We start from the raw sequence: 288,358 nt of genomic DNA, 5'->3' as shown, positions 1-288,358 counted from the left end.
GGCCAGGTGATTTATCCACTGGAAGAGAAAAAAGAGCTTCTCTTACTATAGAATTAGAAGGAATGGCTTGGATCATATTATTATGGTGCAATTGGAGGATCTAAGGAATACAAGAAACAATATCATCCTAGTCCACTTTAGAGAGCAAAGGATCCCAAGACAATAGGGAGGAGAAAAAAGAAATAGCTTCATTTGATATATCTTCTTCCTTTGTCAGCACACACTGGTCTTTCTTCAAGCCAAAAATCCTGTTATTTGCTCTATGTTTAAGAGTAGTTGAAGCAAAGTATGTTATTGCTGCTATTAATTGCAAAAACATTGTATGGATCAAATAGTTGCTTAAGGGAATGAAGGAAAAAATCATAGAACCAATGACACTTTATTGTGATAATGCAAGTGCTATCAATATATCAAAGAATCTTGTGATGCATACAAAGACAAAGCACATTGCAATCAAGTATCATTATGTAAGGGAATTAGTTCAAGATAAAGAGGTGAAGATGGAATATATCAACACAAAGGATAAAATTGCTAATATCTTCACAAAAGCATTATCTAAGGATGCTTATGAGTATCTAAGAGGTAAACTAGGGGTGATACCCCCATCAAACGCTATGTAAAAGATAGAGGGAGTACCCTGCATCAAACAAGCTAAAATTCATTTCATACAAATTGATGCAGTGGATCTTACTATAGGAATTGCCTAAAGTAATTACAGAACTAGAATTACAAATTAGTCACAAGCAAGGTGATAGAAGGAGAAAATTAAAGAACCTACAAAAGCCTATATTTGCATATATTAAAGATGCCATGCGTTGATTATATGTCTTTGGTATTGTTGTCAAAGAGGGAGAAAGTACATTAAATTGATCAAGTGCAAGAGGAACAATGAAGAGAGTACATCATCAGACGATCGAAAGACCAAAAAAAAGAAAGAGGGAGAAAGAAAAAAGAAATCAGAACAGGAAGGATCAGAAAAAAAGACGAAAATATTCTACTAACCAATTTAGTATGAGGGAGAAAAGATATAGAAGGAACTCAAATGGAGTTATATTTTGTAACCTAATCAAAAGATGGAAGTTGTTGATAGAGGGAGAAATTTCAAATACAAGTTTTTTTATATCTGATTAAAAAGATCATTTGATTAGAAAGATTGTTGAAGAAGACTGTGTATTTCAATCATTATTTTGTCACTCATGTCAAACCTGCTACATGTTGGTAAGATAATTACTTATATGTTTCGATTACTATTACTTAGTTGATTGATGAGGAGGATTTGATCAACAAGATGTAACAAAAGTACCTAGAGGAAAGGTTGAGTTATGATTATGTATTGAAGTACAAGAATCAGTTAAGACAATGATACCATAATGTATTGATGATCTACTTGAGGTTACAAAATGACAGGCTACACTTAGAAAGTTTAGAAGAATAAAGTTAAACAAAGTTCATTTTCCAAGCTTGACCAAGTGGACAATAGGTGCCAAGAAAAGTTAGTCCAAGACAAGAAAAAAATTAGTTGGAGCCAAGTGAAAGAAAATTCTAGTGGATGTCGCGCAAGTTAGTAGATGTCAAGTAATTTTTAGTTGATGTTGAGCACCAATAAAATTCAATTGATGCCAAGTAATGCAGTATGTGTCAAGCATCAAAAGATTGATAATGCCAAGCTACTACATTATGACAAAGATCAAAGATTTTCCAAATAAAAGTTGACAAGTTTGTTTTCTTGGAACTTGTGAATCAAGAGGAAGATAAGATTGATGAGCTAGTAGCAAAAAAATTTGTGTAAACCATTTTGGAGGTGAATTCAAATGGATTGTAAGAGAAGTTTCTAGAAAAGACAAGATATGGGGTAGATATATTGTATCCTACCTAATCCATTGAAAACCCTAATTTTGATAATGAGCGAGAAAAGGGTCTAATTTCCTATATGTAGGAATGTATGTTCATGAAGCAAAGAGTTAGAGAGAGTTTGCGACAAGAATCTGATAAGGAGAAGGAGAAAGGGGTTTTGCTTCATCAAGTGACCCGAGTGAAGAAGTTTGTAATGGTGTACTGAGCTAGAAGGCTTAAAGAGGATGAATTCTTGAAGGGTGAACAAGTTGTCAGAGCTGCAAAGATTGGAAGCCAAGCAATGTTGAGAACTAAATAGAGATCTATAATCTGCAAGTAAGGTTGTAAGTTGTATCAGATCAAAGCTCTACTCTTACCTTCTAACAATCGTATCAACCTAGGGTAAATCCTTTGGAGTAAGGTTGACTTAACAGTCATTGGAAAATCCTTTAATAGGGTGTAATTCCAAGTGAATGGCCTAAAGTCCTCTAACAAGGCTCACTTTTAGTAGGGTGACTGAAATCTCTTAACTGGATCACATTTAATAGTGTGTATTGTAACCTTTAACAGGGTTGGCCTTTAATAGGGCATCACTTCAGAAGAGTGAAAAATGAGTAGCATGTTACTGGTATAGTTTTTTCCAAATTGGGTTTCCACGTTAAATCATTGTGTCAAATGTGTTGATGGATGTGTTGTGTTTCATGCTTTACATTTCTACAAGTTGATTTGACAATAATATATCAGTTTTAGTTAACACACAATGAATGCATTTATGGTTAAGAATTTTTTATGGGTTTACTTCATTGTGAAAATTTTTATTTGTACACTTGGACCTTGAATAACTGATTCACACCCCCCCCCCCCAGTTATTCTAAAAGAATTCCAACATTATCAATAAGTGATAACCTAATAAACACATGAGTTACTAAAACTCAATACAAGAAAAGATAAATGTGACTACTTGACCTCTCGAGGGAGTTGATCAAAGGTAAGTCAGTGCCTAACCTCTTATTGGAATTGATCCAAGACATAACATGTGATTTTATGAGGGAGTTGATCAAAGAACGTTCCAACCCTAGCCTTCTGAGGGAGTTGATCAAAGACTCAATTTTTCTTTGGCTATTGTGAGCCAAGTAATGACACTCTATTTGAATCCATGCATAGTAGTCTACAAAAAGCTTTGAGAAGTGACTTGAAATATTGGATTAAGATCCACCTGGGTAGTTGTGTCATTCTTGAATCATGCATTGATTAGCTTGTATATAGCCTCTTTTTGTTTTCTTCCTTATTATTGTGATCGGGTTGCTATCTCCATGAGCATGGTGGGGTGAGCCTAGAAATTCCACATGGTTGGGAGGTGTTTCTAATCATACTATAGTTAAGGACTCGAGTAGAGGGAAGACCTCTCCAACTACGAGAATTGGAACTTTCATGCTCATTGTCGTAATTGAATGGGTGTTTATGGTACCTATATTTAATGGTAATATTGAGAGATTTTGTGATGTAGGTATTGTTTTTTTTATGTAGCATTTCATAATTATTATTTACATTCATGTTATTGATGTGATCAAGTGACTATTTCCTCAGTATGCATGTATATAGTGTGAGTGTTAATTATGGGCCTCTAAATCCACACACACTTCAGCATGATCATTATTTATCAGAAACATCCTAAAATGAATATGGGATTGTCCATTCGATATGTCTACACAAGGAGATATGTTTCCTTCTAACTAGACAGGGTTTTACTATTCACTCTCTGAATTGAGAGCTCAGTACTAGACCAAACTGGTACGAAGGATTTATGAATGAAAATGCAATCTAATCTATGTTTTTTATTTTTTTGAATGCAAAGATATAGATTAATCTAAATGAATTTCAAATTAATCTAAGAGCAATGAAAAGTAAGTTAAACTAAATGAATGCATTTTAGTCTAAATGATGAGCATATAAGCAAGGGAAATTTGAATGCAAAGCACTTGAGTCATCAATCCAATAGCAATTCAATACTCTTCATGTGTATTTCTCAAATGAGAGGTCGAGGATCTCTTTTTTATAGAATCTTGGACTCAATCAACTATCAAGTTTAAACCGAGTGTATGGTCCAGATTAGATGTGAGATTGAGTCTTCCATTTTTTATGGAGTTGAATGAGAGGAAATAGGAGATAACCTTGATCCATTCAAATATGTGCTCATGATTATTTTTTAATTAATTAAATAATTAGTTTCAACAATTATGATAAGCATATTTGATTTAATCAATAAATTTAATTCCTTTTTCATATGAGATGAATTAGGAAAGAATATTGATCCATTCAAACATGACATCATAATAGAATATTATTCTATTCTAATTTTAATTAATAATTAGTTTCAACACTTATCCTATATATATATATATATATATCAACGTATTTTAATTCCTTTTTTATGTGTATTAGCTAAAGAGGGTGGATTTAATTTAATTAAAATAGTTACGACTTATAATTAAATTAATTCAATTAAGAGAATTATTTAGCTAATTTCAATCAATATTTAGGAATTAAATAAAGTATCTGATCAATACATATTAGTTATTTTCTATATTTGACACTTAGGTCAAGTAGAGATTATTTGAATCATAAATGCCTAGTACAATAGGACTTAATTTGATCAACAAATAGATATTGAAAGATTGATGCATTGAAATTGGTTTAGCATACCAATGTGGCAATTTAGGGGTATTACATTTTCCCTTCTTTGAATAAATGTGTGAACAAGCGATTGATTCAAATAAATTGGAAGTCTAAAACATAGACCATGAGCTAAGATTGATTCTGAGATTGATGACATGGAGGCCAATTGATGATATTTTTAGGGTTATCTCCAAAATGAAGCTTAACCCTCCAGAGTCCAAACAAAACACCTAGATACCAAGTCTTATAGAACAAAGATTGTCAAAATTCATAGAGTTGTTTCCATAATGAGACTTAATTCTCAAGAGTCAAGGTTAGAATGCCTCAATACCCATCCATTAGAAGATGACAAGATTAATGATGATTCATAGGATTATCCCCAGAACGAAGCTTGATCCTCAGAAGTCAAGGTTAGATTGCCCCAATACCTGTCCATTAAAGAGTAATTGAAAGAAAAGCTTATAATTATCTCCAAAAAAGAGCTTAATCCTATAGAGTCTAGATAGAACACATGAATATTGGTTAGTAAAAAGATAATGAGACCTAATCATGAGTCATAAAATTATCCCCAGAATGAGGCTTAATACTCAAGAGTCTAAGTAGAACACCTAGATAATTGTCCATTGAACTATGACAAGGACTATTATAAGATTGATTAGTTGGATAGCATATGATGCTAGATATGGGGATCAAAGATGCCTCGAGTGATGAGATGCCATTGGTGAATAGGACATTATGCCATATTTGAAAGCTTCAATGATGTAATCATCATCCTACCCCCTTGGGAGAAAAGTTGAAAGATGACACCCCAAAATTGAAGGTAAATTAGAGTAATTTGGTTGATCAAATTTGACTAGAGTTGACTTTTTCTATAAATTTTGAAAAAAGTTGGAGCAATAGTGAATTCATGATATTCCAAGATTCACAAAGTATCAGTAAGATGGATTGCAAAAGCATTCAATCACGTCAATCTCAAATTTTTAAAGAGTGATTTTAAGTTGTTTAAGTGTGTCAAATTTCAATTTTGAGTTGTTTAAGTGTGTCAAATTTTGGTTTTGAGTTGTTTAAGTGTATCAGATTTTGATTTTGAGTTGTTTAAGTGTGTCAGATTTTGATTTTGAGTTGTTTAAGTGTGTCAGATTTCATAATTGTTAAATTAGCCAAGGAAGTGATTTTCACATCCATAGGAGCGATTTGAAAAATTAGGTCAAAACCTATAGAAGGGCCAAAAGTGTCATTTTCAAAATATTTGTGCATTTTGTCTTTTTGGTGGAGAAGGAGCTCTGAGGCTAAAAATGGTGGTTCCCAATGCACTCTCACCTATTTGAGCAACCTAAGCAACATAACTACCTAGCAGACTATGAACCTCTAATGAGTAGTTGAGAAACCTCTAGTACCTTTCAAATTTCACATTTTTTGGTTGGATATTTTCTCATTTTGACAAAACTCAATTTGTTTTTTTGAGGTCCTTGTGTGAGCCTCTAGGAGATCTCGTGCGAGGAAGTGCTACTAGGGCACTTTCTCACACTAGATGTGGGGTTTCCTTACATGGGAGACACCCCTCTCTCACATGAAAACCCCTAAATTTGGTTATTTTTGCGTGTATAACTTGTTGTCTCGCATGATATTATTTTCTCGCGTGAGCTATGGAGTTTCCTCATATGAGGTTGTAAAGTCTCGCGCAAAATTGTGAAGTCTCGTGCAAGATTTCAAGTAGTTTTGGGTCATTTGTATTTGAAAATAACATTTATGTTCATCTCGTTTCATGTCATTGTATATTATTGTAGCATATTTTCAAGATGTTTTGATTGTAGTAGTGTAGCATGTTTATACAGAGGTCAGATACTGATTGGTCTACCACTCCATCATGTAGTACCTCATGATTTTTATTAACATACTTATATTTATCTTTTCCAGAGGTAGAAACTTGCTTGATGTTCTTTTGAAGGGTTAATTCACCTTTCTTTACCATGAATTCCTCTATTTAGATGGCTTGCGTAATCATGTCTTCAAAGGTGTGTGGAACTTTAAGTTTAATTTTTAACCCAAAATTAGGTAAAATATTATCCATGAAGATATCAAGTTTTTCAATTTCAGGGATTTTATGTGAGTATTTAGTATACAATTGTTGTCATCATTGGAGAAATGTTAGGAAAGGTTCTCCAACTCTTTGTTTAAGGTTACACAAATCTTGTATGTTGGTTGGATGTTGTATATTGTGTGAGTACTATTGAATAAACATATTAGCAACTCCATCAAATGTTTTAATACCAGTAGGTAATCTTGAAAACTATTCCATGGCTTGACCACCTAGACTCCATGGGAACAAACACATAAGATATGTTTTATTGTGCATGAATTCCATAAACAAAGTGTCGAACTCCCTCGAGTGATCTTAGGGATCAGATGTTCCTAAGTATTTTCGTATTTGGGTAACTCAACTCCTCTAGGAAAAGGAGGCATGTACAAGTCCTTTTCAAAAGGAAATGGACAAATAATATATAATGTGATTTGTTTAATTGGTTTATCTATATCTCACAACATTTGGGCCAATTTCTCTTGCATGGCCTAAAGTTGTTTTTGTAATTTGGAGGTTTCAGTTTCCTCTTCTTGTGTGATAGTTGTTTCAACATTGAAATGTTGAGGAAGTTTTTCTCCTTCTTGACTGAGTTTGAGTAAATACTTCTCTTTCTCATCATGGAGTAAGATTTTCATCATTTTTTGGAAGTTTTTATCTTTTCAACATTTCTCTGTCTTCTAGGGGTATCTCTTCAGTGTCCCCATAATAATTTGTATAGGTGTAAGGTTCTCTCATTCTTTTTTTTCTTTGTAATTCCTCTCTATTTGTTCTCCTACTATTTTCATTCATTTCTTGATCTTGATCAAGCATTCTACAAGTGTATAAGGTTTCAACATGTTTAGGTTGTATGGGTGTTTTGAACAAAAGTTTAATTGTTTTGTTTAAAGACATAGGTATCCTATCAATGTTTGATGTTCGTGGTATAACAGATTCCTAACTTGTTGTAAGTTTTATGGAAAAGAATCTTTGAGCACTAGGTGGATCAATAGGTGAAGAGATCATGAGGACCCTTCACTAAACTCAGACTATATGTATAACTTGGAATGACCTCTACTCTGATTTCTACCTTTATCTCTACCTCATATGAGTCTATGGGGAGGAAACATGTTTCCACTCCTAGTTTCAATAGTCACAACAATGACTTATGAAAAAATTTTAACAAGGATCACACTAGAACATTGTGTCAAAGAAGTAAGATTCATAAAGTGTGTTGTATACCTAAGTAAGAATAGTTAGAGAAATGGCTAGAATTTCCAAGATTTTTTTACTATCATGACACAAGATAGGAAAAATGCAAGAGAGCAAATAGGACAACCAAGTAAAGAGACTAGTTCATGTGTGGATCAAGTGATCAACTAAGAAAGATGTCTAAGTTTAAGACTATTGTAGAAAAAGGAATGACTTAATGTTTTCAAACATAGAATAGATTTGGATTGAGTTTTAATGAGGGAGCTTAGAATAGCTCATAGTTTTTTGGACAATTCTATGCAAAATCGCATGAGGAAATGACTTTGAGGCAAGCAACTATTGTAAACCAGGTGAGGAAATACCTCTAACAGCCCAATTTTGACAATTTAATAACCAAAGCTTGTGTGATTATTTAGAGAGAACCACGTGAGGAAGTATAGGGACTTATGCAAGGAAGTAAATCATCAAATTTCTTGGCATTTTCTCATGCGATGTTTTATGTTGTACCGTGCAAGAAAGTAACTAACTGGAAGTTTCAACAATATTTTGACAAGTTTTAAACTAGTTGATAGTTTTTTTGGTAGATTCTTTCATGAGGATTCTCACCCTCCTATGAGATGAAGTATAGAGGACTGCATGAGTATATGGAGATGGACAGACTTATTAGTAGTTACTCGCACAAAATTTTGCAAGTGTGTAGACAAGTAAAGGATAGATTTGACAAGTTTTGACTAACTTTGAAGAGATTTTGAATTCTTATAGTTTCTAGATAGAGTACTAACAATGTTTTGTAGTTTTCAATCAGATGTCAACATTGCTTTCAGGTTTGACATCATTTTGGATTACAAGTAGACAATTGATTTTTAGGCAAGGGATGCAAATAGTATTCAATGTTGAAATTAATGAAAGATCAACCTCACAACTCCTAAGAATCACCTACATGCAAACACCTACTATAGAGAAAGAGAGAAGCAAAAAGCTATGGAAGTTGGAATTCCTAGATCCACAGATGAGACATCTTGATGAGAAAAAAGAGAGATTGCTATTATCAAAAGTGAATTAAAAAATTATAAAGAGTTCAATCCTTATAAAAAGAGATCAAAACCCTAACAAGGTAAAACCTAGGTTGCATGATAATAATTAATAAAAGAATTAATTATTATATGTCTAACTAGAGATAATAAGTGACTTAATAATTAAGTCAAAATAAGTTAATTAATAAGGAAATATCTTATTACTTTAACACACCCCCTTAAAATAAACTTAGGGAGTAGCTAAAAAATCTAGAAACTATTGTTGAAAGAAAATTGGGTCCTGGCAACAAGGCCTGATGAGGTACCCAAGAAAAACCAAATCTCTAAAAAGAGGAGAAATAGAGAAAATCACATGGGAAAAATCCTACTCCAAAAAGAGATGGAAATAATGTTGAAAGACCTAGTGAAGGACTGAAGAAGTCTTCAAACTAGGGAATGTCCTAAAAGATAAGAACAAAAAATGATCATGAAGAACACCACTAAAGTATAAAGCTGCAAACACTGTCAAACTGCTAATCCAAAGAACCTCTACTGCATAGAACATGACTAGGTAGAGAAGACTAAGTCTAAAGAGCTGATCAATCCAAGATGGAAGGTATCTTCATGGCCTCCAAAATAGGAACGAAAGAATGTCTATATGGTAAATGATCCATCTCACCGAAATGCATAGGTATCCAACCACTATAGTCGCCTAATACATAGGATCAAATATTGAATACATAGCTCACTCCATTGAACCAAGAAAGAAATAGAACCAACATAACCCCCCTATAATGTTGAGAGGTAAGACATGAACATTGAAACTGAATGCAATATCTCATGCAGAACGAACTAAGAACATCGAGAGTGCAAAAGAAGTATAAACACCTATACTACCACGTTTCACAACACATCATGAGGCTAATGTCATGGAAGGAACACTCACTTGACAAAGGAAGATGTTGAATATGGCTAACATAAAACCCCCCAAGGCACTTTATAATGTAGTGCGAATACAACAAAATGCAAAGATCTGCAAGATCCCAAAATGTAATAGAATGACACTTTATCTCACTGTGTTTGCAAAAAATGCATAAAAATTATGTCTAAATAGACCAAAAGAGACATGAGGCTAATACAAAAAATAGTACAACCCATGAAAAATCATCTGAAGAAATGAAATCAATCTTTTGACCTGAAACAACCAAGATATCCACCAGAATGCAAAAACACAAAAGACTAAGTAGAATGTGCCTGGAGCATTATCTAGATAAAAAAAGATCACTAGAAAGAGATATCAAATACCTTTCCAACAATATAAAGAATCTCCAAATCAGAGATTTAATGCTCAAGATATGTCTTTTGGAGTGCAAAATAGAACTTATGGCTTTGACTGCATAAATAGGAAACCAAACGACATCAAAGAGCATGTTGAAGTTGATAAAAGATCAACCCCATAGCTCCCAAGAATAAATTGCATGCAAACACTTGTTGTAGAGAAAGAGAGAAGCAAAAAGCTATAGAGGCTAGAATTCCTAGATCTATAGATGAGACATTCTTGATGAGAAAAAATAGAGATTTCTATTATCAAAAGTGAATTAATAAATTACAAAGAGATCAATCCTTATAAAAGGAGATCAAAACCCTAACAAGGTAAAACCTAGGTTGCATGATAATAATTAATAAAAGAATTAATTCTTATATACTTAAAATTTAACTTAAGTAAACTAAAGATAATAAGTGACTTAATAATTAAATCAAAATGATTTAATTAATAAGGCAATATCTTATTACTCTAACAAAAAATTTGACTGAGGACAAATCAACTTAGAGGGATGGGTGAGTCTTGACCTTTTTTTGTTTGGACAATTTGTAGACTTCAAAAAGAAACTCTTTTATCCCTATAACCGAAAATGGTAGAAGTAGCAAAACCTTTGTCTCACAACTTATGTGCATACGATCACCTCACACAACCGTGTCACCCCACTAGAGGGTACCCATGTTTTCAGTGTATTCCAAGGACTCAATAACACATATACTCAATGAGAACCCTTGTGGTAGGGGTCAAGGGCATATACCACCTTCCAACATCTAGGTACATGCTTATGGTAAGGATCTACATGAGAGATTCTTCCCCCTCCTTGCACAAAGAGTATACCCTCTTTCAGAGGTGAATTGAGTCTCAACTAACTACAAATTTTTTAATAGGCTTCCATTCATATTAATCCCCAGTGGCCTCACGAATGAGGTTGAGGCCAAAAACCCATATCAACACCTGAAAGTGCACACAATTGACTAACAAGACTGGGGGTGGTGTCACCCAGTGCAATAGACAGAGCCTCTTCTTGATATGTGATATCATAATCAAGAAGAAGAAATTAACATGGCTTTGGAGTCTTTCTCTCTACAAAGCTTCTTTATTATACTGAGTTGAAATCACTAGCGTTAGGTGTGTACTCACTTGGGTCATTCTTGGAAGTTGGATCACTCTAGCAGTCACTTTAAACATTGACTCAAATTGTACCTTGGATTCAAGGGTCCAAGTTTCTAATTTTCACAAAGGGAAAAGAGCATAATCCTCTACCTTGTCACCTTACCCAAACACACATAACATATTCATAACTATTAGTGAACAGATTGTCCTCCAAAGAAAAATATACAAATTAACCCCAAAGCCTAGATGGGAAGACTAAATATGCACTAATAGTTGGGTCATTTTACTATTGAAAAGTGTAAATGCCCTATGAATTTATCTATGTATAGCTCCCTGTGCATGATTTACAATGAATTAATAGAAATACAAATATGGATGCTTTTAACAAAAAAACACAAAATGTTTACAAACATCTATCCATAAACACAGAACAAATACGAAAAAGCTAAGTGACTGAAATAAAATGAACAACAAATGACACAAAGTTCATTTACCTAAAATTTACATAATAGAAATAATGCAGAGAAAAGACAAACTATTCATCCCAAATACACAAAAAGCATAGCACCAAGTCCAAAGGATAATCGTGTTCACGATTAAATGTAGCAGACATAGATTTAGAGGAAAACAATATCACTCCATGTTGAATAATGATCATAAAACATACATTTAAATTCAACGTTTTAAAATATGCTATTATCCCCTCTTTGAACACAACAAAATGACAAAGATTATATTGTATTTGTACAATAATCACTATCTAGAAATAAAAATTCCCTTCCCCTGTGTTACAAAAAAATAGAAAAGAATAGAAAAAATCCCTTCTCAGAAGCCCAAAGTCTGCAAAAAAAAAAGACAGTCTCTCCTCCCTTGGCAAAAACTAAAATAAACTAGAACCCCTTTCTCCTCATGTTTTTACAATATATATATTTTTGTTGGGTGGCTATTTAGTTTCATTATTGAATCTTAGAAGGATTATACTCTTTATCTACATATTTATTTTTATCTCTTAATAACTTCCACCTTTATATTTTAATATTTTTATAAACTCTTGATTTAAAAGTTTATAAGAATATATTTTTGCATATTAAATTCTATTTGGACAAATGATTTAGTCCAAAATGAAATATTGGTGGATTTAAAAACAAAAAACAAAAAATATAGGTCTTGGTACAAGAGGCATAACTAATTATCCCATCGTTGGATCTTGTTGAACTTTGGATGTGTTGTTAGAATCCTAGTTTTTCACATTCTCACCGAAGCGATTTTGAAATTAATATCAGAGTCAAAAGTTACTCACTACTATTTGAAGGTCTTTCAAACTATTACAAATCAGAATTGTTAAGATAATGTTACCATCATCAATCTTATATTTCTCATCTTTGCTTCCATCCATTTGATAGGTTTATGATTTATTCCATCCATATTCTCATTCTTTCTTAGAAAGGCCAAGTGAGCATCATCATTTTCCACTTGCTAATCAAGATATTCACTTTCATTTTAATTCCCTTTATCTAGATTCCAAATTCTGAAATTGCAATCATATCCATTAATAATCAAACTTGGGCTTCTTCACCTTGAAAGAGCTAATTGTACCAAAGTGGATCCCATAATTGTCACGAAAAAAGGACTTCAGACATATCTTTGAATCCCCCTAGGAACAATTTAAATCTCATGGACTTTCATTATGAATGGAAACTAAGAGTCATGGAGCTTCAGAACCTGCACTTTAGAAGTGGAATCACTACCTTTGCAGTATGAAACTTGCTAAACTTGAAATCAGGTTGACTCAAAATAAGCTATCTGAACCTACTTCAATAAATGGAACCACTTCAAACTGCTTTGAACCATTTGAACCACTTTGAACTACTTTGAACTATACTTTGAACCTTAGTTCAAAGAGGTTCAAGATTCCACTATAAAAAATTTAATCATTAATATTCCTGGCAGCAAAAGTAGGTTCGGGTACAGGGGTATTATATATGTGAATTGTGGGCCTCAAATCCTCACATACTCTTCAATAGGGTCATTACATGCAAGTCCATCCCAGAATAAACATTGAATTGTTCATCTAAAATAGTTTGACAAATCGACCTGTTGCCTTCTAACTAAAAGGATTTTGCCTTTGCTCTCAGAACAAGAAGCAGGCAACCAAACCTCTAGAACGAAGGATTTTGAGTTTAAATGAGAAATGCAAGATTAATCTAGATGAGAATGCATTGCTAATCTAAGAAATGAAGAAATATATTATGTTAAATGGATGCATATTAAACTAGAATGAGATAGATATGCAAGAATTAAGCTAAGAATGCAAGAGCAAATTGAATAGATATTTCAGCATAAGTTCAATGCAAATTCTAATTTTCTACCTTTGTAATGAAGAATGGAGAGCTTCTTAAATAGAATCCAAGAGGTGATCAAGGTCAAGATTAATCGAAATGGATGATCAAGATTGAAGAGAAGACTCACTCATAAAGGAAACGTCCTCATGAAAATAGAGTTAACCGGTTGCCTTTGAGTGATTAAAGGAGTTAACTAACTGCCTTTTGAGTGATAAAATGAGTTAGTTGATTCCTTTTTGAGTGATAAAAGGAGTTAACTGATTCCTTTTTGATTGATAAAAGGAGTTAATCCATTTTTGGGAATATTAATTTAATAAAATAGAATATGACCTCATAAATGAATAACTCTAATTAATTGAATAATTAAATTCAATAATAAAAAAGAGGAGATATCTTATTAAATTAAATGTATTTAATTCTTTTGTACATTAGCTTAAAGAGGTAACTTTAATTTAATTAAAGTAGAACACTTATAATTAAATTAAATTAAATCAATAGGTTTATGTAGCTAATTTGAGTTGATACTTAGGAATTAAATAAATAGTGTGATTAATGCATATCAGGGTTTTCTACATTTGACACCTAGGTCAAGTAGCGATTATCAAAATTAGAATTGCCTAGTAAAATAAGACTTAGGAATAGTTGAATAAACCAAAGTTGGTTGATATGGAAATGTGCCAATTTTGGGGTATTACATTTGCCCCTCTTTGAATGAATGTGCAAGCAACATGTTCAATTCAAAGAAATCAAGAGTATGAAGCATAAATCAAGAAATGAGATTGGTTTCGAAATTGATAATACGGGGACCAATTGATAAGCTTTTTAAGATTATCTCTAGAACGAAATTTAACCTTAGGGGATCCAGATAGAATACCTAGATATTGAGATCAATAAGATTTTAAGGGTTATCTCCAGAATGAAGCTTAACCATAAGGGATCTAGATAGAACACCTAGATACCAAAGTTGATAGCACAAAGATTGTCAAATTTCATAGAATTGTTCCTAGAACAAGACTCAACTCTCAGGAGTCAGGGTTTAGACTATCCTGATACCTGTCCATTAAAAGATGACAAGATTAATCATGATTCATAAAATTATCCCTAGAATGAAGCTTAATTTTCAGTAAAAGTTAGGATTATCTCTAGGATGAAGCTTAATCCTTAGCAAGAATTTGGAATTATCTCCAAAATGGAACTTAATTCCCTAGAGTCTAGATAGAACACCTAAATACTAGTCCATAAAAGATAGTAAGATCCAATCATGAATCATAGAATCATCCTTAGAATGAGATTTGATCCTTAGGAGTCAATTTTTAGAGTGTCCTGATACTTGTCCATCGAACTCTGACCAGAAATATTATAAGATGTGATAAGTTGATCAAAAGATAAGATAGATGACATAGATGCTGGATAGAAGGGAGCAAGATGCCCTGAGTGATAAGATACCTCAAGTAATGAAGACATGAGATTCAAATTGAGTTGAATTTTCAGATTCAATAGATTCAATGATGTAATCATATTGCCCCCTCGAGAGAAAAATTGAACGATGACACACCCGAAATGTGATGTAGCATAGTATGATAAAAGATATTGAAGAAATCCAAGATTAGAAAGAATATAGAAGAGATTAGAATGATCAGATGAAATTTTGAAGCCAATTTGAAGTGATTTTGAGGTCTAAAAGACCAAGTTTGACCACAGTTGATCATATTTGACCAAAGTTGACTTTTTCCAAAATTTTATTGAAAAAGTGAAGAAACTATGATTTGATCTTTCCAAGATTCACAAAATATTAGAAAGAAGTATTGCACAAGTGTTCGATCGCGTCTGTCCCAAAATTTTAAAATGTGATTTTGAGTTATTTAAGTGTGTCAATTTCAAATTTGATCTCGAAAATGGATTCATAATAGTTAAATTAGCTAGGGGGTGATTTTTGTGCAAATTAGAGCACATTTTAGAATTAGGTCAAAACCTATATAAGGGCAGAAAGGGTCATTTTCAAATCATTTGCACTTTTTTGTCTTTAGTTAAGAAGGGAGCTTTAAGGCAAAAATGGTGGTCCTCGTGTCTTCTCATTGATTTGAGTGCTCTCGATGACACAGCCAGCTAGTGGAGTATACACCTCCGATGAGTGGTCAATAACCTTGCTTCATTTTTAAGTTTACATGCTTTTCGAGTCTTTGTTAGCACATTTTTAGAAGGGTTTTTTAATGTTGTCGTGTCAGTTCTCGTGTGAGGATGTCTCTCCTCGCACGAAGCTAGCCTCTTTTCGCACGAAGAATCACCAAGCTTGTATTTCTTCACCTAGTGTGGTGGGGATTCTCACATGGGAGATACCCTTTTATTGTGCAAGGAACCCTAGATTTTGGGCATTCTTCGCTTAGTGCTTGGTCACTCCTTGTGTGACTAGTTGTATACTCACACAAAGATGTACAATCTTGCCCGAGGACATGAAATTTTGAACAAGATTTTGGTGTAAATTGCATGTTTAAAAAGTTTAAATTTTGAGTATTCATTGCAATTTTGTACTTTGTTTCATCATGTTTATTTAGTAGAGACTAATTGTTTGCCTGTTGTGTTTATGTGTACACATTACATTTCTAGATATTAACTTTCAGTCGCACTATCCACCTTATGGGACACTATTATGATAGCTCACTGATGCCGACATGGCTCACATAGATAGACTGGGTCTATCATATCTATGTTGGATTCTACCAATATTGGTGAATCACAGCTTGCTTACAGCATTAGTGGAGTGTTTCCATTCAAAGACGAACACTTTCCACTTGGCCTAGGGGAGATGATAGTGACACCAGAGGAGATCTATAGGATTCTCCACATACCATTTCATGGACCAAGACTGATTTATGACATAGTTCTATGAGTGGGTACAGTGGCACTGAGGACCATTTTCCAGCAGCACTTGATTATGGGAAGAGTGATCACGTGGGATGAGCTTGTGCATACCTACAATAGAATAGATCATCATAGATTTGGGGAGTCATAGGTAGGGTGGAGTAATGCTTCCACCAGAAACTCATGTTGGAGATCATTTTTTGGCATCTTTAACAAGGAAGCAAGAGTAGCCATGGCATCAGCCACTTTGTTGTCTACCCAAGAAATTTGTTGAAAAGTGGTATGAGAAAAGTATTTCTTCATGTCATCTACCATGTGTTTATACAGGATCAACTTCTCATCCTTTGTCTAATATATGTCATTGGCCTGATTGATTATGAGTTGTGAATCACCAAAGATGTTCAATTGATCTACTCTCCATTTGATTGCCATCTTCATGCCATTAATGAGAGCTTCATATTCTGCAATGTTGTTCATACAAGGAAACAAAATCTTGTATGCTTTAGGTAGTGAATACTTGTAGTGCCTGCCCTAGTCTGCATTTTTTCTATCATTGCCAAACTCTTTTAGGTCAGTTTTATATTTGATGATTAGTACTATTGTTTTGATATTATCAAATATTGTTTCACATTCAATTTATTATATGATGAGATTACTTCATACTCTATATTTCATGTACGTATGATGATTATTTAGTAATTTTAGTTATTGATGATGACTAGTTAGATGGTTTATTACCATATGTGTTTTCTTATGGATACTTACCCCTTACTACATGTGTATGGTGTGGTGTTTGTGTTCTTTATGCATGGCATTTATGATGTGGTTAAGGAAGGGAGTCATAGTCACCTTCTAGTCAGGATCTACACAATGCACCACTTCCTACCATTGCCTATTTAGCTTAGAATATTGTGTTTGTACATGCATGGATTTTATGTAGGTTTCAAGTATCGGGTATTGACTTCCCTAAATTGCCAAGATGAGCGTACCCTATCACATTATCTCAATGGTAAGAGAGGGGAGATAATTTCTTAAGTCTAAATCCTAAACCTTTAAGCCATTTGTCCTAATTGAAAATTAGGATAAGTATCTGATTCAAGTACCCTCTAAATGTGTCGAATGACATTAATTTGTGATTATAACCATTTAGTTTGATTTTGTATGTTTTTTTCTATGATGGGTTTTCATATTTTACTTTATGAGTCTTTGGTGGATTTTCTATTAATTAAGTCTAAGTAAAAGATTAAATTAATGATTTAATTTAATGGGAAATTATTACGACATTTTAATTATATTTAATTAATTGAGAAATTAATTAGGACTATAATAAAGGATGGAGCAAGAGTGGGTGAACCAAAGATTTGAACGATGGGGGCAACAGTTAACAGTTCCAGGAAGGGGGTTTGTCGGACAAGATGAAGAGAGACGCACAGGCTTCAAGCGTCAGGAGGGCTGGTTTTATGGGAATCAACTCATTCGTAAATGGCCTATGAATCATTTCAAGAGGAATGGGGGGCAACTAGCAATATCCTCTTACCAAGAATGAGGGTATTTTACTCCCCTACAGAGAAGGCAGAATGGAAGGAATGAATGACAATAGGGATATGGGAGGAATAGGAGTGATCCTATCTATAGATGGTTTGATAAGTTTGATTACTCTAAGATTTCCCATAAGTTTTACAGATCGAAGCAAATAGAGGAAGCAGCAAAAGGGGAGAAACCAGCAAAAAAAGAGCTAGCCCACATCTCAAAAGTAATTTTCACTTATAAGGTAATGTCTATTATCTATATTAATAGTGATAGCTTGAATGAATCTATTAGAGATCTGAGAGAGAAAGCCTTTTTCTTTAAATGGCTGGAACCATGGCCATCGGTTAGAACTATTAGGATGGGATGCAAATCTTTATGGGGGGTGGAATGTAGATTAAAACCCTATCAAATGGTTTCTATTAGGGAATAACACTTAGTAAAGAAAATAAAGATGCCATAATGAGCAATAGCCCTTATCTACTAGAGGAAAAGGGTATCATTACCAAGGAATGGAGGCCAAATTTCAACCTGAGCAAAGAAAAATTGCAGTCTTTACCTATTTGGGTCAATCTTCAAAATCTACCAACGGAATATTAGGGAGAGAAGGTGTTAGAACAGATTGGAAACACAATAGGAGATTATGTAAATTCAAAGATGGTTCTAAATAAAACATATTCATCTTCCCATCTGAGGCTCTTAATTCTTTTAAAGGAAAGAAATCCATGCCCAGATTTCATCAATCTAAGCACAGAATATGGAGTTTGGAAATAGCAAATTGAAATATGGGAAGGAGAGGAAAATAGCACTGAATCAGAGATTGTCCTGAATGTCAAGAACAGGAAAAGGAAAGGTTTGGAGGTAGACAAACTCCTAGATGATTTGGAGAAGGTGGAAGGTCAAATGTTGCAGGATCTACAAGCAAACCACCAATCCTCCACAAATAATTTAAAGGATAATCAGGAACTTCCTAAACAAAGGGTAATAGAGGAAAGGGGTATGGAGAGTAGAGTAGATGTAGTAGATACTCTGGAGGAAAAAGAAAACTCCACTCAAATGATAAGGGAAACTCAATGGGAAGAAGTGTTAGTTCCAAGGGTTAATAATGGGGTAGGTCAGATTTTCAAAATGAGGAGACAGAAATGCATGATCAAAAAAATCCATCAGGAGAAAAGGCAGTTTTTAATGATACTCTGAGTGGTAAGATGATCTTAGAAGATGAGGGGTTAGTGTTTAAAGACATTGAAGTCTCCCCAAGTAGAAACTTAAGCAAATCCTTTGAGGAAACACTGGACAACTACAGTGGTAAAGATGAGGAGGTATCACCCACAGAAGAGGGCCTTTTAAATGACCTTGTCTTATCAGAGGAGCCAGGCATCATGGAAGAGAGATCATTAGAAAAAACCAACACCAAAAAGAAGAAGCCTAATGTTGGTAGGCAGAGAAAAAGAGGACCAAAACCTATCAGGTTTAAGCTGGATATGGCAGGCAAAGAAGCAAGCCAAACCAAAATATTGAGATCGGGAAAAGGCTTAGCCTTTTCTCGGGAGCCATGAAAACACTATCGTGGAATGTTAGGGGCTGCAATGCCCCTAACAAGATACGATTGATTAAGAGGTGCCTTGATCAATCAAAGCCGGATCTCATTTTTCTTTAGGAAACTAAAATCAAAGAAGAAGATTTTTCCAATTTTAAAAACAAATTCAAAAGATGGGAATGTATGTTGACAGGAGCAGAGGGAGCTTTTGGAGGTCTAACAGTTCTTTGGAAATCAAAAACTATATCTATTTCGGAGTCAATTTCAAATGCAAACTGGAAATGGGAAAAGGTTTATGTCAAACATCTTCACTGCTTCTTTAGGGTGATAAATGTTTATCGTCCAAATAATAATGCTCAAAAGAGAACATTATGGCAGTCTATAGTCGAGAAAGTGCAGGTGATGGGCAATGAGGTGACTATTTTAGGAGGGGACTTCAATGCCATTTTAAAACCAGAAGACAATAAAGGAGGAAAAGGATGGATTTCTAAAAGTCAAAAGGATTTCAGTGCTTTTGTCAATGACAATGGATTAATAAATATAAATTTCAAAAAAGGTGATTTCACGTGGACCAATCAAAGAGAAGGATTCGTGCATATAGCTAAAAAGTTGGATAGGTTTTTAATGGCAGGGAATTGGGCAAAGGAAAATTGGTCTTGTGATGCAGAAATCCTCCCTTACCAAGGTTCAGATCATTTTCCTATATTTCTTTGTATCCGAGTTGAAAAAATGTCGGATAGATGCCCCTTTAAATTTAAAGCAATGTGGTTGAAAACTGAAGGTTTCTCAGAGATGATTGAGAATTGGTGGAAAAATGCCCCACCTAGAAAAGGTAATAAAGCTTTTATTTTCTTTAAAAAGTTGCAATATCTAAAGGAACAAATTAAAATTTGGAATCATGAACATTTTGGTAACATATTTGATATAAAAAAAAGGATGTTGAAGAGAAGTTAAAAAATCTAAGCCTCAAAGTTATAGAAAATGGAATGTTTGAAGAAGATTTCAAGTTGGAGAAAATATTGAGGAAGGAATTGGAAGATTGTCTAAATAAAGAAGAGATATTTTGGAGGCAAAAATTCAGAGAAGTGTGGCTAAAAGATGGTGACAGAAATACCACTTTCTTTCATAACTTGGTGAAATTTAGAAGAGCAGAGAATAGAATCTATGAAATCCAAGATATGAATGTAAATCTAAAGAAAGACAGTGAGGAAATAAATATGGAAGCCATTAACTTTTTTTCACATAAAGGGCAGCAAGAAGAAGGGGACAGTTCAAAGATTGAGAAGGTTATGAATATCATTCTAGCAATGATAACTGAAGCCCAAAACAAAGTTCTCATAGGGCCAATTAATGAAAATGAAGTAGTTCAAGCCTTAAAAGGGTTAGGAGGGGACAAAGCCCTAGGACTTGATGGTTTCCTAGCTATTCTTTTTCAAAAATTAAGTAATATTTTCCTTAAAGATTTATGGGAAGTAGTAGAGGAATCAAGGCAAGGTGATTTCATCTTGAAAGATTTCAATAATACCCTTATAGCCCTTGTGCCAAAGAAGGAAACTCAAAAAACTTTCGAGGACTTTAGACCCATTTCTTTATGCAACATAGTTTATAAGATCATTTCAAAGGTGATGGAAAATAGACTTAAGCAGGTGCTTAACTCAATTATTTCTACAGAGCAAAGTGGTTTTTTGCCAGGGAGATTGATTATTGAAGGGGTAGTTGTGGCTCATGAAGCAGTGCACACCATTCGAGCTTCAAAATCACAAAATATGATGGTTAAACTAGATATACGAAGAGCATATGATGAGGTAAATAGGAGCTTCATGTTGGAAGTACTAAGCAGATTTGGGTTTAGCAAGGAATGGATCCAATGGGTAAGAAGTTGTATTCAAACACCTCATTTTTCAGTTCCAATAAATGGGAGTCCACAAGGCTTTTTTGAACAAGATAAGGGTATTAGAAAAGGGGACCCACTATCATTTGTCCTCTTTATCATCATGACAGAAGTGTTGGGTAGGCTGATTCAAAAACAAAGAGAACAAGGTCAATGGAAGGGGATAAAAATCACAGATATAGTGGAACCTCTCACACACTTACAATTTGTGGATGACACCTTCTTAGTAGGTGTAGCAAGTCTAGAGGAAGAAAAGGTGATGAAAGACACTTTAGAATTATATGGTAAAATTATATGGTAGAATTATATGGTCAAAAAAAATTTGCTTCAATAGTCCTCAAAATGTTAAATGTAGAAACTATCGTATCCTGGATATAAAAATGGGGCTAATGCCAAATAAGTATTTAGGAATCCCATTTTTTGTAGGAAGAAACAAGTCAGATTTATGGGACAAGCTTATTGAAAAGTGTCAAAAGAAAATGGAAGGTTGGAGAGGTAAATGGTTAGCGAGTGGAATACTAATGCTCCAAATAGTCCTTTCAGCAATGTCGATCTTTGCTATGATGTGCCTGCATATCCCAAAAAAAGTGGTCCAGATAATGGAATGAAAAATGAGGAAGTTTTTCTAGAATGGAGCCAATGAAGACAATAAGATTCCACTATTAGCATGGGAAAAAATATGTCATCCCAAGGATGAAGGGGGAGCAAGTTTGAGAGATTGGAATTTAATGAATAAAGCACTTGGATCAAAACTAATATGGGCAATATATGAGCATCCACAACTCTACTAGGTTAAAGTTTTGAAAGGTAAATACTTGGATTCTATGGAAGACCAGAGAATTTTCACTATAAGGAACCCTCCAAGAGGATCAGCTATTTGGAACTTTATGTTATCTTGTAGAGAAGTGATAACAAAGCATCTATCATGGTAGATAGGGGATGGGAAATCTGCAAAATTCTGGGAAGAGTCATGGAATGGGATGGTAGTTCTAGGAAAAATAAATAAGGTTAATGAACTAAAGACTTACTTTAAAGAAATATGGGGTAATTCGGTTAAAGATTATCTGTATGAAAAGGATAGCTTGAATGGTAAAGAATGGTGCTAGCAGGATGTGTCAAGGGAGGACTTGATAGAAGAACAAAAGATGCAGATGAAACTTATCTTCAAGGAAAGGAATGTGTTGCTAACCATCAGAAAAGAAAAAATTGTTTGGTGTGGATCTTTATCAGGTAAGTATTCAGTCAAACTTGGGTATAATCTTTTAGCAGAAATCGGAAAGGAAGGCTTCATCTCTAAGGACCTCTACTAGAATAAGGATGCACTACCTAAACCAGGGGCCTTTGCATGGCTCGATTATAGAGGAAGGATTCTAATAGTAGAAAGACTAAGGAAAATAGGGATTATAGGCCCATCTAGTTGCCCTTTATGTGAGAGACAAGAAGAATCCATAGATCACCTATTAATCCAATGCCAATATGCTAGTAAGTGTTGGGATGTGGTTCAATTTAAATTACAATGGCAAGGTCCAAGAGCACAGTCACTAAGGGAGGTCTTTGATGGTTTGCCAAGGGGACATGGGAAGTCAACCCTTTCAAGTATTTGGTTAGTAGCTCCTTCTCTGATAATATGGGAGTTATGGAAGGAAAGAAATAGGAGGATCTTTAGGGGCAAAAAGGAGAGCTTAAGAAGATGCTTAAATAGAATAATCAATGTAATAGAAGAAACAGTTAGTGTGTCTGCGACAAGGAGACAAGGAATGAAGATCCCATTTACAAAAGATGATAGACTTATGCAAAGTTTGTGGCCGAGGATTAGAATTAAATCACCTTAGGAGCATTGGTTACAAGCAATAAAGCAGTAAGGCAGGAGAAGACTGAAAGGGGAAAAACCACAAGAAGGTCAGGTCAAAGTTAATCTCAATGGAGTTGCAAAAGGCAACTCAGGGGTTTCAGGGATTGGGTTAGTTTTCAGAGACAGCAATGGGCACTTTTTAATGGTGGGAGCAAAACAACTTCCTAATGGCACAAATAACATTGCAGAATGCCATGCAGCTCTGATAGCAGTTCAAATAGCCATTAAAGAAGGGATTAAAAGAATCCATTTAGAAGGAGACTCTCTACTTACGGTGTAGGCAATTTCCAAACTTAGTGTTAATGCATGGCATCTGCAACCTATAATCAATCTCATAGAGAAAGAATTACAAAAATTTGAAGACTTTAAAATTACCTGTATTAAAAGAGCAGGAAACAAAGAAGTAGACATCTTATCCAAAAAGGCTCTAGAGTTGAATGATGAAAAATTAAGGTTAGAGAAAGCATATTTGAAAGGAGATCTTTTTAAATTATTGAGCATATAAAGTGTATGGATGGTTGTAATTACAAATAAATGAGATAGCTGGATTGGCATGATGTTTCAAAGATTCTCAATCTGGACAAGCGTGCAAAATCTTTTAAATGGAGAGAACACATGCTTTACATTAAAGAGAATTATAAGAAAGTAATCATCACAAATAAAGATTTAACGCTACGCACATATTGGAGTTTAATAAGAAAGGAGGATGACAGTTTGGTGTGTTAACAGCAGTTGAACATTTTGGTGAAAATAGCAACGAAAACCCTCATTCATGTTCAAAACAAAGCATCAACATAAAGCTTTATTCGAACGTGTTGTAGACCAGCATTTGAAAAAGATGGTCAAATGTCCATCTCAAGCAATGGTGGAGGCACTACAAGATATAGTGGGCCCTCTTTTTCAGGATGCAGAGCATAGGTGGAAAATCTAGGTCGACATTGTGGTAATGACTATGGCATGGGGTCTGGAGGTAGGCAAGCATAAACAGGTCGTGGACTAGGTTATGAAACAAATCTTTGAAGACACCCTCATTCCAAAAATGGAATCCATGTTGGAGTGGGCTCATCCGGGTTGGGCCTTAGACTATAGCGAGGGTTATGAAGATATAGAGGAGGGACGGGAGAAAGGCATTGTTCCATTTGTAAACTGGCCTCAGGGGTGTTTGGATAAAGAGGCTTATGTAAATGAGCATCGAGCAGCATGGACTACCCTCAAGAATGCTATCCTGGATTTCAATGTGCAAAGACAAAGGGGGACATTGAATTAGGTTATTCCAAGAAAGAGGCATTCAGCTAGAGGAGGGCACAAAGCTTAATAGGAATGGAGGTTGAAAGGTTTTTTTGGTTTTTTGCTAGTAGGGTGAACATTCTCCCTTATGAAGATATTAGTGTCAAACACAGCAGCTGTGTAGGGGAAGGTTTTTGAAGTTTTTCTCCAGCATGTAGGTAAAGCTCAGCGGATCAATGGAATACAACTGTTGCAAGTTCGTGGATCATCAAAGCGACAGAAATGACAAACCTTGTGAAAGATGATATATTGTAGAAATTTTGTCCATTTTGTTATAGTTTTTGTAAGATTTTGCAAATCAAGTCAGGGGAATATTTTTGAAAGGTCAATTTTGTATAGCTGATAGCCCTTGGAAAATGTATTTTTTGTAAGCATGGGTCAAGTATAGATAGCAAATGTAAAGAGATATCAAGACATGACGATTATATTGTAAAGATGTAAAGAAATTATGTATTTTTTGACTATTAATAAAATATATATCTAATTACTGATCAAAAAAAAAATTGAGAAATTAATTAAATAAAAAGAATTAAAGTTGGTGATAAAATTTGTAAGAATATTTTAGAACATGATAATATTTATTTAATTTAATAATAATATATATTTAGAGTTTATTTTTAAATAAATGTTAAATATTATTATTAATTGAGTTAATAAATATTCTATCAATTAAGTTTCAAAAATAAATTTAAAAGTGAAAAGATATTAATTTATTAAAAGTTGTAAGTTTGCATGATGTATGCACGAGATGAAAATATAATAGATTAATTAAAAAGATAAACCGATGAACTTAATAAAGATATTTTAATTTACATAAAGTGTGCATGGGATAAAAATTAATAAATTAATTAAAAGAGGAGTCAAGTGGAAAATTAAATAAAGTTATTTAATAATTCATTTTAACATGTATGAGAAGAGATAAAGGAAGATTAATAAAAGTTAATATTGAGTTAAGGGTGGTGAGTAAGGAGTTCTCCCAGGTGAACACACAATTAGTGCCCCAATTTAAGGAGAGAACTCTTTATCTCAATTTGGGAGTTCATTTTGAGGGAACGAATTTGGGACGCGAATTTTGGGAGCAAATTTGCAAGCAAATTTTGGGAGGGAATTTTGGGAAAGTTTCAAAGAGAAATTTTGGATAGAAGCAAATTTCCTCACAATCTTCGGGCGGTTGCGTATTAGCATCAAGTTTAGGTAGGGTCTTGTGTTTTTTATCACTAATTAATTACGCAATTTTCCTTTCATGTCTTCTTCGTGCTTGAGATTGTTGAGATCGAATTCTCTAGATTTCATGGTATGATTCTTTCGTTCTCTTGTCTGAATCTTATGATATTCGTATTGTATCTCATCTGTATGCTAAGATTGAAAGAAAATAAATCAAATTGAAAACCTAATCCGTAAATAGAAGAAAATTGTAATTAAATCAGGATTTGGGTTTGAATTGGAAAATGGAATTGTAGGTTGGAAATTTGAATGGTCAATGTTACTTTCTCTATCAAATTCATGTTGAAATCAATTTTTAAAAAATAAAAGTAAAATAATAAAATAACAATAATATGTTTAGATTTAATTTATTAACTTTTAAGAAGATTTAAATTTAAATATATTAAACAATATGATGATGTTGAAACTTAATTATATTAAATTTGAATTCAGGGAGCTTTAAGATTTAAAACAAAGTATAGTATTGAACAAACTATAATTAAAATGGAATTTTATTTTAATTAAAAAAAATCAGGGGCGAGGACCAGCACATCCCCACCCCCCCACCTACTTGTTGAGCAACTTGACTGTTGCTAACATAGGGTATTGCGACAGCGACAGTCCTTGATTGTCACGGCCACAGGCCCCTACGACAACACAGTGGCCACAACCCTTTTTAAAAGGTCAACGAGCCTTTTCAAATAGACACTTTTATGATTATTTATTTATGTAAAATTAAATTAAATTAAAAAAAATTTATTAAAATTTTATTATATTACATTTTAAATTATTATTTGTAATTAAGTTTTATTAATAAGATTTATTAATATTTATTAATTTAATAAATAATTAAGTAATATTAATATGGTTTTTTTAATTATTAATTAATTTAGTTTAGTTTAAATTAATTAAATTTAATTAATAACGAATGTTATTAACCAAGGTTTGGAAATTTATTTAATTATCGATAACATTGATTTTTAATAAAATCATAGAGGTTTTTACTTGAAAATCAATGAGTATAATTTTAATAATTTAAATAGATAATTATCCATTAAATCATTTTTGAATGATTGATTTGAAATCAAATTAGGGTAATTGTATAATTCTATTTATATATAAGAATCGGTTAAGGGATATATTGTAAATCGTAGGTACTCAAAATATACACTAAAAATGAGATCCGAAACCCTTACATTTGAATCAATATTATATTTTCAAGATTAAACCAAATTGTGAGACTATTCTATATTTCTATGTGTTATTTGTGTTTTGGGGTTTCGGGGTTTGTCCTAGTTTTGACTAGTTTAGGTTGTTACCAGAGGCTTAGGAGTTATAAATTTGTGATGTCATGCTGATGTTTTGGTCTCAATCTTTTTAAAACCCAACCATGGTAATGTGATGGCATGCTCTATGATGTGTGTGGATTATTGATTGTTATTGCTTTCCAGTCTTCTTGTATGAAGTTGAGGTTTATGTTTATGAGATACCTAACTTAACTGATTTTGAGTCATCGACTAGTTATATTTTATTTGCTTTCCAGTTGCTTAGAGAGGACTGAGATGTTTTGGATAACTTGTTCTTGATGATGTCATGTTGTGACATGTTTGACTTGACCATAATAGGAGTCTTTGATTAGTATTATTTTGGGATACTTTCCAGTTGCTCGATGAGAACCGATGGATATTGTGATTTATCATTTGATGCTTTTCAATTGCTCATGGAGAACTGATGTGAATATTATGGATTATCTTTTGATGTTTTTCACTCGCTTATATAGGATTGAGGTGATTTTACTATGATTCTTTGATTTGTGATTTCATGAGCTTAGGGTAGGTTATCTATATGTAGTGTCGGGAAGTGGCTTGCAATGGGGGATGGGTGCCCTAAGTGGCTCTAGGGATAACTCATTGTAAGTTGTTTTAATAAGTGAAAACATTACACTAAATACTAACTTAAGTGAACCTAATAAGAGTTTATTGTGTGTTCTCACCCATGCTTCGAGTGCCAGTACAAACTAGGATGGGAGTAGAGAGAACGCTTGATTATGACCTTGCATTCCGTAGTATGCCTCATCAATACGAGAGGATACTAGTGTCCACATAGGGATCACTAGGGACCCTGGAGTCTTAAGCTAACTACCAGGATAAATCTTACATGATTCATGCGATGACACTTTCTCGCTTACATACTAGGTTTCCTACATATCTTGTGTGCCTCTGGGTCTAGATGTCGATTAGTGATTGGAACCTTTGAGTTAGTATACTTTTAGGATTTCTTGGACTTAGAGAGTATTTGTTTTATGTGATTTGATATCCTATTTGGGACTTGAGACTATCTCCTCAATGCGGTGGGAGTGGGCCATTTAGGTTCCACGTAGTTTGGTGGTAGTGCTTTTTACTCTTACCATTGAGATCCGTTTATAGTCACCATGGTTGGAGCTTCTTGGGATGTTTGTTTATCAAGTTAAGATGATGTTATTTATTGATGCATTTCCTTATATTGACGATTAGTATGTTATATTTTTTTATGCATATGTTGTAGCATGTTTTAGTAGTAACGTCCCTATTACAATAGTACCGATCATCTAATTGATTTTTTGGGATGTTATGCATGGGAGATGGTTGGGGCCTGCGATGGTCTAATGATGCTAGTGACGATTGGGAGGAATCATGCACTTAGCTAGTTATATTTCATGTTGGATGTATATATCTTTTATGATGGATGGATGTATCATGTATGTTATTAGTTTCACTTATTGTAAGGCATTTGTATCATGCATCTGAAGAGGATGTTGTATCTTTATTTCTGTATATGTATATTCTTTTAAGCCTTTCATACCTTGTGACATGTACCGTGGATGATTGAGCATTCCAAATTAATTTGCGAAGAGGCATTTGGAACAAATATATATTATGGACATTGGACTTTTCATTATTCTTTCATTTGGATGTGGTAGTTGTTCGAGTTAGTATTAGTTAAATTTAAATATAATTCAATGTCTTGGGATCCTTAAGGAGTGTAACCTATTATGTATTCTTTTAGTTGATTGTATGTTATTTTTTCCTCTACTATGTGGTTGTTTTGAATGATCTATCTTTCTTGATTTTTTTTTAAAAATGTTTGGCAAACTTAGTAAAACTTTAGGTTAATTCTTTTGGATCCCTTGGCAAGGCGTTACAATACTTCTGAGGTGTTATGCTCAATAACCCAGCACTTGATCCCTATTTTGTGAAGGAACAATCAAAGAACATCACCTAGGTTTGGTGTATAAGAATTATAAATGATTCATCAGGAAAGTCAATGTGTAGTCGAAGAAGACTCTGCATTGGTGCCTATGCTAACTGATCAGCAATTGCTTGTCCTTTGATAGCCTTCCATTCAACATAATGAATATCAAACTTGCTTAAGATCATGACCAACTTAGCTTGCCTCCCTATTAGAGCTACTTTTTTGAGTAAATACTTCAGTGGATCAATTTTAGCAACCAGTTGGTAGTATGAGTGAGCATATAGTGTCTCAACTTTTGAGAAGCAAAGACAACTGCCAAGCAAGCCTTCTCGATGATACTATAATTCATTTCATAAGAAATCAATGTGTGACTTAGATAGTAGATAGCTCTTTCTTTGTTACCATTGTCTTCTTGTGCTAGCAAGATACCCAAAGATGATTTTGTTGCTAAAATGTACCAAATAAGAGGCTTCCTATGAATAGGAGGCATCAAGATCAGTGGATGAGCAAGGTATTTATTTATATGTGTTAAACTTTGTTCGCAATCTTGGCTCCAGTTATATTTCACACCTTTATGCAGAGTTTTGGTAAAAGGTATCCGCTAGCTGTGAGATGAATCTAAAAATGGATTGAAATCTTCCTTGTAAGCCCCTCATCTAACTGATATTATGAGGTGGAGGTATATCCATGATCGCTTGAACTTTCTCTGGATCAACCTCAATTCCTTTTGCAAACACAACATAACCAAGAAATTTCCCAGATGTTACCCCAAATCCACATTTCTTGGGGTTAAGTCTCAAATTGAATTTCTCCATGTGATCCAGGATAGGTCCCAAATCTTGAAGGTGAGTATTGCATTTTGTGCTCTTAACTAGGGTATCATCAACATAGTCCTCCATTGTTTTATGCATCATGTCATGAAAAATTGTAGTAACTACCCTCTGATATGTAGCACCAGCATTTTTCAAGCCAAATGGCATCACATTCCAATAGAAAGTTCCTCATGCACAAGTTAAAGCAGTATTTTCCTAATCTTCTGGTGTAATTTTGATCTGATTATAACAAGAAAATCAATCCATGAGTGAGTACATTTCATATATAGTTGTCATGTTCACTATCATATCAATGTTTGGTAGTCAAAAATCATCCTTCGGACATGCTAAGTTTAGATCTCAAAAATTTGTATAAACCCTGATAGATTTATCATGCTTGGAGAATGGAATAAGGTTTGATATTCATTTAGTGTAATCAATAGCACAGATGAAACTAGCTTTCAAAAGCTTCTCCAGTTTAGCTTTGAAAAGCAATGCAACATGAGGATGCATTTTTCTAAGTTTCTATTTAACTGGTTTAACTCCTAGTGTGATAGACAAGTGATGCATAATGAGATCAGGATCTAATCTTGGCATGTCTGAGTATGTCCATGAAAGTTTTATCTTTTTCTCTTGGAAGAAAGCAATGAATTCCTCTTTTTCTTTCGGAGATAGCGACTATGCAAGACGTATCATGTGAGGTTGTTCCTTTGTTCCCAAGTTGATTGGCTACATTGGTTTTATCAACACTGATGATCTTTCCTAGAAATGGGTAGGAAGTGCATCAAATATCTCATCCACAAGTGCCTCAGAGAGGTTTTCACCCTGGGATATGTCTTTTGTTTTTACTTTTTAAGGTTTTGACACTGCCACAATGTAGTTTTCACCATCAGACCTTTTATTTCTTTTCTTTTTGATTGTATGACTGAGATATTTAATGTTAGCTTCAGTCATGTTGACACTTTGTTTGCCGGTGGAAGATGTTACAGGTTTGATAGTGTTTAAGTAATAGGCAAGAGCATAGTCATTTTAGAATGTAGGGATTTCACTAGATGTATTAGAATTCCATTCTATGAGCTTGGGATAGGTGAGTGAAAGAGATGTGACGGGTTTGATTACGTTCACAGTATAATCATCAAATGCTTAGACAAGTAATTTGAGACCTAGAGCGGCTTCGTTCGTAAGTGTGTTCGAATATCTCTAAGTTCTAACGTCATTAATCAAAGACTCGATGACACTAGTTGGATGAGAATCATCCGACCAAACCCTAGACACATCACCTACTTCAAGGAGGTTTTCATAGACATGAACTTGATCCATATCTTTGTATGTAGTTGATTCTAAGAGAGAGTTGAATTCATATTCCCGAGAATCTATGCTACATGGTGACAAACTGTAAAATTCCCCAACAGTGATAGCAACAAACTCTCCTTCATCATTTGGATTTTTACAAAGATACTCAATGTATAAAGCATGAATAGAATCTCCTTGTTCTTGTTGGGTATGATGTGAATCAGTAGTATCGTTAGAAGAAACACTATCGCCATCCATGGTACTGACACGTGGTAAAAAGTCATCAGGTTCAGCAAAGAATTTAGCAAGGTCCTCAGGAATGGGATAAGGATAAGCATCCTCATCGTCAACATTGTCTTCAAGGTCATCAAACACAACTTGTGACTCATTTTTAGATGAATTTTTAGGTTCAAGTACAAATTTATTATCCCTAGATGGAAGGGAATCATCTTGAAGCCAAGAATAGATGTGTCTCAATTCCTTTTAGCTATCGCTTTGACAAAAATCAATCAGACCATTGTTATTGCATCCAATAGGACTAGTTCCCTTGTAGCCAAAGTATTTAATGAGTCTAAGACTAGGACCATACTTCTCAAGAGTAATTCCATGAGACTGTTTGGTGAGGTCAACTAGAGTTTCCTCTTTGTAGATCCATGCAACAATGGCTCTATTTTCAGCTTCCTCCTTGAGAGGAACAATAACTTTGACGAAAGTATCATCATAGTTAGTTTGAGGTGTCAACACAAAAGGTCTCTTTGCTTCAAATGGTCTCCCATAGTAACGGGGAGACTGAGGAAGAGATGTTAGAGATAAAACTAGTTCTATCTGATATTCACCCATTCCAGCATCTTTCAGCTTGAGTGACTGCTCAATTTGCTTCAACTTGTTATCATGATAGTTTGTAGATTCCCTATTAGTAGGTACAAATTTTTCAGTAGATTCCAACATGTTACAGGTATAGCTAGTACTTGCAGGTATGGTGACTTTAGAGCCATGAAATGGGAATTTTATGCATTGATTGTCAGTGGATGGCACAGCATGCATCTCATGTACCCATGGTCTTCCTAGCAAAATATTGTAAGCCAAGGGAATGTTGAGGACCTAACAAGTGACATCTCTTTCTACAGGACCAACATAGAGAGGCAACACCACAAGACCTAAACACTTTTGTTTAACTTCGTCATATGCTTTGATAGTGATCTTGCGATGGGGATCAATGGACTCTTCAAAATAGTCCAATTGTCTAAGCAAAGTAGCAAGGACAATGTTTAAACCAGCTCCATTATCAATGAGCACATAACGGACACACTTCTAGTGTATCATGACCTCAATGTGTAGAGGTTGATTATGTGGATGACTGAGTGAATTATCGTCCTCTTCAAAAAAGGACATATAGTAAGGTGAAGTCAGATGACATACCATAGATTGGAACCTCTCAAGATCAAAATCTTGAGGAACGTTTTCCTTAGTGAGGGCTTTTTTGAGAATCTACCTATGAGCAGGTGAGATTTTGAGTAGTACAAAGATCATGATTTGAGCATTTTTTCATTGTAACTGATCGAGGATATTGTAGCTAGCAGGCACAGAAGTTGTTGAAAGTTTTTTCCCCTTGCCAAATGGACCAGTGTATTGTTCTATCTCTAGAGCAGAAGGCGTAGGGTCTTTGAGTACTAACTTGGTGTGAAAATGTGTAACAGCGTTGGCAAAAGTTTGTGATGACTCTTTGTTAGATGTGTTAGAAGTAGGACCCCTTGAGAAAAATGGTGTCTTAGGTTTAGTTTTGTCTTGTTTACCCTTGATGGTGATAATGTCACAATACTCAACACCGACTGGTTCAACCATATGGACTATCTCATCATCATTGTTAGAGTATGTATAATTGACCTTGTTGTTAGGTTTTGATTTCAAGTTTTCTCCTTTTTTCTATTGAGGGAATGGCTCCTTGAAAGCCTTGTGATCCAAGTTCTTGTTATGTCCATCCACAACAATGTCACCATTGTCGATTAGGTCTTGAATTTTGTGATGCAAGTTGATATAGTTACTGGTTTTGTGACGTTTGTTTTGGTGGTATTTGCAAAATGAAGTTTCGTTCTACCATGCTGGTTGTGGTTGTGGATCATAAGGATGAGAATTGTCCAATGCAGAAATGAGTTTGTTTTGTAACAAGGTCTTGTAAACCACATCCAAAGGTTCACCAAGAGGTGTAAAATCTCATTTAGGTTGTGTAGCCCATGAGTTCCTTGGTTTTTTCTCAGATGTCTTATTTTTAGGGGGAGGTTTCTCAACATTCTTGGATGCTCTGAGATTATCTATAAGATTGAATGTTGCCTTAGCAGGTTTAGGAGTAATGTTGTCAAAAACTCTGTCATTTACAACCTCTGAGTTTTTGTTCACATATTTGGACTTGTCTTTATTGGAGGTTGACCCTTGTTTAGTGTCCTTTTGAAGGTTATTTCACCCTTTTTGACCATGAATTCCTCTATCTAGATAGCTTGTGTAATCATGTCTTTGAAGGTACGTGGACCTTGAAGTTGAACTCTATAACCCAAATCAGGTAGGAGGTTAACCATAAAGATGTCAAGTTTCTTTGTTTCTAGGATTTTGCATGAGTATTTGGTGTAAAGTTGTCTCCATCTCTGAAGTAATGTGAGGAAAGGTTCCCCAACTCTCTATTTAAGGTTGCACAAGTCTTGAATATTAACCAGGTGTTGTATGTTGTGAGAGTAATTTTGGACAAACAAGTTAGCAATCTCATCAAATGTTTTGATACCAATAGGCAAGTGTGAGAACCACTCCATAGCCTGACCACCTAGACTTCTTGGGAATAGACACATGAGATATGTTTGATTATGCATAAATTTCATAGACAAGGCACTAAATTCCTACAAATGATCTTGGGGATCGGTGGTTCCAAAGTATTTATCATACTTAGGTAACTCGACTCCTCTTGGAAAAGGAGGCATGTCTATACTCTTGTCAAAAGGAAATCGACAAAGAGTGTCTAAGGTGTATGTTTTTATAGGTTTGTCTTTATCATGCATCATTAGGGCTAACTGTTCTTGCATGATTTTCAATTGCTTTTGCAATTTGGAAGTCTCAGTTTCCTCTTCATGTGTAATGATGGTTTCAACGTTAAAGTGATGAGGCAGCTTGGCTCCCTCTTGGGCACGTTTGAGAAAGTATTTCTTTTTCTCTTTATTAAGCAAGATTTCCATGACCTTTCGAAAGTTTTTGTTCTTACAAAATTTCTCGATATGACGGGGAGTATTTCTACTTCTTCATTCTCATCAGTAAAGAGAGGTTCCTTATGTCATTCATTCCTATTTTGATCTTAGTCTCTACTTTGTTCTCCATGTTTGGTTTCTTGATCAGCCACTGTAGGAATGTAACAAGTTTCAATGTGTTTTGGTTGAAAAGGTTGTCTGAATAAGATTTTAGTTATATTGTTTGGAGACGTATGACCTTTTCTAGTTTCGGGATCCTCTCGATACAAGGGGTTCCTGGTTTGTTGTAAGTTTATAGAGAACATTCTACAAACACGAGATGATCTGACAAGTGAGGGGGATCGTGAAGATTCCTCACTAGATGAACTAGAGATAGACTATGTATGAACTAAAGAGAGACCTCTACTGTGATTAGTACCCCTGGCTCTACCTCGTCTAGGTCTTTGGGGATAAAACATGTATTCACTTCTTGTTGCCACACTCATAGACAAGGACAAAAAGTGAAAGCTTAAACAAGGACCACACTAGAATGTAGTATCAAAAAGCAAGATAAGTGTACTGTGTACTAAGGTATGAGTTGTCTAAGTAATGGCTAGAACAACCAAAGATTATGACTATCATAACACAAAGTATGACAAGCACAAAAGACCAAGGATAAAATAAATACTAGACAAGACTAGTTTGAGTGTAGGTTGCAAGTCATTAGCTAAGCAAGAAGTTGTTGTTTGACATTGTTTGTAGATAGAGAAGAGGTAAAGCATTGCAGATAATAGACTAGATTTAGAGCGTAGGTAGCTCTGAGGAAAAATTCCATGCAAAGATTCCCTGGGAACCATGCAAAAAGACACAAAAAGCTAAGTGAAGGTTCAAAACAACAGATTTTACAAAATTTCTCATGCAAAGACTTGTGAAGAGCCACGTGAGGATGTTCTATACTGACAAAAGTATAGGGTTTTGACAATAGGGAAAATCCACAAGATCTCGCATAGAGATTCTTGTAGGGCCAAGCGAAAACCTAGATAGGGCCACACAAAGAAATGTAGAACAAATGTATTTCACACAAAATTTTGGAAAACTGGGTGTGAAAACAGAACTAGATTCACAAAAGAGACTGAATTTCGAAGAGATTTTGCAAGTTTCAAGCAATTCTGGACAAATTTTTGGTTGTTTTGACAAATTTTAGACAAGTAGTAAGATTGTTTTCAAGTTTTGGACAGCATTTTGGTTTCAAAAAGATATTTTTTTTTCAGATAGCATGGGAAGCAAGTAGTAGTCACAAACAATCCAACCGAGGGCAAAGCAACTCGGAGGGACGGGGATGTCTTGACCTTTTTGTTTGTTTGATAGGTTTGGACAAGTTTAAGACTCAATAACAAACACACTTTTATCCCTATAACAAAAAAAAATGGTAGAGAAGGAAAAACCTTTGTCCCACAACTTATGTGCATGCATTCACCTCACATAGTCGTGTCACCCCACTAGAGGGCACTCGTGTTTTTGGTGTATTCCAAGGGCTCAATAAGATATACACTAAATGAACACCCTTGTGGCAAGGGTCAAGCGCATATACCACCTTCCAATGCCCAGCTGCATGCCTATGGTGAGTTCTATAGGAGAGATTCTTCCCCCTCCTTGCACAAAGATTATGCTTCCTTTTAGAGGTGAACCAGGTAGCAACTAACTAAGAATTTTTTACTTGGCTTCCATTCATATTAATCCTTGATGGCTTCACAAGAAAAGTTGAGGCCAACAGTCCACACCAACATTTGTAAGTGCACACATTTGACTAGCAAGACTAGGGTCGGTGCTGACCAGTACAATTTACAGAGCCTCCTCTTGATATGTGATATTAGAATGAAGAAGAGGAAATTAATATGGCTTTGGAGTCTTTTGCTCAACAAATCTTCTTTATTAGAGTGAGGTGGAATCTCCGGAAAAAGAAGTGTGCTCACTTGGGTTGTTCCCCAAGGTTGGATTGCTCTGACATGCCCTCTAAAGAATGACTCAGACTGGTGGTTTGGATCTGAGGGTCCAAGTTTTTGATTTCCCTCAAGGGGAAAAAGCATACTCCTCTACCTCATTTCCTTGCCTAAACATGCAGGACATGTTAATCACTGATCTAGCTTAATTGATCCCACATTGGCCTATTCCAAGAATTTGATCCCCTAAAACGAAGTCATCATCTCTTCATTAAAGGCTTCATTTGGGAGAACCACTAACTTGCTTGCCTCCCTCGGATGTTGTCTTTCAAAGGCTTCTAGGTTTTTGATTTTCCCTTGGTCATGACCTTTAAGTGGCAAAGACCACACTCCCCTATTCCTCTATCTTACACCCTATGAAGTTCACAAGCCCTATTTATACTATGTGTGAAAAGCAATAAAAGAAGACACAACGTTTAGGTGGGTTTGAAATAAGTCTTCATCATGTGTATCTTTGACAAGCGTCCTGCATTCACACAATCAATACAAGTTTGAAATGTTTGGATAAAAGGTGTTTTGGTTAAGCGTCTTGCAAACCATGGTTATGTTGTAGAAAAATAGAAATCTGAAAGATATGCTTCAGAGAAAAACGGTTAGTCAAACATCATTAAAAATTGTAACCTTGAAAACTAAGATTTCTCACACAAAAATCTAGAAACCTGTATAGATGAAAGCAACAGAATAATAATAAAATGCAGAAAATAGAGAAAATGATGCCAAAAAAAAGATTTTTTTCATGCCCCACGGTGGGTGCCAAAAATGTATACATGAATTGTGGGCCTCAGATCCTCACATACACTTCAACAAGGTCATTACATGCGAAACCATCCCAGAATGAACATTGAATTATTCATTAAAATAGTTTGACAAATCGACCTCTTGCCTTCTGACTAGAAGGATTTTGCCTTTGCTCTCAGAACAAGAAGCGGGCAACCAAACATCTAGAACGAAGGATTTTGAACTTAAATGAGAAATGCAAGATTAATCTAGATGAGAATGCATTGTTAGTCTAAGAAATGAAGAAATAGATTATGCTAAATGGATGCATATTAAACTAGAATGAAATAGATATGCAAGAACAAAGCTAAGAATGCAAGAGCAAATTGAATAGATATTTTAGTATAAGTTCGACGCAAATTCCAATTTTCTACCTTTGTAATGAGGAATGGAGCTTCTTAAATCCAAGAGGTGATCAATGATCAAGATTAATCGAAATGGACGATCAAGATTGAAGAGGAGACTCGGTCATAAAGGAAACTTCCTCATCAAATAGGAGTTAACTGGTTGCCTTTGAGTGATAAAAGGAGTTAATTGATTGCCTTTTGAGTGATAAAAGGAGTTAATTGATTCCTTTCTGAGTGATAAAAGAAATTAACTAATTCTTTTATGAGTGATAAAATGAGTAAATTCCTTTTCGAGAATATTTAATTTAATAAAATAGAATATGACCTCATAAATGAATAACTTTAATTAATTGAATAATTAAATTCAATAATAAAAAAGAGGAGATATCTTATTAAATTAAATGTATTTAATTCCTTTGTACATTAGCTTAAAGAGGTGATTTTAATTTAATTAAAGTAGAGCACTTATAATTAAATTAAATTAAATCAATAGGTTTATGTAGGTAATTTGAGTTGATACTTAGGAATTAAATAAATAGTGTGATTAATGCAAATTAGGGTTCTTTGCATTTGACACCTAGGTCAAGTAGTGATTATCAGAATTAGAATTGCCTAGTAAAATAGGACTTAGGAATAGTTGAATAAACCAAAGTTGGTTGATATGGCAATGTGCCAATTTTGGGGTATTACAGGTATAACTTTTTATCCCACAATTGGATATTTCTGATTTTCGGATATGTTGGCACAATCTTAATCTTCTTCCTTTCCACCGAAATGATTTGAAAAATTATGCCCAAGTAAAAAGTTACAGGTGACTCTTTGAAGGTATATAAAATTATCATTTTAAACTGTCAAACCATCGAACCCATTGAACCATCATGGACCAAACAAACTCGAATGAACCCACACTGTAAATTTTAATATTGGGTCCATATGGGTACCAACAGTAACCAAGTTACTTTATCAATCCCAACCTATCTTTTTCCAAGATTTTGATTTTCCTAAAAGAAAAAAGGCATCATCTCTTCATAAAAAGCTTTTCTTGGAAGAACCACTACCTTTCTTTCCTCATTCATGTACCATCTTCCAAATGTGTCTAGGTTTATGATTTACTCTTGTGAGTCACTTCTAAGTAGCAAAGAGCATACTCCCCTATTCCTTTGTTTAGAGCCCTACAAAGTTCACAAGCCCTATTAAACTATGTGTATTAGAAATCATCAAAATGAACACATTGTTTGAGTAGGTTTGAATTTTTTCTTTGACAAAATATCCTACAATCAAACCATTAGTATTGTTTGTATGTTTATTCCAAGGTGTCTTTGGCAATTGTCCTACAAACTACTATTAAGTTGCTTCAAAAATCATAAATCATAAAACAGATGCTTCAGAAACAAGAGTTAGATCAAAGAAATTATGAAAAACAAACTTAAGCATGCAATTTTTCCATTTTTGATGTCAAGTCTAGCGTGAGACTCTGCAAGGTTCTGCACAAGGATTCACTTTGTGCCATGTGAGAGACTACTTTCTTCGCTCGAGCGTATGATTTCTCGCAGAAGAAAGTACAGAGTGGCACAAAGTTTTAGATTATTTGCACGAGAAAAGATCTTTTCGCATGAGGATTTTCTATATTGTACAGAAAAAAATTATAATGTCGAAAAAAAAATGAGGCCAGAAAATTAATTTTTCTGCCCCATGCTGGGCACCAGAAATGTGAATGTTAATTATGGGCGTCTAAATCTACACACACTTCAACATAATCATTATTTATCAAAAACATCTTGAAATGAGCATGGGATTGTACATTCGATATGTTTGTACAAGGCGATTTGTTACTTTCTAACTAGACGGGTTTTTACAATTCACTCTCAAAATTGAGAGCTCAATAACCAGACCAAACTAGTATGAAGGATTTATGAATGCAAATGCAATCTAATTTATGTTTTTGATATTTTTGAACACAAAGATATAGATTAATATAAAGGAATTTCAATTTAATGTAAGAGCAATGAAAAGTAAGTTAAATTAAATGAATGCATTTCAGTCTAAATGATGAGCATATAAGCAAAGGAAATTTGAATGCAAAGCACTTGAGTGATCAATCCAATAGCGATTCGATATGCTTCATGTCTATTCATCAAATGAGAGGTTGAGGGTCTCTTTTTTATAGAATCTTGAACCCGATCAATGGTCAAGATTAAACCGAGTGTATGGTCTAGATTAGATGTGAGATTGAGTCCTCCATTTTTTATGGAATTGAATGAGAGGAAATGGGAGATAACCTTGATCCATTCAAATATGTGTTCATAATTATTATTTTTAATTAATTACATAATTAGTTTCAATAATTATGATGAGCATATTTGATTTAATGAATATATTTAATTCGTTTTTCATATGAGATGAATTAGGAAAGAATATTGATCCATTCAAACATGGCATCATAATAGAATATTCTAGTTAAATAAATAATTAGTTTCAACAATTATGATATATATATATATAGAATTAAATCAATGTATTTTAATTCCTTGTTTATGCGTATGAGCTAAAGAGGGTGAATTTAATTTAATTAAAGTTCTTAGGACTTATAATTCAATTAATTCAATTAAGAGATTAATTTAGCTCATTTCAATCAATATTTAGGAATTAAATAAAGTATGTGATTAATATAGATTAGTGATTTTTTGTATTTGACAACTAGGTCAAGAAGAGATGATCTAAATCAGAAATGTCTAGTATAATAGGACTTAATTTGATCAACAAATAGATATTGAAAGATTGATGCACCAAAATTGGTTTAGCATACCAATGTGCCAATTTAGGGGTATTACATTTGACACTCCTCAATGTGGAGTTAGATGCATTTTAATCATGTCTTGTTGTTACCTTAGTTTTGGTTTTTTTCATGTGTTTTTTAGTATTAGACTATCCAATCATCGTCTACGCTAAACCAGAGTTATCTTCAACTCACTGGTCTAAGACTTTTGGTCTCAAAATTACACCAGACAACCTTTTTTGGCAAATCATCATTTGCACAGACCAATATTTGTGTTCAAGGTTTGTTGTCTCTGATCTCGCTAGACTACCTCTTTTGGGACTTCTCTTGTTTCCTAATTGACGTTTGAACATATCAATAATTGCACAAACCGATCGATGTCTATTCCTAACTAATCGATGTCTCCACCCAATATAGATTTGTTTGCAATGAAGTTCAACTTGGTCTATTCGTGTCAATCTAAGGGCATAAGCTTGTGAAAGATGTCCGATAATATACCATCAAAGGGTGTGAGTAATGAGTTGAGCGATTATGGATGCAGCTAGAACACACGAAAATAAACTAGCAACAAACCAAAATAAAACTAGCAATAGGAACTATCACTTCCTAGTGACAGGAGCTAAACTAAAACCAAAAACAGACCAAGGCAATTCTTGCAACAAGAAGTATCACTTTTTGATAATAACAGTTTTAGTAGATCTAATAATTTCGAAAATAAAACTCAAAAATTCAAATAAGATTAATCTACAAACCACAAATGTACATAAGGTTTGAATGATTAATTTGATAAAGAAATAATTTGCCCAATGCACATTTAGTTTAACTTTCTACTTCATTTCTCTGATTAAATTATGACAAGAACTACACACAGAGATGATTCTAAAATAAAACAAATTATTTCTTTATCATACCAAACTTAATCTATTTTTCAAGCCAATCTTAAATCAAAATTATTTCATCAAATCATAATTCATGAAATTTACATCACAAATAGAAACTAAAACAAAACAACACACAAAAACATTAAACATTACTGAGCTTCTCAAGAGTGGGCCCTTGCTCCTAGTCTGCACAGTGACTAGAATAAAAAGCTTCCTTACGCTAGTTTGATCAGAAGAACTAAGTCTTTATTCCACATAAGAAAATAATACCATCTTCTTACATAAAAATCTACAACATACAATAATCTGCACCACTAACCTACTCCTCATCTACATTACGTTGCTTGTATAAGCAGTTGTAACAAATACATTTTTTTTAAATAGTTTATTGTTTCTTCCTACAACCAGAAAACTAAATAATATAATGGTCTACATAAGACCTTTACTTCTACCCATGGATTTAAAACAAGATTGTTATAACAAAATCTAAATATAGATAATTCATTTTTCCTCCAAAACACAAATGGTATGAAATCAATCTTGATTGTATATTGAGTTGGAGAAGTTATGTGTTCAGCTAGAAATATGGCCAAAATAGCAGTAAAATATAGGATGGATAATAGCCACCCAATTTCATTATGAAATATTGGTTGTGATAGCAAATTATGAAATGTTACATGTAGAAAACTATCTATAACTTTCTTCTCTTAGATTTTCTAAAGATTTTGTCGCTTGAGGATTTAGTTGGGCCCGTTCTACACTATACCCACGTCTCAATTTTTTGATATTTTGCCTCATTTGCCCACAAAATGCAATGCAAAACTGATCACCCTAGTTATTTTTGTTGAGGATGATGTAAGAAATAAGAAATTGGTTTAGTATTTTGATTTTCTCCACAGTTGCAATAAATCATCCCATATGCTGAAGTGAAATATAAACATCTAATGCAAGAGTCAATATGGCAATAACGAGTAACAATAAGGTTTCTGCATAGAAAGTGATAGGAAGCTTTCATGTTGCAAGATATATTCTCAAAGGCATAATAATGCTAATTAGTAAAAACAACCAATAATTTATTTTCATTTTTTAATCCCAAAACCATATTAAATACTACTTATATATATAGTATATCACATGCAACATAAAATAGTAAAATGGGATGAAATAGAATGGAAATGGAATAGGGAAGTGAGTATGAAAGTACATGAAATGGAATAAAGTATGACATAAAATAGGTCGTAAATGCCTCTCATTAGAGACTTGATTTGCGAGCTTTCAAATTGGGTTCCCAAGGGCCCCTAAGTGTTGTGTGGGCATTTTTTTGCTCGTAGGACTATTTGATTAGATGTTTGGGTTGTGATATGATTTTAACATGTAAATGAACTTGCACAATTAACCATGTTGGGAATTTATACTTTAGGCTATAAAAGAACCATTGTTGGGACTGAATGAGATAGTTGTGGCTTGGGAATCTTTGGAAGTGTAGTAAGTCATCTACTTGTGTTTAAGAGCATGTGACTATTTACATCTTATTCCTTGTTCAATGTTACGCTTGTTGCATGTGGATTTTTTAAGGTATCATGATGTAAAACTCAACAAAAAAAATACAATGCATGATTATCCTTGTTTCCAAGGCTTCCTAGAAAATCATTACAAAGCACTTATCTCTACTAACAATACAATAGAAATATATCACTTGAACCTCAAGGGAATGATTCTTGCTAGAGCTTCAACCAGGGCTCTATCATCTATGAAAGCTTCATCGTATGTTGGGATGTTGTTGGATTTGGTTGGGGTTTTGTCTTCTATAAATGGGTTTTCTCAGTTGTTGTGGTCAGCTAGGGTTTTGTCATCCCGGAGCTTCGACATCTGTTGGGACGTTGTTAGCTTCAATTGGGGTTTTGCCAAATGGAGGGGATTTATTGTATGTTGGTGCTTTGTCACTCATTGGGTAATCACAGCTTTCAAGTCAAGTGTCTAGGGTTTTGTTGTCTACAAGAGTTGTCATTTTTTGGATCCTAGTTGTTAACAACTTTTGGATCCTTATCATTTGTTGGGTCATTGTCCTCTATTGGTAAAGTCTCAATAAGGTCTTCTACCCCTCTTTGTGGTGGGACTAATAAGGGTGGTGGCACACGCTTGACAGTGAAGGGACCTTTCCCTATTTCAAAACCTATTTGGATCTCTTCGAATGAGGAAGTGGTGAAAGACATTGAATTTGCCCACCGAATTTTCTGACTACGGTGTGATCTTACCAAGTGAAAGAATGATTGCACAAAATCAACTTCCTATCATGAATATTATCAAACTCGGCAATTAATAATCCCTTGGCCATAGGGAAGATGTGATAACAAGATTGTTATAACAAAATCCAAAAATAGATAATTCATTTTTCCTCTAAAGCATAAATGGTATGAAATCAATCTTGATTGTAGCTGGAGAAGTTATACGTTCAACTAGAAATATGGCCAAAACAATAGCAAAATATAGGATGGATAATAGCCACCCAAATTCATTATGAAATCTTGGCATAATAGAAAATTACGAAATGTTACGTGTAGAAACCTATCTATAAATTTCTTCTCCTTGATTTTATGAAGATTTTGCTGCGAGAGGATTTAATTGGGCCCGTTTTGCACAAAACCTGTTTCAAATTTTTGATATTTTGCCTCGTTGTTGACTAAACTTGTTTTTTTGTTGATGATGATGTAAGAAATAGGAAATGGTTTATTATTTTGATTTTCTCCACAGTTGCAATAAATCATCCCATATGTTGAAGTGAAATGTAAGCATCTGATGCAAGAGTTTGTATGGCAATAACGAGTGACAATAAAGTTTTTGCATAAAAAGTGACAAGAAGCTTTCATGTTGCAATATATATTCTCAAAGACATAATAATGCCAATTAGTAAAAACAACCAATAATTTATTTTCATGTTGTAATCCCAAAAACATATTAAATATTACTTATATATATTAGATCACATGCAACATAAAATAGTAAAATGGGATGAAATAGAATGGAAAGAGTATGAAAGCACATGAAATGGAATAAGTGTGACATAAAAGAGGTCGTAAATGGCTCTCATTAGAGACTTGATTTGCGAGCTTTCGGGTTGGATTCCCAAGGGCCCCTAAGTGTTGTGTGAGCCTTTTTTTGCTTGTAGGACTATTTGATTAGATGTTTGGGTTTTTATGTGATTTTAAAATGTAAATGAACTTGTATGATTAACCATGTTAGGAATTTATACTTTGGGCTTAAAAAAAACCATTGTTGGGATTGAATAAGTTGTGGCTTGGAAATCTTTGGAAGTGTAGTTAGTTGTTTGCTTGTGTTTAAGAACATGTGAATGTTTACACCTTGTTCCTTGTGCTATGTTATGCTTGTTGCATGTGGATTTTTTAAGGTATCATTATGTAAAACTTAACAAAAAAATATAATGCGTGATTATCCTTGTTTCCAAGGCTTCCGGGAAAATCATTACAAAGCACTTATCTCTACGAACAATACAATAGAAATATAACTTGCACCTCAAGTAAATGATGCATGCTAGAGCTTCGGCTAGGGCTCTATCGTTTGTGAAAGCTTCATCATCTATTGGAATGTTGCTGGATTTGGTTGGGGTTTTGTCTTCTGCAAACAATTTTTCTCAATTGTTGTGGCTAGCTAGGGTTTTTTTGTCCTAGAGCTTCAACATTTGTTGGGATGTTGCCAACTTCAATTGGAGTTTTCCCAAATGGAGGGGGTTTGTCGTATTTTGGTGCTTTTTCATTTGTTGGGTAATCACGGCTTGCAGGTCAAGTGTTGCCATATACATATTTTCAACTAGGGTTTTATTGCTTACAAGAGTTTTGTCATTTGTTGGATCCTGGTTGTTAACAACTTTTGGATCCTTATCATTTGTTGGTCAATCTTCAGCTAAGGTTTTTCTCACTGGAGCTTTGTCGTCAATTACATTATTGTCATCTATTGGAACATCCATGTTTGTTGGGTCATGGTAAGGTCTCAGTAGGGTCTTCTACCCCTCTTTGTGGTGGGACTAAGAAGGGTGGTGGCACAAGCTTGAAAGTGAAGGGACCTTTCCCTATTTCAAAACCTATTTGGATCTCTTTGGATGAGGAAGTGGTGAAAGGCATTGAGTTTTCCTACTAAATAGTCTGACTATGGTGTGATCTGTCATTCCAAGGATTTGCAATCAAGTCTTCCTTATTTGCATAGGTGGATCTCCTCTCATTGGGAACTTATTTAATCTACGCTATTCACATCTTCCCTATGGCCAAGGGATTTTTAATTATCGAGTTTGATAATGTTCATGATAGGAAGTTGATTTTGTGCAATCATTCTTTCATTTGGTAAGAACATTTTACACTCATGGTGAAATTGAGGTACCTCAATTTTTCCTCCTCTGAAATGTTTAACAAGTTTTTGATATGAGTGAGGCTTCCCTACCTTTCTCTTCATCTTTGGGTTGAATCCATATTGGAAGACGTGGGAAAGGCTCTTGGAGATTTCTTGATGGTAGATGATGTGTCTTCTAACATTATGCAGTCTACTTATGTGTGAAACTTAGTATAGATGGACATCTGTAAGGGGTTGCCAGAAAAGATTAAGTTCAAGCATTCTAAGGGTTTTTAGATTTAAATTTTGGACTATGAAAGGCTCCCCCGTCCAATGTAAGAAGGATTTTAAAACGGATAATTTGGTGGCCCAATGTGGATTAGAGGGGGCTAAGACATATAAGTTTGCTTCTTGGTGAAAGGGCGCTTATGAATATTACATAGTTGTTAAGAAGAGCTTTTTCCAAATATCATGTAGGAGTCTCTTGCTAGAGTAATCTCCTCTATTACTAGTGTAAATTATGTTGGATGCATATTTATTGGCTCTACCTTTTTTGTGTCTTTCAAAGATGGTTTTGCAAGTGTCTCCTCTACTAGAATTGATCGTGTTGTATCTATTGGCATCGCTCTTGGTAGTTTTGTTGTTTATGCTCTAGCTAGCTTTGTGTTGGTCAATGTGTCTTCAGATTCTTCTTTGCAGACTAGAAATATTGAACCTATTGAGGATTTCTATTATAGATGGTGAAGTTGGGTCCAGGTGCTTCACCTTTGCTAAAGGAGACAGGCCTTGGTTGTGCTAAGAAAACTACTATTGCTAGCATTGTCAAGCAAGATGATGTTGTGACTACAACGGCTAGCTTTGTCCAACAAAATGATGATGTCACTCCTCCAACACGGAGCCCCATTGCTAGTTTTGTTATGGTTGGTTCTAGTCCTGCTCCTATCTTGGGGTCTCAAGCTTTGGTTTCTCAATATTGGCAAGATAAGGCTTCTTTGGTGGAGGGGTGGATCTCAGTGATTGGAAAACACCATAAGAAGTCCCCTCCTCATTTTGACATGACACTGCACACCCAAAAGAATGGAGGCAAAGGAAAATCCTAGTTTTTCCCTTTTTTCATGGAGGTATTGGGTGGTTAGTTTTTAAACTCATTAGGCAGTTTGAGATTTATGTTTATTGTTCTATCATGCCGGTTTCTTTTGGTCTTGAATAGTGTTTTCTTTTGTGGTTTGTATTGGGTTGCTGCTACTCAATGTGTATTGGTAGTGTTCTATCTTGGGGCTTTCGTTGAATATCTTAATGCTCTAAAGTTGTAGAGGGTTTTGGATCCCTTCAAAACCTACTTTTAAATTAATCAAAAACATTACAATAGAAATTGATAGGTTATCATGATGTAACAATAAAAAAAAAATCTAGTACATGTTTTAACCTTGTTTCCAAAGGTCCGTGGGAGGGAGCATAAAAAACACCTATCTCCACTAACATTACAACAGAAATTGGTACGTTGTTTTTTCCGTCTTTGTTGCATTGTCTAAGTAGCCCTCTACATTTCAACCTGCCCATTATTTCTCCCTTTTTATGGTCTCCTATTCATTTATTTTTTCCTTTAGCACTTTCAATTCAAAAAGTACACAATCATGGAGAGAGCTTCAATAATTTAACCTGTTTATGGTGAAGTTACCACACATATTATATTGTTTGTATAAGACAATTACCACATATTATTGTGGAATTTGTAAAAGATAGATAAATTTGTGGATATAGATGAGTTGCACTCGTTTTGTAAAAGATATAGACAAATTCAAATATAACATGACATCTGTCCTTTAAAATCTCAATTATTTAAGAATTACTTTCCTATGTTGTTGGATTTGCAAGGACCATTTCTTTCATCTTTCTAAGCTAAAGCTTTTGTCCTTTATGCCCTTGATGATGTTGATGTCGGCTTCGTTGTGTGGGCTTTTGTTCCTTCTAGAAAGGGTTAATTGCTAGGTCGCTGTTGGTTTTTGCTTGATGTATTGGGATGGTTTTGGCCAGATCCGGGTGCTTATAAACCCTCTCAACATGTCTATATTGATATGATATGATATGATAGATTTTAATGACGTCCACGAGACTAAAGTAGTCTATGGGACCCATGTAATCGCCCTCCCGAGTCAGGAGCCAAACTAGTCAGTTGCAAAGTTTTGGTTAACTTGTCTCTTCTTCTCTGAATTTTGATAATCAAATCCCCTGTTCTCTTCACTTGATCTTCCTCAAATAAATAGTTGAAGTCCTTGTTCTGCATAATTTTTGTATAATCAGATCTGATGTCGTTGTAAGCCAAGCATTCCATGACAAAGTGTTGCTTTGTCTCCACTGTTCCCATATTGCAGAATAAACATGTTCTGTCTGCCCACTCTTCCTTTGGAACTTGCCATCTACCAATTTCACATCGCAACTGATGTGAACTAGTTCTAATTTGTGCCATCAACATTTTTGATTTCCAGTTAATAGGTGCCCTTATATAGGCCTTTTCATCATGACTAGAAGTGGGATTAAATTCTTTAATGTAATAAGATTTTTTCCTCCCTATGTGTCTTGTCCACAGAATATTGCGAAATTTTTCATTGACAAACTTTTTTATTTCTTTAATGTTATCCGGGCAAGCTTGGATGTTGATGTCCCATTTTTGCATCCATTTGTCATTTTGTTTCATCCATGTGCTTTTCCGCCTCACAAGTTTTTCCTCTATTACCAACTTGGGACAACGATGTGTTTCTAGACCTTGGGTTTTCTTTAAATAGCTTAGCATTCGGATCAATGCGACGGCTTCTAATGGAAAGGAACCCACCTCCGCCAAAAGGATTTCATACGGAACTGTGGTCTTGACTTTAAGATTGCATGTGATAAAGTGTTTTTGAATTCTTTCTACTTGCCGCCATTTCTGTTTGGACATACTACCGTCCCACACTTCACATCCGTATAGAATAACCGGAGTGACTAGCAAACCAAACAGAGTTTTCATGGTCGTCCAATCCCATAATTTTGTGTTCCTGCACTTGTTTTGTAAAGAGTATAACGCCTTCCAGCCCCCTTGGATCCTTTTCGATCTACAAGTATCCCAGTTGAGTTTGTTATGAAAATCGATGCCCAAGTATTTGTACTCTTCCACAAGTATTCATAGTAAACTCAGAATTTGGAGGGGATACCGGTATAGCTTAGTGGCCCTGAACTCGTAGTGATTTCTGATGAAGCAATACGTTCTCCAATGGAATAAAAAACGTCCCACTCATATTGATATATCACCAAGCGATTTATCCATTGGAAGTGCTACCTTGGAAAAGTAACAGAGGAACTCAGCCAAAAAGCCTTTGGGCGGATTTATAAGTAAGAGGGTTTCCAGTTGTCCTGGACCCGAGCCCTTTTTTGGTCCAGGGAAAGTTCCCATTCAATGAGAGATCAAGGTCAATTACATGAGCAACAGGAATTAATCTTCATTTCCTTCAATTATGAGGCTGACTGAGGGGCACCCATTACCCTCCTCCCTTTCTTTCTGTGATGAAAAGATGATTTGACATCCTCCGTGAAACTATGAGACCTCATGTCCACGGGTGAATTGCAACCATTGCAGGAGGCCAAGGCTATCGCTTGTTCTGTTGGCTGTTTCCTTGCTGCACTCACTAACTGATAGGAATTCCTAGATATGTTGAACTCGATAGGAGAGATTTTAGTTTGAGAGTTCTGATGAGGTTTTGCAGCAGGTGGGCCATTTGTCCCAGAATACCACCAAAAATATTGTATCTCATGTTAAACCTAGGATCGAAGTTCAAATTTACAAACATGTATATGCAGCATGCTCTATTGTTTTTACTTTGCCAAATCTTTACTGCTGGAACCGCTAATATGAATACAGATTAAAGACTCAAAAGCTGCTCAACAGAGACTTTGTTGAGAATCTTCTTTTTAATAAGTTCGATATTCATTTCCGGGACAGAAACAAAATTGCCAAAACAATTATACATGATGACAATGGGGAGCGGATGAGAGACAGAATCTCATTCCCATTTTTCATTCTTAAAAAGATTCCAGTCAATAGACAATTTAAATCCCATGCAAACTAATCACACTCACAAGTCAATGGGCCAGGGTAAGAGAAGATTCACAGCAAGCATGTATATTAGCACAGCACCAATAAAGAAATCTGCAGATACCTTTTATGTACATATTAATATCTTATGGGTATCTATCAGATTCTTTATTTTTTCAGCAGAAGCATAAGTTGTATGCAAACATTCTTGCACAACATATTTCAGTGCTGTTATTTATGCATCTTGCACATCACCTTAAATTATTAAAAAAACAGGCAAACAATAAATTTCATTGGCTGATTACTTAAAATTTCATTCCACCCATAACAAGAACAATTAATTAATGATACAATCTTGAGGACTGAAATGGTCTCCATCTTCAGATGAGTCATCACTGTCTGTCATGAATTCCACAGCATATCCATCATGATCAGCATCATCATCATCTTCACATTCATTATCTGATCTTGAATAAATTCTCTCAAAATCTGTCTCAGAGCGTTGCCTTCGTAATCTTAATATGTGCTTGATCAAATCATTTGAGGAAGTGCCCTTTGTGTACTGCTCTCTTTTGCGTTTATTGGCTTTCATCACCTGCTCAATGAGAAGATAGGTATAAGACATACATATTCCCCATTAAAATGTATAGAGTTACAAACCATTTGAAATTATTAACTTCAAGAAAAGAGATTTACACGTTCTTATAAAATAAAGACATTTACTAAAACAAGCACATTACTACCTTTTCAGCATCAACAGGAAGTGTTAGCAGACGATCTGCTGTAGGTGCCCATATTTTGATGGTTTTCTCGATTCCACTTGTGGCAAGAACAGTCATATGGGGGTGGGGCTCCAAACAATTAACCACATCTTTGTCACCTCGCATTACATGCACCAACTGGCCACCTTTCTTCTTCCAAATATATATACGACCACAGTCAGATCCACTCATCACATACTCAGTATTAGGACCCAAGAAACTTACACCTTTCACAGTACGGGAATTTCGATGTCCCTCATAAACCTGTGGTGCTTCTGTTTCCTTTGACATTTCAGATGAAGAAGAATTTGGGCAGGCCCCCAAGCCCATATCCTTTTGAAACAAGTAAATGAGCTCGTCATTATATGACACAAGTAATTCACTTTGATTAGAGTAAGCCAAACCAGTTATGTGGACATGGTCACTGCCAATCAGATGATGGGGTGAGAATGAATTGACAGGATTATCTTTATTACTTGATGCATCCCACTGATGCTTCCGAATATCATAAAGACGAGCATATTCATCAGAACCACCAGTGGCAAAATAGTTTGGATTACGTGGATCTATTATAATTGCATTAAGCTGAACAGTAGGGGCATGGTTTGACCCATGGGCGTGGAAAGCACGGCAAGTAAATAGCTTTGTTGCGGAGCAAGTTCTTAAATCAAACTGCAAAAGTAAGGAACAGTGATCCAATAAAAAATAGATTACGTAAATTGCATAGCAAGAATGCATTATCTTCTTTCACATATCAAAACAGATTGAATGCTATATACCACAAGAAATGGAAGAAATGGAGGCTATATACCACCAGAAATGGAAGAATTATATAACCCAGACTTACGTGTTGGACAACTCCATCTTCACCACAGCTAAAGAATATGTGAGAACTTCCAGGCTCTATGGCAAGTCTATGAGCACGCCCACGATGCTTTCCAATCTTTCTTGTTTCAACACAGCCATCCTCTTTGACCTGGCTAAACCTTACCTACACATTGAATAAAAGACTGGAATATTAAAAGTTTCTGCAAATTCTTGTCTAATTAAACTCAAAAAGTTCTTTATCAATTTTGTAGGGGGTATTCAGACCAATTGATGTTGCTAATTTTCCAGATAGCATCCCATTTGGCTCCCTTAGGCAGCTCAATAGCCAATCTATTATACCAAGAACCTAATATTAATATTGTACAGTTAAGAACGATGTATTCAGTAACCTTACATGTAAAAATGAGCAAAAGGCAAGAATGGGTTGCACTTAACCTGCCTTGTATTACTAATAATAAATGTGTTATATAAATGTTGCTGTAGTTGTATTAAACAAAAGAGATGAAAGCTCCTTATATAGATTTACAAAGATGATGTTTCTAAAAGAAACAATCATAAGCTAAAGACAAAAATAGAAACTACTAAATAAACTAAAGACTAATTAAGCTGACCATTAAAGACATTAGATTATTCTAATACCCTCCCTTAATGGTCATCGTCTAACTGTTGTCTACTGGTCACAAATTCTACAAAACATTTTGCTGCTGCTGAGACCCTCCCTAGATCAACAAAATGTTGATGGCCAAGAAGCCAAAATTTGCCCATAAAAGAATACAGAAGAGTGCCCACTTCTTCAGAATGCTTTGCAACAAGAGACGAGAGCTTGCCTCTCTACCACAGCGATGAATCTGCCACTAGCCCTCCCAGAATTAGAAAAACATCTGACTAGATATCATCACAAAATATCCAACTTGATGTTGGATAACGAAGTTGCTCTTCCCTAGAGACAGAGACAAATACTAAGAACAGCTAGCATGATGTTGAGGAAATATCGGCAAACCCTCCAAATTTGCAAATGAACATGATGCCCCAAAACAGACTGCAAAAAGGCACGATATGTAAGAAGAAAAAACAGAAAAACCAAACACGATTTTTTAGGTGAAAAATCAATCAAAACCCAACATGATTTTTGAAGTGTTGCAATAACTATTATTGAACACCAAAGTCTGAGAACAATAATATCAAACCATATTATACTGCATAAACTTGGTGGGACCCAATACATTATTTGGAGGAAATTACCAAGTCTGAGCACTTTTCCCAGCTTGTATTACCGTGAATGTGGTTACCAGGTCATAAGCCAGGTCATAAGGCGTCTAGAGAAAAAATGCAGTCAAGCAGAGTTGGATTCTTCACGGCCAATCTCATACTATTTGCCCTGTCAATTTGGAGGTTGCAGTGTCATACCTACAGACTGATATACTTATCTACATCATTGGGTGCTCATACATACTCAGGACAGAGATAGTCTTCTTGAACAGTTACCATCTTGGTGCCTATACACGATCCCAACCCCCAGAAACAAAGATATTATCCTCAGCTCTATGATAACCATCATAACACTGATTAATACAAGTCTAATATTAATTACCCAGCACTGAAGAATGTACTGAATTGATTCAATTAAGCTTGTGATATCTATTTGTTGGTGGTTGTTTGTGCATTAAAGGGACCATTGAAGTTATTGAAGTTGGCTACATTATCAGGAAGTTGTGGCTGCTACTGCCTTCTCTTGAAAAAACAGAGGACTACCTTATAGAAGTACAATCTGTAACAGCAGTTCATCCTCGTAGTACCACTACTGCTATTCATGAAGATTCTCAGAGTTCAGATCATTCCTTATTACAATTGCTACCGAATTTTGGATGAAAGTGTTGGGACTCAAAAATACAAAAGGATTTTGAGTACCATATTTGAGAACTTTGCAAAAGCAACCCTTCTAAATGCTTTTCATGCCTATTTGCCCGGCTGTCATTTTGAGGCCTATGATGTACTTTTGAAACCAAATCCATATGCACTTTTCTATTTCTAACAAGTTTGGATGCAGGACAGTTTAAAGTATGCAACTTTGAAGATTAAAATCTTTTGCCTGGAAGAATGTCATGAGATGAAATCTGGCAGAGTGAGAGTACATGGACCAAAGAATAAATATGCCAAGTGTCAGCTCCCAGTAAGGTGTTTATGTCAGTTTTTAAGGCCAGTTTTAGAGGCTCTCAGCACAAAATGGATAGTTATCAAAGAAGTTGAAAATTGAGTTTTCAACGATCAACCAGTGATCAATTGCAATTTTAATCAGTGCTGGAAGTTTTTTCAGAGCAGTCTGGGAGGTCAGTTGTTTGAGTTTGAAATTCTTTTTAGCCAGATCCACATGGGATCTGACTTGTTTCATCAAGAATTATGCTCTTATTAAATGGTAATGTTCTGTTCTAAATCATGATTTATATAATAATTTTTGAGAGCATGAATAATGAGTAGGAATTTTCAAAACTTTCACAATTTATTGGATGACTTGTGAAGTGTGGATTGGAGAGCGTGGTGGCCTTTTTATGTCAATACCTCAGTGTGCTCATGGGTCAAGTCTCATACACTTTGGGATTTAAGTCCAGTTTGTTATCTTATGATATTCCAATTGGGGATTTGAGAAAAGTATACCTTTGATCATAATACTCTTTTAGTCGAGAGATTTGATGAATGTATGTAGGTGAATGAATTTTTTACTTTGAGGGAGATGTATTGTTGACTCCTTGTATACGTGTGGAGAGGCACGATAATTTGTGAGTAGGAATGAACCCTATTGCCAGTCTGAACAGGATCCCTCAGCTTGGTGTGTGCACATATCATAAAAGCATCACTACAGAGTATCCTGGACGTCATTCTGTGTGATGCGAATTTGTTGGAGGTATACATGTTTATTTCAACATAATAAGAGCCTCATTTATTGATTCCTCCTACCAATCTGCTCACAGCAGAAATTACAAGAAAACAGGTGAATTTTCAACCTTCATTGTCCAAGTAATTTGCCAGGAGTCGATTTTTAGCCTTTTGCAAAGTCTGATTTATTGGTGTTGGGAAAAGTTAGTTAACACGAAAATAAAAGGAGGAACCTATTTCATATTGGGCACTACTATTTTCCTTTACATAGTAGGGAGGTATTGCGTTGACTTATTACAAGTAATGAACATGCATAGTCCAAAGATGAACATGAATGAATTGCAAGTCACCAGTTTTGAATTGCAAGTCACCAGTTTCTCCTGCCATCCACTATGCAGGCTTCGGCAGCTCTGCCCAATTTGCCGGAATAAAGAAAATTTGTTGAATTCTCTTCCTTACCCGCTCACGATAACACAAGAAGATGAATAGAATGTTACATTTTAACCTTTTACAAAATCTGACATGCTGGTTGCGGGAGCTGTGGAGTCCGTCTTCTTTGATGCGCGGGTTTGTGAAGGATGTGAGCTATCATTTATTTCAGTCAAAATACAGTTTCTAAATTGCAGAGAGCCCGATAGAAGAAAGGGGCATTGATGTTTAGAAGGTGCAATCAAAGAATTTCCTTGGCAAATTTTCCAAACAGAGGAATCAGCGATGGCCTTGACTTGATTGTGTTTTTGCATGGAGTTTTTTTTCGTTCTATATTCTATTTTGTGTGCTTTGCCGCTCCAAGACCCCTGAGCACCCAAATCATAGCACTGTTTTTCTTAGGTATCAACGTTGCACATATGAAGGTCCGCTCCAGTTGCACAAGAGCCTTTGATTTTTCTTTTAAAATGAGGGGCTAATTCGTGTCAAGAGGTCTGTGGTTTGCAGAAACAGGAAATCAAATGTGCTTGGATGCACAAGTGTTTGAAGAAGGAAGCATTTGGGTGTAATCCCACATTCACAAGGTGGGAAGTAAATTTTGTGTTTTTATATACCATTGCACAAGTGATAAATGTCTAAAGCACTATTGCTTTGAGACAACGTGCTCACGCGCTTAGTGGGACCCATCCAAAATTGAGTTTCTCAAAAGAATGTTTTGAACACCGGCGCGCATGATAGGATGATGATGTGGACCCAAGTGGATGAATAACCAATTGACACGTGGCACAAATTTCTAGGCAAGCCAGCTAGATAGAGGTACACATGGCAATGTATTCCATTATCGCAAGGCAGATTGTTAGAGGCCCAAAAACGCAACGAAGCACCACGTGGCCTGGAGATGGTGACGAAGAAGAGGCGCCACATGGACAAATGGCATGTTTTCGCGAGATGAAGTCTCAAAGCTCCAAAAGCACGAAATGGCGACACATTTTGTGGTGGGCCCAACAAATGTTTCAGATGAGGTTGATGAGGTGGCATCCAATAGCGGCTTAGGTGGTGAAGCCGACGAATCCATGAGTGACACATGGTAGATGAAGATGGAGGGCGATGATGTCAGCAAAGGTCAGGTGTCAGCATCTCATGCTCTCGAGAGACTAATACCAGGTCTTCTGAAAACACAAGATTGCGCCACATGGCGCGGGGTCCCAAAACATGAAGGCGGTGAGGTGTCACTAATGAGGATCCGAGGGAAAATGAGGAGGCACCACGTGGCAACGACGTGGTGGGTTCCCATAGGGTATGATGATGTGGCGATAACTCGGTCCGACAGGCAAATCACCGAGTGACAAGTGTCACATGCAGGGTCAGACTAGGTTTGACTACATAGCAAAATGGAGGGAAGATAGTTGAAAGTTTCAATTAAACAATTAGAAATAAGTCGTGATTAAACACTCAAGCAAAGAGATTTTTGAATATTAACTAGAAATTTAAAATAAAGTTGGCCCCACATCTTTTAAATAAAAGTTGGTTCTAAAATAAAGTTTTGCACTTTATAATAAAATGAGATTTTTTTATAAGAGGTCTGCAATCTTCTTCAATAGATGTCTTTCAGAGAGAGGTTTTGGCTTCAAATCTTGAGCAAACATATGAGTATCCTATACCGTTGGAAAGCTCTCAAGACGAACGTTCCATTTTTTCCAGTAAAACTAGTGCAGGACTTGGTGATAAAAAGTTATTCTCAAGTTCATTCAGCAAAGGGATTTTCCAACTGTTCTTCTCCATGGTTGTTTGTGACTCATAAATGGTAGTTTGAGGCATCATTTGGCAAAACCGTCATCCGGGAATGGACCAAATTTGGAGAGGAAGACTCTAGCATCATTATTTTGCCTTTGCATTCATTTGAAGGGACTTTGAACAGTGGTTTTAGAGAAGATCTGATATTCCTCCAAAAGAGTTTTCTGATCATTTTGAAGATATTTTCTCAAGTTGCTCCAACTAAATGATGAAATCTGATCCATTTTCAGTTGGGGAGAGAAGAGAGAGGCTTTGCTTCAGCAATGGATAAAGATTCAAGTGGACAAGTGGCAGCTAAAGATCAAATTTGACCCATCTCCATTCTTCTTCTTTCTCATTTTGTAGGGTTGGTTCCAGCTTGTTGAGCAAAACTCCATTAATATGATTCAACCATTCTTCAACTTTTTTTTGTTTTGAACAAAAGAAGTATTTTCCTTGCGCAAATAATGAAAGAATAGATATAGTCCTAGTTTATTGTGTGTTTCTTTGAGTTATTATATGCATCCTGATGTATTTAGCTTCAAAGAAATAAATACAAAGCAGCTATTAGAGTATTTTCATTTTGGATCTTATCTCCTATCTTTGAGTTGTGCAATTTTCTGTGATATGTGGACAGAGAACCGAGATCTCAATTACAACTTGTTTTGAGTAGCATGCCATTGTATATTTAGTTGTTAATTCAAAGACTTAAATTGTATGTCTAGTTGTTAATTCAAAGAGTTTAATAAATGCTTAACATATCTTGACATAATTGTAGATCTCATGGAAGGATTTTGGTGAGTAGAGGATTCATTGTGAAAGATGATGTCTCATTTACAAAGTAAATGCTAGATCATTAGGATCATGGCGTATGTTTCGGCTTATGTAACATCAAATGGATAGGGCACTGATCACAGCTATAGGATCTGCATTTTTCTTGTTGTTTGATGCATAGTTCTTGCTGAAATCTTCAATTATCAAAATGATATTTCCCTTTCATGTTTGTAGAATTGAAAGAAGACTCCCGCTTAGTTTGCGAATTCATAGGTTGTGTAACTAGTTATTGCATGCCTATTGTATTGCATAAGAGTACAAGAATCAAGGTATTATCTGCTTTGTTTAGATTCATATTTATGTTTTAGTGTTGGTGACATTAATAAATCTAAGGTCTACCCACATAGGTTTTGCAGAGCCTGAAGTGTAGGAGTGTTGTCTTGTTAGTTGGCCCAAGTTCTATTCAAATGCATTCATCATAGGAATTAACTACCCTTAGATGTATTTTGTTTCAGCTTCTTGGTTATTTAAACAATGTTAAATCAGGAGCCAACAGAAAGAATTATCAATCTTTGCTGCAGCTCTACGTCAGAGAGCTATTATAAAGGTCAGGCTTGTATCATTATCAGATTGTCAATATGAAAGTAATTACCAGTATGGGTTTGGAATACAATTTTTCTTTGTAGCTTCTAATACACTCAGCTCTACTTATAATTGATTGTTGAAGTTGTTTTGAGCCTAATGAATTCGTAAAGGAATGAAAAAATATACATATTATTTTATAACAGGCACTATTGATTAATCTTTGACTTCATATTGAATCGACAAGCAACTCTATTACATAAATACTGGAATTAAAACACACAGTAAATATATAAGCATGCTTATGGTTTTTCTTTCAGTAGCTATATTTGCTTAGTTAGTTCCAGTGTGCAGCACTAGCTCTTAAATCATAGAGCAGATTATGACAGTTATCTTATGGCATGCCATTTGGGGAACAAAATTCAGAGAGTTAGATCAGGGGTAGCTTATTACAGCAAGACTGAAAGTTTGACAGAATTACCTTAAGAGATAGTGCAAAAGTGAGTGCACAACAGGGTAGTCAGCAATCTTCACCTAGTACCAATTTGGTACAAACGAAATAAAGACAATCGAAAACCTGGAAAGAATAGTTTTCTCAAAAGCATTTAATGACAGTTTTAAACGGAAAACAGTTAAGAGAATTGCAGAAAGAGAGAGAATTGGGGAATGGGCTCTATACAATTGGATTGCAATTGATACTCATTAAATCTTTGAATGGTCTTCTTTCTAAGTCGGAAGAATTGGATTCATATTTATCTAGATGTAATGTCCCCATTTGTTGCCAGCATCAGAATTTCAGGGATTAGCCTAATATTGGATCCTCATAGGCTAATGAGGATGGATAGAGGGTCTTCTGAGGATTGATTTGTCTCCAACATTCAGGGATTTATGGATTTGGCCTTCGTTCGATATCATTTGGACTCCATTTGCCATACTTACTATGTATAGTAAGTCAGGAGTAATAGAGATGGACCCCTTCTACTTTTAGAAGGTGTATTTAGTCACATGGGGAATTATGAGGAGAGACTCCTATAGACGGCATGGCAATCAGACAAGTATTTCAAGAGATATTAAAGTTCAAGTGACTTAAGTGATTTATTTAAATATTTTAACGTTATTATAAAATTATAAAGTAACTTATAATAATAAAGTCACTTTAATATTATAAAGTGCAAATATAAAGTTACTTTATGACAAAAGTAACTTGAGTGACTAAAAGACGAAATTGGCTTTTTATCCCACATTGCCTAGTTGTTTGTGTCTTCCCTCATACTGAGGTTATAAAAGCATGGAGCTACATTGGGATTGAGGGTAAGAAAATATGATATTGATCAAATACAATTGGTTGCTTAAATGTGACTAGTTATCTTAAGGACGAAACCCCTTAAGAGAATTTGAGAAACTGGACGTAGCCCCAGTGTCTCCTTGGAGTTTGTATCGGAGGCAAGAAGGAAATACAGATTAGTAGCTGATTCCAGCAGACCCGCGTTGAATAAGAATTAGTATGCATGGACAGGTATTTATGAATTCTTTGACATACTAGCAGGTGATCACATTGACCCAGGATTCAGTATTTTGTGAAGGTGTGCTTGTATGTGGCAGCAGTAGTATTTAGCTCCGCATTTACAGAGATAACTGATCACTCTTGGAGAGGACTGTGAGCGTTGAGACTGTTAATTGTGGACCGCTTGTTTATGCAATTCTGAACGCTAATTGCTAAGCTACATGTCTGAGCGTCATTCTCTGCAATTCACATTCCTGTGTTGGCTGCTAATTGACATTCATTATTAGTGCTGGTGAGCACTGAAATTCTCTGTAAATTCTCTGTGTTGTTTGTGAGTAGTAATTGCAACTGGGCTGCTCATACACCTGCGATATGGCCCCTTATTTCATCTAAAATTGGTGTCTTTGTTCAAGTGGTTGTTTGCTAGAAGTGAAGGCCCAAAATTCTGCAAATCGTGTGCAATCATATCCCTGTTGACGGCAAACTGCTAGAACCTGTGATCTGTTCTCGAAATTGCCAGCTAACTGGGCATAGCAGCTTGTTGAACGTATGAGTCTGCTGCAAGCAATCCAATACCAGGTTTTCTATTTAGTGTTGTATTATGCTTAGACATTTTATTGTGTGGTCTGCTGCAAATCGTTCATATGTTGGTGGTTAACAGATGCATGTGTTATAGTTGCTTCAATAATGCTGCAACAGTAACTTGAGAAAGAATTTAAATATATACTATGAGGGAATGTTGTTGGTGCCAAAAATAGTTGATTAGACTGGAAGAATTGTTTATATATTGTTAACGATTTGGCAGTGATAAGTTTAATGATAACCGAATCTTTATCAATATTTGAATATACACTATCAAGTTGAATGGGTTGCATAGTAGAAGATTTCTAAAAATCCACATTATTTTGCATTGACATTTAAAGAGCCAATTGGGTTTACCACAGAGAGTCCTTGCAAAATGTTTGACAAAATATCTAACAATTGAATTGTAAAGGAATTCGCATGTTTGATAAAGTTATAACTAGCTAGGGGTTATTACAGTGGTATCAGAGCTATGTATTCTGCCAGTCTGCATGGTTTTTGGAAATTGTTCATCAGAAATTCTAATCAGAGATTTCATCGAAAACATTTTACAAAAGGTTTAATATAAATGGTTTAAATTTTCTAATAAATGTTTTTACGTTGTATTCTTTTGGAGGTGGAAGTATTTCTTTGTGAGAAATAAAGTAAAGTGCTTTGCTCAGAACCTAGTTTCCTACCATCTTGTGGGGTAGGAATGTTATTTTATTTTCAGTTTTGCTATTGCATTTGGAGTAACCAGCATTCTAGTTTTTTTTTCCTATGGACAGACGTAGGAAGACTGGTAGTTCTAGAAGTCAGTGGAGTAATGACGAATTTGGCATGAAAATGAATGCTTTGTAGGACAGTATGGAAAAACTTAAGCTTCATCAGCAGAGGTCGACGGAGAGCTTGTTGGATCCAGAGATAGTTGAGAGGACAGCAAAGTATATAGTTTCTGCCTTTAGAAGGCCAACATCGAGGTTGCAGGGAAGCAAGCTTCAGTTTTCCCTGACAGGTGTCCATGATGCAAATGTACCTGCATTTAGTACAATACCTGCTAGTCCTATCTGCAATGTTGATGATGGACCCATTTCACAAAGATCGGTAGATGTGTCAGTACCCTTGGTGGATAGCAACACTAAGCTTCAGCACATTGAGGGCCCCAAAGTTGTTGCAGTTAGTGCAGAGACAGTTGATGCAGTTGTTACTACTGATATTCAGGATCTCTTGAGGAGGGAATTATTATTGGAGATTTGTATGTGAGTTGCCATAGTGTTGATCCAGTGCAGAAGATAGTTGTTTCCTCAAGTGGGACCGATGCATGTATGGAGTCACCCAACTGTGATGTCGGTGATTTGGGTGTTACAGCGGAGTCACTAGATGTGGGTTCATGCTCTAGCATTATTAACTCGCAGCCTAACATAGAGTCATGTGTGCAGAGTCACGTGACGACAATTGAGGCTCTATTAGGTGATGAGGATGCAGACAGTATGGACATCTCTAATGATTTGTTGGATGATGTTATGAGTTGCACCGGGTATGATACCCCTTGTCAAATATTGGGTGATGACTTTGAGGAGGTTTTGGATGAGTCCCATGATCAATGTTTACAGGATCTTACTATTGAGGTGGAAGTTGAAACATATGGGGAGATTGATATTGCGAGGGCTTCTATTTCTTCGAAGGAGTTGTTTGAGGTACATAGTAGTTGTACCTCGGATGCAGAGTTGTGCGAGGAAAATAGCACATGTATGAGTGATCTTGTGGTGGACAATTCTGATTCAGTTTCCTCTCACAGTGTAGTTAGTGAGACACACAGCTTGCATAGGAGTTAGGGGTTACAAAGGCATCATGTGACTTATCAACTGAAGGTGAGTGATAGTGATATTTCTTCATCTCTTGATCATTATGATGTTATTCGTCATATGCTAGCTACATTTGGTTGGGATGCTCCTGTGTCAGATGAGCACGATGATAGTAGTCTTTCCCTAGCAGAGGTTCATGCGCTTCGAGAGGCTATTAGGATCTTGAAGCATAGTTACTCTTAGTTAGTTGATGACAGAGATTACCTTCTGGGGTGGGGTAGCACCTACTATTAGATGTTAGGGAAAGAGGAGGTGGTTGAGCTCGCTCGGGAGCTTGAGGTGACGATGGACTCTCTTCAGTATACTCAATTGGTTCTTCAGGAGTCATAGTCACAGTTGAATGAGGTTACTGTGGAGTTAGAACAGGTACAGTCAACACCAGCCCCAGACCCTATTCAATTACATATTGTGGTTGGTGGTGAGTTTTCTTCTATGGTTGAGGATGAGCAACGTGATGATGTGGCGAACACATTCGTCCAAGATATGAGTGTAGTATGTACAGAGGAGGTGAGAGCATCCGCAGAGACGGGCTCTCATTGTGATTTGCTTCCTTCTACTGGAAGTGAATCTATTTCTTCTTTTCATAGAGCTGGTAGCATTGGACAGATGGCATTGTAACATTTTCAGAGAGATCAGCTGTGGATTGCGGGGGAACGAATCGATGCTTCCACATATAATTTCTACTGTACTGAGTCATTATGGAGTATTTACTTGAGCTCAGATTTGTGGGAGGTTTCATACAATATATCTAAGGGTGCTCTCATTCGGGGCTCTTGTGCTATTCGACGATTGGTGAGGAAGATTGTAGAGACCTTGGCTACAATGCTTCCCAATAGGGTTTTGTGATTGGGCTTGCTGAGAGTGTTGCCCGGGATCCTGCCCAACCAATAGTTCAGAGTCAGAGATTGGAACCATCTTCTAATTTCCAATTTGAAGATGATGAGCCCTTGACAGAGATTGAGAATTTTTACCGGCATTACAATTTGAGGAGTGCTCATCACTTTTCTTTTGACCCACAGGCAAAGGACTTGGTTTTCAGCGTTATGGATGGTGATATAAGGTTTGGTATTCATTACACCCGCAGAGGGTATACTTCTCCGCCAATGGAGGGAGATTCTAAGATACAAGGTATTGTGAAATAGTTGGATGTGCTAGTGAATGAGATGAATCAAAATCACAAATAGATGACCCAACTGATTTCAAAGCCAAGATTTTAGCAAAGAATGATTTCACTTTTTATAAGAGCAAAATGTGATGATACAGTTGCGGCTTCAGATTTGGGGGAAAATTTTATGGGACACAGCATGAGTTGGGCACAATTGAATTGGAATGTGATGAGGATTTATGTCAGGTTAAGTCAGATGATGCAATTGTTGGCATGAGTTCCCCACATCATGTATTTGATGGCAATGCAGCAATAGTGGGAGTAGAAGCATGCGAGAATATTGTCATATGAGCAGCCATTTCTGTGTCGGTTGAGCCATTCAATGAGGAGTTTAGTAGTATGCAAGCAGTTGTATATGCGTGCTCTGATGATAGTACACTTGTTATTGTTAATAAGGTGAGCAATGTAGTGATAGAGTCATGTTACACTATCGATCAACAAAGTGTTGATGTTCACTTCATGGTCAGTCCTACGTTTGACATGGATGCAACATTGTCTTATGACAATCCATTGTTTGTGGTTGAGGTTGATCACCTGAGTGGAGTTGGGCTCATTTTTCACCATCTGTAAAGATTCAATTTTGTGTTGTGGCAATTGGTAATGTTCCTGTGTCCACAAATTTTTGACGTGGCTACACCTATAGTTAATATAGTTGGCATGAGTGCATATGATTCTCCTGTAGCTACATCTCTTCAAGGGATTGTTGATAAGGATTCCAGTCCAGTTTATATTATATGGGTGGGGACCAGGCTGAAGATATTTCTTGTGGGGTATTCTTCTGGTGATCTTCTAACTCCTACATCATTAGCACAAGTTTTGAGTGCTATACTGCAGGTTATGTTGTTGGCCTTGATGATATTAGTGGTATGTAGTTGGTTCAATGTTAACAGGGGTGTCACATACTACTTCATTTGGGATCCAAGTGGAGGTTGGAGTTCACTATGATTGCTAGATTGCTTGAGGGCAAGCAATCATGGGAAGGGAGGACTGTAATGTCCCCATTTGTTGCCAGCATCAAAATTTCAAGGATTAGCCTAATATTGGATCCTCATAGGCTAATGAGGATGGTTAGAGAGTCTTCTGAGGATTGATTCATCTCCAACATTCAGGGATTTATGGATTTGGACTTCGTTCGATATTATCTGGACTCCATTTGCCATACTTACTATATATAGTAAGTCAGGAGTAATAGAGATGGACCCTTTCTAATTTTAGAAAGTATAGTTGGTCATATGGGGAATTATGAGGAGAGATTCCTATTTCAGACAGCATGGCAATCAAACAAGTATCTCAAGAGATATTAAAGTTCAAGTGACTTAAGTGATTTATTTAAATATATTAATGTTATTATAAAGTTATAAAGTAACTTATAATAATAAAGTCACTTTAATAATATAAAGTTACTTTATGACAAAATTAACTTAAGTGACCAAAAGACGAAATTGGCTTTTTATCCCACATTGCCTAGTTGTTTGTGGCTTCCCTCATATCGAGGTTATAAAAGCATGGAGCTACATTGGCATTGAAGGCAGGAAAATATGATATTGATCAAATACAAATGGTTGCTTAAATGTGACTAGTTATCTTAAGGACCAAACCTCTTAAGAGAATTTGAGAAACTAGGCGTAGCCCCAATCTCTCCTTGGAGTTTGTATCAAAAGCAAGAAGGAAATACAGATTAGTAACTGATTCCAGCAGACCCACGTTGAATAAGAATCAGTATGCATGGACAGGTATGTATGGATTCTTTGACATACTAGCAGGTGATCACGTTGACCCAGGATTTTCAGTATTTTGTGAAGGTGTGCTTGTATGTGGCAGCAGTAGTATTTAGCTCCACATTTACAGAGATAACTGTTCACTCTTGGAGAGGATTGTGGGTGTTGAGATAGTTAATTGTGGACGGCTTGTTTATGCAATTCTGAACATTGATTGCTAAGCTACATGTTTGGGCGTCATTCTCTGCAATTCAAGTGCCTGTGTTGGCTGCTAATTGACATTCATTATTAGTGCTGGTGAGCATTGAAATTCTCTGTGTTGGTTGTGAGTAGTAATTTCAACTGGGCCACTCAATACACCTGCGATTTGGCCCCTTGTTTCATCTGAAATTGGTGTCTCTGTCAAGTGGTTGTTTGCTAGAAGTGAAGGCCCAGAATTCTGCAGATCGTGGGCAATCATATCCCTGTTGACGGCACTCTGCTAGGGCCTGCGATCTGATCTGGAAAATGCCAGCTAACTAGGCATAGCAGCTTGTTGAACATATGAGTCTGCTGCAAGCAATCCCATACCAGGTTTTCTATAGTGTTGTATTTTGCTTAGACATTTTATTGTGTGGTCTGCTGCAAATCGTTCATATGCTGGTGGTTAACAGATGCATGTGTTATAGTTGCTTCAATAATGCTGCAACAGTAACTTGAGAAAGAATTTAAATATATACTATAAGAGAATGTTGGTGGTGCCAAAAATAGTTGATTAGACTAGAAGAATTGTTTATATACTGTTATTGATTTGGCAGCGAAAAGTTTAATGATAACCAAATCTTTATCAATATTTGAATATACACTATCAAGTTGAAGGGATTGTGTAGTAGAAGATTTCTAAAAATCCACATTATTTTGCATTGCCATTTAAAGAGCCAATTGGGTTTACCACAGAGAGTCCTTGCAAAATGTTTAACGAAATATCTAACAATTGAATTGTAAAGGAATTTGCATGTTTGATAAAGTTATAACTGGCTAGGGGTTATTACACTAGAGTAGATCAATCAGATTGGAGGTTCTTGAATTGGGCTTTGTGGGGAAAACTCAGGGTTTAAAAACAGCCTAAATGTAATTAAAAATACATCTTTTTGGCAAAATTCAATGAGAAGATGCATGTAATGAGTTAATTAATGAGAACACAAAATAGACAAGCAGGGTTTAGATATACATAAAAGCATGGTGGGTGCAAAATCGCATTCTCATGTGGAATGCTGATGGTGGGAAGCAAAATAGTAGATAGTTTATGTCAAACTAGAAGTAAATACATCATTACAATCACATCTTCCTTTTCCCAGCTCTACTAGCATAAAAGTGAGAGGGTCTAGTCCTAGAAGAGGAACCTTACACTGGGCATGACTATGAAGTATGTGGCTGCGCCACCTCGCTCAGTATCCCTACTGAATCTTCTCGTTTAAGTGTCATAAGTCTTCTGGCTTCTACCCATTTTTTCCTGTTCCTTCCGCTTTTTCTTCGCAGACATCAATGGCTTCTTTGCCATCTCTTATACTGTAATTATCTCTATTTTATGTAATATATAGGCTTCTTGCCTTTTGTTTCTAACCAATAAAAATGTTTTTTTTTAAATTTAAAAAGAGTTTTCCTTAAAAACTCGCCGAGTTTTCTGCAAAAACAAGGCGAGTTTTGTCAGAGCCGAGTTGCAAGTTTTCTCACGTAAAAACTCGCCGAGCAGAAAAACTCGGTAAGCTTTCAAAGCTAGCCGACTACTCAACGAGTCTTCCAACTATGGTTTGTCAAACAAGTTGCAAGAGCATCAAACCTTATGAAGATTTTTGGGTAGGAAAGCAAATAGTGGGTCTTTCTTCTTTCCCTCTTTCTTTCACATATTCTCAGCTCCAGCAGCATTTTGGCAGTTCAAGTTCTAAAACAGGTAGCAATATTGCATCCAAGTCTAGTTTTCATCCTACTCTAACTTCCTCTGTATTAGGTTCTACTTCAATGTCAAGCAAGATAATTTACGGTTAATGATATAAAGGTAATACTGATTTTATACATTCAACACTATAGCTCATATTTTTTAGTTTGAGCTTTACATAGGAATGTTCAAATCATGAACTCTATTATGAATCGATTACTCAGTATTCACTGTGTTATTCTTCATTCTAGTTGTACAATCAAATGATTAATATATTTCTTTATTTGCAACTATAGCATTTCAATTAATGACTAGATCATATTTTTTTAAATATATTATATTGACTGCCAATTTCTGTATGTCATTAATGTCATCCCCCTGCCTAATCCACTCTAGAACATGCATCACACCTGTGCTTATTGTTACTTATCTCTTGGGTATCTGGTCTTTTATGTGAATTTCATAAGAATTCTAGAACTTACATGACCCTCGTAAAAAATTTAACAGGGTGTCATTAATAGAGAGCCCCTAAGAAATATGCAGACATACAAAACCCGAAACCACCAAGAGAAACATCTTCACTATTAAAAAATGCTTAGCAGTAGCCTTTACAATTATTTAGTAAAGGTTACATCACAAGGCCAAAATATGTGCAAATCACCAAAGGTTGTGTGAATATCTTAGCTGTAGAAAAGAATGTGGAATGACAAGGAATACCAGAAGAAACAATTTTCCATACTAGTCTTGCCATATTGCACCGTATTTATAAAAGTTAAGCTCGCACACAACACTGTTTGAGAAGCTCCTGTAAATCATGGCCTAATCCACTCTAGAACATGCATCCCACCTGTGCTAATGGTTACTTGTCTCTTGGATATCTGGCTTTTGATGTGAATTTTATAAGAATTCTAGGACTTACGTGACCCCCATGAAAGTTTTAACAGGATGTCATTAATGGAGAGCCCCTAAGATATATGCAGTCATACAAAACCCAAAAGCACCAAGAGAAACATCTTCGCTATTAAAAAATGCTTAGCAGGGTTTTTGCTGAAGCAGTAGCCTTTACAATTATTTAGTAAAGGTTACATCACAAGGCCAAAATATGTACAAATCAGCAAAGGTTGTGTGAATATCTTAGCTGTAGAAAAGAATGTGGAATGACAAGGACTACCAGAAGAAACAATTTTCCATACTAGTCTTGCCATATTGCACCGTATTTATAAAGTTGAGCTCGCACACAACACTGTTTGAGCAGCTCCTCCAAAACATGCAGATCATTTTAGTGTATGAACCGCTGAACTCAAACAACTGCATTGATACTTTTGTGTCTGGCTCATCTAATGCAAATAGAATCATATTGAATTCAACATAGATGTAGTGCAGACCAAATGGTAATCATTGCCAGACAAACATTAAAGCCAACAAGTAGATAATTGAAAAGAAAAACTGATGCTTGAACATATATGCAAATGTAAATGTGCTGGCACTAGCAAGTATTTTGCAAAAAAATGGAATTAAGTTGTCAGCTCAAAAGCTCAGGAAATGCATCAGAGATACAATATCTCATCTTTGCAATCACTGTGGCATTGGCATGTATTAAAACTTAAAAGTACTGCAATTTCAACTCGATCATGTAGTAATGTTGTAAGGTAAGTGACAGTTTTCAATTATTGATTACAACTTAGTCTACCAGAATAGATCAGAAGTCCAAGGATTAAATAAGAAATAAATAAATGTCATTATTACCATTTATCTACTCATAAACTATAATGCATATTGTAGCTACTTGGAGTTACCCATGCATAAGCTTTCGAAACAACAAATTAAAACTAATTACAGCAAAGAGATTCATGATAACTTCTTGATGTTACCAATGCATTAGCTTTGGGGTAAAAAATTAGAAGTTAAAACTTATTAGCAGTACCTCAATAGTCAATTTGATTTTTATTTTAAATTTTACAAAAAGATGCTTGGCAGATAACAACTAGTATTAACAATTCTTAAATAGCAGGAAAGAGGTTGTACATTGATTCCTAATGTAAAGAGTGTACCTGGCCATCAGCAGCACAGCTTACGAGACTATGATCATCTGTAAAAGGCATAATTCTGGCCTGGAAAACATTATTGTTATGACCAGAATTAAAAGAAAGCTTAGTTTTCCCAGCAGCCCAGTCCCAAATTATTATTTCCCTGTCATCAGAACCTGAGACAAGCAGTTCTCCAGAAGGATTGAAACAAATTGTGTTTACACATCCCTTATGCTTCCTCAGCTTGACAGAAAGCTCAAGGCGGTGAATAAGATCCTGTGGAAGCCATAAAGCCATAAATATACGAGGAAAACATTTGAAATATGTTGACCTTCATATGTATATGATGTTCATAGAGGAATGCTATGTTCAAAAAAATTGATTGATCTATTTTGATGTTGAATTTTATGCATCAGAATGATGGAAATCTAAACAATAAAAACGTACAGACCCACGAAATCCTTAATGAAAATCTACTTGTGAGTTTAGTGCATTTGATTGCACCAATCTAATGTTTCTTGATGACAGGATATTGTTATGTATTTATTATATTCTGAAACTCTGTAATGGCCAAAATTTTAGTCAAAATAATACAAAAAAAAATTATTGAATCTACTTTGGATGTCCAGCAGAAACAACTATAATCCAAGCCTACACAAACAACTCAATTTTGTTGAATTTTTTTTTTTCTTAATGTTACCCACAGTTTCAAGTGGAGAACAGTAAAGGACATGTAAATTTGGTTGTCTAGTGTGACCTCATAAATGGATATCATCTGTTGCATCGGAACGATGACCTCATTAAATAGACAATAAATAGATCCATAAAATCCTTAATCATTAACTACTTATGAGATTAGAGCAGTCTAATGTCTTGATGGCAGGCTATTGGCAATCTGAAAGTTTGCATTGGCTAGAATTTTAGTCAAACTAATTCAAAGAATTTTTATTTATCTACTTTTGTAGAGCAGAAGAAACAGCTATAGCTCCAGCCATCATAAACAATTCGATTTTGGTGTAATTTTATGTTAGTTTTATGGTTTAATGATTTCAATCATATTTTTCAAGTAGAAAACAATAGTTAATAAGATCTAAATTTAAAATATCCCTGATCTCCTAATGCGGATGATACTTCTGAGTTTTCTGTCCACAATTTGTTGAAACCATAATTCACTTTTGATAGGTTGAATGCAGAATCCATATAGGCCCTCTCCAAGAAAATAAAAGAACAGATACATATATAAGCAGCTGGATAGACCTGTAGAGACCAAAACAGTCAAACCTTGCAAAAACAAAACAACCAAATTGCAAGAAAGGGAAATGATACAGCTACTCAATACCCACAAACTGTGCTCACTATAAGACTGACTTGGTTGTAGAAACCTGACGCATCATCATCCTTGAGGGGTACATGAAAACCTGGCTCTATAGAAACCATTCACTATGGTAGGAAGGTGGTATACACTACAAATTTGCAAATACCCCTCGCGGAAAACCAAAACACATAGCCAAAGTCTTGGGCCTTGGCTGTACAAAACCAAACCTGCCTTCTTTTTCAACACGGATCACGATAAACCTCGAAATTATTCAAGAGGTGGACCATCATCAAAGAGCCTGCAGGGTATTTGGTGCAGGAGCACCTAGGGCAAGGTCAAAGCTTGAGTATAGTTTTCGGTTTGTGGATGGTCTAGCCAACCATGGGGTTAACAAGGACTACAAATAAACTTCCATGGTGTGTTGAAGGAGTGTTAGTTGATAGGTTTTGATTTAGGAGTCTAATTTGGTCAATTAGGTCCTGATAGTTGAAACTTGCAAAAATTGCTCTAGGAGGCAAAATGAGGGGAAATGTCAGAGAAGGGGGCAAGGAGTGTGTCAAGATGGACCTTACATGTTCTAAGATCATCCTAGGAGGTTTGGTAACATTCTTTGCAAGTTTGGAGAGTCTAGGAGCAAAATTGCAAAAGTTGTCAAAAAGTTGCATTGACAACTTTGCAATTTTGCAAAAATTGCTTGACAACTTTTCAGGCAGTTATGGAAAACCAATAAGTTGAGGCAGTTATGGTTCAAACTGCAGACTAGGAGGAAAGATGAAGTCTATTCAAGACTTTTCCAACTCAGTTCCTAGTGTTGGACAGTTGGATGTACGGACAACATTCAGCAACAGGACAATTTTGAGCATTTGAGTGTAGTTTTGAAGTTTTTGGTTGGATTCTGGATTGAATAGTAGACTGTTTTTTAATGAAGTAGAATCTTGAGTTCATGTTTTAAATCTGTGTGCAATTGTTTTGGTTTCAAGTAGGCATTCAATAAGATTTAGAAAAACTTTTTTTTTTTGTTAGTTCTGCTGTCTAGTTTTGAGAAGCAATAATGGAATGGGCTATAGCTTGAACATCCTTGGTCTAAACACCATGGCTCTTGGAGACCAAGCAATAGCCTCTGTAAATATTGTAAGTATGGTTTGTGGAGGTTGTGCAAGGCCATTTTCTGTTTTTACAAGCAAGCCCTAGGCAAGCTAGCAAGCTTGGCAAGGTGCAAGGAGATGCTTGTAAGGAGTTCTTGTGAAGAACAAATGATTGGCATAGGTCAATCTTGAATTGGTAAGGCAGGAGCAATGTGTAAGGGAAGCTAAACTCGAAGGAGGAGGCTGGGTATGGAGTTTGACGCTTGCAAGAGGGAAAACACTAACATTGGTTCCAAAACCCTTAAAAGTAGGGTTTTCTGAATCCATACAGTACAAACATTGTTGGAACCATAGACCTGCAAAATCTTCAAGAGATGGTAATAGGGAACAAAAGTCTAGTATACACCAAGGTGCCTTGTTAAGGGTTTTTGTGAGTTATAACTCTTTCCTTGATTCTAGGAGGGCTAATAGGGGCTCTTAGGGCTACAAGGCCTAACTAGCTAATTTTGTGATTTGGGTGAAAGAGCCTTAAAAGAATGGTGCAGAATGATGAGAAATGCATTAAGAACCTCATTAGGAGTGTTCCACCCTGTTTTTGAGGTACTTGGTATTCTTGGGAAGTTTTGGCATTCTAAGCCAAAGAAGGCATTTGGAGTGAATTGGGAGAATGGCATTGGAATTCTGAATTGGTGGTGAGTTTCTTGTAGGAAGGGGATTGTAGAGGGATCCTCTGAGTTAGAAGAGAAGACCCTATAGTGGGCTAGGAATAGCCTAGGTAGAGCTAAAAGCTCTTAGTTGAAGAAGCTCCCCATCAGAATTCATCATTAATATTATTTCCCAATAGAACAAGTTCATCACAAGGAAGGATTTTATTGAGAATCCAGTTCTTTGCTATCAATTCCAAAACACGAGGTTCCAGTTTATGCATAAATCCTCAAGTATAGATGCCCTTGTTCAAGCAGCCCCTAAAGTGGCAAGTCCTTCACATGGCACTTGATTCACAAAATTCGATGTCAAATGTTTGTTTTGCCAAGGATTTTCTTAAGTGGGATAAGAAACTAAGCTCATCCATGAAAAGTCTTTGGCAAAAAAACTCTTTTCCATGGCACCTAGAGCAAACTAGACAAGCTTAAATATATGAACCTTAACAAAGAAAAGCCCACGGGAAAAGATTTAAACAAAAATTATGCCTAGGGAGGGAGCAGCACATACAAGCTTGGACACAAATGAAGTATACAACAGGTACCAAAGCACAAAAAATATGCAGTGATAGTTACTTTTACATATTGGCTTCTCGAATAAAGTCAAATCTTGTCCAAAGCTATAATTACTTTTGCTCACACAAAGGTATGGAAGATTGCATTGAATTGCATTCATCCTATTCATCACTAAGCTTGGTGGAAATAGGAAATCGATCAAACCGTACATTTGCAATACCATCAGCAACCATGTTACATTCCAGAAAGCAATGACTAAACACAAAGTTATCAAAATGACTCCCTGAAAGTCAAGCTTCATATAGGATACTGTTCAATCTCTAGTCATTATATAGGTTCTTACCCTTCCACTAAAATTTTTAAATTTAGAAATAAAAGCTGATTTGTACCCTTCTAGAATATAATTACTCAATTTGATACCTTAAATAAATAGGCATCTTTACCAAATTGATTGGTTAAAGCATTAAAGCACCACACCTGCCCCAATCTATCTTGGATTTCCTCTAGCTGCTCTACAAAATTCATTTTGTAAGTATCACACTTTGTTTACTCCTTGAGACTTTAACAATTACCCCTATTAAGCAGTTAAAGCCAAATTTAAGTATTTATATTTTTCCAATTATTCCTTGGATTTTAATATATTGCAAACGGCTACTTCATCTGAAAATGAATTAATTAAATTAGTCAAGAAGGCCAGCTTATCTAATTATATCTTCATCAATACGATCCCCTTATATTCAGCACACTATGAAGACCCAATCTTGAGAAAAGGGACACCTTCGTTGAGATGCAAAGATGATGATGAATAGAGAGAAATAACCACAAAACATGATCACACATTGGAATGGGACATGACAAAGAGCCCAGATCTGATAGGTTGCACCGAGGTGTTGATGCAAGTTTTGTGTCCACTCCAACATGTAAAATAATAAACCAAGTATTCCATCCTCTCTTGACAAGGAAACTCCAAATGTCGATTGTACGATCAAGGAAAGAAACCCTGAGGTTTACAATGTACACCTCTGACTTTCTGTTGAATATACTCAGTTTAATGATGTAATATGTTGGTAATCAAGCAAGGATTTAAGCTATTCTTCCTAGACTTCATCAACTCTCCTCTTCAAAGTGGCTCAACCTTGGAACACTAACTTGACTTCAAATAAAAATAAAAAGCAATTGAGGGTTAGGGAATCTGCTCTTTTCCTAAGGACAATGATATCAATGAATGATGTTTAGATGAGTGAATTCCTATTTACCAAGCTTTGCTTCAAACAACACGAAAATGATGCAATCACCAAAAATAACGAAGGATTTTCACATTGCCAATATTCATCCAATTACCCAATCTTGACGCAATCCAAATGAAAACTTGCAATCAAGCTTAGTATCTAATCAAGTTTTAATTAACCTTACGCTCAAACTTGCTATCAACAAGTAACAAAAGGTACAAATGTGTAATTCATCATTCATCTTCACATTTCTCCATTTCAATTAATGAAATTTAACTAAAATAAGAGAGTAGAAACAATGCAAATGTAGAAATTCCTATATTCTTGATGTCCTACTCATCAGGTTAATATCTACTTTAAGTAATACCTGCATCATTATAATTATAAATTTATGTAAAATGATAAAATTTATTTTAATATTTAACTTAATAATACTATGCATAACTCTAGAAGAGAACTTATCTTTGTTTTTTTCTATAATGTGGCTATGACATTGATTGCAAATCTCTTAGACAATATAATAGTGGCTTGTATTCCTTTTTGGACCTTCATAATTGTGATTTTCACCAATGATCAGCTTACATTATCATCTACAGGATGACAAGATTATGCTCAGTTACCACTTGTAATGATGCCTAATAGGGCCTCAATTTTCTCATAAAATCCCCAATTAGGGTTTGAATTACATTTTTTTCAATCTAAGAGAATTCCAATTCTTTATCATCATCATATTAGAAGCAATAATTGACTTATAATACGTATTTAAGCTTCGATTCCTTAATCCCCTTCTAATCACTAACCCTAAGGTGGATAGTAGAATTATTGTTGCTTGAGTATGGAAACAATCAACTTGAGGCTCCATCATGGTTCTCACCCACATTGAGACTCTTTTTCCCCAAATTGATCGAATTACTCCTTCCCCTATGCGAACTCCCTATCTGCTTTGTTGTATCGGAGAGTAATTAAGGAATTAGCTAAGTAGGTATTAGTATTTTAATACTAATACTATTCTAGTTTCCATTATTACCAATAGGTATATACAAGATATCTATTTATTAGATCATTCAAACAATTGGCTACATTAGATCATAATTGTAGAATATAGTGATACACATTAGAGCATTTAGATATTAAATTCAGAAATATACTTCTGGCATATGCCTCTCACATATTATCTCATATAATTCTAAGTTTTCTATTATCAACTATTAAATTACTCCCCCTATATATGTATATAAGTAATAATAAAAATCTATTTATCAAATTAATTATTTCAATTTATGTTATTCTCCCAAATGCATTTGTAGAATTCATATGTGTGTGTGTGTGTGTGTGTGGTCATCAATATTTATAGTAGCCTTGATATATACTTTAATTAACTTTAAATATCACTACTTTATTAACTTAAGCCACTTACCTCATATGCGGATCCCCTATTATTTTGGCCCTCCTATAAATCCAACCTTTCCAACAATTTTGAGTATGTGAGTTAGTTATGATATTTGCTTACATGTCCATTATATCACTTGTAATTATATGATTTGTCTTTCATCCTCCTTTATTTCTCATTGCCTTCTTATTTCCAACTTTCTCCAAGGTTTCCTTAGCATTGTGCCCTTAGTATTATATAGTCCGTCAATCATTTTGGAGGCTGACACCTTATCTTACATAGGCCCCCCACAAAAAGGGTGGTGCCCATTCATCGGTCATTTGTTCAATACATTTCAATATAAAGATTAATATAGTAAAAGTTTTATATTAGGAATTGTCCTTAATAGAATATCATTATAATATATACAAATGGGTAATAGTAAATTATTATTGTCTAATAATTAAATAATGATGCTATTTATTATATTAAATGGATTATTCATATATTTGTTGTCTATTGTGATCACTCGATGTTCTCTTTTTTCAAGAATGAATGGTTTCATAGCAACATTGTAATCGAGGTGTGACGCTTTGTAATCAATGTCCCTCATTTTATTTTTAATTAGGCATATACAATTATTCTTAATAGTATTAAATATTATCTCATATATATAAATATGAGATAATAATACTTGATTATATAATTATATTAATTTATTAATACTGTACCACATTATTTTATATATAATATTCACTTAATATTTAATGTTTTTGATCATTTATGATTGTTGGGTCTCATTCTGAGAGGGTAATGACTCATGATGGTCAACCCTTCTTGAAATCACTTGTCCTCAAGCAATTCTTATGAGTTGATTCTACCGTACAAGTTTGATTTCAATAGATTTTTTGTTGGGGCCTACTCTTATTCTAGTATACCTTCACCTTATTTAGAAATATGAAATAAGCAAAACAGAACATAGAAGAAATACATGCATGAAGACACGGAGCAGATACGATGTGTCATGCCCAAAAGTTAAGGCAAAAACACACCAACAATTTTTATTTTTAAAGATAATTACAACTAAGTTTATTACACACTAACACCAAATTTGTTGCAGAAAGGTAATGACAAGGTAAGGTTGAGTTTAAGTCTCGAGGTTGCACAATTAGTTTACTAGCCTTCTAGGCTTTCAGTTTTAGAATTAAATCATTGATCACAGTAAAGGTAATTAGGTGTGGTTAAAGTACACATGAAAGAGTTTGTTCTCGTTTCTAGGTTTAGACATACAAATGAATTCTGATTACATTTCATTATGATGTAGAGTCGGTATAGAAACATACTTCACTACTTCAAACCCATAAGTTGTGCTACAAGAACTCTTAGCATTGGTTGAATAAGTTCGATTGATTAAACTATAGGGTCGTGAAATAAAGGTACATCATTAACCCAAAGAGGTAATTAGGGTGTTTTTTTAGTTCTTATGACAAGTTTGATCTAGTTAGGTTATTATTCGAAGAGGTTAGATTCACATGTTTCATTTTCCTAACATAAGGAAGGAATTTACCACTATAATAACACAGTCGGGTTTAACCCTAATTAACTTGCTAATAAACCTTACTTAACTATATTAAATTGCATACAAAAGGATTTGAAACAATAACATGGATTACATTATGTCTTGTTCAACACCATTTACCTAATGCAACTTACTAGAACAATCTCCTAGAGAACTAAATCTGCACTTATTATGTTAATTAACAATATTATATTACCTAACTCAAAGGCTATCCAATCCTCTTAGCATTACATTAACATTACTAAATGCCAAACCCATAATTAAATAATAACAAATTGAACATTTAAAACTACTAAACTAATACTCTAAGAACTTCCAACATACCCTTGCAACCCTTTCCTATTAACAGATACTAACATTAACACTTGCAATTTCTAACTAATAAACCCACTTTCAAATAAATATAGTTACCTAAAAATAATTGTCCGAATAACAATAATAAATATAAATCAAGAAAAAAAAAAGTTATATTAAAAGTCCTATCAAAAAAATGAAACCCATGATCATTTTTTAATAAGAAAGGATTAAAAAAGATGTTAATAGACAAGTGGGGGAGTGGGTCCCACACCCCACTCATCCCCTTTCCCTTCCAAAAGTCACGCTGGGTTTGTGAGATTGAATGAAACACAAAATAAAATTCATTTAAACTACTCTACATATCCTATTTACCCCCCTAACTACACTTTACATTAATACTTCCAAACCCTTTATTCACCCACTCCTTACCAAGTGTACATCATGTCAGGAGCACTGCCCAAACAGCAAGGACACGACAGTCCTTAGGAGGGCACTCCAAGCTTGGGGAAGTGCTCACATGAGCCTTGGGAAGAGTAGGGTCAAGTGGCCAAGTGTGTAGGGCAGATAGGTAGGGTTTTAAGGTAGGTTTAGGAGATAGTTAAGGATAGTAAATAGTGTTTAGTAAATTTGATCATGATTATTATTATGTTCTGTATTTAGAGTTTTTTAATATAAAGCTATTTAGTGGGTAGTTAGTATTTCATTATTAGTTAGTAGTGTGTAGAGTTTAAGCGTGGTGTTAAGGTAGTAATTTGTAATTTGTGTTTTTAATATGATTAGTGTTAGGATATTGTTTTAAATATGCAAAACAGAACATAGAAGAAATACATGCATGAAGACACAGAGCAGCTATGATGTATAAAGATGAATGCATGAAGACACAAAGCATACACAATGTAGACACATAATACACACATTTTTTAATAAAGCCTATAATTTGTATTGAATAGGCAGATACTTACTAGGAAAGAAGCTGCTAATTTGTGGTTCATTGGTGCAGATGAATTACTAGAAAAATGTCCTACTATCTCTAGGGCGAACTATCTGATTATTAGTACTTGAACAAGCAGAATATCTATTTAGAACAAGTTTGCATCATCAAGCTGAATCTTGATACAGTTATCCAGTAGATGCTTTAGGAATTTATGATGATTACCTCTAAAGATTATCATAATAATTCATAAATCGCATATTACAACATTTTACAGCTTCCTTTTCCATAGTCTAGTGAAAAGTTGGGGAGAGGTTCCAATTGTTGCACTCCATTTAGCACCTTGGTTGACATCGAAGGTTGTGTTTGGTCTCCAACTCAAGTTCCATCCTACCTCTAGAAGGCAATGACTCCTCTAGCTTGTCACCCAATAAAAATCTAGTAGCTCCTTTTTCAGCAGTCACATCCTTCATTGCCTGCCTCGGAAAATCAATAATCTCATCTGCAATATACAATGGGGTCTTCTCATTTTGCCTTGTCCAATCGCTATAATGTTCAATGTCATAGAAATCAATGACCTCCTTTGATTTTTCGTCTACCTTTCTAATGCAAAGTTGAAGGTTGTACTGTACTTTATATTATAACTGTATGGATACAATTGAAATTTACTTGGGAAACATGGAATGAATTCAACAATTGCATTATGAAGGCCTTCCTTTGAAATGTTATCAATGTCATGATTGAAAGCATCTTCCGAGAAAATGCCCAAAAATGGTTTTTGAGGCTTGCTATTGCTAACCAATATGTTTCTAAGATGCAGATAAACAGAAATAGAGAAGGAAAAGCTCAAGTTATTGCTAATCAATCTGATTCAAATAGCTTATTCCTATGCGAACTCAAAACAATAGAAGAATGAACTTGAATCAAAAAATTATTCTATTTAAGGGGATTTCAAGTAACAGATTTCACGTTTCATAAACTTTTGAGGATATAAATGCAACGGATTGAAATATCACTGAATAACCAGGATTTTCATGAGCCTGATTTAGGTATCAAATTAATTCCTTATGATTCAATTTCCCATCTTGATTTGCAAGCCCCAACTTTCAATGGTAAGAATTTTGTTTTGATAGTCTTGAAATGAATGTCAAATGTCAAGAGACCTTAAATGCATATGTAGTTCAGGACCCCTTATCACTTAGACCATATGCATAAGGACAGAAAAAGAGTTGATGGATTGTCAAACACTACTCAAGATACAATAACAGATGAGGAGATGGGAAAAAGAAACTACCATCTTGCTAGGACTCAGCTAAAAAGAATGAAGAAAGGGTGTCCTAATAAGGGATCCAATGTAGGGAGGAAAAAGGATCAATACAAGGATTAAGGAGTCATTGGTAGAAATAGGTGCCATTAAAACAATTACACGCATTTCCCTAGCCCTTCGAAATGATTGTATTACCTTGGAATGCTAGGGAGTTTAGGTAGCATCTCTCAACTAAAAGTTGCTTGTGATCCTATTGATGAATGTCATGATATTGTTTTCGTACAAGAAACAAGTTATTTCTGGAAGACATGGCTTGTATTTTGTCCAAAACTTAGCAAGGTGGTAATTGTGTTTGTATGGGAGCACTTGATAATGCTAATGGATAGCCTATTTTTGGAACCCTCTAACATCATCCTAATTAGTGTTTGGAGGGCAGAAATTCCATTTTGATGGTAGTCTCCTACTTTGATTCAAGTGATATTTTATTTCTCACAAATGTTTATGCACCTTGGGAGCTTCCGAGTGAGATCTTACTATAGGCCCATAATAGATTTATTCATCCTAGTATAACTTTTTGTAAGATTTGCATGGGATTTTAATGCAATAGAAAATCTAGATGAAAAACCAAGGGGCATTGATTGTGTTGGGTCTCCCTCTTCTCTCTTGACGAATAACATGCCATACCTCAATCTGGTGGATGTGATGCCTAGAAATGGTACTTTCACCAAGCTTAATAGAAGCTTTGGAGCTAACTCCATTTTTAAGAGATTGGACAGGTTCCTAGTTTTTTATCACTAGATTGGTGTTGGATGGACTTCATTTTCAGAAATTTTGGGCTGAAAGGGTTCTGATCACTAACCAATCAAATTCTCTTCTCCAACCTTTCCTATATAAAAACATCCCACATTCCAAGTTTCAACTCATGTTGGCTTCAAGGTTTCAGATTTGTTTAATATTGTAGAGATTTGGTGGGTGCAAGGTAAGCCTTCTTTGGAGACAACTAAAAGATGGAACAAAATTTCTTTTGGCAATATTTTCAAACAAAATTGGCTCTTCAAGGGAACTTGAGAAAATTACATCGCAAATTAGGTATGAGTGCATGACTGAAGAGCTTTGAAAGGAGCAAGATTCTTATTCCAAAGAACTAGCTAAATGGGAACTTTGCAAAGAGATATTTTGGAAACAGAAGTCCATGATTGATTGGATTGAATTAAAAACAACTATTAATATATATAGTTTAAATGATATATATGAAAATAAACAATAATAATATAAAAATATTAAGATGAAAATATTATAATATATGATAATTACATATTAATTATATATAGTAAAATGATAATACTATAAATAACAAAAATAGTATTATTAATAACAAGAAATATAATTTATATTACTAATATAATATATTATTAATATAATATAATTAATATTTATTATGAGAGGACATGATTCTAAGAAAGCATATATATAGAATATTAAATATTGAAAAGTGAATCATCGGGAAATAGGGAAATGGATGAAAGGAAAGAGAGATAACAATTAATTTGCAAACAAATTTGAAATAATGGATTAATGTCCTGATTGGGGACATTACAATTAATATCAGAGCAGGATCTTGCCATCCTGCAAGAAAAAGATTAGACAAGAATAATCAAAAAAGAAGAAAACGAAAAACGGCTAATATGGATGGGTGTTTCAAAAAATGTATAGTTTTGCAAAGAGACGGATAGGACAAAATCAAGCAGAAAAAGTAAGGAATATGGTCATCTAAAATGGATATGTTCGGGTGAACTATATTGCCAGCAGAAGGACACATCTGACGTTCATATATGCCAAATATATCAGTCAAGTCCAGTGCCACAAACATATATTTCAGCAAGAAGGATATTGGACAGAAAATGTGAAGGAAATAACATAATACTACACTGCTTGATCTTCTATTTACTGGAAGGTAGAAAATGAGAGGGAATAGGCAATAAGCAACAGATAAAGCGGCCTAAGAAAGAAAGATAATAAATCAAACTAAATTTCATCAAATAAGGGGAAGAAACAAGAAATAAGATCAGAGCACACCATAGAAGAAGTGCTTCAGCTAGAGTGACAGGTAAGTATGACTCTCAGTCAATATATAATGATTTTATGAATCATACACTCTGAAGGAAATGTCTGATTGCTGTAAGTGAGGAACAATATTCTCAAACATTTGACAGAGGTCTGAGGCATTGAGCACATCAGCGCTGGATAGCTAGTCACTGTAAGATACAACCTAGTAGTAAATTCAATTTAGGAAATAAGAAAGTAACAAACTCTATAATAAGATAAACGATAATAAGGAAAATATTATAAAAATCATATACATTCCTCAACGTTCCAGTCCAACATGTCAGTGCAAATTTTTATTTCCATCATGGGGATTCTAGTTGCTTGACCAAACTTATGATTTGATTCAAGTCAAAAATAATTTAAACTCTATCAATTCAACTAACCAATATATAATAGGCATAAAAGATTACATCTTGTGGACACATATTAAGAATATGCAGTGAACAATATAAGGATCAGAAACCCTGAGATAGAGTTTTGAAAATCATATCAAAGTATCATTCTCAATACTGCCTATGATATGAAATTTAAACATTCAAAAACCAATTTATTAGTTGCTGGTGTAAATCACTCGACAATAGAGATCACACGTAGGCACTGACGTAATATAAGATTATCACATTGAATAATAATTGATCTGGAACATGATCACCAACAAACGTAATCAATCTAGACATTAACCATAAAACAACATCCATTGTATTAATTGCAATAAGTGTAGCAAATAAAGGGAAAGAAAGATTGGAAAGACACACAGAAATATGCCCAACATCCAACGTACTCCATGTGATGACGTCAACTCAGCGTGGGATAAGGGCACTTTAATGTGGAAAGTTGATATGAAGATTACCTCATACTCCTAGATCACCACCCCAACACAAAAACGTAATGAGGTAAGTTATATTTTTTTTTTCATTATTATGGAATATTATTAATATGAAATATTATTATTAGTACATTTCTTATCATTGTGATGAATATTAATACCTATTATCAATGCTTATAATTGCATAGTTATAATGGAATGAGATTGATTTTCCAAGTTGACAAGGTAATAATCAAAGAATTATCAAATAAGATAATTACAATTAAATAATGATTGAATAGAATTAAGTTTCCGAAATTCTAATATTGAATTCTAAGTGAGATTAGTTTCCAATCATTATCACAATTAATTGTTAGTTGAAGTAAAACTAATTGTAAAGTATAATTAATATGGAGAATGAAGGTAACTCCCATATTATTATTATTAAAGGTAGAGCCAATTTTTAATACTATCATTATTACAAATAACTATTGGAAATAAGTTCAATCTCCACTTATGTGATTTACATTAGGAAGAGTATGATGTTACCAAGGAGGGACTTGTTTAAATCCAAGCAATTGTATCTGTCCCAAGATAGGGTAGGGGTCAATTTAAGATACGGGCTTGGATCTGTAAACTTTGACAGAATCCATTGCAAAATTGGTATCTAGGAAACTTGGATAACCTCTACTCTATCCTTCATTGAGTTAAAATAATAAAATGATCGGATATACATTTATCCTATTCCCATATGGATAATAAGAGAAGGCAATGATGTTACCCAAGAGGGGCTTGTCTAAGTCCAAGGAATTGGATCTTTGTCCCAAGTTAGGAGCAACCCACAATCCTTTGAGACATGGGCTTGGACCTATAAACTTTGAGGGAATCCATTGCACATTTGGCATATAGGCAACTTGGATAACATCTATACCTTCCAATCCTAAATTCAGATAATAACATCATTATTAAGAATAAACTCGGTATCCAAGATTACTATTATTGATTAAATGGGGAACATCTTCAATATTGTTTTCTAATCTTTCATAAGGAGTGTACTATGTTATCAAGCAGAAGCTTGTATAAATCCAATCTAAGGGTTTTCCCAACAGAGGGTAGGGACCAGTGATCCATAAATCTTCGTGAAATGGACTTGAACTTGTAAATTTTGAGGGAGTCCTTACATGGTATCCAGGCAACTTGATTAACATTGTGCTCCTCGGTCCACAAATCAAATGATAATAACTTTTGGTATGACAGAAGACAATTACTTCCTAATTATTAAACTTCACCTTTTGAGGTTTAGATGAGAATTAACAGATGAACAACTAATTCTATTAAAAAATTGACTTGGAGTAATTTATCATGACACATTTTCTTTAAAACTTATATATACACTATAATGACCCAAACCAACACTATAATGTTCGAACCATATTTTTTCCTATTTTCCCCTAAATGCTAACCCCAGAATATAAACCTTCTAATCAAATAACCAGCAAAGGTAAACAACAGTTGAAGATAATATTTTGAAATACATACATATGAAGAAGAAGCACGAACAACAAATAAGGGCCAGAACTCGCTCCAATCACTTTGTCTTCTTCAAAATGGCATTAAAAGTGAGAGCATATGAAAATGCAGTACAAATCAAAGTACCAAACTAGTAACTTTTCCACAATTCGGAAGGACGTTGCATTAGATACCAGCGATACCATAAACAGCAACTTCTAGATAACTCCCTAAACGTTATTGTATTATACAACAGCAATACAATAACCAACAAACTATAAATCCAATCTTAAACACAGTTCAACAATCAGATTGGAAACTTAAGAGAAGAACCTATAAGCACAACTGAGAAACCTAAATTGATATCTCCACTGGCAATGGGTTTGCGTCTACTGCTTGCCTGCACGAGGGGCTACGTCCTCACACGGGCTGAAAGCTGAAGCTTTCTGAATGACTCTCAAAAGAGAGAACTGAAAATCTGAATAGTAAATCAAGCATACCCAATAGTATGAGTCTCATCTCCTTTTATCTTCACAACGGGGACTCTTCAACTTCTCCCTGGTCAATCATCTTATTCCTCCTCATCCTCTTGTGACCACATGAGGTATTAATTTGACATTTAATAATAAATCTCTGAGTAACATAGTCAAATTTAATATTGAAAATTCGTTCCTTCTTAATAATTCTAATGTCCCCAAAGAGGGGACATTACATACACGTGTACTAATGATCACTATAAACTAATGATCACTGTAAATAATCTGCAAATTCTATGCTTTGATCAGACTTATCAACAATCCTTAAGAGGTTAAAACTGAACTTCTCAAACTCTGATGTAACTGGGAATAATCAATCTTGATCTAATCTAAATTAGTTGTGTCTCTACTATTTATTCACTGGATATTGATGCTTGAAGGGGCAGACTGAAAATGTAATGTGTGTCCTTCAAGCTACACCAAAAACCTACCTAAATATCAACTCTAAAGGGCATGTCCCTCAAAGGGACATGTCCCTTCCTAAATCGACATATATCTCCTTTCTAGAAGTCAGCGATCTGCAAGGTAAACATATTAATTATTAACTAACACATTGTGTTAGACTAGTAACGAATATTTAAACAACTCCTTTGGAAATCACCGGTTCACTAGGAAGATATAAATGCCAATCGCATCATATTCAAAGTGAGAAGATTAAGTGTTGGTAGTACATTCCGACTTGTAGGATTATCGAGTTATATACTTAACACTCCCTCTTAACTTGATAATTATACATAGAGATATCATATCTAGCAACATTAATAAAGATGAATAAGAAAGAATTAATACTCTACATCTGTCTAAATCTTCTTAGTATGTGAAATCATTAGAACACAACACAATTTCATATCACTAAATCTGTGATATGACAAATCACTGCTACTAGTAATAAGTTACAGGATAAATATGAAGAGTAATTTAATCTCTTCATTTATCTCAGTTGTGATTCATAGAAACTAGTATTTCTAAATCACAACAAGATCCTGAGTTTAAGATCTACCAGAATACAAGATAAACCCGGAGAATACTAAGATTCTTCCTTATCCAATTTGTGATCCATGAACATAGCAATGTCAACATCACAATACGATCTAAAACTCATCTAGATCTTACAATAGAACTCTATTGTTTAGTACATTATCTAAGAGATTGTCATCTCTCATAATACCTTTTATACAAGTGATCATTATTTCAGAGATCATCACCTCTTTAAATAATGAACACAAATGGTGGAGCCCATAACAGTCAATAGCCTGACCAAATAAAATTATTTTATTAATAAACAAAAGATTACAAATGGATTACAACTCAACCATACCGAGTCTCCTCCTGAAATGTTCTATCTTTACTCTAGATAGTAGTTTGGTGAGTATGTTTGTTGTCTAATTTGCAGTGCAAATATATTCCAATTTTACAGCATTCTTGTCTACCATATCACTTACATAATGGTAAGGAATCTCAATATACTTAGACCTGTCATGGAAAACTGGATTCACTGAGAGTTTGATGGAACTCTGATTATCATAATGAATAACTGTAATATACATGGCCTGCCCAAATAATCCCACAAGTAACTTCCTCGGCCAGACTGCTTCTCGAGAGGCCACCGCTGCTGCAATGTATTCAGCTTCTGTGGACCTCTGAGCTACTGAAGATTGCTTTCTGCATATCCAAGATATCATCATTGATCCTACACTAAAACAACATCCCGAAGTACTTTTCCTGTCTTTAACACTTCCACCCCAATCTAAATCGGTGAATCCATCTAAGTCTAAAGCAACTTTCTCGTATTTGAGTCCAAGATTAAGAGTGTCTTATAAGTATCTCATAATGTGTTTAACCGCTGTTACCCTGCTTTTAACACTAGCATTCTAAACTTTCAAGTCAACTCCCTAAAGTAAATTTTGTTCAATTTTTAACCATTGATGATAGTTTATGAAATATAACCCGTGAAGAAGATAGAGTTATGAAGATATGCTGAGGTGGAACCATCAAATTCAAAACTTTAAATTCTGCTTCATTTTAAGATTGGATTTGCAAAAGGCCGAATTGTTAATACATTCCAAGGTGCAGCATACCCGTGCGAAGTTGAACTCGAATTTGAACCAAAGGTTTCAACTTCAACTTCAAGCTCGTGTTCGAGTCTACAGAGTCAAAATTCAAGCTTCAAGGTTCAAGATCAAGATTCAAAACTCAATTCAGATTTCCAGAATCAGATCAATGGACACTATTTCTTTGAATTTCAAGATACAACTTCAGTGGACCCTCAAACAAATCACAGCTCCAAACATGTCATGATCATCTTGGCAAGGCGTAGTGGCAGAGTCCTCATTGAGGCTTGAGCATGTTTAGATTCAATAAAGAGTGATATGTAAATTGTTTGATAAAAGAGTCTCACTTCAAACACATGCAGAAGGTGATGGTGGATAATGAGATGTACAACAAGAAAGTTTCAACATGTGATTTATGTGCAGGTCTCGGTGCATATACTATTATAGTTTTAATACAGTCTGTAACCACAGAGTTCTATCAGCAAAAAAAAAGCAACAATCATGTTGCAAGAAGCATAACTTTTTATCCCACCGTTGGATTTTGCTCAGTTTTTTATATGTCGTAGAAAATCAAGTTTTCTAAATCTTCACTGGAGCAATCTTCAAAATTTGGCCAAGGTCAAAAGTTATGCTAGATTGTATGCAGGTCCGTCAACGCACCAGCAAATACAAATGTGCTGCAGTCAGAAAAACAGTCATGTTGCGGGGCCCACAACTTTTAATCCGACCATTGGATTGAGCTAAATTTCGGATATGTTTGAGGAAACCTAATTATCTAAATTCTCTCCAAGCCATTTTGTAAAATTCATTACGGATCAAAAGTTATGACCGTTTAAGTGCAGTAGTGTATAAATTACCAATGACTATCACTAAGATAAAAATAGTGATTATTTTTGAAAAAGCTAAGAGGCATGATAAAGAGTAGATTTGACTGATGACTCAGCATAGTAGTGGCAGGTGTTCATAAGCAGAAGCTTGGAAGAATGTAAGCAATATCATAATGCTTATCTTTAATACATTACTCTTCCTCAATAATAGATAAAGGAATATGTAATTATTTAAAGATCATATGAAAACAAAGGAATACAAGCAATTTCAAGAAACAGTTATTCAAACTGAAATGAAACCGACAGAAAGAGAAGATAAATAGGCCACAAAACAAAGAGTGAAGGGTTCTTCTTTTTCCAGGCGGGAGTTCTATAGCTGCTGCTACAGGGAGAAGATATTTATGTTTTGTAACAGAGGAAGCAGTTTTTCTTTATGCAGATCGACTGTGATAAGGGGATTGAACAATACTATTATTGTTTTATCATGTTTCTAAAATAAAGAGGGACATTAGTGTGTTTGATTTTACAGTCATATACATTTGTGTTTCTGCTCTGGAAGGATTTTGAGTCCTTTTATTTATGTTTTAGATGCAGTTCTTTATTACTATGTCGGATGTGATATATGTAGTCTTGCAGTTATGTATTCACGTTTTTGCATAAAGATGTTTACAGCTTTCTCAATTTTCTCTGTAATATGAAAACATAGTAGAAAGTCCTGTGGCTATTTACTGGTTTTTCATTCATTTCCAGTTTAGCAATCTGTTAATCACATTTATTCCATATTGATGGATGAATGTCTGAAAAACCCTTCGTGTCTTCAAGTTAAAGACATAACCAGATATCACATTCATTGAATATCTTTTATAAAGGAGTTATACCTCTCAATTCAGAGGAAGATTATCAATAAAATGATAATCTATCCAATTGTTAATGCATTTTGTTCTTCTTTTGAAACATATTGAGTCATTGTTTGCATTTCTATTCAAAGGACAAAACTGTTTACTAACAGTTTTTGGCGACTCTGCTGGGGAAGAAAGTGAAGTTTCAGTGCTTTCTTTCCTTGGATATCTGAAAGTTACCTCCCCGAGGACAAAGGTTGGCGACTCTAATCTTTTTGGTAAAAGAAGTCCAGTATAAACATGGCCTTGGCTACGACTCAATCATGGCAGCCACAGTTTGGTCCTTTTGGTCTCCCTCGTTTCACACTCATGCCCGTTGGATCAAAGAAATATTTTCTTGAGTATGCTAGAAGAAGCAATCAAGATCCGGACAGCCACATTCGAGCATTCAAAATAGCCTGTGGGATTCTTCATGTTTTGGAAGAAGATGTGTTTGTTCGTCTATTTGTTAAATCCCTTGTTGATGATGCCGCTGTTTGGTTTCAGCATTTGGAAGATGGGGGCATCACTGGCTGGAGTGTGCTAGAAAATAAATTCCTTGCAAGATTCAAACCAGCAGTTAATGTGGGCAACCTATTATGCCAACTCTTCAAGATTCAGAAAGGAAAAAATGAAGAGATAAGAAGCTTTGCGGATCGATTCACACGAACCTTGACAAAGATTCCACAAGTTGATCATCCCAACCAAGATAACCTGTTGTCAATCTTTATTGCCGCATTACATCCAAAAGTCCGATTTCATCTCAAAAGAAGTAAGGTATGTGACTTTGAAATTGCCAAGCAAGAGGCTATTAAAATTGAAGATGATTTATTTTTATCTGGTTGGTTTCAACAAGACAATATTGCAAAAGTCTCAGGTCCAAATTTTAAATTAAAAGATGAGCATATAAGTGATAAACCCTCACAAAAAAGAGTTTGCCTCTACAAACAGCAGTATCATCCAGAGGTAAAACCCAAAATGAAAAGGCTTGTCCTCAAAACAGCAAGACCAACATCCTCTATTTCTGAATGTCAAATTACATCAGTCTTTGGTGCAAAGGATTTGGTAATGCCTCCTTTATTTGAAAGCAATCCTCACCATACAATGGGATCATATCACCTGCATGTCGAATATGATGATGAGGATTCTCAAGAAGTCACACCCGAAGAAAACAATTCCTCTAATATGACAATGAGTTGTTGTTCACATATTGAGGACAATAAAGATCGTTCCAAATCAGATGATCTAAGTAAGCCCCTTTTAAAGGAAGACCCGGCTGAAGATGAATTGAATGCAAGCTTATTAATGGCCACCTCTCACCCCATCTTTGAATCTTCTCCTGTTGAATTTCCTCACGCAATTTTAGCCATCAGCATTAATCAGGAAACCATGTCAAATCAGTATGAAAAAGGAAAGATTCATGCGAAAAGAATGAAATGCATCTTTCAAGGTGATGGAGAGGTAGAATATGAAGCCTTTTTGTTTCATTTCCCTTCTTCTCAAAAAGAACGGTCACAACTTGACACACAAGAGGACTTCTACACTCCTATGATATGTTCAAATGCTGATTTGCAGCCTAAGGTTAGACCCCAGCCGAGCAGTCTTCATGAATTAGAGGCAGTCACACTCACTCGTGACAACAAAGGTTCCAAAATGGAAGAACCTCTCACATGCTCGAGCAAAGAAGACACTCTCCAAACAATGGATGGATCAGCAAGTGAGACAAAAGCAAAGTTTGAAGAGTTGGACGATGGGTGGACTCGGAGTGAGCTTAACCCACTATACCTACCAACGAGGTTTCATGAAGATGTCATTATCAGAGAAAATCCTCTTTTCCAAATACAAGAGTCATCTTCGAGTAGGAAGGATTATTTATCTCCCCTTGGAATAGAGAATGCTGAAACAAATATACTGCAAGAAGAGCCACAAAGACCATTTAAGGTTTCAGCAAACACATTATCTCACAGTGAAGAAGTGCTATCCTGCTTTCTCTCAGCAAGCAAGGAAGGAATTGCTCTCATGAAAACTCCAAGTATAAGCCTTTCAAATTCTTCTAATTTAGATAAAGAGTTTTCAAACTTATTAGAAGCAAAGGATGATGGATTTGTTCTGATTGAGATTGGCCCTATGCTTGAAAAGGCTCACTTTTGTCTTGAGGGTGTTTTGAATTCTGAAAAGCCTCTTTTGTGTGCTGATCCAAAGGGTATATGTACTGAAAAGGACATAATCCTTTCCTTGAAAATATTAGAGCAAATTTTGTTTCAATGGATTGTTGGAAAAAGGGTTGAAAATTCTTTGTAGAGTGACCGGAAAAACTCAGAATTTTATGATGAGTTGTGGCTCTTTGGACAAGATGGTTGGCAGACAAGGTTCCTACATGTAATCAGTCTGAGATACAGAGGAGACGAGTTTTCCAAATGGAAGTGTTGGGTTGTACCATCCCAGCACAACTTGTTGTTTAGGAAGGGTTCTTTCTTCTCACAGCCAGTAAATGGCTTTGTGTAAGTTTTTTTCTCGGCTCTGGTCTAGTGGTGAGTTCTTCTCACCTATGTACATTTGTAAATCTTTCTGCTCTCTGAGTTTTTGGTGGTGTTTAGTGTAGCTGTTCGGTTGTTGTGTTGTTGGTTGCTTTGGTTGTTTTGGTGTTGTCCCCTATTCTATCTCTTTGCAAGCAGCCCCCTTTCTTTGTTCCCATGACTCTATTGCCCAATGGCTAGGCACTGGTCTCTACCACAGATTGCTAGATTCTTTGCATCCCTTACGGCTCGCATCCCCAGTCAAAGCCAATTGTTACCCTGCTTTTAACACCAGCATTCTAAACTTTCAAGTCAACTCCCTAAAGTAAATTTTGTTCAATTTTTAATCACCAGTGATAGTTTATGAAATATAACCTGTGAAGAAGATAGAGTTATGAAGATATGCTGAGGTAGAACCATCAAATTCAAAACTTCAAATTCTACTTCATTTTAAGATCGGGTTTGCAGAAGGCCGAATTGTTAATACATTCCAAGGTGCAGCATACCAGTGCGAAGTTGAACTTGAACTTGAACCAAAGGTTTCAACTTCAACTTCAACTTCAAGTTCGAGTTAAAGCTTTAGTCTACAAAATCAAAGTTGAAGGCAATGGATAGGTTCAAATATGCAGCTCACAGATCAAATGCTCAGATTCATCAGTTCAAATTTGTGGTTTAGAGTTCCAAGCTTCAAGCTGAGCGGTCCACTTTGCCATGTTTTGAAATGCAGATTTAGAGGATAGGAATCCAATGGATGTTATGAAATGGTTCCATTAAGAAAATTTGAGGTCGATTTCATGATGATCATGACATGGTTAGTACAGAACCAACATTGGAACTACAGTGTTATCTTTCTTGTTCACATATGGGAAAGTTGAACTTGAACCTTCGGGTCAGTTCAACTTCAAGTTCGAAGTTCAAAATCGGGTCAATTCAACTTCCAGTTCAACATTCGAAAGGTCATTTTGTTATGCATAAAATACAAAGAAGGTGTGATGTTATAAGTTGCTCAGAAGTCCAAGATCCAAGGTCAGAAGAGGGTGGTGGATAATGAGATGTACAACTAGGAAACTCCAACATGTGATTCATGTGCAGATATTGGTGTATATATTGTTATAAGTTTTAATACAACCTGTAACTACAGATTTCTGTCAGCATAAAAAATAACAGTCACAATGCGGGGGGTCATAACTTTTAGCTCCACCGTTGGATCTTACTAAATTTTGGATATGTTGTCCAAAATTAAGTTTTCTAAATCTGCACCGAAGCGATCTTCAAAATTTGGCCAAAGTCAAAAGTTATAATGGACTGTATGTTGGTCTGTCAACATACCAGCAAATACAAATGTGCTGCAGTCAGAAAAAACAGTCATGTTGCAGAGCCCACAGCTTTTAATCCGACCATTGGATTAAGCTAAATTTCATATTTGTTTGAGGAAACCTAATTATCTAAATTCTCTCCAAGCCATTTTGTAAAATTCATTACGGATCAAAAGTTGTGACCATTCAAGTGCAACAGTGTATAAATTACCAATGACTGTCACTAAGATAAAAATAGTGATTATTTTTAGAGAAGCTAAGAGGCATGATAAAGAGTAGATTTGAATGATGACTCAGCATAGTAGTGGCAAGTGTCCATAAGCAGAAATTTGGAGGAATGTAAGCAATATCATAATGTTTTATTAAACATTATGGTTACCCTTAATACATTATTCTTCCTCAAAAATAGATAAAGGAATACGTAATTATTTAAAGATCATATGAAAACAAAGCAATACAAGCAATTTCAAGAAACAGTTATTCAAACTGAAATGGAACCGACAGAAAGAGAAGATAAATAAGCCACAAAATAAGGAGTGAAGGGTTCTTTTCAAAAGGCAGGAGTTCTACAGCTGCTGCTACAAGAAGAAGATAGTTTTGTTTTGCTACAAGGGAAGTAGTTTCTTTTCTTTATGCAGATTGACTAAGATAAGGGGATTGAACAATACTATTATTGTTTTATCATGTTTCTGGAATAAATAGAGATATAAGTGTGTTTGATTTTGTAGTCATATACATTGTTTCTGCTCTGGAAAGATTCTAAGTCTTTTTATTTCTGTTTTAGATGCAGTCCTTTATTACCATGTTGGATGTGATATATGTAATCTTGTGGTTATGTATTCACGTTTTTTGCATAAAGATGTTTACAGCTTTCTCTCCCTCTCAATTTTCTCTGTAACATGAAAACGTGGTAGACAGTCTTGTGGTTGTTTACTGGTTTCTCATTCATTACCAGTTTAACAATCTGATAATCGCATTTATTCCATATTGATGGATGAATGTCTGAAAAATCCTTCGTGTCTTCAAGTCAAAGACATAACCAAATATCACATTCATTGAATATCTTTTATGAGGGAGCTGTACCTCTCAATTCAGAGGAAGATTATCAATAAAATGATAATCTATCCAATTGTTAGTGCATTTTGTTCTTCTTTTGAAACATATTGAGTCATTGTTTGAATTTCTATTCGAAGGACAAAACTGTTCACTAACAACCGCGATTAGGTGAATCTCCTACGGTTAACACATGAACTAACTTAAGACATTAACTGCGTAGCAAATATCCGGTCTTGTATTTACTAAGTACATAAGGGACCCAATTATCTGTCTATAGAGAGTAGAATATATGGAAGGTGATTCTGCTGCTGCTTCCTTAAGTTTATGTAGATTAGTCTCCATTGAAGAAGACATAGGTTTGCAATTCCACATTCCAAATCTCTTTAAAATGTCTGATGTATACTTCCCTTGACTTAGTATGCTACTATCAGAATTCTGTCGTACGTCCAATCCTAGGAAGTAATGGAGTCCCAAATCTTTCATCTCAAATTCTCTAGTTAGATCTTTCTTGTACTGGTCTATGAGATGATCATCACGTGTTATTAGTAAATCATCAACATATAGTATCAAAATTACCATATCATTTTTATCTCTTTTGTTATCCTGCATTTTATCATCACAAAATGTTGGTAACTGCATTTCTCTAAGCTTGAATTTGATATTTAATTATTTAATGTTTTGATCGATTGATCTATTTCAATTCAAATATCAAATTGTTTACTGAAGGCCTTTGTCAAGTCTTTTTCGTTTTGCTTTTTGTCAAGCCTTTGCCTGATTTTTGAAGCCTTCATAGTCCGCTCTTTGTTTTTGAGTTTGCATTTGCTTGCTTTTAGTCATTTGCTTTTGCTCATGTCATGCCTTTCGATTTCCCCTTTGATTCGGTCTAACCTAGACGTTAATTGAAGTTGCCTATCAAGAGTTATGCCTATTTTAGTGCCTCAAAAGTGGATAGATGCAACAACACGAATTAAAAATATGATGTTATATTTTCAATTTGACATTCACTTTTTGTTATGTTTTCAAGTTACTTTTACTTTAAATTTATAACTTAAAGTGACTATAGTGCACTTTATGTTATAATTTTAAGTTGAGTTACTTTTTTAATTTTTCACTTAAAGTAACTATATAACTATATAGTTTCATTTTAAATTTTTGGTTCTAAAAATCAAATACTTATTTAAATGTCACTTTAAAATGATGTTTATGTATTACATTTAATAATATGATAAATGAATATTGTTTTTTACCCATTTGGTGACATTTTTATAATTTTAAGTGAATTACATGACTAAAAGGCTTCAAAAGTGGACTTTTATATGCAATTGCATGTAAAAACTATGCAAAGTGGACTCTTTACATGCCATTACATATAAAATTCACTTTGGAGGAAACTTTTCATGTCATTACATCAAAAGTTCACAATAAGTGGACTTTTTTGATGCTATGACATGAAAAGTCAAGTTTTTATGCCTAAGCATCTAAAAGGTGAGATACACTTTAAAATGTGCAAGTGACCTCAAAAGGTCCAATTTTACCCATAAGCACATTTTAAAACATGCTATGCACTCCAAAAAGTGCGATTTCACTTGACGGCATGTTTTAAAACATGTATGTGACCTCAAAAGGTCTGATTTTGGAGGAAGACATTTTAAAATGTGGTGTCCATTGAAAAGTCCGATTTTGAGAGAAAATATGCACTTGCTCCCCAAGAATCCAATTTTGGCCATAACTCAAGATTTTCTTCATGGATTTGAACGAAATCTTTTTCATTCAAGGCATTTTTGCTAGGTGATGAGTTTGCTTGCATCAAAGATGGATTTAACAAGCTGAAAATCGTTTTTGAAAGCCCAATCGTAGGGTACATTTTTGAAGAAAACTCCAAAAATCTTCATTTTTTATCAACATTTTTGCATGAAGATGAATCAATTTGCTCTTATTAGATGATTACATTGCATATTGGTTCATATTTTGGTGTTTAAATACCAAAACAATTTACTTGAGATTCTTGGTGAAACACGTTTTTTCCAAAAATGTCCCACGAGTTTTCATCTTCAAAAACGTTGGAATATGGAGAGTTTTTAGGGCACGTTTTGGCATCTTGCAACAATTTCTCTTTGTTTGCTGCCCTCTCTCATTTGAATTTGCAAGGTTGGAAAAGGTCTCACCATTTTTTAAGAATTTTTCAAACATTGGAGCATCTTTTTCTTTCTTAGTTGGCACTTAATCTTCATGTAAGTGGACTTCTTCCTTCTTGCAATTTAATTCATGCTTATCTTGCTGATTTTATGCATGAAATTATTAGAGGGTTGCCATTTGTTAAGATCTTTGCCATGGAAAGTGCATTTCCCCTTTAAATATGAAGTTTTCATTCATTTTCATGTTTTTGGTTCTTTCCCAAGTCCAAATTTTGAATTTGAGCTTTGAAGTGCATTGCATCTTGGCATGTTTGAGTTATTTTTGAAGGTACGTTGTTTCTTTTGTGTTTTGTATTTTGCATTTGTCTGCCAGTTTTTCTCCACTTGGAGAAATTACAAGTTTTTTCCCAAAAACTTGTTTTTGTTTCATTTCATGCGAAAGCATCGTCATCTTTCACATTCCATTTCCATGTCACGACACTTCATCTTTCACTCAACGAAATGCGATTACATATTTTTCATTCCATTTGCCATCCATACATGCATGTAATCTCATTTCCCGCTTCCATTTTCACCCATCTCACTTTTTGTTTCCATTCGCAGGACACAATTACACGAAATGTTTTACGTGTAATTGCATCCAAAAGGTTCGATTTTAATCAAAAGTCACATTTTGGAAAGTCAAAAAAGATGTCATTTTCACTTCTCGTGTACACTAACTTCTCCTTTTCCCCAAAGTGACTATAAAACTCATTATCTCACCTCCATTTTTCATTTCCATCGCTTCATATGCATTTGTGCTTACATGAGTAAATACATGTTTCCGCCTCATTCCATGCTTTACATCTTGACATTCGTTCACACATACATGTAAAGTGTATCCTTCACTCGCATTTGCATCTCATTTCACCTTCCACCTCCCATTACATGTTGCATTAACATGTACTCATTTTTCATACAATAAAGCCTTGAAAATACTAAGTCACTTTTGAAATCAACAACTTTCACTTTGCACACATTCTCATGCGTCTCACCTTTCACACATTTTCATTTCATCTTCCATTTCCACGATTTCATATCATTTCATTCCGCATACCATTCATTTCATTTCTCTTTAAGGTTACTTTGTTGGGTTTGTGAAGTCTTCAATCCATTTTCGAATCTTCACTGCTGATCCAGAATTCACTTGTATGGAGGTTCCTTCTAATGATGTATTTATGTTTTGGAATTTTTGTGTTGCAGCGCAAGCACAAGATATGTCCTCGCCATCCAAGTCCAAAGGCAAAATTAAATATCAATACGATAAAAAATTGGCTCATGCAACTCCTTCAGTCACATCTGTTTTGGATAACGTGTTGGACACGAAGATTGGTCATGTAGACGTGGCTGATTTTCTACAAAGAATTGAAGCCCCAGCTACTCAGGAAATGAAGCACATTAGGAAAAGCAACATTCATTTGGCATCCACATTTCCTATGGCGGCTATAGAACCTGACTTTGTTTATAGATGTGCACTATCAAAGATGCTGACGGCAAGGTTATCATTAGCCTTGATCCTGAGTTTATAGAACAAATCTTCAAAGTTCTACATAAATCAGAATGCGTTGATTTGACTAAAGAATCATCATTGGCTTGTTGGAATGAGCAAAAGAGTAATTATCAGAAGTATGTCAACCTTTACTAGTTAGACAATAAAAGATGTAATTTTTCAAGATGGTCAAACACTGTTCATCGGTCAAATTTCAAACAAGAGTACAAGAATCTCATCATCCTTCTCAACAGGATTTGTGGCCTTAAAGATTCTTCTAATTTTGAGTCGTGGATGAATAAGTTTATGTTTCAAATTATGGAGAATAAAGAACACATCTTTTGGGAGAACTTATCAGTACTACGCTCTGCCAGCAGATATGCAATGTGGGAACATCAATGTCTTTCTATATAAATTTTTATCTAGTTTACATTGTTGCTGCCATGGGGTGTTTTTCTGGTCTTTCTACCAAAGGATATCATCTTCAAGTTCTTATTTGGGATTACTATGACCAAATCACTTTGGCAAATACTACATTCCACTACAGAAGAGTCCAAGATGCCTTCTTTGGACATTTCAGGTGCTTGTTTGATAAGCAGTTGTCCATCAAGAGAGTATCTAATGCAGCATGGGAGAAGGTGAACCAGTACAGCTGTATCTTTCTTCAATTTCTCACTTTCACATACTTAAAGAGTTTGATATTTCATGGGAGAGTCGTCTACCTTCCCTAGGTATGTTACAAATCTAATCATTCTGATGGAGTTAGCTAGACAGCTCATGGATATGCAGAGTGATCAGCATGCTTCACATAGGCCCGGATTTGGCATTACCTCAGCTAAGCCTTTGGCTATTGGCAATTATTCAATTGTTTCTATGCCTAAAGCAAAGAATATGGAAGCAGAATTGCAGTTGATTACATTGAAAAAGTTCAAGGCTAGGTTTGATTTTGACTATCACAAAATGAATTCTCAAATAAAAAGAGCCTATACTCATGTTCATCACATTGAGAACATTTGGATTGATATGAGAACAAAACTTGACATCATGAAGATGGATTACTACAGATTAACCTTGCAGTAAATAATTGATCTTAATATGTTGAAAATCCCTTCAAATGTCCAAGTTGAAGATGATGGCGACATCCTTGCTCCGGAATTTCATCAAGTTGGCTTTGATAAGAAGTGCCCTTTTCCTATTCAATGCCAACAAAAGAATGGTACATCTATCATGGACAGGCTTCAATCCGTCCTAGTAAACAATAACAAATGGTTGAAAAGTAAACACCTTAAAAGAGTAAATCCTACGATGGGCCTAGATTGTGGAAGTTTTGGTCCTCCTGGCAGGAAATCACAACTGGAGATTACAACGAAAGATGGTGTCTCATCTTCAAATGCCAAGAGTTCCCTCAAATTCAAATTGAAGGGTGGAAAAGGCACTAAATCATCCCAAGTTCTTGAGCCAATTCAAGAATCAGCAGCAGAATCAGAAGAAGAATTGGAAATAGAATTTGATAAGGAAAATTCAAATGAATAAGGAGAAATAATGACCATATCTCCTCCAAAGCCTACACAAGCCTATACGTCTTCTATACATGAACAACCCTTTTTGCAGGAGGTTGATGATGATGTAGATTCATTTTCTACTATTTTCACTAATTCCATTTTAGTCTCGGAGGTTAACACCATGGCTCTTCCTATTTCATCTGTTGTTCCTCGTGTTCCTGCACATGAACAATATGATCACTTAGCAAATGTGTTTGAAGATTTTTCGACTCTTACCAGTGGTCAAGTTTCCCAACTTGATACATCATTGACAGGATTTGAACTTTTCATGACAGAGTCTTCTCAACATATTCCTATGCTTTCAGCAGTACAAACTGAATCTTGCTCAGTCACTGCAGATATACAATCTAGATCAATGACAATGGTCTCCACTATGTCTGCTTCTGTAAATGGAAGTTTCAGCCTACTTGCATGGTTGAGTAAAATAATAACAAAAAGAAGGAAAGTGGTTGTTCCTCCTGACAATATTCCTGTTAAGAAGACTAAATCCAAATCTTTGAAAGATAAGATTGTTTCCAGAATTTTGGTTGATTCTAATAAAACCAAATTTGTTGAGATTGTTGAGCTTTTGGTAGATAAACCTGTTGAGGAACTTACTCGTTCTGACTACAAGTTTACTAAAGTTGAAGTTGAAAAGCAATCCGTTTGGGTTATTTGCAAGATGCTCAAGATGCATTGATAAATGTATCGAAAAGCACACGTGAACTTTGGAAAAAGAAGAATCAGTTGAAACCGGAGATCTCTCGTTTAAATGAGATTATCTAGAAACAATCTTCTCAAAGTGTTGTTATATCTCAAACATTTAAAGAGAAAAGGTTGATTGAAGTTGCCAAGTCTTGGATACAGGAAATTATTTCTGAAAGAGTTCGAGCCATCACAGAGACATTTGTAGTTCTTAGGCGCGTCAAAAATATGAACGAAATAGAACAAAGCTTAATTTCTTCTTTGACTCAAGAAGCAAATAACCTGAAAGAAATCCTTGATGATTGAGATGAAATGATAAAATTTGATTTGGATGCTGTGGTCTCATGTGACATTATTCCGTCATGTGAAATGTTCTTCAAATTTCAAGGACTCATTGGTTATAAGGAGACATTAAGAAAGCTGATCACAAAATTGCAAGTGGCTTTTGAAGATTGTCCAGCAATTGAAACAAGTCCTACTTGTGATTTGGAACAGATGGGATGTCGTGTTACTGATGATTTTGGTAATCTTTTGGCAGCAGAGAGAGCAAATTCAGAATATACAATTAGGATCAATGCTGATGTAGATTCTGAGGATTTTGGTTTGCACAAGATGAACAAGTTTGTTTTGTACAAATCCTTGACAAAACACTTGTTAGATACTACAACAGCAAATTCCAAAGTTGTGCAATCAACATATGAGAATGTAGTGAGAGTTGAAGCCATATCGAAGACTATGGAGATTGTTGATCTTTCCATAGTGTGTGATATTATTGTCAAATTCAAAGCACTGAGAAACAATCTCTAAGATTGTTGTTCTTGTTCCATGTTCATAGTTGTTTAGAATGCATTACATGAAAAAGTGTAATTACATGTAATACGAGTTACATGTACTTGAAAAAGTGTAATGCGAGTTGCATGTGCAGTTGCATGTAACCCTTTATTTTATGTAGTTAGACTAGGTCAAAGTTGGTTGAGTTGCTCCCACTTTTCCTCCACCTTTTTCTCAACTTCTTTGCCTATATAAAGGAGTGCCCCCTCATTGTAAAATCATTATTATCTTTATGCAAGAGAGCTCCAAAGAAATTGTGCTAGTAAAACTTTGTTTCTGTAAGCACTATTTTGAGAGAAAGTGAATAAAAAGGAGCATTTGAGACTTAACTTTGACTAAGTGAGATTGTTATTTGTGTGAATTGTAAGCTTTGTCTATAATTCATCCAAGTTATCTTTGATTCATCTGTTATTTTGTGTTATTGATAATTGTATCTCCAAAATTGAATAGAAAAGAGTTCAGAAGCAATTGAAGCCAGAGTTTTGACCAGGAGCAATTGTGAAAGTATTTACCTAGAAGCTTTGTCTGCAGCTTATATTTTCTTCTTAATTTGCAAAATAGCTAAGTATTCTTACTTTTAGGAGTCTTTGTCCCCTAATTGTAAAGCTTTTCATATAGAAGTAGGACCGAACTTGGAGCTAAACTTGTACATTTTTAACTAGCCTTTGAGTTAGTAACAGTTTATTGGTATCACAGTTTCCAACTCTTGATAGAAGTGTAGTTAGAGATTCACCCTGCCCATTACTCGATCCATGAGTAAGTGGATTCTTTCTTGAAAGATAAGAAGAAAGGATATTGGTAACACACCCAATTTATAAAAATCTCTTGACTTCTTGCTTACCTTGAGTTGATCCAAGGAACGATGAGAAGGGGCAGCCTTTCCTTTAAGGTTGGAGAGACTTTGTCTCACACGTTGTGGCTGGTCATCCTATTTTGCGCCTAGATTTTTACCCAAAACTATCGGTTGCAAAATATCTACCCTACATCTTTTATAATATAAATTGGGATCGGCTTTATTCTTGGAGAATCCTAAGCCGATGAGATACTTATCAATTCTTTCATACCAAGCCTTGGGAGCCTGTTTAAGCCCATAGAGAGCTTTCTTGAGCGTGTAAACAAAAGCGTTAGGATCATGAGCTTCAAATCCTTCAAGTTGCTCCAAATATACTTCTTCTGAAAACTTTCCATTTAGGAATGTTGTTTTTACGTCCATCTGATGTACCTTCCATCCCTTTGATGCGGCAATTGCTAAGATTCCTCTTATGGAGGTATATCTGGCAACAGGAGCAAAGGTTTCTTCATAATCAATTCCTTCTTTCTGAGAAAATCCTCTGACTACAAATCTGACTTTATACTTCTCAATACTACCATTGACAGTATACTTTATTTTAAATATCCACTTGGAAGAAACAACAGATTTTCCTTTAGGTCTTGGAACAATTTCCCAAACATCATTTTTCATAATAGATTGGTATTCTTCTGTCATGGCCTCTTTCCAAGCTGTATGTTTAATAGCATTAGAAGGATTGGTAGGTTTTGTTTTGGATAAATCACTCATGTTTGCTATATAACTAGAGAATCTTTTAGGTCTTTTGCTTTCTCTAACTGTTTCAGAAGGTGCAGCAAAATCTTAAGATGCTTCAACTGTTTTAATGGCCCAAACTGGTCTTTTCTTTGAATTTTCTTCAAGATTCATATTTTGAATTTCATCTTCTATTTCTTCTAAGTTCTCCCTCTGGGATCCAAATTCACTATTTCTTTCAGAACTCGGTAAAGAAGAAGGTTCATCAGAACTTATGGCTCTTTTGAATGCAAAATCTTATTCAAAGATTACATCCCTACTAAGTTCAATATTTTTCTGTCCCGGTATGAAAATCCTATATGCCTTAGATGTTTCACTATACCCTACAAAAATACCTTTCCTCCTAGAGGGTTCTAACTTGGTTCTCTTTTCTTTTAGAACATGGATATATATAGGGCACCCAAAAATTCTAAGATGACTTATATTGAGTTTTACTTTAGTAAATACTTCTTCAAGGGTTTTATCTTTAAGATAGGAGTGAGGGCTTTTGTTTTGAATATATACAGCGGTACAAGAGGCTTCTGCCCAAAGATAATATTCTAGATTTTGGTCAAAAATCATAGCTCTAGTAGCTTATACAATTGTCTTATTCTTTCTTTCTGCTACCTCGTTTTGTTCTGGATTATAAGGAACAGTGTACTCCCTCTTAATCCCTGATTCTTTACAAAATCTTTTAAACAAATCTGAGGTATATTCTCCTCCGTTATTGGTTCTAAAGGTTTTAATTTTATGCCTTGAAAAGTTTTCAGTTAATGTTTTGAATTCTTTAAACCTTTGTAAGATTTCTTTTGATTCCTTGCATTTTAAAAAATAAATCCATGTTTTCCTAGAGAAGTCATCTATGAACAAGATATAATACCAGAAATCTCCAAAAGAAGGAACAGACATAGGTCCACATAAATCTGAATTAATTAATTCTAGTACATTATTTATTTTCCTAGTACTATCATTAAAAGGACTTCTAGTGTTCTTACTCAGAGCAAACCCTTTGCAAATATTTGGGTGGTCTTTATTTAGTTTAGGTAATCCAGTAACCATCTTCTCCATAGTTGATAAAGTTTTGAAATTTAGACGCCCTTATCTTCTGTGCCATATTTCATTTATATATGTAGCTTCGTGAACTAAGGCTTAAATAGATCGACTAAATTCTGTATTCAATTCATACAAATATCTTTTTCTTTGACCCATTAACTTTGCTTTCTTGATGGAGGAGTTCTTAGCCCAAGTTAATACTTTGACATCCATGAATGCAACATTGTGCCCATCATCTTCAAGTGTTGTAATTGAAATTAGGTTTCTTTTAATTCCTGGTACATAGAGTACACCTTTAAGAAGAGTATTTCCTGATTTTAGTTTCAAAGTGCAATTTCCAATTCCTTCAATGGAGTGTGCTAAGTTATCACCAATGGTAACTTCGCCATTAACCTTCTCTGATAAAGAATCTAGAGTTTATTTGTATCCCGTTACATGTTTAGAAGATCCACTATCAATTACCCATGCTTTATTTGAAATTTCATTTGATAGAGAGAAATACAAAACACGCTTCTCGAGATCATAAGTATCTTCTTCTCTAATAACATTTGTACAATTTGCTTCTTGTTTGGAATTTGCAGGACAATTAGATCTATAGTGTCCAAATTTTTCACATTTGAAACACTTTATTTTAGATAGATCTTTCTTGGGTTTTCCATTCTTTTGATTTCCCTTTTTCTTCTTGAAATGCTTCTTCTTGCCCTTATAGGAGTTTGTATTAAGAACGTGAAGTTCTTCATCTTCTGCTTATGGTTTCCCTCCTTTCTTTAGTTTTCTGGATTCCTGTTGAAGACAATCGTTCTTGAGTCTGTTAAAATCTGGAAGATTATCTCTAGCACTTATTCCTTGTGCAAATGTCTCCCCTGAATCTGGTAATCCATCTATAGCCATAAGTGTTAATTCTGTGTCACTAATGGTGGTTCCTATGCTTGATAGTTCATCTCTAATGCTGGCAACTCTTAGGAAGTAAGAATTTATCGATTCTCCTTTCTTTATCTGAATGTGATTCAATTGCCTTTTTAGTGCGAGCACCCTAGTTGCATTGTTTACTTCATATGCATTTCGTAATGCATTCATCATATCAAAGGCAGGTTGATGTTTTGTAAGATAGGTACAATATCATTTTTTGCTCCATCCAAGATGATTTGAATAGCTTTTCTATTTCCTCTGCTCCAAATAGATTTGTGAGGTTCAACTGGAGGTTGTTTGGATGCTCCATCACAAATTATTTTACATCATTCTCTTCAAGAATCATCATGATTCTGAATTTCCAAGCATCAAAGTGCTCTTTCCCATCAAACCTGTCCTCGGGTCTGATTGTGTATGCCATTGAAGATAGAAGATAGTTGCTAGATATATATACATATAGTCTGATTATTGAATGTTGCAGAACCTAGGTTTGACTACTAGAGCTTTGATAACATGTAAATATTCTGCAAATTCTATGTTCTAATCAGACTTATCAACAATCCTTAAGAGGTTAATACTGAACTTCTCAAACTCTGATGTAACTGGGAATAATCAATCTTGATCTAATCTGAATTAGTTGTGTCTCTACTACTTATTCATTGGATATTGATGCTTGAAGGGGCAGACTGAAAATGTAATGTGTCCTTCAAACTACACCAAAAACCTACCTAAATTATATCTTAATTAATAAATTATTAAAACTGCAGTTCTGAAGTTGATATCATATTTATAGTTAGTCATTCTGCTATAACTATGAGTTAAATTTTATGACTCGTAGGAAATAAAGGAATATCTAAAGGAGACATTACACACCCTCCAGTACATCACATAAGGATTAAAAGGAGATGCTTTTGAACTACTTTTATTTCTATTCAACCACCTATAACGCCTGCCTATGACAGCATTAAACAATTAAACAGAAAACGTCTTTGTGGGAAAAAAAAAACTTGCATATCACACAAAAGACATGCAACACAACTCTAGAGAAACCCTCTTATGGGCTGAAAACTCCAAGAAGAGTAACCTATTTTCGTCATGTCTTCAATCCATAGCCATAATTTGGTTGTCGTAACATGATCATGATCTGCAGCTCTACTCATAACTATTTAGATTGTATAACTTCCATAGATGAGAAAATATGCAGTCTCCACCAAAAGGATTATACCATCAAACTCTCTGAACATGGATCGTATGTCCACAACTGCATTAATACAATAACTTGTTGCATTAGCTCCATTAGCTCAACATGCAACACTATTGAAACAAGATGTTGGAAAGGTTGCTTCACCACAGTTGCAGCAATATACTTCTCATTACTGTAGCTCTCTTTCTTTTAACAACTAGAAATCTTAACTCTAGACCAACCAACCCCACAACCGAAGTAGCATGACCCAACTCCAATCTCTATCGGTTCAAACAAACCCTCCATAGCATAATCAGTATGCATGGCATTGTCCCTCACACAGCTGGCCTAATCACCAACTTTGCCAAGTTGGAACCCCAATCGATGGCTTCCTAGACCATTTAAACCAAAAGACTTATCTCTTTTTCCCACCATTCATCTATTATCTCTTCCACTTTTGCCAGCCTAGGCACTATGCTACCTTAGACAACTGAACAAATGTGTTGTCCTAGCCTAAAACCATATTTCTAGCTATGTCACAATCCCAACCAGGATGGCACACATGATGTTGCTCAACAAGGGGTCAGACATTGGCTAGAGAAGAAGAAACAACACTGTCAAAAATAGCTGCTTGCAAAGAATGAAACACACATCAAGCAAGGAAAAGATGAGCACAAACAAAATATTAAACACAAGAAATGGTTGCGACTAGCAACTGCTTTAAGGGCAGTTACCAAGAAGCTCAAATGAGTCGTGAAACCACTATCCTAGTTGCCACCAAGAAAATAACTAACCATCACATGTAGGATTGGGAAATTAATAACTGTCCAAGAAACTATCATCGCAAACTAACACAGCCAATGAATAATGTCAACTGATATTAAGTCAATGAAGATTCATGCACCTGTCGGAAAACATACACTACCAACAAAAGTAAAGAAACAAATATACCCTTCAACTTCTTGTGCCATTTCCTAACAATTATAAAACTCCACTTGATATTTTGACCCTGCTAGGCAATGACAAATTTCTCAAACTAAATGACCTTGGCATTCTACCATAACTAAAAAAGTGCAACAAAGTTGCAGGATTCATTAAGCATGAAGTCACACCCGCAGCATTGTTGCGAGCAATACCAGCAGGTTGTCAGTATTCTTGTTGGTAGTAACAATAAAGATAACTCTAGAATGAAGCATGTGACTCCCAATTCTATTGTAAGTGGCTGGGCAACACTCTGGATATTCATGGCATATGCTGCAAGTAAATTTGCAGCTCTGCAAAGCCTTTGCAAGTTGTCATAGGTGACCTGCAGCCTTTCTGCAAGCGTCAATCAGCTTGTTGTAGGCACCTTTCCACTTTGCTATGGATGTCCAAGAAATCTCTTAATTGTTTTGGCAGTCACCTCAGATCTGGTATCGAGAGTTTGATACTTATATCTTGACATTGTGATTTGATAAAGTATTGTTTGACTATTTTGTCTAATATTTGATTATCATGTCTACATTAAGCAGGCTCGTGATTACTTCATTGTTATGATCTAGTTGATGGCATGATGATAAGGATCTGATAGGTGAAGTCTCAGCTTTTGCTTCAATTTAACATCTATAATGTACAGGTTGCTACTTTCATTCTGGAGATAAAAATAATTAACAAAATTGGTTAACTAGTGATCAAAATGTAGGAATGGGTGCTAAGTGTTCTATTCATTGTCATTAGAGATGGGTTTGTGTAAACCACTACTCATGAAACATGGGCCAATGAGTTTGACGCGAAAAACTACACAATTAAATCCTAATAGTAATATCACAATTTGACTTGCTATGGAAAATATCTCCTACTTATCAATTGATGAGCTTAAGGGGCTTTCTAACGAATGGTTCATAAGGCACAACACTTGGTGAAGGTTTTGTAAATGGGGTTGCAAGCAGAGTGGGTTTAACCATGGAGGAAACTCCATAGTTAAGTGCGTGCAAGCTGGACTACCACTACGATAAATGACCTCTAGGGAAATCCTAGTGCTTCACCTCTGTGAGCTTCACCTAGATCCAATGAGTGCTAAGTGTTCTATTCATTGTCATGAAAGATGGGTTTGTGTAAACCACTACTCATGAATTATGGATCAAGAAGTTTGACGAAAAAAACTACACAATTAAATCCTGATAGCAATATCACAAATTGACGTGTTGTGGAAAATATCTACTACTTATCAAAGGAGATGAAAGCTCCTTATATAGATTTACAAAGACAATGTTACAATCATGAACTAAAGACGGAAATGGAAACTACCTAATAAACTAAAGACTAACTAAGATGATCATTAAAGAAAGATTATAATATTCTAATAGTACTAAAAAAGAGTGCAAGCACCAATGGAAACTAAGGAGATTTTGCAAGTGATTGGGAAGATATTTGGGAAGAAGAGAAGAAGATTGATGAACTTGTATCATTGATTAGAAAAAGTGAACCTAAAGGTAAGAGTATTTTCAAAAACAAAGCTCCCTTTGTTTGTTTGCATTGCAAGCAGAGTGGTCACTTATCTTACAAATGTCTTAAGAGAGAACCTAAGGTGAAACCTATACTTTATAAATCAAAGATTCCTAAGGAATGTTTGTATGTGAGTGATGATGAAATTGAAGTTAAAGACATTAATTTTCTAGATAGTGATGATGAAGATGAAATTAAACTTATTGCTATTAAGGAAGAGAGTCATATTAAAAAAGAAAAGACACTTATTTCACATGTTGAGAATAAGAAATTAGAATGGATTATAGATAGTGGATGCTCGCATAACATGACAGATGACAGAGATAAATTTGTTGAGTTCAGAATTTATAATGGAGGTGTAATTAGAGTTGGTAACAATGCACCTTGTCCTGTTAAGGGAAAAGGATCTATTACTCTTGATGGTAAAACTAACACTAGAAATGTATATTTTGTTGATGGTTTGAAACATAACTTATTGAGTGTTCGACAACTTTTAGACAAGGGATATCATCTACAGTTCATTGATAAGAAATGTATAATCAAGGATAAGCATGTAAAACTGATTGGCATAGGTACAAGAGCAAGAGGTAATGTATTTCAAGTGAATTCTACTAAGATCAGTTGTTTCGAGGAAAAAGTTGATGACAATTGGCTATGGGATAGAAGATTTTATCACATGAACTTTGATAATATAGTGAAGGTGAGTAGTTCTAATGATGTAAGAGATCTACCAAAGATTGTGAAACATGCTAACATGATGCATAAGGAGAGTGTGATGGCTACACAGAAGAAAAGCAATTTTCCTAGCAAGACATTTGCTACTTCACAAAAGTTAGAAATTGTTCATACAAATCTTTGTGGTCTTACAAAGACGAAAACTTTCAATGGTGAGAGGTATTTCAATCTTTTCATTGATGATTTCACTAGAATGGTGTGGGTTGCATTTTTTTGAGAAAAATTTGAAGCTTTTGATAAGTTCAAGATATTTAAGGCAAAATTTGAGAATGAATCTGGTGTAAGGATAAAATGCTTGAGGCTTGACAGAGGTGGCGAGTTTATTTCTAATCATTTCAATGCATTTTGTGAGGATAATGGTAATCGTAGGCAAGTTTCAGCACCTAAGACATCACGCCAAAATGGTATAGTAGAAAGAAGGAACAGAACAATAAGTGAAGTAGCTTAAGCAATGCTGCTTGAGGCTAAAATATCACATGTACATTGGAAAGAAGCAGTTAATACTGCAGTGTATGTTATGAACAAAGCTCAAATTAGACAAGGAACAAGTAAAACGTCATATAAACTATGGTTTGGTCATAAACCTACTATTAAATACTTCAAAAATTTGGAACCAAATGTTATATCAAAAGATATAGGGAAGTTTGACCCTAGAAGTGATGAAGACATGTTTCTTGGTTATTCTACTAAAAGTAAGGCATATAGATGTTATAATTAGAAACTATAAAACGTTGTTTAAAGTGTGAATGTTAGGATTGATGAGAGATTTCAAGTACAAAATAGAAAATTTGAGTACGACCCTAATGATGATTCAAATCAGGCTGGTACAAGTCAAAAACCATTGATAAATCAGAATACAGAGCAAGAACAATTCTTTGAAATGGATGATGGAATACAGGTACAAGTTGAAAAATCTAGAGAAAAGCAAAGAATACCTAAATATGTTGCAAAGAAACACCCTGTTAATCAGATGATTGGTATTGCTAGCAAAGGAGTAACGACAAGAGGAAAGGTAAGAGAACAATTTTGTTTGATTTCACAGATTGAACCTAAGCTTACTAATGAAGCATGTAAGGATGAATTTTGGACAAATCATAAATGCAGTGAAAGGAGAGCTTAAGCAAATAGAAAAGAACAATATATGGTAATTGATCCCTAGACCTAAGGATAGGAGCATTATTGGTACAAAATGGGTTTTCAGGAACAAAAATGAATGAGCAAGGTGAAGTTGTAAGGAATTAAGCAAGGTTAGCATGTAAAGGCTATTCATAACATGAAGGTATAGATTTTGAAGAAATCTTTGCCCCTATAGCAAGACTAGAGGTTGTAAGAATATGTTCGGCTTATGCATCTAACAAGAATTTATAAGTGTATCAGATGGATGTGAAGTCAACTTTCTTAAATGTTGAACTTGAAAGAGAGGTCTACATTGAACAAACCCATTGATTTCCATTAACTAGAGAAAAAGACATGGTATGCAAGCTAAAGAAGGCATCATATGGATTGAAGCAAGCTCCTAGAGCCTAGTATGTAAGATTGGATATAAAAATTTATTGAGCTTGGGTTTTAAGCAAGGTAATGCAAACAATAACATTTATTTAAGAATTAATTCTGATGGTTTGTTAATCATTGAAGTATTTGCTGATGACATCATTTTTGTGGTAATGATGAGGCAGATAACAAGTTTTCCAAAGAAATGAAAGATGAATTTGAAATGTGTATGATTGATGAAATAAAATACTTTCTAAGATCACACATAACACAAACTAACTGTATACACTAATCTAATGTGCTAGAAATACTAATTCAATGAAAGCATTTACACATTACACTAACATAACATATAAGAGAGACAAAGAGAAGACAAACTCAAATGAGAATGTGAGCCATGGATAGGCTCTCTCAATGAGATTGTTCTCTTGTTTTTGAGATGTGTTTATGTATAGATTGGAGATGTATGCTCGGCTTCAATGGAGATGGGTAATGGCAAATTGGTAGCCTTGTGAGCTCTCAATTTGGCATTATAAGGGTATGGATATGGCTTTTGGCTCTCAAAAGGGCATGATAACTTTAGCTCAAAGATTGTTTTTGAAATGGCTTGGGAGGGGATTCAATATATAGGCTAAGGGCTTGAGGGATGGAGGGCTAAAATGCAAGGAGAGATGAAGGCTTAACGAGAGCTAGGATGCACTCAAAGGAGAGCACATGGATTGTGCTTGTTTAGCACTAATGGGAAGGTGACACTTGTCACAAGAAGGATGAGTGTGAGAGGGTAGGGTAAGGGGTTGGTTAAAGGCATGATGAGTGGGGTTGAGTATGTAAGAGAGATGTAAGAGGGATGAGTGTGGAAGAGGGAAGAGTGTGGAAGATGGATGTAAGAGTCATGAGTGGGCTTGTAAGAGTCTTTTATGGTTTGTAAGAGCACTCATAACTTGGTGGTTGGGATTTTTGAGGGGAGACTTTGGTTTGGTTTAAGAAAGTCTTAAACTTGCTTAGGGAATGTGACAACATTAGGGGGTGGATTAGGCTTGGGTTTAGAATTATATTAATGATGTTAGAGATGTGCAAGTGGATGGCATTAATAAGGGTGGGTGAGTTAGTGGCTAAGCTTGGTTAGTATGGGTGGATGGGGTGGATTAGGCTAAATGGAGGATTAGGGATAAGTTAGGGGTTTTTGAATTTGAGGATTTTATTTATCAAATAGATTTATTTAATAAATGGGGATTTTTGGAATTAGATAGAAGAATAGGATTTAATTGATAAATAATAGGTTATTTGATTTATCAATTAGGACTATAGATGATTAATTAAATTAATCAGCTAAGGATGGCAAAGGATTAATTAAATAAGAATTTAATTAATGACGCCTTTAGAGATAAGTAAATAGGATTACTAAAGCGGTGTAATCAAATTTAGATGTCTACACTAACGATGGTATTTTTATATCTCGGACAGTGTCTTAAAGAGTAATTGGTGAGATTTGGAATGGAAAATTGCAAACCTGTTGGAACACTTATTGTAACTAGATGTAAATGGTTTAACAAAGATGATTCACCTAGTAGTATGTAAACAAGGTACAAATCAATGATTGGTGGCTTACAATATTTAACTCATACAAGAAAAGTTTTTGCTAATGCAGTTGCAATTGTAGCAAGATTTCAATCAGATCCTAAAAAGACACACTTTGCAGCAGGGAAAGAGAATTTTCAAATATTTAAAGGGAACTATGGATTTTGGTTTATATTATGACAGATCTAATGATTTCACATTGTATGCATGTACTGATGTTGATTGGGCAGGAAATGTTAATAACAAAAATAGCACAACTGGAGGTGTAATGTCCCCATTTTTAGCAGGTTCCTACAGTTGGCTTGATCAGTTCACCGCTGCAACCCTCATGAGTTGACAATGGAATCTAAAGGTCTCAGTTGTGGGGTTATAGGCTTTCCAATAGCCTATGGTGTGTTTTGGGTCCATTTGAGGGGCTTACTATTGGTTCCAATGAGCTCAGTTGAGCTAGAGTTGAGGAATGCTCTCAATTTTTATTTCAGGCTTCTGGTTTGGGCTCCAAGAATCTTGGAGGGAGCATCTATTTATAGTAAGTCACCCCGTCAGTTTCATTCGTCTTTCTTCATCAGGATCTCTCTGGTGTTGTCAGATTTCAATTTTGATGCTTCTTCAGTTGTTTTCGCAAGACGGCTAAATTATTATTATTATTCATCTAAATATGGTGAGGTTGTTATTTTTGTTGGTGTTTAATGTTAGTCACCTCAGGATCATAGCTCGTTGGAACCGGGATGAAAAGTTTTAAATTGTGAGTACAAGAAACAATGACCTTGTGTGTTATAATATTATGTTATGGTGGAAAAGGTCATTTTTTGAGCCTAAAACAATTAATAAATTATATTATAATGGCACTTTATTATATTTTAATGTTGTGTGGAGGAAGCTTCTTAAGTGAAGTTCATTTGGGAATTTTGTGCCATTTGGAGATTATAAATATGAGGTCACTTTGATGGGAAAAGCCTCTAATTGAATATTATTTTTCTCTTGTTGACTTTGTGACATTTTTGAAGTTCTGAAATTATGTGCCCTTGCTAAAGTATTAGGGTTTGTTCTTGAGAAGTTCATAGTAATTCACAGCTAAGGTATTGTGAATTCCTTTTATGAGAATTGTTCTTTATCTCCATTGTTGTATACATTGTGGTTGGGAGATACTGTGGTGTTAGGAATTTGGATTTTGGCATCTTCTTATACTATTATTACTGTTGTTGAGAAGCAATTGTGTGCTAGTTAATTTGTAGTTGGTTGAGCACTCATTTATATTTGTTGCTAGGCGTTATTTTCTATCTGCACTTTGGGAGCAACATTTTCCATATCTGTAGTTGTATTTGTTCTAAGTTGCCGATTCGGGTTCGGGTTTGGGGTTCGGTTCGTGGGTTCGGGCAATTTTTTTTTTCCCCATTTGGGTTCGTGGGTGGGTTCGTGAGTATATATATATATATATGCAAGAAAAATAAAAACTCACATAGTTGTAAAAGTAAAACTAAGTCATTCCATAGTATGAATATATCAATGTTACTTGATTATTGATCAATGCCAAATGTCAAAGATAAACATTAAATACTCACTCATTAATTTATGCTAATGTTGTAAATAAAATCATACATTGAATTACTAAAATGCAAAATGGAATTTCAAAACATAAACTACTTCATCAAATTGATAGATAATAAATTATGACTTAATAAAGTTTGAAACTGTGAAACATAGTGATAAATCATAAATGACTCAATGAGTCAATGACAAATGTTTAAACATAGTTTATCAAAGATGCAAATGCCCTTCAAGGGTCAAATGGGTCATCAAAATATGAGGGATCAATGGCTTCATCCTCATCTATATCATTGACATCTTCCACATCATTGGAATCCAAACCAGTTCCACTAGCCCCAGATGCAGCCACATCCTCCTCCTCGTCCTCCTCAACATCTAGCAAGGCAATTCTAGATATATCTTGGATAGTCATATCCAAGTCAGAAGTCTCAGGTAGTACATCCCACAACTTCTCTGGTCCCTTCTTATATCCTGGATCCTTGCGTGATAGGAGGCGCCAGTTGTTGTGAATAAATACCAAGTCCTCTGCTTTCTTCGAACCCAAAAGGTTACGCTTCACTGAGTGGATAAAGGAGTATGTACTCCAATTCCACTCAGCAGCAGAAGAGCTCGCAACCTAGAGAGACAACCAACAAATTTTTAAAAATTAGCTAAGTAATTTTACAATACAATAGGAATTTAAGAGTGCTAATTTGACAAGCTAAGTGGCCATAAGAAAAGGAAAAAAAACTTAAATACATACTTGTGACAAGATCTTAATGGCAAGAGGTTGGAGGTACATGTAACTTTCCCCATGTAAGTACCACCATCCAATGGCATCCAATCTACTTTGGTCATTGCATCAAGCTCTGCATTTTTGCTTGAGACAAAATCAACAAACTCTCTCATAACATTTGATGCCACATCAGGATCACTAAAGAGCCTGTTAAGTGCCCTCTTATACCCAGCAGCAACTTCAGGATCTCTATATGGTGCCACTCTACCAGGAATAGCAAGTATCTCACTGCTATAATATCTAGGAGAAAGTGCATATGCTAGGAGGTGTAAAGGTGTAGTCATCTTGTTCCAACGATGTAGAACAATTTTCTCCACCTTAGTGTACAAGGTATCAGGATCCTGCTCTCTCCTCTAAATGACCTAGGATGTCAAATGATGTACATGTAAGTTATCTTGATGTAGTGTTAATAACTTAATTAAAATCAAAAATCAAAATCTCTCAATAAACAAGGATAAAGTATTGTATAAAAATTTAAACTTACTGATTTCATTCTTTCTAGCATGGAGTCTATGGCATCATATATGTTCCCCAAACAAGGCTCATCCGTGTCGGCATACCAAAGCATAGAGATGACATGATGGGCTTGGTGAGTTCTAATGCATATTCCACACTATTCCAAAAATCATCACTCAAGATCAAATCCTTTATAGTTTTGGCCTTTTTTGTATTAGCTTGCTTCCATCCACCCCATTTGTTGCTAATAACCATTTGACCCAATGCCTCTTTCACCCTCACAAGTCGTCTAAGGATGATTGTGTGTGAAGCAAACCTTGTTTCAGCAACCTATTACCATGTTAATTCAAATTGTAAGTTAATATGATAAGTTGATAACAAAAAAATTTAAGAATATGTATTAAATTTTGTAAAGTATGACACAAAAATTAAAATGATATATGAAGCTAAATAAAGTTTAAAATTTACCTTCAATAATTCCAAGTAGGAGAAATTTCTGAAAATTGCTTGTGACATATGGCGGTTTATCACAAACATTTGGATCTGCTCACCCTCCTCATACATATTTTTCATCCATTCAATTTGGCCGCCCATTGTTTTTATCACCAAGTTCAAGGTGTGGACAGTGCATGGTGTCCAAAAGATATGCTCATATCGTGCTTCTACCAAAGCACTTGCAGCCTTACAAACTTTTGCATTGTCCGTTATTACTTGGACAACATTGTCAGCTCCCATGGACTCTATGGATTCAATGAGAAGTTGGGCAATAAAATTTGCATCTTTTACTTGCCCTTCACAATTAACCGCCTTCAAAAACATTGCCCCCTTGGGGCAAACAGCAATCACATTTATTAATGGACGATTTTTTGCAATCTTTCCATCCATCAGAGACAATGCTCACCCCCGTTTGGATCCAAGAATCTCTTATTGGTTTGAGGAGGTTTTCTACATTCTTTCTCTCCTTATGCAATATGGTGGTTCTCAACTTTTCATATCCAGGGGATTGGTAACCATGAGGTGCATCATTTATTGCTTTCACCATCTCTCCCCAATAAGGGGATCTCACTAGATTGAATGAAACACCATTTGTAATGAGGCAACGCCAAATCTTTATGTCAGCAATTTCTCTCTTGTCATTTTCAAATGCCGTATCTAATGGACCTCTCTTGCGGGATGCGGGTGTTTCTATTTCATCTTCATCCATAGATGGGGTAGGTAGGAAGGGATGTGGTTTACTAATTGTTTGAGAGGGTGGTGTTGGTGGTTTTTGCTTTGACTTATCTTTTTTTGCCTTTGACACTAACCTATCAGCCTCTTCTTGTTCTTTTAACATGCCTACCATTTGAGGAGCCCGCAACCCTTTTTTACCTCCCTCTGGGGGCCCCTCACACATGAAAATCCCTTGACCTGGTGGACCTATCAAATGATGTTTAACCCGGAAATAGGAGCTTCTATATTGGTTTTGGCAAAAATTGCATTTCCATATATACCCTCCCCCACCAGCACATTGCTCAATTCTTGTTGTATACTTCCACAAAAGAGAGCCTTTATCAATTTTAAATCTTTGGGATCCAACCCCACCCACTGAACCCTGACTACTCATTCTTGGATTCTTGCAATCTATAAAAACAAATTTAAAAAAATATTTCAAAACTTATACAAAACTTGATAAAAATTTAGAACAATAAATATAAAAAAAACTAAAAACAAACTATGAAAGAAGCAAAAGGAAGGATCAAATGCATACCTGGAACACTCAGCACTGATTATTTGAAGGATTTGAGACTCCACAAACAATCTCTACAACCTTCTCTTCAAACTTGCAAAATGGCCACACCAAAATGAGAGAGCAAAATGACAAAGCAAATGAGAGATTAGATGAATGAAATGCATCTAATAGGCCTTACTTTAAGGTTTGGCAAAAAAAAAAAAAGAACATATTTTTAATGCTTTTTTGGGCCACTTTTTGGCCCCACCTGCCGCGGGTCCACCCGAGCTCGAATCCGGATCCGGACCCGAGCTCCAGGGTCCGAATCCGACAACTTAGTATTTGTTTGTTTAAGTATTATTTTGTTGCAGCTAGTTTTCATTTCAAAGGGTTTTAAGGCATGTTTTACCTGTAAGTTCATGGATCGCAACTTCTAATTTTTTTAGGTATTGTTGATTTAGATAGTAGAGGATATTTTATCAACTGTGTGGTTGGTATTTTGTGAAAATACTCAATATCTAAATTGATATTAAAATATAAAATTTTCAGTTGTATATTTCCTATGTAATACCCAAATATTTGAGTTGAAATTATTATTGCAATATTTTCTATTTTGCTGCTATAGTGTTGTATCAAAACTTGCAAAACCTTAAAAACAAGAAAAGAAATCAATTCTTCAAATCAAATTGTTTAAGAGTCAATAAGGCTCATTAACAAAGGAGCATTGTTTGATAGAGGAAGGTTAGTATCTTGGTTAAGTAAAAAGAAAATTTGCATTTCCCGGTCCACATTAGAGGCAGAGTATGTTGCAACAGCTAATAATTGTAATCAGATAATGTGGATGAAGCAAATGATGGAGGATATTGGTATTACTTTCTCTGAACTTACTATTATACATTGTGATAGTACAAGCAAAGTTAGTATGTTTAAGAATCTTGTTTTGCATTCAAAGACTAAACACATTGCAATTAAGTATCATTTTCTGAGAGAAAAAATTGCAGATAAGGAAATCAATGTAACGTCCCTTCTTTGGGGACATTAGAAATATTAAGAAGGGACGAATTTACAATATTAAATTTGACTATGTAAGCTGGAAATTTATTATTAAAGGTCAAATTAATATTCCATGTGGTCACAAGAGGACGAGAAGAGATAAGATGAAAAACTCAGGAAGGAAGTCAAAGGGTCACCATTGCAAGAATAAAAGGAGAAGAGACCCCTTCCTTTTGGGCATGCTTGATTTATTATTCTGATCTTTAGTTCTCTCTTGTGCGAGTCTCAAAAAGCTTCAGCTTTCAGCTAGTTGGAGGGCATAGCCCCTCGTGCTAGTAGACAGTGGATGCAAACCCATTGTTCCAGGATATATCATTTTAGGTGTTTCAATCGCACTTACAAGTTCTTATTCTAGCATTCCAATCTAACTGTTAAATCTGTATTTAGGATTGGGTTTTTGTACTGGTTATTGTATTGTTGTTATAAATTGTAATAACATATTTTAAGGAGTTATAAGAGTTTGTTGGTTTAATCTTTCTGGTTTGTAACACTTGGTTATATGTTCGAATCTTGAGTGTTATTTTGGAAATAATGGAATATTGATGTCTCGTATTACATTTGTTTATAATTGAGTCTAATATTATATTTAAGAAGAGGCTCGATAAGTGTCGCTTGGTATTTCTACTGTTTACGATTGCACTGGAAATTATTTGCAAAGTTTATTGCTGATTATATCAGGAAAAGATAAAAAATCAATAAATATCCGGTTTAGGATATTATAGTGGTATCAGAACTAGTTTTCTTGCCAGCCTGTGAAGTTATAACTGAGACAAATTTACGAAAGCCAAATTTGCATATCTAAGTTTGATTTAAGAGGAAAAATTGTTTGTTCTAAACGAACAAACGAACAAAACTAAGGAGCATTTGCAGTCCTGATGCTTTATATCTGCATCAGTCGTGAGCATTAAGGAAGCAATTCAAATCCTACTCTATGGGTCTAGAAATATTTTTGGTGATCCTGTTAAGACAGAAGATTTATTTGTTTATATAAGTTCTGATTACTTTTCCCAAATTTTGGAAAATATATGGCAAATACCATAGAATGGATTAACCTTCATCTCGTGACAAATGGAAGGACTAACTAGAATTTACAGTAGGGAGGGCCTGTTTTCCTCTTCAAGTCCTATCGAGAGGAGGCCTGCAAGTTATTGAAGGTCAATGCCCTTGAATATCAAAGGGCAGGCCAAATAACAATATTGAAATTACGATATTTCCTAAACTAGAGAATTTATATATTTGGTGCGCAGAAGCTTGCACTTCAGAACCTTCTAAGTCCTCTCCAGCAAATATAGGAGATTCCTTGGGTTCATTACTTATTGTGGATTTAATATCCTCTACAAAGAGCTTATCAGTTTCTTTAAGTTGAGTAGCATGAGTAGTTTGGTAGTCATCAAAAGAAACCAGAGATGGCATGCCATGTTCATTCAATGTATCTATTCCACTGATTTGCGCATCATGATCAATTATTGATGATAAAATCTCTATTGTGTCAGAAATTTGAATAGTCTTAGGAACTCCTAGAACAATTTGTTCTTCAGCATCATCTTGTGCCCTTTCAGATTGAATCTCAAACCAAGAGCCTTCATTCGTCCAACCTATAGTGGTCGCTACCTCTATGTTAGGATAGAAAGAAAAGAGTTCTTCTGGATGCCCTCATAATCTTCACACTATATTCCTCCATCTACCAAATCGAAAGGAAAGAGCAGCTCTGGATATCGTGGAAAAACAATACATTACTATCATCGGGTTTTAGAACTGTCTGTTCGTTAGACTATATGGAAGGAAATTATTGCGTCTTGAATCTCTTCATTATGTTTCTTCTAACGGGTCATATATCTTGGTGAAAAATTGATACGGTGGTAACTCAAGAATCGCAGGCCTGACAGGAGTATCATTGTTCTGCAACAAAAGAGGTTGAAACGCCGAGGTAGTTGGAAAGACGTTACATGTTGTTCACCCTCCCATCCTTGGCATCGTTCACACTAATTCTAGACTGGAGCATTACGACAACTTAGAACTGGAGCGAACTATAATTAATTCTGGAAGCCACCACTTTTAGTGCAGTGCGACATCATTACGCACAGGTGTTAGTCGTGAAGTAGTATGAGTCACAACGGTTACTAAACATTCTCAATGGAATCCACATTTTTAACTCGATAATAAGACATTTCAATTGTCATCGGAAAAAGTTGAAAGTTTGAACATGTTAAGAAAACATGTGACGTGGACTTCATATGTTGTTTTGAGACTATCCATTCCTTGAAGCGGGGATTGTTGCGGTTCTTCCCAAGCCATACCTCCTAACAAGAGACTCCAAATATTAGTATTGGCATTATCATTTAATCTTCAGCAGCTCCCATAGTTTCACCAAGCATTAGCACAAAGTTTTCCAAGAATTTGGGTGTTCAAAGAAAAGCTTGGTCAAGATCATAGTGGTTATTACCTTTAGCACAATCCATATATACGTTGGCAACCATCTGCAGTGGGATTTACCTTCTTAAAAGTCACAGACTTTTATATTCCCATCTCTTGTTGGAAGCCTTTATGAATACAATACTGGACTAGTTGCTCATTTAAGCTATGCATGGAATTTGAATAGGCATATGAGCTGCTACTGTGGGATTCATATTCGATACAGTTGTTCTATTGCAATAGTGTCGAGGATCATTAATGCTATAGGGTCAATACTCAAACAATATTGGCGTAAGTTATAGGGTCTCTAGCATATCGAGCAAGTAGTACAAAGATTAGTGGCACCTACGTGAGGAGCAAAATTTCTGTTCTTGGGATCTTCAATTTATTCAGTGATTCTTCAGCGATATATTCGATTTTAAGCATGAGCAAAATTACAGGAAAATTTGTCTATAATTTCGTAAGCTTGGATAATGTAAGGACTTAAAATTAGAGCTTCTGAGACATTCAGGGATACACAATATCAATAAAACAGAGCAGGTTTCTTAATTAGGTTTCTAGCTGTTTGAGGAAATTTAAGACTATAAAAACCAAACATTGGTCTCATATAATAACGTGGACGAAAACATTCATCACGACAGGCTTTGACAGTTTGCTTTTAGGTTTTGAAAAAAGATATAGTCAAATAGTACCATTAAGTGTTTTAGCGCTGCTAGAATGTCATTGGGTAGATACAATCAAGTTCAAGAAGCAAATCAAACTGCCTAGATTATAAAATCAGGAAAGGTACTATGAAGTTGCAAGCACAGTTAGCTCAGAATTCAAACTTCGTTATAAGAGTAGAAATACTCGACATTGTGGAGAGTAAAAAGAACTTCCTACCCGAATCCAGAATGATTTATCATTCAATGACTACTTGGGTTTTTATCTAGACCAACAAAATATGACTAATATGACAAAAAGAAAGTGTCTAGAGTTGGTCCAGAATCTCTTTGCAAACAAACAGCACATAGGGGTGTACAAAGAAATTCCAATAGACCAGAGTTATCATTTGGATGATCTTGAAATAGAGCAGCAGACAACTACCAGAGATGGGCAGCCTTCCCACAATCAAATAGACGATGTTACACGAGGTACAAGTTTCTTCATTGGTAACTTGGAGGTGAGCTTTGTCAAGCAAAATAATGAAGTAGATTGCACACAAGGTAACAATAGTTTGGGACCTTGGCCCCATGAACCATATATCCATGATACTCAGAACGTGAATTTAAAGGAACAACCTAGGATGACACTGCAAGACAATGAACAATTTCAGCAAGGAGATAATGAAACACATGCCTTACAGAATCAACTGAAGGTTAGTAAAGACATGGTTGTGGCATCCTTGGTGCAGTATGATAGTACCCACAAGTTGGTTGAGGAGCTCTACAGGAAGATCCCAAGGGAAGGGGAAGGTGACTGGCATGTGGCCGATTTACGAAAGGTCAAAACAGCCCTCGAGTCTATGAAATCAGATTACTTATATCTGTTGTCCGACAAGGATTACATTATTAAGGTTGCTGAGATTTATGCAGCACAGTCATATAGGGAAAAGGATGAGATTGAAGATCTTAACAGGGTGCTTAAGTATGTTTGGGAGGCACTAAGTGAAACTCAATTTTCTCTACAGAAGGCAGAAAATCAAATCAAGCTCATGGAACGCTCTCAGGAACATGAGAATAGAATGAGGCAGGAGTTCTTCCAGGAAGTCATTGACGAACTTGAGAGCATTCAGCAGATGTATGACTTGGATAGCTGCCCCAAACGGTTAAATAGCAAAACTTCAGAACAATTTCAGCTTGTTGACAACCCTTTGTTTGAAGTAGTTGCCGATTGGACATCCCACAATCCTCTTTTTGTGTTAAATGAGGGATCATCTCTTGTTTGCCATGAAGAGAAAGAGCTTGATTTCAGATTTTGGGATCCTAGCTTAAATTCTAGCATTGAATCCGAACCTCAGCATGGGAATGATGAATCAACTTCTATTGCTTATTAATTGATCTGCCCCAACATATTCTCCGATTTCACCCCATTCAGAAGTTGGGTGAATTTTCTTCAATAGCCTTTGAACAGTGCTTGGTGGAGTATTTATGTGAGGTTCATTGTTAGATTCTCAGCATCTTTCATATTCATAGCACCTATACGCTTGGGAATTCTCCAAGTTTATGCCGACAGTATGAATTATAATGTCCATGGGATGACGGTTTTAGCCTTTGAGCAGCTCATTTCTTACATCATCCATTTAGGTCAGATCTTCACATTCTTCTGGATTATACATTGACCCTGGATATATTTCTATATCATCATAGCAGCGAGGTAGCATAACAGAGTTTGGGATCCAAGTGTTGGTAGATTGTATCTATGGTTGGACGAGGATTTTATTGTGGTCCTATTCAGTTTATAGTTGATTATGGTGATGATCAAAGTTGATCTGTTTACAGACAAAGCATTTCTTCGAAGAGTAATATGGGATCCAAGAATTTGGTTGACAGGTGTTTTGTAGAATGGAACCGTGCTTCATAGTTTGGTCAGGTTTGTTGTCAGTTTGGGCTACTAGATTAACTACCGATTTATTTGGGATCCTAGTACATATTGCTTGAGGGCAACCAATCTCAAGGAGGGGAGATTTGTAATGTCCCTTCTTTGAGGACATTAGAAAGATTAAGAAGGGAAAAATTTATAATATTAAATTTGACTATGCAAGCTGAAAATTTATTATTAAAGGTCAAATTAATATTCCATGTGGTCACAAGAGGACGAGGAGAGATAAGACGAAAAACCCAGGAAGGAAGTCGAAAGGTCACCATTGCAAGAATAAAAGGAGAAGAGACCCCTTCCTTTTGGACACGCTTGATTTATTATTCTGATTTTTAGTTCTCTTTTGTGAGTCTCAAAAAGCTTCAGCTTTTAGCTAGTTGGAGGACGTAGCCCCTCATGCTAGCAGACAGTGGAAGCAAACCCATTATTCCAGAAAACATCATTTCAAGTGTTTCAATCGCGCTTATAGGTTCTTATTCTAGCATTCCAATCTGACTGTTAAATCTATATTTAGGATTGGGTTTTGGTACTAGTTATTGTATTGCTATTGTAAATTGCAATAACGTATTTTAAGGAGTTATAAGAGTTTGTTGGTTTAATCTTTATGGTTTGTAACACTTGGTTATATGGTCGAATCTTGAGTGTTATTTTGGAAATAACAAAATATTATCTATGGAGAAGCTTCTGGTTTAATTGAATGTCTCGTATTACATTTGTTTATGATTGAGTCAGATATTATATTCAAGAAGAGGCTGGATAAGTGTTGGTTGGTATTTCTACTGTTTACGATTGTGCTGGAAATTATTTGCAAAGTTTTATTGCTGATTATATCAGGAAAAGAAAAAAAAATCAATAAATATCCAGTTCAAGATATTACAATCAAATTGGAGTATGTAAGTACAAAACTGTTGATAGCAGATATATTCACTAAACCTATTACAAGGTAATTGGTAAATACTTGCTTATTAATAACAGAGACCGAAAGGTCAATTTATACAAAAGGAAGAGACGATGTTTCCTTAGGAAACGATCGTAAAGAATAGAAACATTCTATTCCAGAGAAAGCAAAAAACGAAAACAAACTAAAGCTAAAGATATTTACAAGATAACCATTAACTAATAATAGACGTCTTATCTATTATTGTAATACCCTCCCTTAATAGTTAATCTATCTAACACACCAAGTTGTCCTCTGAATTTGACAAACTTATCAGGACCAAGAGGCTTGGTGAGAATGTCTGCAGTCTGATCTGAGGTAGGAACATACTACAGATCTATAGTCCCGTCTTCAACCAGCTGTCGTATGTAATGACAATGAACATCCACATGCTTGGTTCGTTCATGGAAGACTGGATTCCGTGCTAACTTGATAACGCCTTCGTTATCAACAAACAGAGTAGTCGGTCCTGCTGGTGACATCTACATATCCCCAAGCATCCGACGAAGCCAGACAGCTTCACATCCTGCCTTAACAGTCCCTCTATATTCAGCCTCTGTAGAAGAGAGAGAAACTGCCTGCTGCTTCTTGCTGGTCCATGTGACTGCACCGGATCCCAAACTAAACACATATCCAGATGTTGACTTTTTATCATCAACAGAGCCTGCCCAATCTGAATCTGTGAACCCACTGAGTTTAGGATTAGAACTCCGAGAATACAGAAGTCCATAATCAGAAGTGCCCTTCACATAACGAAGCACACGCTTTGCTGCCATCCAATGATCAGCCTTAGGAGCTGTCATAAAGCGTGAAATATAGCTGACTGCGAAGCTGATATCAGGCCTAGTAGCAGATAGGTAGATGAGGCTGCCTACTAGTTGCCTATACGTAGTATCATCAACGGAAGGAGAATCAGACTTGGCTTATAACTTGAGACCTTTCTCCATAGGTGTAGATGCAGGTTTGCAATCCTGCATTCGGAATTTGTCTAACAAGGCTCTGGCATATTTGGACTGAGAGATGAATATACCAGAAGACTATTGCCAAACTTCAACACCTAAGCAATAATGCATGAGCCCAAGGTCAGTCATATCAAAAGACTGGCATAAGTGTTGTTTGATTCCCTGAATCAAAGATGCCGAACTGCCAGTGATGATCAGATCATCCACATAGATAACCAGAAAGATGATGTCACTGTCAGTAATCTTGATGTACAGATTTAAGTCTGAAGAACTCCTCTTGAAGCCTTGATCACTGAGGTACGTATCAATCTTGATGTACCATGCCCGAGGGGCCTGCTTCAAACCATAGAGAGCTTTTACCAATCTAAGAACCTGATGGTCTTTACCAGCAACCTTGAAACCAGTAGGCTGCGTCATGTAGACCTCTTCATGGAGATCACCATTCAGGAAAGCACTCTTTACGTCCATCTGATGGACCTTCCAGCCAAATTGTGCTGCCATGGCTAGGACTAATCTGATGGTGCTCATCTTTGCAGTAGGAGCAAAGGTCTCCTCATAATCAATGCCCTGACGTTGAGAAAAGCCCTTTGCCACTAAACGAGCTTTGTACTTATCCAAAGTACCATCTGATTTGTATTTGATTTTGTAGACCCATTTGCAGCTAATGGGTTTCTTCCCTGGGGGAAGATCAGAAAGGACCCAAGTGTTGTTCTTCAGCAGGCTCTGGTGTTCAGATTGCATGGCCTGTTCCCAATCTGGAATTCCTTTAGCCTCGAAATATGTTTGAGGTTCAAACACACTGTGAATGTTGGCCATAAGAGCAAAGTTAACAGAATCTATAGTTTTGCTCTTTTTCCGAGTAGTTCTCCCATCAATGAGCTCATCATCATGAAGATCAGCAAGTGTCTTAGCCCACCACTTAGGCTGGAGAGGAGAATGACCAACAGTAGTACTAGGAGATGCTTGATCAGCAGGATCCTGATCAGAAGAATCTGGATCAAACTCAGGTGAAGCATCTTCAAAACGAGGTGATCCTGCCGGAGAAGCCGGAGGTGGCTGTACAGGTATCACTGGCAGGACTGGAGCTGTAGGAGCTACTGGAGCCCTCCCATCAGGTGGACCTAATGGAAGCCGAACTCCCAAATCATGAACCTGCATAGGCTGGACTGCTAGATTAGGAACAGGAGAAACAGGCATGAATGGTCCTCGCTGCTCATCAAAGACTACATCGCGGCTGTATATGAGACGAGATGTCTCAACATCAATAAGGCGATAGGCTTTGTGAAGACTGCTATATCCAGCAAGCATCAGTTTCTAACTCTTGGCATCCAACTTGGTGCGTGAAGCATCAGGGATCCAAACAAAAGCAAGAGAGCCAAAAACCTTCAGGTGACTGATTCTGGGCTTGCGACCTGACCAAGCCTCTTCCGGAGTTTTACCTTTGACCACCACTGTGGGTGACCGGTTCAACAGATAAACTGCAATGTTAACTGCTTCTGCCCAAAAACACTTCGGAACATGTCTGTGTTCGAGCATGGAACGAGCCATCTCGATGATTGTCCTGTTCCGACGTTCAACTACACTGTTCTGTTGTGGCGTGTGGGGTGTGGTGAACTGGCGTTGGATGCCATGTGTATCCAAGAAGCTGGAGAAAACATTAGAACAAAATTCCCCCCCATTGTCTGATCTAAGAGTAATAACAGATTTCCCAGACTCTTTTTCAACTAAGGGTTTAAACTTCTGAAATACAATAAATGCATCGGATTTGTTTTTAAGGAAATACACCCACATTTTTCTACTGAAATCATCTACAAACAACAGAAAATACCTGTACCCAAGAACAGAAGGAGTGGCCATAGGGCCGCAGATATCAGCATGAACAAGCTGAAGTACTTGAGAAGCTCGCCAAGAATCGCCACTGGGGAAAGGTGTGCGATGTTGCTTCCCAGCCTGACATGCGTCACAAACTCCAAGGTGTTGGGTTTAAATCTCTGGAAAACCAAGAACAAGCTCATCCCGAGCAAGTTGTGAGAGATAATGCACATTTAAGTGCCCATATCGCTGATGTCAAAGTGTGCTGATGGAAGATCGCCGAGCAGCCATAGCTAAGTCCTAAGAATCACCAAAATCAGTAAGTCTGAAAAGACCATGATCCTCAAGACCAACTACAACAGTAGACTTAGTCGCCCGATCAGTGATGGTGCACTGATGTGAACTGAAGGTGACTTCCCAGTGTGGAGAATGTCGCAGCAACTGACTGACCGAGAGTAGATTTAGTTCCATACCTGGAACGTAGTACACATCAAGGAATATGAGCTTCCTCCCAACAGACTAAATTTGAATGTTGCCTTTACCAACAACCGTGTACTCTTCTCCACCACCAAAGATAACAGAATCTGAATAAGGTTGTTAGTTAGTAAACCAGTCTCTGCGGTGAGTGAAATGTCGAGAGGCACCTGAATCAATGTACCAGGTAGATGACTGTACATGATCTGCAGGTCTTTTAGCCATGAAGGCGTAAAAGGCAGATTCCACCTGCTCAGTGTGCTCTGCACTGTTCGCTTTGGGTTGCGAACCTGATTGCTTAGACTGGGCAGCTAAGCGTTTCCGACATGCAACCTTCATGTGACCATACTTGTGGCAATAGTTGCATTGAATGTTCTTCTTTTTGGTACCATCGGATGCTGGAGCAGAAGACTTCTACTGAGATGGTTGTTGAAACTTGCCCTTATCCTTCTGAAAGGATTTCGCAGCAAAGGCTTGCTCAGTGGAGGTGGAACTGGAGCTGCTACCGAACTGTTGTTTCCACCAATCTTGCTGAAGTAGCAGGGTGCAGAGATCAGTGAACTTTAAATCAACACCAGTAGATGTGATGTTGAGAGTCTCGATAAAATGCTCGTAGGAATTTGGTAAACTCCGAAGAGTGATTACCACAATATCCTCTTCCTCCATCTTGCGACCGATGGCAAGTAACTGATCACGGATTTCCTGAATCCGATTCAGGTGTGCCTAGAGCGAGGTGTGCTCATCCATGACAATAGAAAACAGAGTGTTTTTCAGAAAGAAGGCTCTGCTCTTGTCAGAAGTCTCATAAAGACCTTTTAGATGTGTCCAGATTTCGGCCGCTGTCTTGCCGGATGGAATCTGAGAAAGCTGGTCATCAGCTACGGAGAGTTTGAGAAGCATTATTGCCTCTCGATTGTTCAGATCCCATGTATCTTGATCATGACCCGGAGAAGTCGGAGGCTGCTTAACACCCAAAACAAGTTGATCGGTGTTTCGATATTCGAAGGTTGCGATGATGCGCTGCTTCCAGGTTCCATAATTGCAACCATTGAATTTGGAATTATGCTCGAGCAAAATATTTGTCAGAGATGCCATGGCACGTTTTTCAATGAAAATTTGTGAAAATTTGTGAAGGCACGTTCTTTGAGGCAGAAATACGGAAGACCCAGAAGAATCAGAGAATGACCCAAAAGAGAGCTCGAAAAACCCAGAAGGAATCTGCTGTCGTTTTCTGAATCCACTGGCTCGAAAATCAAGGCACAAAAATCGAGGCACCCAGAAAAAACGGACGACAACCCAGTTGAGCTCTCGAAAAACCCACCAAGAATTTGCAAAAAAAAAAATTTCGACCCCAAAAATTAGGGTTTCGAAAAAAAACGGCCCTAGCTGAAAAAAGCTTGAAAAAACTTCAGATTTCTTGATGAAAAATGGTCAAATCTACTTCCCAGAGCACGATGACAGACTGAGACGGCTAAGAGCATGAAGATTTGATATAGAAACATGCAGATTTTCACCCCAAAAACGCGAGTCTCCAAAAAATGGCCACAATTTCCATGCGATTTGTAGACCCGTAATTCGGGAATTTCTCCAAGCAGAAAAACCCTAGGTGGGTTTTGGAGAAATTAGCTGAAATAATTTTGGAAAAATTTAAACAAATAATTTCAAGAAGAAATTATAAATTTTTCCGAAAAAATTTAAGTATTTAGCTCTGATACCATATTACAAGGTAATTGGTAAATACTTGCTTATTAATAACAGAGACCGAAAGGTCAATTTATACAAAAGGAAGAGACGATGTTTCCTTAGGAAACGATCGTAAAGAATAGAAACATTCTATTCTAGAGAAAGCAAAAAACGAAAGCAAACTAAAGCTAAAGATATTTACAAGATAACCATTAACTAATAATAGACGTCTTATCTATTATTGTAATAAAACCATTGGCCAAGGACACCTTTGAATATCTCAGAGGTATGCTTGGAGTAATGTCCCCACATAGTGCAGAGTAATTGATGCAGCATTGCATCAATCCAATATAATCAAAGCATTATTTATTCATATGGATGTGATGCTTGGTCATACTCCTTAGGGAGAGTGGTCGCAATGAGCAAAGCTATTCATAGAGCTCTTATGATTTGATTTTTGGCTTATCAATGTTTGTTGGCACTTGACATATTTTTGGTTGCAGATTGGCTTATTTCAATGAAGGTACTTTGATAAGGATGTTCAACAAAGGGGAAGCATTTTAGATTGACAATAGATATTTGGCAAATTGGCACCTTTACCATTGATGTTAAAGGGGGAGAGATTCAATGAAAAACCAAAACATTGATGTCAAAGGGGGAGAGAAACCCGAGGAAAGCATATCGAGAGATTGTTAGAAAGGTTGTATATGTTGAGGATATTCAGAGATTAAGTTTGGAAATGCTTTTTCATCATATGTTTTCATCAATGCCAAAGGGGGAGATTGTTAGAAATAGTGGTTTGGTTGGCACTTGGATGTACTATTTATGTGTTGTATTAATGACAAATTTTGTCACTAACGACAAAATATGTTTATGTGATCATGATAATCAAAGATTTTGTATACCACAAGGTAATTCTTGGAACAACGAAGTTGGCATATAATAGGATAAGCTATGCGAGCTTAGATTTGTGTAGACAGATGAGTATAGATATCATATCTATGTTCCTTAGATTTTATGTTGAGTTCTGGATAAGTTACAGTTCATTTGGTGAAGACTGATAGCAGACTAGTGATGGAAATATTGTCATTGATGTCAAAGGATTACAAGCCAAGACAAGACACTTAGTGTTATCAATTTGAAGTAGAATATCATTATATTGTTAAGATATTTGAAGACGTATGTTTAAACCAGCCAAACATCATACAATATTCAAGGTGGTAATAATAATTAAAGAGGGAATAAGATTTTATGAATGACCAAACAATCCATGTATAGAATGATGCAAGTGAAAAGACACATCACTAAGGTATCATATGAATAAGACAAAGCAAAGACAGTAAAAGGTCACGCCAGATATTGAACGAGGAGTCCACGTATTTCAGTATAAGGCAGAATATACACAAAGCCAGAAGAAAACATGGTTTATGTTATAAGCAAAGTCTAAATAGAAGAAAGAGCGACATCCATATTGAGGACTCTTCAACTCACAGAAAAAAATGACCTGTCAAAAGCCCACTAAGGAAGATATGAATGGTGATGGCCTCGGGAGTAGTTTGTCTCCAAAATAATCAACTTTATGTAAAACATATATTACAAAAATAATGTCATCATATATTACAAAAGAGTCATTAAATTGAGATTATAATGAAGTTTAGAAAATAATTTAATTAGAAGGTGTGATTAAAAGGTTATAATGAATTGTGATAAGGTGTGAAACCTCTTTTGCCAACAGAAATGACTTTCATTTGGAGCAAATAGATATAAGTAGAGAATATATCATTTGAGAAAAGTCAACAAAAAAGAAATAATAAAGAAAGAGAAGCCGAGAGAGCAATGAATGAGAACAAGGAAGAGTAAAAAGGTGTGAAGGAATATATAAATTCAGATTTCCAATCTGTTTTATATATCTATATATAAAAGTCTAAAGGTGAATAGTATGTGAACAGATAAAAGTTGAGGAAAGATATATGTTGGCAATGAAGAGTATGCAGATGCAAATTAGAAGGGAGAAATATGAACAAGCAAATAAAGAAGTGTTTTATAGAGTCCATCGCCAGTTCAAGATAGCAACATTGATAGGGTGGAGATTCAGTTTGTGCATGATGGGTTTGGTGCTCACAAAGACAGTAGTGGGGGTTGGTGCTTGTAGTAGGTCGGAGCCTACGAAGTGTGGGAGTTGGGGCTTCCAGTGAGTCGGTGATCATAAACATAGGGTTGGCGCCTCTAGTGGGTTGTAGCCTACAAAACATTGTAAAAGAACAGTTTATATAAAAAAACATTTTTTTTGCTATGGTTTTCTCCTGCATTGGGTTTCCACGTAAAATATTGTGTCATTGTGTTCATGTGTGTAATTGTTTATTTCAGTATTTGATATTGTTGTTTGGATAAAAGTTTTAAATTGGAAAAGTTATTATTATACCGATTCACCCCCACATCTCAATATAATTGAGAGCTCTTCAATTGGTATCAAATTTGGTTACTTCTTTAAAGCCTAACCGCTTGAAGGTAGATCTAAAGAGCACAAAATGAGTGAAATCTTTCAAAACAAAACACCAATGTTTGATGGGGGGAACTATGCTTACTGGAGTATAAAAATGGAAACTTATCTAGCCGTTATTGGATTTGATGTTTGGCAATCAGTGCTAGATGGTTACACACTACCACAAAACCCACCAATGGATACAGCCAGAAAGAGAAAATGTGAAAATAATGCTAAAGCAGAACATGCAATTGTATGCAATCTTGCCAAATCAGAAATCGCAAAAGTTATGCACTATAAATCTGCCAAGGACATTTGGGACAAGTTGAAAAAATGTGTTTATGAAGGAGCTGATTATGTAAAGAAAGTGAAACTACAAACCCATCAAATTGTATTTGAAAGCCTCAAAATGAAGGAGGATGAAAATGTTGCAGCTTTTATTAATCGTGTAGATGATGTTGTCAACTCAATGAAAGCCCTTGGTGAAGATGTAAAGGAACAGCTAGTAGTAGAGGTCTTAAGATCATTACCTATGAAATTTAATTCTAAAGTATCTGCAATCGAGGAAAGGACAGATTTAGACACTTTGACAAAAGATGAATTACATGGGATCCTTACTGCATATGAAATGCGAATTTGAGGAAATGAATCAAAGAAGAAATAGCATTCAAGGCGTCTAAAAAGGATAAAAGTTTTTTTTTTTTTTTAAATCAACTTAAAGCTCAAATAGTGATTAGATGAATCAGATGCTTACTTCAAAAAAAACTTTAAAAGAGTAATGGAAAGAACAAAGGAAAATTCAAATGCTTCAATTGCAGAAGACTGGGACATTATGCATCAAAATGCCCTCTAAACAATAGTGACTCCAATGATGATGAAGAATGCACAAAGAAAAAAAAGGAAAGAAGCATGCTAAGCACAATCATAAGAAGTTTCATAAGCACAAAAAGAGTTTTTACTCAAAGAAAGAAAGCAGCTCTTGAGAAGAGAGTGATGGTGAATACCAAAGTGATGATACTGAAGATGAGATACTTTTTTTGGCCATGACCAGCGAGCAAGAAGGAGATTCTAATGAGGCATGCAATGAGGATAAAGGGTTGATGAGGCAAGTAGTGAAGATGAAGAAGTTGATGAGTCATCTAGTGAGGAAGAAGATGGGGATGTCATGGAAGAGTTACACTATGTATACAAACGAAATAAGAAATTGAAAGAGAAAGTCACTAATTACAGGATGCAAATTAAAGAAATAAAAATGCAATTAGAAGACGCCAAACAAGTTGAGAATGATATGAAAAACAATCTAAATGCAAAAGAAGGGAAGTGTATAAAATTGAGTCAAGAAATTGAAAGGCTGAAAAAGGACATAGAGGAAAGCGATATCAAATTGAAAAACAGTCTCAATTTGAAAAGAGTTCTAAAATTCTAACAGATATAATTGATAGTCAAAGACCATCTACAAGGAAAACAGGATTTGGTTATGATGGAGAGTCAAACAGTTAGGATCATACATTCAAAGGCTTTGTCAAGGAAGGGAGTAATATGGCAGATTCATTCACAATATTTAAAGTAGTTGAACTTAAAAAGGATTATACAAAAAAAGGATATAAACCTAGCTTTTATGGATACTGTTACTCATGCAACTACTTTGGTCACAAAGCGAGAGAATGCAAAACACAGATGAGAAATTCTCATGGATGGAGAAGCATAAATTATAATCCATGTTTTACTTTATGTTATAAGCACAATAACTATGGGCATATAGCGAAACATTGCAAACTTCATGTTGAAGAATCACCTAGAGATGACAAGAGATGGGATAATCACAAAGGAAAAACTATAAAAGTTTGGGGAAGAAAGATTAACAAAGAAGAAGATGAAACCAATGCAACTTGTAATTCATACACCTCCCAGTTGGGAGGAGAAGCACAAGTTCAGGGGGAGATATAAATGAATCATTTTTAAGGGGAGTACGAGAGGACTTTCATAGAGGGAGCTATTGATGACTAGTTTTGATGGCTATCCCTTTGCAATTGATTTCAAAGGGGAAGAGAGACAAAAAGGGGATAGCCAGAAGAAATGAGGAAGTGTTGTTGTCAATGACAAAGGGGGAGATTGATAGAAATATTGTCATTGGTGTCAAAACATTACACGCAAAGACAAGACAAGACACTTAGCATTATCAATTTGAAGTAGAATATCATCACTGATATCAAGAATGCTATATTGTTAAGATGTTTGAAGACTTTATGAATATACAAGGTGGTAATAATAATTAATGAGGGAATAAGATTTTATGAATGACCAAACAAACCATATATAGACTGATGCAAGTGAAAATCCAAGCATATTACTAAGGTATCATATGAATAAGACAAAGCAAAGATGGTAAAAGGTCACATCAGATATTGAATGAGTCATCCACGTTTTTCAGTATATGGCAGAATATACACAAAGCCAGAATAGAACACATTTTATGTTATAAGCAAATTCTGAACAGAACAAAGAGCGACGTCCATATTAAGGATGCTCAACTCACAAATAAAATTGACCTATCAAAAACCCACTAAGATATGAATGGTGATGGCATCGGGAGCAAATTGTCTCCAAAAATATTAACTATATTTAAAAGAAATATTACAAAAATAATGTCATCGTATATTACACAAGGGTGCCATTAAATTGAGATCATAATAAAGTTAAGAAAATAATTTAATGAAAAGGTACAATTAAAAGGTTATTATGATAAGGTGTGAAACGTCTCTTTTGCCAAGAGACATGACTTTCATTTGGAGCAAATAGATATAAGTAGAAAATATATCATTTGAGAAAAGTGAACAAAAAGGAAACAATAAAGAATGAGAAGCTGAGTGAGGGGTGAATGAGAACAAGGAAGAGTAAAAAGGTGTAAAGGAATATATAAAATCAGATTTCCAATCTGTTTTATATATCTATATATAAAAGTGTGAATGTGAATAGTATATGAACAGATAAAAGTTGAGGAAAGATATATGTTGGTAATGAAGAGTATGCAGAATCCACATGCAAATTAGAAGGGAGAAATATAAAGGAACAAATAAAGGAGTGCTTTAAATAGTCCATCATCAGTTGAAGATAGCAACATTAATAGGGTGGAGATTCAGTTTATGCGCAGTGGGTTGTTGCTTCCAGTAGGTCGGAGCCTGCAAAGTGTGGGAGTTAAGAGTTTCTAGTGAGTCAGTGCTCATAAACATGGTGTTGGAGCCTCTAGTAGGCTGTAACCTACAAAACATTGTAAAAGAACAGTTTATATAAAAAAAAGTATTTATTTGTCATGGTTTTCTCTCGCATTGGGTTTCCACGTAATTGTATCATTGTGTTCATGTGCATAATTGTTTATTTCAGTATTTGAAGTTATTGTTTGGATAAAACTCAAAAGTTTTAAATTGGAAAAGTTATTATTATACTAATTCACCCCCCCTCTCAGTATAATCGTGTGCTCTTTAACCAGTGTGCAGCAAATAATGTCAGTCAGGTGGTGGCTTATTTGATATATCTTATCAACGAGGTTGGATTTAACGTCAACGAGCTTAGATCGTGGTAGAAGATTAGTCCGTCCACCTATGTTCTTGATAGCAAAGCTTAGAGATTATTTTGGAATGGCCATTGTTGTGAAATGTGCCGTATGTTTTACTGGCAGTCAACTAGGTTGAAAAAACATGTTGAACATCATTGTAAAATGTATTAATTGTATTCTAACATGGGGGAACCTTAATGTAATCATTGTGAAGATGCTTATGAAAGTTTGTATGCCTTAGTGTGGTCCTATGAAATTAAGTAAACATTGGGAAAGATTTAACAGGCCGAACTAAGGAGTTATTTGTAAGGATATAAAAGAAAGACATTTTCCTTCGTTGTAATTCATCATATATGTAATGTATGTAGTCAGTTGATGTGAGCTTGAAGGTTGGATGATTAGAGTAGAGCAGAGATTGACTTGGCTGATTGTGTTGGGCTTCAAAGGAATTGTTTTGGTAAGTTGCAGATCAATCAATTCAATTGATTTGGATATGTTATCATGAAGTTTGATCTTCATAATTGCTAGAGCATTTATGTAATGGACCTGCTTGTTTCTATATCAACCTTTAACAAGTTTAGAACCTTCTAACAAGGGTTCAAGGTCTCCTAACAGGGATTTGTCCTCTAACAAGCACTATTGTACTAAATGCACAGTAATTGGCTCCTAACAGGATCACATATATATTAGTACACTATTTTTCCCTCTGATCAAGGGTTTCCCAAGTCAACAAATCATTGTGTTATGCTCTATGGATTTCTCTTGTTGTGCATCATTGTTTTAATTGTTGGTATTTGGATTTATAAGTTTGGATTTAAGTTTAATCAGTCACAATTGATTAACTCCCCCCCTTCTCAGTTGTGCATGGACTTTACATCTTAACACATAGACACCTCAAAGATGTTGTATATTCGTTGACAAACAAATAAACAGGAAAAAAGTACCTATAATGCAGATCAAAGGCCAACAATTATTAATCTGTAATGCCAGTCCTTGTTTTTTGCAATGTTTTCAAGTGATAGAATATTAGGGCTAGATGTGTGGTGTAATCTTGAAAGCCTTATAAATATTGTGACCCACACTTCAGATAGTTAAAGTCGAGCGAACTTCTCTCAATAGTTATTACTATTATCCACAAGTAAATCATTGGTTTATGGGGAGTTGAAATTGCTTGCATCAAAAGTCCACCTTAACTTGTATGATATTCTTGGGAACAGATTTTGGAAATACATAATTGTTGTCAAGAATGCTCCAAGAATTTGACGGATGACGTTTTGCATGTTAAAGATCTCTTAAATAGCACAAACTTGATTCTTATTGTATTGTAATATATTTATTATGAATACAATGTATATATTGATATTTTGCTAGGTTTTTTTCCCTTCGATGTTTCCTAAGATAAATTCTATGTAATTTGTTTTTTTTTCCTTTTTGCCAAATGGTTTCAGAATCTCTACTTTTAGACCAAAGGTTAAAAAAAGTGTGTTCATCATTTCCCTCAAGTTGATCATTCATTTGATCTTTAACTAGTAGGAAAAGGAGAGTGCCTATAGACCAAGTGTGTGTGTGTGTGTATGTTGCTGCAACCAACCATTACCTCAAATGAAAATTTTGTCTAACTGGAGTCTTCACCACTACCACAATCACAATATACATGGGATTCAACACCAACATGAAGTGAGTTAAGGACTTCTATCACATCAAATACTTGGTTGTGGCTCATTTATGGAGTTGTTGTTTTCCTCATTTATGATCTCAAAATGTCCTTTAGAATTGCAGATTTTGATTCTCTTCACTGATTTCTCGGCCATCAAAGAGCATGCCCTTATTGTTAGCAATAGAGGTTTGGTTGGTGTTGAAGATTGAAGTTGAGATAGAGATTTTTATCTCTGATTTTATGATATAGAAATATAATCGTTGTAACTGTTATGGTCATCTTCAGATGAAGAAGACATTTGCGATAATAATTGAGATAATATTAAATATAGAGACACATGTCATACATCATGCGTAGAGGCATGCCTTTGGAAATATGGCGAGGCTTGAGACCTTTAGTTGTGATGTGAAGAGTCTCCCAAACTCCATATATTTGTATGATTACTTTGTGTATTATTTCAAGCAAAAAGAATTGTATTTGAACCTTTTCTTGAATAAAAGTGATATTTCTGGTTGTGTGGCTGGGTTTTTCCCTTCAAGTGGAAGGGTTTTCCTAGGATAATCTTGTGTGTCTCTCATATCCTCTTTTCTCTTCCTTCTTGTTGTTTATCATAATTTATGAGCTCAATTTAACATGGTATTAGAGCCTGGTTTGATTTCAGCAATAAAGCTTGTATGTGTTGATTAATATAGTCATGATTCAAATCTTCTTTCAATTTTCCTTCTCGTAGTTGTGTTCATTATCATGGTTTTATTGTTGCACTCCAGTTTATTATTTTTTATGTATTGTATTTTGATTGGTATCACCAAGTAAGGTCAATGTAGTTGCCTTCAATTTTTTCATGTAATCTCATAGGTATAATTAGGCTTAAGCATCATTTTTGGAAATCATTTTCTCTGGATAGTCTTTTGGTTTGGAGAGACGGAGAGTTTCATATTTGTTTTATCATATAGTTTTCTTCATCGCAACCTCTGTCTGATTTTCAACTCTAGCTTCCCAAGATTGTGAAGAGTTCACCGAAGGCATTTAAAAACATGTGTGTTATCAGGTAGCTCTTTAGGATTTATTGCCAATGGGTTTTGGATGTCAGCCTTTGTACATCTAATAGTGTGCAGGGAATTTTCCCTTCAGTGGGGGCATTATGGGTAGAAAGCAATGGCAACATCATCCAAGGCCTTTGATGTCTGTACAATTTGTGACGTCTGGATTCTTCATCTTCATCATTTTATTGGAAGTCTCCTTAATATCTAATGGTGTTGGTTTTATTGGAATCGTGTCAATTAATTCTTGGCATACATTTTCTAATTAAAGTTCGTTTTTTCTATAAAGGTGAAATAACCCTTACGATAAAGGTTACTAAATCCCAATATTGTACTGTGGCGATTCGTCAAATAATTTGCAAACAGGGTTGTTAAGAATATGGTACTAGGGAATTTTCGTTATGTACTAAACAATTGAATCTGTGCTACTCTGACCTTGAAGGCGAAGCACATAGAATGGGCAGGTGATAATATCTCCTTCATTTATTAAAAATATGAAATTCTGGTGTTACAATAGCAAATATATAAGGAAGTGCTTGAAACCTGAAAAGTTATGAAGCACCAAGACCTCGTTCTGCTGCCGATTATCATGACCGATTTGATCTTTAGTACATGGGCCAAGTCCAAATGTAAATGTCAAGTCCCTCAATCATGCTTGAGTCTGTCCGGTTGGGTTGCCGTTCATAGGCTACTGTCACTATTTTAACCCGTGCAGAATTATCTCATACTCAGCAGATGGAATGCTGGCCACAACAATGCCCTATGACACCCGCCGGAATTGACGCCGTCTGCCTAGCCACGAGTTAATACAAATCTTTATTGTTGCAATCCGCAGGATCCGCCTGACGTCAGGTTGTGCGGCTAGTTAATTCCCCCTGATTCGATCGAAATCTTGTTTCCTATCTCATGCAAAAGAGAAGCTGCCCGCAGTTGATGGTAATGGATTTGTGTCACTGACGGATTCCCACTACTAAGGCAGTAGCCTGGAGTCGCACCAGTCTTAAAGCCGATGCCGGAGGTTACTAAACTCACCTTCTATATACTCGCAACGTCCATTTCCTACGATGATTACTGATCTTCGAACAATGATGGAAATGCTGAGGAAGACGCCTGGCTCGAGAGGCGCAGATTTGTTTATTTGGAATTAGTTCGTTGTCTCACAGTCACTTCTAGATTAATCTCGCTTCCTTGGGCGCCTGCAGAGTTGATTATTTGGGATTAATTCGTTGCTTGCAATCACCCCTAAATTGATCCCTTAGACCCACGTGTTTAGTAACTTTTGAATGTTATGAACCGGGTGATTAATCCGACCCTTGTGCGATTACTGATTCCATACTAGGAAGAAGTGCCTGAATCCAGAGATGGCAGCACACCAGTTGTGAAGTAAAGATTACGGCCTCATAATAAACTTCAATTTAACATTCGGAGTCTTGCTTGTCACTTTGACAATCCAAAATAGATGCTGCAGATCCTGCTCGGATAAAATGCTGAACTCCAAACCTTTGCGAATAGCTTAAATCCTAAAATCAATTCTCTGGCTAGAGTGCTGACGAAATCTCCTTACTTTTCTGCCAACAGGTCCTGGTAGAATTGATGAACTTCAACCCTTGCAATGGCTTAAATCTTCGAATATCAATTCCCAGAATGATCCACCAAAATTTTGGCCTTAAGCCACAAATTCTGCCCCTGATGAAATGACTGTAACGTCACCTCCAATCTGCAATAATTCAGATGATATTTCACACCCTCAAAATTGCGTACCTATTGAGAGTTATCATTCTCAATGGCCAGTTGTGACAATTGCAGAAACCCTGGGTTCTACAATGCACCTGTGACTGAATCACAATCTGAAAACAAAGAGGAATAAACAACTGCCTGATTCGAATGGAGCCCCGGGGTGCCTATTTATTCTTTTCTCTCCATCTTCTCCAGAGACTTCTAGAACATTTTCGATCTTATCTCTTAAGTAACTTTATTAAATATTTTATGATCCAAGTCACTTTATTAAATTAATTAAATATAAAGTTATCTTTTAATATTTATTTATTTGATAACTTTATAAGTAATTAACTTAATATCATTTATTTATTTAATTAAAATAATTAATTAGTCTTCCTTATAAAATATTCATTATTTTGGACAACCAGATTAATTAAATTAATTAAATCGAACTGTAACCAAAAAATGGGGACATGATAGTCCGCCCTTCCCGAAATTGCTTGTCCCCAAGCAATGGCTGAACCATAAACCAATCAGTATGCCTGGGTCCCAAATGTAAATCTGTATATCATCCCAATCCTCATCATACTCTCGTGGAGAAACCATCAATACCAACAGCTGAGAAACTGTACTCAACATCCAAACAATTGACAATTCTGATGAAATCATCTGAAAACCAACTGTAGATGTTGGTAGAAGAAACCATTCTGCGGAACTCAAGCCAACTGAAACATCAACTCTATCAAAACTCAAACCCCTGTCAAAATGACACCTGCACTCAACTGCACTGTAGATATGACAACAGCCATAGGTACCTGAATCACTGCCATCAAATCCAATCTCTGAAAAACTGCTCTGGGTGTGTCGATGCTGCAGGCTGAGTAACTTGCTACTACCAATTTTATTTTCAAAAGATGGTGCCAATCTATCCCCTAATGGATGGTGAGAAACTGGAGCCAATCTACATCTACGTGAAATAAAATCTTCTATCTCTGTGTCAAAAGAAAAATGATGAGCGTACCCTACCGCATAACGCCGATAAGAACCTCCAAATTCTGCTACTGGCTCTCCATCGCTGAACTGGGAATCAACATATGGCCCCAATCTCTGACTCCGAGTGACTGTAAGTCGGATAGGTCCCTGTGCATTCTGCTCAACAAACCCCTCCTTGAGATCCCTGTGAGGTAGCATAGTAGAAAGGACCCCTATAATCTTCTCAACCAATCTACAAATAACACTAGTATCTTGGATGAGAACACCTTCTGTCACTTTATGCGCGTCCAAATGAACACATGCACTATCCAGCAAATACTCCATGAACGGTTCAGTGCAGTAAAAATTATACGAGGAAGCATCAATATACTTCCCTTTACACCACAACTGGTCCTCCTGTAAGGGTGGCATACTCAATTGTACCACACTATCAACTATCTGAGAAGAATCAATCTGGAAACTTGACTCTACCGGTATCCCAAACTCATTAAGACCAACTTCTTCCAAACCCTGAACATGTGTGTCAGTCCCAACAACATGCTCCTCAGTAACGACTGCAGGAGTATACTCACCACCAACCACCTCAATAGACAAATGAACTGGGTCTAGGGCTGGTTTTGACTGCAAATCCTCCAACTCCACGGTCACCTTCTTTAACTGAAGTTGCGACCTTTGTAGATCTCGCTGTGTGTCCTCTAAAACCTCAGTAGTCGCTGTGAGCTCCTGGGAAAGCTCGCTCACCTCTTCTTCACGATCCAAGAGTGCCTCATAAGCTGTACTTCCCCACTCAACCAAGTGATCGCAGTCGGCTACCAATCGTAAATAATCCTGCTTCAAAATCCGAACAGCTTCACGCAAGGCATGAATCTCTGCCAAAGAAAAGTAACCACCGCTGAACTCATCTGTCATAGAAGAACCCCAACCAGTAACAGCCAACAACTGACGAGCAGTATCAAAATGCTCACAAGCGATAGCAATGTCTCGCTCACTAACTTTCAACTGGCTAATCACATGATGGCTCTGGCTAAACTGTCTTCCACAAACCTTCTCTGTCACATTGTCTAAAGGAGTATCTTCAAGGTTACTGGTTTCTAGAATATTGTCATCCATATCTTGCGAATCCTCTCCAAAACTCATATCCTCATCCGGAGTGTCAAAATCTATAGTACTGCTGTTAAACTCCCCTGTACCCAAAGAATTTGTCAAGGAAGCTGAGTCTACAAAACCGTTCACTTCATCCTCCTGGATGTTATCAAGGTCGAAACGATCCTGGGATTCATCTGTACACACTGTCAAACATGAAAAATCTTCAACACCTTCCAGCAAGAACGGTCGTCTGCATATATGAACCAAGCCCAACAACGGTGCATAAAAACTAATACCCATATCGGATGAGCTGCTGGCACAAGGAAAAACAACACCGTGTATTCTGCTAATCAAATCCACGATAGTACTCAAACAATCATGGCTATCATAAAGTGCTAAAGATCTTCGGTTGACTGAATCCCAAATGCTGCTGAAACATTCCCAAATCCATATACAAGAAACAACTGGTAACTCAAGCAAACTACTTACCTGAGTAATGTGACCAATACCAGCTAACTTCATATACCTGTCTGATATCGTCTTCTCATTATCAGCAACCACATATGAACAGCCTACTGCAGAAAACTAAGTGTCAGACGTGCCAGATGAAATTAAGCTTAGCTCCATGCCATGCTCATTCCCATGTTTCTCCCAGTCCAGTAATGCCAAAGTTGCTCGAGTGTCCTCAAGCTCGCGAGAAACCTTGTCAATTTCCTCCTTCCTTCTCAAGGCATCTGAGTAGTCTCTGACAAGTCTAAGAAGATGGTCCCGATCTGACAGAAGATGTAGATAACTCAACTTCATTGTTCCCATTCCTTCACTAATTGCCTGTAAATCAAAGCAAGAAGATTTTGCCTGAACTCCCTTATGTCTTCCTTGTGACTGAATCATTCGGATGTGCTCTTCTATCATCTCCCGCATCCTGTCATGATGAGATAAAGAAGTCACAACACTATCTTCGCTCACCTTTAGCTGGCTGGACCAATCATGTGAAGTACCACCAATTTCATCCTCATGTGACGAAGCATCTAACTGAGCCTGGTATTCTCTGTCAGCAAAATCATAAATGCTCGATGTCTGCTCATTTCCACCAGTTATCTCATCATCATGCACAATGACATCTTCATCATCATCTGAACTCACTTTACTGTAATCATTGCCTGTCGGAACCAAACCACCCTGGTTTCCTGAGATATTTCCCTTGGGAAACCCGTATACAACTGTCTCAACTTGAGTATCAAGTTGATAGTTACTATCCACCACTTCCTCCTGTGACCGAACTGAAACCTCTGACCGGTTGCACACTTGTTTCTCGAACTCCTCATTAAGGTTCCTAGTAACATCGCCCACTGTATCAGCTAGTGCTTTGCGAGGAGATTTTCCGAATTGAAATCCAGTTGACTTATTCACCTTAGTTGGGTCGGACAGCCTGTCAATCATACGGTGGTGCTTAACCAATAGTTCAGACATGTTATATCTGATTTTTCTGAGCTCATCCTGAATGTCTGAATAGCTCTCCTTTCCACAATTCCGACTCTGCATACTGTGTCTATTAATGGTCCAAGATTGTGTCCTTGGAGACTTTGTGTTGTACTTGTCCATCTTGGTTGAAGTAGAGTGCTGATCACTCATGTAAGTCGGTTCTCACCCCACTGGATGGCAAGAAAACCGCTCTGATACCACTGTAATAACCCTTACGATAAAGGTTACTAAATCCCAATATTGTACTGTGGCGATTCGTCAAATAATTTGCAAACAGGGTTGTTACGAATATGGTACTAGGGAATTTTCGTTATGTACTAAACAATTGAATCTGTGCTACTCTGACCTTGAAGGCGAAGCACATAGAATGGGCAGGTGATAATATCTCCCTCATTTATTAAAAATATGAAATTCTGATGTTACAATAGCAAATATATAAGGAAGTGCTTGAAACCTGAAAAGTTATGAAGCACCAAGACCTCGTTCTGCTGCCGATTATCATGACCGATTTGATCTTTAGTAGATGGGCCAAGTCCAAATGTAAATGTCAAGTCCCTCAATCATGCTTGAGTCTGTCCGGTTGGGTTGCCGTTCATAGGCTACTGTCACTGTTTTAACCCGTGCAGAATTATCTCATACTCAGCGGATGGAATGCTGGCCGCAACAATGCCCTATGACACCCGCCGGAATTGACACCGTCTGCCTAGCCACGAGTTAATACAAATCTTTATTGTTGCAATCCGCAGGATCCGCCTGACGTCAGGTTGTGCGGCTAGTTAATTCCCCTTGATCCGATCGAAATCTTGTTTCCTATCTCACGCAAAAGAGAAGCTGCCCGCAGTTGATGGTAATGGATTTGTGTCACTGACGGATTCCCACTACTGGGGCAGTAGCCTGGAGTTGCACCAGTCTTAAAGCCGATGCCGGAGGTTACTAAACTCACCTTCTATATACTCGCAACGTCCATTTCCTGCGATGATTACTGATCTTCGAACAATGATGGAAATGCTGAGGAAGACGCCTGGCTCGAGAGGCGCAGATTTGTTTATTTGGAATTAGTTCGTTGTCTCACAGTCACTTCTAGATTAATCTCGCTTCCTTGGGCGCCTGCAGAGTTGATTATTTGGGATTAATTCGTTGCTTGCAGTCACCCCTAAATTGATCCCTTAGACCCACGCGTTTAGTAACTTTTGAATGTTATGTACCGGGTGATTAATCCGACCCTTGTGCGATTACTGATTCCATACTAGGAAGAAGTGCCCAAATCCAGAGATGACAGCACACCAGTTGTGAAGTAAAGATTACGGCCTCATAATAAACTTCAATTTAACATTCGGAGTCTTGCTTGTCACTTTGACAATCCAAAATAGATGCTGCAGATCCTGCTCGGATAAAATGCTGAACTCCAAACCTTTGCGAATAGCTTAAATCCTAAAATCAATTCTCTGGCTAGAGTGCTGACGAAATCTCCTTACTTTTCTGCCAACAGGTCCTGGTAGAATTGATGAACTTCAACCCTTGCAATGGCTTAAATCTTCGAATATCAATTCCCAGAATGATCCACCAAAATTTTGGCCTTAAGCCACAAATTCTGCCCCTGATGAAATGACTGTAACGTCACCTCCAATCTGCAATAATTCAGATGATATTTCACACCCTCAAAATTGAGTACCTATTAAGAGTTATCGTTCTCAATGGCCAGTTGTGACAATTGCAGAAACCCTGGGTTCTACAATGCACCTATGACTGAATCACAATCTGAAAACAAAGAGGAATAAACAACTGCCTGATTCGAATGGAGCCCCGGAGTGCCTATTTATTCTTTTCTCTCCATCTTCTCCAGAGACTTCTAGAACATTTTCGATCTTATCTCTTAAGTAACTTTATTAAATATTTTATGATCCAAGTCACTTTATTAAATTAATTAAATATAAAGTTATCTTTTCATATTTATTTATTTGATAACTTTATAAGTAATTAACTTAATATCATTTATTTTTTTAATTAAAATAATTAATTAGTCGTCCTTATAAAATATTCATTATTTTGGACAACCAGATTAATTAAATTAATTAAATCGAACTGTCACCAAAAAATGGGGACATGACAAAAGGTAATTTGCTGTCATTCCGCCTTTCATTGTTTGATTCATTTATGTTGCTCAAACAGAATGATAATGATATATCGTGAGTTCAAATTTTATGAGTCTATAGGAAAGTCAAAAACTATATTTTGTTCTAGAGTTGGCTCTGGTACTAGAGTATTTGCTAAAATTTTGAGAATGAACTTTGAGCTAGAAGAGAGCTGTCGGATTATTTTGAATAAAATTGGGTATAAGGTTGTCAATATAGCTGCTTCTTCAGCTGTCATCTAGCTGCTCCTAGTTGTTGCTAAGGGGTTGGAGAGAATGGATGCACTATTTCGACAATGAGCAAACCAGGGCTCGCTGTGACTAGATGACTAAGGAAACTAAATAAGGAGATAAGTATTCTACAGCATTACCAAGAGACTCATCTCCAAACCCCTGGAACGCATCTCGGGTAGTGGTACCTGTCTCCCGTCTCAAAAACATCTTCAGAGATTTAGTGGGTGCTTAAGGTTCGAGCAATGACGTCTCCCGACGTCTTCTGTAGTCTCTTGTTGAAAAGTCAATGTCTACGCATTGAAAAAAGTCAAAAATGAAAATAGATTTCTGATTTTTGTTTTTTGTTTGTGTATCAGCATTTGCCATTAAACTATCAATATTTTTGGATTAGAATGTGTAATGACAATCTAGCATGAAACATTGAAATATGTAGTGAGTTTAAAAATTTGACACAATGGCATTTTACATTTGTGTTTTTAAACTTAAAATTATTTGTTGTTCTTTCTCTCAAAGTTCTATGCCATGTTGTTTTCTAGAGATTATTAAATTTATATTATAAAAAAAACTTGAAGTCTCCAAGTACCCTCGTCTCGTTTTTTTGAAATTTTGGCGTATTGGTACCAAAACCGATACCAGTCTCCAAGTACCCAAGCTCCCTGTAACCTTGGTATTCTATGATTTTTTATTTTATTTTTTTTGGTTATAGCACTAGGAATAGTATTTTGTTTTAGAACTGATCTCTATATAATAAGTTGATTTTACAAGTTATTATTTAATATCTCTTGGTTGCAGGATGCAACAAGAAGCAATGAGATGAGGAGAGATCATGAACATGAGGATGTTACTTTGATGATATCATGAGTTTCAGAGGGAGATGTTTAGCCTCAGAGAGAGGTTACATCAACTGTCTTAGTGTAGTGATCAAAGTCGTCCTTGTTGAGAGGAAGTCTCTATTGAGAATCTCAGTCACTATACAACAACTATCTTATCGTGGTGATTTTCTTTCTTGTTGATTATGAGCTCTTATTTATGTGAAAAAGTTGTAAGGACAACTATGATAACTCTTTCACTTATTAGACAAATAATAGTGAACATCATGTAGAAAGAGTCCATAATGTCATCACGTTGAGAGATTTTATGATGGAAGTTGGATATCGTGTTGAGAGATTCCATGACAGCATCATGTTGAGAGAGTCCAAAAATGTAAGTTGGTTCTGATCCTTGCAAACTTTTCATGTTGAGTGATTCCATGAATTTTTAGGTTACTTATTCTTTTATTGTCATGTTGAGTGATTCCATGAATTTTTAGGTTACTTATTCTTTTATTGTCATGTTGACAAAGTACATGACTACATCACATTGAGAGAGTCTGTGATGTAAATTGGTTGGGATCTATAGGTTTTCATGTTGAGTGATTCCATGACTTATGTTATGCTAAGACAACATGGCTTTTATGAAAATCTACGTGATGAGAAATTATCATTGACATTTTGTGGTTGCGGCTATGTGTGACTGCTATACTAAAGATCTTTCTCTTGCTAAGAGGGAAGGTTGAAGATTGTAGCTGTGATAGAAATCTTTATCTCTGATTTTATGAAATAGAAGTATGATCCTTATTATCGTCATAGTCATATTTGGCTGAAAAAGAAGCAATTTGTGATAATAATTGAGATAACATTATATATAGACATGTATCATGCATCATGCTTAAAGAAATGCATTTGGAAATATGAAGAGGCTTGTTTTAAGAAGTTGAAGAGACCTTCAATTGTGATGTGAAGAGTCTCTCAAACTCTATATATTTGTATGATTACTTTGTGTATCATATCAAGTGAAAAGCATTGTACCTAAACCTTCTCTTAATCAATAAAAGTGATATTTCTGGTTGTGGTTGGGTTTTTCCCTTCGAGTAGAAGGGTTTTCCCAAGATAATCTTGTGCAGCTCTTATATTCTTTTTGTGCTTCCTTATTGTTGTTTATCAAAAAAATTGGTCTCAATTTTAAACAGTTCGCACTTGGATATGTTGTTTATGTGTTGTATTGATGGCAAGTTTTGTCATTGATGAAAACATATACTTATGTGATCATGACAGAGATTTTGTATATCCCAGGGAGATTATTAGCACAACAAAGTTGGCATATAACAGGTTAAGCTATGCAAGCTTAGAATTGTGTTTACAAATGAATATAGATATCATATCTATGTTCACTTGATTTTATGATGAGTATTGGTTAAGTTACAGTTCATTTGGTAAAGATTAGTAATAGATCAATATACAAAAAATATTACCACAAACAACTGGTAACATATTGGCTATATCTTATCAGCGACGTTGAAGTAATGTCAACAAGCTTAGTTCGTGATACAAGACATTCTTGTGATGCTATGTTCATGATAGAAAGTGTTACATCCTAAATTTTTGACCTAATTTTAAACTTTCTCATAACCGTTGGATTTAACGGATTTTTCTTTCATGATCATGTGAAGTAGGTAGTTATTTATATCCATTGTATTAACTGTTAATGAAGATGGTCATTAACCATTAACTGTTAAATGATGGTAGCAGTTGCTTGATTTTGGAATTATGATTAATAATTTAAAGTCTTTTAAATGTTTATATGAAAATTATTATAAAATTGTTATTATGGCGGAAGTGTTTTCATGGGTGATTGCAGGAGAAGATGAAGGAGGTAGGGGAAGCATTGTTAAATGGGATCATCGGAATGGGATGCTCGCTTAGTTCAATCATCAGGATTGACAGGTATGACCTTAAACTTCTTTGGCAAGTACCCAACGACTTGAACACAAGATACATTTGTGGGACTCGCATGAGCTATTAAATAAATACTCTAAGAAAACATAAAATAATCTAATTAAAATATAAAATGTACCTTAAAGGATTTTAAATGATCTTTCATCATATTATTATAATATATATGTATATACGTACATATAGAAATAAAAATGAAATGGCACCATTATATTATAATAAATTAATATAATGATGTCACCCTATTGATATATTTACATGAACGTATGTGTATATATATATATATATATATATATATATATATATATATATATATTATAACAATAATCAAATTATAATTTTCCAACTCTTTCTTCCATCCTTTTTATTTTTCCTTTCTTTTTTATTGTAACCGATTTAACACTTGGCAAAATTAAATTGCCAAATAATCTTTTAAGTTTGTGGAAGCCAAGAAGTCACGACCATTCTTCTTATTTGAAGCCGTGTGTAGAAGGCGGATACTATATATTCACACCCGACTTCCTGTATGCTGCAACTTACATCTTTCTAGTATTTTCTTCTGCCCTTCATCGCACCTGATTTCATATTTCTTGTTGTGACGATTCCCTGCAATACCATTTTTAAAGCTTTGTTCAAGCAGCCCATTCTGTACTCCCTGTCACACAAGTATTCTTGCTGAGGATAAAAAATCATATACACTATGGTGACATCTTCAAGCAACTAGAGGGAAACTGATTTCAAATCAATTTGCAAGTTTTCAGACAACTTTGAATTCTTATCGGGTCATGAGTTATCATTTCAGATTTTGATATTCCAATGTTTTAATTCAATTTCTACAGCAGTCAGCTAGGCTTAGGAACTTCCTTCTTATCCATGATCACGTTATAAGCTTGCTTAATAATCCATGTCATTGATAATGATTTTCTTCTTAACTTTCATAGTTTCCAATATCATCACAAACAGAGTCGAATAGTATCTCTTAAGGAAGAGTTTCTAAGTGCAATAAAACTTGGATGAGTGATACTAGTCTCAAGAACATATTTTATTTTGTCACAGTTCATGATAAGATATAGAAATCGATGAATCTTTTTAGAAACTATGCCAAGAGTAGATTGCTCATAATTGTCCAAAACACCTGGAATTCACCGGCAGCGTAGCCATGATTGGTGAAGAGGTGGAAAGAGTAGATTGCTCATAATTTTCCAAAACACTTGGGATTCACCAATTGTGTAGCCATGAATGGTGAAAAGGTGGAGTGAATCTGCAAAAAAGCAAATGAGAAATCAAACATGATTAAATAAATTAAATTAAACATACTTAATAGCTCATGCTCATCCCTGTAATGAAACCTGTTGCCAAGTCGAGCGATAGTGATCGAGTTGATGAACCCATCTGAAATCCTTGGCCAAGGTAGTTTAAAAGCATGTTTGCCATCTAATGATCACTTGATGTCAATGGTGTCAGTTATGCAAACATGTTTGTTTCATAATTGTGCGGACATTCTAAATACCAGGATGCTCAGGTGGCTGGACTAAGAACATCCCAAGCCCGATCTCGAGGTAGTGAGGGCCTTTCTAATTCAATAGATTGTGTGGGGATAAGTATGGTCTGAAGTTGGCAAGTTAAACCTATGTCAATGCTTCTCCTCTCACCAAAGCCGAGGCTTGCACAACCACTTAAAGACCCTCTGGATGATTCTTGTATGTTCTTTTTTTCTTTTCTTGTTAAGCATTTACCTACTTGTATGAAGAAAGGATAGTTGATCATTAATCTAGTTATTTTTAGTTGATCTTAAATACAGATATTTTCAGTTGATCGTTAATCTAGTTATTTTCAGTTGATCATAAATACACTTATTTTCAGTTGATCGTTAATTTAGTTATTTTAGTTGATCATAAATACAATTATGTTTAGTTAATCGTTAATCTAGTTATTTCAGATGATCATGGATACACTTATCTTCAGTTAATTGTTAAACTAGTTATTTTCAGATGATAATTGATATGGTCATGGTTATTTCAATTAATTGTTAAAATAGTTAATATCATATGAAAAGGTTTTCAGTTCTCTATCAATGAATGTCGGAAATTCTTTATTTAATCTATCTTTGTTTTTTATATGAAAAATTGTTTATTACAGAAAGGCTAAAAGATTTTTTTGGGAAGGTCGCTGGTGTGAAACATGTGAAATGTTTTACTGGTAGTCGATTGTGTTAAGGGAACATATTGTAAAACACATTAATTGTAGTGTAACGTGTGAGAACCTTAATGTAAACATTGTAATGATGCTTAAGAAGGCGTGTATGCTTTAATGTGGTCCTATATTATTAATCGTACATTGGAGGAGTTTCAACAAGCCAACCTAATTAGTTATTTAGAAGGGAATAAAGGAAAGATGTTCCTAAGATGTAATGTATCATCTTATGCACCACACAAATCATGTATGTGGCCAAAGGATGTGAATTTGATTGTTGGATGATCATAGCAAAGCGGAGATTGGTTTGGTTGATTGTATTGGGTTTCAAAGGAACTATTTTGGCAATTAAGTTGCAGATCAGTCAGTTCACCTAATTTTGGAAATGTTATCCTAAAGTCTAATCTTCACAATTGTTGGAGCAATTTAGATAATGGGTCTAGTTGTTTCCCTATTAACCTTTAACAGAGTTAGAACCTTCTAATAAAGGTTCAAGGTCTCCTAATAAGGATTTGTCCCCTAACAAGGATTGTTGTATTGAATGCACTGTAATTGGCTCCTAATTGGGTCACATCCTTTCACAAGGAACTTATTTATTAGTACACTATCTTGTGGCTGCCATCCCCATCGGGATTTTCCCTCTGACCAAGGGCTTCCCTAGTAAACAAATCATTGTATTGCGGTGCATTATTGTGTTAGGGTTGACATAGCTTTCTCTTATTGTGCATTATTGTTTTAATTATTGGAGTTGGAATTAACTGGTTTGGATTTAAGTTTAATTGCTCACAACCAATTCACTGCCCTCTTCCCGCCCCCCTCCCCACAATTATATGTGGACTTTACTTCTTAACAATTGGTATCAAAGCATCAAGTTCTCTTTCAAAATGAAGCTTTACAGTTTGAGGAGATCCATGGCTTGTAAGAAGGAGTCTCTAAAGTTTAATAGTGAGAACTATGACAGTTAGAAGGATAAGATGCGAACACACTTGATCTGCATGGGAATTGACTATTGGTTGATTAAAGTTTGTCTTACGTAAGAAAGAGACCTAACTTCATGCACATATAAGGAAAAGAAGATCCTTCAGTGTAATATGATTGCAAGGGAAGCAATAATTACTGCACTTTCAGAAGCTGAATTCATTGAGGTAAAAGGTCTTGATCTTGCTTATGATATTTGGACTAGATTAGAAAGATTATATGAAGGCGATGACCATACAAAGAAAGTGAGGTTACAAAATTGGAAATCTAAGTTAAAGAGTGCTAAGATGGAAGAAAATGTATTTGTTAGGTCATATGTTCAAAGAACTACTGAGATTTCTGAAGGTGAAGTCTATTATAAAAAACTCTAGAGGAACTATATCAGAAGATTAAGTCTGCTATAAGATTTTGAGATCATTGACTCCTCCTTATGACAAGGTAAATGCTCTTAAAGCATTGATTGGGAAATTACAAGTTTTTGAGACTAGTAGATTAAGAGATACTTTGCCTAGAGTTGAGACTGCTTGTAGAACCAGTACACATAATGATAAAGGAGTACTAACAATAAGTGCAAGCACTAACGGAAACTATGTAAGAGACTGGGCAAAAATTCAAGAAGAAGAAAAGAAGATTGATGAGCTTGTTTCACTAATTGCAAAATGAGAATCTAAAGTGAGAAACTTTTTTTTGTTTGTTGGCATTGCAAGGAGATTGGTCATTTTTCTAATAGATATCCTAAAAAAGAATCAGAGGCTAAACCTAGAAGACCTTACAAATCAAAGATTTCTAAGGATTGTCTGTAAGTGAGTGAAATTAAATTTCTAGATAGTGATGATGAAGATGAAATTGGATTTGTTGTTGTAAAGGAAGAAAGTCATGTTAAGGAAGAAAAAGCACTTGTTTCAAATGTTGAGCAAAAGAAATCTAATTGGATAATTGACAGTTGATGTTCGCATGACATGACAGGTGACAGAGATAAAATTGTAAAGTTATAATCGCTAGAATGGTGGTGTTATCAAAGTTGGTAACAATGCATGTTGTCCTATTAAGGGAAAGGGATTCATTACTTTTGATGGTTAGACTAACACTAAGAATGAATACTATGTTGATGGTTTGAAACATAAGTTGTTGAGTGTTGGACAGCTTGTTGATAAGGGATAACATCTACAATTCACTAAGAAGACAAGTACAATTAAGAATAAATATGGAAAATTGATTGGCACGGGTACAAGAACAAGAGATAATGTATTTCAATTACATCCTACTAAGATCAGTTGTTTGGTTGCAAAAGTGGATGACATTAGGTTATGATATAGAAGATTTTGACAACATAGTGAAGGTGAGTAACTCTGATGTTGTAAGAGATCTATCAAACATTGTGAAACCTTCTAACATGATGTGCACAAAATGTGTATGGCTAAACAGAAGAAGAGTATTTTTCCTAGCAAGATATTTACTACTTCAGAAAAGTTGAAAATTGATAACTAGATGTTTTTTCACACCAAGTCAAATTATGATATTGCTATTAGGATTTAACTATGTAGTTTTTGAGTCAAACTCATTGACTCATGTTTCATGTGTAGTGATTCACGTGAATCCATCTCTAATGACAAAGGGAACATGTAGCACTCATTGGAACTAGGTGATGCTCGCAAAGGTGAAGCATTGGGACTTCCCGGGAGGTCACCCATCCCAGTACTACTCCTGATCAAGCACGTTTAACTACAGAAATTCTTCCAAGGTTAAACCCACTCTATTCGCAACCCCATTTGCAAGTCCTTCACCAAGTGTTGTGCCTTATAAACCATTCATTAAAAAGCCCCTTAAGCTTATCAATTGATAAGTAGGAGATGCTTTTCCACAACAAGTCAGATTATGATATCGCTATCAGGATTTAACTGTGTAGTTTTTGAGTCAAACTCGTTGACTCATGATGAGATATTTCATTCTTTTCATTGATGACTACACTAGAATGATGTGTGTTGTATTTTTAACGGAGAAATCTGAAGCTTCTCACAAATTTAAGATATTCAAGGCTAAAGTTGAAAATGAATCCAGTATGAGAATCAAATGTCTAAGGTCTAACAGAGGTTGAGAATTCACTTCAAATCAATTCAATACTTTTTGTGAGGACAATGGAATTCACAGGAAAGTTTCAGCACCTAAGACTCCAGCAAAATGAGATAGCAGAAAGAAGGAACAGAATAGTACGTGAAATAGCTAGAGCGACGTTGCTTGAAGGTAAAGTAGCACATGTTCATTTGAGAGAAGCAGTTACTACTGTGGTAACACTATGAACAAAGTTCAGATCAATCAAGGAGCAAGTAAGACCCCTTATGAATTATGATTTGGTCATACTCCTACAGTAAAGTATTTTAGAATTTTTGGAAGTATTATATCAAGAGAGAACATGATATAGGAAAGTTTGATCCTAGAAATGGGGGTATCTTTCTTGGTTATTCTACAAAGAGTAAGGCATATAGATGTTACTATATGAGATTGAAGAAGATTGTTGAGAATGCAAATGTTAGAATTGATGAAAGATTTTGGGTTCAAAAAAGAACACTTAATTATGATTCTGATAAAAATTCAAATCAGGCTAGTACAAGTTAGGGACCGGTAATAAATTGAAGCACAAAACAAGAACAATTCTTTGAATTGGATAATGAAATATAGATACAAATTGAAGAAGAACTTAGAGAACGAAGAATGCCTAAAGATGTTGTAAGGAATCAACCTGATAATCAGATTGTTGGTAATGCTAGCAAAGGAGTGATGACAAGAGGTAAGGTAAGAGAAGAAATTTGTTTGATTTCTCAAGTTGAACCTGACACTACTGATGAGGCATGCAAAGATGAATTTTGGATAAATGCAATAAAAGAAGAACTTGAGTGAATAGAGAAGAACAATACAAGGGAATTGGTCCTTAAACCTAAAGATAAGAATGTTATTGACACAAAATAGGTATTTGGGAACAAAATGAATTAACAAGGTGAAGTTGTGAGGATCAAAGCGAGGTTAGCATGTAAAGGCTATTCACAATGAGAAGGTATACATTTTGGAAAAAAATTGCTCCTGTAGCAAGGCTAGAAACTATAAGAATGTTGCATCTAACAAGAATTTCCAAGTGTATCAGATGGATGTAAAGTTAGCTTTCATGAATGGTGAACTTGAAAGGGAGGAAAAATTAAACAACCTAATGGGTTCCCATTAACTGAAGGCAAAGACAAGGTATGCAAGTTGAAGAAGGCACTATATGGACTAAAGCAAGCACCTAGAGCCTGGTATGCTAGAATAGATAAACATTTATTGAGTTTGGGTTTTAAGAAAGGAAATGCACACAGTAACATGTATCTAAGAACTAATTCTAATGGCTTGTTAATCATTGAGGTATTTGTAGATGACATAATTTTTTGTTTAAATGATGAAGCAAGTAACAAATTTTTCGATGAAATGAAGAATAAGTTTGAAATGTCCATGATTGGTGAGATGAAATATTTTTCAGGATTACAAATAACGCAAACTAAAAATGGCATTTTTATATCTCAGACTAGGTATCTTATAGAGCCATTAGTGAGATTGGTATGAAAAATTGTAAACCTGTTGGAACACCTATGGTGATTGGATGCAAATTCTCTAACAAAGATGGATCACCTATTGTTATGCAAATAAGGTACATATCTATGATGGTGGCTTACAATATTTGACTCAAAGAAGACCAATTATTGTTAATGCGATTGGGATTGTAGCAAGATTTCAAGCAAATCCTAAAGAGACACACTAAGCAGTAGTAAAAAGAATTCTCAGAGCTTTGAAGGGAACAATAGATTTTGGTTTATGGTATGATAGATCTAATGATTTCATATTGTATGCATATATCGATGCTGATTGAGCGAGAAAATTTGATGACAAAAAGAGTACAAATGGAGGAGCATTCTTTCTTGGCAGAAAATTGGTATCTTGGTTGAGCAAGAAACAAGATTGTATTTTACAATCCATAGTAGAGGTAGAATATATTGCAGCAGCTAAGAATTGTAATCAAACAATGTGGATGAAGCAAATGCTAAAGAATATTGGTATTATATTTTTTGAGCCTACTATTATGCATTGTGATAACACAAGTACAGTGAGCATCTTAGGGAGTCATATTTAAATTCAAAGACTAAATATTGGCAATTAAGTATCATTTTCTAAGAGAAAAGGTTGCAAAGAAAGAAATCAGACTGGAGTATGTAACTACAAAAGAACAGATAGCAGAAATATTCACAAAACCAGTGGCTAAGGACACCTCTAAGTATCTCAGAGGCATACTTGGGGTGATATCCCCATCTGATACATAGTAATTGATGAAGCATTGCATCAGTCCAGTATAATCAGAGCACTATTCATTCATATGTGATGCTTAGTACTGCTCCTTAAGGGGAGTTGCTGTGAGCAGAGTTAATTGAAGAACTCTTATGATTTGTTTTTGGCATAAAAGTGTTCGTTGGCACTTGACACATTTGTGGTTACAGATTGGCTTGATCCAATGCAAGTACTTTGATGAGAATGTTCATCAAAGGGGGGTCATTTTTCAAATGTTATTTGGCATATTGGCACCTTTGTCATTGATGTCAAAGGGGGAGAGAATCAATGAAAAGTCAGAAGAAAGGTAAATATTGATGGGGGAGAGACACAAAGGGAGAGTATTAGAATCTATAAAGGTTGTATATGTTGACGACATTCAGAAGATTGTTAAGGTTGTATATGTTGAATTGAAGATATTAGGAAAATTGCATTCAGAAGATTGCAAAACCATCACTCCAAAAGGGCAAATTAGTTTTTCATCGTATATTGTCATCAAGATCAAAGGGGGAGATTGCTAGGGATAGACGTTTGGTTGGCACTTGGATATGTTGTTTATGTGTTGTATTAATGACAAGGTTTATCATTAATGACAACATATACTTATATGATCATGACAGACAGAGATCCCATATATCGCAAGGAGATTATTGGTACAGGGTATTTGCCATATAACAGGTTAAGCTATGCAAGCTAAGGATTATGTTCACGAATGAGTATAGATATCATATCTATGTTTGCTTAAGTTTATGATGAGTATTGGTTGAGTTATAGTTCATTTGGTGAAGACTGGTAGCAGACCAGCTTACAAGAAATATTGTGATATTGCTATCAGGATTTAACTGTGTAGTTTTTGAGTCAAACTAGTTGACCCATATTTCATGAGTAGTGATTCGACATGAATCCATCTCTCATGAGAATAAATGGAATAGTAAGCGCTCATTGGATCTAGGTGATGCTCACAAAGGTGAAGCACTGGGACTTCCCGAGAGATCACCCATCCCAGTACTAGTCCAGCTTGGTAGCATATTGGCTATATGTTATCAATGAGGTTGAAGTAATGTCAGTGATCTTAGTTTGTGACAGAAGACATGTTCATGATAGCAAGGCTTAGAGATCATTCTGGAAAGGTTGTTGAAGTGAAACAAGTGATGTGTTTTATTGGAAGCCGACTATGTTAAGGAAACATATTGTAAAATGTATTAATTGTAGTGTAATGTGTGAGAACCTTAATGTAAACATTGTAATGATGCGTAAGAAGGCACGTATGCCTTAATGTGATCCTATGTTATTAATTGTACATTGGGGGAGCTTTAACAAGCCAACATAATTAGTTATTTGGAAGGGTATAAGGAAAGATGTTTTCCTTGGATGTAATGTATCATCATATGTATCACATGAATCATGTATGTAATGTACGTGGTTAGAGGATGCGAGTTTGATTGTTGGATAATCAAAGTAGAGATTGGTTCGGTTGATTGTATTCGGCTCCAAAGGAACTATTTTGGCAAGTAAGTTGTAGATCAATCAATTCACCTAATTTTGGATATGTTATCCTAAAGTTTGATCTTCACCATTGTTGGAGCAATTTAGACAGTGGGTCTAGTTGTTTCCCTATTAACCTTTAACATAGTTAGAACCTTCTAACAAGGGTTCAAGGCCTACTCATAGGGATTTGTCCTCTAACAAGGACTATTGCATTAATGCATTGTAATTGGCTCCTCACAAGATCACATCCTTTCACAAGGAACTTATATATTAGTACACTATCTTGTGGCTGCCATCCCCACCAAGGGTTTTCCCTCTGATCAAGGAATTCTTTAGTCAACACATCAATGTGTTATGGTGTATGACTTTCTCTTATTGTACATCATTTTTTTAATTGTTGGAGTTGGAATCAATTGGTCTGGATTATAGTTTAATTGCTCACAACTGAGTCACCACCCCCCTCCCCCCCATCAGTGGTGTATAGACTTTACTTTCTAACACTTACAACCTATCCCAAAACCATCCACATAGACATATTACACTGCCTCGATCTCATCTACGTTGAACAAAAATACACCAACAATCATACCATTCATTGTGGATTGTGCTTCAATAATCTATAACCGATTGGTATAGGTGTAACAACAATCACTAAGTTCATTTTGTAGGGGGCTTGACACATCTATCCTTATTTCATTTAAATCTGCACCTTTATATTATTAAAACTTACATTGCTAATTTTGCTAATACCCAAGCTACTACAAACACTCTTCAATAGTTATGGCACTAATAATTAAGCTACATCATCTTCGATTAATATTTTTCAAACTCTAGGGATCTATTTAAACATTATTAAAGGAAAATGAATTTTTCTATTTGCAACCTTAGTCATAGAAGTGGAACAGAGTCAGAGACACGTCAAGAATGATACCTCTTGGTGTCTTTAATATAGATTTAACTATCATGTACCCTTTCTCCTGGCAATTACTCTACTGCTATTAATTAAAAATAATATTTTTAATTATTATTAATAATTATATAGGATTAAGGCCCGAGTCATTTGATGAGACTTTACAGTAATAGATAATAAAAAATAATTATTAATTATTAATATTATTAATAATTATTATGAGAGTTTATGGTGATAGACATGAAGTCACAATGTCCAGTCCATTTAAATGGCACAATAGTGCACGGTTCACGATGCACCTGTAGTAACAAGAATTAAAATGAACAACCGAAGCGAACAAAACAACACCATTAATTGTGCCGTCTTAACTCAAATGGAAAAATCAAAACCAGTAATTGTCTCGAGCTTGTGCCAATATTCTAGTGGCCAAGCTGAACGGTTGCCATAATGACCATCATGGTCCCTGAGTATACTTTATCAACATTAATGAAGCCAATCAAAGACAAGGCTGCGCGTAAGTCTCGGGTAATTTTAACAATAAGGAACCACCTCGGGTGTGGTTTCATACAATATCGGTAATCCAAGATTGACGGTGCCTTCCAGCTAACTAAGTGTTGCCAATTCTTTCCAGTAACCCCCCAATAGATATTTGAAACCCCGATTCAATGTTTTAAAATCAAAATTGCAATTAGAAACGGCTCCAATTCAACAGCAGCCCGATAACATAGAAAAGCGTGTAGAGTCTTTGAACAAGAACACGTAGTGAGCAATATTTATATAAATTGAAAGAAGGAGAGAAATTAAAAACCTGGCTACCGCCTATACGGTGGGCGAAGGCCATGGGATGTGTTTCGCCGATTTGTCGATTCCAAAACTCATCCATGCCACACCTGTACATCTCCACTTTCTTCGACATTTCTCTTGATGCTGCTTGAATGCTTGTATCCATTCAATTGTAGCACATTCTTGGAATTGGGGGAAACTGTCTGGAGAAATGGAGGAGTCGAGTAAATGATAGGTTTCTTTTCGTGGGCTTTCGGAAAAAGGCGAGAGCTTGGAAAACATGCGAGGGAACCCTGCCTAGGAATTCATAGAACACTTATTCGGTGTCACTGAGGGCTTAAATTTGACGACCGAACAAGGACAAAGCACGACGTTATATGATGACACAGAAAAGAGACCACCATATTCTTTGAGGGAGCATTTAATCTGCTACAAATGAAGTCTATGCACATTCTTTGGGGAAGGCACCTAACTTTGGAGAAACAAGGCTTCTATGGACTCTTTTAAAAAGCAGGTAATATATTTTTGAAGAAGACATTGACTCTTTTAAAACAAGAGACGCAATGCGTCATAATTTCTGCCTAACGCATAATGGTTGTAGAAGTGTAGATGAGTGAGAATCTAAATTAACACTATGAATGCATTAATTTTTGCCGAGAAATGCACTTGTGATCTAATATGATTGCTCAGATTTTGTTGTTAAGTTCTCATGCTATATTATTATATCTTTAGGCATTTAAGCCCAAGAATAAGAGGTCAAAGTCTCCAATATGACACTAAGTACTTAATATCATACTACAATCAATACATATGTTTTAAACAAATTTGCACCTTCTACATTGACAACTTAAATTATGTGCAATGAGGAAAGATATCCATACCAATATTTGAATTATAGAACTTGAAGAAGTGATGAAGCATTTGGAGTATCCCATTATATGTTTAAGCATACCATGCATGCTACTAGACAACCATAAGTAGTTGGAATAACTTCCCCAACTATGTATTGTTCTCATCTTGATTATCAAATGGAACTCACACTATTTTTAATCATTAGCACTGGACAAGAACTAGGACAGAGATATAGATAGAGATAAATAGCAGTATACAACAATAACAACATAAACATATATGCAGAGGAAAAAAAGATAGATAATATAGAGGAGGAAGAGGAAGAGAGATAAAATAATAAGATAGAGTGATACCAACATAAATTTTTGTGTGTGTGTGTGTGTGTGTGTGTGTGTGTGTGTGTGAGAGAGAGAGAGAGAGAGAATTAAATATAATTATTTTTCTTAATAAAACAAATAGTCAAAATAAAATCATGGTTATAATAACGAATTAAAATATATTTGTAACGCCCCGCCAAGGGATCCAAAAGAATTAACCTAAGGTTTCACTAAGTTTGCTAAACATTTTTTTTTTTTTTTTTAAGTAAGAAAGTATAACATATACATCAAACACATAGTAGCGGAAGCAATAACATGTAATCATCAACAAACGTACATCACAAGTTACATTCCTTAAGGATCCCAAGACGTTGAGTCACATTTAAATTTAATTAATTCTAAGTCTAACAACTACCACATACATATGAAAGAATAATCAGAAAGTCCAATGTCCATAATATACATTTGTTCTGAATGTCTCTTGGCAAATTAATTCGGAATGCTCAATCATCCACTGTACATGTCACAGGGTATGAAAGGCTTAAAAGAATATACATATGTAAAAATAAAGATACATCATCCTCAAATCCATGATACAAAGTACAGTAAAATAAATGAAATCATCCACCATACATGATACATCAATATATCCATAATGATAAAACATCTATCATAAAATCTAACCATCCATCATAATAATCCAAGAACATAGTGAAGGTAAATGCCAACCAAGAAGGCTCCAGCCACGGTGACCACGGACGGATCTCAATGGTAAGAGTAAAAAGCACTACCACCCAACCGCGTGGAACCTAAATGGTCCACTCCCACCGCGCCGAGGAGATAGTCTCGAGTCCCAAACAAGGTATCAAAACACAAAACACAAGTACTCTCTAAGTCTGAGAAATCTTAAAAGTACACTAACACAAAGGTTCCAACATAGATAAACATCTAGACCCAGAGGCACCACAAAGACATGTAGGAAACCTACTATGCAAGCGGGAAAGTGTCATCGCAAAAGTCACGTCAAAAGTTACCCGAGCAATCCCTTAGGAATCCTGGGTCCCCTGTGATCCTGCAGCCACTAGTATCCTCTCGTACTGATGAGGCATACTACGGAATGCAAGGTCGTAACCAAGCGTTCTCTCTACCCCATCCTAGCCTGTATTAGCACTCAAGGCATGGGAGAGAACATAAAATTGTCTTATTAGGTTCATTTAAGTCAGTATTTAGGTGAGATGTTTTCACTTATTAAAACAACTTACAATGGGTTACTCTAGGTAACCTCTTAAGGCCCCGATCCCCATTGCAAGCCACTTCCCGACACTACACATAGATAACCTACCCTAGGCTCATGAAATCACAAATCAAAAAATCATAATAAAATCACCTCAGTCCTATATAAGCGACTGAAAGCATCATAAATATAATCCACAATCATCACATCAGTTCTCCATGAGCAACTGAATAGCCTCAAATAATAATCATAATGGTCACAACAAAACTCTATCAACATCTGAAGGCATCAATGATAAATCACAATATCCCATGGTTCTCCAACGAGCAACCAGAAAGAATCCCAATAATAGAACACAAAATTGATCGAAGACTCCAAAATGGTTACGTCAGGTAACTCAAATACATACACCTCAGTCTCACACAAGGAAACTGAAAAGCAGTAACAACCAATAAAAACATCCATATCATAGAGCACTCCATCACATTACCATGGTCGGGTTAAGAAAGATCGAGACAAATAATCATAACGTCACAATCGCATAACGCCCAAGCCTCTAGTAACGTCCTAAACTGGTCAACACTAAGACAATCCCAAACCCCAAATCATAGAAGCATAAAGAAATCAAAATAGTATAATTCAGTTCATAGTTCGAGTTTGTTTCCATAATACACCCTAAGGTTTAAGTTGAAATTCTCAGTTTGAGTTTCAATGAACGTTTTTAATGTAAAGGTTTCTCACTATTACCCTTATAATTTGACCCAATTATTTAATCTTCATTTAATAATAACTCTTTTACTATTTTCAGATATTACTTTATCCATAGTTAATTAAATAAATTAATATTTTATTTAACTATAAAAACATTTATTATTATAAAATTATTAACAATTTTTTTTTAATAAATTAAAAATTTATTAAAACAACTTTTATTATTAATATTTATTAACAAATTTATATTATTAAACATTGTTAAAATAAAATTAAAAAAACTGTTATAGATGACATAACGGACGTCCCTCATATAAAGAGTCGTGCGGCCCTGTCATAGGGTACCACAGGCTTTAAAAGCTGTGCGGCCCTGTCACAGGGTACCGCAGGCTTTAGAAGCCGTGCGGCCCTGTCACAGGGTACTGCAGGCTTTAAAAGTCGTGCGTCCCCTGCTGACGCAGGTCGCCGCCGGCGATTCAAATCGCTAGGAGGGGGGGGGGGGGGGGGGGGGAAGGTAAGACCCCTCCCCATTAAATTTTTTTTTTAAATTATTATTATTATTTATATATTTATTTTTTTAAAAGAAACTTTTAAATTTAATTAAAATCGTTTCTCAATACTTTCCTATTCAAAATCTAATTAAGATATGTTTATTATTACTATATAAATATTTTATAATAAATTTTTTTATAACATTCATAAATATAACTTGATAGAGAAAATAATATTAACCATTCGAATTTCAATCTACAATTTTCATTTATGAGTTTAGAATTTAACCCTTCCCCGATTAAATTCAGATTTCATTAATCTATCAAAATAAGAATTCCTGATCCCTCTTATAATTTTTACGTATGTCGAATATATTGACAAGCATTTAATAATTTACAATATTGAAATATTTAAGCTTTCATCATAGAGAATTTGGATATACAATCCACAAGCACGAAGAAGACAGGAAAGGATAATTGCGTATTTAATCGATGATCAAAACACAAGACCCTACCTGATCCTGATGCTATTATGCAATCCCTAGGAACTGTAAGAGAATTCGCTCCTCTTTAATAACCTTCTTCCGAGAATCTTTCTTTGAAATTAGCCTTCTGAAATTCGCTTCCAAAAATTGTCTCCCAAAAATTTCCGCCCAAATTCGTGCCTCCCCAAAAATGAACCCCCAAAGTTGTGATAAGAAGTTTTCTCCTCAAATCAGAGCACTAATTGTGCGTTCACCCGAGAAGACTCTTTTCTCAACTGAGTTAACTCACAATTAACTTTTATTATATTTTATTTTATTTTGCATTCATCTTTTCATGCACATTAAGTTGAATTATTAAATAACTTTATTTAATATTCCACTTGACTTCTATTTTAAATTAATTTATTACTTTAATCTCATGTGCCCTTTATGAAATTAAAATAACATTATTATTTTCTATTATTTTTATCTTTTAATTAATTTCTCATATTTAAACTCATGCTTAGATCATGCGATCTAGAATCCTTAATAATTTAATATCTTTCAACTTTTAATTTATTTTAGAAACTTAATTGATAACATATTTAATTAATTTAAATAACAATAATATTTAGCATTTATTTAAAAATGAACTCCAAATATATTATTATTAAATTAAATTAATATTATCATGTTCTAAATTTATCTTTGAACTTTTATCTCCAAATTTAATTCTTTTATTTAATTAATTTTTCAATTAATTAAATATTAAAGATATCATATTAATTCTCCATTAAATTAAATCATTAATTAATCTTTTTAATTAGACTTAATTAATAGAAAACACATCAAGGACTCATATAACAACATACGAAAACGCATCATAGAAAAATACATACTAAAACAAAAAGGGTTATAATCACGAAATTACATCCTTTGATGTATTCAGAGGGTACTTAACTCAGATACTTGCCTTAATTATCAATTAGGATAATTGGCTAAAGGGTTTAGGAATTGGACTTAAGAGTTTATCTCCCCTCTCTTACCATTGAGACAATGCGATAGGGTACGCTCATCTTGGCAATTCAGGGAAGTCGATACCCGGTACCTACAACCTGCATAAAATCCATGCATGTACAGACACAATATTTTAAGCTAAACAAACAATGGCAGGAAGTGGTGCATCGTGTAGATCTCGACTAGCAGGTGACTACAACTCCCTTCCTTAACCACATCAAAAACATCATACATAAAGAAAACAAACACGCACACCATACACATGCAATATGGGGTAAGTATCCATAAGAAAGCACATGTGATAATAAACCATCTAACTAATCATCATTGATAACTGAAAACACTAAATAATCATCATACATGCATGAAATATAGAGTACCAAGTAATCTCATCATATAATAAACTGAATGTAAAACAATATCTGATAATCTCAAGATAATGCTACTAATTATCAAACATAAAACTGGCCTAAAAGAGTTTGGCAAGATAACTGAAAATACGACTTAGGGGCAGGCACTACATTCACCCCCCCTAGACTTAGGCTTACTCCTGGAAGCCTACAAGAAAAGCAAAGCTAAGGACTCACTGTGCGGTTCCCATTGGGCCCTTTCCCCCTGTAGGAGGATATGACTCCACTGAGTACACTCTCTGAGCTCTACCCATGTCACCAACTATGGGTTCTGAAGTTGTGGGTCTCTGGCCTGAGAACTGTAGTTTCCCTGGAGGGCAACGAGACGACTTGTGTCCGCGTTGTCCACATGAGAAACACTCTCCATTGAAGCTCCTCTGAACTCTAGGTGCACTAGACTGCTAAAAACTACCCCCACTAGGATAAGACTGAACACTCTGAGATGGCCGATCATATTGGTTGGGCTTGTTGCGATGAGTCTTGTGATTGTTCCTAACATTGGAACCACCACGACCACTCTGTGCGGGAGGATAAGTTCCTTCCTGTCGTTGATTACCCCTTGAAGGAGGTTTCCTAATGCCACCTGCTCCCTAACCACCCTTCGATCCTAATGCTGAAGGTGCTCCTACAAAACCCCCATGTCCTAAGTTCACACTCTGCTCTACAAGGACGGCTCGATGTACAGTATCCTTGAGGGTTTTAGGTTCAAACACCTTAACACCCCCAATTAAACAGTTGTTCGAACCTCTAATAAAATGTTGTGCCAACTGTGTTGGGTTGTCATTGAATCCTGAAAAAGGCATGAGCTCAAAGAACTTACGCTCATACTCTATAACGGTCATAGTGTACTGCCTCAGGTTATGGAACTCATCTGCTCTATGCTGCTTTCATTCCTCTGGTAGGAATCGCTCACGGAAGCTCTCTAAGAATAACTCCCATGTGACACTATTCATGGTTAAGCCCAACTTCTTTTCCTCGATTGTCCACCAAGTGGCCCCGAAGAACTCTATGTTGGTGATAGCAAACCTTACTTTGACATTACTGTCAAAGTCCTGCATAGCAAAAATCCTGTCAAGGGCAATAAGCCACTGCTCAGCTACATATCCAGAACCCTGCCCATTAAAGGGCTTGACCTTGGACCTCTGAAGGTCCTTCATCTGTGAAGATACAATGGATCTATGTTGATCCCTCAGAGGGCTCCTAGACCTAGGTCTATGCTCATGTCCTGCACGATGTGCTCTATCCTGATCATGAACAGGAGGTAGGCGATCAATGATGGTTTGCATCATTTGCCTCATGTCAACCTCCTCCGAGTCAGCATGCTCCTCTCTATGGTTCTCTTCATGATGCTCACTGACATGCTCTTCCCTATTCTCTTCCTGAATGGGGCTCTCGTGGATAGACTCATGAACACTAATACCTCTGCCTCATCCACGGCCTCTGCCACAGCCAAGGCTACGACCTCTAATGGAAGATCTCATCCCAGATACCATCCTACAATAATATCCAAGACACAAGATACTATAACAACCATAATGCATAAAATTGTAAATCGTATTTATAAAACACACACATTTTGCAAATAGTAAAAGTGTCGTTTCCAGTTTAAAGTCATAGTGTTGAAGTATGAAAAATATGCAACTAATAGTTTACATTATGTTTCAATTCAACTAGTTTCAAGTTTCAGCTTGAAAGAGATTCACAAAATAGTTTAAAGTTTTCATTCTTGTTCAACTAGTTAACACTAGTGGCGTTTCCAATATACCCAAAGCTCCCAATGTAGAAACTCGGGCTCTAATACCATATGTAACGCCCCGCCAAGGGATCCAAAAGAATTAACCTAAGGTTTCACTAAGTTTGCTAAACATTTTTTTTTTTTTTTTTTAAGTAAGAAAGTATAACATACACATCAAACACATAGTAGCGGAAGCAATAACATGTAATCATCAACAAACATACATCACAAGTTACATTCCTTAAGGATCCCAAGACGTTGAGTCACATTTAAATTTAATTAATTCTAAGTCTAACAACTACCACATACATATGAAAGAATAATCAGAAAGTCCAATGTCCATAATATACATTTGTTCTGAATGCCTCTTGGCAAATTAATTTGGAATGCTCAATCATCCACTGTACATGTCACAGGGTATGAAAGGCTTAAAATAATATACATATGTAAAGATAAAGATACATCATCCTCAAATCCATGATACAAAGTATAGTAAAATAAATGAAATCACCCACCATACATGATACATCAATACATCCATAATGATAAAACATCTATCATAAAATCTAACCATCCATCATAATAATCCAAGAACATAGTGAAGGTAAATGCCAACCAAGAAGGTTCCAGCCACGGTGACCACGGACAGATCTCAATGGTAAGAGTAAAAAGCACTACCACCCGACCGCGTGGAACCTAAATGGTCCACTCCCACCGTGCCGAGGAGATAGTCTCAAGTCCCAAACAAGGTATCAAAACACAAAACACAAGTACTCTCTAAGTCTGGGAAATCTTAAAAGTACACTAACGCAAAGGTTCCAACATAGATAGACATCTAGACCCAGAGGCACCACAAAGACACGTAGGAAAGGTGCTATGCAAGAGAGAAAGTGTCATCGCAAAAGTCACGTCGGAAGTTACCCGAGCAATCCCTTAGGAATCCTGGGTCCCCTGTGATCCTGCAGCCACTAGTATCCTCTCGTACTGACGAGGCATACTACGAAATGCAAGGTCGTAACCAAGTGTTCTCTCTACCCCATCCTAGCCTGTACTAGCACTCAAGGCATGGGAGAGAACATAAAATTATCTTATTAGGTTCATTTAAGTCAGTATTTAGCTGAGATGTTTTCACTTATTAAAACAACTTATAATGGGTTACTCCAGGTAGCCTCTTAGGGCCCCGATCCCCATTGCAAGCCACTTCCCAACACTACACATAGATAACCTACCCTAAGCTCATGAAATCACAAATCAAAGAATCATAATAAAATCACCTCAATCCTATATAAGCGACTGAAAGCATCATAAATATAATCCACAATCATCACATCAGTTCTCCATGAGCAATTGAATAGCCTCAAATAATAATCATAATGATCACAACAAAACTCTATCAGCATCTGAAGGCATCAATGATAAATCACAATATCCCATGGTTCTCCAACGAGCAACTAGAAAGAATCTCAATAATAGAACACAAAATTGATCGAAGACTCCAAAATGGTTACGTCAAGTAACTCAAATACATACACCTCAGTCTCACACAAGGAAACTGAAAAGCAATAACAACCAGTAAAAACATCCATATCATAGAGCACTCCATCACATTACCATAGTCGGGTTAAGAAAGATCGAGACAAATAATCATAACGTCACAATCGCATAACGCCCAAGCCTCTAGTAACGTCCTAAACTGGTCAACACTAAGACAATCCCAAACCCCAAATCATAGAAGCATAAAGAAATCAAAATAGTATAATTCAGTTCATAGTTCGAGTTTGTTTCCATAATACACCCTAAGGTTTAAGTTGAAATTCTCAGTTTGAGTTTCAATGAACATTTTTAATGTAAAGGTTTCTCATTATTACCCTTATAATTTGACCCAATTATTTAATCTTCATTTAATAATAACTCTTTTACTATTTTCAGATATTACTTTATCCATAGTTAATTAAATAAATTAATATTTTATTTAACTATAAAAATATTTATTATTATAAAATTATTAACAATTTTTTTTTTAATAAATTAAAAATTTATTAAAATAACTTTTATTATTAATATCTATTAGCAAATTTATATTATTAAACATTTTTAAAATAAAATTTAAAAAACAGTTATAGATGACATAACGGACGTCCCTCAAATAAAGAGCCGTGCGGCCCTGTCATAGGTACCGCAGGCTTTAAAAGCCGTGCGGCCCTGTCACAGGGTACTGCAGGCTTTAGAAGCCGTGCGGCCCTGTCACAGGGTACCGCAGGCTTTAAAAGCCGTGTGGTCCCTTGCTGACGCAGGTCGCCGCCGGCGATTCAAATCGCTGGGGGGGGGAAGGTAAGACCCCTCCCCATTAATTATTATTATTATTATTATTATTATTTATATATATATATATTTTTAAAAGAAACTTTTAAATTTAATTAAAATCGTTTCTCAATACTTTCCTATTCAAAATTTAATTAAGATATGTTTATTATTACTATATAAATATTTTATAATAATTTTTTTTTTTTATAACATTCATAAATATAACTTGATAGAGAAAATAATATTAACCATTCAAATTTCAATCTACAATTTTCATTTATGAGTTTAGAATTTAACCCTTCCCCGGTTAAATTCAGATTTCATTAATCTATCAAAATAAGAATTCCTAATCCCTATTCTAATTTTTACGTATGCCGAATATATTGACAAGCATTTAATAATTTACAATATTGAAATATTTAAGCTTTCATCACAAAGAATTTGGATATACAATCCACAGGCACGAAGAAGACAGGAAAGGATAATTGTGTATTTAATCGATGATCAAAACACAAGACCCTACCTGATCCTGATGCTATTATGCAATCCCCAGGAACTGTAAGAGATTTCGCTCCTCTTCAATAGCCTTCTTCCGAGAATCTTTTTTTGAAATTAGCCTTTTGAAATTCGCTTCCAAAAATTGTCTCCCAAAAATTTCCGCCCAAATTCATGTCTCCCCAAAAATGAACCCCCAAAGTTGTGATAAGAAGTTTTCTCCTCAAATCGGGGCACTAATTGTGTGTTCACCCGAGAAGACTCTTTTCTCAACTGAGTTAACTCACAATTAACTTTTATTATCTTTTATTTTATTTTGCATTCATCTTTTCATGCACATTAAGTTGAATTATTAAATAACTTTATTTAATATTCCACTTGACTTCTATTTTAAATTAATTTATTACTTTAATCTCATGTGCCCTTTATGAAATTAAAATAACATTATTATTTTCTATTATTTTTATCTTTTAATTACTTTCTCATAGTTAAACTCATGCTTAGATCATGCGATCTAAAATCCTTAATAATTTAATATCTTTCAACTTTTAATTTATTTTAGAAACTTAATTGATAACATATTTAATTAATTTAACTAACAATAATATTTAGCATTTATTTAAAAATGAACTCCAAATATATTATTATTAAATTAAATAAATATTATCATGTTCTAAATTTATCTTTGAACTTTTATCTCCAAATTTAATTCTTTTATTTAATTAATTTCTCAATTAATTAAATATTAAAGATATCATATTAATTCTCCATTAAATTAAATCATTAATTAATCTTTTTAATTAGACTTAATTAATAGAAAACACATCAAGGACTCATATAACAACATACGAAAACCCATCATAGAAAAATACATACTAAATCAAACAAAAAGGGTTATAATCACGAAATTACATCCTTTGATGTATTTGGAGGGTACTTAACTTAGATACTTGCCCTAATTATCAATTAGGACAATTGGCTAAAGGGTTTAGGAATTGGACTTAAGTTATCTCCCCTCTCTTACCATTGAGACAATGCGATAGGGTACGCTCATCCTGGCAATTCAGGGAAGTCGATACCCGGTACCTGCAACCTGCATAAAATCCACGCATGTACAGACACAATATTCGAAGCTAAACAAACAATGACAGGAAGTGGTGAATCGTGTAGATCCCGACTAGCAGGTGACTACGACTCCCTTCCTTAACCACATCAGAAACATCATACATAAAGAAAACAAACACGCACACTATACACATGCAGTTTGGGGTAAGTATCCATAAGAAAACACATGTGATAATAAACCATCTAACTAATCATCATTGATAACTGAAAACACTAAATAATCATCATACATGCATGAAATATAGAGTACCAAGTAATCTCATCATATAATAAACTGAATGTAAAACAATATCTAATAATCTCAAGATAATGCTACTAATTATCAAACATAAAATTGGCCTAAAAGAGTTTGGCAAGATAACTGAAAATACGACTTAGGGGCAGGCACTACAATATTATATTTTAAATAATGAAACTAAGAATTTAATTTTATATTAAAACTCACATTTCTATAAGAAAAAATGAAATGTATTGAAATATAAAAATATTTTATAAGTAAAAATAATTGTTTAATTTTACACAATTAGAAAAGGTTTACTATTTAATGTTTTGTATTTCCAATTTTCTCATAAAATTAAGTAATTTTTAATTATAAAATAATATTTATATAATTTAATATGTACATTTGTAAATAATAAATAGATGTAATACATATAAATTTGATGTTGATGAATAAAAATGATGTAATAAATAAGAAATAAAATACAACTATTTAATTTTAATACATAGTTTATAAAAATCTAATAATAATTTATATATCTTTTAGAATTGAATTATTTATATTTTGTGATTATTTCTTTAGTATGTTTTTTGATATAAAATATAATTATTAATTTAATATTAAAATATATATTTAAGTTTTAAATGTATTTAAACTAAATGATAAATTGTTTAAATAAAAAATAATAATAATAAATAATATGATTTAAAAATTGTAACACTTATCAATTATACATATTACAAACACTATTATAAAATATAATTAAAAAATAATATTGTTTAATTTATTTTTATAAAAGTAAAATAATAGTAATAATTTAACTACTTTTATTAAAAAAGCAAAGTTTTAAAAAAATTAGAAATTCAAATACAAAGAGATATATATATATATATATATATATATATATATATATATATATATATATATATATATATATATATATATATATATATATATATATATATATATATATTTGAACTTATGCATTACATGAAGTTTTAGGAACAAGTTATATCAAATAATAAAAAATAAACATCAATATAAAATTAATAATAAATATATTTAAAATAAGAAATTAAAAATATTTAATAGATTGTGATAATTAATATTGATTAGACATGTTGTGTGAGGTGGAAGATAAAATGATTGAAAAAATAAAATGTTATCAACTTGTCATAAATGTGGAAAAGATGAAGTTATAATTTAATATATTCATTAATGTAAGATAAAGTTGTTAGAAAATATTTATATTTTTTGTTGAAGAAAATTAATTTTCTCCCTCACCAAAAATAGTATGGATCAATAGAATGGATGAAAAATGTGATTTATAAAATAATGAAAGATTAGAAAAAGATATAAACATTTGAATTCTCATATAATCTTTTAAATTCTTAGATTTGATTGGTTAGTGTTAATGTCATATTTGAATTGACATGAATGCATAAGTATTCTTGCCTTTGGCAGGAACTAATAAGGAATATATTGGATTTGAACTCCTACAATCCAAAAGTATAAGTTCTCTACTATTTAACTTTGTAGTAATAAACAGATAGGATTGATAAAAGGTTGTTTGTTGATATGTGTACATGGTTACAAGAGGTTACCCTTATGAGTTTAAGTCTCTTCGATTCAATTGGAAGTTTGGGGTAGTGTTTCCAAAAATTAAATTTATATATAATGTATCATTTTGAATTATGATCATTTACTATTGGGTGATAGATCTAGTTTCGAATATTTTATGTATTTGTTTGTTCTAGAAGTCGACTCTATTTTAAAGGGTGTTTGTATTGGGATTTATTCTAAGAGTCTAATAGTTGTTGTCTCTAATTCTCTGTTGGTGATATTCTTATGAGAAGCTTGCTCTAAAATTATATTGTAATCTAATGTCAATTTCTAAGTAATATAATCTAATGTTAATTTCTATGTAATATATTGGGCAACTTTTCGTGTATCAAGCTCTTCTCCCAAAAGAATTATCCCAACATAAATTATTGTATTATGGTATTTGTTGGTTCCCAAAACCACATATTGGAATCCTATGAGCCTTCCAATTTAATGTTAGGTTTCTAACGAGTTGAAGGCCAACTTGACAGGACTGATTGATTCACTCAGAATGCTTTGCACTTATGGCTCTACATACACTGTGGAGTTTCATAAAGTCTATTTGAGGTCCAATGTACAAGAAGCAAAGAGCATCAAAGTAGTCAGATACATCAATGTCTTGAGGTGGAATATCCAAGAAGAAATAAACTTATGGAGTCCAAGCACTGTTCATAAGTGTTACCAATTAGCCCTCAAATTGGAGGAAAAGCTCAAGAAGGAGCATGAGTGTAAATAAAGAGGAAGAGGTAGAGATAGAGATACAAGAGGCCATAGAGGCACTTTTGGAGGTAGGAAAATAGAACCAAGGACACAAGGAGAAACCAAACTCACTAAACAAAGTGAGTCAACCAGTCAAAGAGGAGGGCAAAGTAGAGGTAGGGGATCCAATAATAAATCCAGAGGAAGGTCAAGTAACCAAGGAAGGGGGCCTTCATATTTTGCAACTATGAAGTGTTACACATGTAACCAGTATGGGCATCTTGAATATAGGTGCCTTGAGAAAGTATCAGTCACACAAGGAGACAAAAGTGTGACATATGCACAAGAGAAAGCATCTATTAGCAAGTCAAATAAGGTACCCTTACTCTTGGAAGAAGGAGAAAATCTCATCATTAGAAGGACTCTAATTTAAAAACACGTGAAGGAGGAACCAAGCCAAATGAGAACACTCTTTAGGATCAAATGCAAGATATTGAACAAGGTATGTAAAGTGGTTATAGATTCAGGTTTATCTAATGAAGTAGTGTCCAAGCTAAACTTGCATGGAAATCCCTTATAGTAACCCTTATCAGGTCACTTGGTTGAAGAAATGAAAACATGTGATAGTTAATGAGCAAGCTTAGGTAGTGTTCAGTATAGGCAAGTATAAAGAAAAAGTTCTTTTTGATATCTTACCTATGGATGCGAATAATCTACTGCTAGGAAGACCATGGAAATTTTATAGGGAAGCCATGCATGATGGGAAGAGGAATGTCTATAGTTTTAAGAAGGATGGGGTGGCATTCAAAATTCAATAATTGTTGATGAAGGGGAGACCCAACCAATAGGCCTCATGTATTAAAAAAGAGTTCCTCAACACAATGAAGGAAGGGGGAGGAATAGGATATGTCATAGTGACAAAACTAGTAGAGCAAAAGACAAATGGAAAAATAGAGATTCTTCAGGAAGTGCAAGATATCCTAGATCAATTTGAAGATATCATTAGTAATGGTCAATCGACTACCTTACCACCTAAGAGGACTATAAGTCATCAGATAGACTTCATACGCAAGACATCCTTACCTAGCAAGGCAGCCTACAAGATGACACCATAACAACATGAGAATATTTCCAAGCAAGTGCAATAGTTGCTTGATCATGGACTAATTAGGAAGAGTGCAATTCCTTGTGTAGTCACCACTATTTTAGCATCTAAGAAAGGAGGCACATAGATATTTTGTACTAATTCAAGGGTCATAAACAAAATCACTATCAAATAAAAGTTTTTCATACCAAGGATTGACGACTTGATGGATTGTCTAAGAGGTGCAAAATACTTCAAAAAAATTGACCTTAAAAGTGGGTATCATCAAATAAGAATAAAGGAGGGAGATGAGTGGAAAATAACTTTCAAAACCACTAAAGGATTGTATGAGTGGCTTGTGATGTCATTTGGCTTGACAATGGCACCCTCTACATTCATGAGGTTGATGAATGAAGTGCTACATGACTTTATAGGTAAGTTTTTTGTAGTTTACATCGATGATATCTTAATTTTTAGTAAAACAAAAGAGGAGCACCTTAAACACTTGCAGTTGATTTTATAAATGCTACATGATGAAAATATAACCATCAATTTGGAGAAATGTGATTTCATGAAGTAGGTGTTGATCTAATTGGGTTTTGTAATTTCCCAAGGAAATTTAAGGATGGATTCTAGCAAGGTAGAAATCATAGTCAATTGGTCAACTCTTGAATGTGTCACTAGGGTAAGGAGCTTTCATGGTTTAGTCCAATTTTATAGGAAATTTATCAAACAACTCATTGAGATATGTGTTCCATTGTTACACACCATAAAGGGTGGTATGAAATTTAAATTTAGGTGAAATGAATAAGTCAATAAAGGATTTAAAACATTAAAGGAGAAGATAGCTTCACAACATATTTTAGTGTTTCCTAGCTTTGAAAGAAAAATTACTGTTGGGTGTGATGCTAGTAATGTGGCCATAGGAGCAATCCTAAGCCAAGAGGGAAGACCAGTAGCCTTTCATAGTGAAAATATTAATGAAGTAAAAAGAAAGTACTCATCTTATGACTTAGAGTTGTATTCTCTAGTGCAAGCCCTTAGAAAATGGAGAGATTATTTTCTACCTGAGGAATTTTTAGTCTATACAAATGATCAGGCCTTGATTTTTTCGAAGTCACAAGATAAACTTAGTCATAAGCATATGAAATGGGTGGAGTATATCCAATCCTATAGTTCCACTACTAAGCACAAAAAAGGACAAGCCAATAAGGTGGCAGATGCATTGAGTAGAAGATTCCTAACAAATTAAGAGATTCAATTGAAGAGCATTGGAATTGATAGCTTCAAAGACATGTCTCTAAATGATGAAGAATTTTATGCACCTTACCAAGTTTGTTTGAAATTTCAAAACCATTTTCATCATGAATTTTTTGATTTGACATTACATGAAGGCCTATTGTTCAAAGAGGGACACATATGTGTTCCTAGAGGTTCCACAAGAGAATCTAATTCAAGAAAAGTGTAATGGTGCAATGAGGGGACATTTTGGGATTCACAGAATACTAGACTTTGCATTCACAAAATACTAGACTTAGTACACAGATTCTATTAGTGGCCCACTATGAGCAGGGATGTCAAAAGGTATGTTGAAACATGCATTATTTTTCAGAGTATCTAAAAATTCAGGATTATACCAGCCTTTTCCAATTCCTGATAGGCCTCGAAAATGCCTAAAAATGGATTTTGTGGTTGGGCTACCTAAGACTAAATAGGGTTATGATAGTGTCTATGTAGTGGTAGACAGGTTCAGTAAGATGACTCATTTTTTCATGTAAGACAATAAACGATGCTTACCACATTCCCAATCTATTCTTCAAGGAGATAGTTATAACTCATGATTTTCCAATAAGCATAGTGTCAAACAGAGACTTCAAGTTCATGGATCATTTTTGGAAAACAATATGGCACAAGCTAGGTACTAATCTCTCATTTGGGTCTACTTAGTATCCCCAAACTAACGAGTAGACAAAAGTGGTCAAGGAGTCTAGGTAATCTACTAAGATGCCTCACCAAGGAGTATGGAGAAACATGTGAGCAAATTCTACAATAAGTTGAGTATGCCTTCAATGATACTCAAAATAAGACAATAGGTAAAAGTCCTTTTGAAATTATTTATGGTATCGACCCAAGGGGCATATGTGAACTCGTAAATTTAGGAAAAGAAATAGAGAGGAGTGGAGTTATTGAAGACTTTTCTCTCTCCATGAAGAAGATCCATAACATAGTGAAGAAAACCCTCACTAACAACACACATAAGATGAAACAAAAAGCTAATGAGAGAAGGAGGAATGTGCAGTTCTAAGTAGGTGACCTTGTCATGGCTTACCTTAACAAAGCTAGACTTCAAAAAGGAGAACCTCACAAATTGCAAGTGAAGAATGTAGGTCCATGTAAAATTCTAGCAAAGTATGGAAAAAATGCTTACAAGGTGGATTTACCTAGTGTTATAGGTATTTCTCCCATATTAAATATTATAGACCTAGTGGGATACAGAGGCACCACATCAATAAAATCTCAAGAAGATGAATATCTTATCAAGATATCTGTAAAGCTACCTAAGAATAATGGTTCATCTCCATAAGTAGAAAAGGTATTAAGATCTAGAGTGGGAAAGAATACTAGGCACAAGACCTACATGGAATACCTAATCAAATGGAAGGGAAAACATGATATTGATGCAACATGGATACCAAAGACTAAATTTAAGAAGAAGGGGATAGATCTTAGCTTGACATCCCCAGTTGTTCCATGAGGACTTCCTTTTTGTTGGGGAGAATGGTGCAGGAGCACCTAGGACTTGCTCAAGTCCTCATACATTTTTGGTGTGTCTTGACTCTTTAATGAATCTTGGTTTATACTAACCATTCAATAGAATCTCATGGTGTTGTTCAAGTGTTATTTTGCATGTGTGCAAGGTCAAATTCAAAGTTGTGTCTAGAAGAATAAAAGTTGCAACAAATTAGTGAAAAGTTGCCAAGTTAGTCTAATCTCTAAGAGTCAATAATGTGGTCCAAGATTTGGAATGACTTAGAATAGGTCTACATAGCATCATGACACCATTTTATAAGTATCTGCACACTCTAGTTGAAAGGAAGCCAAGCATTTGTAAAAATTGTCAAGAAATTGCAAGAGTTGTCAAGTTGCAACTTTAACAACTTTTTGTGCAAATTTTGCAACATGATGCAAGAATTCACTAGTTATTTATCCATGCCCAGGATTTGGTTCTGGAAGATGTGGGATGACTATTTAAGCCCATCTAAACCATTTTGTATGGCTGGACATTGTGATTGCAAGTTTGACCAATTAAATTTTGAGAATTTTTTACTACAAAATTGTGCAAGTGTGGACATCCTCAATCATATGGATTGAGTTTTTGATTTATTTTAATTCATTAATTAGATTAGATTCTTTTGTAATTATGTACATATTTGTAAGTTCAATTTTCGTAGGGTAAAGTTAATTCTTTTACATTTTGCCAATCTCTAGACAAACCCAAGCAGTTTGGGAAGAATGGAGTCTAACTTCATTTTCCATAGTTAGAAAATCATGGCCTCATAGGAAATGAAAGTAGACTCTCTATAAAATATTTTATTTTTTGTTGAAGTGGAAAAGATGTATTTTGCTAATTTTACAAGCTATCCCTAGGAGAGTCATGAAGCAACCTGACTAGGTGGCTATTACAAAAACATGAATGGTATTTACAAGAGTCAACTGAAGTTGGAAGAAGGACTTTGGATTATTTTAGTGGAGTTTTTAAAAAGGGTGTATGACCAAGGAGAAGGTTTTTTCAATATATTTGTGTAGGCATTGGAGATCAAGTTCCAAGTTGAACTGTAAAAGCCTTAAAACCCTAGTAAACCCTCATATTTTGGTTAGCGCATGTGCAAACCCTATCAAGCCCCAAGACCCAAATAATCTTGGAAATAATCAAAAAGGCTATTTCAAATGCTAGTTTTTCGATAGGGTTATGAAGAATTTTGGGGAATTTAGGCCCAAAAATTGAACTAGGAGACCTAATTAAAGACCTAATTGGCCTAATGAGAATTGGAGCCATTTGGTGAGATCGGTAACAAAGATCCACTAAGGGATGAAATAAATACATCTAATAGAGAAATCCAATCCAAAGAGGCAAGCCTCCACACTCATGAAAGAACATTAGATGATTTGGAGGCATGATGCATGTGTGTGAAAGGAGAACACTAGAAAGGGAGTTAGTAACAAAAGGTAGGAAATCCCTAAAGCAAGGGTGATTTCTTTTCCTCAAAGAAAGATTATTGATGCCCAAGGGGATAAGATAGATGAAATGAGTTCTTGGGAGTCATAAGAATTAAGGAATTTACTATCATTTTCTTGTCAATATTCACTTTAATATACACCCACATTTCCTTTAAATTAAGGCATGTGGAAAAGGGGATGCCTTTAATATTTTACTTGATGCTTCCAAACCCCCACCCCCCTACCCCATGAAAGTGAGTATTTAATAAAACAAGAAGGTGGTCTCATCCCATTCTAACATAATAGACTTGGATAGAGAGACTTTACTATCAAATGCTTCACAAATATATCCATCTTGATCATTAGAGTGCCCAAACTCTTTTCTTCCAATTAAAAATGTGGAAGTGTCATTTGCAAATTTCACTTTTGTGAGATATTCTTGATTTGGTAGGGTAATACCTTACACTCTCAGTGATGGGGAGTCATCTCCTAAAAGATATTATAATACATTTTTTGGTAGAACAAATAATGTAATGGATAACAAACAACCTTTTTTAATAGATCTAGATAGGTCAAAGTAATTATATTTACATCCATTTACTTCCACCCTTACACTAGTATCTATTGTTAAAGTTTAAACCATTTTAATAAACTAGGAAACCCCAAAATCTACATCATCATGAAAATGAAAACCCATTATTTCTCTCATACAATTTTTCATAGTCAATAAGTAGTGTGCTTGAATTTTGATTGGATTCGATAACACATATCATGCCTTTAAAACATGTAAGGAGGTCTTCCTAAATGTATCTACCTTTCACAAATCTAGTCTTGGTGGGGTTAATCACTTTATATAAGATATCAAGGATATATAACTTTTTTGATTTCTTCTACACCAATCTCTTTATCTAGAAAATCAGTTTCTTCCTTGTTGACTTTGATTTGTATAATACGACCAATTCTACTCATATCCCTCTCCTTATTCAACTTGTCATCTTCTAATGATAATAAATTATTGTAAAATTGGGTGAAAGCTTTTAGAATCTCAACTTGATCTATGACGTTGTCTCTATCCTCCTAAATATTTCCAACTATACTTAACTTCTTTAATTTTGAGAAACTATAAAAATAATTTAAACCTTTTGTCCCTCATGATTAAGCCAATTTATCCTAGTTATAATTTTGGCCCCTTGTATTTATTTATTTTGTATCCCCCTCCTTTGTCTTCAATGGGACCTTATTGGCATTTTGGTTGAATTAGTCATTTTGTAGGGAATCTTCAACCATTGTCATCCTATTGTACACATTTGTTTTGTTTCTCCTATCATTTTTAGCCTTCTTATTCACAACTTGAAACAACAATTTCCAACTTCTAGTATTTTTTGGTCACCTTTTAGTAACATTAACTTTTCCAATCCTCAAATTATTAAACTTTCTAATAATTCATACTATACTCATGAAATCCTCACCCTATTGCATTTTGACATTGAGAGAAAAAGCATATTTTCTATTTTAAGGAGTATAGGGTTCACCATTATGTGAGATCTTAGCTGAAATATGACAGTGATCAAATAATGTGTATGGCGTGACCTTCACACAATATTCACCCTTATTCTTATTAACTTTGAGGAATTTTTTATTCACATGAAACTTTTCTAATATGTTGTATCTTTTCCTTCCTCTCTATTGAAAGATATAATTATTCATTTTCCTTGAGGGATACTTTACTACAAAGCTAGGTATATATCTTTCTCTTATTGGTGTCACATATTTCTGAGGATTAGATATGACATCAAAGTGACCATAAAATTATAATCCCTTGCCAATTATCATATTGAGATCTATACACTTAGTGTTTTCAATGCCAAATTGACCTTCCGTGAGAAATATCTTATGTGATTTTGGGTGAATTGACATATGAAAATATAAGAAAATGATCTATTTAAACACATGGAAGAAGCTAGAACTGACTAAGGCAACGAAGGAGTTTGTGTAAGTTAGCTCTATTTTATTGCAGGTTTTGGTTGTTGGTCAAAGTTATTGGTCATGTTTTTTTATGTTGGATGTTTTGTATTTTTTCTCTTCCAAATTTTTTACTATATGTTTGGTTGTATTTAGGTTCCAAGTCCTTGTAAAACCTGGTTTTTTGGCTTGTTGTTGTTACTGTAGGTTCTAGGCCCTTCTAAAACTTGATGGGACTTTTATCTCGTTTATCTAGTTTTTTGTTGGTTGCATCGGGTTTTAGGTCCCCTCAAAACCCAATTTTGTTGTAATCCAAAAATACATGGAAGAAGCTATAGTTAACACACACACACAATATTTTGTTGCCTCAAACCTTATAAGAGGTGAAAATAATAATAATTTGAAAAAGAAAACTATTGAACTTTAAAATTATTTTTTGATGGCTCAAGAAGCAAGGTGGATAGTGGTAAGGGGGTCATGTTAGTTTCTCACAAAGGTTAAAGATATTACTCAACTTTCCAACTTTCTTTCAATTACATAGATGACACAAGAGAGTATGAAACACTTATACATGGCCTAAACTAAGCAAGAATGATAAATGTAAAAGCTTCACAAGTGTTTGGTAATGGTGAATTTATAGTAAATCAAGTAAGTCATGTTAATGTTACCAAAACTGATTTGCTTAAGTTATATAAGCATAGTATTTAGGATCTAATTGATGAATTTAAATCATTTAACCTAATATATGTACCTATAAGTCAAAATAAAGAGGGTGATAAATTGGACAACATGGGTTTATATTTTGATATCCCAATTGAGATTTATTTTTTAAGTTCAAACATTGTAGTATGTTAAGGTGGTTATAAGGTCATAAATAACATACAACAATGTAAGTTGGAGAGTTTTTGAAAGTGAGGAACACCTTCCAAATTTTGTAATTAAATAGGTTGAGTGTTCTACTAGTAATTAAAAGATTAATAGAACAATAATATGGTGGTCTCATTCTTCATGTAAAATAAACAAGTCACCTAAGGGTTTGGTCACTCTCAAGTCAATATTCAACACAAATGTTCAAGTTAGAAAGGATAAGACCAAAATGTTAGTGAAAGAACTTTTTTTTAACAAAAGGAAATATATATATATATATATATATATGAAATAAGTTTGAAGTACATTAGACTCGACTTTTGCTGAAAAATGCTCAACGACCAAAGACTTGCTTGGCTCTTATAGAGCTCGACATATACATATTTATACACAAGTCATTACATGACTTGGCCTACGTAGAGTAGCTTGGTCGCAGTGATGACCTTCTAACTCTGCCTAGTAAATGACTAAGTGTTTGACACTAATAGACAATAATGGTTAGAGATACCAACACTTTTGATAAGTTTTTTCCTTTCCCTAAGTGTTATTGTGCATAGTTAGTTGGTTTTGTGTTATGCAGGTGAGTAAGAAAGGAATTCTTGTTTTTTTCAATTACAATTAAATCAAGTAGACTTTCATCATTTATTATAGAAAAGTTTTTAGTTCATTATCATAAAAAAAAGCATGTCTACTTAATGGGGTTGTAGGAGATTATGTCAATATAAATGGTGAGTTGTAGCAATATGAAGGTGTGCTTTAAGAAGATTTAAAAAAAATAAATCTAGACTTTATACCCAATGGATAGATCAGACAATTGGTATGGCATTCTTTTCTTTTGATAGTTAACATTTATTTGTATTAATTATAAAGATGATTCTTATAATACTGTGTCATAGTGTTAAGTGGATACTATAAAAGTCCTCAAAAAAACTCCTATTAACAAAAAATGTTAATGCATACTAAAAAAAAAAGGCATTAACACCTTAGACTTAACCCATCCCATTACATTAAGTAAACACAAATACAGGGAAAGCAACCAGTCATCCAAAAAAAAAGCCGACCCATTCAATTCTTGAACCAGGTTACAGCCTCCTCCTTTATGAAATTCGAGATGGAGAGGTCATCCTCCACTGATCACTACTTCCTACTAGATCCACTCATTTTTGCCTCCCCTGCCAGAGACACATTGACCCACATGCTACTCGCATGGACTTCCCAACAACATCACATCTTTTCTTTCCCAACTTCTATCTCAATGGTTCTCTAGGTGGTCACATATTTTTCCTTGGTGTCATCTTCATAACACCTTTCTTCCCATCATCCAACACTCAGATCTTTTCCTCCATAAAGTTAACCACCTTCCTCCATCCTTCGACTACATTTGGCATGTGTTCCTCTTGGGGAGTTAGAGATGACCACACAACTAAAGGCTGCAGCAAGTAATGTCCACCTCCAATTAGCCTCCATGGTTCCCACTCCATTTCCATCCCTCCACCCAAATCGACTCTATCAATGACCTCATCTACTCCCAGTAGCCATTGTGGGCCAATACACACAGCAATGACCCTATGTACTTCCTCATTTGTCTCTCTGACTAATAGTGCCAAGGCCATAAAGAGGCACATGATGTCCAGATTAGACCTCCTCCTCCAGTAGGAATCCAAATATTTTGAGCCAAACATCTCCATGATGCCACTCATGAATTCCTAGTCTTCGATGAGAAATAAATCTTCAAGCACCTCACTGTGATCTTCCCTTCGTAAGCTTGGGTTTGATTGTTTGACTCCAATGCAAATTTGGCCTCCATATATGAAAAATCTACTAAATTTCTTGGAATAAAAGAGACCCCTCCCTACTTTAAAACTCTCTCACAAAAGATATGGAAGCCCACACTTTGAGATCTTAATAAGTGTGGATCCTTTGTCACGCACAAAGGATTACTTTCTCATGAGTGTCCTTCATAGTGGGGGTTAATAATTGGAAATTAATCCATCAAAAATGAGGTAAATGGACATAATGCCACTTAAAACACACCATCCTTAATCAAATTTAAGAAGCCTAAAGTCTTCAAAAATGTCATTCTAGTTCCCAAAAGGGACATTCACTCCCAAGTTAGCCAAGTTATTTGCCACCTTATTTGCTTCCCTGTAGACATGGGATATCCTAAAGTTCTCAAACTCCTTTAGCAAACACTTTATCTGGCTATTGTGCTTATCAAGATGTTAAGACTCCAACTTACCTTTCTTGATCCCATTTATGATAATCTTCGAATCTCCTTCTAGATGCACTCGTTTGATACCCAGTTTGACTCCTAACACTAGAGCCTCTTTGGTTGCTTCACATTCTGCTACATTGTTGGTCCCATCCCTTAATCTTTTAGCAACAAGAGCTACAAAGTTACCTTCATGATCCCTTTCCATACATCTACATCCAGATATACCTAGGTTTTATCAGGGAACCCCATGAAATTTTATTTTTATCCGTCCTACCTTTGGTGGTTGCCAAAAATACCTTTCCTTCCTTTGTTGAGGATTAACCCTTGAGGGCCCATTAAGGGGCCAAAATTTAATAGTTGGAAACTTAGCCTACAAATGAGCATAAAATCTCGTAAAAGATGTGTTATACTCACTTGATGATGATGTTGCAGATGAGATAACTTCTGCTAGGTTCTCTTTAATCTTGTCCAAAGAGACTTTTGTGCTCTTTCTTTTCTTGAAAAATTATCGGATTCCTTTCCTTCCACAACTCCCAGAGTGTTGTTGATAGAATTACGCTCCATGTTGTTCCAAAAAGATGTCCTTTCTTCTTCTCTAACCAAGCTTCCAACCATCCTTTTAAAGTTTTCATCAATGGGCTTGCCCATCCTAGTTTGGATCTAACCAACACCTATGCCTCTTGGGAGAAACTACAATGGAGCTGGAGGTGATCAATTATTTCATCTACATCCTTACATAAAGGGCATCTGAAGGGTCCCCTTAAAACTCATTCTATTAAGTCTTTCTCCTATTAAGATTTTGTCATTAACTATTAGCCATGTAAAAGCTCCTGCCTTTGGTAGACACTCTCTACCCCAACATAGATTATGCTCCCTATCCACTTTATTATGATTCCCTTCTAATAGTTGATATCCAATCTTGATTGAATAATTTCCACTTTTGGAACCACACCAAATAAGTTGGTCCTCTGTATTAGAGGCAACCAACTCCCATTGCAATAGGATTTGTTTCATCCATTCCTTATCCTCATTGTTGAAAGCAAGAGAAGATGAATTCTTCCATTTCCTTGGGAAACCCATATCAATAGGTTGTACATCAATATAATATTTTACTTGGGTACCCCATAGCTACTGCATCATATCAATTAGTCTTTTTGAGACCCCTGAGCTTTCTAGCTTCTGATCTTCATCCTATGAATCACACTAGAAATCTACCTTTTCTCCATTCCCAATTTTCCAAGTTAAGTGATTTGTGATTAACTCCCTACAACTAAGTAGGAAATTCCAAATAGTTGAACCACACAGAGGATCAACAATAGTCAAAATGAGATCCTCTTCCCTATTATCAAGATATTTTGCTCTTAATATCTTAACCCATCGTTCATTTCCAGCATTAAACATTTGCCAGACTAGTTTATCCCCTAAAACCATATTGAAAAGCATCCAATTCCTCATCCCCACCCCTCCTCCACCTTTTAGTTGGCACACCTGTGACCATGTCATTAGAGGTATCTTATCTCCCTCTTGCAAACCATTCCACAAGAACTTCTGCATACACCATTGTATTGACATAACCTCTTTCTTGGGAATTCTAAAGCACGTTGTGAAGTATATTGGCATTGTTGATATTACAACCCGAAGCATAGTAATCCTGCTAGCCGGCATAAGCCACTATCCTTTCCAATTATCCATTCTTTTTCTACAATCATCCACTAGCTCTTTCCATATTGGACCTTTATCTGCTCCTCCAAACATAGGGGTTCCAAGAAATCTACCTGGGAACCTCCCAAGTCTCACTCCAAAGATTTGCAACTCCAATTATGTGTTGAAAAACAATATTTCTAACTTATCCCAGTTAATTAATTGTCCTAAGGCCAAGTTGTAATCATTCAAAACTTGTTTCATCACATTTTCCTCGGCCATCGAGGCCACACTAAAGAAATAGGTGGCATTCACAAATTGAGAATGGGAGGTAGGTGAAATCCCATTTGCAATCTGGATGCCCTTCCGAGCTCCAACAATTCTCTTTTTTGAAATTAATCTGCCCATGATCTCTGCCAAGATAATGAATAAAAAAGGTGAAATTGGGTTGCCTTGTCTGATTCCCCAGCTCATACTGAAGAAACCTTTTGGACTACCATTGATTAAAATAGATGCTCTAAAGTCTAAGATCATGCTTTTAATCAATTTCAACCAACTTTCCCCAAAACTAAATATCCTCAAAACCTCCAATAGAAAAACCCTATCAACTCTATCATATGCTTTACGAATATATAATTTGAGCATCATTTTTTGTTCCTTGCTCTTATAGGCAGAATGAAACACCTCATGAGCCACAATGATGCCATCATCTATAATTCAATTGAGTGTGAAACCACTTTATTTTGGCAAGAGAATGGAAGCTAGAAAAACTTTCATCTTATTTGCAGCAATCTTAGTGATAATTTTGTACATTGTATTGCAAAGAGAAATAGGTTGGAAGTCATGTTATCTTGATGGTTGTCCTTTCTTCAAAATGAGAGCTATGAATGTGTTGTTGAAGTCTTTCAAGATGAATCCCTTAATGTGCCTCCTAGGTCTCAAGAAGGTTTGTCCCTTCATGTTACCAGCCTCCTCCAACAATCTCTGAGTTGTTTTCTTGCCTCTATTATGTGAACCCCCTATGCCTTGTTTTTCTTGGACTATGATTGAGAGATTGTGCGCTACTTTGAGAGCCCAATCTCATCCATGTCTACAAATTCTCCTTCTTCCAAAAACTCTTCATTTTTTGGTAAACTCCCTAAAAAAGGTACCAACATCCTTGAGGGAGAAGTAAAAGGTTCTAACCCCCCAATCTTTGATTCATGGTGCTTATCACACTTTGGTACTCCCGACTCCAACAAGTTTACATTCTCCACCTGAGAACCATCCTCCAAAACCTTATTAATACCTACCCTACCCTCCAACTCCCTTTGAAGATCTTCCTCAACTACCAAAACTATTGACCCCAAGTTCAAATCTTGTTGCTTTTTCAGAGGAGGGTTCTTGTAAGAGAACACAACAACATTTGTGCTAGGCCTACTACCATCATCCTTCCCTAGACAAAACTCAGTTGCATTTTCCATCTCAAAGTCCATTCTCCTCTCTTCATTTTTTGCTCCAGTCATGGTATCCTCCCTTTCCCAAGTTTTAGATGGTCCTAGATCCCTCAAAACTGTAAAATTTCTCAACTCTTCCTCTACCTTTTCCTTGCCTTTGTTTTTTTACTGTACAATCCTCTGTCATATGTCCCCATTCTTTACAACTTTTGCATTGGCTAATAGCTTTATCAACCTCTATCTCTTGTAACCAATATCCTTTAGTCATTTGAATCTCTATTACATGTGGCAACAACGGATGTGGCTTCCACATAATGCATATTCTTGCATATCGACTAAAATCTTTCTATTCTATTGCTTCATTGACTTTGATAAACTTCCCCAACTTGTCTCCTATCATCTTAGAAATCCCCATGTTCCAATATTCATGGGGAAGATTGTACAATCTGATCCAAATGGGGACCTCTTCCACCTTTGCATTTAGGGTTAAAGTTAGAGACCCAATCTTTGATAAAGAAACCTACTTCATCCATTAGAAAAGGCCCATTAAACATAACTCTTCTTTTGTCATGTTTTGAAACCATGATGATTAGAAAGAAACCATTTATCAAGGTTTTGATAGTTACATCTGGCCCCTAATTATCATTAACCCACTTTCTTATTTTGGGTATAGATGGCCATCCTCCTCCTCACTTCATGAAGAAAGCCCTTTCCCTTAACATGTTCACTTGGCCTTCCATTCATCTATGTCTATTTAGATATTAATTTCCTTATTATCTAGTGTGACTGGGGTGTCTTTTGTGAGCCCAACATTAGTCAAAGGTTGTTCTTCATACCTCTTTGCCCCCTTCCAATTATTCCTTGTTGCTATCCTTTGGAATTTGTTTGGCTCCTCATTCCTATTCTAGAGCTCCTTAGACATTCTATGATTCTCTTCATGCCTATTTCAGTCTAGAAAGTCTTCGCATGAATCATGTTGGTTACACAGGTATTTCCAAGGTTGCCACAACCCATTTTGAGCTTCATTCCCTACCTGTCATTGTTGCCTATTGCCATAGCTATGAAACCCTAGTCTCCTCCTATGCTCTACCATTCATAGATCTGTATTACTGGTATGGCATTCTTATATCTATAAAATATCTCAAAAAATATTACCCAATATTGTTCCAACTCAATCAAGCCAAGAAGGAAAGGTATTTATAGAAAAAACTAAGGGAATATGTTTTATTTTGCTAGATAGTTATACATTGAGTGATATTTTATTAAGTGATTTATAGTTTCAACTAAATAAAAGTACAATAAAGGAATAACACAACAAGAAAATTATTTTTTTATTATTAAGTTCAAAATAATACTTCCCACACAACCCATGAGAATGCCTAAAAATTATAAATTATGAGAAGTAAATATGCATATACAAATGTAACATGTAAAAGGAGGGGACCCATCATTTTCTAGTGAATTATGAATCTTGTAGTTGGATATTTGTACCTTCATCTTCTTTCTCTAGAAAGTTTCTTCCATTTCTAGGGTTTCCTATAGGAGGATAAAGAAGGGGGATAGGAGCTATAATTTCTCACTAACCCATATGAAAAATCAATAAATTCAAACTCAACTCTCATAATGTATCAATTTAGAGTTGAAGGCAAATAAACAAACAAAATATTTATTATTTTCTTAAACGGTGTATTCATTGTGCAAGTAGAAATGTCATGTTTAGAATTGAATATTGTAAGTTGATATCTGATGTAGTTAAGGCAATAGAACCTCTAGAGGAGATGTTTGACCTTATAGCTAGATATACCACAATGAAAATGTCCAAATTGACTAAAGAAATGAGAATCAAAGGAATAAATATCACTGGATCAATTTAGCCTACACATACAGATGTTGCATCAACATTGTCAATATACATCTAGTACAAGATAGATATAATCATTTCCCTCATCAACCTATTTGTATATGTTCATCCCTCAAAATTATGATACTTCTCTTAGATAACTAGGGGGGGGGGGTTATCTCACAGTTCCTTCAACATTTCATCATCATAAAAGTAATATAAACATTAACAATAATAACTTTAACACATCCAATCACATTTTAGAGATATCCAACATAAAACTTAACTCATAAATCAACTTCTTCTCAAACTGTTAACAAACTTTTCCTTGTGTCACCGATTGTCATAATATTTTAAAATAATTTAGTTATTATCGAGTTGCATTAAACTATAAAGAAATGTAACTCAACTTTCAACACAAATAACATTCACACAATTTTGACACCATCATTTAATGTGGAAACCTTGTTAAGGTAAAAAACACCTAGGAATGACAACCCAAGAATTTCACTCTTCTGAAGTGATTTATGTTAGGAGACTACCTTGTTAAAGGTTACATACACTTTGTTAAAGTAACCTTGTTAGAGGATTTCACCAAAAGATCATCTAGACCTTATCACTATCTTTCTAGGACCAAAAAGAGTGGCCTTATTTAAAGGATTTACAACACCACTAATCAAAGTTATCATATAGGATTTTCATAGACTTGTTAGGTCCACTTAGTGCTTATGAGATTTTCTACTACAATGGTTAAAATGTAAATAATATAAAGTGATATGTAAGAATATTAACTATGTTTTCTTGATCAAATCTCAACTCTTGCTCTATCTCTATCTTTAACTCACTTGGATGACTCTGTCTACCGCAAACTCCTTTATCTTCTCCTATCTACTTGACTCAGCTCACTTGGCTTTTTCCTCCTCCAAGAAACTTCAAATTCCATAACAACCTTCAATTATATCTCCAACTCTGGCATCAACTGTTGACCAAATCAACAGATCAATAGCCATTTTCTTCTCCTTAAATAGATTTCTCAATGCTTTCAAATCCTTCTATTTTTTTCACTTAATCAGAATCATTGATCTTAGGTTTACAACTGAATTCCTTCATATAATTAATTTAGATACATAGAAAATATAACTTCACATATAATTTTGCGTCAATCATTATCCTTCTTCAGTTTCCTTTGTCAGGTCCTTCTTGATTTTTCTTTATCATTGATCTTGTGACAAACTTTGAGTCTCACAATATACCTTGAACTTTCCATATCTCCATCAAAATTGGTCCTAGATTCCAATTTATCAATCTTTCTCATCTGGTTGTCACTCTGTAAACATTACATTTACTTGGGCAATATATAAATTGAGTAATACTATCTTGCTCGATCAACACCATGTTCTCGATTCCTCTTTACAATCACTCAGGAAATACAGTAGTCACTCGGTGAATAAAATCTCCCTTTATTTTTTGGAAATATAAGATAGACAATGTTATTGAGAGGGGAGGGGTGAATCAGGAACCAATAAAACTTATTCTTATTTCACCAATTAATCCTTCATTTTTTAAAAATCTAATTGCATGCATGAAAAATTGAAAACATTAAAACATTCATAACACTTTGACACAATATGGTGATTCAAAAACCTTCCAAATATAAAGTAAAATTGGGGCAGGGATGATATGCACAAGCTTTAGTACTACAGGATAAAGTTGGCCCGTTAAGGCTTATAATGATCACTTTTGATGATCTGCCCTATTAGGAGCAATAAGGACTATTGGGTCCACCTTTTAAAAGGATTTACAAAACATGCAATGAAGTATGCACTCGGTAAAGAGATTTACAGAAGACTGTTAAGTCTAGCTTGTGAAAGGATTTAACTAGTCCACCTATTAGGATGAACCAATGGTTGATCTTTGATCTACAACTTTGATTCGCTGAATGAGATTTCTTTGTAGTGTAATGATCGCCTTGCTGTGGTAGATAAATATTTTCTACTCCTTATACTTCTTGTAGAATTTTTAATTCACACTTCTGCTCTATATAATTTATACCATTCTTAATTACTTTTGGATGTGATACAATACATTACATATATACCAATCCAAATTAAAATTCATCAAAGTCAGCTACAATACAAGTTTCACTAAAATACACAAAGTCGGCCCAATTGCTGGTACTCGGGTTCTAAAGACACACTCAGTGAAGTTTTGATACTTGACAACCATTTTCAATGCTTGGCATCATCATGCACTTGGTACACATAGAAGCTTAGTTCATACTAATTACTTGCAAGTAGTCTAAACTCACTCTACACTGGTGACTCAGTGAACAATACAAAACTCAACATATAAACTAAATCACTTGGTGGCCAACACTATCACTGTGAGCTTGGTATAAACTAAATCACTTGGTTGACACTGCATAGCTCAGTCAATACTAGATTCACATCACTAAAGCAACTAACTTGTTAAACACTAGAGAACTCAGTTTGCACTGAGAAACTTGGTAGATATTATGAAGCTCAATTTACACTGATAATCACCACCTTGGTAGATACTGCTCGATGCAAACTGAATATTGTTCCTGAAACTCGGTAGCAACAATAGAACTCGGTAGAGCTTGATTTAATTGGTTAACACTGTAAAACTTCAAGATAATCTCGGTAGCTACTATCCATTTGATTGTGTCTGTCACTAATAGACAAACTTGACTATAATGTCAACATTATTAACCTTGTGAATTGATTAAGCTTATGATCTTTAACATATTGCAAAAATACATGATTGTAAAGCAATCAAACCAATATTAAATTATCATTGTCCAGCTCATTCAAGTACCCATTGAATACCTTACATATCAAATCTATCTTTGTTATACTTTCTTCAAATCCTCTTCATCAATCAAATGATATGGTACTTTCTTGAGTTAGCATAATGACTAGCCAATTTAGAACTTGACATCAATCACAATATAATGATTGATATGAATCTTTACATACATTCATATCATTATTAATTAAAATATTAGTTTGGGCTAACAATATCCTCCTTTGGCATCAATACAAATATTACAAAAGATAATAAAATGTATGCATTGTCAATAACACAAGTTTGCAACTCTAGTTCTTCAAATTGATATTCAGTATGTATCTTCTTCAACATTAATCCCCATTTGATTATCATATCCTATTTAGGTTCAGTCTATTCTTCCCCATTATAAGTCATTATTTTCGTTTGGGTAATTTTACTCATTTGTGAGTCTTTCCCCCCTTTTGGGTATAGTTAGCATTCAATATACTCTCCCCCTTTTTCAATATAGTCAGTTATTCTCCCCCTTTGACAATAATGCCACAGGCCATCACAAATTTCAATGTGAAACCTATAAAACCTTGTGATTACCTTTGTACCTTACATGTTAACATTTCATTGGATTCATCATAGTTAAGTTCACAACTTCAAAAATACTCCTAAAGTGTGAACATTTCTAGGTCAACTCCATAAAATATTTCAATTTATTCGTGAATTGATGCAACATAAAACTTTACTTAGTGAATTTTGGATAGGGTCAGGACCCCAATTTACCTCTAAGATACTCAAAATCATCCTTAGGAAATGGCTTGGTAAATATATAGGCAATTTGGTCTTGAGATTTTACACAACCAAGTCTCACTTGCTTTTCTTGAACTTGCTCCCTCAAGTAATTATGATAGATATGTGCTTTGTCTTTGCATGCGTCATAGGGTTTTTCAATATATTTATAGAACTTGTGTTATCACACTAAATGTTGAAAGACTTAGTTTCTTCTTGCATTCCTTCCAACAATTGTTTGATCCATAGAATATTTGAATAATTGATTGCAACAATATCATATTCAACTTCGGTACTAGATTGTGAAATACAACTTTGTTTCTTTCTTATCAATGTGATCACCTTTTCTCCTAAAAATAATGCTCCTCCACTTGTGCTTTTTCTATCATCAAAATTTCAATCCCAATCAACATCTGTGTGTACTTTTAGACTAAATTCACTGTCTTGTTTATACCATAGGCCATAATGTTTAGTTGCTTTGAGATATTTGAATAGCTTTTTCACAACATTCAAATGTGTTTCCCTTGGATTAGATGAAAACCTTGCAACTATTCCAGCACCTAGATAAATATATGGTCTACCATGTCCAACATAATATAGCTTTCCAATCATAGATTTTTATTGTGTTTGATCAACCTCACTAGGAGTGTCTTCCTTTGACAATTTCACTCTAGTCACCTTAGGTGTGCCAACTCTTTTAGACTCATCCATCCAAAATGTTTTTAGTATTTCCTCCACATACTTGGATTGAGTACTATAGATGCCTTTTGGTGTTTGAAAAACTTGTAAGCCAATGAATATTTTTATCTCTCCAAACATTGAGATTTCAAATTCAGTGCTCATTTGATCAGAAAATGACTTGCTCAACATATCATTTCCTCCAACTATTATTTCATCAACAAATATTTCAGCAATCAACAACTTGTCTTGTGCTTCATTCTTCAAACATAGATTAAAATTTTACTTGTACTAGAAAATCCTATCTTAATCAAATAAGAGTGTAACCTTTCATACTATGCTCTTAGGGCTTATTTTAGTCCATATAGAGCTTTGTTTAGATTGTAGACCATGTCCTTCTTTCTAGGTTCAACAAATCCTTCTAGTTGTTTAATGCAGACTTCCTCTTCAAGTCTTCCATTCAAAAATGTAGATTTAACATCCATTTGATATACCTTAAAAAAATTGTATGTAGTGTAAGCTAATAGAGTTCCTACTCCTTCCAATCTTGCAATAGGTACAAAAGTCTCACCATAGTCAATTCCTCAACTTTCATTCAATTTTTTTTATGAATATCCACTTTTTTCCAATCACATTCTTATTAGAAAGTGTTAGTACAAGTGTCCATGAGTTTTTCTTCTCAATGTTATCAATATCATCATTCATAACATTAATCCAACATTCATCATTCAATTCAACTTAACTGATCTATACTCAAAATCAACTAGTAAACATGTACCTTCTCTTATTTTGCTTCTTATTTCTACTTCATCACTTCTATCTCCAATTATTTGTTCATGTGAAAGCTTCTTTGTCACATATTTGGTTAATACAGGTTCAATTATCTTATTCTTAACAATTTCTTCGCTCAGTGGGAGTTCAACTTCCTACTTGTGTTGTATTGTCTAGTGCTCAATTATACCTTCCTGGGATTCAATGATTAATGTATGATGATTGGGTGCAACTATCTGATGTTTAGCTACAACTGTTTGTGGCTCAGGTGCTACTATCTGGTGCTCAATAGACCTATGTTGTAATTCAAGTAGAGTACATGGTTCATTATCATTGATATAAACAAACTTATGTAATCTTTAGGTTCCTTCTTTCTTTCCACATCATTCTTCTCTTGTATACGGTTCATTATCATAGATATAAACAAATTTAATGTAATCTTCAAGTTCATTCTTTCTTTCAACATCATTCTTCTTTGGTATATGGTTCATTATCATAGATATAAACAAACTTAATGTAATCTTTAGGTTCCTTCTTTCTTTCCAAATCATTCTTCTCTGCAAACTCGTCAAATATCACATTTGTACTTTCAATCATCTTTTTAGTAGCCTTGTTCAAACATTTGTAAGCCTTTCACTTGTTAGAATATCTTAGGAATATTCCTTTATCTCCTTTAACATCAAGTTTCCTATCATTCTTGTAAATATAACATCTACATCCACATATTTTGAAATAACCTACATTTGGTGTATGACCATACTATAGCTCATAAGGTGTCCTATTTGTTCCTAACTTCAATTGAACTTGGTTGAGTGTGTAACTAATAGTACTAATCGCTTCTCTCTGTAATATCTGAGAGACCTCCTTCTCAATTATCAATATCCTTACACAATCCATGATAGACCTATTTCTTCTTTCATCAATACCATTATATTGTGGAGTCCTTTGGTCTAGATAATTGTCTTTTGATACTATTCTCAGCACAAAAGTTATTAAAATCAATAGACTTAAATTCACCACCTCTATAAGATCTTTATCATTTCAAAGGTTTTCCAATTTCCTTTTCACTCTAGCTTTGTACCCTTTAAACATATCAAAAACATGTGATATTTATTTAATGAACATTATAATCATCATTCTTGAATAATCATCCACAAATAATATAAAGTATTTATCACCATGGAAACTATCAAATCCATTTGGAACACATAAATCTATATGCACTAATTCCATAATATCATTGGAAATGTGTGACTTTCTAGAGAAACTTGACTTTATCATCTTACCAAGTCAACATTCTTTTCACATAGCATTATCAAGTTTTTTTCATATTTGGTAAGCCTCTTACTCTTTTCTTTCTATTTATTTTTACCATATTTTCAAAGTTTACATGACACAAGCTTTTATACCATAACCACACATCCTCAATTCTAGCAAATAAACATGTATCAATTGTAGGATTAGGGTAAAATAGGTTACCTTTGGTTTGGACTCTTGTTCCAATCATATTACCTTCATCATCAATGATTTTGACCTTCCTTTTCTCAAATTCAAGCTTGTGACCTAAGCTATTCAATTGGGAAACACTCAACAAATTATATTTGAGTCCTTGAATCTAATATGTGTCATCACATTTGATCTTGTCATTCAACACTAATGATCCTTTACCTTTCACCAAGCATGGAAAATCACTACCAAAATTAATAGTTCACTGAGATAACTGGAAGGGGGGGGGGGGGGGGGGGGGGTGGGGTTTGATTAATTATCCAACAATTAAAACACTTATCTTCATTGAATAAACTTAACTGTTCAACCAAAGTAAACAATGACCATAATAAAGTGCATATAGACAATTACACTAGATATGTTGACTATGGAAACCCTTGATTAGAGGGAAAACCCTGGTGGGAATGATGCCCACAAGATGATGTACTAATATAAATATTCCTTGTTAGAGGATGGACCCTATTAGGAGTCTATTACAACATCTAGTACAATGAGTCCCTATTAGGAGACTTTGAATCCCTATTAGGAGTTGTGCCAACCCTATTAGGAGTTTTGGTATAATGTGCCAACCCTATTAGGATTTTTGGTATAATGTATGCAAAAAGAACCCATTACCCAAACAATTTCAACTACAAGAAGAGCTCACTACTCAATCATGCAATTTACTGTTATCTTCTTCTTTTCTCTGCTCTTTCCTCTATCCTATCAGCGAAACCAATCATTGTTAGACCTTGTAGACCAGGTCATGAACCTCAGATTGAAATACCAAACCTCAGATCGCTCAACAAAAACCTTGACAATGAAGTTTCCTTCACTTTTGCACTGCTCTGCTCAACTTCACATTCCACACTCACTACTGCTTTTCAAGCATTCACAATTCACATTCATCCATATCATTAGATTCCATGATAAAGGAAAATGTCCTTCCTTTATATTGAGTCCATAAAATAGTTCCCTGAGTTGTCTGTTAGTTCTTCTCAATTAATTATTATAGGACCAAATTAAGAACACGTCACACTTAGCGATAACCTTAATCTCCCACCTTGCAACTTGAATAACTTTTGGTACACACAATATTATGACAAGTGAGCTTAGGCACATCATCTCCAACATGTCTTCTTCTCGTCCTCAACCTCGATCCTCAAGATATCAACTATACTAAGAGATATAACAAGTTTACCAGAACATGCCTCTGTAAACTCTATCTGAGAATAAACATCACCAAAACTTACATAACTTATTCTATACTTGTCCTTTCTGATTCTAACATTAATTTCATATACCAAATACTCATAAGTATCTCCCATAAACTCAAGTGGTTATCATGCTCAACTAGTTGTCCATACCAACTTGATCTTTCTGTTGTTCTTCTGTCAGATACCACAAAAGGCATCAAACATGCTATGTTGACATCAATGACAAACTCAGTCATGAATGTAACATATCATCAGCATCATGCTTCCGACCAATCTTCCAACAATCTCCCCCTTTCGCATTGATGGCAACATGGATGAAAAACATCTAGTTCCAAGAATACCGATAAAAGATTGTCCAACTTCAAATCCTCTTCATCAATCATACCCCCCCCATTGATATACCTCAATGTGCTCTATACTAAACAAAATAATGCATACTATGCTTATGCCAAACATCTTCCTCAACATACTACCAAAATTCTCCCCTTTAGCATAATGTTTTTCATGCAATACTTCTCCCCCATTGACATCAATGTCAAAGGTTTCTGTAACCAACATCTCTGCATCAAACTCAGTAACAACTGATACTTACTCATCTTGAGTGTCAAAAGACATTGTTAAAAAAAACATCAACAAAAGTCCTAGATGACTCTGTCCATCATAGATACTCCCCCATGTAGTAAGCATCAACATTCAATCCAGACAAACAATGGTGCTCTGTTACACTGGACTAATGCACTCTTGCATCTTCTGTTCTAATGTGGGAAGGGGCATAACCCCAAGCATACCTCACAAATATGCAAAAGTCTCTTTGGGAAGAGGCTTAGTGAATATATTTGCAATCTACTCTTTAGTGCTCACATACTCCAATCTGATTTCCTTTTCTGCAACTTTTTCCCTCAACATATGATACTTAATAGAAATGTGCTTAGTCCTCAAATACAACATTGGTTTCTGGGTAAAAGCATAGATCTGTGTAACTATTTGTGATACAAAAACCTATTTTGGTCAAATCTCATTTCTCTATCAAAACTTAATTTTTTTCAAAAACTAAAAATACCCTTTTATAGATCTTAGATTCAATATCATCATTATATAAATTTTTGAGTGTTTTGATTAGTTACAATATGTTATAATCTCAAAACATTATAAGTCAATATTTCAACATTTCAGAAGATGCTCTCTCAAAAAATGAAAAAAAAAAGTAAATCATATAAAAAAAATAAAAAATATATATTTATCACTAGAGGAGAGAATCCTCTTCACGAATATGTAATTTTTTTTCAAGAAGGTATAGATTTGATAGGGAAGTTTTGACGGGAGGAAAAAATTGTTGGATTTTGACAAGGTCGAACTTGAGTACTTATAACAAAGAAAATATACATAAAAAATAATTATTTCTTTTTTTGTTCACTAGCTATACATGTCATCTATAAAATATTTTCAAATCAGAACAAAAAAAGATGATTTGCACATATTTGTTTGACGAGAACTACATCCTATATTTTTCATAGTTAAAAAAGGGACTTCAAAATAAAATAAAATGAATAAATTCTTAGTCAAAAAAATTATAAAAATTATAGGCATAAAATTCATACAATTCTACACATTTCATTAGTTTACATTATCTTCATATTTTAAACACAAATACCATTTTTTTTGTCATTAATGTTGAACTGTCACACTCTGATATCATGTTTCTTTATAAAAGGTGACACAGGTTTGTGCTTTTACCCTTCTTATACACGTTTATTGTGCTTATGTTGTCACAATGTATGACAATAGGTTCACTCATCTCTATCCTTATATCCTTCAACAATTGCTTTATCCAAATGACTTGTTTGCAATTATTTGTTGCTACAACATACTCTGCTTTTGTTGTACTTTGAGATATACAATCTTGCTTCTTGCTTAACCAAGAATTCAATCTTCCTCCAAGAAAGAAAGCTCCTCCACTGTTGCTCTTTCAATCATCCATACTACCTGCCTAATTTGCATCAATATAAGCACTTAGAGTAAAATCATTAGATCTATCATAACATAATTCAAACTTAGATGTTTCCTTCAGATATCTAAATATCCTTTTTACCACTGCATAATGTGCTTCTTTAGGATCAGGCTGGAATCTTGCAACAATCCCAAATGCATTTGCTATATTCGGCCTTGTGTGAGTCAGATATTACAATCCTCCGATCATAGATCTGTACTTCTTCTGCTCAATAGTAGGTGCCTCATCCTTTGTAGATAACTTGTGTCTAGTTACCATAGGTGTTCCAATAGGTTTACATGTTTCCAAACCAAACCTTTTCAGTAAATCCTTCAAGTACATAGTTTGAGAAATAAAGATTCCTTCTTTATTTTGTACAATCTGCAATCCTAGAAAATATTTCATCTCTCCTATCAATATTCATTTCAAAAAATTTCTTCATTTCTTCTACAAACTTCTTACTTTCTTCATCATTTCCTCCAAATACAATATCATCAACAAATATTACCAAAATCATCAAACCATCATTAATTTCTTTCCAATATAGATTACTATCTGCCATACCTTTACTATATCCAAGCTTAGTCAAATGCTTGTCCAACATTGCATACTAGGTTCTAGGTGCTTGCTTCAATCCATACAATGCTTTCCTTAGTTTGCAAACTATGTCCTTGTCATCAATCAAAGGACACCCTTCAGGCTACTCAATGCATACCTCTTCTTCAAATTCTCCATTTAGAAATGCTGACTTAACATCCATCTAATATACTTTGAATTTCTTCTATGTTGTATAAGCTACAAATAATCTTACTACTTCTATTCTAGCCATTGGAGCATAAGTCTCCTCATAATCTATTCATTCTTGATATGAGTAACCTTTACATACCAATCTTGCTTTTTTTCTTAAAACTTCTCCTTGCTCATTCATCTTGTTCTTGAATACCCGTTTGGTTCCTATCACATTCTTGTCTGCTATTCTGGGGACCAATTCCCAAGTCTCATTCTTTTCTATCTGATTCAATTCCTCTTTCATAGCTTGCTTCCAATAGTCATCTTTACATGCTTCATCTGCATTCTTAGGCTCAACTTGAGATATCAAGCATAGTTCTTCATTTAATCTATTTTTTGTCATCACACCTTTGTCTTTGCTTTAGATAATCTATTTATATGAGTGATTCTTTATCATGTTCTTTCCTAAAGTAGGAGTTGCTATCTCAACTCTTGGCTCTACAAAAGGTTCTGAGCTTTGTTCCCACCTTTACTCTCCTTCATTCTATAAATCATTTTTAGTCTCAAGAAATACCTCATCATTCCTTGTCTTAGTAACAACATCATCATCAGAGTTGTAATCAACTATTCTCTCTTGTATTCTGACTTTCTCATCAATTCTTACATTTACACTTTGCATAGTAGTCTTAGTTTTCTAATTATAAAATCTACAAGCCTTGTTTTTCAATGAATAACCAAGAAACATACCTTCATCACTTCTAGCATCAAACTTACCAATGTCATCATCTCTCTTTATGTAGCACTTACTTCCAAATATTCTGAAATACTTGACTGTAGGTGAGTAACCAAACCACAATCTATAAGATGTCTTGTTTGTGTCCTTCTTAACTTGTATTTTGTTCATAGTGTAGACTATTGTATTCAAAAATTCTCTCCAAAATGTCTTGGATACATCATTCTTTGCTAAAATAGCTCTTGTAGCTTCTATAATAGACTTATTCCTTCTTTCTGCAATGCCATTTTGTTCAAGGGTTCTCAGAGCTAATAGCTATTTTTAATTCCATTTTCTTCACAAAACATGTTAAACTCTTTCAAAGTAAATTCTCCTCCTCTATCTGATCTTAAACATTTAATCTTCACACTAGATTCATTCTTACCTCTATTCTTGAATATCTTAAACTTGTCAAATGCCTCAGATTTCTTTTCAAGAAATGCAACCCACATCATTCTAGAAGAATCATAATCTAGAATCATTAAATACCTTTCACCATAGAATCCTTTAGTCTTTGTAGGACCACTGAGATCTGTATGTACAATCTCCAACTTCACTGTAGTGGTAAACTTCTTGCTGGGAAAAGAAGTTTTGTTATGCTTTGCCAAAACACATTCCTTGCAAATTGTGTTAGTAGGCTTTACAATCTTCGAAAAATCTCTAACATCAAACATTCTACTGGTTCTCACAATACTATCAAAGTTTATATGACATAATATCTTATGCCATAACCAACTATTATCTACCTTTGCAACCAAACATGTCATTTCAGTAGGATTCAACTAAAATACATTACCTCTAGATCTAATTCTTGTTCCAATTACCTTTCCATCTTTATCCCTAATCATGCATGTCTTTTCTATGAACTACAATTGATAACCTTTGTCTTCTAGTTGTACAACACTTAAAATATTGTGCTTTAACTCATCAACAAAGTATACATCCTCAGTATTAGTTTTACCATCAAGAGTTATAGATCCAATACCTTTTACTTGGCATGTTGCATTGTTTCCAACTTTGACAATTCCTCCATCTTGACTTTTGAAGTCAACATAATTGTTCATATCACTAGTCATATAATGTGAACAACCACTATCAATTATCCAATTAGATTTCTTCTCAATCTGTGATACCAAAGCTACCTTCTCTGAATTTTCTTCTTTAATTGCCACAAATCCAATTTCATCATCACTAGCACTTAATGCTTGTTCATCAAAATCATCATCTTCATTTGCATACAAATAATCTCTAGGTTTACGATTTCCCTTATACTTTTTCTCCCTTTTAGGACACTTAGATGCATATTGACCATATTCATCACAAGTTCAACATTTAAAGATTTGTTTACCTCCTTTTTCTCTTCTTATTAGAAGGGCTACTACTTCATCAATCTTTTTGTCTTTGTGTCTTCCTTAGAATTGTTGCTGCTAGCAAAATCTCTTCTAGCACTTGTACTCCTTGATAAGTTAGGTTGAATATTCAAGGCATTGGAAGCTATCTTGGTTTTGGTCAATTCTCTAGATTGTCTAAGTTTATTCTCAACTACTTCAAGTTTTCCAAGCAATATCTCCTTTGTGAAATTTTTAGTAGATGATATCAACAATTGTATCATTTGAATTGCTAAATTAAATGGTGGTGTTAAAGTCTTCAATATCTTCCATATAACCTCATCATCTTCTTTGGTTCCTTCTTGAGCTTTAATACTTGTAGTTGTTTTTGATATCCTGCCTATATATGTTCATATAGATTCATATTCCATCATTTTAGCATTGTGAAACACACAAATTCAACTTTGTAGCCTCAACTTCTTAGAATGTGCATCACCTTCAAAACTATTTTCCAAAGCTTTCCAAATCAAATGTGGAGTAGCAAGTGATTTTACCTGATTATACTTAATTTTAGGAAGTGCATTCAATAGTGCTTCTCTAGCTCTCATGTCACACATGAAAAGATCTCTTTCCGCTTCAGTGCAAATTTCCAAATCCTTTTCATCAATGATTGTCTTCGCTGATTTTGTCAAGATCCAATATCCCAGACTCATACACAAAAAATGTGTCTTCATATTTTCCTTCCAACTATCATAATTTGTTCCATCAAACTTCAAACTATCATTGCTGAACATGTTTGTCATGGATCTCCCAAAGTTGTTAAACTTTTTCTTCAAGGACCTGATGCTCAGATACCAATTGTTAGAAACAATAGTCCATTGAGATAATTGAGAGGTGGGGGGGGGGGGGGGGGGTGTGGGGGTGAATAAGTTATCCAATAATTAAAACACTTATCTTCATTAAACAAACTTAACCATTCAACCAAAGTAAACAACAACCATAATAAAGTGCACTTAGACAATTACACTAGATATGTCAACTAGGGAAACCCTTGATTAGAGGGAAAACCTTGGTGGGAATGATGATGTACTAATAAATATTCCTTATTAAAGAATGGACCTTTTTAGGAGACTTTGAATCCTGGTTAGGAGATTCCAACCTTGTTAGGAGTTGTGGTATAATGTATGCAAGAAGAGCCCACTGCCCAAACATGTAATTTCAACTACAAGAAGAGCTCATTGCTTAATCATGCAATTTACTATTATCTTCTTCTTTCCTCTACTCTTTCCTCTATCTTGTCAACTAGACCAATCACTGGCAGACCTTGTAGACTAGGTCATGAACCTCGAATCCAAATACCAAACCTTGGATCACTCAACAAAATCTCAGCAATGAAGTTTTCTTCACTTCCGCACTAATCTACACAACTTCACATTCCACACTCACTATTGCTTTCTGAACATTCACAATTCAAATTCATCCATATCATCACATGCCATGATAAATAAAAATGTCCTTCCTTTATATCAAGTTAATAAAACAATTCTCGGAGTCGATTTTTAGTCCTTCTTAATTAATTATTATAGGACCACATTAAGAATACGTTACACTTAGCGATAACCTTAATCTTCCACATTGCAACTTGAATAACTTTCCATATACACAATATTATGATGAGTGAGCTTAGCCACATCATTCCAACATGTCTTCTTTATGTGCTCAACCTCAATCCTCAAGATATCAACCCTACTAAGAGATATAACAAGTTTACCAGAACATGCCTTTGTAAACTCTATCTCAGAACAAACATCACCAAAACTTACATAACTTCTTCTAGACTTGTCCTTTTTTCTTTTGACATTAATTGCATAAACTAGATACTTAGAAGTATCTCCCATAACCTCGGGTGGTTATCATGCTCAACTAATCATCTGTACCAAATTGATATTTCTGATGTTCTTCTATCAAATACCACAAAAGACATCAAACATGCTATGTTGACATCGATGACAAACTCAGTCATGAATGTAACATATCATTAGCAATCATGCTTCCAACCAATCTTCCAACAATCTCTCCAATTGTCCAACAAACCACACATCCTCAATTCTAGCAAATAAACATGTATCAATTGTAGGATTAGGGTAAAATAGGTTACACTTGGTTTGGACTCTTGTTCCAATCATATTACCTTCATCATCAATGATTTTGACCTTCCTTTTCTCAAATTCAAGCTTGTGACCTAAGTTATTCAATTGAGAAACACTCAACAAATTATATTTGAGTCCTTGAACCCAATATGCATCATCACATCTAATCTTTTCATTCAATATTAATGATCCTTTACCTTTCACCAAGCATGGAACATCACTATCAAAATTAATATTTCCACCATCATCAATTTATTCAAAATTTTCAAACTTACTTAAATCACTAGTCATATGATGTGAACAACCACTATCAATAATTCATGAATCATTCTTTGTAACATGTGAAATAAGGGTAGTTTCATTCTCATACCTTTCACCATTTGGCTCTTCCTTGATTGCAACATAGACCATTTCAACTACTTCCTTGTCATCATCAAAAAATTTCTTGGTATGCTCTTGTTTAGAATGTAGCACCACTTCTTTCCTTTTTCTTTATCATCTTTGTTCTTCTTGTACTTGTAATATTTCTTGCCATTTCTATCAGATTTTCCTCAGTTAGGAAATTTGGTAGCAGAGTGACCAACTTCATTATATTTGAAATAGATCAAGGGTAGTTTACCTTTGTATTTACCTTTACCTCTTCATGACATCATTTCAAGCAATGATTTAATATCATCCAAGTCATCTTCAATTTCAGATTCACTTTCTTCTTTAGCTTTCTTCTCTTTCTTTGGATTGTTGATGGTTAGTGAAGACTCAAAAGAACTTATAATTATAACCATGATTTTATCATAATTACTCAAATAAAATGCACTAAACTGACCAACTAGACCATAAAGTGTTAGATCATTACCAACCATAGCTCATACTTCTTGAATAGAAGAAACTTTGATAGCATAAACAAGCAAAATGTTCTCAATATTTTACTTACAATTTTATACTCCAAGATTTTTCCTCCAACAACTCTTATTGCACTCACAACTGTTGGGTACAATTGTCTAATTGTGTGCTATCTTTGATGTTACACAAATGTCATATCAGTTGGCAATCAGTATCTACCAAGCTCAGTTGGTCAACAAAGCAAATTTCTGTGTCTCCCAAGCATTCTTGGAAATTACTCTACATAGACAGTGTCTACCGAGCTCACTCGGGAATCAAAGGCAAATGTGGCAGCAAGTAGTTTTAACCGAGCTCTCATGGTTAACGAAGGGAAGTTAGTGTTTACCGAGCTCACTCAGTGTCCAAAAGATTTTTGTAGGTTCGTAGTGTTAACTGAGCTTCTGTTGGTTAACACAGGAAATCTTTTTAGGAACAATGTTTACCGAGCAGGGTTGACCAATGAAGGATTTTGTTAATTTGAGAAATAAAGTTAAATTATTTGAAGTATTATTTCCAACCAACTAAGGTAATGATTATTGGTAATTGTAAGTTGTAAATGAGTTAACTTGATAATTTGAAAGGTATATATGAAAGGTCAAGTTGAGAATTCTAAATGTATGAGCGAGCATGCAAGTGTATTGATTGTTTGAAGAGGAGAGTATGAGAAAACTTTGAAGGATGGCCAAATATCCTTGAGGAGTAGCAAAATTTTATTTGATCAGGAAGGATCTAGTGAAGTAGAATAGAGATCTATAATCAGCAATTTAGTTGCATCTCATTCAGGTCATTTCATTGTTACTTTCTTGCCATTGTAGCAGTGATTCCTAAATCTCTTAATAGAGTTGGTGTAATAGCCATTTGTAAATCCTTTAACAAGGTGATAGTTCCATTGAATTTTTCTAAAGACCTTTTGCAAGGTCATTCCTAATAGGGTGATTAAATCCTCTAACAAGGTCACACCTAACAATGTGTTTTGTAACCTTTAACCGGGTTGGCTCCTAACAAGGCTCACTCCATAAGAGTGAAAATTAGTAGCTCATTACTTGGTGGTTTTTCTCATATTGGGTTTCCACGTTAAATCTGGTGTCTCATGTGTTCATGTTATTTCTTTTATGCTTGCATGTTAATCACTGTGAATGTTTAAGATCTATTAAAGTTAACATACACTGCATCTACCGAGTTACAACATTTTCTGTGTGTTTACCGAGTGACAGCAATAACTAGTTTTATTAGACATCTAAGGGATTTATAGATTTTTTTTTTGTGGTAACTGATTCACCCCTCACCCCCCAGTTACTCCATCTATATTTCCAACAACAACATCCTTGATTTGGTTCACATACTTTGCAAAATTTTCACCTTCTTGCATTCTCATGTCATCATACTTGCCCCTTAAGCTTTTAGTATTATCTCTTCTAACATTGTCATCTCGTCTTTAGAGTAGCTTTGATTTATCCCTCATTTTCTTTACAATTGTACGATTCTTAACATCATCAATTCAACATCAGTGAGAGAAAATGCAATATCAATCATCATATTGTTGTGATTCCTCTTCTCATTCATTTGACCCATAGTCAAGACTAGTAGGTGTGACATTTTCATTTTCCATCCAATGTGTGACATCATCTCCAACACCTGAAAGATGTAGCTTTATTCAATCTTTCCATGAGGAAAGTTCTCCTTGTTTAGCTTTGGTGGCTCTCTCTTATGCATCTTGATATTTTTCTTAAGTACCTTTAAACTTCTTTCTTCAAGCCCTAAGTGTTATGATACCAAATTGTTAGATAGCTAAGAGGGGGGATGGGGGTTTTAAATTAGTTATGTCCAGTTATCTCATAAAATCTTCGAAACTTCATCACCATTAAAGTAAGATAAACATTAACAAAATAACTTTAACACATCCAATCACTCGATAGATATATACAACATAATACTTAACTCATAAATCACCTTCTTCTCAAATTGTTAACAAATTGTTCCTTGCATTACCGACTATTAGTAAATTTTCAATTATTACCTCATGATAATTTGATCATTATCGAGTTGTAGTTGATTGTAAAAACATGTAAATCAAATTGCAACACAAATAACACTCACACAATTTTTACACCAATATTTAATGTGGAAACCCTATTAAGGGAGAAAACACATTAGAATGAAAACCCAAAAATTTCACTCTTCTGAAGAGAGCTCTGTTAGGAGACTACCTTGTTAAAGGTTATGTACACTTTGTTAAAGTGACCTTGTTAGACAATTTCAACAAAAGATCATCTATACCTTATGACTCCTTGTCTAGGACCAAAACAAGTGGCCTGATTTAAAGGACTTCCAAACACCACCAATCGATGTTACCATATAGGATTTCATAGACTTGTTAGGTCCACTTGGTGCTTTAGAGATTTTATGCTAAAATAGTTAAACTATAAACAATATAAAGTATTATGTAAGAATATGAACTACCTTTTCTTGATCAAATCTCAATTATTTCTCTATCTCAGTCTTTAATTCACTTGGCTGACTCTATCTACCAAAATCTCCTTTCTCTTCTCTTCTCTTCTCTTCTCTTCTCTACTTAGCTAGGCTCACTTGGTTGTTTTCTCCTTCAAGAAAATTCACATTCCAAAACAACCTTCAATTATATCTCCAAATTTGGCATCAACTCTTGACCAACTTGTTAGATCAAGAGATCAACAACCTAAAGTGTCATTTTCTCCTTGAATAAATTTATTAGTGCTTCCAGATCCTTTCGTCTTTTTCTGCTTAATCAAAATTGTCAATCTTAGATTTACAAATAAATTACTTTATAAAATGAATTTAGACACATAGAAAATATAACTTTACATATAATTTTGTGTCAATCCTTATCCTTCTTCATTTTCCTTCGTCCGATCCTTCTTGATTTCTTTGTATCACTAATCTTGCAAAAAATGATGACTATCATAATAGACCTTCTCAAACTTCCCAAATATTAATCAAATGTTGACCTTAGATTCCAAATTCTCAATCTTTTTCATCTGGCTATCACTCAATAAATATTACATTTACTTAGGCAACATATAACTTGGGTAATACTATCTTTCTCGAGCAACATTATGTTCTTCATTCCTTTTTGCAATCCCTCTGGGAATACAATAGTCACTCGATGAATATAGTCTCCCTTCATTAACTATGTGACTTGGTTAAGCTTTTGATCTTTAACATATTGCAACAATACATGATTTTAAAGCAATCAGACTAGTATTACATGACCATTGTTGATGCAGGAGCATCCTAGGCTTTCTTGCAATCCTACGTGTTAGAGCCAAGTGCCAGTGGTTTCCAATTTTTTGTTGTTTTCAAGTTGTCTAGTGTATGCCAAGTTATTGTAGCTCTAATGGATGTCGAGTTACTATAGCTCTAGTGGATGTTGAGTTACTATAGCTCCTAGTGGATGTTGAGCTACTATAGCAATCTTGTGTTGACCAAGTGTTCCTTCATGTGCCGAGTAAACTAGTTGGTGCCGAGTTTTCTAGTGGATGCTGAGTGCTCATGTATGTGCTGAGTGCCAGTATTGGTTTTGGTTTTGTTCATGCCGAGTTGTCTATGAGACAAATTTTTTCATTTAATTTATGTATGGGTATTTAACTTGTGTTGTGGTCAACTTGTGGCTCAACCTATATTTAATGTAAGGGATTTAATTTAGTTTTTAATGAGATGGGATGACTTGTGGCTTAGTTGGGTATAAGTAAAGGGTTTTTTAGAGTATTTAGGTGGTAGTTATCATCCTAGCTTGGAGAAAGGGATGAAGTGTAGATGCAAATTTTGAAGAGCTAGGGTTGCATCTTGAGAACCAGAGGATTTCTTGGTGGACCTGAGGGTACAAGTGTGGATTCTTCTTGGTGTCTTATCTGGTTGTGTATCTAAACTAGCTGGGATTGGATTTTTATGTAGATCTTGTTGGATCTTGTAGAACTTATTTTGTAATTGTTGTTTGTACTTGGTCCTAACCTGGAAGGCCTTATAGCTAGACATATTGCATGCAATCAATTATGGCTATGAATAAAGAGTTGTAATTTGGTATCAGATCTTGCATTATTGTTGTTTTGTTGTTGAGTTTCTGCTATGTGGTTATTTCCTGGGGGTTTGGACATCTCCTTTGGGGATTCTCCTGCCTTGTACTGTGTCAATTTTCTAGATCATTCAAGTACCCATTGAATACCTTACATATTAGATCTATCTCAATCATACTTTCTTTAAATCCTCTTCATCAATCAAATCCTCTTCATCAATCGAATGATATGGTACTCTCCTAAGTTAGCATAATGTCTAGCCAATTTAAAACTTTGACATTAATGACAATGTAATTACTGATATGAATCTTTTACGTACATTCATAACATTATTAATTATAATATTAGTTAGGGCTAACAATCTCCCCCTTTGGCATTGATGGAAATGCATAACATAATATTTTACATTGCAAAACATTAGAGAAGATAATCAAATGTATGCATTGTCAACAACACAATTCTAGTTCTTCAAATTGATACTTGGTATGTATCTTCTCCAATATTAATGCCCCTTTGATTATGATATCCTATTTAGGTTTAGTTTATTATTCCCCTTTATAAGTTATTCTCTCCCTTTGGGCAATTTTACTCATTTGTGACTCTTCTCCCCCTTTTGGGTAGAGTTAGCATCTGATATATTCTCCTCCTTTTTCAGGATAGTTAGTTATTCTCCCCCTTTGACAAAAATACCAAAGGTCATTATAAATTTAAATGTGAAACTTGTTAAACCTTGTAATTGCTTTTGTACCTTGAACGTACAAATTTCATTAGATTCATCACAATTTCAAAACCACTCCTAAAGTATGAACACTTCTAAATTAACTCCATAAAATATTTCAATTCATCCATGAATTGATGCACCATGTAGCTTTACTTAGCGAATTTTGGATAGGGGCAAGACCCCCAGTTTGTTGGAAACTACAATTAAGACAAGTGTTATGTTGTCATTGATGTCAAACCTTATTGCTAAGATAGTTGATATCTTAGTAGAGTGCTATATCTAAATGATTGATGAAGAGGATTTGAGAAGATGGACATAAAAATGGGACCTAGAGGAAAGGTTGAGTAATGAGAAACTACAATGGGCACTTGATTAGTTAGACTTTGACAAGATAATATGATTTTTAAATCATTATACAAGGGAAGAAGGTAGTTGTACTAAAGCCTAGAAGAAGTGATCGAAGAATGACCAAATGCATAAGCTTGATCGAGAAAAACAATAGAAGATTTAAAAACTTGAAGTTTATGCCGAGTGATGCTAGAGTTGACTAAGAGCTAGTATAAGTCAAGCAAATATAGTGTTGACCAAGCACTAGTATTGAATGAGTGACAATAAATATGTCAAACAAAAAAGTTAGTAGTGGCCAAGTAATCCAATGATGACTGAGTGTAAAAACACAGTTTTGGCCAAGGGACAACATTTGATAGATTATGAGGAAATTATGATTTCCAGCTGACACAGTTGATTTATTGGAATATGGAAAGCATGTTGAAGATAAGGATGGATGACCTAGAGAATTTAATTCAAGGGAAACCATGTTTGAGTGTTTCTATTCAAGAATTCAAGGAGAAGTTTCTAGAATAGAAGAGAGGAGATGAAATGATGGAAAGATTTGATGAATTTGACCTAACCTATAAGACCTATGGTGATGTTTAAGTGGAAAAATATTAGAATTACCTATTTAAGGAGGCACAAGGGCTAAAATAATATAGGTTAGCAAAATTGGTGAAGACCTTAATATGGTTGGAGCAGTTGTTGATGTTATTAATTGGTGAACTTGAGTAGGAGGCTGAGAAGAGTTCTAAAGAGCTGAAGAGTGATTTCTTGAAGGGTTTCCAAGAAGATCAAAGACATAGATGAAAATAGAGGCTAGTCAATGGATCCAATATATGAACTAAATTGTGATCTATATTTATAAAGTGATTTGTATTTGTTAGATCAATCTACTGTTACTCTCTAACCATTGTATCAGTTTTGAAATCCTTTAATCAAGGTTGACCTAATAGTTATATGTAAATCCTTTAATCAAGGTGACATTTTAATGGAATGTTCTTAAGCCCTATAACAAGGCCACTCCTAACAGGGTGATTAAATCCTTTAACAAGGTCACGTTTAACTATGTGTTTTGTAACCTTTAACAAAATTGGCTCTTAACAGAGCTCACTTCAGAAGAGTGCAAAATTGGTGACATGTTACTGGTGGTTTTTCCCAAATTGTGTTTTTGTATTAAATCCTAGTTTCATTCTTGTGTGGATGTCATTTGTGATGTTTTATTATTAATATTTTACATTCTACAAGTTTTTTATTATTAGGACAGTGGACTAGAGATTTATGTTACTAATGATTTTTTATAGAGACCAAGCTATTGAAATGTTTAGATATGAAGTATTTGAATTGATTAAAAGTTCAATTAGTACATTTGGATCTATGGATAACTTATTCATCCCCTCTTAGTTATTCTAAATCATTCTAACAATTGGCATCAAAGCCTTGGTGCTTGTAGAGATCAGTTTAAACATACTTGGAGCTAAAGCTCAAGATGCACAAAATGGAGGTGCTAAAGTTGAAGAAAGAGAACTTCCTTGCATGACAAAGTTTGATGAAGTTTCATCTAGTAGGAATTGAAGATGGTGCAATACACTATGTGGAGAATGTATAAGTGACAATACCAAGTCCTCTAACAGCTTAACAAATGAAAGAGAAGCAAGAACACAACCAAGCTATGCTAGAGATTGCATCAGCCCTAAGCTATGCCGAGTTTGATGACATACAAGAATGCACTACTATTAAGAAAATGTAGGATACATTGAAAACTATCTATGGAGGACAAAAAAATGTTTTGAGAGAAAAATTAGAAATCTTGACAAGAAAATTTGATGAAATGAGAATGGTAGAAGGAGAAAATATTGTACAGTATTTTGGAAGAATCCAAGAGGTGGTAAATGCAATAAGAGGATCAGATTGAAAGATTGATGATGAGATTGTGACCAACAAGGTACTAAGAACCCTACTTCCTATTTATGGTATTAGAGTTTCTCCAATACAAGAGTTGAGATGTACACCTCATAAAAATCTAACTTTGGAAGGTGCAGTTGGTAGGCTTACTACTTTTGAATTTTCAAATTCTAATAATTTTATTTGTATTTCTATTGAATCTACTTTTAAATCTCAATTGGTTATTAGTAAGAAAGGAAAAGGAAAGTGTGTGAATAGTGACAATGATGCTTTTGATGATGAGCTTGATGATCTTGAAGCACTGATGGCTAGAAGACTTCCAAGAGGTAGAGGAAAATAAAAAGGTGAACTTCCTTTAAATTATTTTTCATGAAATGAAGTTAGTCATATTGTTGCAAGATGTCCTGACAAAGAAGAAAAGGATGAGAGAAGGGAAATAAAGTACAAAGGTAGAAGAGATGACAAAGACAATAGGAAAAAAGGACTACAAAGACAAAGGTAAGAAATCTTTTTACATCATTGAAGAAGAAACTGACAATGGGTCTGATAGCAATGATGAATAAGTTGTCTATGTTGCTATGAAAGAAGATTTTGGTGAAGATGAGAAAATACATTAATTCCATATGTGAGTAAATCTGATAGATGGATAATTGGTAGTGGTTGTTCACATAACATGACTGGTGGTAAAAGTAAGTTTTGTTGTAATTACAATAGGAAAGGTAAACATTTGAGGGGGGTGGGGGTGACTCAATAGTTTAAACTTGGACCCATAAAACTTTCACCACACATCCATCTCATACATTCAATGAGTGAATTGAAATAACATGTAAAGCATATACATCTAAAATATGTAAACACATAAGAAATCATACACATATGACACCAGATATGATTACAAAAACTCTCCAATGAGAAGGTAAAACTGGGGTGGGGATGACACCCACAAATCTTCACTATTGCAGTAATAAAGTGTATCTAATGAAGGTTACAATGTTTTGACCATGAAATATGATCTACCATGTGAAAGGTCTACCCTATTAAAGGTTTACAAAGAATGTTAGGTCTCACCTTGTTAGAGGATTTCAACACCCTGTTAGAAGTGTGCCTTGCAAAAGGAATTTAACTTACAACTAAGTAAGCACTTTGTTAGAGGATTTCATACAGCCTGTTAGGACTACTCTATTAAGAGATTTTTACTAAAATCACTTGTTAGAATGTCTCAGCTTTGATCCTATGGTTAGCACTTTCTTGATTGATAATAGATCACCTCTAGACTGATGTCTTCTTGATCTTTCTTGATCAAACATCTCTTTGTTGTATCCTTTTCCTTTCCTTTGTTCTACTCTAATTGATTCTACAATGTTGTTTCACTTCATAACTTTTAAGCCACCATAAATGCTTTTTTTTCACATGCAAACTTCTCTCTTCACTCCTTCAATTCCTTACACACTTGCTAGAGAGTTTAGGTTTTATCCTCCTTAAGAAGACTTTGGTGACTTAGGGTTAGGTATGAATCTACAGCTAAGATTCATCCATTTTGCCACTTAATCTTTCCCATTTTCTTATTGGTTTCATGTAATTGCATTAAGAATCCAACTAGAGATTTGTCCTTGTGTCCAAAATATCAAAATTCAATCTTAAGTCAGCTCAAAAATGGTTTACATAGTTGTTTGTGCCTTTACAAACAAACATGTCAAGACTATCTTACTCGACATCTAAAGCCTCTGATGCTTGACATACACTAATCTCTCTATTGTGACTTGACACCTATATAGCTCAACATTTGTTGTTTACTTGGCTCCTGTACCACTCGGCATATACTATCTACTTTGGCACTTGAGTGACTTGGCACATGAGTGGTTTGGCACTCACTATGAATCAACATGGTCTAATATATACATTATGTGCTCAACATGTACTACTAGTTAGGCATGAACTAAGTAAATAACTTAAGTGTGTTGACACTCACGTGCCAAAACCAATATGAGATCAACAATCTTCCCCTTTGACATGAGTGTCAAAAACACTTGAGTATACATTATCATCCTTAATCTTATGAGCACAACATATCTTAACTTGGCTTATATAAAAAACTTCAAAATGTCAAAATTTTGTAATCACTTAGATACATCAAAATTTGATAACTCCCCTTGAGTTGATATGTCTGTTCTATATTCAAAATTCTGTACTCCTGCTGAGTAAATGTGTCTCTACTGACACACTTTGACTTCATGCTATTTTGTTGATACTCTTTCATCTAATACTTCTTGTATTTTAATACTTCTCCCTCTTTTCTTGTTCTCCCCCATTCTCTCATGTCATATTTTATTCTCCCCCTTTATCATATTCTCCCCCTTTTTGACACTTACGTCAATTGGCTATACACTTATTGTGTGTTTGTCCAAAAAATATTTATGGACATCCAATATCATCTTAAGAGTTGCATCCTAGTTCTACATCCAATGACTTGATTTGGATTGCTAGCATGGCAGCAAGGTGGACTAGACCATCTAAGTTAGAAATATTTGGGTCTTTCTTCATTAAGGTTTCAACATAGCCTAGCTCCTTGTGCAAAATTTCCATATCGGGGGTGAGAGTTTCCTAGATGCTAGTCAATTTGGACCTTATGTTGGCCTCAAATATTATCAATACAACTAACTAACTTTGTGTTTGAAGCAATTTCCTAAAATGCTTCTCACTCTGAGTTGGATTCATTGGTAGTTTTGCACCTGATGTAGTAATTTAGCTCTCTAAACTTAAAATGTAACTTTTGGTCTCTTGGGTAAAGAGTGAGGGATTGTACAATTTAGTGTACAATGAGAATATGTTCTCAAGTACCTTCTTCACATCCTCAACCTTAGTTTCCAATGGAACTTGTATTAGTGCTATATCACCTAATATTTTCTCATTAACTTTTCTTTGAAACTTCTTTTTTGACCATTCTACCAATTTAACATTAGTATCTAGGTCTTCATTATTGACCTTCTCCACTATGTTTGTTAGCTATTACATTAGTGGCTTGGTCTCATTAGGAGTTGGTAGACTAAATGCATCTAAAAAGATGTCTTTAATATCCTCTAGTGCATTCTTCTACCCATGCTCCCTTCTAAGCATTTCTTGATGCTTTTTTCTTGCTAGGGCCTACTACAATATGCCCATTTGTTCTATAGTCATGGTATCATAATCATACTTGGGAAAAATCATCTCTTCTTCAAGGTTCACATCTCCATATTGAATTACTTCTTTAGCCTTTGATGAACTCAGGCTCGACATTGAGATCTACAATGTACTCAACTTCTAAAGAGTATGACTTGATGGAGTCCTAGATACTGGTAAGATTACCAGGGCTTGGATGGCAATTTTCTCCTACAGTTCTGGTGTCATCTCACTCTCTTCAAGCTTGCCCTATTTTTCCATAATGACTTGAATTACACTTTTTCCTTGTGTTGTAGGTGCAGATAAGTCTATCTAACCTATTTATTGTTGTTCTATAGTAGCAACTTGTGTTTCCATTGTGCTCTTCTCTATAGTATCAATCTTGGCAATTGTATCAACCTTGTTAGATGTATCTTCTAGCATTTGGACCAAAGGTTGTACATTAGTGACTGGAGGGATGATTGAAGGTGGTTCTTGTGGATTCACCTTTTCCCTTGCAACATCAGTCATTGACTTTTGTAGCTCATCCACACTGACCAAAATAGGATTATCACAAAGTTTGGCTGGCATTATAGACTGGTCTAATATCTTCTTCAAATCATCTTTAGTAAGGGGATTGATATTCTAAACTCATAGAGAAAAAACATCCTTAATAGTTACTATTTCACTAGTCTCACTTGTGACATGTGGAGGACTAACACTTGGAAATTGTGTGTCTTACACACTCTATTCTTCTAGCTGCTTTGGCTTAGATTTTTCCTTGTCATCTACTTCCATTTTTGTTCCTCCTCCAATAGTGTCAGCTTTGTCATCATCTTCTTCATCATCCTTCACTTCAATGGGTGGTTGTTCTCCTTCCTTAATTATAGTTAACCCATAAGTGAGCTTCCACATCTGTGTGGACTTCTTAACAACATCCTCAATATTATTTTGCAAGATGCCAAAGGCTTTGTATTTAGGTGTGAACCTAATTGCATATTTCTTTAGAGCCTTAGAAATCTCTACATTCTCCAAGTCTAGACAATAGTGCCATTTCTGCTCAACTCTATCATATAGACTCTTTGGCATTGAGTTGGCAAGCTCTAGTGGAGTTGTCTTGAATTTTTTCATCATGGTATATATGGCCTCCTCCACTTGATTTTTCTCTACTTGACCCAAATTATCAAAATCTACATGTGTAAATCCTGATAGGTCTACACTATTCTTAACATTTTCACATAAAATTTCAAGATCTGAAAGAGGACTATGACTCACCACCTTAAATTGGCTATTTTCATATAACTCTGTTTTCTCCTCATCAGAATCTGCTTGTGCAACATATTTTCTTCTTGGTCTCTGCTGCTCTTGACCTCCTTGTTCTGCTTGTTTTGTCTTTTCCTTGGCCTTTAGGGCTGTTGCACATGTACTAGCTCTTGTAGCAGGTGTAGTCAGCTTGGGCCAACTCGGCTTAGCTACCTTCTTATCTTTAGTCACTGGTTGAGCCTTAGCCTTCCTCTTCTTTGGCTCGACAGGAGTAGGTGCTTCCTCAACTTCTTCTCCCTTGGCACCTTCATCCTCTTCTTGGTCTTCTCCCATACCCTTAGTTAATGCAACTAGTGCTTGTGCTTGGGTTTCTTCTTCCTCTTCATCCTCTTCTTCTTCTTCTTCTTCTTCTTCTTCCTCCTCAACACCCTCTCCAAACTTAGCTTTCAGTTTCTTCACTATCTTCTCCTTTTTCTTCATGGTAGAGGTAGTCTTCAATTCCATGGTAATTTTGGACTTTACCATCTCATAATTTCCAAATACCTTTGCAGTTTTATCTACCTCTTCTGCTAGTAAAGTTATTATAGCTGCAGAGGCCTCATGCACATTTATTTCATAACCTAAGGGTCTCAACCATCTCACCCTTAGTGTAGCAGCTTGTACAAATGTATAATCAGCATCCACAAGAAAATATACATCATCATAGTGTTTCTCAAGATACTGGTGTTCTTAATATTTCCTTTATTGACTTCTTGAAGTCTTCATAATAACTTGTCATCAAAGATTCAAAATTCTCTCCTAATTGTTCAATGTACTCACCAATCTGTACTACTATTGATCTGTTGGTTTTCCATCCCATAGTGCCAAATGAGGGGAATGTGTTTTGCACATAAAAGAATATACAAATCAATATAGAACTGAATTTACATTATGCATTCTTTGTCTTTCTAATTACTCGAAGGTTCTCCATCAATTATTGTAATTGTAGCTCTGGTAGATCGTATGTGTGACCTTTCTTTACAATTTTGTATCCCACACCCATAGCTATATAGGGCACATTGTTTAATCTACTAGATTGATAGAACTTGTGTGATATATCCCTTACAACAAAGTTTATCAGAGGATCAATGATAGTGTCAATTGTCATGCCTCTCTTGTTCTAGACAACTTTAGTATTTTTCTCAATCACTTCCTTTGAATCACTTCTTAGTGTCTTAGGCCGATCTAGGGTTGGGTAACTAGTAACAATATGGATTATTCTCTTAGTAATTTTGATAGGTCCATTGTCCAGCCATAATGAACCATCATGGATTCTGCTAAGCACTATCCTAATCCACTTTATCTTGAATACATTTAGAAAATCTAGGGCTTGTGTTAATCCCTTCCTCTCAATGATTTTGAACTTTTCATTCAAAACACCATTATCACATAGTTTTTTGTATGATTCCCTAATCTCGGTCTCACCAATGCTACCAATTTTATAGTTACAACATTTTCTTACATCTTGTACCATTCTCACATTTGGTGGAATCATCGACAATGCACCAGAAGGGTCTTGCTTGTATGCAATATCAAGAATAGCTTTGAAAATGGGTTGTTTGACCTCATTACTCACTAACTAAACATTCAAAACTTCCTTTTCCTCTACATTCTTCAAACTAGATGCCATAATGTGAAACTAGGGTTTACAAAATTTAAACTGTGTAGCTTGGCTCTTGATAAATATCTTATGAAATCTAACAAACTGGTGTAGAATCGCTACTAAAATCTTCTATAACTACTTGGAATGGATTTCTAGATTACCTTTTGCTTTGCTCACTCTTTCTTGAATTTGAAATGATGAAAAGTGAGCTAAAATTGATCAAATACTCTTTGAAAACCCTACAATTAATGCTTGAGTGTTTACACAGCTATAAGCTTGGCATCAACCAATTTTAGGCTCACTTGGCATCCATTGATATTTCAATCACTCGACAACCACTATGAGCTTGACATCAACTAGCCAGTTTGTAAGCTTGGCATCTTCTAGCATTTCACTCGGCACACATAAGAAATATTTCATGCTCGGCAACAACATGAAAAAATTAAAGATTTGTCTTGAATTCCTAACAACATTTTGCATCTTTCTTCATGCTAATGTAATCTTTTCAATGCTAGATTCCTTTGGAATTGATGTGTGATATAATCTTTAGATATCAGTCTTACATACCTTTTGAATGCCTAGTTTGATGAGGTGTGATCACTTGACCCATTAGGTGAAGTGATCCCTTCTCCATTTGATGTGTTGCAATCATCTTTCTTTTTCCATGTCTTTTTCATCTCATCTCTGATGTGTTCAAAATTTTCCTTGCCTTTACCTTTATCAAATTCACAACTTGGTACTTTTGACCTAGTTGGACAATATCTACTGATGTGACCAATCTTCAAATAGCTAAAATATGTGGTTTGACTCAACCACCTTTTTTAGCTACCATCGAAGTGTGTCCTAATACAATTCTCAAGAACATGTCCATATTATTGATAATAATGACAACTATATCTTGTATTATAATACCAGTTACAAGAGTTTCCATTATTCCTTACCTTTGTTTGCCTATTTTATGACCACATGGGTTTGGATCTGCATTCAAAAGCTCTATATCCATACTTCTGACAGTTGTAACAATATCCTTCAAATATTTGTGTATGCATGGTCTTGGTTCTACATTTGTATGCCTGATGACCTTGCTTGTTGCACTTATGGTAGTGTACCATGTTGTTAAGCTTGACATTCTAATTTGTAGTCTTGTTGCTGCACACATTAGCAGTATGTCCTTTCTTACCATAATTATGACAAGTAGGTTTGGAGTTCTTACCTTTGTGGTTCCTTTCTTCTGCACTTTTGGATGACTCTCATTCTTCATTGCTTGTGTATCCCAATCCATATGTATCATTATTGGATCTAGGGGATCTTAATAGTTGCTCAAAGTATTTGATGGCTTCATTTGGCTTGTTGAAACTTTCAACAAATTCCTTTTCTCTCTTTAGGTCACTCTACAATCATTCATTCTGCAACTTTAATGTAGTTATCTCAATGTCCTTGACATTCAATTCATAGTAGGCATTCATTATTTGACTTAGAGTATCCAATTGCATGTTGGAAATCTTGGTTAGTTCTAATGATTTTTCTTCCAGTCTATTGTCCAAAATCTTTTGTCTTCCTCAACATTAGCTTTGTCATGCATGGCTTTCTTCTTTTGTTTAGTCACCTCACATAACAATATAGCTTGTGATTCTTGCTCTAACTTGAGATTTTTAATTTCCTCAGCTTGGGCTCCAATTCTTTTCCATTAGATTTGCAATTGTTGCATCAAATTCATTGGAGTTTCTATTCAAAAATAGTTTAGTAATGTCTATTTCTTTGTATTGTGTTTCATTCTCCACAATATCAATTTCCCTCCTTCTCTTCAAAGAATTCTTTAGGTCTTCTCTTGCTTGATCTAGTTGATGTAGAATGATTTTTATTTCAATTCCCTGATTCTCAATAGTCTTTCCCAACTTGTAGACTTCCATTTTAAGATCTTTCCTCAAAGCTGCAAAGCTTCTCTTTTAGAGAACAAAGCTCTGATACCAATTGTTAGAATTACAATAGGAAAGGTAAACTTCTGAGAGGGGGGGGGGTGTGAATTAGTAGTTTAAACTTGGACCCATAAAACTTTCATCACACATACATCTCATACATTCAATGAGTAAATTGAAATAACATGTAAAGAATATACATCTAAAACATGTAAACACATAAGCAATCATACACATATGACATTAGATATGATTTCCCATAAACACTCCAATGAGAAGGTAAAACTAGGGTGGGGATGACACCCAAAAATCTTTACTACTATTGTAATAAAGTGTATCCAATGAAGGTTACAATGTTTTGAGCATGAAAGATGATCTACCCTGTGAAAGGTCTACCTTGTTAAAGGCTTACAAAAACTGTTAGATCTCACCTTGTTAGAGGATTTCAACACCCTATTAGAAGTGTGCCTTGCAAAAGGACTTTAACTTACAACTAAGTAAGCACTTTGTTAGAGGATTTCATATAGCCTATTAGGACTACTCTGTTAAAATATTTTGACTAAAATCATCTATTAGAATATCTCAGCTTTGATCATGTGGTTAACACTTGCTTGCTTGATAACAAATCACCTCTAAACTGATGTCTTCTTGATCCTTCTTGATTAGATGCCTCTTTGTTGTATCCTTTTTCTTTCCTCTATTATGCTCTAACTGATTATGCAATGTTGTTTCATTTCATAACTTCTAAGCCACCATGAATGCTCTATTTGTGCATGCAAACTTCTCTCTTCACTCCTTCAATTCCTTACACACTCACTAGAGAGTTTAGGGTTTGTCCTCCTCAAGAAGACTTTGGTAACTTAGGTATGAATCTATAGCTGAGATTCATTCATTTTGCTGCTTAATCCTTCCCATTTTCTATTTGGCTACATGTAATTGCATAGGGAATCCAACTAGAGATTTGTCCTTATCTCCAAAATATCAAAATTCAATCTTAAGTTGGCTCAAAAAAGGTTTACATAGTTGTTTGTGCCTTTACAAACAAATATGTCAAGACTGTCTTACTTGGCATCAAAAGTCTCTGATGCTCGACATACACTAATCTCTCTACTATGACTCGACACCTATATTTCTTGGCATTCATTGTTTACTCGGCTCTTGTGTCACTCGACATATACTATCTACTTCAACACTTAAGTGACTTGGCACATGAGTGGATTGTCACTCACTATGACTCGACATGGTCTAATATATACATGTTGTGCTTGGCATGTACTACTAGTTTGGTATGAACTAATTATATAACTTAAGTGTGTTGACACTCACTTGTCAAAACCAATCTGAGATCAACAAGTTTGAAACCATGGAACCATATGAAGGTAGTTGTGTTAAGTTTGGAAATGATGCACCATGTCTTGTGAAAGGTAAATGATCAATACAATTGACTGATAAGATCAAGTGTGATAATATTTATTGGGTTGAAGGACTTAACTATAATTTGTTGAGTGTTTAAAATTTGAACAAATAAAGATACATAGTTGAATTCCATCACAAGAAGACCAAGATATTTGATGCTACTGGTGAATTGATTGGAAGAGGTTAAACAAGAGGTAACTTATTCTATCTAGATTTATCAGATGAGACATGCTTGTTTGCACAAAATGAAGATATATGGTTATGGCATAAGAGGTTATGTCATGTGAACTTTGATAATTTGGTAAGCATTAGTAAGCTTGAAAGAGTAAGAGGATTACCAAGATTGAAGAAACCTGGTAATGTTATATTTAAACAATGTCAGTTGGGAAAAATTACAAAGTCCTATTTCAAGAGAAAAACCTATACATCTAATGTTATTTTGGAATTGGTTCATACTGACCTTCGTGGACCTATTTGAGTGCAAAGATACTATGGAGACAAATATTTCATTCTATTTGTTGATGACTATTCTAGAATGATGTGTTTTAAGTTTGTAGTTGCAGTCAGATTGATTGAATCATGAGATACATTGTTAATGGTAAATCATCATTAGATAAATATTCTTATATATATATTTATTAGATATTAGATATATATATATTATACAATGATTTTTTATATAATTAATATATTAACTAATGATGATTAACTATAGAGACATGTCTCTTCATTCAATATGTCTCCTCCTCTCATATTTATGAGTCTTCAAATCTACATTTGGAAGAGATCAATTATATTGGTAATGTTAGTACATGTTAAGAAAATGATCCATGTTTCTCATCATGGTATTAGAGTCAGGTTGCAAATGTACAAAGGAGATGAATATGAATTAGAGCCTTGAGTAGTTGAATGAATTTTAGTAACATAATAAAGATTGTGGAATGACTCCATATGTAGCAAAACAAATTGAAATACAAAATTTTCATCAGCCTAAGAGTCTTCAGTTACAAATAGAACATATATGCCATGCGGATACTGTCAGAGACACTGGCCATATAAATGTAGGAACTGACATGGATTATGAAGGCAAAATTGTAAATTAATATATGAATCAGTCTCAGTAATACAATAATTGATTGATATAGACTTGTGTCAATTTAGAGTCAATATTGTGATAAAGAAAGTATTATATATAAACATAAAAGGGGGAACAAACAACCTACCTTGACCTGAAAGAATCACTTGACTAGTTTTCCAATTGTGGGAAAAAGTACAAATATTATTCAAAAGATAAATAAAAGGACCACATCATACACAAAATAAAGTGGGGAATAAGTATCCGTTCACCATTGTTAAAATTGTGAAACATCACTATTGCCCACCCATTAATACATTGTGTGGATGTCATCAAAGGAAGATATTAAAGGACCATACAAAATACATTGTAAAACTATCATATTTAAAGGAGCAATCATGCTCAGTGATTTCAAGATTCTCTTGAGTGGTCAAAGGAGGAATACATCAGCCAAATATATATAGGATCTTTCCAACATAAAGTGTGCATGCCACGTTGAGTAAGTGTTAACCCACTACAAACAGACATATTTGTAAAGTTACATATAAAAGGATGTTGCATACTTCGTGAAGAATCTAAGGGATCTACCACAAGGTATGTAATAAGAAGGAATAAGCATCGAAGAGGAAAAAGATAAAACAATAAGGGGTGATAAGAAATGTATATGGGTCATTCATGTCTGAGTATGAAAAAGAGGATATATGTTGACAATGATGCATAGACTTACAAGAAATGACATGAATGCTCAATTTTCATGAGTATAAGGGATGTTTCTTCTATTATTTTGAGATAAGAATCAATTATAAACACAGATCATATCATATATATTATTATACAATTGAATATAAAAAGAAGTAACATCATATACAGATGAGAGGACATATCAATTAACCCCCACACTAAATTAGGAAATATAAAATAAACATGTTGAGTCATATTCCCTAAGAATTAATAGATTCCTTTCATAAAAGAAATACTCTATCAAGTAGTAGCATTTGGTTTTTGCACTATTGTAGCACAAGATTGAATAAACTTCCTCACCTTTGTCTACTATATGCTCCAATAATCCCTTTATTGTTGTGTGATATATTATGATGCCACAAATTATATCGGGAAAGTTGAGAGTTATTTTCTAAAATTCAATACATAAAGACCAAAATTTTCTAAAGCTGAATATAATCACAATATTAAACTGCAAGATGATAACCAATTTTTATTTTCTCAAAACTAGAGAATAGTACTTGTCAGTATTATTTAGGATTCATTATACATTCATTAATGTTTTTCCTAAGTTGATAGAGGGATTTGAAGCTATCAACTTACAAGCATTTGCAGTTTAGAGGGAGACCAAAATAATAAGTTTCTTGCTAACAACCTCCCAACACATGGTTAAGTGATATTTTCTATGATAATTCAATATTATGCTAAATTTGGGTCGGTTATGATGATTTCTTAATAGTGAAATGAAATAGTAATATTATTGTGTGAAGTAAGTAATATCTTGAGAAATCCCATGACCTCTTTATATTTTTAAGATGGTGAAGACTAGCCTTGTGTTTTAATGTCCGTTATTAGGAATACCTGCATTATCTTCCCAGATCATAAGAGCATCCACATCCACATCCATGGGCACATACATTCCTTGTGATGTTAGTGGTGTTGAAATTTTCTTTTCAAACCTTGTGTTGTTTTTAAGGACAATAATGAGAAGAATGTAGAGGAAGAGATTGGTTTTCTATCTATGTACTTCATAATTTCTCACAAGACATTTCCTTGTCAGTTCATCACAATCTTCAAGACAACTAATGAGAAGGCCATATTAATCTTGAATATAGAAAATCTTAGAGTTGTTAGGGTTGAACAACTTGGGATAAATCAATTGGGCTCATTTAGCAAAGAACTATGTCCTCGCAATTCTTGTCCATTAAAAAAAAATTAACTTTATAAATGACTAGCTTTAACTAATTTGGAGGTTCTAGAAAGAATGTTGTAATATTTGATATGATGAAGAATTATTTAAATGAAGTAGGAATTTTCCATTATCATGAGGGAATTCTAACCAATGTTTCATTCTCACTGAACCATCTTTACAGGGGAGATGATAGGGAAGGGACATCATCAGAGTCATCCTTTGATTTGATGCATATGAGCCTTCATTAAAGCAACATGCATCAAGAATTCATAGATAAGTATTCATTAACTTAGAGTATTACATTTATGTACTCATTGAATTATCTCAAGTAATTATATCTTCATATGTACTTTAAGAGTCACTTGCCTTGATCTTTTCCTTTGTATCTAAAGTTGATCTTGCAAGAAATGAAGAATGGAACATTAGGAAACTTATGACAATAGCTTAAAAGAAGTTGTGATTAGGCTAAATAAAGTGAGGCTCTTAAATAAACTATCTCAAAAGAAGTTGTGATTAGGCTAAATAAAGTAAGGCTCTTAAGTAAACTATCTTTGATGATTGAGATTACGAGTGTCCTACATTAAGAGGGAGTATGACACCTCTTCAAAGGAAATAAAAGAGCTTAGAAGATTAATACTCAGAGGGACTCTAGAAATACATGTGTGTGACTGCATGATTTTGATGGGCCTACTCTTGAGTGCATCATGAGAAAGTATTGGCTTATCACTAGAAAATATGAAGATTGATATCAGATTCAAAGTGAGTCTGATGAGAATCCTTGGGCAAGAGAGTCTCTAAGGGAGTAATTGTCAGACCTAACTTCCTAGGATCATTTTTCAGAGCGAGAATTTTGAGGTGCAATCCTTTGTGAATGATATCTTCTCTATGAGGAGAAGTTCTAAATGAAACTCCTTGTAAAACATTCTTCTTTGTAAGAGAGAATTAAGGTGGAAGCTTTGTATCACCCTCTAACTTGGTTCATGGTGGTTACTATTTTGCATATGATATGTAATGAAAGGTGATGATATTTAATTGACATATATAAATAAAATTTAATCATTATAAGGTGATGATCTTATAAATAGTAGACCTATTATCATGACAAACTTCATTAAGTTGTTGTCCCAGAGTGCTAGAAGTCATAATAATGAATGTATCATGATCAAAGTTCATTAAGCTATTGTCACAAATGTATTATGATCAGTGCATATATATTATATATATAGTTATTTATATATTATTATATATTAATAATATATATTATACATATGATTATTTATATAATTAATATATTAACTAATGCTGATTAACTATAGAGATGTGTCTCTTCATGAGATATGTCTCCTTCACTCATATTTATGAGTGTTCAAATATATATTTGGAAGAAATCAATTATATTGGCAATGTTAGTACATTTGCATAACACGATCAATGTTACTCAACATGGTGATTTTAGTGTTTCTTAATGAAAAATATGATTCTTTTTAGTTGCTTTAGTGCTATTTTGGCCAAAGTTGAAAAGGAAATGAGTAAGAGTATTGTTGTCATTTAGGTTTTCACCCTTGTCCAAAGCCTATGCATGAGGACAACCTAGTGAAACATGGAAACAACCTCCAAGCTGTGGGACTTGAACTATGAGGTTGAGTCTCCAAAGAAGGTTGGCTTCCTCTTACTATCAGGGTGCACCTAACTACTCTTGGAGAGGAAAAGGGAGAAGGAGAGCATGAAAGAAAATCTACCTAATCTAATCTAAAGAGGTGATGCACCAAAATAGAGTGTTCAGACCAATCTCTGCCCATATATGCACTTTTGAACCAGAATGAAACTAAGGATATACACATTCAGACTTGCTTTACTCTAATTATCACATGCAGATCAGAAGACCAAGATGAATGACACAAGGAAAGAGAGACACTTATATTATCATTCATAGGCTGAGGAGATACAGTCATGCAGATCATAGATCTCTACAAAACACCAGTAAGAGGTAAAGAATTCTTGCACTTTCATACCAATGGTTGAAAGAGATAAGGCAGAAAATCATGTAGTTTAGAGGCACAGGGGAATTTACATTGAGAATCTGCAGACCAGTAATAGAGAAAATAGAGAAAGGTCGACCACTACAAAATTCACAAAAATTGCCTTTATAGTTCAGGCATAACTCAGATTTTCCCTCCAAAAATATCTTGCAACCACTGCCATCAAGGCTCTACTAGGAACAATCATGGGGATCTAAAGAAATCTGATCTAAGTATAGCTTTTGGTACCACGAAATCTTACTGTTAACTAAAATAGGACCTTGAGAAGACATAGGCGGTGCCATTGATTGTCCTTATTAGGTAGATGGATCAACTGGGGGCAGTGGAGTGCTTTTCTGCATTCAACATTTATTCTAGAGTGGGTGGCATTGATCACGAAGATCAAATCGCATAAAAAATATGACTTTCTTCATTCTTGAGCACTTGGAATAGTAGGGTCAGCAAATCAACTAAACTCTACATCTAAAATTAGCTACGTAGACCAATAACCTATTTCCTTTCTGCCACCTCGTAAGGTCTTCCCGAGTTGACCACCCCTTTCATTACTAATCATGCCATCTTCTCAAACTCCAACTGCGACGGTCACATTAATTGCCAACACGTCTAATTGTTACTGCCTTCACCAGACCCAGTGGGACACATGTCACTGAGGTGATATCTCACTATGCATATCCTCTGAGAAATTTCCCATAGCAAGATAGCACCCATCATGGATCCAGACTGATCTGACGATCGTGAAGACTCGCCATATTATTGCGCTCTGCCCTTAAAACTTCTGGGCCCACGAACCAACTTAGCACACTTGGCATAACCTAGCATCCTCATCGTGGTGAGATCTGGCCCCACTAATCCATGTGGCACAATGGTGCTATGTTGCTATGGGTAATATCCTCACAGCTTTCCATAGCGAGATAGTGCCTATCGTCGATCTCCTTAGATCTACGGTGATCAAAAAAATTGTACAACTACACACTGAGTTGGCTGAATGGACCAATAAAAAACCACCATTGTACTGTGACCCACTTGAAAATTTCCACCGAGGATGAGCTGTAATATCACTTTGGAGAAGGGCAGGCCCATTACGTCATCTATGCCATGTGTCGCCAAGGCGCTATGTCGCTATGGATAATTTCCTCATAGCTTTCAATAGCGAGATAGTGCCCACCGTTGATTTCCTTAGATCTGACAGCGAGCAAGATGGATCTGACCTATCCGTGTACCAACCAATAAGAAATTGGCCATGTGCCAACCTATCTGACAAATCCTCATTTGCGGCCTGCCAAGTGAAGCAGGACGCACCTTCTACACAGTCGTACTTTAGCCAATGGAAAAAAGACCAACTGCCACCGTGTCTAAAAAATCCTTGTTGATATCTGATAGGACATACTTGGGACCCCCCTTCCTTTTGATGTCACCATAGTATCACTTTTAATCTGGGTGCTATGTCGCTAACGGTGAGGAACATAGATTTTTTGATAGTGCCATAGCACCCATCGTGGATCTAGCAAAACTCGACGCCAGAGAAACAATCAAGGAAAAGGAGGACCCACTGGGACATGCAGCCAAAAGGTGCTATGTCGCTATGGGAAAATAATGTGCAACTTCCCATAGCAAGATAGCGCTATCTGTTGATCATTCTTGATCCAACGATGGGGACTTGCAGGCCCGCAAAAACATTAAAATGCATAGGGAAGAAATATCGTAAGGTTAGATCATTTAATTTTTCTGATATTCTTGGGATGTTTAAAATAACATTAAATTGAGAAGTGACCATTGGGCGGGCAAGTATTTAAAATTCAAATATTTGGTGAGGGGCACAATATGTAACAAGTATGAAGTGTTTGAGATCTAATAGAGGAGGATAGTTTATTTCTAATTAATTTAACATATTTTTTAATGATAGAGGAATCAAGAGGTAGATGTCAACTCCAAGGACCCCTCCCCAAAATGGAATAGTTGAAAGTAGAAATTGATCAATCATGGATTGTGTTAGAACATTGATGATGGAGAAGAATGTGTCACAAAAATACTAGAGAGAAGTTGTATGTACAACAATTTATACTTTGAAAATAATACAAGTCAAGAAAGGTACAAATGTTACACCCTTTGAGTTATGGTATGGGTATGCACCTAATGTGAAGTATTTTAAAGTTTTTGGAAGCAAATGTTATATAATAAAGGATAACAAAAATGGAAAACTTGATGCTAAGAGTGATGAAGGTATATTCCTAAGATATTTCACTAAGAGAAAAGCTTATAAGTGTTTGAACTCTAGCACTAACAAAGTTGCAGAAAGTGCAAATGTGAAAATTGATGAATATGTAAAAAAGAATGAAGTTTAGTACAAGACACAACTTGAAGATTACAACACATTCATTTATGTGAATGAAGGTGTTCCCTACACCTTACCAAAACTAGAGAAGAAATCTATCAAGAAACAACAAAATGTAAATGCCTATTTGTAGCAATAGGTTGTTGAGCAAAAGATTGCAAGTGTTAAGCGTCAGTAGAATGATGTCAAGATACATGAAGAAGATATCGAACATCAGGAAGACAGTGTCAAGCAAGCTGAAATTGAACCATAACTAGAAGTTAAGATATATAATGGAATTGAAATTAATTTCCAAGATGAACCTGTACAAGAAGAAAGAAGGAAAGAACATGTACTAGAAAAGTATGTAACAAGACACCATGCACCTGAACAAATTATTGGAAACAAAGGTTTTGGAGTATTGACAAGGAAAAGAATTAGAAGAGATATATATTTACTTTCTGAGATTGAATCTAAATTAGTAAAGGATTTTTTGGATAATGAAGATTGGATTAAAGAAATGAATGAAGAAATTGAATAAATATAGAAGGAAAAAACCTAGACACTCATGCCTAGACCTAAGGACAAGAATGTTATTGGAACAAAGTGGGTATTCAAGAACAAGTTGAATGAAAAAGGAGAAGTCATGAGGAAGAAAGCTAGATTGGTATGCAAAGGATATGCACAAGAAGAAGGTATTGATTATGGGGAAACATTTTCCCCAGTTGCAATAAAGAGTTAGAATACTACTTGCATATTCTACTTATAAAGGATTTAAAGTGTACCAAATGGATGTCAAATCTACATTTCTAACTGGAATAGTAGAAGAAGAGCTTTACATTGATTAGCCAGAATGATTTGTTGATGCCAACAAGAAGAACATGGCATGTAAACTACACAAAGCTCTATATGGATTGAAACAAGCCCCTAGAGCATGGTATGAAAGGTTGTATAATTATTTGGTAAAGATTGGATTTGTAAGAACTAATGATAACAATGATATGTACTTAAAGACTGAAAGTGGCAAAGTGATACTATTAGATGAAACATTTTTTGATGATATCATATTTGGAGGAAATGATGTATTATGAAAATCACTTGCAAATGCAATGCAAAAGGAATTTGAAATGCCCATGTTTGGTGAGATCAAATTCTTTGTTTCTTTACAAGTATATTAGATGATACAAGGTATGTACATTAATCAATCAAAATACATCAAGAAGATACTAAATTTTTTTTGGAATGGAAGATAAAAGACTAGTCAACACACCTATGGCTATAGGATATAAGCTATCTAAGAATGATGATTCTACTGATGTGAACCATACATTTTATAGATCAATGATTTAGAAACTATATTATGTTGTTCACAACAGGCATAATATGTCCCTAGTAGTTGGAATTGTTACAAGATTTTTGAAAACCCTAAGGAGAATCACATGATGGTAGTGAAAAGGATACTGGGATATCTAAAAGGAACATAAGACTATTGTCTATATTACAAGACAAATGACAAGTTTGAGCTGAAAGTGTATACTAATGTTGATTGGGTAGGGAATGTTGATGACAAAAAAAGTACAAGTGTTGGAGCTTTCTTTTTGGGAAAGAGACTAGTCTCATGGACAAGCAAGAAGCAAAATTGTATTTCATAATCAATAGTTGAAGCTAAATATATGGCAATAGTAGTGAAATATTCTAATATTATAGTGATCAAGTAATTATTGAAAGAGATGAATGAAGAGATATTGTTGTTATCTATTGTGACAACTCAAGTGCTATAAATATATCAGAGAACCCTATAATATACACAAAGACCAAGCATATTGCTATCAAGTATCATTACTTGAGAGAGTTAGTTCAAGATAAAGAAGTGAGATTGGAATATGTGACCTCTAAGGAGAAAATTGCTGATATTTTCACTAAGGATTTACCTAAGGATACACATGAGCATCTAAGTTGTAAATTAGGGGTGATTCCCCTAGCCAAGGCTACTTAAGTTGAAATAGAGCTCGACATAAAATGAGTTGATTAGAAAATCTTACAAGTTGATACAATAAGTTAGACTTTAAAAGCTGCCTAAAGTAGTGAAGAGAGAAGAAAAGAATGTTGTATCAGTTATAAGAACAAATGAAAGATGGTGAAGAAGATTCACAAATATTGACATGAAGATATCTACGTGGTGAAGATGTATGAGAGTGATGAAGTGTCTTTGACATTGTTGTCAAAGTGTGCCATGAAAGAGGGAGAGAATGTAAGTAAGGGAGTTGATATACAATTATTCATGAAGGAGTTAAAAAAGATGTTGCAAAAGGGAGAGAATATGGTGTTGCCAACAATACAAGAGGGAGCTGATTGATTTTATGATATGATATCATAGAGGGAATCTATGTGTTCCATACTAGCACTACATGGATGAGAATCATTATGAAACTAAGGATATTAGTGAAGATTTGATACTAAACATAGAGGGAGATGCTTGAAGCAATTACATGTTTTGGATTGCATGGTAACTAGATGTTGGAATGCTTTAGAATAATTAAGAGGGGGGTGAATCAATTATCCAAGGTCCAAATGTACAGATAAAACTTTTTAGTACTTAACAAATACATGTGCATGCATTGATCATCCAATATCTCAAACCATAGTATATTATTGTCCTAGGTCAAATGAACTTTGTAGAAATGTGAACATGAAATACCACAAAATCATTCATACAATTTGAGACAAGGATTTTATATGTAAACCCAATTTGGGAAAAGCCACTAGTAACATGCTACCAATTTTCATTATTTTGAAGCGAGCTCTATGAGGAGCCAACCTTGTTAAAAGTTACAATGCACACTGTTAAATGTGACCTTGATTGAAGGATTTCAATCACCTTGTTAGGAGTGAGCCTTGTTAGAGTATTTTAGAACATTCTATTAGAATGTCATCTTGTTGAAGGATTTACTCATGACTGTTAGGTCAACCTATCCAAACTGATACAATTGTTAGAAAGTAACAATAGGACTTGACTTGATAACAAAATAACTCACTTTCAGATTAAAAATCTCTTATTTAGTCCACCATTCTACTTGGCATTCTATCTCCTTCATCTTTGACATCTTGTTCACCCTTCAAGCCCTCACTTCCTTAAGCCTTCATGCTTAGTATACCAACTAGAGGTTCATCCCTTCACCCACCAAATGAACCAACACCATAAGACTTCTTGTCTCTCTCTGGTTCACACTATGACACTTTTCTTCTAGCCTATCATCTCCTTATATATACAATTTAAGTATTTTTTCACTTAACCACAATTTTCCATCTTAGGTTTAGGTTAGATTCTTTGAATCTACCCTCTTTCCCATTTTATTCCCTCTAGAAACTTCTCTTACAATCCTCTTCAAATTCACCTTCAAATGGTTTATCTTGAATTCTGTGCCACTAGCTCATCATACTTATCTTCCACACACTTCACAAAATCCAAGAAATCAACTTTGTCAGCTCATATTCATCAAATCTTTGATCAAAATCATTTTACTGGCACTCAGCAATAACATGTTGTTTGCTTGGCAATAACTATCTTCTGATGCTTAGTCAACACTAGGTTGCTCGGTATACACTAAGTCTTATTATTGCTTGAAACACACTAAACTTCCTTTTCTCAACACCTACTAGATTTCTCTTTGCTCGACACATATTGAATTTTCTTCGCTCGACTTCAACTAACTTTTTGCTCAGCCTGCACTGACTTGCTCAACTTCCACAATTTGCTTGGTTAGGCTTGATAGACACATTTCTTTGCTTAGTCTTCTTCTTATCTTTTCTTGAGTATTTTTTCATTGTAGCCTTAACTAGATAATTAATACACTATATCATCAAATTCTTATTTGTTCTTAGTGATCCTTTTATACACCATATAACTCAACCTTTCTCTAGGTACTCTTATTATCCTTTCTTTTCAAATCCTCTTCATCAATAAATCAAATGATAGCATTTAGACCCAATTAATAATTGTCTCATCAAAAAGTAGTAGGTTTGATGCCAGTAACAAAATAACAATAATTCTATGATAGGTTTCATTAATCTTCCTAATTTTTATACTTCAACAATCTACTTCATTTCAATAGTCTCCCTCTTTGGAATTGATGGAAAATCGATACCAACAACAATATCAAAAAGAATGTTAATACATTTTATTAAAATCTCTCCCTCTACCAGTATCTGTCCTTCTTCTTTATAGGTTACAATCTCTCTTCTTCTTCAGATATTCAGTGTAAATCTTCCTCTTTCTCTTTCTGATCTTTCTCTTTTTTGGTACTAACTCTCCCTCATACTTGGTAATGAAAATATCTATGTATATTCTCCCTTAATATATTCTCCCTCTTTGATAACAATGCCAAAGACTTGACATCTTCTCATGTAGATATTAGCCATTTAGGTTCTCCCTCTATCACTTTGCATGTGACTATAAATCTTCTGTTTCAACTCCTTCCTTACTTCAGGCAGTTCCTAAAGTAAGATCTACTACATCAAGTTGTAAAATATGCCATTCAATGCAGTTGATGTAGGACACTACTCTTTCTTCCTAAGTAGCTTTGGATAGGGGTATCACCTCTACTATACCTCTAAGATATCCATGTGCATCTTAAGGTAAAGCCTTTGTGAATATATCAACTATTTGTTCCTTTGTATTCACATATTCTATTCTCACTTCTTTTTCTTGAACCAATTCTCTCAAGTAATTATACTTGATTACAATGTGCTTTGTCTTTGTATGCATCATAGGGTTCTTAGATATGTTTATAACTATTGTATTGTCATAGAAAATTACCACAGGTTCAATGATTTCTTCCTTCATTCCTTTGAGTAATTGTTTGATCCACACCATATTTATACAATTCACTACAGTAGACACATATTCAACTTCACTAGTAGACTGCAAAATACAATTCTATTTCTCGCTAGTCCAGGTAACCAATCTTTTTCCTAAGACCCCAACTTGTATTTTTTTTGTCATCAATTTTTCTAGTCCAATCAACATATGTATAGGTTCTCAATTCAAACTTGTCATTTTTTTTTGTAGTATAGACCATAGTCTTCTGTACCTTTTAAGTATTCATAATCCTTTTAACGACCATTAAGTGTTTCTCTTTAGGATTTGCAGAAAATCTTGCAACAATCCCAATAGCTAGTGCAATGTTGGGTCTACTATGAACTACATATTGTAGTTTTCCAATCATAGACCTATATAATGTTTGATTTACTTCAGTAGAATCATCAATTTTTGATAGTTTATGTCTTATCACTATAGGAGTACTAACTAGTTTTGAATCCTCCATACCAAAAAAATTCAAGATTTCCTATACATACTTGGATTAAGCAATGTAAATACCTTATTTCATTTGATAAAGTTATAATTTTGTATATGTGAAATGTGAGCCTCAGATCCTCACACACACTTCAACATAATCATTATTTAGAAGATCATCTTGGAATGAATATGAGATTATTCATCTGAGTAATCTAACAATTCAACCTGTTGCCTTCTAACTAGAAGGATTTTGCCTTTGCTCTTAGAATGAAGGATTTTAAGCTATATGAGATATGCAAGATTAATCTAAATGTATGCAAGATTATTCTAAGAATAAGAAAGAACAATTAATCTAAATGGATGCATTATTAAACTATATGAGATTGATATGCAAGGATATTTAGCAAAGAATGCAAGAGCAAATGAGCAGATATTCCAACATAAGTTCAATGCAAATTCAAATCAACATTTTTTTTAATGAGGAATTGAAGGCTTCTTAAATAGAACCACATAATCAATTGATGGTCAAGATTAATCGAAATAGACAATCAAGATTGAAGATGAGACTCAAGCATAATGGAAAATTTCTTATGAAAAGGAAGTTAACTGATTACTTTTGAGTGGAAAAAGGAGTTAACTAATTTAATTTTGAGTGGAATAAGAAGTTATCTGATTTAATCCCTTTTCTTATTTTAGTTCACCCAGAGTTTCCATTTCTGAACTGAAGAGAAGATTTGGAGAGAATATTTAATTTAATAAAATAGAATATGACCTCATAAAAGGATAAACTTTAATTAATTGAATAATTAAATTCATTAATTAAAAAGAGGAAATATCTTACTAAATCAAATATAATTAATTCCTTTATACATTAGCTAAAAGGGTGAATTTAATTTAATTAAAGTATGAACACTTATAATTAAATTAATTCAATTAAAAGGTTAATTTAGCCAATTTAATGAATATTTAGGAATTAATTAAATTAAGTGATTAATACAGATTAATGATTTTCTACATTTGACACTTAGGTCGAGTAGAGATTATTAGAATTAGAATTGCCTAGTAAAATAGGACTTAGGAATAATTGAATAGACTAGAATTGGTTAATATGAAAATGTGCCAATTTTGGGGTATTATAAATCCAACAAAGAACTTTATTTCTCCAAACATAGACATCTCAAATTCTTTCATCATTTAATTTGCAAATGTCTTACACAATGCATTTTATCCTCCAAATATGATATCATCAATAAATATTTTAACTAGTAACATTCCTTTAACTCCTTTTGTCTTCAAGTATAGATTGTTGTTGCCATCAGTCTTCTCAAAACCAATCTTCACAAGATAGTTGTGTAGTCTTTCATACCATGCTTTGGGAGCTTTCTTTAAACCACATAAAGCTTTGTGTAGTATACACACTATGTTATTATTGTTTGGATCAACAAATCCTTCAGGTTGTTCAATGTAAACCTCCTTTTCTAGTATACCATCCATAAGTGTTGATTTAACATCCATTTGATAAACTTTGAATCATTTATACTAAGAATAAGAAAGTAGAGTTCTTACTCCTTCCAATCTTGCAACTGGGGCAAATGTCTCTGCATAATCATATCCCTATTCTTGTGTATAACCTTTGCAAGCTAACCTTGCCTTATTCCTTGTCACTTCACCATTCTCATCCAATTTTTTTATGTACACCCACTTTTTTCCAATAACATTCTTGTCCTCTAGTCTTGGTACTATTGTCCATGTTTTTTTCTTCTCAATCTAATAAATTTCTTCTTTCATGGCTTGACTCCAGTATTCATTCTCTAATGCATCCTTCACTAATTTAGTTTCATGTATGCTTAACAAAAATATCTCATTCCTTAACCTATTCCTTTTCATTAGTCCAACTTCTTTTTCTTCAATGATTTGTTCATGATGATGATGTCTTCTGACATATTTTGGTAATCTTGGTTATGTTCTTCTTTCAACAATAGGTTGTTTATGAAGTTCAATCTCAAGTTCATTGTGTACTTCTTTGTTAGGTAACTCAACATTCCTTTCTTGCAAACTAATCTTGGCATCATAATGTACCTCATGTTCTAATTGTAACTTGACTCCTAAGTGCAACTGGACATCCACTATATGTGACTCAATAGTTACTGATTCTTGTTGACTAGCAACTATACTATCATCAACATTGGAAGACATGCCTTCATAGTAGTATATAATAGTTTTGTAATTTTCAAGTTCCTTCTTTTGTTCATCTTCATGTATTTCTATATGTTCATCAAATTTTACATTTACACTTTTCACAACTTTGTTAGTGTTAGTATTTAAATACTTATAAGCTTTACTTCTTGTGGACTAACCTAGGAATATACCTTCTTCACTTTTTGCATCAAGTTTAATATTTCTATTATCCTTAAGTATGTAACTCTTACTTCCAAATATCTTAATATATTTAACATTGGATGAGTATCCATACCATAATTCATAAGGTGTGAAATTTGTACCTTTCTTGACTTGTAATCAGTTCAAGGCATAGAAAACTATATTGATAGCTTCTCTCTAGCATTTAAAAAAAATATTCTTCTCCATCATCAATTTGTTGGCACAATCCATCACATATTTCTTCCTCCTTTTAGCTATCCCAATTTTTGGAGGGGTCCTAGGTGTAGAAGTTTGTCCCTTGATTCCTTTGTCATTACAAAAGTTATTGAATTCATTTGATGTAAAATCTTTGCCTCTTTCAAATCTTATCCATTTCAATCTTTTACCAATTTATTTTTCAACTTTAGGTAGATACCACTTAAACATTTGAAAAACATCATATTATTCTCTCAAAAACATAATTGTCATCATTCTTGAGTAATCTTCAACAAATATAATAAAACACTTGTCACCTTTTTAGCTTTGCACATCTATTGGTCCACGTAGATCAATATGAACTAATTTAAAAATATCTTTTGAAGTATGAGTCTTACTCTTAAAACTAGACTTTGTCATCTTGCCTAACTGACATTGTTTGCAAATCACACTATCAGGTTTCTTTAGTTTTGGAAAACCTCTGACTCTTTCCATCTTACTGATACTAACCAAGTTGTCAAAATTTACATGACACGATCTCTTGTGCCATAGCCACACATCATCAAATTGTACAACAAGACAAATAGTTTCATTCATGTCAAGATAAAACATATTACCTCTAGTCTAATATCCACTCCCAATGAGTTCTCCATCAACATCATAGATCTTAGCTTTCTTGTGTTCAAATTCAATTTTGTATCCTAAACTATTCAATTGTGACACACTCAACAAATTATAGTTAAGTCCTTCTACATATTAAATATTGTCACACATGATCTTGTTTGTCATTCTTATTGATCTTTACCTTTCACTGGATAGGGTACATCATTAAAAAATCTAATACTATTTCTATTGTAATGATCAAGGGTAATGAACTTACTTTTGTCACGAGTCATGTGATGAGAACATCCACTATCAATGATCCATCTTTCACCTTTGGTTACATAAGATACTAATTCAGTTGCCTCATCTTCATTTGAATCATCTTTAATAGAAACATACACAACTTCATCATCATGACCATATGATTCATCATTAGATTCTTCTTCAACAATGTAACACACTTTCTTTCCCCTATCTTTATAGCCTTTGTTACTCTCATCTTTTCTACCTCTAAATTTGTCTTCATATCTGTTGTTTTCTTCTCAGGATACCTTGCTGCAATATGACCAACTTCATTACAATTAAAGCATATGATGGGTAACTTACCTTTGTATTTTTCTTTGCCTCTATGAAATCTCCTAGCCAATAGAGCTTCCAAGTCTTCTAGATCTTCATCATCAGTGTCATTGTCACTAGCAACATGCTTGACCTTTTTATTTCCTTTAGGTTATTTTAGTGTTAACTTAGCTTTGAAAGTAGAATTAATATTCTCATATTTGAAATTATCAAAATTTGAAAGTTCAAAAGAAGTGAGTCTACCAACTAGTCCTTCAAGAGTTAGATCACTACAAGGAGTACACCTTAGTTCTTTTATAGTAGAGACTCTAATAGCATAGATAGGCAATAGGGATCTTAACACTTCCAAATCTCATCTTCAATAACTCCATTTGCTCCTCTGATTATATTTACAAAATCCTTGATTCTTGCACAATATTGGACTAAAATTTCACCTTCTTGCATTCTCATTTCATCAAATTTTCCTTTTAGACTTTTTTCTTTGGCTCTTAGCACATTCTTGTCTCCTCTAGAGATCTTCTGTAGGACATACCACATGCTTTTAGAAGTGGTACATGTTTTGATGTCTTCAAACTCTGAATAGCTTAGGGCATATGCAATCTCCAACATTTTCTTATTGTGCTCTTTCTTCAATTTTAGTTGTTCAACAGTTAGGGTTCCAACTACTTCAACATGTTCAGTGGTGATAGTTGTATGTGCATAATCTCCAAGTCCTCCTAGATGTAGCTTTGTCAAACTTTGCTATGCAAGAAATTTTTCTGTGTTTAACTTGGGCATCTCCATTCTATACATCTTGATCTTTAGCTTCAAGTATCTTTAAGCTTTTTCCTTCACAAGCTCCAAACATCTGATACCAATTGTTGGAATGCTTTAGAATAACTAAGATGGGGGTGAATATGTTATCCAAGGTCCAAATGTACATATAAAGCTCTTTAGCACTTAACAAATACATGTGCATGGATTGATCATCCAATATCTCAAACGATAGTATATTGCTATCCTAGGTCAAATGAACTTTGCAAAAATGTAAACATGAAATACCACAAAACCATTCACACAATTTGACACAATGATTTTATGTGAAAATTAAATTTGGGAAAAACCACTAGTAACATGCTACCAATTTTCACTCTTCTGAAGTGAGCTCTGTGAGGAGCCAACCCTGTTAAAGGTTACAATGCACATTGTTAATGTAATCACCTAAAAATGGTCATCTAGACTATTAGCCCCCTTCTCAGCATCTTGGCTAAATTAATTTAATCATTTACCTAGACCAAATTGCTAATAATCAATTTATTTGATTATAACCTATAGTTTGACTATGCTATCCTAAGTTCATTATTTGATTAAAAGAACATGTCCCCTTTTAATTAAATAAAAGACCCCATTCTTCTAACCCACTTAAAGTGCACACATAAAATCCTTTTTCTATTTTGCAATTAAAAGAAAAGGCTTTGTGACTTTTGTCTTATGTGACAAGTCAACTTATATTCTATTGGTTGACTTGTGTGTGCACATGGATCACTCCTCTTTTCAAATTCCACCGTTGATCATCCACCATCTTCATCTTGATCTCCACCATCTGTACATCTTTAAAAGGGAGAGAGCTTTCCCCCTCAATGGATCCATCTTTTGAATATTGTCATGCTGCAGGTTTTCTAACAGGTTTCTTTGGAGCTTTGTGGAGAACTTCTCATTTCTTGTCTCATTCTCTCATTCCATCATATTAGTTTTAAGATCATATTGCATGTTAGTGTAGTTTTTCTTTGCAAATAATTAGATCACATAGCTTAATAGTTGGATTTGTAACATTCTCATCTCATTTTAGCATAGCTTGCATTGTGCATCTCATCCTAATATAGTTTCATTTTTTGCATGGCATGATCCAAGAGTTCTTTAACACTAGCACTCTTGCTCTTGTGTAGAGAATCTTCCATTTTGTGGTTTACTAGCAAGGGCTATGTTTCTAAGGCTTAGCTGGTTTACTCTCATCCATGTTTAGCATAGTTGCATCTTGCATTTCCATTCAAGTTTAGTCTTCCATCTTGCATTGCATCTTTGAGGAACTCATTGTAGACACTTGCATTCTTGCTCTTGTCTCAAAGAACCTCCCGTTGCATGGTTTACTAGCAAGAAGCACATTTCTAAGGCTTGGCTGAGAGCCTTCATGCTTGAATACTAGCTTCTTGCACTCTGTGGATAGGGAGCTCTAAGCCGGCATCTAAGCATTCCAACTCATGGAATTGTTTCGATAGAATGGTTTAGAGCATGACACAAACCAAGTGTACATTTTTTGTGCCCACCGTGGGGCTAGAATGTATGTTTTTCCCTACCTTTTCTTATTTTCACTTGCATTTCCCTTACTGCTCTACTTTTTTTTTCTTTTTTACAGTCGCAAGGTTGGGCGACATTTTTCCAGCATCACGCGACAGTTCATAGTACTATCCTACGACACTTTTTTTGGAAATAGTGTCACTCTTGCAGCCTATATAATGTCATCCTCTGTGCAAAATTCTGTCGCACGACTGAAGAAAAGCTGTTGCTCGAACAAAAATTGTCGCCTGCATGTATTGTGAAGTATCGCGCGACATTTGTTCAGCAAAAAGTATCGCCTGACTTTTTTTTTGCTCGTTCCTTGAGGGATTTGATCAAATTTCTTCTTAGTTGGCTTACTGTCATTTTAAAGCAGATTTCTAGACTATTTTACAGAGGTTTAATTCATGGTTTTTATGATTATTTTGTGCTAACTTGTGGGCTAACGAGTTGTGATTGCAGGTTGCCCTCTTTGTGAAGAAAAAAATTGAAACCTTGCATACAAAAGAACGCATGTCAAAGCTTCAAATGTGCAAGGGCTACTAACAATTGTTTGTAGGGCTGCCCAAAGCATAAAAATCCGAACTTGCTTATTTTTGTTTCCATGTGTGACATTGAATAATTTTTCATTTTTATAGGCACATAAAAACTTGTGATTGGAGTCTTTTGGTAATAGGAGAGTATGCTCTTCACCCTTGTGGTGAATCAGAAATCTTGACTTGCCATTTGGTTTCAAAAGCAAGGGGTAATTGAATCTTCTTGGTGTGTTTGGGAGAAAATGATTGTAATAGGAGAATATGCTCTTCACCCTTGTGGTGAACCAAAAATCTTGATTTTCGAAAGTTGATCCACTTTGTGTAGTTAGAATCTTTTAGAGGGCCTACTCTCGGACAACCTGAGAGGAACAACCCAAGTGGGGACAAGCCGATTACCTGGCTCTTCCAATCCACTATAAACTCAAGGCTACCAAGGACACAAAACTTTGGTAGACGTAGTGTTTGTCTTCGCCTAGTGTGATCGCTTATGGGATTTCAACCATAGGGAGATCACTAGGCAAGAATGCTTAAGGTACTCTTGTGATCGCGAGATCGTTTACTCATCGCAAGGTGAGGTGTTTAATAATTGGGAGCAAGAGGGACACTATGAATGGAAGCTCGATCTAAAAACCCTAAGTTAGTAACTACCCTTTTTTAGCCGCTCAACTTCTTGGTGCAAGGATTGATCCTAGTGGACAACCCGGATCACCCCAAGATTTACACTCACCATATGTGTTCCCTTGGTTGTGCTTATGGCACTTCCATGACAAAGCCAATATCTCTTGTGGGAAACCACTGGGTGTGAGGCAAAGGGGCATCAAGTGTGGGCTAAGTTGTTGAGTAATGAATCGTGACTCTAAGGTAGATTGCTTGGCTATTGTTTTCGATGTTTTGACTAGTGTTAACGTTCTTGCAACATAAACATTTCGATAAAAAGTTATTAGGAAGGCTGTTCTGATATCCCAAGTGCATATTGACAAGGTTGTTTTTACCCTTGATCAATTGTTTTGAGACATGTTACAACACTTACTATTTGCAAACCTCGTTGTTTACTTATACGAACTAAAACGAAACACTGTCTGATTGAAACGACTGTCTGATTGACAAATTGAAATGAACTTCAAACCAAAAAATTGACTTTTTTTCCACAAAACTGGCACTCTGTCGCATGCTTTCACGAGAAATATCGTGCGACATTTTTTTAAAAAATTATGTCGCACGTCAGTAATAAATTCTGTCGCACTGTGTCTGATATTTTGTCACACTCAGTATAAATATCTGTCGCTTAGACAAAAAGTGTCGCACTGTTCTTGAAATTCTGTCGCACGACATAATTTTCTGAACTTATGTCACCCTCCTTTTGAGAAAGTATTGCCTAGAGTCATTTTGGGTCAAAAAAATAATTTGTAGTTGGATTTATTTGGTCTAAGAAGCGTCACACTGATCACCCTTGATCCTAGCTACGTATCAGTGTGTGAAGAATTTGTCCTAGGTTGAAAAGATGGGTTTAGTCCATCGAATGTAAGTCTTGAAACGTCTTGATGAATCACTTGTCAAATTTAGCTATTATTTTATTCTAGCTATTCGCTATTGAGCTTCTCGCTCGTTTGCTCGGCTCGAGTCACCCGTGCTGTAAGATCTTGAGCACTGTTTGACAAGCCATCTATCACATTTTGACAAGTGACTAATCCTGATCGTAAAAGCTTCAAATTCGGCTCACTTTTCTTGTCCTATTAAACAAAGAAACCTCTTTACATGCTGGTCACAACTGGATATCAAGTTGGTAATGGTAGCCACACGCCTTTCATTTTCAAGCAATTGGAAACACCACCCAAACGTCCTCGCAAAGAACCTTGTGATAAGAATCTCAAATTTTCTCAAACACAAATGACCAACGTTCGACACAACTCGCTTTACAGTTTTGAAACACCCTTTGAGACACTCGAGGATACGAGTGGTATAGTCACTATGGTGCACCCTGATGAAATTAAATGTCACTTAGAAGAACAAGCACGTGAAATCCAAAAGACTTTGGAGGCTATATACGCTAGGGAGAGAGAAAATCAACAAGTTGAAACTGACAATTAGGCACGCTATGAAGGATATAAAGGAACTTGTCCTCGAAATCCCTTTGAAAATAATGATGGTAATCACATGCCTCCAAGGACTCCTAGAGCTGCCGCTGGTGCATGTCCTTCACCTAAACCATCTCATCATGATAGTGATGAAGAAGTAACGAGCGAAGACATAATCAAATTTCAACAAGATGGCTTCACCCAAAAACTAATGCTCAGAGATTTAGAGGAAAATGGAGACCAATACTTCCGATACATGACAGCTAGGAGATGGAAACTCCCTCTAGGTTTTAATGTTGAACATATTATTCCAAAAAGAGAGCCCACTGAGGCTGAAATCTTAAGGGAAGAAACACAGGAACTAAGGAAACAATTTGCACAACTACAAACTTCAAAAGAGCCACCTAAGACATCATTTTTTGAATCAATTTGAGCTCTTCCATTCGATAGGAGTCTATACATGCTACCATTTCCTAAGGATATAGAGGTTCCTAAGTATGACAAATACGATGGAAATGGTGACCCTCATGACCATGTGAGACATTTCTATGCTATTAGCATGGACTTTATGCATGAAGACACCTTTCTTATGTGTTTGTTTCCTAGAAGTCTAAGAGGACAAGCTATGGAATGGTTCACAAAATTGAGTCCTCATCTTAAAACATTTGACGAACTTGCACAATGCTTCATACAACAATATTAATACAACATTCAACATCTTGTGACTGTGCTAGACTTATGCAACATCAAACAAAAACCAGGAGAATCTTTTGCAATATACCTCCAACGATGGAGATCTTTATACTCTCGGTATCCTCGGCAAGTGCCTGAGGCTAAAAAAATTGACATTTTTGTCAATACGCTTGTACCCAAATTATACTTTGATCTAAGAAAATAGTTATTCACATCCTTCAATGCCATGGTAGAAAGTGCATATCGCATTGAGGATGTTGCTATCAAAAGAGGTGATATTGCCATAAACAAGGATAGAATTAACAATGGAAACTGTAAAGACAAAGGCAAACCTTGGAACAAAAACAAGTATGTTGTTAATGACAGAGTAGTGGACACTCCTAAGACTAAGGAACTTGAATTTAACCTTTCCAATGCCATCTATGCAACAAAGCAACAAGAAGGTTCAAAACCACAAACCTTTCACAAAGGCTCTAAATTTGCAAAGAAGCGACGTGTTTACACGCCTATGGTTGAACCTTATGAAGTGGTTTTAAAAACCTTAATTGCAAACAAATTGGTTACCTTGTCAGACAACTCACATCCTTATGATCCACCCGTTAGACCTCCATGGTGGAGAGAAGATCATACTTGCAGCTATCACCGAAGTAAGGGACATAACACAGAGAATTGCTTCAAACTCAAAGATGTAATTCAAGACCTCATCGAAGCTGGCAAAGTTGTTATAGATGGCCTTGTTAAGAATACTGATCATATGGCTTTCCAAAAACCATTACCTGAATATGAAAAGGGTGAGACCTCAAGGGTAGCTGCCAAAAAGAATCATGATGCCAAAATTAGTTATGCTTAGGCTGACATTGATAATGTTATAAACATGCTTGAGCCCATTGAATACATATGTATGGAAAGCTCCAACAATGACAACTAGCCAAATTATGATGCTGAAGATGAACGACCAAGAGTGGTCTTAAGGACATGATCCACTCCTCAAGATCATATGGATACTAGACCCAAGGTGGTACTCTGAGTGGCTGAGTCTTCATCTTCTCAAGGTGAACCACTCAACGCTGTCACTAGGGGGCAATCTAAGGTTGTCCTAAAAGTTGCTAATGATCCTAAAAATGCTTCATCATCTAAACAACCAATTACTTCCAAAATATCCAACTATGATCTTTTTAGCCAACTGCAACACACACAAGCACAAATATCCATTTTTGAATTGCTAGAGTTATCTCCTTTGCACAGGGATATCCTTGAGAAAGCTTTACGTTCTGCCAATGTTCCCATAGATATTGATGCGAAACAATTCCAAAATATGGTGAACCACATCTCTTCGCCTCACTATCTCACCTTTTCTGAAGAAGATGACCAAGCTCTCAGTTATCCCCATAACCTTGCTCTTCATATCGAAGTTCAGATCTTTCGTACCCGCGTCCGTCGAGTCCTGATAGACAATGGTGCAGGGTTAAATATCATTTCATTCAATGTAATCCAACAATTGGGCATGTCTGAATTTGCCATCGATCCTAAGCGCAAGATCACTATAAAGGCCTATGATGAGGTTGAAAGGCCTTCTAAAGGTCTAATTGTACTTCCAATCAGAGTTGGTCCAGTTGAGAAGAATGTCATTTTCCAAGTCTTAGACATACCACTTGCATACAACTTGTTGTTGGGATGACCATGGATTCACGATATGCAAGCAGTACCCTCTACATACCATTAATGCATTAAGTTCCCTTTTAATGGTACTGAAGTAGTTGTCCCTGACAACAACTCCATGTCTATCAACACATTATCTGCTGCTGAAACGCTAGTCCCACACAATCGCTCTTCTCATGAGCTAGCACCATCTTTCACAAAATGTGAACAAAAACTGAAAATGATGAGCCTTGGATGGGCGAGTACACTTTGGACTCTATTGCTGCCTTACCAATTTCTCCTCGGTCCTATGGGAAATCGACTATTGCAAAGAAGTCTTCTGCTTCTGCTATGACACTTTTTGGCACTTTTGTGCAATCTTCCATACCACTGGAAGCAGAGAAGGAAGAACAAGCCATTAGGGACTAGATCTACAGAGAAGAGGAAGATGAGGAGGTTACAATGACTACCCCTATTTCTCCTAAAAAATATGGAAAAGGCTATAAATTTTTGACAAAAATGGGCTACCAGGGCCACGGGTCCTTAACTGGTTGTAAGAACGCTCTAGTTGAACCTTTAAGTCACACTCAAGGTCATGATGCTCGAGACACCGCTGGTCTAGGCTTTGGGCTAGACAATAATACACCAAACTATGATCGAAGATTGCTCATGTCTAGTGAATTGAAGGATGATGACTCTCCCGTAATTGTTACTACTGCACAAGACGAAGACTTTGTTCCTCTCACTTCCCTCCTTTGGGGAGAAGAAATAGTGACTGCTAATAATGAAGAAGCTTCTAACTCCCAACAATAGGAACAAGAAGGGTCTACTTCTGAGGACATAAATAAAGGATGAATTAGGAAAATATTGCTCATCTCATAGATAGGGGTCAAAGTACAGATTCTCATGAGTATGAGTGGGAAAGCCTCTCTGATGCATCTTGCGAGCTAGGGGTGGATGTCATTCATGCCTATGCAACCCAACCCGATGTAGTCGAATGGTCTAGTATGGGGTTGGATGGGTTTGACTCACAACATGTCTCAATGGATCATGCTAGTTCCTCCAGGACTATTCCTGAGTTGGACTCTTTTGCGACATTTTCTATAGGCTCAACTTCACAGTTCACCAGAGATGACTCCTTCCCTATCAATCACATTGGAACTTCTCCCTCACTCTCGCTAATTTACCTAGATCTCATAGATTGGTCTATCCAAAATCAAAGACCTGAAATACGATCTTTCCAAAATGACTATGAGATCGCTTGTTATCTAAATGCAATTGAACCTATCATTTCTTCCACCAGAAAACCCGTGATTAACATGACGGAATCAGATATCAAGTACCTTAGTCAAAAAATTAAAAGGAAAAATAAGTGATCAGATGGAAAACACCACATTGTGGCAGTGTCTGACCCTCAAAAAAGTAAAAATAAAGGCATATCTAATGGTGAAAACCTCTCTGAGGCACCTGCGGATGAGGTACTTGGTAGTTTGCCAAGCTATTTCTAGGATAGATCTTCGGTTCTAGTCGAACCTACACAACCTATCAACTTGGGAATAGAAGAATGTCCTCAGATTATCCATGTAGCTCAATCTTTGTCAGACGAAGAAAAGACACAGTTTGCTCAATTCTTTCAAGACAAGAAGGTCAACTTCGCATGGACATACTCTGACATGCCAGGGCTTGACACATATCTCATCATGCATCACTTATCAATCTCACCAGATGTCAAGCCTGTCAAACAAAAGTTGAGAAAAATGCATCCACATGTGGCCCTACTGGTCAAGACAGAGTTAGAAAAACTATTGAATGCAAACTTTATTAGGGCCATTGATTATGCTGAGTGGATTTCCAACATTGTATCTATCTCCAAGCATGAAAAATCCATACGAGTTTGTACTGATTTTAGAGATCTCAATAAAGCATGCCCCAAGGATGACTTTCCACTACCAAACATCGATATGATAGTGGACATGACTGCGGGTTATGAGATGTACTCGCTCATGGATGGATTTTCTGGGTACAACCAAATAAAGATAGCTCCAGCAGACCAAGAAAAGATAGCCTTTACATGTGCATGGGGTACCTTTTGCTAGAATGTCATGCCTTTTGGGCTCAAAAATGCTGGTGCTACATATCAAAGAGCAATGACAACCATCTTTCATGATATGATGCTTAAAAACATGGAAGACTATGTTGATGACACATTGGCAAAATTAAAGAAATGAGACACACATCTCAAAGACCTTAGTTTGATATTGGACCGTATGGAACAATTCCAACTTAGGCTGAATCCAAAAAAATGTGCCTTTGGTGTCACTTCTGGAAAATTGCTAGGTTATATCTTTTCAGCAAAAGGCATTGAGGTTGACCCTGAAAAGGTCCAAGCTATCATGGATATGCCTTCACCAAAGACTATCAGTCAGCTTAGAGGTTTGCAAGGATGGCTACAATCCATAAGAAGATTTATCTCTCAATTAGCTGATAAGGCTCAACCTTTCAATAAAAATCTGCATAAAGGATCTACCCATATTTGGAACAGTGACTGTCAACAAAGCTTAGACCAAATCAAAGGCTACTTGGGAAAACTGCCAGTTTTGATGCCACCCATTCTGGGAAAACCTTTGATTCTGTACATTTCAGCTATGGATTCTTCTCTAGGAGCACTCTTAGCCCAAAGTGATGAGACGGGTAAAGAAAGAGCCATATACTATATCAGTCAAACTTTGGTGGCTTATGAACTAAATTATACAAGTATAGAGAAGGCATGCCTTGCTGTAGTTTTTGCCTTCCAAAAACTTTGGCATTATATGTTGGCCCATACAGTTCACTTGATTTCCAAGATAGACCCTTTGAAATATTTATTAAGTAAAGCTACACTTACAGGTCACCTTGCTAAATGGATGATGATTCTTTCCGAATTTGACATTCAGTATGTTGAACGTAAGGCAATCAAAGGACAGGCCATAGCTGACCAGTTGGCTGACTTCCCACTTGAAGATGTAGCACCTATGCAAATTGAGTTTCCAGATGCCTCGATTATGAACATTACTGACAGAACATGGAAGATGTTTTTTGATGGATCCCATACAAAGAATGGAGTAGGAGCAGGGGTGTTGTTTGTTTCCCCTCATGGTTATACGATCCCAAAATCCTACAAACTATTGTTCCCATGTAAAAACAACATTGCAGAGTATGAAGCATTAACAAATGGGATCAAAATGGCCCTTGAATGGCGAACAACTGAGCTACACATCTATGGAGATTCTCAACTGGTTGTGAACCAAGTGAATAATGAATATCAAACAAAGGATGACAATTTGATCTCTTATAAAAAGTTGATAGATGCTCTAGGGAATTACTTTACCTTTGTAACATTCCAACAGATTCCTAGAGCAGAAAACAAGGCTGCTGATGCTATGGCCACCTTAGCATCTATCCTCCAATTACAAGAACATGAATCGCGATTTGAGTTCCTGGTGGAAGAATTGCGTCATCCAGCCTATGATTCCTCAGATAACCAGGTGATCTACACTATTGTGGGTCACGATTCCTCCCACTATGCGGCTATTTTCTCCTACCTACGTGATCAAGTTATTCCTAAAACCCTCACGCACAACCAAAAATGCCAACTCCTTCATAATGCCTCACACGACACTTTGGTCTCTGGTGACTTGTATAGGAAGGGTGTAGATGGAACGTTGCTTAGGTGTTTAGAGCTAGAAGAGTCCGAGAAGGCACTTGCCAAAGTCCACAATGACATTTGTGGGGCACATTCTAATGGCCTTGCACTTGCTCGAAAACTGCTTAGGGTGGGTTATTATTGGCCCACCATGCAAGCTGATGCTGTGCGTTATGCAAAGTCCTATCAGAAATGTCAGCTCCATGGCAACTTGATACATGCTCCCAGACAAGAGTTAATCCCTTCTGTGACATATTGGCCATTTCAGCAATGGGCCTTTGACTTGGTAGGAAAGATTCATCCAAGCTCATCCAGCGGTCATAAATTCATCATCACAGCAATAGAGTATTTCAATAAATGGGTTGAAGCTATACCATTATCTGCTGCTATAGGCAAACATGTTGCCCTATTTATAATGAATCACATCATTTGCCGATATGGTATCCCATCCTCTATTGTTACAGATAATGGAGAGCAGTTCAAGAATAAAGACTTAAAACAGCTGTGCAAAAAGTTTCAAATTAAACAACACTGGTCCTCCATTTACTATCCCCAAGGGAATGGCCAAGCTAAGGCTTCTAATAAAACACTGCTGAAAATTCTACATCGCACAGTTCACAAGTCTGGGAAAGATTGGCACTTGCAAATAAATCCAGCACTTTGGGCCTATAGAACCTCTATTTGTACTCCTACAGGGGCTACACCCTTTTCTCTTGTCTATGGCTCTGAGGCCGTTCTCCCGTTAGAAGTCGAGATACCCTCCTTGCGCGTCTCCTTACACGGGTTAATAACCGATGAAGACCATAGAGCTATGCGAGTATAGGAGTTAGAGACTCTTGATGAGCATCGTAAGGCTACTTTTGATCACATGAGGGCTTATCAGAAACACATGTCTACACAATATAACAAGAAGGTTCACCCCCATGAGTTCCAAGTTGGTGAACTCATGCTTAGAGAGAATCCCAAAAATCAACAAAATCGGGAACAGAAAGGGAAATTTGAACCTTACTGGTTGGGTCCATACATTATCACAGTAGCATTTGGGTCTGGTGCTTACTAGTTGTCTACATTAGAGGGTGAAGAACTTGCAGAGCCTATCAACATCCTACACTTGACGAAGTTCTATACTCAGAGGCTTGCTGCTCAGCTATCTTGTATATATCTATGAGCCTGAAAAAATCCTAAAAATCAGAAAATGTCCTGAAAAAATGATCATCTTAGTGAAAACCTCACTTTGATGTATCACCAAAAAAAAATAAAAAAAAAATCAAAAAATTTTTTTTTTTTTTTTTTGAAAAAAGTCCTGAAAAAATCTGTCAAGTGGTGAAAACCTAGAAACAGGCGCTACTTGAAACCCTTGCACCTATGTCTATCAATCTCAATCATCCACTTTGCTACACATTTCCTAGCTTGGAATTATTTCTTGTCCTCATCTTGGGGGCATAGCTACTTAGCCTATTGAGGTATTCTTGTGCATTAGGGTTTCTTTGACAACTCACAAAATAGTGTTTCTCAACACTTCCCCCACTTTGATATCAAGTGTTTTTCAACATTTTACAGATAGTTTACCTATGGTCTCCGATGTCGCGATATTTCTCGCTATTAGAATCAAGTCTGGAAGAAATGGCCAAGTGACTTACACACACAGTTTAACACTTAAACGACTGAGCTATGCTGATATTTATCTACTTTGTGTACTGTCTATGATGATTTCTTTGCCATGTGTTCCCTCCCTAATAGTCTTTCGAGGATGTCATTGACTAGAAGACTGGGGGCATGGGGCATGTCTTCTTGATTTCTGCCTATGGGTATACTTTGTTTGTCTATAGTGTTCTAAGCATTCGTGCTTGTCCTATTCAACACTTTGACTTATAAATGTATCATCCTTGACTGTTTTGCAAGACCACACTCAAGGTTTATCCTGACACTTATGCCTTGATACAGGTGTAATCTTGCTAAATTAAACTTAGGGAATCTAATCGCATAGTTATCTTGACTTACATGTCTCTGATGCTTAGATTGGATTTCCACATACCTATCTGATATTGATCATATTCATATCCTCATAGTTATACTAGTGATGGTTGTATGATCTCATGACGTCCCTAATAAATGCTCAATGATGAAATTAAGAGTCTAAATGTTATGTGCTTCTTGCTGGTAAACCACTTTGCATATTAGCTTGCATTTTAGGTTCATTTTCTAGCTTAGCCTTGCATTCTTGCATGTGGGAAGAGCTCTCTCTCTTCATCTTTTTCATGGACATATCAGTTAGCTGCTTTTATCTTTCACTTCTACTTGTCTTTTCACCTTCTTAATCTTTTGATACATTTCTTTGCTAACCTGTCATCACAAGGGGTTAATCCAAAAATCATCACATACGATCTATCCAAGTGTCACATTTTCACAAAAACATTTAAATCTATACCACCCATATGAGAGACCAAAAACAATACACATAAGCATATAAACATACATGAGTTGAAAACAAAAGCTGAAAAATACATTTTGAGACAAGTACACAAAGAATATCGATAAACCCAGTATCTCATATATATATCAAATGTGTCATGGTACATATACAAATGTGAGATCCAAAATCTGGATACATGTCTCAAAAATACATAAGGTACAAATCAAAACATAATGTCATGTCTGACTGCCACCCTCTGCAGCTGGTGCTGGCCCTGGTGGAGGAGCTTGTCTCCTATCTGGTGCTTGCACTGCACCCTCTAATCTGCCCGCTCGCTCTGAATAATTAGGAAGACCCTGTCCTGGTGGTACCACACTCCTATAGGCAGCATAATAGTATGCAGCTTGGGCACCATGATGCGCTGCCTCTCGCCTCATAGCATCTCGCTCTCGGCGTAGCTCATCTGCTCGTGCTCGCTCGTCCATCAGCTACTGATCCCGTACTACAATGGTCACCCAAACTGCCTGCAGCTCTGCCTCCAAGGCACAGATCCTCGCACCTTGCTCCTCTCCTCCTACTGGCTGCTCTGCAGGTGCCTCTACCCTCACTGCTCACCGTCTCCTCAAGGGCACCTCCTCCTCTCCTCCTGTTGGCTGCTCTGCAGGTGCCTCTACCCTCACTGCTCGCCATCTCCTCAAGGGCACCTCCTCCTCTCCACCATCATAACCATTAGACTCTGAGGACTCCTCTTCTGCCTGCCTCGCCTGCGCTCGCATCCTCCTCTGCCCTGCTTGGGAACTCTCCCCCTCCATCTACCTACCCCCTCTCCCTCCTCCTCCGCCTCCTCCTCCTCTGCCGCCACCTCCACCTCCCACTCCTATAGGTGCTACATCTAGATGTGTGAATCGGGGGAATGGGTGTCTCTGCATCTCATAAAGATACCCCGAATTAGCCCCTGCATCTGCCACATCTGGGCAATAATCCCAGGGAGTCGCCACTAGTGCTGCGGTATCCCGAACTGCTATTTGATAGTCCAGCATCAGTAGCCATCCCAATCCCTCATCTATGCACATCCAAGCATAGGTAGTAGTCTCCACTGACACCACCTGTCACTCTACAAACTGCCGCCATACGTGACTGATCACAAACTGCTCCACAATGTCTATGCTCCTACCCACCAGCGGTCTGCTATACTGCATATAATCTAACTCCCATGAATCTGACCACCGCTGACACTCCTAGTATGGTCGCCATGTGAATGCTGTCAGCTCATCAAACATGTGTCGGTAATAGGTCACATCTCCACTATGCCACTGTGGGATGAAACCTTTATAGCAAAAAATGTATGGCTGGCTGCGCTCTCGTGGCTGCACCCGTGGTCCGATCACAGCGATGTGCTCCCAAGCCCAGATCTGCGCTAACACTACTCCGCATGCCCATGATCCACCCTCATGATATACTATCTCATGAAGCTCGTGGTACATCTCTGCCAATATCGTAGGCCCCCATGCCATCCTATGTGGTTGGGAGATCAAATCATATACCAGTCGACCCCATCCTAGTGGAAAGCCCTTCTGGCCTCGGTCTGTCACCAGGGCCTAGGCTACCAAAGAGCATAACAAGATGGGAAAAGGATAATCATATCCATACTCAGTCATCAATCTCTCCCAACTCAAGTGACGGTCTAGAATGGTCACATCCTGGAAAAGCTCCTGCACCCGCACTCGCCCCTCTGTCGGGGTCATATCATAGTACACCTGTGCTATCACCAAACTTAACATTAGTACACCTGGCATCCAGCATTGAAATGGCTAATCAACAAACTATTAACCAAGTAACTTATCAGCTCGCCGTGGCATGGCACTCGTAGAATGCGATACATGTCCTCCAAGTAAATCGATGCCTCGCCAGTTGGTAAGTGAAAGGGGTTATGCTCGCTATGCCACCTCTCTGCCAGCGCAGACAACAAACCGTGGTTTGCCCGAATATGGGGCATCCGTAAAACCCATCGCAAGCCCATAGCCACTAGTGTAATCTGCTCCTCATTGCTCAAATTCTCCATGACATGCAAACCAACCACCCTGGGAGCTCTAATTTGTAATGTCGGGAATACCTCCTGTCCAGGAAAAACAAGCAATCATCAGTAATAGTCACATGATGAAAAAAAGCATTAAGAAAAGCAATAAAAATCTTTGTGTGACACTTTTACATAAAGAGTGCGACATTTTTTTGAAACAGTGTCGCGCGACACTTTTTGAAATAGCAGTGCGACATTTTTTTGTCACGTGACATTTCGCTCTAAGTCGTGCAACATTTGGGTATCGCCGGGGTGACACTTTTTCTTAAACGGTGCGACACTTTTTATGTGCCCGTGTGATACTTTAAAAGTATCGCATGACTTTTTTTCAAAAAATTACAAAACGTGCAAAAAAATCTCCAAAAAGTTCGAAAAACAACAAAAAGGTAGTCACTTACCGGCGCCCCATATCGCTCTGGTCGGTTGTGCAACCGGCTACGCTCAAAACGGTGTCGATGAAGAGGAATGTTCGCCTGAGCCATGATGCTATGTGGACTACACAAAATCTCTCAAATCACAGAAAGACAAATGAATGGTGAAAATGACACTTGGACCCCTTTTATAGCCTCCAACCTCATTTTGACCTAATTTTCAAACTCCTTAGAATTGCACAAAAATTGTACCCCTAGCTAATTTCGACATCTTGGATCCATTTTCGGGATCAAAATTGAAATTTGAGATCATCTTGATGGTCAAAATCATATTTTAAAATTCTACCTTCTTTTGAGTAGTTAGCTGACCATTTGAGGTCAAATCTTTCAATCATCGCTGGAGCATCTTCATTTCTTCATGACTTCATCATTTCTATGCTTCATATCTACTTCAATTCATTGTTTCATGTCTAAAATCACCTTTCTACTCGTTTCGACCTAATTTTTATGCTATGTCCTTCAAGGTCAACTCTAGTCAAACTGGGGCATTTTATTAATTTCTTATAGTCATTCTTAGGTTCTAATCATCGATCTGTCATCTTGGACATTGCTCTATTCTAATTTTCTCATGTCTAGCCAGTTTCTGCATCCCCTTACCTCATTTCCATTTTGATCCCGAGGGGGCAGAAATACTCTATTGCTGATTGCTACAGCTATCTATTTCTTAGGAGCATTTGTTTGACTTTATCACTTGCTCTCAATCTATTCGCTTTGCTAGGTGTTAAAATTCTTTTTGGATCCTAACATCATCTTCCTAATGTTCAGTACTACCGCTATTAGGCTGTGCATTTAGGACTTGCTATCTATTTCTGCATTTCATTCTTTGAAATCAGACATCTATTTCTATTGCTGCCTACTTGGCTTCTGTTCTTTGACATAATGTATTCCCAGATAGATTATGCATTAGTCAAAGAGGGGCAAATGTAATCACCTAAAAATGGTCATCTAGACTATTAGCCCACTTCTCAGCATCTTGGCTAAATTAATCTAATCATTTACCTAGACCAAATTGCTAATAATCAATTTATTTGATTATAACCTATAGTTTGACTATGCTATCCTAAGTTCATTATTTGATTAAAAGAACATGTCCCCTTTTAATTAAATAAAAGACCCCATTCTTCTAACCCACTTAAAGTGCACACATAAAATCCTTTTTCTATTTTTCAATTAAAAGAAAAGGCTTTGTGACTTTTGTCTTATGTGACAAGTCAACTTATATTCTATTGGTTGACTTGTGCGTGCACATGGATCACTCCTCTTTTCAAATTCCACCGTTGATCATCCACCATCTTCATCTTGATCTCCACCATCTGTACATCTTTAAAAGGGAGAGAGCTTTCCCCCTCAATGGATCCATCTTTTGAATATTGTCATGCTGCAGGTTTTCTAACAGGTTTCTTTGGAGCTTTGTGGAGAACTTCTCATTTCTTGTCTCATTCTCTCATTCCATCATATTAGTCTTAAGATCATATTGCATGTTAGTGTAGTTTTTCTTTGCAAATAATTAGATCACATAGCTTAATAGTTGAATTTGTAACATTATCATCTCATTTTAGCATAGCTTGCATTGTGCATCTCATCCTAATATAGTTTCATTTTTTGCATGGCATGATCCAAGAGTTCTTTGACACTAGCACTCTTGCTCTTGTGTAGAGAATCTTCCATTTTGTGGTTTACTAGCAAGGGCTGTGTTTCTAAGCCTTAGCTGGTTTACTCTCATCCATGTTTAGCATAGTTGCATCTTGCATTTCCATTCAAGTTTAGTCTTCCATCTTGCATTTCATCTTTGAGGAACTCATTGCAGACACTTGCATTCTTGCTCTTGTCTCAAAAAACCTCCCATTGCATGGTTTACTAGCAAGAAGCACATTTCTAAGGCTTGGCTGAGAGCCTTCATGCTTGAATACTAGCTTCTTGCACTTCGTGGATAGGGAGCTCTAAGCCGGCATCTAAGCATTCCAACTCATGGAATTGTTTTGATAGAATGGTTTAGAGCGTGACACAAACCAAGTGTACAGTTAAATGTGACCTTGATTGAAGGATTTCAATCACCCTATTAGGAGTGAGCCTTGTTATAAGACTTTAGAACATTCCATTAGAATATCACCTTGTTAAAGGATTTACTCATGACTGTTAGGTCAACCTTAATCCAAAGGATTTATCCAAACTAATATAGTTGTTAGAAAGTAATAGTAGGACTTGATATGATAACAAAAAAACTCACTTGCAGATTACAAATCTCTTATCCTATCCTCTAGTCTACTTGGCATTCAATCTCCTTCATCTCTAAAAAATTGTTTAAACTTCCTTCACTCGACACTTATTAGATATCTCTTTGCTAAACACATACTAAATTTTATTATCTTGGCTTCAACTAACTTTCTGCTCAACCTGCACTGACTTTCTTGGCTTCCACTATTTGCTCGGTTAGGCTTGGGAAACACATTTCTTTTCTTTGTCTTCTTCTTGTCTTTTCTCAAGTATCCTTTCATTGTAGCCTTAAGTAGATAATTAATACACTATATCATAAAAGTCTTACTTGGTCTTAGTGCTCCTTTTATACACCATATAACTCAATCTTTCTCTAGGTACTCTTGTTATCCTTTCTTTTCAAATCCTCTTCATCAATCAATCAAATGATAGAATTTAGACCAAATTAGCAATTTTCTCACCAAAAAGTACCAGGTTTGACATTGTTAGGAATAAGGTGTCTCAACCTTGGATAATTCCTATTCTTATTATTTATTTTGTAGAATGTATTTCTTGCAAATAATGTTGATGTATCAACATCTTGAATTGTGTATAAGGAGATCATCGCTAAAATGACTATGACGGATTCCTATGACACGTAAGAGCTATGTCAAGAAGATTCAATGATAGGTGAAGACATGTGACAACTAATAATTTGAGTACTGTACACTCTACCCCAAGATTTTTTTAGGGTTCCTATTTTCTCAGAGAATGGTAAAACCCTAATATGGTTACCTTTGGGAGTAGCCCTAAAGTGAAGCGCATGTTATAAGCATTTTTAGGGTTGCGAAGAGGTGGTATGCAAGAAAGTGTATTGTTGGTACTATGAGTTGCTACTAGTGTCTTGTGTTGTCACTGCTAAACTTGCATTGCAAGTGTATTGTAACCTTGTGTTGAAGATAATACATTGTGCAGGTTCTGGAGGGGTGGGGTTGTTTTACCGAAATATTTTTTCCCCACAAGAAAATCTTTGTGTTATGTGTTTCTTTCTCTATCTATTTTCTTTATGCTTGGTTGGCTGAAATATTGTTGTTTACATGATATTGAATCTATAAGTGTAAAATATTTTAATAGGATTTGCACCATACTTCTCCTAAGAGATTGGTGTAGGAAGCTATTTTTGCACCTGAGTTTCCTTACAAGTGGTATCAGAGCCTGATCAACTTTTGATCCTAGTTGTTGGGTAGGGTTTTTTGAGTTAATCTCAAGTTGAGTGGGAGTCTTGTGTAGAGCATCCTGAATCTTATTTGTAGATTGAGATGGCGAGTTCATCATATGGAAGAATGGAGGTGGAGAAATTTAATGACACTAATTTTGAGTTGTGGAAACTCAAGATGGAAGACATGTTGGAAGATCGTGACCTATGGGAAGTGACTTCAAATGCTACAAGACCAGCAATTGTAGCTCAAGCAGATTCAGATATCAAAGACCATAAAGCTAAGGGTCTCATAAGACTCTGTTTAGTCGATGCAGTTCTTCTGAATGTTCTAGATGAGAAAACCACATATAGTTTGTGGGAAAGACTTGGGGCCATGTATCAGGCCAAATATTTGGTGAACAAGTTATTCTTGAGGAAGAAGTTGTACTCTCTACAAATGGAGGAAGGTGGATCCTTAACGGATCATTTAAATGCATTTAATCCGCTGGCTGCACAGTTGACATCAGTTGGTGTCAAGTTAGAGGAGGAGGATCATTGCTACACACTTTTGTGTTCTTTACCAGATTCATGGGACCATCTTGTGATGGCTCTTGGAAGCACGTTAGTCACTTTCAAAATGGATAATGTGGTTTCTTCGCTACTATCAAAGGAGATGCGGAGAAAGGCTTCCATTTCGAAAAAAGAAGCCCTTGCTGTTTGTGGGAGATTCACGAAAAGAGGGAATAAAAATGAAAATGAGTCTGACAATAAGGGTAGATCCAAATCCCATGGGAAGTCAAAGACTTCCAATAAGTCCAAGGAAAAATGTTGGAACTGTGATAAACCTGGGCACTTATGTAAAGATTGCAAAGAGATGAATAAGAAGAAGAAAGGTTCAGATTAAGCTTTAGAAAGATCTCAAGAAGATGGTGATGCATTCATCATAGCTTTGGCAGCCCAATCATCTAATGATGTGTGGTTGGTTGACTTCGGTGCATCTTTTCACATGACCTCTTATCGAAACTAGTTCTCAAAATATGAAGAGTTCAATGGTGGAAAGGTGTACTTGGGTGATGATTCTCACCTAAAGATAGTTGGATACAGAAGGGTCACTATCAAATTTCCTGATGGACGAGTAAAGGGAATCAATGGAGTTATGCACATTCCAAGTTTGGCATGAAACCTATTATCTATAATTATGCTGAATGATGTAGGTGTGCAAGTTGTTTTTTCGAAAGAAGGATGCAAGATGATGAGAGGATCGATAGTGCTTGCAAGGGGTACTAGGAGAGGTACCTTATTTCAGCTAGATGCATGTATTCATCTATGTAATAGTTCTTCATCCTCACCATCTGAACGAGCAGTGAAGAATACTATGGTTATTGGTTCTGATGGAAATGCAAACACTTTGGAAGGTAAGCTTCCTGTAAAAAAGACAATGTTGTGGGATTTGAGATTTGGTCACATTGGTGAAAAGGGTCTCAAAACCTTGAAAAATAAAAATCTTGTTGAGGGGTTAAATGATTGCAATCTCGAGTTCGACTTTTGTGAACACTGTGTCTATGGTAAATAAAATCATGTTTAGTTTTACTCTAGTTCTTACAAATCTTATGATGTTTTGGATCTTATTCATTCTGATGTATTTGGTTCTGTAAAAGTTCCTTCAATCTCCAAGTCTGTATTTTTTGTATCTTTCATAGATGATTACAGTAGAAGGACATGGATTTATTTCCTTAAAAGTAAGACACAAGTCTTTAGTTGATTCAAGGAATTTAAAGCCCTTGTAGAGAATCATACTAGTAAGAAGATTAAGTGTGTGAGAACTAACAATGGTGGTGAGTTTTGAGTTTTGCTCAGCAGAGTTTGAACAATTCTGTAAAGAACAAGGTATTGAGAGGCATAAGAAAACTCCTTATACCCCACAATAAAATGGAGTTGCAGAGAGAATGAATAGGACACTGATGGAGAAGGCTAGGAGTATGCTTAGTGGAGCTAGTTTAGAACAAAGGTTTTGGGCCGAAGCTGTGGCCACTACTTGCTATTTGGTTAACGGATCTCCTACATCAGCCCTTGTTGGTAAGACACCCATGGAGGTGTGGTCTAGTAAGAAGCCTTTAATTAGACATCTTTGTGTTTTTGGTTGTGAAGCTTATGCACATGTACCAAAGGAGAAAAGATCTAAGTTGGAAAACAAAGCTGTTAAATGTATTTTCATCAGATACAGTGCTGGTGTGAAAGGATACAAGCTTTGGGATCCTATGACTAGTAAGTTGTTTTATAGTAGAAATGTTATTTTTAGAGAGCTAACATCTTCTCCTATTGTGCTACAACCAGATGAAAAAAAAAAGGAAAAAGATGTTGTTCAGTTGCCTTCTACCCTTGAGAAGACTGAACAGAGAGACCATGTTGGCTCTAATGATGAGGAGAGCTCTAGCAACTCTGATAGTTCAGAAGAAGAGGAAGAACAACATAAAACACAACCCTTGAGGAGATCCACAAGAGAAAGAAAGCAACCAGAAAGATTTGGTTATTCTATGTTAGATTCTAGTTGTTCTTTTTCTTTGATTACTAACACTGATGAGCCTAGATCTATGAAAGAGGCTTTGGGCATGGAAGATGTAGGTTCTTGGATTGAGGCTATGGATGATGAGATGGCTTCATTAGAGAAAAAAAAAACTTGGGACCTTGTACCTTTCCCTAAAGGGAGAAAATCTGTTGGCTGTAAATGGGTGTTCAAGAAGAAATTCTGTACAGATGGCAGTGTTGAAAGGTACAAAGCTAGATTGGTTGCAAAGGGGTATTCACAGGTAGAGGGAATAGATTATGGTGAAATATTCTCTCCTATTGCAAAGTTGATAGCCATTAGATTTCTGTTATCTCTTGTTGCATCATATTATTTAGAGATAGAACAGATGGATGTGAAGACAACTTTCCTTCATGGTGATTTGGAGGAAGAGATTTATATGTCACAACTTGAGCACTACATTGTTAAAGGTAAAGAATCCTTAGTTTGCAGATTAAAGAAATCTCTATATGGTTTGAAGCAATCTCCTAGGATGTGGTACCTTAAGTTTGATGCCTTTGTGTTGTCAATTGGATTTGTAAGATCAAAATCAAATCATTGTGTTTATTTCAAAGTTGAAAATGATCACCTTATTATTGTTGCATTATATGTTGATGATATGTTGATGTTTGGGAAGGGTAAGGGTATGATTTCTGATTTTAAATCTCAATTGTCAGCATAGTTTGAGATGAAAGTTCTTGGGGCAGTTAGGTACATCTTGGGTATGGAAATCAGTAGAGATAGGTCTAAAAAAAAACTTTGGTTGAGTCAGAGTAAGTATGTGAAGTCTGCGTTGGACAGGTTCAACATGGCAGATTGTAGACCACTATGTGTTCCTATTTCTGTGGGAACAAAGTTAGCTATAGATGATTGTCCAAAATCTCCTAGTGAGGTGGAGGACATGAGTAGAGAAATTATGCTAGTGTAGTTGGCAGTCTTATGCATGCTATGGTTTTTACTAGACCAGACATTGCCCAAGCAGTGGGAGTCTTGAGTTGGTTTATGGCTAATCCTGGATGGGTACATTGGGATGCAGTTAAGTGAGTATTCAGATATTTGAGGGGTACATCAGATTACTCCATATGTTATCATGGTAACTCTTTTGGATTTTTGCATTTAGTTTGTATTCGTGGGTTTGTGGATTCAGATTGGGCAGATGACACTGACCGCAAGAGATCCACCTGTGCTTATGTGTTCACTATGTTTAGTGGTGCCATCAGTTGGATGAGAAAGTGACAACTTGTGGTTGCTTTGTCCACTACAAAAGCCAAGTACATGGCTGCTACTCATGCTTGTAAGGAAGCCATTTTTCTTAAGAGATTGTGTTTTGATGTTGGTGTTGATGTAGAATAGATTACTATTTGGTGTGACAGTCAGAGCACTATTTGCCTTGCGAAGAATCCAACTTTCCATGCCAGAACGAAGCACATTGATGTGCAGTTTCACTTTGTGAGAGATATGGTGGAAGATGGAAAGGTAAATTTGGAGAAGGTAGATACTGTAAAGAATGTTGTAGATGCATTAATGAAACCAGTGAGCACTAAGAAGTTTAGATGGTGTTCAGAGTCTATGGGCCTTTTGGCCTATAGCGGTTAGTTCCTGTTATGTTCCTATTGCTCTTACAAGGTGTTTGACAAGTGGGAGAATGTTAGGAATAAGGTGTCTCAACCTTGGATAATTCCTATTCTTATTATTTGTTTTGTAGAATGTATTTCTTGCAAATAATTTTGATGTGTCGACATCTTGAATTGTGTATAAGGATATCATCGCTAAAATGGCTATGATGGATTATTATGACACGTAAGAGCTATGTCAGGAAGATTCAATGATAGGTGAAGACATGTGGCAACTAATAAATTTGAGTACTGTACACTTTACCCCAAAATTTTTTTAGGGTTCCTATTTTCTCGGAGAATGGTAAAACCCTAATACAGTTACCTTTGGGAGTAGCCCTAAAGTGAAGCACATGTTATAAGCATTTTTAGGGTTGTGAAGAGGTGGTATGCAAGAATGTTTATTGTTGGTACTATGAGTTGCTATTGGTGTCTTCTGTTGTCACTGTTGAACTTGCATTGCAAGTGTATTCTAACCTTGTGTTGAAGATAATACATTGTGCAAGTTCTGGAGGGGTGGGGTTGTTTTACCGAAAGGTTTTTTCCCCACCGACAAATCTTTGTGTTATGTGTTTCTTTCTCTATCTATTTTCTTTATGCTTGGTTGGCTGAAATATTGTTGTTTACATGATATTGAATCTGTAAGTGAAAAAGATTTTAAGAGGATTTGCACCATACTTCTCTTAAGAGATTAGTGTAGGAATCTGTTTCCGCACCTGATTTTCCTTACAAACATTAGTGACAAAATAATGATTTTTCTATGTTAGGTTTCATCAATCTTCCACATTTCTATACTTCAACTTTGAGCTTCATTTCAACACTAGAAGTATTTCCATTAATTTCAAAGAGGGATATTGTTGGAAACTACAATTGATACAATTTTTCTATTGTCATTTATTTCAAAACTTATTGGTAAGACAATTTCTAAGTAGACTACCATATCTAGATGATTGATGAAGAGGATTTTAGAAGATGGACACAATAAAAGGACCTAGAGGAAACATTGAGTTATGAGGAAATACAATGGGTACTTGATTAGTTAGACTTTGATAAGATAATATGATTGTTTACTAATTATACAAGTGAAGAAGATAGTTTTACTAAAGCCTAGAAGAAGTGAGCAAAGAATGACCAAATGTGTAGGCTTGACTAAGAAAAAGAGAAAAATATTAAGGAACTTTAAGTTTAGGTTGAGTGATGTTAGAGTCAACCAAGCACTAGTATAAGCCAAGAAAAGATAGTGTCGACTAAGCATTAGTATTGACCAAGTGATAGTAAATGTGCCCAACATGAAAGTTAGTAGTGATCGAGTAATCTAGTGATGATTGAGTGTTAGAACATAGTGTTGGTTGAGGGACAACATTTGACAGATTATGAAGAAATCATGATCTCCATCCAACATAATTGATTTCTTGGAATATGGAAAGTGTGTTGAAGATAAGGATGGATGACTTAGAGCATTTAATTCAAGGGAAACAATGTTTGAGTGTTTCTATGCAAGAATTCAAGGAGAAGTTTGGAGAAGTTTCTACAAGAGAAAAAAGAAGACAAAATGATGGAAAGATTCGATGATTTTGACCTAACTCTAAGATCCTTGATGATTTTTAAGAAAAAAAGATCAGAATTACCTATTTAAGGAGGTTATAGTTTAGTAGAGCTTGTGAAGACTTTAATATGGTTGGATGAATTGTTGATGTTATTGATTAGAAAACTTGAGCAGGAGGGTAGGAAGAGTTATAAAGAGGTGAAGAGTGATTTATTGAAGTGTTTCCAATTAGATCAAAGACATAGATGACAATGGAGGTGAGTTGGTGGATCAACATATGAACATAACTATGATCTATATTTGTAAAGTGAGTTGTATTTGTTAGATCAACCTACTATTACTTTCTAACTATTATATTAGTTTTGAAATCCTTTAATCAAGGTTGACCTAATAGTTATATGTAAATCCTTTAATCAAGGTTACATTCTAATAGAAGTTTCTTAATCTCTCTAAGGCCACTCCTAATAGGGTGATTAAATCCTTTAACAAGGTCACATTTAATCATGTGTTTTGTAACCTATAACAAGGTTGGCTCCTAATAGAGCTCACTGCAGAAGAGTAAAAATTTGGTGACATGTTACTGGTGGTTTTTCTCAAATTGGGTTTCCACATTAAATCCTAATGCCATACTTGTGTGGATGTCATTTGTGATTTTTTACTGTTAACTTTTTATATTCTACAAGTTTGCTATTATTAGGACAATGGACTACAAGTTTATGGTATTGATTATTTTCGATAGAGACCAAGCTATTGAAATGCTTAGATCTAAAGTATTTGAAGTGATTAAAAGTTCAATTGGTACATTTGGTCCTAAGGATAATTGATTTAGGCTCCCCTCTCATTTATTATAAATCATTTTAACACAGTTTACCTCTTAGGCACTCAAAATAATCCTTAGGTAATGGCTTTGTAAATATATCATCAATTTTCTCCTTAGATTTTACATACTCAAGTCTCACTTTATTTTCTATAACTTTCTCCCTCAAGTAATGATACTTGATCGATATTTTCTTTGTCGGTGTTGGGTTTTTTGATATATTTATAGCACTTGTGTTATCACAGTAAATAGTGATAAGCTTGATTGCTTCTTCTTGCATTGCTTCAAACAATTATCTGACCCATACAATATTTGAACAATTGACTACAATAGTAACATATTCATCTCCAATAGTAGATTGTAAAATACAACTTTATTTCTTTCATATCCATGTGATCAACTTGTATCCTAAAAAGAATGCTCCTCCACTTGTGCTTTTTCTATGATCAACATTTATAGCCCAATTGACATCTTCGTAGAGTTTAAGATTAAATTCATCCTCTTGTTTATATAATAGGACATAATCTTTAGATCCTTTGGGATATTTGAATATCCTTTTCACAACATTCAAATGTTTTCCCTTGGATTAGATGAAAACCTTGCATCTATTCCAACAACTAGAGCAATATCCAATCTACTATGTACAATATATTGTATCATTCCAATCATAGATATATATTATGTTTAACCAACCTCACTATTAGTATCTTCCTTTGAAAATTTCACTCTCGTCAGCATAGGTGTACTTATTATTTTAGACTTATCAATCCAAAATGTTTTCAATATTACATTCACATACTTGGATAGAGTAATATAGATATCTTTTGGTGTTTTATAGACTTGTAAGCCAATGGATTTTTTTATCTCCCCAAAAATTGACATTTTAAGTTCAATTCTCATTTTATTAGCCAATGACTTGCGCAACATATCATTTCCTCGAATTATTATGTCATCAACTAAAATTTTAGCAACCAACAACTTATCTTGTGATTCATTCTCCAATACATTTACACTTGCTCTAGAAAATCCTATCTTAATCTAATAAGAGTTTATCCTTTCATACCATGATCTCAAGGCTTATTTTAGTCCAAATAGTTCTTTTTCAACTTGCAAACCATGTCCTTCTTTTTAGGTTCAACAAATCTTTCTAACTATTCAATGTAGACTTCCTCTTCAAGTATTCCATCCAAAAATATAGATTTAACATCCATTTTATATACCTTTAATTTCTTGTATGTTGCATAAGCCAATAGAGTTCTTACTCCTTCCAATCTCACAATAGGTGAAAAATTCTCACCACAGTCAATTCCTTCTTCTTGGGAATAACCTTTGTAGATCAATCTAGCCTTATTTCTTACCACTTCTCCATTTTTATTCAATTTGTTTATAAATAAGCAATTTTTTACAATCACATTTGTATCATTGGATCTTGATATGAGTTTCCATGTGTTCTTCTTCTCTATTTGATCAATCTCCTCATTCATAGCATTAATCTAACATTCTTCATTCAATGCAACTTTAACTGATATAGGCTCAAAATTATATAGTAAACATGTACCTTCTCTTAGTTTTCTTCTTGTTTTTACTCAAACTTATATATCCAATTATTTATTTATAAGAATGGTTCTTTGTCACATATTTGGCTAATATAGGTTCATTTATTTGATTCTTAGCAATTTATTTTCTTGTTGGGAGTTCATCTTCCTACTTAGGTTGTAATGTCTAGTGCTCAAGTATACCTTCTCAAGATTCGATAATTATTGTCTAATACTTAGGTGTAGCTATCTAATATTCAATCACAACTGTTTGTGACTCTAGTGCTACCATTTGATACTTAGTAGGCTTGTGTTATAACTCAAGTAGGGTATCTGGTACATCATCATAGATATTAAAAAACTTGTTGTAATCTTCAGGTTCCTTCTTTCTTTCCAGATCATTCATCTCTACAAAGTCATCAAATCTCACATTTGCACTTTCAATAATCTTGTTAGTAGCCTCATTCAAACATTTGTAAGCCTTTATCTTAGATGAATATCCTAGGAATATTCCTTTATCTCCTTTAACATCAAGTTTACCATTCCTAGCATCCTTGTGAATATGACATCTACATCCAAATATTTTGAAACAACTTAGATTTGGCACATGACCATACCATAGCTCATAAGGTGTCTCATCATTCCTTTCTTCAATTGAACTTGGTTGAGTGTGTAAACAACAATACTAATTGCTTCTCTCCAGAATATCTGAGAGACCTCCTACTTAATCGTTAGTGTCCTTGCACAATCTATGATTGATCTATTTCTCCTCTCAACAATACCATTCTATTGTGGAGTCCTTGGTGTAGATAATTGTCTTTTGATACCATTCTCAATACAAAATTTAGTGAATTCAATAGACATAAATTCATCACTTCTATAAGATCTTAAACATTTCAAATAATTTCTAGTTTCCTTTTCCACTCTTTTTATGTACCATTTAAACATATCAAAAGCATGTGATTTCACTTTCATGAATATTACAATCATCATCCTTGAATAATCATCCACAAACAATATAAAGTATCTATCACTACAATAACTATCAACTCCAATTGGACCACATACATCTGTATGCACTAATTCCATAATATCATTGGAAGTGTATGACTTGCTAGAGAAACTAGACTTTATCATCTTATTGAATTGACATTATTTACACATAGCGCTATTAGGTTTTTGCATATTCGGTAAGCCTCTTACTCTTTTTATTTTACTAATTTTCACCATATTTTCAAAGTTTACATGACACAACCTTTTATGTCATTACCACACATCCTTAATTCTAGAAAATAAACATATATCAACTGTAGGATGAGGATAGAATAGGTTACCTTTAGTCTACACTTATATTCCATTAAGATTACCTTCATCATTAAAGATTTTGACCTTCCTTTTCTCAAACTCAAGCTTGTCACATGAGTTATTGGACTAAGAAAAACTCAAAAAATTATATTTTATTTCTTGAACCCAATATTCATCATCACATATGATCTTCTCATTCAACATTAATGATCCATTATCTTTCACCAAGTATGGAACATCACTAGCAAACTTAACAATTCCACTGTCATCCATTTCTTCAATTTTTTAGACTTACTTAGATCACCAATCATATGATGTGAACAACCACTATAAATAATCCATGAATCATTCTTTGTAACATGTGAAATAAGGTAAATTTTGTTTTCATACCTTTCACCATTTGGTTCTTCCTTTATTGCAACATAGACTATTTCAACTACTTGCTTGTCATCATCAAAACTTGTCTTGATATGCTCTTCTTCAAAAATGTAGCATGGCTTCTTGCCTTTGTCTTTATAATCTATGTTCATCCTACACTTGTAATGTTTCTTGTCATTTCTGTCATTTCTACCATATTTTCTTCGATTATGACATTTGGCAGAAAAGTGACCAACTTTATTACATTTGAAATAGATCAAAGGTAGTTAACCTTCTTGCAAGCAATGCTTCAATCTTATCTAGGTCATCTTTAGTTTCAATTTCACTTTTTTCTTTGGCTTTCTTCTCTTTCTTTATATTGTTGATGGTTAGTGGAGACTCAAAATCATTTCCAATTTTAACCATACTATTATTGCAATTTCTCAACTCAAATGCAATCAATTGACCAACTAGACCATCAAGTATCAGATCATTATCAACTATAGCTCTTACTTCTTGAATATCAAAAAAATTGATAGCATAAACAAGAAAAAGGGTTCTCAAGCTTTTACTTACTATTTTAGACTCAAGATTTGTCCCCCAACAACTCTTATTATAGTCACAAAATCCTTGATTTGGTTTACATACTATGCAACATTTTCATCTTCTTTCATTCTCACCTTCTTTCATTCTCATGTCATCATACATGCCTCTCAAGCTTTCAAATTTAACTCTTCTTACATTGTCATCTCCTCCATAGACTAGCTTTAGTTTATCCCACATTTTCTTTGTTGTAGTACAATTCTTGATATTATCAAATTCAATATCAGTGAGAGCATATGAAATATCAATCATTATACTATTATGATTCCTGTCCTCATTCATTTGATCCATAGTCAGAGGACCAATAGGTGTGATATATTCATTTTCCAACCAATATGTGATATCATATCCAATACCTAAAAGATGTAGCTTAATTTGGTCTTTCCATGAGAAAAATTTCTCCTTGTTCAACTTTGGTGGCTCTCTCTTATGCATCTTGATCTTTTGCTTAAGCACCTTTAAATTTCTTCCTTCAAGCCTTGAGTGCTCTAATACCAAATTGTTAGATAAATTAGAGGGGGGGAGGGTTGAATCAATTATGTCCAATTATCTCATATGAGTCCCTTTAGCATTTCATCACCATCAAAGCAACATAAACATTAACAACAATAAATTTAATAGATCTAATCACTCCGTAGATATATCCAACATATAACTTAACTCGTAAATAAAATTCTTCTCAAACTATTTTAAAATTATTCCTTTTATTACTAACTATTAGTAAATTTCCAATTTTTACCTAGTGATAATATAATTATTACCTAGTTGCAGTAAACTATAAAAACATGTAAATCAACTTGAAACACAAATAAAATTCACATAATTTCTACACCAATTTTTAACATGAAATGTTGTTAAGGGAAAACCACCTTGGACTAGCAACCCAAAAATTTATCTCTTTTGATGTTATCTCTAGTAGGAGACTACCTTGTTAAAGGTTACATATACTTTGTTAAAGTGACCTTGTTAGAGGATTTCACCAAAATATTATCTAGACCTTATCACTCCCTATCTAGGACCAAAAAGAGTGGCCTGATTTAAAGGACTTATAAACACCACTCATTGGTGTTACCATATAGGATTTCACATACTTGTTATATCCACCGAGTGCTTCCAAGATTTTCTACTACAATGGTTAAACTGTAAATAGTATAAAGTGATGTATAAGAATAGAAACAATTTTTGTTTGATCAAATCTCAATTCTTTCTCCATCTCTATCTTTATTTCACTTGGTGACTCAATCTACCAAAAACTTCTTTATCTTCTATTCTCTACTCAACTTGGTTCACTTGGCTCTTTTCTCCTTCAAGAAACTTCGCATTCCACAAGAAATTTCAATTATATTTCCAACTCTAGCATCAAATCTTGAATATCTCAATAGATAGATCAACAATATAAAATTTTATTTTCTCCTCCTTAAATAGATTTTTTAATGCTTCCATATCTTTCCATCTTTTTTCACTTAATCATAATTGCCGATCTTACATTTACAACTGAATTCATTCATACAATGAATTTATATGTATAAAATATAACTTTACATAGATTTTTTTGTCAATCCTTATCCTTCTTCAATTTCCTTTAGCAAATCCTTCTTGATTTTCTTTATCGTTGATCTTGTGAAAAACTTTGCCTCTTGTAATAGGCTTTCTTCTTTCCAAATCTATATCAAAAGTTGTCCTTATATTCCAATTGCTCAGTCTTGTTCATTTGGGTGTCACTCGATAAATATTGCATTTAATCAGGCAACATATAACTTGGGTAATACTATATTGCTCAAGAAACATTATGCTCTTCATTCCTCTTTATAATTTCTCAGGCAATATTGTAGTCACTCAATGAATACAATCTCCTTTCATTAACCTTGTGACTTGATTAAGTTTGTGATCTTCAACATATTGAAACAATACATGATTTTAAAGCAATCAAAGAAATATTACATGATCATTTCCTAGCTCATTCAATTACCCATTGGGTATCTTACATATGAACTCTATCTTTATTTTACTTTCTTCATCCTCTTCATCAATCAAATTCACTTCATTAATCAAATGATATGGAATCTTCTCGAGTTAGCATAATGTCTAGCCAATTAATAATTTGGTATCAATGAAAATATAAGAATTGTTATGATTCTTTACATACATTCATAGCATCATCAATTACAATATTAGTTGGGGCTAACAACTTCAAAAAAACCCTAGCTATCAAAGTTGCTTCTACCAATTCTTTTCTATCCTTCTCTAATTCTCTCTTGTACTTCTATAATTCTCTCTAATAATTCTCTAATACTCCTATACCTAAACAAGAACCACTACCCTAACTATGTACAAGATCACCGACAACAATTTGTCTTAATTGATCATTAGATTCCAAGACAAAAGAAACATGTTACAAATAGATAAGTTAGGACCCAAATATATAAGAATGACCCTAAATAGATACATCATGTCCTAAAAATATACAATAGATTTAATTAATCATATAAAACATAGAACCATTCACCTTTAATCATTAAATGTTGTGAATATTTATTTCAAGCCACAACTCAGCACCATGATTGTTAGAACATGAAAGCTAGTATAGGACCATATTAATCCTATGATAAGTTCCTTTGCAAACATTAGAACAAGATGAAAAGATAGAAATGGGATTTACATGATTCCTATAACATACCATAAGGATTTCACAATAAAATGATCCAAGTAAATCAATCTAAACCTAAAACAACTAAAAATTTATCTGTAAATGAAGAGTAAGCAGATAAAAAGACAAGAGATATTTTTGGGAGATGCAAACTTATAAACAACCCAAGGATGATCTTACATCAAACACCCTAGGTGAATAGAATATCTTCCATAAGAGGAAGTTATGAACTTTTGATAGGATTTGAAACAAAAATGTCATGTTCATTCTTGACCCACATATCCTCTTCCTTAGTAGGGAAATGACTATATTAACTCTACAAACTCACAAATCTAGAAGAATGCACTATATCAATAGGTATCTTATTGATACTACTACCATAACCTATGTTATGATCAATATCACCACACGTATTGTTTCAATCTCTTTCATTTCTATAATCATCAGCTAATGTATGATTTAAATTTAGTTTTCTAACTCCACTTCTAACATCATTCAACAAGTTTGTGTTCTCTAATATAGTTACAAGATTTTGATGCTAATTTGCTATCATTTTACTAGTAACATATTGTAACATCATCATCCAATTTTCACCTATTTTTTTATTAATTGGTTTGTATTAACTCATCATTCTCCTCAACAAGTGTACCACTTTAGTAATATTTTTAGACACCTATTGCAAAATCATTTCCTTCTAATTCAAAGTATTTTGATATTCTAAGTGGTAAGTTCTCATTATACTTATGTTATTAGCCTCTATTTCTTCCTCCTTCAAATAAATTAAAGTAATTCTTCGATCCTCTTTCACAATAGAAACAACATTCCTTTGATATCATGAATAACACCAACCTCATATTTCCAAGATCTACCCAAAAAACATCGCAAGCACTCATGTTAACCCTAAAAAACTTTGGATCTTGGCATTCATCCCATAGGTAGTAGTTGAACCTTGTCACACACTATCTTTGTCTAAACTCCAATAGTATCCTTTACTTTCCCTAAAATATTCTAACCTTGTAACCTATTTCTCCATGTCATACTCATTTTCATCTTTAACCATTCTCAATAATGAGTATAAGAGAAATAGTGGTTGAAACTTGAAAGGTAACTAATGCCAAACTCTTACTCATCCTAACATTATATACCATAGTACTTGCCTAGCTACAATAGCATAGTTTTGGGGAGAATGTGACTCAATCCTTTTCATTTTCTCTAGTGAACTACTTTGTTGCTAGAAAATAGAGCCTAGGATAGTTGTCTCCACCTACCTTTCCATCTTCTCATACTTGTGAAATTATTCCTCTCTCATACCCAATATCCCTACCCCAGTTCTTCCTAGTAAATAAAAATAGCCATTCAAAGTACATCCTTCTAACATCCTTTCCTTTAGCTCTTATGACAAGTGGGTTTTCTACTTCCTCTTGTCCATATGGCCTTGCCTAGATTTCCCTACTAGTTGCACTTCAAATTAAGGACATGAATTCCATCAACGAGATATACTATATGTGAGAGAGTGGGTTCAAATTAGTATAATGTTAAACAACATAACTATGCATATTCTATCACACAATAAATTCTTAACATCTGCAAGAGAATTTTGGAATATATCATAAAATTATTGGGCTATTTTTGTAGAAGGATTCAACCATTGAACAATCCTTGTGAACTTGAGATTATAGTATTATTCCTTGAGATAAAGGGTATATACCATTGATAAAAACCTAAAATTCATTAACTTATGAACTAAATAAATACTCTGAGTTATTCTACCCTTAAGTTCAATAATCTCCTCATCTTTCTTCTACATCTCAAGCTATTGATTATCAATTATCTTCTGCAATCTTTGCTTTTCTAAATCCCATAATGACTAATGTAGTATCATATCCTTATGAAGAATGATTCATGTTGTAAGGATTATAGATAGATCAGGTGGTGTGTCTAGAGCTTGATCTTAAATAGAGGGATATGTCAATGGTGGCTCATAAATATGACCTCTTGTCTATACTTCTATAGTTTTCTTTGTATTTTCCTATATCATTTGTTTTCTTATGAAAAGTAGTTGATCAAGACTACCTAGGTTTTATATTTGACCACGTTGTTTTTCATCAACAAATTCCATATGTACATTGTGTTCCTTCTCAACTTATGGAACACATAATGATTCCTATAGTGAAACATCTAGTGGAGCATCTCCACCCAATGAAACAATCTCAAAATAATAATGAATATCACAACTTAGGGAACCTTCTTCCATAAAAATTTCCTCCTTTTGACTAAAAAAATTTACATTTGTTTGAACGTTCAATTCCTCCACTTCAATTGACTTAGAGGATTCTACAGTAACACATGGATTTTTTAGAACATGAGTTGGCTTTTGAACATTTCTCTACATCTTATGGCTCTATCTAGTAGGGGTTTCTTCTATGATCCTAGTAGTATTTTTTGTCTTAGACTTCCTTTGTGGGGTTTTAGTAAAAGATGTAGCTACAAGAGAATCATCCGTTCAACATTCCTTTTTTGGGAGAATGGGTAACACTCACTAGTACATTTTGACTCATTTATTGACAAAAATTGGTCAAATTTTTGACCAATGGTTTGTGGCTATTTTTGTTGTCAAAATTTTTACCAAAGCTTCTAGGTGTCAGAATGATGGTGATTTACTTGGTCAAAATTGACCTCTCTTGTTAATATGACCATTGGTCAAAATTGTGACCAAGTTTTCTTGAAATGTCGACCAAAGCATCGACCAAGATGCCAAACCCATGATAACATACTAGTTGATGCATTGGTCAAAATTTCCACCAAAGATTGGTCAAAAATTCCACCAATGTTGGCCCTTGATCGACTGGGATGCCAAACCCATGACAACATCCTGGTCGATGCATTGGTCAAAATATCGACAAATATTTGGTGAAAATGTTGACCAAGATTGGTTGAAAGTTCCACCAATGTTGGGAAACATTGGCAAAATTTTTGACAAACATGTTTTGTTTAAAAAAATTACTAGAAGATAAATATCCAAAGTAATCACTGATGACATCTTGGTCAGTGATTAGTTTAGATATTTATCTTTAGGTCTTTAGTGGGTCTACCACCACCTTGAGATGATATTTCACATACCTATATTGATGGCACTACAAGTGGCTACAGATGGATAAGGTTCCCATCTATCACGGTGTCTCATTCCCTACATCTAGACCTTAGAGAGGGAGATAATATATGTTGGGGTTTTAGCATGTTGGCCCACCTATACCATGAGTAAGCATGTGAGTTAACCTTATCCTATTGATGCTTAACTCCCTCACACCCACATATGTCAAAGGTAAACTATAACAAACACGAATGAATCCACACTCAAAATAGAGGGTACCCACCATGCTTAATATCATATTCATAAAATGATCAAAGCTCCTAGGAACACAACACCTCCACTAAATTATTAATGATTAAGGAACCAAGATTAGGCTAGCCCATGCATTTGTCTAATTATAAATGGCTTCCAGGAATTTTTTTTTTGAGCATGTAGTATAATTGCTAATCAATTCATTTTCAACATAACAGTTATTCCATAGAATACATTAAAAGAAATTTATTTCTTAATTAAATGAATCTAACTACAAGAGAATTGCATTTCCTCAAGTAGTCATTTCTTGAGAAGATGTAAACTCAGACTCATGAGTAAATTTAACATATCATCAAGTCGTTCACATTATTCCTCTACAATAGTACATAGTAAACAATTGTAGTAACAACTTAGAGAATCAAAAATCAAGGAAAAATTTAAATATATCACGTGTGCATTGGCTGATCCACCAACTGTTGGAAAAATTGGACTTTATACACATTCTAAGAGATTGGGCTTAGATACATCTTAAATTCTGCCAGGGAGACACATCACACCTCCCTAAGATGGAGGGTGATTTATTCCTTTATGAAAATAAAAGATCTCAACTAACTAACAGGTGTCTTAGTCATGTTTGAACTCTTAATCAACAAACAAGGATACAGGAACATGCAAGAATCAATACATGAGTTAGTGAAACATGATATTATCATCTTGTAAACTCCTCCAGATCCCTTGGGTGTTAATTCCTTCCAAGAAAGAGTCAAAAAAGTTTTCTAGCAATTGCATTTGGCCTGTGTCCTCTAACTTCTTCCACATAGGTTGCAAGGGCCCTCTTAACAAACACGCAACCATTCACATTATACCATAAATAACAATATGATAGTATAATAACCATGGACAATCACATAACATAATCATTCATTATATATAACACATATATCATAATTAAGTGAAAACATTGTCCACACATTAACGTTTGATGGAAGTAATGAGTAGGATAAAGAAGCTAGAATAGTACCAATTACAAGACTCACAACTTCCCCCATTACACTTTTAGTTGTCCTCAGACAAACAAGGGCCTACAGTTAAAATATACAACATCACATCTATAACCTATGAATTTTTACTTAGTACCTTTTTTATTGATTTTAATTATTTTATTTTTTGGTCTGAGTAGAATTTTTTAAAGAGTTCCAATGTCTGCCATCTCATCATCATCTTCTGCCTCCTCCCTTGCATCATCATTCTCATGGTCCTGCCAATACACAACTTGACTAAGAAAATTTGAAACTTCATATCAAGCACTACTATTATTTCAAGCTTACATGGAAAAAACAAAAATCAATCATTAGCTTGTGTCGATGTTCAAAAAATAAGTAGGCATTTAATATTTACTAGTTTATCTAAAACAAAACTTATAAAAGTTCAACTAGACTTACACTAAGCGACATTTCATTGTCAGACAAGTCATATTTTAAAGCAATATCCTGAAGCCCTCTTCCTGTTACCTGCATCTCCTGCCCAGTCAAAACTCACAATTCCCTGCAACATCAATTCATTATTCCTTAAATATCTCATACCAAAATGTATTGTGCCTTTCAATTGCAATAACTCATTGTATCTACCTTGACTATTTTAAAGCCTATTTCTAACATGACTAATAGATGTGTATTATATGTCAAAATATGAAATAGTATGACATGTTCTCAGGAACAAGACATATTATGGTTGTTTGGGAGAAGAAATCATTAAAATGAGTGCTCTTATTTGTAAAAACCACTCATTTGGAAGTTATCAATTTAGGAACTGGCATGGTAATGGGTTCTGAAAGACCATCTAGCTATAATGAATTCCCTTTCTTTGGCAATAAAGATGTAAGTTAACTTGTATTGGCACCTTCAACTTTACCTAAGAGATTTGACTACTTCTAAAGCTAAACCAAGCAATGGATATATGGTGGCATGATGGAGTTTGGTGCTAAGACATACTTGTTGGCTCCAATTTCCTATATAGTAAAATAAAATGAGTACACCCATTATTTAGCATAGTAATATAGGATATCATTTTTCAAAAAACCCTTGCCATTATAAAATAATCAAGAAGTAGAGAAAGGTCAAATCAGCTAATGAATTGAAAAATAATGATTCAAAAAGCTGCAAAAATTAGATGTAACATGCAGTAGGATACAACCAATATTGATAAACATCTTACTTGGGATCTTGAATTATGCGGTGCAACACAAACAATGACTTCATGGTCTCAGGTCGTAGAAACTTATGGCACTCTACATATCTAATTATTATGTCATCTAGGAACTCATAACTTTTATTCCCTCCATATAATCCATCTTCATAAAATTCCTATTTCAAAAGTTTCAAATTCATAATTAGAACCTCAAAACAAGATACATAAAACATAAGAAGTAAGAAAAATAACAAAATTTATTTGATGCAACTTATTAATTCCTCCAAAGTAGCTCACCTATGTATGAAAATATGCAATTTCTAGTGCTAGGTCGACTAGTAGTTGTCACAGAATACATCCCATAAGAAGTCTTCATGAAGTTTCTGATGAAGACAAAGAGGAAGCAAAGCTTGATGAAGAAAGAATGATACTAGTTGGTGTTGGAAATATGAGGTAGGCAAGGTTAATCAGAGGGGAGGGGTGAATTAGGAACCATTAAAACTTAATCTTATTTCACCAACTAATCCTTCATATAATATTCTGATCTAATTGCAAGTTTGAAAGAATGAAAGCAAATAAACATTCATAACATTTTGACACAAGATATGGTGACCCAGAAACCTTCCAAATAGAAAGTAAAACTAGGGTGGGGATGATATCCACAAGCTTTAGTACTATAGTATAAAGTTGTCCTATTAAGGCTTGCAATTGATCACTTCTGATGATCTACCTTATTAGGAGCAATAAGGATTGTGAGGTCCACCTTGTTAAAGGATTTATAAGCATACAATGAAGTATGCACTTGGTAAAGAGATTTATCAAAGATTCTTAAGTCTACCTTGTTAGAGGATTTGAATAATACCTATTAGGATGAACCAATGGTTGATCTCTGATCTACAACTCTAACTTGCTAGTTGAGATTCCCTTGAATTGTAATGATCACCTTGCTTTGATGGATAATACTTTGTTGTCCCTTATACTGCTTGTGGCCTTTTTTAATTCACACTTTTTCTTATCATATACTTACACTTCTTATTTAGATATGATACAATGCATTACATATATACCAATACAAATCACAACTTATTGGAGTTGGCTACAATACAAGTTTCACCAAAATCCACAAAGTTGGCCCAACTACTACAACTCAAGTTCTGAAGACAAACTTGGTGATGTTTTGATACTCGAGAACCACTATCAAAACTTAGCATCATCTGACACTTAGTTGACAAAGAGGATAGTTCATATTGATCACTTCCAAGTAGCTTAAACTTAGTCAACACTATGTGACTCAGTGAACACTACAAAACTTGGCATATACTGAATCACAAGGTTGACACTCCATGGCTCGATCAATACTACATTCACATAACTAACACTGCTAGCTTGATAGACACTAGAGAACATGGTTAACATTGTGAAACTCAGTTAACACTATGGAACTCAGTTAACACTATGGAACTTCATTAACATTTGAGCTTCCACCACTTGCACTAAACAACTTGGTAAACATTGCTACTTGGCATACATTGTACATAGGTTCTAAAGTTTGGTAGCAACTGAGAAACTTGGTAGCAACTATATAAGAGTGAGTCACTGATAGAAAAATTGACCTTAATGTCAACAATCTCCCCCTTTGGAATTAGGGACAAAAACACTTATCATCCCAAAACTGAATACTCAAAATTACAAGTCAAAACATTCTTTTATCTCCATTCTGTGTCTACAACTCGATAACATACTCTATTTTTCAATTTTTTCAAAGATGCTTTTGTATAGGATATTTTTTTGCTTATCTATACAATACAATACTATTCTCCCATACATATACTTGGAGTACTACTCCCCCATACATGTATTCTTTACATATACTTCTCCCTCTTTATACATATATGCATTCATCTATATTTCTCCCCCTTTTGACATAAATGCCAAAGGTGTATATTATTTGTTAATACCAAAATGTGACGAGAATTCATAATGTACCTTTAAGATTAATGCCATTGTCTTGTCCCAATTTTCATATAACACCTTGCTTGCATGCAATACAATCTAAACTTCTACTAATAACTCCAATATGTGATCAGCTGTGGAGAAGTTATTGTCATGGATGAGTTTCTTAGCATGTGCAATGTGTGTCTGTAACGCATCCATGTTTGGAATAATCATGCCTTGGATTTCTACAAGTGTGGCCCTAATTACGACTTCTTCTTTCAGTAATTCTGCTTGCGAATTTGTCAAAAAATTGATCTTTGAATAATGAATAGAACTATAGATTGGGTCAAGTGACAGCTGGTGTGCACTTGCCTTCATGTCTTTTTATAGTTTATTTTTAATTTCTTGTGTGAATAAAAATGTGTCACACAACTTAATAAATAATGAAGTGACATTATTTACAGATGTATCCAATGAAACAAGAGTAGTAGACAATTCTACTTGGTTTATTACAATTTTATGTGCCACTTGTTCCAATAACTTGTTCTCAAATTTTCTTTCTACTCTTTGTAGCAACTTATCCTATCCATTCAAATCTTCATTGAATTATTGAACAACTTCTGCTAACTGATCCAAAATAGGTTGTGTACTATCAACCTCAATACTTAATGCATTTACAAATGCATCCCTTATATCTTCAAGCACTTGGGTTTTCTTTCTCTTCTCTTCTCTAAGCTTCTATTGCTTAGCTCTCTTTTACAATAATTCACCCATAACATTCATTTGATCAGGATTAAGAGTAGAGATATCCCAATTCGGAATAACTATATCCTCATCTAGATCAATATTTTCTTCTTTACCCTTAACCTTATTCGAAACTTCAATACTCAGTTGAGACTTGTTCTCAACTGTCATTATACTAGCTATATGTGGAATAGAAACAATAGTAAAAATAGAGAGGCTAGAAAAAAGTGTAGAAATGACATTGATAGTAGATATACTTTGTTGCTGCATGATAGAACTTGATGATGGAGGCACTTTTTTCTCAATAAATGAAGTATTGGCCACTTTAGTTAATGGAATATCTAGCTGAATAGGTCCAGAGCTTGGTTGGATGCTTGTTGTTATAGTGGTAGTCACAATCAACTTGGTAGAAGATTTCTTAGAGCGAAATTGCACTAAGGCTTCACTCAGAGAATGAGGAAATGAAGCCATTAATGCTGCTAGAATCTTTTCTACATCAATTTCCTCAATGCTTTGAATATCTGGAAGACTTCCTCCAATAGCTTCATGTTCTTCCTCTTCATCATCCATATTTACATCATCTATTTCATCATATTTTATTTCCAGATTCGATTCATCATCACCATCATAATCTTTGTCATTAACATGAACAATAAAATCACTAGGTTGATGCAGTTTGTAAATATTCTTCCATGTTGTTGTAGAAACCTTCACAATATATTCAATGTTATTGAGAAGTATCATGCAAGTGTTCATCTTGAGAGTGAACTTTTTCTCATTCTTCTCCAAAGATTCTTTCACTTCTTTTTCACCAAGATTCAGCATGATTTGCCTTAGATTTGCCAAAGATGTCTTTTGTAGTCTTCTTTGCATGCTTCCATCTATGTTTGATTGCTTGCATAAGCTCATTAGGAATTTTTTGAGTAAGCTCATCAGGAGAATACTTCCATTTTCCTAATTTGATCATAATAGTGTCTTCAAATTATCTTTTCTCATCCACATTCCTTAATTCATATTGAGGATTTTGAAACATGCCATGCTAGTTCCTTCTTCCAATTCCTTTAACATTTCCTAAAGAGTAGGTGCAGGCCTTTTGAAGATAATTTTCTCATTATCCTTCTCACCTAACTTCAATTTATTTTTGGATTTTGGTGCCCTTCTTGTGAATACAATAGTGTATGACTTAGTAGGTTTGGTTATGATAACCTTAACTTTCTTTCTTATAGGCTCTTCTTCCTCACATTTGGATTCCTCATCTTCATCCTTTGTATTTTCTTCTTCTACATCATCACCTTTTCCTTCTGTTAGTAAAAGAATAGAACTTGCTTGTTTCAATTTTACAATCCTCTTTCTTCCTTTGACAATTGTGTTGATAATAGATTGAAGAAAAAGAGGGAGATTGTTGATAATAGCTTGAGGAAGATTGTTGAAGAAGGAGTCTGTTGAGAATAAATTGACATAAGTATGATCAATATATATTCTTCAATCATTGTTTTGTCATTGATGTCAAACCTGCTATTTGATGGTAAGAAAAATACTTATATTATTTAAGTACTATGACTTATTTGATTGATGAAGATGATTTGATCTAAAGATGTAATAATAACACCTAGAGGAAAGGTTGAGTTATGATTATGTAAAGAAGTACAAGAATCAATTAAGACAACGATAACATGATGTATTGATAATCTACTTAAGGTTATAAAGAATGGTTACACTAAAAAAGTTTAGAAGAACAAGTTAAATAAAGTTTGTATGCTAAGCTTGAACGGGTGGATAGTAGGTGTCGAGCAAAGTTAGTGCAAGCCAAGTAGAAAATCAATTGAAGTTGAGTAAAAGTCTATTCTAGTGTATGCTGAGCAAAATGGTGGATGCCGAGTAACATTTAGTTGATGCCAAACACCAGTAAACTTTAGTTCATGCTAATTAATTTCATAGAGAATGCTGATCAACGTAGTATGTGCCGAGCATCAGAAGCAAGTTATTGTCAAGTGGTTGCATTATTTGAAAGATTGTCAATTTGATGGATTTGAGTTGTCAAGTTTATTTTCTTGGATTCTATGAACCAAGTGGAAGATAAGATTGATGAGCTGGTGGCACAAAATTCAAGGTAAACCACTTTTAGGCAAATTCAAAGAGGATTCAAGGAGAAGTTTCTAGAAGAGATATGAAATATGGGGTAGATTCATTGTATCCTACCTAATTTGTCTTAACCCTAAATTGGACAATGGAGAATGAGCAACAAAAGATCTCAACTTCCCATTTATAGGAATGGCTGGTCAAAAGAAAAGGTTGTCATGTGCGAGAACCTAAGAAAGAGAAGGAGTCAAGGGTTTTTCTTCATCAAGTGACCTAATAGAAGAGTCTGCATTGGCATGTTAAGTAAGAAGGCTTAAGGGTATGAATGCTTGAAGGATGAACAAGCTATCAAAGTTGAAATGTGTGAAGGCAAGTAGAATTAAGGACTAAAATAGAGATCTGTAATCTACAAATGAAGTTGTAAGTTGTTATCAGATCAAGCCTTACTATTACTCTCTAATAATTGTATCAGTCTAGGGTAAATCCTTTGGATTAAGGTTGACCTAACAATTATTTGTAAATCCTTTAACCAAGTGAGATTCCAAGTGAATGGTCTAAAGTCCTCTAACATGGCTCACTCCTAATAGGGTGATTGAAATCCTTTAATAAGATCACATATAACAGTGTGTATTGTAACCTTTAACAAGGTTGGCCTTTCACAGGGCATTACTTCAGAAGAGTGAAAAGGAGTAGCATGTTACTGGTGTTTTTTCCTGAATTGGGTTTCCATGTAAATCATTATGTCAAGTGTTTTGCTAAATTTATTATTTTTCATGTTTAAATTTCTGCAAGTTGATTTAATAGTAACCTACAAGTTTTAAGTGATTGAATAATCTTATGGATGCATGCATGAAGATAAATATTTTATGGGTTCACTACGATGTGAATTTTTTTATTTATACATCTAGACCTTGGATAACTGATTCAACCCCCCCCAGTTATTCTAAAGTATTCCAATAATTGGTATACGAGCCATTTGCTTAAGAGGACTAGTTTGAAGGTACTAGAAGAACAAATATCAAGATGTCAAAAAGAGAAGTACCCAAGCTTAATAGAGATAAATTTTTTGCATGACAATTTTTGATGAAGCTACACCTTGGAGGACTTGGAGATCATGCACAATCTACCATTACTACTAAGCATGTTGATCCTATTGGTGCCCAAACTAGTGAGGATATGAAAAAGAAGAAAGAACATAACCAAGCAATGTTGGAGATTGCCTCTTCTCTAAGCTATGCCAAGTTTGATGATACCAAAGGTCTTGATAGTGTAAAGAAAATGTGGGATGCCTTAACCACCATCTATGGAGGAGAGACCAATGTTCTAAGAGCCAAATTTGAAAGTCTCAGAGGTAAGTTTGATGATATGAGAATGGAAGAAGGTGAAAATAATGCTCAATATGTTGCAAGGATAAAAGAAGTTGTTAATGCAATAGGAGTAGCTAATGGTAAAATAGATGATGCTATTGTGCTAAGCAAAGTTTTAAGGACACTATTGCCTATATATGTTATTAGAGTTTCTGCAATTCAAGAACTAAGATGTATACCAGGGAATAATCTATCACTTGAATATCTGGTAGGTAGGGTCATTGCTTTTGAGCTATATAACTTTGATAACTACAAACTTGAGAATATTGAATCTTCTTTCAATGATAAGGTGTCATTGAAGGAACCTGATGAAAAGAAGAAGAAGAAAAACATAATGTATGTGTCTAGTGATATTGATACATATGAGGATGTAGAATAGCTTGAAGCACTACTGGCAAGAAGATTCCACAAAGGTAAAGGCAAGTTCAAAGGTAAATTACTTATCATTTATTTCAATTGCAATGAGGTTGGTCATATTGCTTCTAGATGTCCAGATAAGAAGAGCTATATACATGGTGACACGTACAAAAGTAGGAGAGATGAAGACAACAAGGATTACAAAGACAAAGGAAAAAAGTCTTGCTACATTGTTGAAGAGGAATAAAAAATGAATCTAATGAACATGATGATGAAGTGGTGTATGTCACAATGAAGAAAAAATCTGATGAAAATGAGGCAACTACACTTATGACTTGTGTGAACAAGAGTGAAAGATGGATCATTGACAGTGGGTGTTCACATCACATAATTGGAGACAAAAGTAGTTCATTACCTTGAATTGTTATGATGGAAATAGTGTAAGATTTGATAATGATGCACCATGTTTGATAAAAGGAAAAGGTTCTATCAAACTCACAAATAAGATTTTATGTGACAATGCTGACTATGTTGAAGGTCTTAACTATAATCTCTTGAGTGTGTCACAACTGAATAATTTGGGATGTAAGGTTGAGTTTGAAAATAAGATTGCTAAGATATATGACACAAATGAAAAATTGATTAGAAAGGGTGATTAAACTAGGAGTAATCTATTCTATCTTGATATAGAGGATGCTACTTGTCTAGTTGTGAAATTTGATGATGTGTGGTTGTGGCACAAAAGGTTATGTCATATTAATTTTGATAACTTGATTAGTATCAGTAACATGAGAAAAGTTGGAGGTTTTCCTAAGTTAAAGAAGCTTGATAATATAATGTGCAAATGTTAGTTAGGAAAAATGACAAAGTCAAGTTTTAAGAATAAAGCTCATACCTCTAAAGGAATACTAGAGATTGTTCATACTGACCTGTGTGGACCACTTGAAGTGAAAAGCTACAAAGGAGATAAGTACATTATGCTATTTGTTGATGACTATTCTAGAATGATGAGAGTTATGTTTTTGAAGTAGAAATTTGATGCTTTCCAAATGTTTAAGTGGTACTTAGCAAGAGTTAAGAAGGAAATAGGTAAAAGTTTGAAGTGTTTTAGATTTGATAGAGGAGGAGAATTTACATCAATGGAGTTTGAGATGTTTTGTAATGATAGAGGAATCAAAAGATAGACATCTACACCTAGAACCCCTACACAAAATGGAATAGATGAAAGGAGGAATAGATCTATAATGGACTATGCTAGACCACTCATGATGGAGAAAAATGTTTCTTTAAAATATTGGAGAGAAGCTGTAAGTATAGCTATCTATACCTTGAACTGTGTATAAGCCAAGAAAGGTACTCATACAACACCTTTTGAACTATGGTATGATACTCACTCAATGTAAAATATTTTAAGGTATTTGAAAGCAAAGGTTACATTCTTAAAGACTTCAAGAATGGTAAACTAGATGCAAAATGTGAAGAAGCTATATTCCTAGGATATTCCACAAGAAGTAAAGCTTATAAGTGTTTAAATACTAACACTAACAAAGTTGTGGAAAGTGAAAATGTAAAATTTGATGAATATACAGAAGTCTATGAGGCTAAACCTATTAAATAAATAGAAGAATACAAATCATTTGTATACTCTTATGAAGGTATTTCTACTAAAGAAGATGCTACAAATCAAGCTACAAACTAATAGCAAGTTTTAGTGGTTGCTGAGTCACATATTATGAATATCGAGCTACATTCAGGAACTGAGGTAAATTTAGATGTCGAGTTATAGAATGAAGACAAAGCACATTCTAATTCTAAGTTTAGTGTACATGAAAGAGATGTTGAACTACCTAGAAGAGATGTACAAAATGACTTTGAAGTTGAAACAAAAAATGATGAAACTAGAGTTGAATCAAAATTGTCCAAATATGTCAAGAGACATCATCTTGCTACAAAAATTATTGGAGATAAAGATGCTAGACCAATGACAAGAAACAAACTAAGAAATGATACATGTTTAGTGAGCATGAAGGAACCTAAATCAGTAAGAGATGCATTAGAAGATGTGGAATGGAGTAAAGCCATGGAAGAAGAGATTGAACAAATTGAGGAAAAAAAACATAAACTCAACTTCCTAGACCAGAAGACAAAAATGTGATTGACACCAAGTGGGTATTCAGAAATAAGCTAGATGAAAATGGTGAAGTCACAAGGAACAAGGCAAGATTAGTTTGAAAAGGATATGCATAAGAAGAAGGAATTGACTATGGAGAGACATTTGCCCTTGTTGCTAGATTGGAAGGAGTTAGAGCTTTACTTGCTTATTTTGCATACAAAATTTTCAAATTTTATCAAATGGATGTTAAATCTAAATTTCTGAATGGCATATTAGAGGAAGAAGTTTACATAGAACAACCAGAAGAATTTTTTGATGTTAACAATAAGAACATGGTATGTAGATTACACAAAGCTCTATATGGTTTTAAACAAGCACCAAGAGCATGGTATGAGAGACTTCATAATTATCTTGTGAAGATTGGATTTGAAAGGACTGATGATAACAATAATTTGTACATGAAGATAGAGAAAGAAGAAGGTATTTTGTTATTCGAAGTTTTTGTTGATGATATCATATTTGGAGGTCAAGATGCTTTTTGTAAGACTTTTGCAAATGAAATGAAGCAAGAATTTGAGATGTATATGTTTGGAGAGATCAAGTTCTTTGTGGGTTTACAAGTATATTAGATGAAATATGGTATATACATCACTCAGTTAAAATATGTCAAGGAAATATTAACATTTTTTGGATTGGAGGATTCTAAACCAGTAAGTACACCTATGGTGACAAGACACAACTTGTCAAAGAATGATGATTCAACTAAGGTGAATCAAATATTGTATAGGTCTATGATTGGAAAATTACAATATGTAGTACATAGTAGACCTGACATTGGATTATCTATAGGCATTGCAAGATTCTCTGCTAATCCCAGGGAGAACCATTTGATGGCTGTAAAGAGAATAATGAGATATCTGAAAGGAATATAGGAGTTTGGTCTATACTATAAGAAAAATGAGAAATTTGAATTAAGAGCCTATACTAATGTTGATTGGGTTGGAAATATTGATGACAAAAAGTGCACCAGTGGATGAACACTTTTCTTAGGTAAGAGGTTGGTTACATGGACTACCAAGAAACAAAATTGCACTTCACAATCTATTGTTGAAGCTGAATATGCTGCTGCTACTGTAAATTGTACAAACATTTTATAGATCAAAAATTCTTCAAAGGTATGAAGGAAGAGATCATAGAACTAGTGAAACTTTATTGTGATAATACTGTAAACTCAAAAGGTGTCATACTCTAAATGCTTCTATTCAAATGATTCCATGAGTTCAAAATGCTTGGATGCCAGCTTAGAGCTCCCTATCCAAGGAGTGCAAGAAGGCATGATTCAAGTATGAAGGCTCTCAACTGAGCCTTAGAGATACACTTCTTGCTAGTAAACCATGCAATGTGAGGTTCTTTGATACAAGAGCAAGAATGCAAGTGTCTACAATGAGAAATCTAAAAAATGTAATGTAAATGGAGACTAAGCTAGAATGAATATGTAAAATGCATCTATGTTAACAAGAATGAAAGTACTACAATCCAAACTAGTTATGCTATATGATCTTAGATTATTGCAAAAAGAACTAAACTACCATGCAAGATGCTTCTAAATTAGTGTGCAATGGTGATGACAGAATGAGACAAGGAATGAGAAGTTCTCCATAAAGCTCTAAGGAAACCTGTAAGAAAACCTACATCGTAACAATATTCAAATGAGGATGGATCCTTTGAGGGGGAAAGCTCTCTCCCTTTTAAAGTCATATGGATGGTAGAGATCAAGATGAAGATGGTGGATGATCAACAGTGGAATTCAAAAAGAGGAGTGATCCATGTGCACACACAAGTCAACCAATAGAATGTAAGTTGACTTGTCATATAAGACAAAAGTCACAAAGCCTTTTTCTTTTAATTTGAAAATTACAAAAGGGCTTTATGTGTGCACTTTAAGTGGGTTAGAAGAATGGGGTCTTTTATTTAATTAAAAGGGGACATGGTCTTTTAATCAAATAATGAATTTAGGATAGCATAATCAAACTATAGGTTATAATCAAATTAATTAATTATTAGCAATTTGGCCTAGGTAAACAATTAATTAAATTAGCTAAAATGCTGAGAAGAGGGCTAATAGTCTAGATGATCATTTTTAGGTGATTAAAAATACAAGTGCTATAAATATATCAAAGAATCTTGTGATGCACACAAAGACTAAGCACATTGCAATCAAGTATCATTACTTGAGAGAATTAGTTCAAGATAAAGAGGTGAAGATATAATATGTTAACACAAAAGAGAAAATTGCTAATATCGTCACAAAAGAATTACCTAGGGATGCTTATGAGTATCTAAGAGGTAAACTAGGGGTGATACCCCTATCAAAGGCTTTTTAAGTAACAAAGGTAGTGCCATGCATCAAACAAGTTGATTTCCATATGTTATAGATTGATGCAGTGGATCTTACTTTAGGAACCTAAAGTAATCAAAGAACTAACACTACAAATCAATCACAAGTAAGGTGACAAAGGGACTGAAGAAGCTTATATCTGCATGCTAAGATGACAAGTCTTTGGCATTGTGGTTAAAGAGGGAGATAATTGTTGATCAAGGGAAATGTAAGAAAGAGGGAGATACTTATTGATAAGGAGTTATACATGAGATTGGAGATTTAACAAAGAAGGAGAAATCCTATCATCCACCTAGTAATAGGGAGATATAAGAAGTAATTCAGAGGGAGTTACAAGGAAGAGTTTTGTAACCTATTCAGAAGATGGAAGTTGCTGATAGAGGGAGAGATTTCAATAAAAAGAATTATCTTTTTGATATTTTGTTGGTCTTACTATTTTAACATAATCAGTTTGGTTTGCCATCAATACCAAAGAGGGATATTGTTGAGAATAGATTGAAGGAAAAGAGGGAGATTGTTGAGAATAGCTTGAGGAAGATTGTTGAAGATGGAGACTGTTGAGAACATATTGATATAAGTATGATCAATATATGCTTCAATCATTGTTTTGTCACTGATGTCAAACCTGCTATTTTCTAGTAAGACAACTACTTATATGATTTAAGTATTATCACTTATTTGGTTAATGAATAGGATTTGATCAAAAGATGTAACAATAGCACCTAGAGGAAAGGTTGAGTTATAATTATGTAAAGAAGTACACGAATTAGTTAAGATAGTGATAACATGATGTATTGATAATCCACTTAAGGTTATGTTGTGGTTTCCATAACACACACCCTATTCCTTACTAGGAATGGGGACCCCCTACTTTTTCAACTCCCAGACTCATAGTTCAAGAGTCGGGAGAAGAAAGTTTTGTTAGAGTTAGAATTTTAGAGTCAAAATTCAATTTTTTTTTGTTGAGAAAACAAAAAATAAAATAAAATTAGAAAATTTAAAAAAATTAAAAAAAAAAACACTCTAACTCTGGAAAATTCTGAAGTTGGAGAAAAAATCTAACTCTGGAAAATTCTAAAGTTGGAAAAAAATCTAACTCTGGAAAATTCTGAAGTTGAAAAAAAACTATCTCTGGAAAATTCTGAAGTTGAAAAAAAAATCCAACTCTAGAAAATTCTAAAGTTGGAAAAAAATCTAACTCTGGAAAATTTCGAAGTTGAAAAAGAAAACTAACTCTGGAAAATTTTGAAGTTGAAAAGAAAAGAAACTAACTCTGGAAAACTCTGAAGTTAAAAAGAAAAAAACCTAACTCTAGAAGATTCTAAAGTTGAAAAAAAATTCTAACTCTGGAAAATTGTTACTTAGAAGAATTTTTGGATTTTTGGGTGTTGTCACTAAGGTAAAAAAGGCATCCTCAACTTGTCGGGGTCATAACTTTTGACCTAGAGCTCAGAATGCAGAACCGATTACACCATTGGAAAGAAGAATTGAAAATCTAATTTCAATTCCTAAAATAGGGAGCCTTTGGTTGCCCAATTTTAGGGATTGATGAAGGTTTCAACTTGAAATTTTGAGTAGAAGACCTCCAAAAAAGCCATTTAGAAACGCCTAGAAAAACTTGTGAAAAAATATGAAAAAGTTTCAAACATTTGATCATCTGGATTGCTTGGTTTCTTGTTGGGAAGGATAGGGCAGTTGGAGAGAAGACAAAGGTCGAAGATACAAAGGTTGGACACATGAAGCAGAATAGGTTCCTCATCTTATGTAGCTATTAATGACAAGATTCAATGTAGGTGCCTTGGGATTTTAGATCGAAGAAGCAGAAAGAGTTCAAGTTTATGAAAGTGATTGGCTATAAAGAGGGTATAAATCATCAAAAAAAGGCAAAGTGTGTACACAAAAAGTGATCTAAAACCACATTTGGGAAAAACCCAGAAATCATTTTCAAAATTGAGAACTTTGATTTTTTGGCGAATTGAGCTTCCGAGGTGCACAAGTCTGCAGGTCCGCATTTTCATGTAGGTCCGCAGCTCCACATTTTTATGTAGCTCTGTAGGTACATAGGTCTGTAGCTCCATAGGTCTGCAGCTTCATAGGTACATAGGTCTACAACTCTGCAATTCCAGAGGTGCACTGACAGTTAACTGCTAGTTCCAAAAATAGTGCTTTCCATGCATTGGAAACACATTCTGATGGCAATTTAACTCTGACTAACACCATGTGAAGGATTAGCTTCTAATTTTGACATCTCCAGACACTTCCACTTTGACTTGGAGCTTTTGCATGCTTTTCTCTCATAATTTCTTTGTTTTTAACGTGTAAAGGCTCATGCATCCAATTAATGAATATAAAATGGATGGAGTCCTACTAGGCACCAATTAGATAGGCAGTTTGTATATAATTAGTTTCTTTTAATGTTTTAAAAGCATTTTATTGCACCAAGATATTCTCACTCTCAACAAAAATTGAGGAGATGATTTCTTATAAATACCCCATTGGAAAATGTAATCAAGGCCGCCATTATTATGCAATAAAATTATGCTTTTGGTGCTAGCATTTGGAGTGTAGTTATTCTTGCCTAAATGTGTCATTGTTTTGTGGATTTTATTCATGAGATTGTGATTGAGAAAAAGGTTTATTGCATTGTTTCTGGTTTTGCAATCTTTTAGTTCTGGTGTTTGCTATAGATATATGAATTTCGTTGACATAACGAGCTTGAGAAGAGATCACCGATTGTGTCTACATAGCTTTTTGTCTCGCATGAGCACACTTTTTGTGGCCTTGTGATTTGATGAAGAGTGAAACATCATTCAATTTGTTAAAGATTCTCACTGACGATTGCATCAGTGGATTCTAAGAAGTGCTGCTCCTATTTTCATTGGTTTCCTACTGATTTCTTCGAGGGTTTAACTCGCGGTGTGTTGTGTTCTATAGCTTATATCTATTTAGGAATTTCAATTTCAAATCATTTGATTTCATGTTATTTTTCTTTTAGTTTCATTATTTTCTTTACTAACCCCTTGTTAGAATAGGACCTCATAGTAGCTGTATTGTTAGAGTTTCATTCATTGAAAAATAGAAAATACAAAAAATATTGTTCTTTTGATGTGATATTTTTAGACAGTGAACAGATTTACTTCAATTCCGAGATAAAAGAGTTTTTAGAACCAGCAAAGGCCTCCTTGTGAACACTCACATTTATCTTCTATTGAGTGGATTTTGGTACCTCACAAGACAAATACTGAACCTTGGAGAGGATCCTTAAAAATATTTGCTTTTCGAGAGAGGAATTATGCAATGGATTCCTACTATTGACCTCGTGCAAAATGAACACCCAACATGTTACAAAGGCTGGTTACACTAAGAGAGTTTAGAAGAAAAAGTTAAACAAAGTTTGTGTGCTAAGCTTGACTGACTGGATAGTAGGTGCTGAGCAAAGTTAGTGCAAGTCGAGTAGATAATCAGTTGGAGCTGAGTAAAAGTCTATTCTAGTATATGCTGAGCAAAATAATGGATGTCGAGTAAAGTTTAGTTAATGCTGAGCACTAGTAAACTTTAGTTCATGTTGAGTAATTTCACAAAGGATATTGAGTAAAACAGTATGTGCTAAGCATTAGGAGCAAGTTAATACCGAGTGGTTGTATTATTTGAAAGATCATGAATTTGATGGATCTGAGCTAACAAGTTTGTTTTCTTGGATTGTGTGAACTAGGTGGAAGATAAAATTGATGAGCTAGTGGCACAAAATTCAAGGTAAATCATTTTTAGGAAAATTCAACAAGGATTCAAGGAGAAGTTTCTAGAAGATATATGAAATATGGGGTAGATTCATTGTATCCTACCTAATCTGTCCTAACCCTAAATTGGATGATGGAGAATGAGCGACAAAAGATCTTAATTTCCTATTTATAGGAATGGCTGGTTGGAAGAAAAATTTATGTGTTAGAACCTAAGAAAGAGAAGGAGTCATGGGTTTTTCTTCATCAAGTGACCTAAGAGAAGAGTCTGCATTGGCATGTTGAGTAAGAAGGCTTAACGGTATGAATGCTTGAAGGGTGAACAAGCTATCAAAGCTCAAATGTGTGAAGGCCAAACATAATTGAGGACTGACAAAAAGATTTATAATCTAAAAATGGAGTTGTAGGTTTTTATCAAAACAAGCCTTACTATTATTATCTAATAATTGTATCAGTTTAAGGTAAATCCTTTGGATTAAGGTTGACCTAACAATCATTTGTAAATCTTTTAACCATGTGACATTCAAAGTGAATGATATAAAGTCCTCTAACAAGTCTCACTCCTAATGAGGTGATTGAAATCCTTTAAAAAGCTCACATTTAACAATGTGTATTGTAACCTTTAATAGGGTTGGCCTTTCACAGTGCATCACTTCAAAAGAGTGGGAAATAGTAACATGTTACTAGTGTTTTTTCACATATTGGGTTTCCATGCAAATCATTTTGTTAAGTGTGTTTCTGAATCTATTATGTTTCATGTTTACATTTTTTCAAGTTAATTTAATAGTAACCTACAAGTTTTAAGTGATTGCATAATCTTATGGATGCATGCATGAAGATAAATGTTTTATGGGTTCACTAAGCTATGAAAAGTTGTATTTATACATCTAGATCTTGGATAACTAATTCACCCCCCCTCTTAGTCATTCTAAAGTATTCCAACAAACTATTTGATGAAGCTTGATTTCAAGTTCTATTCTTGCCTTGGCTTCTTCATAAGTCTCAAAATATGGCACCTTAGGATCCACAGGCTCATTCAACAGAGCCTCAATGATATCTCTGGTCTCATATATGTTAACCTCATACTCCAAAGGCTTAACCCATGTTATTATAGGCATGACTGCCTAAATATATACCTTGTCACAATCTACCATAAAACAAATATCATCCTTGTAGTCTTCTACAAGCTTCACAGATATCTTATATCTATTTTGTATCTTCTCTTCAGATGTTTCAAACTAGTTGTCCATGATGCTATCAAAATTTTCACCCATTTCTACTATATACTCATTTTTTTGATATAAAATAGGGACATCTTTTCTCCATACTATTGATCCTTTAGAAGTGAACGATTTTTGCATAAAGAAAAATAAACAAGCCAAGAGTGAACCAAACTTTCATGGATTATTCTTGGAACCTTTGATGCTCTCCATTTTTTGATTGAACTAATTCAATAACAACTCAACAAGGTCGAATGAAAAGTTATTCTTCACTACTTTAAGAGCCAGATCAATTCCTTCACATGACACACTGTTGAGATTATTGGAGCTGTAGATCTTATGAGAAATGATATGGATGCCATATTTCATTTCCATGTCAGTTACATTGGTAATATTTATTCCTCTACTATCCCACTTGGCAAGAGTTTTCTTATCTAGTTGCAATAGACCTAGGGTTTTGGTTGCTTTGGCTTTGTCCAACATTGGAAGACCAGTACTTATGTGAATCATTTTCCTTGTGATCAATAACTTTCCATTGTGAACTAAGATTAGGATAAATCTTATCCACTTTGACTGAAAGTTTCTTGGCATATGTGAAATATGTGTTAAGCCCTTAGCTTCCAAATGTTGATGCTCAAGTTTTAGAATGACATTCACACATTACTAGTTCAATGTTCATTCATCTCATGAGTGCCTAGCTCTTAATTAGAATATTTATAATATGAACATATATCATGTATGAGAAATACTTTGGGTAGAATTTATGATTATGCACCAGCTAGTTCAAGTGCTTCTACAATTTCCAGACTCAATTTGAAGTTTGGTTCCTTGTAATTGACTTCTCAAACCAACATTTTAGACCCCCTTTTGATTTTTCTGCTAGAAGATGCCATGCCAGTGTTAAAAATTAGCTATTGAGGATATGTAATTTTTGTTATTTATGGAAACACATGATGTACATGCTTATAAGAAACCTCATAAATAAATATACTTAGTTTTTGGCATCAAAAAATTGTCTAAGTATGAACTGGGTATATAAAAATGTATTGCTTTGTTTGTAACTTGTTGTTGACATCATATTATGACTAGAAAAGTTAGATGGAGATTGTATACATGTTGATGATGATGTGTATAACCTTGTAAGCCAGTATAGACTGTATGGAAAAGAGACATTCATGTTTTATTGAAATATGATAGCAAAATTAAAGGAAATGAGTTATTTTGTTTACAAAATAATGTTAGAAATAAATAATACTGAGGGGGAGGGGGGGGTG

At 35.0% G+C, this 288,358-nt stretch overlaps 1 protein-coding gene across 2 annotated transcripts; it reads right to left on the bottom strand.

The window, feature by feature from the left end:
- Positions 1–49,380: 49,380 nt before the first annotated feature.
- On the bottom strand, positions 49,381–156,479 carry LOC149530358 (uncharacterized). 2 transcript variants are annotated; one of them, XM_089811783.1, is made up of 5 exons: positions 156,109–156,479; positions 68,244–68,495; positions 51,055–51,198; positions 50,190–50,879; positions 49,381–50,041 (listed from the first exon to the last, which is right to left on the bottom strand). In XM_089811783.1, the coding sequence occupies exons 1-5, from the start codon at positions 156,247–156,249 to the stop codon at positions 49,784–49,786; spliced, it is 1,485 nt and encodes a 494-aa protein (XP_089667909.1). In that variant the 5' UTR covers positions 156,250–156,479; the 3' UTR covers positions 49,381–49,783. The 2 variants fall into 2 exon arrangements, with proteins under 2 accessions (XP_089667909.1, XP_089667910.1); XM_089811784.1 differs by lacking the exon at positions 68,244–68,495 and having other exon boundaries at positions 156,109–156,371.
- Between the last annotated feature and the right edge of the window lie 131,879 nt (positions 156,480–288,358).

The sequence above is a fragment of the Cupressus sempervirens genome, chromosome 11 (assembly GCF_028749045.1).
Source record: "Cupressus sempervirens isolate cs-2001-9-10 chromosome 11, ASM2874904v1, whole genome shotgun sequence".
NCBI classification, from domain to species: domain Eukaryota; kingdom Viridiplantae; phylum Streptophyta; class Pinopsida; order Cupressales; family Cupressaceae; genus Cupressus; species Cupressus sempervirens.
Note: the sequence above shows the minus strand (reverse complement) of the source record. Positions and strands in the feature narration are given on the sequence as shown.

Bases quoted from the DNA above. Each gene is read 5' to 3' on its own strand.
- LOC149530358 (XM_089811783.1), bottom strand. From the start codon at position 156,249: ATGGATACAAGCATTCAAGCAGCATCAAGAGAAATGTCGAAGAAAGTG. The intron at 51,199-68,243 runs GTACACTCTTTA...TTCAATGTGTAG, and splicing joins GCTGTGCTGCTGATGGCCAG to GTAAGGTTTAGCCAGGTCAA. The intron at 50,880-51,054 runs GTAAGTCTGGGT...TTACTTTTGCAG, and splicing joins AAGATGGAGTTGTCCAACAC to TTTGATTTAAGAACTTGCTC.